Below are 288358 nucleotides of genomic sequence, written 5' to 3' on the forward strand. Positions count from 1 at the left end.
GATGCAGAATACTGACCGATGAGTGTCCTGTGCACAGTCCTCAAATATCAAGACAAAAATCATATATTCTTAAGATAGAAAATTGCTAACTAGTAAAAGTACAGATTGACCTTCACAAGGAATATGCAACTATAATCTAGTGTGGAAGTGCATACGTGCATGTGTGTGTGTGTTAAAATCTAAAAATACACATACCAGTGCTCTAAAAATTAACTTCATGAGACTTAATTTTCCTCTTTGTAACTTTGTTATTTATTAATTGATAGTGGTGATATTTTAACCCAAAATATTTAATTTTGTTTTGCTTCGATACTTGATCTTAGCCAGAAATCTAGAAACAATCTTCTTGTTTTTTAAAATAAAGGGTTATTTTAAGTCTTGAGTACCATTTTAAGCTTTTTGGGTCCTATGTGACATGGAAAATCAAGTGTGTGGCAGCCTTGAGACTTACTACAGACTGTGTGTACATGCTGTTCTGGCAATGGCAGAGAGAGAGAGGGAGAGGGAGAGAGAGAGAGAGAGAGAGAGAGAGAGAGAGAGAGAGAGAGAGAGAGAGAGGGAGGGAGGGAGGGAGGGAGGGAGGGAGGGAGGGAGGGAGGGAGGGAGGGAGGGAGAGAGAGAGAGAGAGAGAGAGAGAGAGAGAGAGAGAGAGAGAGAGAGAGAGAGAGAGATCAACCCAGACAACCCCCAAATAATAGAAAACGTCACAGAAATGGCTGTTTGGCCACTCTCTCCAGACAAACTCTCCTTTGGGAGGAACAAAGGCAAGTGACCTTGCCCCACCCTTATCCAACTACCCCAGCCCCAACCAACAGGAAATTACTAGAAAGAGCAAAGCTGTAAGTCAGCAGGGGCACTTGAGCCAGAGCTGCCAGATGCTCTCCCAGCAGCGAACCCTGCAGGCCTCTGAGAGCAGTGAGGGTAGGCGAAGTAGCATCAGAGACTGGCTAATACCAGCTCCAACCAGATGGGCCAAGGCGGTGGGGCTGCTGTCCAGGCTCGGTTTTCATCTTTTCCACCCGGCTTACAGAAGCAATCAAGTTGTGTTCTGTGCTCTCTTCAAGTTCCCCTCAAAAACATGTTCCACCATGAAACTCATTCCTCTCAAATACGATAGTTTTCCACTATGCTCTTTTTCTTTCTCCAGAGACATTCTTTGAATCTGCGCTGCCTAGTGCGAGGCAACTTTTTCCGGGCCGGAGATAAAGTTGAACTCCATTTCCCAGAATCCCTTGTTTTAGCTGCAGGAGCGACAAAAGCAGCCTGTAGAGAAGAGCAAGCTGAAAGAGAGACGCCACAAATCATTGGCTTTAAAGTGCTTTGGCTCTCAGGCTTCCCAGCATTACCCAGCATGGTGCCGCAGATGCTGGGGTAATGGCCTGTGTTTGTTCCATAACTGCTTAAAAAAAAAAGAAAGAAAGAAAGAAAAAAATAAGACATTTTCTGCTCCAGTCATTGTAGCGATTGTATAATTTCCAATTCTCTCTACTACTAACTATGCACAGAACCTAGACTTTTTTTCCTACTTAAAACTGTCATCTTCTACAAGGGTATTCCATCCTGTTCAAAATATTTTGTTTTTGCTTTTGATTTTTATAAGAATTAACTATTCACAATAATTGTAAAATATTGGATACTCTTCAGGAACAGAGGAAGAGATGGGAAATCAGAGATGTGTTTACTAACAAAAAAAATACATACACAACCAGTACTTATACATACATGCGCATATGCTGTGTATAAATTAAAATTTGCATTTTAGAATCTTGGTGATATCCTATGACATCAACAGTAGTAGCTATGATTTATTATTATTATTTATTTGAGATCCACAACATAAGCATAGTGAAATGATTATTAGTCTACCAAATCAATATATTAGATCACAATGTATTGCTTAGCTTTATTCTTAGTGAAAAGGGTACCTAGAATCTACCTTGCACCTTGCCGTATGGGATACAATCTGTTAACTCTGGAGTCTTCCTAACCACAACTCAGTTCTCTTTCCATTACATCTCCCCATCCCCAACTCATGTCAGCCTCCATAACCACTGTCCTAACTCTGCTGCTGTGTCTTCGACGTTTTTGTCATTTAACATATAACTGAGACCATGAATTATTTTGTTTTCTGTGTCTGGCCAATTTCATTTCTTAATGTCCTTCTCATTCATCCAAGTGTTCCCAAAAGGTGGAATCTTCTAAGTTTTCCATTGAATCATTCATTTAGCAAAAAGCAAATGAAGACTTACGGATCACTTGCTACAGGACCATGCGTTCGACAAGAAATGATCTTTGCTCCTAAGCAATTCATTAGGAAAGTGTCGGAGGAAACTGCCTTTATTTTATTACATTATAAGACACAACAAACAACTTTATCATACACACTTGTGAAGAGACAATAGTTAGCCTTACGCTCTACAGAACAACAACAAAGGAAGAAGCTTCAGCACGTCCATTTCACAGATAATAAAATAATGCTTTCGGAAGATTCATAACTGGCTCAGTGTTGACTGACTAGTAAGTGACAATGTAAAGATGTCACCCCAGCCTGTCAAAGCCAGAGATAATAGTGCGTGAGAACACAGCACAAGGAACAACTTTTAAAGCAGTTGTTATGCAGTGTGCAGTGTGTGCTGATTAATTGTTAAGTGGGAAATAAAGGCATTCCAAGGAGGGACTGAGGTCTTACTCTAGACTTGAATAGTCTGCTATCCTTAAGAATGTAGGGGTTAAAGGTAGAGAAATCAAGAGAGACAAAACATTACTAAGAGTGAGCATACACATGGAAGCTGGTGACGAAGAGGAGGGTTCAAAGGAAGTAAAAATACTTGCTAAATTTAGACTAAGTTCCTTAAATATCAAAAAGCCAAAAACAACATGCTTTCTACGCAGCTTGAATTTAATTAATATTTTATGAGCAGGAAGAATTTTGATATATACATGTAGTGCTATTTAACTCCAAAGGGAAATACCACCATCTGACAGTTTGCTTTCCTTTATGAACTGTTGTTAGGAAGTATCCTGGCTGGACTTGGGCAATATGACCAAGCTAGAGTTATCTTTGAAGAGGAAACTCAACTGAGAAAATACTTCTATCAGATTGCCTAAAGGTGAGTCTGTTGGGTATTTTCTTTTTCTTTTTTTCCTACTGTAATAGGATATTTTAACTGATTTCCACAGTCTGAACATGAGATGTCTTTCCATTTTCTGGTGTTTTTCTCAATTGCTTTTCTTCAGAGATTTGAGGTTTACGCTGTAGAAGTCTTTCACTTCCTTGGTTAAAATTACTCCTGGTTATGGTATAAACTGAATTGTATCCATAGTCTCTTTGTCATTGTGTCTGTATAGAAAGGCTACTGGTTTTTGAAGACAGATTTCTCATGCTACAACTTTGCAGAACTTATTATTTCTAGAAGTTTGCTAGTGGGCTGTTCTAATCTCTTATGTGTGATAGCATGTTCTTTGCAAATGGGGACATTTTGACTTAGTTTTTTCTATTTGTATAAATTTATTTCCTTTTTTGCCTTATTGTTCAACCTAATGCTTCTAGTACTATATTGAAAAGTACTGGGAATAATGGACAGTCCTATCTTGGTCCTGATTTTAATGGGATTACTTCAAGCTTTTCAGACTTAGGATAATATTGGTTGTGGGTTTGCCATATATAACCCTTAGTACATTGGGCATGTTTCCTCGAGTCCTACTCTCATTGAACTTTGTTAAAGACTTTTTCTTCATCTATGAGAAGATTGTGATTTTTTTTATCTTAAAGACTATACTATATATATGATTTATTATATTTATTGAGTTATATATGTTGATTTCTGAGACAAAAATTAAAGCCAACTTTATCATGATGAGCACCTTGATATATATTTGTACTCTGTTTTTGAGTATTTTACTGAAGATTCTTGCATCTATGTTTATCAGTCTACAATTTTGTTTATTTCTTGTGTCTTGACCTAGTTAAGATTTAGAGTAATACTGTCTTGACAGGACAAATTTGGGAGTCACCCTTCTATTTCTAGGGGTTGTTTGCTTTATTTATTTGTATGTTTTATTCAGAGTTTAAGAACGATTTGTTACGATGCTCTTTCATAAATTTTCTGTATCTCATGGACAGTTTGATCTAAGTCTCTATTCCAGAAATGCAAGCATAGTCTTGCACATCTTAACTGCAGAGTCATATTTAGAGAAGCTCACGGTTGGTTTTGTCACTGTTAGACATTATTAAGTGTACTCACACAAATACAGGTGCCACAGCCTACCACACACCCAAACTCTCTGGTATTTTATTCATAAATCCCAGAATAAACTAATCCTGCTTAGGACCATAGTGAGAAAAACCCAAGATTAAATCAAGCACAAGAGGAAATAATAGAGTAAAAAAATAACGGATGAGATTGCATAAATCTGCACACTGTTTACAATAAATAGTTTAATATATAGGTAGAAGAACACCCCTTATTTACTGAATATGACTTAACTATAACAGTGTGAATAGCAAGCCCCATAACATGGTTGTGATGATTGGTCTTAATTATCAACTGGATGGGATTTAGATTACATAGGAGACTTCTCTATAGCAGTGTCTGGGAGGGCATTTCTAGAGGTGATTAACTGAGTGAAGAGGACCAGATTTCAAGGTAGAGGACCCTTCTTATAGGTGCCAAACTATAAAGAAGCCCAAGGAAAATGGAGTGTGTACCTGTCTACCTTTGCTTCTTCCTGCTGACAATACCAACACCAGCCTTTTCCACTTTAGGCTGTCAGCACCAGGTGGGAACCACTGAGGCCTTCAAGCGCTAAGTACTTACAGGATTCTCCAGCATGAAGAGCATGTTGGCTGACACAGCCCCTATTATATAAATCAGTATAATAGCTTCTGTCCTATGATATATTATAGTGCATTCCATTGCTACTATTTCTCTAGGGAATCCTCACAAATGAGATAGTCATCTGTTATCAGGCAAGACCTATTCTCTTTTTACTGCCAATTATATATAACATTTTCTGGCCCTATAGAGGCTACCCAGGAGGCAGAAAGCTCCCAGCTCAGTTACAATCTTATTTCTCTATGTCTTGTAAGCAAAACGTGTGGTGTCTTTGGCGATAGGTCATACAATCAAGTTGTGGAGTAAAACTAAAAGGAATATTAATAATTTGCATTATTTGGGGGGTTTGGGGCCTCCCTGATCAATAAGGAATATTCCACACATGGCACTGGGATGTTCATTTAAATTCCATGCTTCTGGGATGAGCATCATCTACCTATGAAAGGCATGCCCATTCAAACTCTCATTTATTTTTATATTATGTCTCTAATAAGCGTATAAGCTAATAGGTTTCCAAAGAGCTTTTTTGTACATCCTCAGTTTGGGAAACCCCTCTTTTTCAATAGTCTCCAAAGCCCGGCTGTCTTAGCTCTTTCCACCCCTTACTGTTATCCTGTATACTTTCAAGATGAAACTTGTGCTAAGCTTTCACCAGAGAAGCTTCCTATTGCAAAGGAAGAGAGATAGCACAGAAGCCAATAGCAGCTCAATGTGCCAAATAGTGGAGTGCTTGGCCATTAATGGTCCATCTATATCATCCGCCGGAAGGCTCAGGAAACACTGAGAACAGGGAAACACAAAGAATGTAAGAGTCAAAAAATGGTGAGATGTGCAGGAAAAAAAAGACATCTCTGGACATGATGATATAGCCAATGAACTCATGAACTATTCCCATTCCCTTAAGCCTTATTGTTCCCCCCTTGCCCTTTAATAGCTCCTTTCTATCGTTCTGGACTGATCCCCACTCAAAAGTTAAGCAGTTCTGGGTGGGAGCTATCTTATACTTCTAGTCTAATCTAGGTAATTACTAGAGAAGGAAACAAAAGCAGAAGAGGCCATGGATAAGTACTGTTTACTGGCTTGTTCTCCATGGTTTGCTCAGCCTACTTTTCATACAACCCAGGACCATCAGCCAAGGCATGCTACAACACACAGTGAGCTGGACCCTTTCACATCAATCATAAATCAGTCTGATGGAAGCAATTTCCCAAGTACCTTCTCCCCATCAACAGAGCTCCATGCATGGTCCCATTTTGCCTATACGAAAAGATGCTCTAACACAGAACCTGGCTTATATCCTTCTAATGGGTCATTCACCTGTGTGATGGTAGGGTACCTCTTGTGGTGGATATTCTCTGCAGACATTAACATGAGACAGAATTGGATGTATAGCATACTCCTTATCCAGGATCTCACATCTATTAGTTATGGTTTGAGTATGGTTTAATATGTGCCACAAAGGTTCATGTGTTGAAATTTAATATCTATTAGGAGGTTTTAGAACCTTTTAAGAGGGGAGGCCCCTTGGAGCATTATTAGATCACTCAGTCAGATGCACTCAGAGGAATTAGGATCACTGTTCCGAGGCCCCTGAGCTCCCTCCAGGTTGACTTGTGATAAGAATAACTTCTGAGAGTCCTCTGGCTCCCCACTTTGCCAATTGATCTTCCCCGCCATGTATATACATCCTTCCCTCCATTCACCACCCAAAGCCAAACCGAGGTCAATTGCATGCCCTTGAATCTCCACAAGTGTTAGTGAGTAAACCTCTTTTCATTGTAAAATTATCCCAACTCAGCCATTTCATAATAGTAACAAATCAGATAAGTAATACTAAGATAGGGATGTTACATGGCCACCATTTCTTTTTCTTTTTCTTTTATTTTTTCTCTCACACCAAAACATATGCTCGAACGAAACATGTGCTCTTTAATCTTAGTTTTGCTGATTGTCGGTTCCATGGGAACACAAGGCTAAGCTAAGAGAGCTGTTCTGGTGTAACAGAGCCTGTGATGTGAAGGTCTATGCTGCATAGTCATAGAACTTTCTTTCCAATGATACATTACTGCTATGCTCCAATCACCCATCAGCTTGGTGGCAATGCAGTTCAGGAGCAGAAGTCACAGTGACTAACAGAGGTTCTAATGTCTATGGCTAGACATTTTTCTCCACCAAAGTCTAGTTGCATGCCAGGCCCTACTTTTCAAAGCATTTAGAGAAAGCAAACGCAGGGGGTTGGAAATTTCCATTAAACTGATGCTACCAAGACTGATGACAGAGAAAAGTCCAGACTACACTGTGCTCAATGAGCCCTTCAGTTTGCTGTATCCTTCCTTCAGGATCTGTCTCCACATTCAGAAGAGGGCAGAAAGCCTCTCGTTCATATCAAACAATCGACCAGACCACAGCGGTCAGGGTCAGGAAAACCATAGAGGAAGGCACTAGTCCCCAGTTCACCATTTCTGCGTATTTCACGGAATTGAAATGGTTACAACTGTCCAGATGCTGCAGTCTATTGGGAACACTAAATTGGAAAACACAAAATTGATTTAATTACCTTGAGGTGATTAAAGTTGGAAGAAATGAGTTCCTGATGAACCCAGCACCTTTTATGAGATGTAAACTCCAAACTCAATGTACTGAACTCTCTCTCTCTCTCTCTCTCTCTCTCTCTCTCTCTCTCTCTCTCTCTCTCTCTGTGTGTGTGTGTGTGTGTGTGTGTGTGTGTGTGTGTGTGTGTGTGTGTAGCCAGGTTATAAATCTAATCGACTTTCTGAGTCTTAGTGAATTGTAGACAGGTTTCTTATTCATTCCACAGCCACACATTCCCCAGTTCTGCCTCACTAGCTCAGAAACTTTTCACCTGGGTGCACACATAATAACCAAACTCTAAAGATGAGCTCTCAGAGACGGAAATTCTTACGGTGTCTCTAATGCATACGTAAGATTGATGGGGTCAATTGTAGAGGAGCTGCCTCTAATGACTCGAAGTCTCCCATCTGTGACACAGCCCAATGCCTTGGAGACCTGAGCAGAGAGTGTCAGCAGGATGAGACAGCCTCCTTATCAATATTGACAGAAGAGAAAGCTAATGGAGTGAAGGAGCGGAGTGGGCGGCAGGGAGGGCCATAAAGCACTGAGGTTGAGATTAACAATGGAAGATAAAATTACCATTTTAAATTAGATATTCAGGGATCAAGTGACTTGTAAAAATTTAACTGGTTCAAATCTATAAACATTAAGTAATCAAATAAATCCTACATTCCCTGAAGGGAGTGTTAGGTTAGTTAGCAAACGAAAGTGTTCTTGGCTGACCAGACAGGCCAGTGTCCCTCCCAGTGTGTGTGGTGGGGGTGACTCATCATTGTCTTATAAAAGCTGGGAGGCTCCAGTCCTCATTCTTTGCTTTGCTAATGCGCCGCTGTTTCTTCCCAGGATGCGAACTTGGGATAGAGCCCAGCAAAATCCAACTGGGATGAAATGATAATAGAGAGTGAATGACCATAGAGATGTGTTTATGTTTCTAATTAAATTGTAAAATCTCTTCTGGAGCAACCTTCCCGCACCAGTCGAACAGAAGATCAGGAAGGACTCAGCATCAGAATCAAAACAACTCTGCATTGGCCACCTACGTTCATCCTCTAAGGTAGAAAATCCAATGTGCTAAAGAATCAGAACTTATTTCTCCCTTTTTTAAATTAATAAGCTGAAAGAATGGTTGGAGTGGGGGCACATGTTGGGAGGATGAAGTTGGACGACGGCTGCAGATGTGCAGCCAGCCTGGGCTACAAAGTCCACATCAACTAGTGTTGCACGGTGAGACCGTGGGAAAAGAGCAAATCTCTAAGCTGACAGGAAATGCAGCCTTGAGTTTTCTGTATTTTTCCCCCCTTTTAAGCTGGACCACAATAAAGCTGTTAGAAACTTTCCTATGGCGGGCTCTCTGTGGGAACTTTCCAGGGAAGCAGCTTAAATAGACTGGAGAAGGTCAAGATTTTGGCAGACTGCCTTGACAGGGAGGAGTCTAGGCTTGGCAGGCACAGGGACAGGGCCTCCAAAGATGGAGGCCGGAGACCAGGATTTGAGATTTACAAAAGCTACATTCCCTGTTTAATCCCACCTAAGGAAACACTCCTGCTAATTGTTCAGATTCTTCAAAATGGAGTACCTGGGATAATGGTTATCTAGAAGAAGTGCTTATTGTTGGGGTGGGTGAGTGGGAGTTTCTGGGAGGTCTTGGGGGGAACAATGACTGTGTGAATCTGTTTTCCGGTCTGTCATTCTCAGTACCAATTGCTCTAATGATAGATGGAATAAATACACAGATATCAAATGGGAGACGATAACTCAATAGGAATTCCAGGCATGTAGCAAGCCATCATCACGCTTGCGGAGGAGGAAGACACTTTTTGGCGTCCTCTGAGATTTACTAATGTTTAAACTCGCTATTAAGCATCATGATCAGAATGTTTCCTATTCATCACAATTAAGCTGGTCTGCAAATGTGCGTTTTTACGACAGCTAGAAGTATGCTAATGTTTGCCTTAATAAACCACAAACTACTGTATTTTCAAAGCTTCTGCTTTTAAATCACCTGACGCAGCGATTGATTATACCTCATTCATAAGAAAGTAATCATCGCCAGGTGGTGGTGGTGCATGCCCTTAATCCTAGCACTCGGGAAGCAGAGGCAGGAAGATCACTGTGAGTTCGAGGCCAGCCTAGTCTACAAGAGCTAGTTCGAGGACAGGCTCCAAAACTACAGAGAAACCCTGTCTCTAAAAACCAAAAAAAGAAAGAAAGGAAGGAAGGAAGGAAGGAAGGAAGGAAGGAAGGATGGAAGGAAGGAAGGAAGAAAGAAAGAAATCATCAAATGCTTCCTCACATTATGTCTTGGTAAAGTGTAAACTTTCCTCTTGGCCCAAGGTCACCAAAAGGTAAACAATCCTGTGGAGAACATCACACCAGAGATGAATCTTTCTATGGGCTGAAAGGAATTATTTCTGGTTTTCTGTCTTAGCTTAGTCAAGCACAACACTGAAAAAGAACAATGAGCACCAGTAAGAGGTGTGGGGTGGGTCACAGGCTTAGCTCTGCCTCAGTCAGTTGGCCTGGCCTCATCAATATTTATTAAACTGTCTCTGACTCTTAAATTATTTGTACTGATGTGTTTCACAAAAACCTCCTTGGGAGGATAAATCAGAAGGGCACAATAACTGCGGTAAAGGAGAGAATTCCACCTCGGCGCTGTCTGGGAGAACGTCCACATCCTCAAATCTAATCGTCACTATGTGAACTCGGACTTTGCCTCGGTCACATTTGCACTTCAGACCAACAGAATATAAGGTTAGCTATATGCTGGCTATGTCCATACCTAAGGGGATCCCTGAAGATTGTAATATGTTCCAGAAATTTCTACTAGGAGAGAGAGAAAGACATAGAAAAGGAGAAAAAGGTTTAGAATATCCCATAGTCGCTGCATTCAGGTGCACCTATATTGGATACTTTGAATCTTTTAAGAAGACTATCAAGTTGGCAGTCAGTCTGTATTTTGTCTGAAAGTGACTGAAGAAAGACCAGGTTTCCCAAGTCACATGGGTATTAGTAATATACAACTCTTCATCTCCTTAGAGTAAACATCCATTCTCTACTGACTCTTGGCCAGGGGCCTCTAGTAAGGAGGCCATTTGTTTGTTACTGGCAGCTCAGCCATGAAATAACCACACAAAACTATATTATTTAAATCACTGCTTGGCCAATTACTTGCTAGCTAGATCTTACATCTAGAATTAACCCATCTCCATTATTTTATATTTTACCACAAGGCTTGTGGCCTACCAGCAAGGTTTCAGCATGTCTGTCTCTAGTAGCGGTTGCAAAGCTTCTCCCTGACTCCTCCTTCTTTCTCCCAGCATTCAGTTTAGTTTTCCCCACCTACTTCTATTCCCTGTGCAGGCCCAAGACTGTTTTTTTTTGTTTTTTTTTTTTTGGTTTTGTTTTGTTTTTATTAACCAATGGTTTCACAGCATACAGAGGGGAATCCCACATCAGCCACGCTTAGGTCCTTGAAAGTGGTCCTTTAACATGAGGTCATGAAAGCAAAGAAGACAATGTAGATCTGACAAGTAAAACAGAAACTCTGCCTATTCAACTTATGCAGGAATGACATACCAAGATCTTGGTCATATTCCCTACACATCATGATCATGTTGGCTTTTTGTCTAGAGGTTTGGCGATAGTTCAGCTTGCACAAATTGATAAATACAATATATCATATAAATATGTGCTAGAGTTCAAACTCTAGTCCTCTCCAAAGTCAAGAAGCATTCTTAACTACTCAGCCATCTATTTCTAGCACAATGAAAACTCTTTCAATTGACAAATGCTTTTAGAAAAATGGCATGATACAAAATTAACATACAAATATCAGCAGCCTTTCTATAAACCAATGACAAACATACGGAGAAATAAATAACAGAAATAATCCTACTCACAATGGTCTCAAAATGTACCCTGGCATTCAAGTAAGGCAGTGAAAAGACCTATACAATGAAAACTGTTAAATTGAAGAAACAAATCAAGGCAGACGTTAGAAGATGAAAAGACCTTCCATGCTCATGGATTTGAAGAATTACTGTAGTGAAAATATAATTGTATTGAAAGCAATTAATAGATTCATTGCAATCTCATTCAAAGTCTCCATGCCATTCTTCACTGAAACTGGAAAACAACCTTAAGATTCATATGGAAGAACAAAACAACCTGAATAGCCAAAGAAATCCTGAGCAAAAGGAACAATCTTGAGGGCACTAATATACCTGATCTCAAATTATACCTGATCTCCAAAGCCATAGTAATAAAACCAGAATGGTAATGGCATAAAAGTGAACAATGGGGTATATATACTGGAGAAAATGGCAGTTTCAACAAATGGTGTTAGAACAGCTTAATGTCTCTGTATAGAATAATTGATCTAGATTCAGATCTCATTATGCACAAAAATCAAATCCAAATGAATGAAAGGTTTGGACATAAGATTTGAAACAGTGAAACTGATATTAAATGAGAGAGCAAGCTGCAAGATACTTGTATTGGTATGGACTTTCTCAACAGGATTCAGATTGCTCAGGAAATGAGGCTGCCAACTGACCAATAGGAACTGACAAAATTAAAAATCTTCCATACAGCAGAGGAAATGGCAACTAAGTAAACAGATAGGCCTGCAAAATGGAAGAAAATCTTTGCTAGACAGATATCTAACAGAGGGCTAATATATTGGCTATACAAAATCCCCAAAACACTAAATATCAAGAAATCAAATGCCTCAGTCAAAAAATGGTCTATGGACCCTCGATCCATTTGGAGTTCAGTTGTGTGCAGGATGAGATATGATAATTATCGCATATTTTTCATTTACATGTGGCTACCCAGTTTGCCCAGCACTATTTGTTTGAGTTGTTGTCTTTTTTTTTTACAATGTACATTGTTGATTTCTTTATCAAATTCAGATGGCTATAGAAGTGAAGGCTTATAGATGGGTCCTCAATTTCATTTGGTTGATCAATGTGTCTGTTTTTATGACAGTACCAGGCTATTTTTATTAATATACTCCCTCAGTATCATTTGAAATCTGGAATGGTAATATCTTCAGCACTATATGCATATTATAAAAATATAATAACGTTTCATTAATACTGCTTTTTTCTTGCTATCTTTGGTCTTTTGTGCTTCCAATAAAATTTAAGATTTTTTTTTTTACTTCCATGAAGAATTGCACTTGACTGGGATTTTTTTTTGCCATGATTACATTGAATCTGTAGATAGCTTTTGGTAGGATGGTCATTCCACAATATTAATCATGCCAAATTATGAGCATGGTAGGTCTTTCTGTCTTCTGGTATCTTCTTCAATTTCTTTCTTCCACATCTTAAGATATATATTTTTTACTATAAAACTCTTTTCCTTGCTTGATTAGAGTTATTGAAAGGTTTTTTTGTTTGTTTGTTTTTGTTTTCATTTTTGAGGTAACTTTGAATGGTATTAATTTTTTGATATCCTTCTCAGTGTGTTTGTTATTTGTATACAGGAGCAGTGCTTGTTTTTATGTGTCAGTTTCATATCCTGGTTCTTTATGAGTGTGGCAGCCATAAAGAAAAAAGACATTTGTCCCATTTATAGGAAAATTTATTAGTTGGAAAACATTGTATAAATTATATAAGCATGAAAATGTCAAAACTAAGCATGATACTTGTAAAATTAGGCAATGACTTTGTGGCAAGGACTCCATAGTTCAGTCAACAGCGAGAATTCACAAATAGGATTACAACAAACTGGAAAGTTTCTGTAAAGAAGACAACACAAGAAAAAGACAATCACCAAAATAAGAGAAAATCTTTGCTATCTATTCACTGATATGCTTATATCATGAATTTATAAAGTATTTGAAAATTAAACATCAAAGGAACAAATAAACCAATGAGCTAACCAGTTTTTCAAAGAGTGGAAACTGTCAATAATACACGACAAAGACATTCATCCTCTTCAGCCATCAAAGAAAAGCAAACTAAAATTGCATTGAAAATGAGTCTTACCCAATGGCTCTCACCAGAAAAGCAAACACAGCAATGCAGGTGAAGAAAGAACAGAGTGAAAGGGACCCATGTTCATGGTTGCTGGGAATGTGCATTAGGCTGGCCAATTTGGAAATTGGTAAGGGGATTAATTACTCAAGGTGCAAATATGAGACTCACTTTCTGCTCCAAATATCACTAAATGCCTTTCCAAAATACTATTGAACACAACATGACAGCTACACATGTGACTCTCTGAGATTACAACATCCCAAAACCCATGTAAATCTGAGTCACACCAAATCCCACAATGAAGAGAGGGGTTAGCAAACCCCTGCCTCAGACATGGAGCAAATGGTGATTATTAGCTGCTGGGAAGAGGAAAGACATTTTTCTATAAGAGTGTCACCCCTGGTAAGTTGACCAAATTTCAATGGAAGACCATACATCCAAGAATATGTGAGTAGCACAAACTGGTCTTGATTTTTTTTTTCACAAAGTCGAGTGGGTAGGGAAAGTGGGGGTGGATCTCAGAAGAGTTGGTAGAGGGAGTGAATTTGATTCAAACTCAAAGCTAAAGGAGTCGAAAAACAACTGAAAATTAAAAGTAGAAGCACCACCCAATTCTTCTGCGAGTAGCCCACCTTCTTGTCTGGTGGCAAAATTGATTTTTTTTCTTCCAATAAAATTTCATTTCTACTACCCTGAGAGAGGGAGCAAATAATGACGACAATGAAAAAGGGAGTGGGATAGAAAGGGGAGAGAGAAAGAGAAAGAGAAAATACTACCATACTTCTGGACATAAACATGAGGAAATACAAGTTGTCATGCTTTCAAGACATGTACATGCCTATTGTTATGGCACTGTTTCCACGCATAAACATGTGTCTATATATACATGTACATATGCATGTACATATGTAACAGAATATGATTCAACCATGAAGAATACAACTGTCCCATTTGTGGGAAGAATGAATTGACTGGAAATCATTAAGTGAAATAAACCAAATTCCAAAAGGTAAATGGTACATCCTCTCTCATTAACTCTTAAAAAAGAAAGAAAAAAAAGGAAGAAAGAAAGAAAGAAAGAAAGAAAGATAAAGAAAATAAAGAAGGGCCATAAGAAAAGAGGAAGAAGGTCTGGATAGTGAGGAGAAAAAGGAAAAGAAGAATGAATTTAATAAAAAATATGTGCACACATGAACATGTTACAATGAAATACATTATTTTGTATGATTAATTTATGCTCATAATATGTTTTAAATCTCAAACTAGAATCAAAATCTTTCTAAAGCTAAGAAATATATTAAAATGACTACTCCAGAATGTGCTTAATCTTATGATACTTGAACAGTTTATCTCCGAACAATGGAAACTAGAACGTATGCTCTTGATCCATCTTCAGCATTTGTGAAGAGAGCAGTAAGTGTTGCAGACATTACGATGAAGCAAGCCAGCTTCTTAGCAATGGCACTGACCCTGCTTTGTGCTGGGTAATGTCACACAGAGGGAGGCTACTCTACTTCCCATGTGGTGTTAAACAGGTTTTCTGATCTACCCACTGCCATCGGGCAATTCCCAAGTTGCTACAAACTCCCAAAATGAGTAACTGACAATCTCTTTTGGGGATTCCCAGTTGTTAAGCATTGAAATGATACAACACTTTGCAATCTTTAGATAAGAAACACAATCATTTCCATTTGGCACACCGTGTGTTCCTTTACATTTTCAAAATTCTCAAAAATGCGTACCAAAAAAGATTAATGAATTTATTAAGACCACTTGAAACAACATAAAAATCAATTGGGCTTGTTATACACAATTAGTAGTTGAAGTTAGACTAAAAATTCTCTTCAAGCAGGGCGGTGGTGGTTCACACCTTTAATTCCAGCATTTGGGAGGCAGAGGTAGGTGGATCTCTGTGAGTTCGAGACCAGCCTGGTCTACAAGAGCTAGTTCCAGGACAGACTTCAAAGCTACAGAGAAACCTGTCTTTAAAAAAAAATTCCTAAATAAAACAAAATTGTAAAATCACTACTAATTTATTGATCTAATTAAGATGTGGGAGTATTACATGTAGAGTATTACTGAGTTCTCAAGAAGAATATTGCTAATACATATTAAATATCTAAACATGGTGAGAGATGTACCGGGCTCAATATTTATAATGGAGGAAGTCACTCATTCCCATTAGAGAAGATGTTTTATCTAGTAAGAAATAGTAAAGCTCTCACTATATACGACTATCAGAAAAATAGACAGGAAAGATGAAGAGAAATGAGAGGAGAGGGAGGGAAGAATGGAAGGAAAGAAGGAAGGAAGGAACAAAGGGAAGAGAGGAGAGAGGGAGGAAGGAAGAGAGATTTTATTTATATACTAAGGCACAAGAAACTTTCTTCAACTTTGCTCATGAAACAGGTGAATTGCTAAATATTGGCCTACAATTGGCATGAAACAAACCCTGTTCTCAGCAATTTCAGATGCAACTAACGGCACTTATAACAGGTAATTGGAAAGTGTAGCTTTGTGCATGATTGAATTCCATCTGTGTCTTTCAGTGTTTGCTTTCCCAATCAAAACTGACAGTAATGTTTCCTTCATTGGGTTAGTTGAGGCTTTTCCTAAATCTGAGCAGACAGGCTCTTCTCACCCTCTGCTCCAGCTTGGAACCATGAACTACAGCTGACTTACCACCAGGATCCAACAAATCAACTCTTCCTGCTTTTTTGAACCTACAGTTCTTTTTTTGCTCCCCAAACCTTTAAAGATGAACATCATTGCAAAAATCAAACATTGTTGTCTTGGTCACAATTTTTGGCTGCCAAGGTCCTCTGACAAAAAGTAAAATGAACTCAGTATGTGGTTGTCACAAATCAGAAACAATATTCTGCAGAATGAGGCACTTTGAGAAGCTATGCCAATACAACAAAGCTACAACTCATATGTGCACAAGTCAAACTTACATATAAAAGATATGCATTTCACATAAACAAAATGTCTATGATCAAGAACCCACATGCCATCTTTGAGATTCTCTTTCTCTGAAGACAGGTTCATGTCAGCTGTGGCATTTCCTGCCAAGGGACAGAGCACATCTACGGTGGGTCTGACCATATATAAATATCAATTTTCCTTCTTGCATATTCTCCACAGGTGCTGCTGAGGTAATTATTTGAACCATTCAGCATGGAAAAGCAAAGAGAAATGATACAATTTTAATTAGATCCACAGATCTGCTAAAAGTTGGAGAATGATCAAGAATTCTGTCTTCCCTTTCTCTTCGTTGAGACCTCCTTTGACCTGTTCAAGGAAACAAACAAAGAACAAGCTCCATTTGTTTAATTTTAGAACTAAGTATTGGAGCCATTATGAAATTATAAATCAAGGGAGGAGTGATGAACAATTCCAGGGTTGGAGGCAGCGGCTAGAGAAGAATCTGATGACGTAAGTGTCTGTGACATAAGCTTCTAACCTCCGTGGCCTCATCAAGTCTGCTAGCAAAGACCAGCAAGTGGAACCAAACAAACCACCAACCAGAGCAGTCACAGTCAGTCACAAAGTACCTAATTTCATTATGTAGGCATTGAACACCAGTGTCTCTGGTGAGCTGCTAATGAAATCCTCTTCTCTTAGTGTCTAATCAAAATTCACAGCCAGAAGCCGCATGGAACGTGTATCCTCCTGAAAGTATTAATTATTCTCGTATTAAAACTGTCTCAACAGTGGGCCTCAAACAGACAAATTCCTTGTGGCCAGAAATGCTTCAAGCATCATGTTACCCTTTGATGTTTGAACATTTCAAATTAGGTCAGAGGTGGGCGCAAACAGCCAATCTGTCTCCCAGCAGGGCCCAATGAGAGATATGAATATCAGAGGAGAAGAAAAGATGAATTTATTTTTGTATTTCAAATTTTGGGGAAGAGTGCCCTTAAATTTCAAAAGTCATGAAGGCAGGAACTAATGTTTTGCTTGTTTGTTTTTGTTTTTTTAAGAATGATAGCTTTGACTCCACTCTATTAACAATAAATAGACTGGCATAGCGTATTGCTGTAGAATTTGCCTGGGAGAATTTTGAATTTGTTAATACGTAAAGAACTTTGTGCACACTCGTCCTTTGTAATATTCTCTTTAAGGAATGAGAAGCTGCTGCTGAGGCCTTAAACATGAAGCATCACAGGCCAGCACCATGAAGAAGACAACAGCTCAGCATGGTTAGTACATTCAGAGAGATCTGGGCAAGATCCCTGTGGAGAAATCTGAATATTTACATACTAGATGGCCTGTTTCTTTCCCTGCTTCCAAATGGCAACTGTACACACTCTTTGGCTGTACTTTTGTGAGCAGCTGTCTTGGGCAATTTAAGGTGGGAATCAGCCATAATAACTCAGAGCCCTGGCTGACAGAAGATCAATTTGTTATTAGTAATGCTAGCAATGCTACTAACTGTGATCCATAAGTTCTTTATATTAATGTGGTTATTAAACACTTCACAAAACAGTCCTCATGTGGTGAATAAAAGAATGATTGCATCTATTTTACACAAGGAGAACCTTGATCTGTAAAAACACTTTAACTCAACCTGGGTCACACAATTAGTTAATGGGAGAACAGATTCAGTACCCCATAACCCGATGAGCTCAGAGTTCACTCAACCCCTAACTCCTTGGCAAAGAATTAGCACTAACAGTGAACCGGTCGTGTACTGAGCATGACTATTCCAATGCTGTAAGTCATTGCATCCTTACAATGCCGTGCAATCAATACTGAGAAAAGAATGGGAGTCCTGTCAGCTGTCATGTGGCAGAAGTCACCCAGCATTCTCGTGGTGAAACTGAGATTGTATTTACTGGCTCTTGAGTCCACATTTTTCTGGCTCCGCATACTACTGACAAGGTGCTCAGGACTTTCTCCTGAAACTGCCTTCAGCTCGCTGATAGGTCAAAGTGTAGTGCCTCGCTCTGAAGAATGAGTTACATGGAGCCTACAGCTTCAGTTTTGGGAAGAGGTCCTCAGCTTGAAACCAGAAATGAAAGTCCTGAATTCTAACCAGTGGAATTAGTGACTGTTTGTTTTAATTAGTTTAATTTCATTTATTTATTTTAACTGGTTTAAACTTTAATTAGTTTGGTTGTTGCTTATCTTCGGGACTTGATTTCAAAACAAACTGCAGGGGCAGGGGTAATATTAGATAACTAATAAGGTCCTAGCAGTGAAATTTCCCTTTATCTCTGTCCCTCTCCTAAAGATACTGTGGAGACTGACCTTTAGTCTAATCTGGCATTTTATTTTTCTATCTGCAGCCAAGATATCATTTCTTAATTTTATTTACAGATTCTCATTACTCTTATGTTTTGGGTTAGTCTGATTATGTATTTCTGAACAGATAAAACTTTAATTGTAGTATAAAAGTCCTGAGTGCAAAACATACATCCACTTTCTCGCGAATTTGGTTTACAGTGTGTATTTAGCTACTTTCTGGTAGAGAACACTGACCCAAGCAGACTTATCGAGGAAAATCTTCATTTAACGTTCACTTCTGTAATGGCTATGCTTGGTTGTCATCTTGACTACATCTGGAATTAACTAAAAGGCAAGTGACGGGGCACACCTGTGAGGGATTTCTTCATTACGGCATTAGAAGTGGAAAGACCCACTTCTAACCTGGACCTTTGAGTTGGGAAGATCCACCTTTAATCTGGGCCCCACCTTCCGCTGGCAGCCTCAGGAAGAAGGACGCTTGCTCTCTCTGTGCCCGCTTGTTTTCACAGTCGCTAACAGCTTCATTCCTTCACTGACATTTGAGCCAACTTTGGGGGGATTCTAGTGTATAGTGAAAGCCAACCGAGACATCCAGCCTCATAGACTAGATAGCTATTACATTCTTGGATATCTACTGTTGGTCTTGCGAGACCAAAGCCTGTAAGCCATTCTAACGAATGCTCATATGTGTGTGTGTGTGTGTGTGTGTGTGTGTGTGTGTGTGTGTGTGTGTTCCACTAGAGAACCCTGGCTAATACAACTCCCAGTACAAAGTCTACCAGTGAGGGAAGTCAAGGCAGGAAATCATATAGGAAATGGGAGGCAGGAACTGCAATTTGTTGTTTTTTTACTGCTTTGCCTTTTTGGGGAGCCCACCACTCAGCTCCCAAATAAATCACACAGAGGCTTATTCTTTCTTATGAATGTCTGAATTTAGCTTGGCTTATTTCTAGGCAGCTGTTCTTAAATTATTCCATCTACCTTTTGTCTGTGGCATCTTATCTTTATCCTATATACCTTCCTTTACTTCTTACTCCATTGCTTGCTCTGTAGCTGAATGGCTGGCCTCTGGAGTCCTCCTCCTTCTCTCACTCTTAGATATCTCTCTCTCTCTCTCTCTCTCTCTCTCTCTCTCTCTCTCTCTGTCTCTGTCTCTCTCTGTCTCTCTCTCTCTCTCTCTCTCTCTCTCTCTCTCTCTCTCTCTCTCTCTCTCTCTCTCTCTCTCCCTCTTCCTATTTAATCTCTCTGCCTGCCAACCCTGCCTATCCTTTTTCCTGCCTTGCTATTGGCTATTGCGTTCTTCATTAGACCATCAGGTGTTTTAGACAGGCAAAGTAATACAGCTTCACAGAGTTAAGCAAATGCAACAGGAAAGAATACAACACATCTTTGCATCATTAAACTAATATTCCAGAGCATAAACAGCAAAGGTAGCAAATCTTAAATTAATATTCCACAACAAGAAACTGAACCAGAGGCTGTAAAGGAATGGTGCTTCCTGGTTTGTTATCCATGACTCATTCAACTTGCATCCACCCCCTCCCCCTTCAGGGGAAGCTTTCTGTTTGTTTGTTTATTTATTTATTATTTTAATTTCATTTTATATTCCAACCACAGTTCTTCCCCCTTTCTCCTGCCCTCCCCAATCTCCCCAGCCTACCCTCCCCCATCTACTCCTCATCTTGGTTTCTTATGCAACCCAGGACCACATGTCCGGGGTTGGTATTGCCCACAGTGGGTAGGGCCATTCCCTATCAGTCAATAATCAAGAAAATGTCCTCCACAGACTTGCCTTCAGGCCAATCTAATGAAGGCAATTCTTCAAATGCAGGTCCCTCTTCCCAGTTGACTCTGACTTCTGTTTGGTTGACCAAGTCTCACAGTATATTTGTAGTAAAGCAGTCAGCAAATGCCATATAAGCCTTGGGGGGAATCGTCAAGAAGCACTGTTAACAAACCATTCTCCAATGTGTGTTTATAAAGACAACTAAGAATGTAAGGCATGTCTTCACTGGTAGATCATGTTGTCTTCTAGAAGCTAATTCTTACCAAGAGACTCAAGATATTCAAAGTGAGTACAAAAGATTTTATTGTTACTTTTCTTAGTGAAGATAGAGGAATGGTTCCAAGGAAGTGAGGGTGGGAACATGTTTGAGACAGTGACCATGTTCCCCACTGACAGTTAAGTTTCAAAGAAACTTGTATGTATTGTTTTGTTTATTAGTTTTTGAAATACAATCTCATTAGATAGCACATTATTTATTTAGAACTTGCTACATAGACCAGATAGGTCTTAAAGATCCTTCTGCCCCTGTAGCTTGAGTACTATAGGACTACTGGTGTGTGCCATCACCACAGATTAAGTGCTGTCATATTTATAAAGAGGTATACAAAAGTCATGTATGCTGATCAACTCCTTAAAAACATGCCTCTATTCTAAAATTATTTCAATAGTGCCATGAGCATTTGGGTTGTCTACAGAATACTCAACAGCCTATTTTGTTTAATGTTAAGCTTCCCCTGGCTATGACCATGCGATGCACCTCGGTCTTTCATTGTCTACAGAATACCTGATGGTCTATTTTGTCTTATGTGGAGCTTCCTGTCACTAACTAGTGATCACGCGATATGTCAACTATTGGCTCTCCCCTATGGTGTACCTTTGAAATTAGCATGATTCTTTTACAGACAAATTGGACTTAGGATTTTTAAGTTTGCCAATTTTGCCTATAATTGAATCACTTAAATAATTCCCATTTACTGTTAGTGCTGACATTGATTTTTGTCTGCATTTCACTTCTTGTTCTCCATATGCTTAATGTGTTTGTTTTCTCACAGAGGATAACTAGTCAACTTGTATTTGCTTATGGTAGAAATCTCTTCTATTCCCAAAGACAGAAAGTCCCTGCTCTCCTCTCCCAAAGGTGGTAGGACCCGTGTTAGAAACAAACTGAGACCTGATCAATGCGCCCTGGAAAATGCCAGTGGGAAGACAAATCTCACACAAGCAACTGAGCAGAGATGGTTCATGATCACAGGAATGCTGCTTAGAACAGAGCGACTCCCACCGCCACCTCTGCCACACACAGACAAGGGACACAAAAACCTTGTCACTGCTGTGTCCTGTTCTCCTTCCTGAAGAAACAAAATGGGCTTACTAGACCCCAAATATGAGCCAGTTTTCTTTTTTTAATATGGTGAAACTACTTTGCAAAAACTTCCAACAAGGAGACCATTCATCAGATCTTTGCCTCCAGAGTGCCCACCAGCTTCTATTAGAATTAAAAACTCGGGCTGGAGAGATGATGGTTCCGCATTTAAGAGCACTGGCCACTCTTCCAAAGGACCTGGGTTCAATTCCCAGCATCCATATGACAGCTCACAACAGTCTACAGTTCCAAGATCTGAGACTGTCACACAAACCTACATACGGGCAAAACACCAATGTATATAAAATGAAAATAAATAAATAAAAAGAATTAAAAACTGACTATTGCTCAGTGAACATTTGAGGAGGTACTATTATAAACAATCCTGGTTGCCACTAACTAGACTTTCTGCTTCCATTCTTCAAAGCTTCTGACTTGGGAATGACCATCTGCTGGAACAAATTGGCAACTCCTTGGGAAACAACTTTAAAGCAATTGCTGTTTTATGTCATTCTTGGAACCACAGTCTCTTCCTTGGGTGAAATCTTATAGGCACGGCACCTCTCGAAGGGACACTGGCTCTTTTGTGGAAGGAAAAAAGCAGTGACTTGCCTGATTTAAATTGCCCAGAAAAGTGTCTATTACCAAGAGGTGAGGCAGCCACTTAATAGTTTGAGAGCTCAAGAGCAACAGGCGGGCAATCAAATTTTATATTCTCCACCAGGTGGAAAATCGCCTCTTATTTGAAATTTTGACTTTTTTTTTAATGATTTCCTAAAGGAGAATTTGCCCCGATAGGCCTGGGCTGAGCTCATTTATACAGTTACACTGTGCTTTTCTGATCCCACTGTGAATACATTTGAGCGGCATTTTATGGCCTGGATTTTATGTTTGTCTGGCTCCGGCATGGTGGTGAGGCCACACGCCATTTGCTGGATCTTAATTAGAAATACACATGATCCTGAGCAGAGCCCCGTGATTGATGGGGAAAGAAGATGGGATTTTAGTTCCAGTTTTGACTATTGGCTCGCTCTCTCTCTCTCTCTCTCTCTCTCTCTCTCTCTCTCTCTCTCTCTCTCTCTCTCTCTCTCTCTCTGTGTGTGTGTGTGTGTGTGTGTGTGTGTGTGTGTGTGTCTGTCTGTCTGTCTGTCTGTCTGTCTGTCTGTCTGGGTGTATGTACCTATATGTGTCTGTCGCTCTATTTCTGTATATGTCTCTCTGTGTGTATCTATGAGTCTCTCTCTCTCTCTCCCTCCTTCCCCCCAACCCCCGTGTGTGTGTGTGTGTGTGTGTGTGTGCGCGCGCGCGCGCACGTTAAGGGAAAATAATAAACCATAATGAATCAGTTAAAAAGTTTGGAGATTTGGGGCTGGAGAGATGGCTCAGTGGTTAAGAGCATTGCCTGTTCTTCCAAAGGTCCTGAGTTCAATTCCCGGCAACCATATGGTGGCTCACAACCATCTGTAAAGAGTTCTGGTGTCATCTTCTGGCCTTCAGGCATGCACACAGACAGAATATTGTATACATAATTAATAAATAAACATTTAATAAAAAAAAGTTTGGAGATTTGATATTGGAACTGGTGCTAATACTAAATAGTGACATGACCTTGGCAAGCACTAAATAAGAGCTTTAAATATTTATCTTCTCTTTCAGCCAGAAGATTGTGTCTATTTTATAGTAGCCAAATCAATCATAGAAGAGTAATTTCACCCCTGATTATTTTGGTTGCTGCTGAAACAGATTATCTAATTCTGACTTAGCAGAGTGATTGCAGTCATGTCCTGGCCCTGAATTAGAGAGTCTTGGATTCTGAACGAAGTCCCCAGCAAGTACACACCATTTTGCCAAAGCCCTAAGACTCAAGTTTCACTCGTGGCTTTAAAGGACTCTACCGTGAACTTGAACTCATCAACATTTGGGTTTTCTGCAGCTAACATAACATGACAGGTTTTTAAATTTATTTTTATTAAATTTTTTATTTTATATATTACACTGTATTTACATCAGTCACCCTCCACTTCCCCCTTCTGTCCTTTCACCCATATCCCACACATTCTCTCTCAATTTTGTGTCCTCTTTTCTTTAGTTATTGTTACTACACACGCATACACACTGAATCACACAGTGGTGCATACTGCTAAATCCATTTACTGTTGCTGTGTATTTAGGACTAACACTTGGTGTTGGATAATCGTTTAGAGGGCACAACTCCTGGGGAAGACTAATTCCTCCTCTCAGCAGTTGTTAACTGCCTATAACTCTCTCTGCAACTAGGCGTGAGACCCTAGTAGTAGTACATTCTCCTCTAAGATCTCTGGTTGAGTAAATTTACCATACCAGGCATGAATTCTCTCCTCTTGAAGAGGCCTTAAATCCAGTAGGTGGCTGTTGGTTACTTCCCAGGAGAAGTGCCTCTATTGCACCTTTAGCATATCTTGCCATGCTGGTCATTGTAGGAATTTATAGGACTTTTGTCCCTTGGCTATTTGCATACTACCTCCTGGAACTATGAAAATCAGTCCTTGAAGCTTTTAGTCGGATCCATTTTAATTCATCTATTGCCTATGTCCAAAGTTCATGGTATCTTCAGCAGCAGGCATTTGATTTCAAATTCTAATGTGCCAGTTTGAATGTGAGTGAATGTTAGGACAATTTTCTATACAGTTACAATTCACGTAAGATGTTAGTCACAGTAAACAACCTCTGTAAATAGGAAGTAAGAACAAGGACTTCGTGTTCACCTTAAGGAAAACACAAATAATTTGGACAAATCAGACATGGTTTTAAGATGATTTTCTAAAGCAAAGATGTCTATCTCATCTTACAAAGATGTTCAACCTCCTCCAGTCCTCTTTCTGTTGGCAGCAGTTCACGGCTCTGAAGCCACTGTCCCAAAGCCAATGGAAGAGAGATTTAGCATTTCAACTCTTTGTTTTCTCAATCTATAGGACACTTCTGGGTAGAGGATGTAGTATCTCTCCTTTATGAATGTCTGTGAGAATTCGACCCTGATGAAAACCACTTCTTGTACAAGGCCTTTCTATGGCTGCTATGTCCAGGTGACAGATGTCTTCCACAGTGTGCAATAGAGTAAAAACTTATTCCATGTAATTAAAGAGAAGAATATATGCAGAGGAAAGGTAGATGTTTGAGCACCATAGGGCACCTCTGCAGATTAGTAAAGCACTAGGCAACTTTAAAACACAATCTGATATAAGAAAATCAATGGGCAGCTTCTACTAAGAATTTTAGTGAGCAACAAAAGAAAGTTTGTTAGGGTGAACAAGAAAGCAAGGGCAGTATCACCATTCTTTGATGGAGCCTGGAGATTCTGCCACTTTGTTCCTTCTCAATCCAGGTTGAATATTATATTTTCCAACTTAACATCATGATGTATTCTACCAAAATCAATTCTAAGCATATCTACTGCCATTTCTTCAATTTGGGGAAAATAAAAAATTGAAGAGAAGATGCTGTACCTCAGAACACCTCAAAGAAGGAATGCTCTAGATAAACATGGTGGCACATGCCTGCAATATTAGTGTTTAGGAAGCAAGACCACCTTACGCTGCATATTCACAGGAACAACATAACACAAGGAAGCAATTCCTTATTGTTTATACTCACTTTCTACCTGAAACATTTGCCATATTGCTGAGCTGATCTCAACAGCTAGTAGAATCCTTAATGGCATCTAAAACCACCATAAAAATATTCTTAGTAGACTCATAAAGAGTGATAAGAACCCTGAAGCTGAACAGTAGTACACTAATTCAATAAAAGCTTCCATCTTGTAGCATTTCTGTGCCACGTGCAGTCTTACTTGTCTTAACAAGGTTATATTTCTTCCTCTGTTTCTTTGGCTATAGGTCTCCAAATTAAATGTAATTACTTAATAGGAATCCATCACAAAACTAAGACAGCTATGACCACAGTTAGTTCTTAAAATAATTCTTGATCTTTTATTTTTTTATGAGAACAATGTTTAGTCAAGACTGAAGAATATTTTTAAGAGGTTATAAATCAGATTAAGTGTCTGCTTTCAGGTCTCAGGATCTGGGAATGCTGCCAGATTGCAATCTCGGAGATTGAGTCACTTTACATTAGGAGAGCTTGTTCCAGTGATACTCAGATGACTCATGGCTTCTAATCCTCTTAAAAACAGCCACAAGTCCTGCAATGTTAATCACATTATGAGACTGAGTTTAGGGACAATGGAGATGGTTCGAAATTATGCACCCGAGACTCCTGTCTGTAGAATAGAGCAAAGTGCAAGTTTGTTCCCATAAAGTACCTATCTTATCCTCAGAGCACAGGGTTACTGTGTCTCTCTCCTGTCCCATATATATTCTTAATGAATGAAATGCAAACTAATACTATCAGAACAGTTAGAATATGTATAATTTGTCCTTGTCTGACCCGGGCTGCAGAAGGATCAACGGTGCTGACCTACGGTGGTATATTGGTGGTAGATTTCATCCGGGAAGAGCATGTCAGAAGAAGCAGCAGTCTCCCCTAAGCATGAGTGATAGACCCAGTGGGCATCTTGCTCCAGACAACATTTGTTTGATAGATGTTGCTAAGGTTTAGCAAACAGACTTCACTAACATTAATCAAGGGCAGTCTGATTTGTGCATTCTTCAAGGAATAGAACAAAGGAGATTTGGTTAGGCAGTTTCATCCACAAAAAAGAATTTCTTCCATCTCCTATTTTATAAATCTTCTTTGGTGGACTAGATGTCTTTGCTGAAACAAGAGAATCATGCTGTTCTTAGATTCGAGTTTCTGCCTTTCTGTTGTTTTAGGCACAGGGTCTCACTCAGCATCCTTGACGTGTCGATCACTATGTAGACCAGGTTGGCCTGTAGTTCATACAGATCTCCCTACTTCTAGCCTCTGCAGTGTTAGAATTAATTGCACAATCTACCTCACTAGGCCTGATTTGTTATTTTATAGACTTTGGGCTTTATTTGATGAAGCATGTTTGGGGCATACGTGACTTTGAGAAAATTTTAGCTATGCTACACCTACAGAGGATATAAAAAATTTATAAGAGCAACCCTATCAACCACGCCAAGTTCATGGAGCAAATACAAACCTACCTTCACATATTTTCAGTCTTCTCAGGCCAAAGACAACTTTGTCATAGATTTCAAAGAGTCTAGGATTCACCACGCTGGTAGCTATGAGAAAAAAATATCCAAGGAACTGAGGATAAAGAGGGTTTTCAAGAAAGAATGATTTTTTTTTTTTAAGGACAGGGAATGCAACTGGAGAAGGGTTATCTGTGTTACTTTCATTGATTAATAAAAAAACTGCCTTGGCCCTTTAATAGGACAGAAAATTAGGTAGGCAGAATAGACAGAACAAAATTGTGGGAGAAAGAAAGCAGAGTCAGGCAGACGCCTCAGTCAGTCGGCCATAGCTCTCCTCTCCGAGATGGACGCAGGTTAAGAATCTTCCTGGTAAGACACCACCTCGTGGTGCTACACAGATTACTAAATATGGGTTAAAGCAAGATGTAAGAGTTAGCCAATAAGAGGCTAGAGCTAATGGGCCAAGCAGTGTTTAAAAGAATACAGTTTCCATGTAATTATTCTGGGGGCTAAACTAGCCATGCGGGAGCCGGGGGGAACACAGCCCACCATTCCTTCAACATGCAACTATGCTGGAATAGAGAAATCCTGCATTTGAGACAGAGAGATGAGAAAAGTAAATAGAATTAGTGGAGGAGCAGAAGCAGTTGGGGTAGAGAAAATGCTGTCTGTGGATAGGGAACAACCTCTAAGCAGGCTGATGCAGACTTTCTCAGCCATTTGAGAAAACTATGACCGCTTCATTTCAACCCAGTTCAACTACAGAAACATTCAGCCACAGAGGGAAGGTGAAAGTGTTCCTTAATTGCCATGTCTTACATTCCTGAAACCTCTCAGAGGTCAGCATTAGACAATGAGTAAGACCTAAATTTCTGTTTCTGGTACCCTGCAACATTCAACTCCAGGCACTTGGTTTGTATCATGAAGTAGTATCTGCAAAAGCAAATGGTGCATCTACATAGGTATAAATGCAAATGGATATGTTTCTTCCTTTTACTCCCTATATGTAGACGATTAGGTATGTGGTACATGGGCCCCTACCATTCTCTTACCCAATGCCCTGCAAAAGGGATGCTTGGCCATTTCCTATATTATAATTTCTTTCAATTTGCATATTTATATTTGCTGCTTACCTATTTGCAAAACTTTTGGTAATAATTTAAAATGAGAGCATGTTCATTTAAATATAATATTATCAAAACTGAGTTATTAGAAATTACACATGCAGTTTGTCATCAAAACTACCTATTATGAAATAATAGTTTAAAAGAAAAATTAGAAGAAAATAACTTATCAATTTTGCTGCATATTTTTGGTTAACCTGAACCCAAACAGAAGCAACCACGTACATGTTTGCTTTAAAAGAAAGTGGGAAGCACACTCATTTTTCAAAGAAAAACCAAATTTGAAAGAGCCTCTCATAAGGAAGTGAGCAGCAATATGCTCAGGGTAAATGTGAGAGTAAATGAGATTGGCTTTTAATTTTTGGTGTACACGAACAATGGTGTTTGGAATAGATTAAATACAAGCTATGCAAACAATTGTGTTAACTAATAGGTTACTTTCTCAGACTATAATCTGCATTAGGGAAAGCTGGATGTTTGCTCTTTCTCACGAAATAAGTGATTTTCTATATCTAGGATGAATATATAGGGCAGGTTACCACTGCTTCCCACTGCTCCTTGTTGGACACAATGAGATAAGGAAGCAGTTTATGGCAGGAATAGAAGGTAGGTCCCCATCTTCAAAGCCAAATTATGCCAGTCTTTCCTTGACATAAAGGACATTGGGTCCCAGATGTCATTGAATGCTCTTAGATGCACTCAGAAAAGACACACTGGGCCAGAAACTGCATCGTGGTCTGGAATTCTGGAAATGTCCCCGACTGACTGATCTGTCTCTGACACAAGGTATGATTCCTGCTCTTTTTAATTTGCCCAAACCTTTTGGTCTGGGTCCCAGAACAGAATATTTTGTGATAAATTGACCTTCATTAAACTAATGTATAGACCGAGCTAAGCTTAAAAAGCATTCATTGCCAGCAAATCCATTTAGATATTTAAAAATACCAGCTAAACATGGCAGGTCTGGCATACTTATCTGCAGTCATCGAGTTTTCTCAAAGTTTCTTCAAGTCAGAATCAGTTGGAATAGTTTCTACAATAAAACAAAATTATAGAAGAAGACGGAGGCATCATCATCCTGCCCATTTGCTGATGAACATGATCTCCTCCTTTGAAGTCTTGGACTCATCACAGATCTCCCAAATCAATTCTTATATAAATTTCTTGACAGAGTACCCCATCCTCTCTAAGCCTTACCATTCTGCATGTGCTGGAATTGTTGTCTGAAATGCTTCCTTTTAATCCATCTCATTTTTGTGGTTAACAGATATGTGTATTCAAATGTGATCAAAATAGAACATTTCAATGCTAGATATGGTGCTGTCATTGTCCATATACGTCAAAACAAAACCTGATGAGATGACAGATCCTCTTGTTAAAGAGCTTTGCTTCAGTGGTTTGGAACTCAAACAATTTAGCCACACTGGCCATAAGCCCTAAATGATGTAAGAGCGTCATTTGAAACAATACATACACGTTGTTTTGGACAGTTTTATGTCAATTTGACATAAGCTAGAATCATTTAGAAGAAAGGCCTTAGAAAAGTCTGCAATATATTTCCTTAATTAGTGATTGATGTGGGAGGACTCAGCCCATTGTAGGTGTTGCTACCCCTGGTTTGGTGTTCCTAGGTGGTGTAAGTAGTCAGTTTGAGCAAGTCATGGTTGAACATGCCAGGAAGAAGCACTCCACAAAGAACTAAAATTTTCTGAAGATCTTTTGCTAATTCTTGAATCATCCTACAAAGGTCATTTATCCAGCATTTTCTTAAGATGATCAATTATATTAACGTAATGAAAGATGATGAGCCAGTCAACAGTACCACCTATCAGTTGGTGATTTATGAGGCTTGGTAATGCTTTATTCTCTCCTGGACTTCTGGGCTTGGAGCCAGTTCAAAGATATAGATAAGAGTTAGCATTGCTATTGATGAAACCAAGAGCAGTAGACATGGCTTAGCTGTGTGGTTGCAGTAGGTTAAATTAAGCATATTTCCTCAACATAGAGTCAGGGTTAGAAGTCAGAGGAACAGTCCTTTCAAGCAGACTGGGGAGAGAAGGGAGGGAGGGAGAGAGGAGAGAAAAAAGGGTGGGAGAAGGTAATCCTTTATTCTAAACTCACCACATAGCAGAGCCTTCCTCATTCCACAGCCAAGGAAGACCAGTAGACAGTGTGCACACAATAGATGTCAATTCTCACCCTTGTGGTCCAAAAGATCCCAGCTGTAGCTCAGTTGGTGAGTACTGACTACAATTTCTGTTAAACTTCCCTAATGCAAATGTTATTCATTGCTATTCTTTAAAAAAGAGAACTACGAGCTTGCCCAGGTAGCATAACCAGACTTCAAACTCACACCTCTATCAAAGGGCAGAGTTCTGTTTAAATCTATACACCATCTTCTTGTATTTTAGCAAGAGAGAATAAAACCATTCCCTCAGTCTAGATAGGTTTACTTGAGATTTTAGGAGGATAAAATGTTTGCCTGTTGTTTTGACTTCCTGTTAGTTGAATATCACACTTGAATTGAGACATAATTGACTTTCTATCTAGAACACAAAAAGCAGGTTATCGGCAGGGGTGTTCATGGTGCACATAGTGCTTTTATACACACCTGGCAGGTCTAGTCATTAATAGGAAACAGAAAGCATCTAAAATTAGATCACTACACTCATTCAGAACCAATGGAATCGAACACCTATTTCTCCTCTGCTGCATTCTATTCAAGCGATTCACTTTATATAGAATGCCCCAGGACCCGGCATTACATCTTATCTATCCCTCTTAATGATAAATCACAAATGACATTGACTCATATAATCAATAGGAAGCCAGATTTCAAGGTCTCCGTGAATCTGGGATGACCTATGTCATTGAACAAGAGGCCCCAGAAGCACAGTATCCAATGAAGGGTCTTGGATGCAGCATGGATTAGTATCTCAGGGGTCATGTTGTAGAGACTCTTAAGAGAAATAAATTGCCTTTCCCAGAATCATCCATTTTGTTCTGAGGAAATAATCCAAGGCAGATAAATAAATAAATAAAAGAAAGGAAGAAATAATTTGTTTAATGCAAAATAAATACTTCCTCTGTCCTAACTGAGCCAACCTTGAATTCGTGCCAAAATAGCTATTAGTGGTGACTGAAAGTGTGAGACAAAGAAGAAACTCCCCCAGAAACAAAGCAGTTCCTTTCTCCTCTGACCTCGTCCCTGCCAATGAGAGGTTAGCACAGCCCAGTCAGGCATGGAACAAAGACCCAGGACAGAGACAACTCCAGAAGATCTCTTCTGAGTAGCTCATCAACTGTGTACGGTCTGTAAGAGCTAAGTAGAGGAAATTGCTTTATTTTTACTTGTCTTTTTATTTCAAGTTGCATTACCTAAATCTAAGGCAAAGCCAGTTCGAACTCATTTTGTAGACCAGTCTGGCCTCAAACACACTGAGATCTACCTGTCTCTACCTCCCAAGTGCTGGGATTAAAGGTGTGTGACATCACTGCCAAGCCAAGATGATGTTTTGCATCAGTGTAAAGTTTTGGCATCCTTAACAAAAATTAAATGGCTGTAGTTGTGTGCACCTATGCCTTAATCCTTGATTCTATTCAATTCATGTATTCGTCTGTTTTTGTGCAAGTACCAAGCTTTTTTTTTAAATTACTATAACTCTTTAGTAAAACACTGGCTAATAGACTTATTGTTTTTATTTCCCTGGTTTTGCCCAGAATTCATGTTACTGATCTGACTTTTCATGACTTTCCTCATGTCATAATTACAACTCTTTATACATGTCTAGGTTTTGCTGATATAGTACATGTGAATAATGCACATTAATGATTTCTTATCTTATCGGAGGAGGCTTGTTTTTCAGATTATGCTAGGTATTATCCATTGATAAAGTTTGAGCATGCTTTACCTCAAATGTTTCAATACATAAACCCTTTATAAACACTGACCATTACCAATCCTTTGACTTTGGAGCACCATTAATCTTTTTTACATTTATTTATCTATTTTTTATGTATTTAGTAGTGTGTGTGTGTCTGTCTGTCTGTGTTTGTGTGTGTGTGTGTGTGTGTGTGTGTATGTGTGTGTGTGTATTGAAATGTGCTTGTGCCACAGTACATGAGGAGGTCAGAGGTCAAATTGTAGTAATTCATTTTCTTCTTCTATTATGTGGGTTACGGTGGTCCCATCTTCTATTCCTGCTTGACATACTGCTCTGACTTCCTTCAGTCATAAACTATGATGTGCAAGTATGGGCCAAATAATGTCTTCCCCCTTGAAGCTGCCTTCAACAAATGGTGCTGGAAAAGTGGAATAACCCAATATTGAAGAGTAAAAGTAGATCCCTATCTCTAACTCTACACAAAAAGCCAATTCCAAAGGGATTAAAAACCTTCCTCCTCATAAAACTGGAGACTCTGAAACTGATAGAGGAAAAGGTATAGGATGCTCTATAGGACAAGGCATAGGGAAGGAGGATGAGAAAGGGAATATGAGAGGAGTTATAATCACAGTACATTGTACTCATGGAGTAAATTGTCAAAAATATTTAAGTCTATTATAGTGACATGCATGTTATAAAAGAGAGACAGAGACAGAGACAGAGAGACAGACAGAGAGATGGTAGATAATGTTTGGAGTTCGTCAAAACTTTTAATGTTACAAAGGCTCTGGCTATAGAAAAATTTCCAATTAATAAAGGCCAACAGGCTGTAACTCAATGCAATTCTTTACTTCAGAGGGATCCTGTGCAGAAGGGGGAATTATAAAAGGTATCATATTGTGAATAAATTGACAAACTGAGACAGAGGTGTTAGTTCTGATACAGACATCAATGTAAACTTCTCTGATACTGATAACTTCACTGTTCTTAAACGAGGTGTCATTTAGGTAATATACTTTGAAACACTTACTCAGAGTAAGGCCATAGGTATGAAAATTGTCTTATGTGCTTCAGGATTAAATTTTCTAGGATTTTCCTAATTAGCACTTCTAAATTATTTGTGATTTTCTGACCTCAGGTCTTTCAACTGTTATAACCACAGTAATCATAACTAAAATACTAGAATGCATTACTTTGACAGCATACAAATTAAACTTGCTGTAATACAATTATAATATTACAACTTTGATACTATAATGTATATTAAAATTTAATCTATACTTACATATGCATGCATTAGACAAATTATAAGAAAATCACATTTTTAGAAGACTTGAGTATTCAAGAACAATCATTACTGGGGAAGACCATCCTTTTATTCTGAAGTATAAATCATTCATCCTAATCATATTACACAATTCATTCTTCAGGTTTCACTATGACATCAATATGCCTTCCAAATAACATGAAGACACTTTCATGGGTGGAACAGCAACTTTCCTTTGTGTGGTAGTTGAGATAAATGTAAAAACTTGGGACAAAACATAATGTGGCATCATCAATCTCTGTGGTTTCAGTTCCCTGCTATATGTTGTTTTCTCAGAGCATCCCAGTTTGTAGAATTTCCTCAGTGGGGTAAAAAAACCACACTACACAACTCAAATTCTTTAGATCTGTTCACTACATCTGAAAAATTCTCTAATTCTAGCATTCTTTGCCTCTATATATAACAAAAGAAGGCTTCATACTTCTTTTACTTTTCAAGGCTTATTTTAACATTTTCCATTTATCGCTAGAAATCATGTTTCAAAATAAGACAATATTCTTAAGATGATTTGATAAGCTATATATAGTTGATGATTTGTTTTCATTTCTTCAACCTATGACCTAAACTTTTTAGATAAACAGTCCTGTGCTCATGTGCTCAAAAGCAAAGTTGCATCTTCAAATCATTTCCAAATATCAAGCTCTAATCTAATTGGCTTTCCCTACTGTCAACTGTGCCCAGATCTTAAGACATAAACCCCAAGAATGCTATGTTCATTTTATGTTGCTCCAAAATTAGTTGAGGTAAATTTATCCTCTTTAAACAACTCTGGAGACACAAGATCTAATATTTTTTACTGCTGAAAAAAGTAGGCTGTGGTATTATGCTTGATAGGTTATTTTCCAGAACTCTTGCATTTCGTAGACAAAGAACTTCATTTTCAGTTCAGAAAAGGATGTTGGAGAATATGGAGCAAAGCTCAAAATAAGAAAAATCCTTTGACTTTTTCAAGATACACTGCTTTCAAGTAGCAGAGATTTTTTTTCACATCAACGGACAGCTAGTTCCTTTAGGTATGTATTTACTTTGTTACTGAGGACAAAAACATCCAATACCGTTCTATGTGATACAGATTAGATAAGGATTTATTATCCTTGACAGTAGAGCCATCGACTGAGCTTAGATGGGGAAGACTTGTCAGTTATATTCTAAAGTACATCAGATCCCAGAATCCTGGCATTACTCATACGCCACAAATGAATGTCTGGCATTTTCTTGGTAAGAACCTCAATTCTTCTCATTCTATAAAGTTTTAAATTTAAAGCAGAGAAGCAAATTCTTAAATCCCATCAGAGCACTGGGATTTGAAGAACATATAGGAATGCTTGCTCTCCCTCTCTCTCTTTGCTTCCCAGTTGCTCGAAAAACAAAAACAAAAACAAAACAAAACAAAACAAAAAAAAAGATCCCAGATGCCAAACAAGATTATCAGCTGTCATCATCAAAAGAGAAAGAAAAATTTTCCATGATTAAAATACATTTAAGGACTATATGATAACAATTCTACTGAAGGTACTAGAAGGAATGCTTGTTCTGAAGAGAAGGTCCAACACACCCAAGAGATCACAAAGAAGACATAAACAGTTCCAAGCAGTTGATCAAAAGTGACACAAGACGGCAACACCACAGCAAAATAATGTTGTAGTATGTAACCGTGGTGGCAAATTTTGGTTGTCTTGACTACGTCTGAAATCAACTAAAATTACAACATCTGGGCACATATGTGACGGCATTTTCTTAACTGGATATTTGAATTTGGAGATACTTACCCGAAATCTGAATGATCTGAGGTGGAAAGATCCACCTAAATTTTGGTCACACTTTCTGATGGCAGCCCACAAAAAGGAATGTGGCATAAGGAATCTTTCCCTTTTTGCCTGTTTGACCCTCCTCTTGGTGGTGAGTTCATCTATCCCGATACTAGAACCTACCTCTTGAGGATTCAAATATAGACAGAAGACTGGAAGCACACTAGGACTCCAGTGTGAGACTGTGATCGCTGAAACACGATGAGATGTCATGTTTTTTCTCATCTGTGGATGTGGGCTCTGAATCTTTGTATATGTATACTTTATGTAGAATGTCATAGAGGTTAAGAAACTAGAATAGGCCAAGGAAGCAGGTGAGGCAGGTTTGCAAAGGAGATGGGATAGAAAGCAGTGATATAAAGGACTGAACTTGAAAAATGGAAAAGGAAGAATTATATGGGGTGGGAGTTTGGGGAGGACGGTCAGATGAGGGCATATGAGAAGAGATAAATAACACTAAAGTTCTTTAAAAAATCATATGGAAACCTATTACTAAGAAATGTCCTAAAATATACACACATATAAAAAGAGTTCAAATTGAGTTAACATGTAACATGGCAGCAATGCCCCTCCTAGCATTTATTTGTCATATTCTAGCAAATAAAAATTCCTTTACCAAAAAAATGTGTTCTTTTATTAGTCGCTTGTTAGTAGGTTCCCATATACCCCAAAACATTAGAGGCTATTGTCATTGCTCTAAGGCACCCTGTGAAACTTGATGTAAGATCCTATCACAGAAGATTTAGTGTTGTTGGGTTACAAGAACTTAGATTACTGCATAATTATGTTATATAACATGAGGAAATCTGCCTGGCATTAATGTGGAAGCTTTATTTCTACTGACTAGCTTTCATATTGTAGGAATGTGCTCTGTACGCTACCAGAGGAGAAAAGTAATCACCTGTGAAGGCTGTTCATGGTTGTCAACCTCAGTATGTCTGGAACTAACAAGAAACACAAGCTTCTGGGCATGCAGTGAGGGATTTTTCTTGATCAGATCATTTGTGGTTAGAAGACTCACCCTAAATCTGGGCTACACTTTCTTGTTGACAGCATATACAAAAGACAAGGAAGAAAGAAGCTCTTGTTCTTTGTCTGCTTGTCCTTGCTGTTACTTGTAAGTCTATTCCCTCACTGGTATTAGAGCCTGCTTCTTTGGGATTTCAGCATATATTGAAGACCAGCTGAGACATCCAGCCTTACTACTGGATTCTTGGACTTTCTGTCAAAATACAGCAATTGTTGGGATATTTAGATCACAGACTGTAGGTTATTTTAATAACTCCCACTTTTATGTATAATTTTTCAAGCTATCAGTTTTATTTCCCTAGGGAATCCTGATTAATACATCATTAATTGTTATCCAGTTACAAACCCTATGAGTTATACCAATGACTGACTGGACACAGTATGCCTACGGGTGCAGTAGCTGTATGAATGCTATAGGAGTAACTATGCATTATATGATTGTATTTAACACCTGACCCTTGAAATGGATCCCATACCTGGTACCATTATTGGGACAAAGAACCTGGGGCTAGATATGTCCCTAGTCCCTGCTACTATTTTTCTACTAAATGAACATCATACTAAAATGACTCCTAATGACATGGCTGTGCATGTACATTAGTGCAACTATAATGTACCTTCATTCGAGAAGCTTCTTGACTTCTTCCATAGGTTTCAATTAACACAGAGACACACAAGTCTTCAGTTCACAGAAAATAAGAGATTATGGAACAGTCAGCCTTAACTGTGACATCTTTATCACATTCCTCTTCCCAAGGCACAGGGAACATTGTGGAAGAGTGGGGAGAAATGTAAGAGCCAGAGGTGGTGAAGGACTACAAGGAAAGAGTGCTGTCCATGCAGCAGGGCAAATGTACATACAAACTCACAGCAGTTGTAACAGCATCCACAAGACCTGCAAAACCTCAGTCCAAATAAAATCCCAGCACAGAGTGGGGCAGGTGGGCATGAAGTCTCATCCCTTAGCTGAGAAGCTGTAGTCAATTGATAGCTTCTGGAAAATAGTCACTTTTATTTAAAAGTGTGCCTGCTAGGCCAACCACATTACAAGGTGAACTCCATATCCAAGAGTATTTGGGCAACAAAAATTGGATTTGATAGAACTTCCTAAAAGATGATAAATTCATGCTGGAGACAGCATGCACTCCAGACACAGGACCCAGAGGACCTGAGCTGGATCTGACCTGATAGTCTTCTCCATAAGGAATAACTTTTATGGTACCAGAGGGTCCATGCAAGTTCTCAAAGGAGGAAAGCAATATATAGTTACCAATGAACCACAATAAGGACAAAGACAGCACAATAAACCTAAGATTGTAAAGATAGCACACATACTTTGGCAATAACCAACTGCTTAATAGTTCTCTAATGGGACTTAAGGCCAGGTTAACAAGAGGGAAATTATACTTTTTACTAAGAACCTAGCCAATTACTTAGGGCTAATGAAGTCGTGGATGTTGAAGGAGAACCTATAACCACCACTTAACTAAAAATGAAATAATCCCTAATTATGTTCTACATATTTGTCTTTATATCCACAGTTAAACATTAGTCCTACTCCTCTCCAAGGAAACTTTTCTTTGCAACAGATAAAGATCATCCAAGAAAACCAAAGCTGATTGATCAAAATACAATGTGTAGCCCAGTTCCAAATGATAAACCTGCACCCCAACTCCTGCACCTAAGATTCAGGGATCACTGTTGAAGAGGGAGGGGCAAAGATTGTAAGAGCCAAAGGAGCAGGAAGTTTGCTATGAAACCATGTCTCCTAGTAATGTCAAATAAGGTATATTCAAAAAGTCTCATCAATGTGGCTGCCTAAACATGACCTGAATAAAGAAGACAGCAATAGACACAATACCAATGGAGTAAGGAAAACTCATAACACCTCAACCCTAGACAAAGAACTACAGGCAACTAGGGAATGCTGATAGAGGGAGAAATTATCTTTCCCAGGGAAGAATACATCAATTGGTTACACAGCAATTACAGCTAGTATGAACAACATTACACAGGCTGAACAGGTAGTGAGTACATATTTAGGTTATATATATATATGTATATATATATATATCTCACAACTATTAAACAAAAGAGGTCATGAGTGGGGATGAGAGCAAGAGGAAACAAAGGAAAGGGGAAACTATTTTATATATACTTTTAAGTACATATAAAAAGTATGCACAATATTAAAAAGGATACAAATTTGGGTAAGTGTGGATGTGGGGCAAATCTGAGTGTTGTTGGGATGTAGCAAGTATGATCAGTATACACTGCAGGATATTCTCAAAGGACCGGTAAAAACGTGCTTTTTCAAAGGCACTTACGGCACAAGCTTAGCTCTCTCACAGTGGAATGTTACTGTAAGCACAATGGCTCTAAAGTGCACTAACAGAACTCATGAATCTCTCAATTATTTTCACACCTACAAACAGGCCTTATGATCAGATGTTATCGAGAAGAAAAGAATGACTGGCAACTCCGGGGTCTCTGTAAATTCAATGTAGAAAGCTTTAATAATTTAAACTCTTATAGACAGACTGAGCTAAGTCAACCCTTCCCCAAATTAAACAAAAACATTCGCCCACACTCTACTAAAGTGAGTCCAGTTTCTCCCCATCATCTCTCTGGCTGGGAGAAATGTACAGACAGCTTTGGTCACCTCCTGAAGTGCAGTTATCTTAATCAGGTGTCATATGGATTACAGGAGAAGTTTGTTCATCACTGCACAGTAAACAAGAGTCACCTGAGCACGAGTCCCTTTCGTAGGTCCCTTTAAATATCTTTACTGTAAAAAAGAGCACCTTTACCTAACTAAACCTGATAGATGAAACAACCTGTACAGCGTCTCTACCTTGACACTTGCATACTGAGTATCTATGTTGATTGATAGTCAATACATATACAGTTCAGACAAACCAGGACGCTGTGTTTTTCCAAAACAAACTTCTAAAAATGCTTAGACTTCCTTTCCTTATACCAGCACTGAGTGGAAAAATATTCAAAGTAGATGGATAATTTGTAACTACAAACTCTAAATAATTAATCTCTGTTATGGGCTAAAATAAAATGTGAAATCAGAATGAGAGCACACAGTGAAGTCAGATTTTCAGAAAATATTGCAAAATTAAGGAAAAAGAAATAGAGTATCAATAATTCAACACTCTTGTAAATTAAGTGTACAACCTCTGTCAGTCAAAAAAAATTGTGGCTGGTTTTTGGCTCCAAGGGTTTTAGGAAAGTGATTTAATTTTTTGATGGAACAGGGCAAGAGGAAAATGTCTATCTTAATCTGTTTTACTGTACCCAGGATATAAAGGGAAAATGGGGAAATGGCGAATTTAAGATACATGGAGAAAGTCACTTTTACTCTACAGAGAGCATTAACTTTGTCAAAAGTCAAGACAGCATTATAAAGGTATTAGAAAATTCTAGCTCTCTAACAGAAACAGAATTATCATCAACAATACAATTGTTTTGAGAGTTTTATAGATGTAAAAGCTACATATGTGATAGAATGCATTCTGCTTATCTACATACATGATAGACTATGTGATATAGGTCTACATGAAGGATAGGAGATGTGGTATTCTGCTTACATGATAGAATATATGTTTTTCATCTACATGTGATATATATATATATATACGTATATATATGGTAGAATATGTGCTCTTGATTTACATGTGTGCTAGAATGTGTGGTGTTAGTCTACTTACATGATAGAATAGAATATGCGGTATTGTTCTACATGTGTGAATGCATGATAGAATATCTGGTAGCGATCTACATATGTGATAGAACATGTAGTGTTGATCTACATATATGGCAGAACATGTGATATTTATCTTTCTGAGCCTGGAATAACTTCACTTTGTATATCTTTCCAGGTCCATCTATTTTCCTGCAGCTCATTGTTTCATTCTTCTTGTTGACTAAATAAAATCCCATTGTTTACATTTTCTGTATCTGCTCATCAGTTAATTAACATGTAGACTGATTCCATTTCCCTGACACTTTGACTGGAACAGCAGTAACCATGGATGCGCAAGTATCTCTGTTAAAGGTATAAAGCCCTGTGAGTGCATATGCTGGGGTTCTGTGTCTGGGTCATAAAGAACTGCTACTTGAGAAATTTCTACAATGCAGATAAGAGAGAAGGGAATACTAAGCCTTAATGCAACGGTGACATCACTCCCTCTGAGGCCCAAGGAAGCCTACTGTAGCAGGGCGGGAAAGAATGTAAGAACCAGAGTGAAATGCGTCTTCCAGGCATGCCATGACGATTGCACTTCTTAACCTGCGTCTGTCTCGGAGAGGAGAGGCATGGCGACTGCCTGAGGCATCCGCCTGACTTTGCTTTCTTTCTCCCACAATTCTGTTCTGTCTACTCCACCTACCTATGTTCTGACATATCAGGCCAAGCAGTTTTCTTTATTAATTAACCAATGAAACAACAGATATACAGATGATCCTCCTCCATCAGAAAATAGGGAGAGGAGATGAAAGGAAGAGATCGAACAACCAAAGGAGAAAGGAGAGATAAGATGAGGGAGGGAGGGAGAGAGAGAGAGAGAGAGAGAGAGAGAGAGAGAGAGAGAGAGAACTGTTATCTTGAAGCCACTCCTTTTTAAAACTCAAGGCCACTCTTGTCATAAAAGACCTTAAGCTTGGGCATAAAATCTAGGAAAAGCTTGTGATGTGCTCAGATGCATTTCCTTTTTTGAACCTTAAGTCATTTTTCCTAGAAGGAGTGAGCAATATTGCATGCAGCAAAGGGTTTCATTTGGGAGTTTTTGCTTTTTTGTTTTATCTTATCCTTGTTTTCTTCTGTACAGAATATTTTCTAATTACTCTAATATTGCCAAACCTAAGGCTCTTCTGGATACAGGGTTCGGCATTGATTTTAAAGCCACATCTCCAAGGCAACCTTTAGATGCTTAAAGAAAATAGTTTCAGGAAAGAAAAATTAATAACAGATCCCTACATCATTTTTTCCTGACAAGAAGACACAAAGATTCTATAGCTATTGAAAATGAGAACTTGCCAGAATAACACCAACTTGGTGAATAGCACTGTCAACACTGAACAGAACACACTCAAATCCTACTTGTCTAGACATATCTCAAGTTTTTCAAAGTTCACTTAAAACTAGAATCTTCCCCAAGTGTAACCACTTCATTGTAAAAGGCACATTTTTACCCTGGTTATAGCCAGTGACAGCCCCAAGCCAGGTTCAGACCTAGAAACTGAGTTTTGACGTAGGTTAATAGATGGCCTTTTGTCTCTTTGCCTTAGAGGTTGTGACCAATTTTAAAATGGATGAAGTAAAACAGAACCAGCCCGCCTGCTCAGTGAAGCAGAGACAGGACCAGGGAGCAAGCATCTGTCAAAAAAGAAGATGTTCTCTCCAGAATAATCTGTCAAGTTTTCAAATCTTCTGACACTTTCCATGGTCAGTGCATACAAGATTGTCAGTGATGGATGGAGACAACCCTGAGTAAATTCCATCTTGCCTGGTATGTACCTCTTTAAAGAGGAATGACCCATGTGATTCTTTCAAATTAGTATTGGTAATTTATAGCTAAGACATGAATATTCTAACTGTTGAAATTTCTTATAAAATTAAGAAGTTTCATATAGCACATCTTGCAGTTATCTTAAAATAGAGAACTGATTAGTAAATAGATTATAACTAATTAAAACAATGAAAGCTTTAAAATTTTTAATATTTCTTTGAGAATTCGAAGTTCACCTTGATAGTATCCAATTCCTCCCTTAACTTCTCCCAGATTCTTTCCTTCCCCATTCCTACCGACCCAACTTTGTATTGTAAAGCCCACCACGAACAATTTGTGCTGTCCATCTATTCTTGAATATGTGACTTTTGGAATCTTCATCAGTCTATGGGGACCACTCCTTAAAGAGAGATGATGTTCCCTTTCTCGGTGGCTATCAATTACCTATAGCTGCTCAGCACTAAGAGTGGCACACCATGCCCTCCTCCCCTCCCCATACAGGATTTTGTCTGGCTTGAGTTTGTGCTGGTCTTGTGCATGAAGTCACAGCTGATGTGTTCATATATATAACTTCTCTATTGTGTCTAGAACTGTTTCCTTGTAATCACCCACCACCTTTGACTCTTACAATTTTTCTGTAAACTCGTCCACAATGATTCCCTTGGGAAGAGAGAGCATGGTAAAGATATCCTATTTAGAGCTAAGAATTTCATGGTCTCTTATTCTCTGAACCTTGACAATGTATAGGTATCTGTGTTAATTAAAACATACTAAAAATGGGGGGAGCTTTTTGATAATTGTTTGAGAAATACATTGATATATGGACATAATAATAGATTATAGGAGATGTTTTAATACTTAATTTAGCAAATAATAGTAGCTCCTCCTGACCTCTTTGTATCTCAGGGTCTTAGGTTTATTTTAAATCAACTTCATCTTGGCATAACTAATAACTCCTCTGAGAAGAGAAGAACTTGGTAATTTATATCAGGTGCGTGTATTCTTAAGCATATTATATATGTGTGATGTATTATTAATATGCATTATATATTAATATTTTGTGAATGAGTTATTTTTATTATTTTTATTGAGTTATAAATTCTTAATAACATAAGAAAATTGTAAAAAATACTTTTAAAGAGGATACTGTATATCTAGGAAGATATATGTAGAGACAGATTTGTATATACTGTTGCAACACTTGGAGTTCATTGCCCATAGCTAGCACTGTTTCTACCAGATTGCATACTTCATTATTTGAAGCCCAGAATCAATGATGGCCTGAAAGTAGTGAGATAAGATGAAAACTTTCCTGAAATGTTATAATAATATCTATGGGCATACAATGTTAATAATACATAACAATATAATGAATATAATTACATAATATTATAAAAGAAGCTGGAGGCTCAAACAGATCACAATGCAGAAACAGACCTCTCATGGACAAACACCTTGCTGCTCCCACTTCCCCATGACAAACCAAAAAATATTTTAATGAGTGTCTCAGAATCCCTAACGAAGGATGCCCTATCCCTTCGCTTTCATTGGTAATGTTGATGTCCCCTCCAATGATATTGTCAGTGAGAAAAATAATAAATGAAGGTGAGACTCCCAGTTGAGCAACTTAACTATTAGAGGAAAGTTAATCTCAAAAACCAAGACACACAACAGAGACTCAAGAACTTTCAGAGTATGCTGACACTTAGAAGCTGGGTTTCCTAGTGGTTTGCTAGAAATAAAACCAAGTGTCCAAGTAAAATATTATTTGACTAGTATAATCTAGAAGCAACTTCCTGATTAAAAACTCAAATAAAGCTTACCTGCAACTCCTTTCTGAACATAGAGACATTATTTATCTGACCCAGCCTGGTCATTAAATTATACAAGTAATTGGAAATGCCAAGTAAATTAGTTACCTTGGTGTCAGAAAAAAGAAAGCTAAAAACTCATAAAAAAATCAGAAGCTTGATTTGTGGGTGAGGTTTCTTGTAATATATATAAAAGTTATTATCTCATTGGATCTGGAAGTACAGATTGCACTATCTACTAAAGTGAAGGGGAGAGCTCCACTCATCACTGGCCTCCAAAAGTGGAAACATTTTCTATTCAAACACACTCTGTAGGACTACATGAAAACAATGCAAAGATAAAATAGAAGGCAAACAGTCTTAATACAGAAACAAGTGTGTGCTACACACAGAATGCCAGGATGGCGATAGCAAGCAGTGAGGAACACTTAAGACAGAGGGATTGGTCATTCAGACTGCAGGCCTCTATGCCACCACAGTCACGAGTTTGAAATTGAAGATATTAAACCTGGAAGCAGGAGTGATAGGTCAGTGATGTGATTTAATACATATTTGTTAATAATAGATCTGGACACAAGAAAGGATTAAAGGAGAAGACTGGAAAGATTGCAGGCACTTTTTAACAGAAGAAAAAGAAGGATATACTGTAGAGTTAATGTCTTATTTCTGATTATTGCTTCTGTCAGCTAAAGTCTCAAGTCTACTGCTCAGTGCAGGGACTGTCCCCAGTGGTGGGCATCACCAGTATTTCTGATCATAACAACCTTAATGGAACGGTGTCTTGGCTGAATTAACCAAATTGCCATTAACTTTATCACAAAACACAGAGATTTGTAGTTAATACCCAGTTAGGAGAAATTGAGTTCTTCCTTATTTTTAACATGTGCTTGTGCAAAACAAACAAGCAAACAGTACCAAGGTAGGTCTTTTGTAGGATATTTTTCAAGTTTTGAGTCTAATTTTTGAGTGTGAGTTTAGACAAAGGTAGTTAGTAGACCTGGCACATTCCCTGAATCAATATTTGCCAATTGGAACAAGAATATGACAGACCTTCCAACATATGCTCATGAGTCAGTGCCAGGGCTGGAATTAATGTTGAGTAATTTACTGCTTGCAGTTAGCACACAAAGGCTTAGTATAATAGCCGATGCACTTTTCCCTAAAAATAAATAAAAACGGAAATTCCAATGCATTCTTCCTCTATTCCAATGCATCATCTCACATGCTCTGGAATTTACATGTCTCGTGTACATTGCATGAAGACTTCAAGCAAGGGAACAGTCTATGGTGAAGGGGACTACACCTTTGGAAAACATGAGCAGAAGTGAAATCATGCTCAACTTCCTGGGAAAGCAGCAGCCCTGGGGAACGAAGAAACAGGTAAAGAAATGTCGTCCACCAGTTATCCTCAGTTTTCTGCAGTTTGTTCTGTACCTCAAAATAAAAAAAGAACCCCTATTTCTCTTCTATTTCTTACATGTGGAAGCACAAATACAGTCTATTTAATATTCATCAAGATGCTCAGTTAGTAATCCTCCAGGAGTCTGAGGGGTTCTGAGGAGCAGAGGTTTTCTTTCTTATAGTCGTTCAGTTCATAGAAAATGTGTGCACAAATGTTCTCCTGTTTGAGTTTTCTATTGTCAGATATGGCAGCATTGACTGACCCACACTTTGAGGCAATCAGGTCCTAGACACAGCACAGCCTCTGTTTATTAAGTGATAAGGCAGCAAATCATGAGTTCCTTTCACTAGAGACTCTGCCTGTTACGTTCATCTCATTTCTGCAGCTTAGAAATTGAATCTCGAAGGTTCAGTGAACAACCCCAAGTCTTTACGCTATTACATATATCACATTCATGAATGTCTACTTTTTCGAATGCTAACTCTTCTTATATATTACTTTGAAAAGTCAGTATTTAGTGTAGCTGTTGGAAACTAACATAAGCATAAAGACTAATTTGTTAACCAATGTGCATCCCACAGAAATGAAGAGCAATAATTTTTATCAAAACTGAGTCTCTCGTTTTCTTGATCCCATCCATACACTATAGAATAACTCTACTAGAATCAGAACCTTTGTGTTTATTATTTCTTAGGTTCTCAGTATTCAACCAAGCTCTTCCCTCACTAGACCAGAAGCATGAACATGACACATACGTAGATTCAGTAATTGCCTGAAATGATGATGTTGACAATGGATATTGTATATCAAAGCAAGAATGATATCTATTGTGTGTGAAGAGGCCAAAATGAAGAAAATGTCTCAGATAAACAATGACCCATATCATGACCCTTTTTAATATAAAGATACCAGTGAAGTCTGAAATAACAGCTCACACTGCCAAGACACTTGTGTAAGCCTAGCCACAGTCATAGTCTTAACCTAAGACGATAATTAGAGTCATTTGCTCTTTCTTTTTTTTTTTTTTTTTTTTTTTTTTTTTTTTTTTTTGGTTTTTCGAGACAGGGTTTAGCCGTTAAAGGCTAGGCTCACAACCAAAAATATAAGAGTCATTTGCTCTTTTTCAAACATACTAAGTTTGCCTTAAACTTTCCCCCAAACATCTCAACTGGTTTTTGTTGTCATTGTTGTTGTTGTGAGATTGTGAAAGTCTACTTTATAAAGTGCTAGCTTAAAATACTCCTAAACCAAATTATCAGTTGTAGAAAGTATAAAAATGAGAAGAAACATCTACCTGGAAAGAGGCATGAAAAACATTATTGAAAAAAACGTGTCAGTTATGTACAACATGATTTAGGAATCCCAGAGACTGGTGACTCTACCATAAAACACCTCTGCACTTTTACGTTTCTTAGTTTTCATTCCGATATATATGTTTGTAGAAAAAGAAGAAAGTAGTTGGAACAAACAGAAACCATTTCTCATGCACACAGAACTTCTGCCTTCTCTAGTGAATTATGTTGACATGCTTGGAAGAGCGAAGAGCCCATTCATGCATCCAACAAATAATACTGAAACCTAGGGTGTACTTGCATCTTGGAAATAAATCACAAAAGACAGTGGCTTTCTTTGTGGAGCCTAAAGACAACAATAAAAGAAAGAGATAGTTGCTATCTTAGTAGAAAAGTATATGTGTATGCATTTTGGATACTACCAAAATATCCCCATGTTTCTCTTCCTTCTAGGTATTCTTTTATGTTCATATTTTTATTATTTCTGTTTTTATTAATTTTCAAGATAGCATTATAAAGTAATGGGCTTCATTATGGCAGCAAATGCATTTTAATTTTCGGTTTTTGAGAATTTAATACATGAGTACTGCCCATCATTTTCACATTCACTTTCTCATGTCCAGTTCCTCATTTCCCCTCTCTCTCCCAAATTTATGACCTATTACTATTGCTACACATACACAGGCACACACACATACACACACACACACTACAAATTTATTGTTGTTCATATATACATGTGTTTAGGGCTGGGGCTCGAATATCTATCAGAAAGTTTATGTCTGGAGAAAACTGACTACTCATCTTTCCATAGCCCACAGTGCTTCATGTAGAGGTCAGACTTTGTAAAATTCCCCGCACCAATGTTGGCTTGGTAACTGATATCATTATTACGCAGATCTTTTTAAGGAAGTCATAATGCTGAGATTTTCATAGGTATAGTTTCCATAGCATTTGTAGAAGACCCTCTCTAGAAACAGCCATCCTTGTCCTTTGACCCTTAAAAATCTTTCCACCGTGTCTTCTGTGATTTTCCTTGAGTTTTCTGTATAGAGGTTTCATTTTAGAAATATCAGTTGAGGTTAGGAACTTCATATTCACTTATTATCTGCATTTTGATCAGTTGCAGACTCCCTGAAGTAGTCTCTACTATGGCAAATAGAAGCTTCTTTGCCGAGAAGTATGAACTCCATTTATCTGTGGGTATCATACAAATAATCACAAAATTGTTAGAAATAATACTGGTTTAGGAAAATAGCAGTGGCACATTCTCTTCTAGGGCCATGATCTTAACATTGGGTAACTGGCTAGGTTTCCAGTCCCAGGCAAGCATAGCCTCCTGCTGAGTAGGTCTTAAGTCCAGCCAGAGAACTGATGGCTACCCTCTCGATAAAACTGCCACCAATGCACCATGAAACATATCTGGGTCATTATGTGGTTCATAGGATTTAAAGATGGGTAGGCTATGACTGTTTTCCTTCCTTGACAGCTTACCTACCTTCTTCTAAACCTCTGACATGTACTTTTCAGGTAGGAAGCAACCAGGTAAGATTTACCCACATTCTGTGTCCAAAATATGTGATTGTTTTCATCAATGAAATCTTACCTTCGTGTTTTTGGAAGCAACTAAAGGCAATGGCAATAGTCTATAATGTTTTGGAAGTTTCAAACTACCCTGACCCCAAACTCAAAAGATTTCCCATGTGTAGAAATGGGGTTGTTGTTGGACAGTCTATGCCTCTTGCGGGGAAGAGTTGAAGTTTGTGTTAGGTAGACAGATGACAGACAGATTGGTAGACAAATGGAATCTGTAGTTTTATACTAAAATGTGTTTTCAAAAGAGGATCGGACAAAAGGGTGAAATGGGAAAGAAGAATTTAAAAATCTCCTGGATGTTTCAAACAATCATGCCAGGACAAGGGTCCAGCACTGCATGATGTAAAGTAAAAGAGGAAAGCCCGAGGCTGAGAGATAATATGAAATCCAGGCAGACTCAAAACACAAAAGGAATGAATAGAGGTCAGAACCAAACCTAAGGCAGCTAATACATTACTACATAGATGTAAGGACTGGGAATAGAGGAGCTAGCCCAAAGTGGTTCTAGACTGAGACTTGTCACTGCTGAAGGAGTGATTCTGTTTGTCCTCTGCTCTGAGATCCTAACCTAATCCTTCCATATAGCCACTGCCACATGTGCAACAAAATGAGCTTTAGCACATAAGACGCAGCAGCCCATGGACATTATTTTCAGGCTTAGGTTAGACAACAGAAAACATCTTCAGAAGAACATTTTAACTCCCCACAAATCACATATGAAGCAAGCAACAGAACAAGATCAGGTTCTTTTGCTTCTAAGCCTATGGCCCTCGGCCATGATGGGAGTTTATTCTTTAGACCCCCATGCCTATACAAGTGCTAGAGAAACTGTTCACATTCTTTAATAACTTAATATTAAAATAATTTTAATTTCTGTTATAAAAATGAAATAGAACACTTAAATTTAAAGGGCTAAGCGATGTACTAGAAATCTATCCTATTATTCGTGGAATTTCTCCCTCTAGTGGCTGTTAAGGCTTCAAGCAGCACTGGCCTCAAAATTTGTTTTTTGTTTTAGAAGATGATTAGAAAGATAGATAGAAAGGTAAATAGACAGACAGACAGGTGGATAAGTAGGTAGGTTGATAAATACAGACAGATAAATAGGCATAAATATATAAGTACAGTCTATCCAGTCCATTTGTGTATTATGTGTATATAATTTTAGCACTCAACAGTTGGCATTCCATAACCAATTTGAGGTTCCTCCTTGGGGAAGAGTAGTTCTTCCTCTCTCAGGAGTCCTTAGTTACCTATAGTTCTTTGTTTAAGGATCAGACCTTGTGAGGTTTTCTCCCTTCCAAGTTAGCATGATATTTGTTGTTGCCATTGTTTAGGTCCTATTTATGAAGCCACATTTTGAGGAATCATTGCTGTAGCCTCCCTGTCATTAATAGTAGGCACAATCCTTCATTAGAGTTTTATGGGCTTTTGCCTCTTACAAGATGTCTTGCTCCTCTCCCACAGTGTTTCCTGACCCTTATTTGGGGGGTTTATCTTTAGTTGTGTCAATTAGGGTGTGATACCCCACAATCAGTTGCTCTCAGCCTTTGAGCAGTCGTGGTTTTCTGTGGTGACTTGCTGGTGAAGAGCAGCTTCTTTGCTGTGGTGTGACAACTACTGACGTGCAGGCTTAAGAATTAGTATTTAGAATTCGTGTAGTAATTGAAAGTACAGTGTTGTCATTTGCACTTTCTCCTCAGTCTCTTGTCCTTTTTTTTCACCTGCACCAACACTTCCCAACTCCTTCCACCGAGTCATGATCAAACGTGTGTGTCTTTAGGGTTTTTCTTTGTAACCTATTGAGTTTAACCATGCGCTCTTGCTTGGGCATGGGTGTGAATCTATCCAATGGGGTAACTCACTAGCGGCTATACCAATGAAGATAATGACTTCCACTCATCCAGCAGCCCCGAACTGTTGTTGTTCACATCACTGGGTGGGGAAAAAGACTGTGATCCCCTCTACCATACATAATGGAATATGGGCCAAATATTTAAAGGTCATATGCAAGGGAACATAGTTGTTATGAATTCATGAGTGCTTTGGCCATGTCATACCTATGAGACAATGTTCCATGACTACTTTGTAATCCTCAGTACAGTAACAATAAGATACGTAAAGTCATTTATCTTAATTAGGGTCATGACTGTTATGATAACACACAGTGGCCAAAATCAACTTCTGGAAGAAAAGGTTCATTTCATCTTAGAGCTTGTAGTCTATCATCCAGAGAAATCAGAGTAGGAACTTCGGACAGGAATATACAGGCAGGAGCTATTGAAGAAGCCTTGGGGAGGGTGGTTTATAGGCTTGTTTGTCATGAATTGTTCAGTTTTTAAAATTAATTAGTTAATTTTTAATATGACCTTTTCTTATTTTACCTAGCTATCCCTGGTTCAACTCTCTCCCCTCTCCTGCCCCATCCTTACACCCACTGCCCCCATCTACTCCTCAGAAAGGGTAAGGCTTCCCAAGGGGACTCAATCAAGTCTGACCCATCTCTTTAAGGCAGGGTCAAAGCCCTCCCCTCTATAGCTAGGCTGAGCAATGTATCCCTCCAAAAAGCGTGTGCTCCAAGATGCCAGCTGAAGCACTAAGGATAAATCCTTGGTCCCACTGCCAGTGGCTGCATGGACTCCCAAGCCTCACAACTCTCCCCTACATTCAGTGGGCCTAGTTTGGTCCTATGCCGGTTCCCCTGCTATCAGTCCGGAGTCAGTGAACTCTCACTAGCTCAGGTCAGCTGTTTCTGTGGGTATCATCATCATGGTCTTGACCCCTTTGCTCATATTATTGCCCCTCCCTCTCTTGGACTGGTCTCTGGAAGTTCAGCCTAGTATTTTGCTGTCACTTTCTGTATTTGCTTCTGTCAGTTGCTGGATGAAGGTTCTATGAAGACAATTAAGGTAGTCATCAATCTGATTACAGGGCAAAGCCAGTTTAGGCGTCCTCTCCACTGTTGTTCAGAGTTTTGGCTCTGGTCATCCTTGTGTGTAGTTGAAAGCTAATTTTTTTTCCTGGTTGCCCAGACTCCTGATAAAACTACAAAGAAACTGTATTAATTAAATCGCTACTTGGCCCACTAGCTCTAGCTCCTTCTTAGCTAGCTCCTACCCATTTCTATTAATCTGTGTCTTGCCATGTGGCTGTGATTTACTGGCAAGTTTCTGGCTAGTTTGTTCCCAGTGGCGGCTACACAATGTCTCCTGACTCTGCCTGTTCTCTCCCAGCATTCGGCTTAGTTTCCCTGCCTATGGCTACTCTATTCTATCACAGGCTAAGGCAGATTATTTATTCATTAACTAATAAAAGCAACACATAGACAGAAGGACCTCCAGCACCACTTGTGGATTCTGGGTATTTTCCATAGTGGCATATTTCTTTCTAGCCCTTCATTGGTTCCCTCAGTCAAATATCTCTTTCCTTTCTCTCCCACTTTGTCCTTTCCCCCTTGATCTTCTGAGAAAATTGGTAAGGGGAAGGGAAGATGGATGGGAGGGGGGAAGAAGGGGAGACAAGAGGAGAACATGAAGAAATGGGATGCTCAGTTTCTTTTAGACACCTCAGGACCACCTATGCAGGGAAAGCACCATCCACAGTGGCCCAGACCTTCCTGCATCAACAGTCAATCAAGAAGATAATTCACAGGTTTTCCTATAGGTCAATCCTATGGATATATGCAACAATTCCAAATTGCCGGATATTTCCCACCGTTGCAATAATGACACAATCTTTAAGGTGTAACCAACTGCTTTCTGATTAGGATTGAGTCCTACTTCGCTGCAGGGAATTAATGCTTGGTACTGTTAGTTTGGACAAAGGTCCGTGTCAGGGGACACCATAGATCCAAAATATAAATTATTTTTTTTTACTTCTTTAAATAATCATGTTATCAAACTGCCTTATAAAGACTTGCATTTATACTCAGTGGCCAGTGTTGTTCTCGGACTTGGTTAGAGGAGCTTTTATCCAGTATACATCAGACAGTGAAGAGGTTTATAACTGACTGAAATGTAGCAAACAAGAGACTGTGAGTGCTCAGTCCTACCTGAGACATCTTTATCACCCCACCCCTTACCTTCACTCCACCAAGGGTCAGAGGAAGTTTCTGGAGAGAAGGCAACAGAGTGTAAGAGCCAGAGGGTGTACAGAGCACTGTGAAACACCCTCTTCTAGATATGATATGGCTGTTGTACTTCCAAACATTCTTCATCCACAGCTGGGGTGATTTGTATGAGACCTGCATGATGCAAAGTCGGTCGAAGTCCCAACATAGATGAGGAAGGAACTCAAGATACACCATCACGAAATGAAGAGTTATTGGCAGTGAATAGTTGATGAGGAAGGGAAAATCATCCTTTTCTTGGAGTGGGCACCTGGTATGTTTGCATTCCCCAGGGTAGGACCCCCACATCCATGGACATTATAAAAAGGACTTAATCATTTTCTTAAGAAGAGACATGCAGTTGGGAGGTAGACATGTTGGAGAGAATTCAGGAGTAGTTGGAGAGGGAAAACAAAAAATGGATTCAGCCATATTTCATTGTGTATATGTTTGAAATTCTCAAATAATAAAAAAGAAAAAAATCCAAAGAAATGAAGAAATGTTGATTTGAGAATTTTTAAAGTTTATTTTACTCCATGATTTTAATGTTTTATTTTAGTTTATAATAAAATAAATATTCACACCCTATAAGTAAATTCTAATGTTGTTGCTCATTTGCTTATATAAAAACCAACTGCTAAAGTCTTATTGCATTCTATCTAAGTCAGGAACAAGCATAACCTGAAGGTAGTTTCTTAACTTCAAATCTAAACTCCTGGGGAAGAACTCCCGACTCTGGCTCAGTTTCTGAGAATACTCATGGAAAAGGTCCTGCTTTAAAATCAGCCATGTCCTTCAGAAAAATGTGAGAATCATAGACATTTCCTAGAGCATGAAATAGAACAGCAGGCATCAAGGTTGTCTATCCACATGGAGAAAACAGAGTTGAAGTTGATTTCCTTATTTTTGACTGAAGTGAGTATTTTAAGCATCGGCAATATAGTTTAAGCTCACTATAGTAAGCTTTCCCAAGTCTATGACAAATGTCAGAAATAGGATCTGTGGTCAGGATCCTGCAATGAAAGTGAGATAAAAAGTTGAGAGATAACTCAATAGTACCTTTAAAAGGCCAGTGGTGTCCAGACAAAGATACAGTCCAAGCCTAGGAGGTTGGGCAGGTCTGGAGCTTGTTAAGGGGCATGTAAAAAACAAAAAACAAAAAAAAAAGTCCCAAAGCATTCTGGGAAAGAGTGGTGCCACTGTAGCTGTTGAAGGCCGGTGGAAGGAAATTAACTACAGCTGACACCTGCCACACGGGAGCCTAAAAACCACTATAAAACAGACTGGCTTTAAGCCGGGCGGTGGTGGCGCACGCCTTTAATCCCAGCACTCGGGAGGCAGAGGCAGGCGGATCTCTGTGAGTTTGAGACCAGCCTGGTCTACAAGAGCTAGTTCCAGGACAGGCTCCAAAGCTACAGAGAAACCCTGTCTCGAAAAACAAAACAAAACAAAAAACAAAAAAAAAAAAAACAGACTGGCTTTATTTCTAGTGGAAGACAGATCTTTTGAACATGTTGCGCGTGTCTGAAAATAAAAAACAGAAAGGTAAGGTCTCCCTCTAGTGTCCAAACTGTTACTTTACAGTTATCATAGAATCTCAGTCTTTCACATAGGCCTAATGCCACTCAACACTGCATATGCCACCACCAAAAAAAAAGCATAGCATGAAGTTTCTTGTTTTAAAAGATTTATTTATTATAGTCTATATGTGAATTTTGCCTGTATGTATATATGTATATCAGCCTATACATGCCCTGGTTCCCATAGAAGTCAGAAGAGGGCATCCGATCCAACGAAAGGAGTTAAAGGCTGTTGAGCACCAACAACCATGTGGTTACTGGGAAACAAACCCAGGTCCCCTGCAAAAGCAACACATTTTCTTAACTACCCAGTCATCTCTCCAAAGCCCATTTTGGATTTCAAAAATAAAATATGCAAAAGAAAGAAATAAAAATGAAAACAACAAACTGATTACAGATATGCAAATTCCAGTGCTGAAGCCAAACCAACATTAAAACCATGACATGTTGTCTCCTTCACAAATTGTTAATCCCGTAATCAGGGCACATCATGTAAGGGGTGGAGAGATGGCTCCGCAGTTAAGAGCACGTGTTGCTCTCCCAGACAACCAAGATTCAGTACTTAGCACCCACATGGTTTGTCAGAACTATTTTTACTCTGGTTTAAGAGGATCTGGGCCCTCTTCTGATCTCTGCAGGAAACTAAACACACTCATCCACACAAAATAAAATAAATCTTAAATGAATTTTGAACAACCTTTAACAAAATCCAGAGAAGGTATTTAAAAGAGTGATTGCTAGTGTGTTCAAACAACTCAAAGGAGAAATGAATATGCTTCAAGAGGACAAAGAAGGCAAGAGAAGAATGAAATAAGGAAGTAGATTCAGGATAAGAGAATTGAGCTAGAATTGCTAAGGGAAACCAAAACTAAAATAAATAGTCAGAAGAAAATTGTAAAGCCAAATATAAACCAGTGGAAAACCTAACAGAATGGTTCGTGTAAATATAAACTAATGGAAAACCTAACAGAATGGTTCGTGTAAATATAAACTAATGGAAAACCTAACAGAATGGTTCGTGTAAATGCAGAGACTCAGGACTAAGTGACAGGGTAGATGAACTGGATCACTCTGAGCAGATCAGTGCTGCATTTGAAAGGAACTATGAACAGAATGAGCAAGAGCTGTTAGACACCACAAGAAGACCAAAACTTTGCATCAGACACATAGAAGAAACAGAAGAAAACCATAAGTGAAGAACAAAAACATTTACAATAAAATCATAAAAGAAAAATGTCCCATTCTAGAGAAAGAGATGCCATCAGCTATAAAATGCATATAACACCATATAGACAGGAATAGAAAGAAGCCCATTATTATCATTATTTTTGTTATTACTATTATTATAGACAAAACGTTAAAAACTCAGGGAGAGGGATATTAAAGGCTACAAAGAAGAAAGGTAAAGTCACTTATAAAGATAGGCTCATTAGAATAACAGTTGGTAATTCATGAGAGAATATTTTGCAATTTCTTTTTTTATATTATTATTATTACAAATTTTCACCTCCTCACCTCCTCCCATTTCCCTCCCCCTCCACTCATTTCCCCTCCCCCTCCCTCTTCAGTCCAAAGAGCAGTCAGGTTCCCTGTCCAAGGTACTCCCCTACATCCAGGTCTAGGAAGGTGAAGATCCAAACAGACTAGGTTCCCACAAATCCAAGGAAGTGAAAGATCTATTTGACCATAGCAGCATTATTTGTAACAGCCAGAATCTGGAAACAACCTAGATGCCCCTCAAAGGAAAAATGGATAAAGAATGTGTGGCACATCTACACATTAGAGTACTACTCAGCAGTAAAAAACAATAACATCTTGAATTTTGCAAGCAAATGGATGGAAGTAGAAAACACTATCTTGAGTGAGATAACCCAGACCCAAAAAGATGAATATGGTATGTACTCACTCATTAGTGGATTCTAGCCATAAGCAAAGAACATTGAGCCTATAGTTTGTGATTCTAGAGAAGGTAAGTGATAAGGTGAACCCAAAGAAAAATATATAGAGATCCTCCTGGAAATTGGAAGCAGACAAGATTGCCAGGCAAAAGTTGGGAGCATGGGAGTGGGGGTAGGGTGGGGAGAAGGGGAGAAGGGGAGAGAGAAGGAAGAAGGGGAGGGTTGGGGATGCAGTGAGCTAACATAATGATGGGCCTAATAAGATATGCCCACTGGTACAACAGTGGCAAGAAAGCAATGTGAATCATTAGCTGCTTTCTGAGTGAATCCATGCCCACTCCATGAGACAGAACATTTAGAGAGGGAGTTGGGCACAAACAGACTGGATTCAGTGAGTCTAACAAAAAGAAGAAAACTTGCAGTAGGTAGGGGTGAGATTTGAGAATGGGCGTGGAAGGATTAGGAGGATTTAAACAGATCTTATGAGAATGTCAAAAATGTGTTAAAAACCTTTAAAAACACATATTTTAAACTGCACCGAATAATTGTATTTTAGAACTATTTAATGGTGTGGGAGAATTGTCTGTAACCTATCAATCATGTTTTAAATAAAACGCTGATTGGCCAGGCAGAAAGCATAGACAGGAAAACCAGACAGAAAGTAGAAATGATGTAATGAGAACAGGAGAATTCTGGGAAGGAGGAAGTTGATTCCTCCCATTCCTGCCTAGACCACCGAAGCATCAGGATGTGATCTGCAACCACTGAAAATGTTACTGAGCCACATGGCTAACTTAGCTCAGAAAAATGGGTTAATCAAGATGTGAGAGTTAGCCAGTTAGAGGCTAGAGCTAATGGGCCAATCAGCTTTATAATTTATAGAGATCTCTGTGTTATTTCTTTGGGGCTTGCCGGCTGTGGGGTACCGGGTGGGACAGAAATCCAAACAAGCAGGCCTGCACCCCCTTACAATTTAATATATAAATCATTTTGTCATACATAAAATAAAGCATTGTCTTAAACAAAAATAAAATAAGTTGTAAGCACAGAGTTTTGATGTAGAGTAACAAAAACTTCTGGATGACAGAGCTATGATAAATACATAACATTGTGATCATGCCTGATGTCTTAATTGTACTCTTAAAATGGTCAAAAGGACAAATGTTAGCTATGGATGTTTTGCTACATGTGAAAAATGAGCACTCCCGTGGCTGTTGTACCACTACAGCAGACATCACAGAAGCAAAGCTCTTGGCTTTGCTCAGGATGTTTAGCTTCCATAGCTGATCTCCACTGTTGACAATTGCCTCAGGTGCACCTTCGGGGCCACTCATAGATCATCATTGTCAGCCGCTGAGGTGTAAGTACACAGTAAACCCTAGCTTTGCCCATCTCAGCCTCCAGATTAGTGGCACCTCCTATTTCTTTGGAGTTTCTCTCCAACCTGCCAAATGCTTGAAGCTCCGAAATTTGTTATATTTAATGATTCTTCCTGTTTAAAGGTTCCTGATCAAAATATCACAATTTCCCACCCCTAATTTTGTATGAGCATTTCAAATACTTTTATTATTCTACTTTGCTGTCAATTTTTAACATCAGTTTGACCATGTTTTCTAATAATAGGTGAAATTGAAATTTAAAATGAACATATTTCCATATTTTCTTTCCAAAATTGTTCTCCCTGTATATTGATTGTATATCATAATAACACTGTCATTGCCACATATGTCCACCCCATAATACTTTACCCTCAATTTATTTTGTTCCCCTAGACAGGGTCATTTCTACTTCCTTGTAATATAGTTTGAATGATCTCATGTATCTACATTACATCCAAGAACTAGAAATTACAGAAAACATGCAACATTTGTCTTAATTAATTTAATAAGATTGCATCCCTGTGCTGGCTCATTTTATGTCCAGGTTTATTTATTTATGTCCCACCACTAAAATCAGATAAGAGTATTCACATATGCACACATAGGTCTGTGACTGTCAGCTCAAAGGTGGGGGCGGGGTGGGGGCTGGTACACATCCAGTGACATCCTTAATGGAGAAAGTTAGTTAAGACAGGAAATGAATCATCAGGAAATTCTAGATGGGAATGTTAGTGTGCTACGCTATGTTTTTAGGTGGTAAAATAAAGAACTGAAAGGTTTATTATCAGTAAAATTATGAATAGGGCATGGATTGCTTTTAAGTCAGTGCACCACTTTTTTTCTCCCAGCATTCAGAGAGGATACCCGGTGATATCCAGGCAACCTACATAAACAGTCAGGGGGACGCTAATGACTCCTGATCTGATTAGCCCATTCACCAGATGCTGCAATTTCTATTGGCCTAGGCTGGAGTTTACACTTATTGTTCTTAGCAGCAGAAACAAAGAGGAGATCCAGGCCTCTAAATCATCGGTTCTGGGATATGCTGTTATCAACTGTTCCGATCACAGGCATTGTGGGTCTGTGGCTGGGTAGCAGTTAATTGTCTCTTCTGCTGTCCTTGAGAGTAAAACACAAGCAGGAAATTTCCTGAGCTAAAATCATCAGTAAACTGAGGTAAAGGTGAGTGTAAGAAGTTAGGAATCTTTTAAGCGAGGTAAAGCCAATGCATGTTTATTCTTCTATATATCTGAGCAGCTGTATATCAGCAGGTCTGGGCAAGTAGTAATTCTGTGTTCTTGGATATCTGTGAATATCTTAAATGGGACTCTCTAGGCAGAGGCTGCTAGTTTGTTTCCTGGTCACCCAGACCCGAAATAACCACCCAGAAACTATATTAATTGCAATACTGTTTGGTCAATAGCTTAAGCATATTTGTAGCTAGCTTAAATTAACCCATATCTATTATTTTGTATTTTACCACAAGGTTCGTGGTTTACTGGTAAGGTTCTCTGTCATTTGTCTCTTTTGATGGCTACCTAGTTTCTTCATGACTCCATCTACTTTCTCCTCTATCTCTGCTTGGAAGGCCAAAGCAGCATTACTCATTAACCAATGGTTCACTGCATACAGAGGGGAATTCCACATAACCTCACATATTCTGTCTAAATAGAAAAGAATGTTTTAACTTTTACAGAGCTAAATTACATACAACTAAACAGTTATCAGGCAAGGATTATAGCTACAATATTTATATCTATTTTATCTTTTATTATAACTAAAGAAGGCTATAATTATAACTATCTAATCTTCAACCCCATCAAAGACTCCAGAAGGATTATTACCTAAGTAAACAGGAAGTGCATTGTAAGCAACTTCCAAATTTCTAGAATTAAAAGAGGCATCTTGCTGCCGGGACACTCACCCAAAGTTCTTTTGTAACATTGGAGCGTTCATCTTCAGCCTACAGGCCCATAGTATCTGGCAGACATTTCCTTGAAGCAGGAAATTTCAAAGACACTTCTGTCTCTATCGGCAGTTTGTCAGTCACCTTTTTCTGTGTCCGGCAGAATGTCTGGCAGACTCTTTCATGAAGCAGGGACTCTGAAGGACTGCAACAGTCATTTTTCTGCAGGTGCTCCATGACCAGTTTATACAGCATACCATCAAGCAGTTCAGGCTAGAGCAGTTTCTTGCCCAAATGGCTAACAAACTCCATAAAGAGCCTCTTTGTTGCCCATCATCCTCTTGATGTAAATTGGTGCTGCCAGGAGCAAGTGTATCTCATTGTCAAGAAAAAGTCCTAAGTTCTTAAACATTTTTTAAATGCCATATTCTGTTAGTCTTTCAAAGATGTGAAGAATAACTATCCATTTGAAATATATCTCTGTGCATCTGGAAAACCTAACTACCATGACCACAAGCTTGACTATTTTAGATAACTATCTATTTACCTGTATTTCTTAATTATAGATTACATTTTTAAATGGGATGCACAAACACAATACCTTAACCAAGAGCAGAAATAAACATATAACAAAATTGACCGTAAATTTGTATCAATAAAGCAAGATCCTTACCAATGCAAAGTATTTATCTTTATAGCATGTTTCCCTTTAAATGTAAACAAACATTTATAAAAAATATTTGGTAATTAGATTTTTTTATATCATAACTTTAAGAAAATAGTTTGATAACAGAGCCAAAAATCAGTCACTTTTATAAACAATACAGTCTTACAGAATAATAATAAACAGCTAACAGGATTAATACCAATGAAAATCAAAAGTTAACTAAAAAATTAATACAATTGACAAGGATAAAATTAATTCGACAGGGAAAATTCAATCCATGTCAAAGGGTGCTAAAAATTATCTGAAAAAATCATACTGTTAAATTTAACAATCAATAAATATCTTTTAACAATTTGTGATATATTAGCAGATAGAGTATCTCTCCAGGAAGGCAATCTGCATGTCATCCAAATATTATTCAAGGATGAGATGTTATTCTTAGTGGATAAATTTCATACCTTGGAATCATGTGTACAGAATGAGGACCAGAGGTTATGTGAGTCAGAGAGATGGACTAAAATTGTACATAGGTCAAGAGATTCAGGGTTTACAAAAGGCTCCAGGATATGTTTGTTCTTTTTTCACAGGAAGGAAATAAAGCTGGATGAGATGACTGCATCTACAGCAGAGGAGACCAGCCACTGATGACTCAGCACGAGAAGCAGAAAGATCTTCCTGCACCGGTGATCCTGACTTCCTCATACCACCACGCTGCAGGCTGAGGAAAGCGGTACTGGAATGAATGTTCCATTCTGACAACAATTTGCTGCAGTCTGACAAGGGAAAGAAGATCCTGGTGATGACTGCTGATTTCCAGCCCCTTGCTGGACTTGCTATGCAGATTTCCAGACCTACCTAGTGAGTCCTGTTTACCCTAGAGCCCGACCAGAAATGAAGACCGAACCAATGACTGTTTTACTCTTTATGACACAGAACTCATTTTGCCAATATGATATTCAATCTGCTGTTGAAATATTGGAACTGAGACCTCAAGCTTTTCCTCAGGGGGAAAAGGACTCATTACAAGGCATGACGGAAGCCTCTTTCCAAGTATGAGGAAGGTGGCCTAAAGGTTTTTTGCGGCTTCTCAGAGACTGGGACAATTACTTAAAAGCAGCAGTGCTGTTGAACTCTCACCTATCAGAGAAACCTTTTCTTGTCATTGGATTGGAATGGATTTAAGGGAATTGTGATGTGACAAATTGTGAGTTTATTGCTAATTTCCACTCTAGAATTATGGTATTGACCAGTTAATGTTTGTCACCGCTTTAGTTCATGGTAAGATGTTAAGAAGAGTTTGACATTTCCTGTGAGTTCTTGGATTTGACATATTTGATAAGAAATTTAGATTTTTATAAGTTAACAATTATTAAGAAACACTCTAGATTATTTCTGGTCTGGGCACCTGGGAACAAACGAACAGCCTCTGCTTATAAGATGCGTTCGCCTGGACCCTAAAAATGGACCAAATGCATGCTGATAAAGATAATTGCAGGAAGGCAGATCTCTGATTTACCTAGGAGAGAGGAACAAAGGCCTGGCAATGGGAAACTGTTTTTATACATAGCTAAAATTTCTGAACTGTAGGAATTACTTTCCAAATATGTAACAGAAGGGGAGTCAGATACAATAAAAAATATACAGCAAAATTAGCTACTTTATTCACAAAGCAATAACACCAAAAGCCTTGATTTTTGGTTTAACCTTTACCAAAGTCCTTGATTCTGTTAAGTCACTCATGAAAAGATGGCTGAGTAATGACTGTATAATGTTGTGACTTGTAGCAGCACAGTAGGACCTGACCCTTAGCTTAATAGGTGATAATATTTTTTTAAGAGACAGGGTTTCTCTGTAATCTTAGAGCTTGTCATGGACTTAGCTCTTGTAGATAAGGCTGTCCTTGTCTTCAAGGAAATAGAAACAGTCATCAAAAGCCTCCCAACAAAAACATGTCCAATGCCAGATGGTTGCAGTGCAGAATTCTACCAGAACCTCAAAGAAGAGCTAATACTTATAATACTTATACTTCTCAAAGTGTTCCACATAATAGAAACAGAATTAACACTGCTAAACTCTTTCTATGAGCCTACAGTTACCCTGATACTGAAACCACACAAAGACTCATTCAAGATAGAGAATTATAGTTCAAAGTCACTCATGAGTAAAGATTCAAAAAATACTCAGTAAAATGCTAGCAAACTGAATCCAAGATCACATCAAAAAATTATCCACCATGATCAATTCGGCTTCGTTCCAAAGATGCAGGGATGAATCAACATATAAAAATCTATTAATGTAATCGACTATAGAAATAAACTGTAAAAAGGCCATATAATCATCTCATTAGATACTGAAAAAACATTCAACAAATTCTAAAACCACTTCATGATAAAGGTCTTGGAGAGATCAGGGATACATACCTAAACATAATAAAAGCAATATACAGCAAATTGAGAGCCAACATCAAATTAAATGGAGAGAAATTAAGTGATCCAACTAAAATCAGGAAAAAGACATGGCTGTCCACTCTCTCTTTATCTATTCAACATAGTTCTTGAAGGTCTATAACAATAAGACAACAAGAGATTAATTGGATTCAAATTGTATAGGAAGAAATGAAACTTTCACTATTTGTAGATGATATGATACTACACATAAGTGACCCCCCAAAACTCTACCAGAGAACTCATACAGCTGATAAATAACCTTCACTAATGTGTCAGGCTACATGCTTACCTCAAAAGAATCAGTAGCCCTCCTATATACAAATGATAAAAAAAATCAGAGAAACATCAGCCTTCACAATAGCCATGAATAACATAAAATATCTTGGGGTAACATTAACAAAAGAAATGAAATACCTGTTTGATAAGAACCTGATGCCTTTGAAGAAAGAAATTGAAAAAGATACCAGAAAATGGAAGATCTCCCACGGATAGGTAGTATCAACATTGTAAAAGTGGCAATCCTACCAAAGGCAATCTATAGATTCAGTAAAATCCCCATCAAAATCCCAACACAATCTTCACAGATTTGAAAGAGCAACAAAAAATAGGATAGGCAAAACAATCCTGCACAATAAAGGAACTTCTGGAGGCATCACCATCCCTGACATCAAGCTATATTACAGAGCTAAGGTAATGAAACAACTTTGTATTGGCATTAAGTCAGACAGGCTGACCAATGGAATGAAATCAAAGACCTGGATATTAATTCATACTCCTATGACCACCCGACTTTTGACAATGAAGCCAAAATTATACACTGAAAAAAAAGAAAGAGCACATCTTGAACAAATAGTGGTGGTATAACTGAATATCAACATGTAGAAGAACGCAGATAGATCCATACCTATCCCCATGCACAAAACTCAAGTCCAGATGGATTAACGACCTCAGTATAAATCTGACCACACTGAACCTGATAGAAAAGAACACCGGAGGTAGCCTTCAATGCTTGGGCACAGGAGACCACTTCCTAAATATAACACAAGTAGTACAGACACTGAGAGCAACAATAAATAAATGGGACCTCCTGAAATTGAGAAGCTTCTGTAAAGCAAAGGGCCCTGTCGATAAGACAAAAGGACAGCCTACTGAATGGGAAACGATCTTCACCAACCCCACATCTAACAGGGGACTGATCTCCCAACTATATAAAGAACTCAAGAAATTCTAAATAATCCAATTAAAAATGGGGGTGCAGATATAAACAGAAAATTCTCAACAGAAGAATCTCAAGTAGTCAAAAGACACTTAAGGAAATGTTCAACATCCTTAACCTTTAGGTCAACTCTAATCAAAATGACCCTGAAATACTGTCTTACATCAGTCAGAATGGCTAAGATCATAACACCAATAATATCTTATGCTGGAGAGGATATGGAGTAAGGGGAACATTCCTACACTGCTGGTGGGAATGCAAACTAGTACAGCCACTCTGGAAATCAGTATGTTAACTTCTCAGAAAATTGGGAATCAACCTATTTCAGGACCCAGCAATACCACAATTAGGCATATACCCAAAGGATGCCCAATCATACTACAAGGACATTTGTTCAACTGTGTTCATAGCAGCATTACTTGTAACAACCAGAACCTAGAAACAACCTAGATGCCCCTCAAACTAAGAATGGATAAAGAAAATGTTGTACATTTACATATTGGTATACTACTCAGCAGAAAAAAAAAATGACATCTTGAAATTTGCATGCAAATGAATGGAACTAGAAACAACCATCCTGAAAGAGGTAACCCAGGCCAAGAAAGATGAATATGGTATGTACTCACTCATAAGTGGATATTAGCTTTAAAGTAAAGGACAAAGCACATATTATCCATGTCCATAAAGTAGCAAAGTAACAAGATGAACCATAAAAAACATATATAGATCCCTCTGGAAAGTGGAACTAGACAAGATTGCCTGACAAACTTAAGAGTATGAGGATGGAGGAGAAGAAAGGGCAGAAGGGGGAGAATAGGGGACAGGAGGAGGGGGCCGAAAAGATTGAGGGAGTGGGAAGGTTGAGATAGAGGAAGGACAGAGATGAGAGCAAGGATAGGATGGAGATATTTTTATTGAGGTAGCCATTATGAGTCTAGTAAGAAATCCGACACTAGAGAAATTGCCAGGAATCCACAAGGATGACCCCAGCTAAGACCCTAAGCAACAGACGAGAGGTACCCAAACTGGTCTTGCTCTGTAGTCAGATTGATGAATATCTTACACGTCATGATAGAACCTTCATCAAGCAACTGAGAGAAACAGAGGCAGAGACCCACAGTGGATCACTGGGCTGAGCTACCAATATCCAGATGAAGATCGGAAGGAGTGAGAATATGAGCAAATCAGTAAAGACCATGATGGGTAAACCCACTGAAACAGTTTACCTGAGCTAATGGGAGTTAATAAACTCTAGCCAGACAGGGAATGAAGCAGCAAAGGACCAAACTACAACCCTCTGAATGTGGATGATAGTTGTATGACTATGGGGCCACTGGAAGTAGCACCAAGATTTATCCTTACTTCTTGTACTGATTTTTCGAGAACCCCTTTTCTTTGGATGGATACCTTTCTTAGCCTAGATATAGTAGGGAGGGCCTTGAACCTTCCTCAAAATAATGTACCTACCTTACCCTCTCTGATGAGTGGATGGTGGGTGTTGTGTGGAGGGGGGGGAGATAGAATGGGAGAATGGGAGTAAGTAGGAACTGGAATTGGTTTCTAAAAGGAAAAAAGATAGTTTGTTTTACAAAGTAAAAGATGTCTGAATTAGAGAAGTGTTTCAGCAGTTAAGAGTGTATACTGCTCTTGCAAAGGACCCAAGTTAACTTTCAGAGCCCATAGAAGACATCTTCCAAATGTCTCTTTTTCTACCTAGGAGCTACTGTCACCTCTGTCCTCCAAGGACACATGAACTCCTATGCACAAAAACTACACACAGAGACATATTTACACACACTCAAATAATAAAAATTAAGCATTAGTAAAAAGAGTTAAAGATGCACCACTTCAAATCAAGTTGCCGTACTAAGAAAGGATAAAGAAAAAAAGAGGAATCTTACAGAAAGTAGGGCAGATGTGTTACATAGAAGTGTCTTCAGTTCAGGGTGCACGTACATGACGAGATATTAATACAGTGATTATTTTGAGCTGAAGGCATCTGGGAAGCAATAAGTACAACAAGAAAGAGTCTGAATTCCCTCATTGATAGGTAGACTCTTTCAAAGGAAATCAAAACATCAACTAGAAAATATTCAACTCATTCCTGATACAAAAGAGAAAACTAGACCAACTTTTTCATGACTACTGTATCTCCAATCTGTTCCTCTAAGGAACATTCATTTCTTCAGGATAAATGTATTCCCTACTAAGTGAAAACATGCCTGCATCTGTCATCCTCTCCCTTGCTGAGATAAGACATAAGGTCTGAAGATTGTCTGGGCATGATATCACCCCAAATACGATACACTGTCATTTGAGAAAATAATAGCTAGCTAGAAGACCATATGCTTTTTTTTTTTTTTGGTTTTTCGAGACAGGGTTTCTCTGTGGCTTTGGAGCCTGTCCTGGAACTGGCTCTTGTAGACCAGGCTGGTCTTGAACTCACAGAGATCCGCCTGCCTCTGCCTCCCGAGTGCTGGGATTAAAGGTGTGCACCACCACCGCCCGGTGACCACATGCTCTTTAATCCTACATTCCCCAAAGCAGACCATAAATTCCGATGACATTCCACAATGTAGGGACAGTGATGTCCCTCCAGAGACACCCTTCTATGAATAGGGAAAATGCTGTCTGTACCTCTGAAGAGCCATGTAGAGAATGTATTGAGCACACAGTCTTGCTAAGTCACCCCCAGTTTATTGTTCATGGGCATTTTCACTACCGACCTATGTATCACACACTTAATATAACCATACGAAAGTTTCCTCGAGTCTCCTTTTCTGGAAGCATGGCTGTCATTTACAGTATTCATTAAATACTTGTGTTCCGCATGTTACTCTCTTGTTAATCCTTCTTCATGGATGCTTCCGTCATAATCAATGCAATAGGTGATAAAGGGTCATACTTTCTCTTACTCAGAGTTCTTAGATTCCACCAGATTCTTGCTCTGTGTATGTGTGTGCCATGTGTGCTGTGTGTGTGTGTGTGTTTAGAAAAAAATATTTTGATAACCAGACACAATTAAATAAACTTTTGCTTGACATACATTTCAACCTGTCCTCAAAATCCTTGATATCTGAACTTGGCAATCTTAATAGAATATATGGTCGTTAAATCTCACCCTCTATGTACCTAAAACAACTTACTTATGACTTCATACTTTCCAAAAACTTTCCAGTCTTTTTATTTCTAGAGCCATCCAGTCATTATCATCTTAATATAAGTAAGTCCTTCGTTACTAAAGACATTTCCATATGCTCTTATGTGCACTGCTTTCTTTTTCTCATCCCTCCTCCATGGTGGAACATCAACAGCCAGCAAACCTGCTGGTGGTTTTCCTTTGTAAGCAGGCACAGGTGACCATAGGAGGGTGCCACTTCTTTGTCTTATGATAGTGTTGAGCAACAACAACGAAATAAAAGAAAGCTAAATAGAAACTGTATGTAAGATAATACAATAAATGAGTATTTCCTAGGTACAATGCGTTAAACTAAACCCTAGCAAAAACACAAGGCAGTATTCATATAATACATAGCACTGCTACTATAACTATGCTTTTGGATTTTAGTGGCTGTAGGCAGGCAATATAAAGAAACAGCAAATACATCATCAAATTCATGAGTACAGAATCCAGTACAACAAATCTCAGTAATCCCTTTTAAAACTATGATGCCCCAGCTTACTATAGAAAGGTCTTTACACAGAGTATCTCTCTAAGCTCCCCTTTGATAAGCATCTCATTTGCTCTTTTTACCATGGGAATGTGACCAGTAGTAATATACACAAAAGGTAAATAAACATTTTACACCCTAGCATCCTCATCTCAATCAGGACTTCTTCGCATACTACTTACCTTCAGGTTCTTTTAGAGGCTGTCCTCCCTTAGCTGAATTCTACCTTGTGTAACTTAATATCTTCTAAACATTGGGAAATCCTTTATATCATCAATTCTTCTCTTCTAGATCACAGTATAACAGTGCAGTTCTACCCAGAATGTAAGATGCCATATACAGCCTCTTCAAATAATCTCCAAAAGAATCTTACACCTAAATCTCAAAATTTCCAGATAATGCTTGAGATCTAGGTCTCTCCAAATTTGGCAGCCTGCCGTCTCTACCTTAGAGGCGTTTTTCCAAGGTCCTGAAGTATAAAGAAAGAGTATCATTCTGTGAAATCAGGAATATGCTTCGAAAAGCTGCTAATGGTCTGGGGCCTGGGCCTTCGTGAAGAGGTTGCTTCAGGTCCTGAGAGCCCAACTCTTTCATGACAAGAGGCAGAGATTATCAGCCCCAATGCCACTGCAAACATTTTAAATTATATTCTTGAGTTACGCTGTTTGTTTTGTGCAACATTGTCTGATTAGCCTCCTTCTGATTTTGCATATTTAGTTTTAATACAGAGCCCGTTGCTTTACATTAACAAGAGACTTGCCGTAGAATTTGGCACAAATTCCCAGCAAATCTGGGATAGGTCTGAGCTTAGAAGCGAAGCTAGGGGCCAAGAACCATTGTGTTGTAACCATTCAGCTCACCATGTCCTGTCACTCAGGCACCACTTAGCCAATCAGAGCCACCAGCGAATGCGCTTGTCAGATGGGCGGGTTCTTCCCGTTTCCTGGCTAGTGTGCACTCCTGAGGAAGTCTCAAGTTACGCCAGTTTGCTGCGTCTTGGGTTCCAGGTGTGGGGAGCACGATTGAGCTGTGCAGCTGGACCTTGGTGAACTATGAGCGTCTGTCATCAAACAAGGAAGTTTGGCACGCCATGGTGAGTGAGGGACCGCTGTCCCCAAACTCTGCGGAGTAGCCATCTGATCCACGGAAGCCTTTCCTTCGCTTGTCTGGGTGGGAGCTAGTGGGCAGACGCTGAATTTGGCGTGTTCGTTGCATTGCTGCGGTTGTTCGCCCGTGATCGTTATCGTTCCCTGGGCCGGGGCAGCCGTTTCCGAATAATTTAACTCCGCAGGCTGCATTGTGAAAAGACTGGGGAGTGTACTTGTATTTAGAAATGCCCCTCCTGTTGACTTGACTGTGAAACTTTGCTGTCTGTAGTACTTGTGTTGTCAGTATGGGAAGGCACGATTGACAAACTCGGAGAACCCTAGTCTCCGTAGTGTCTTCCAAGAAGATCTAAACTTGTAAAATTTAGCATTTAGGTTTAGGATCCATCTGGGCTAATTGTGTGGAACTTTTAAATGAAACGTCCTATGTAGAGTAGCGTTCCCCTGCTAAACTGATGTAGAAGGAGGAGAATTGGTGGTAATAGTATTGATGGTGTAAGCATTTACGAAATCTTAGAGAGACCTGAAGTCACATAAAGTAGAATTTAGCGAAAAAAACTGCCTTGCAAATACCCCCCCCCCCAAATAAGTAGTTTGCTAACCACGCCTGTTAGAGGTTAGTAAGATAAAATGTAAATGTTTGTTAACCAGCATTAATCAGCCATTAGCTACATTCTCAGGAAAAAAAAAAAAAGATTAAACATTGATTTACTATGGGCCAAAAGTCCCCCTCACTTACTTCAAAGAACAGGCCTCTAACATGCTGCTTAAGGGGACATTAAAGGGTCACAACCAACATTAAGTCCTGTTGTGACATAAAACATATTAATTCTTAAACAGCTGCCTTTTAACCCATTTTGAAAAGCAGTCTTCAATTTTGAGACAAAGTCTTCAATGTTGAATGAGACTGATTTGAACCCTGTCTATAGTCCCAGGGGGCATTGCCCTTGCTAGGCCTCTGACTAAGCACCCTAAGGCTTTGGATTACACCTTTACAGAGTCCTAAAGTTACCAGTTGGAATCACAGAGTGGACTGTCAATTGGAGGAAGAGGAAAAGGATTTGCATGTGGAGCATGGCTCTCTTCAGACTAGAAGAGGAGGAACGGTGTCCTGTGTGTACTGCAGGGGGAAACAGACTAGGCAGCAGATATAGATCACAGACTAATGTTTAAGGCAGTGAGCTCAGAGCTCTGCGTCATAAAGAAGGATGTGAAGGGGCACAGTGAGTGACTCTGTGTATTTCCCAGCATGTATTAATTCTTTCCACGTGAATAAAGATAAACGTAATTGATGAGAATAGAATTTAGGGAGGGTAGATTTAACCAATAAATATTTAATTTTCAAATAGTGAACTCTCCCATGCAGATGTGTGCAGTCCTGGTTGACACAGTAAGGTCGCCTGAGAGGTTGGAGATGCAGGCCATTGGCTGTCACTCTTTGTCAGCTTAAAGAACTCAGAAGCTAATGCTTTACATGAGACAAAGTCATATAGTCTCTTATGGATGACATTCTCTCTACAGTGAAAGTGTCCACTCTTTTTCAAAGTCATTCTAGCTGAGTGTTCTTCCAGTTATGTTTATCTCTTTAACAAGTCAATTATTGATACCGCTTTTTAAATTTCATTTTTAAATGCATTACTGCTCAAAGCTCTGTTGTTTCTGTTTTCCAAGCATTTTCTAGTCATTAAGAATTTCATTTTATTTTTTTTCTTAATTGCTATTTATGTATGTATTTATATATTTATATCATTTTAGAATAGGGGTTCTAACTCTATGGGTCATGACCCTTCATGATCAAAACCCTGTATCAGGGGTCGCCTAAGTCCATCAGAAAACACAGATGTTTATTATACAGTGCATAATGGTAGCAAAATTGCAGTTATGAAGTAGCAATGGAGATAAAGGGGGAGGACACCACTACAGTGGCAACTGTATAAAATGGGTCACAGCATCAGGACAGTTGGAAAACACTGGACTAAATCAACATCCCCTATAGCTGAATCTTGCCTCCCTGTATGAAACTGAACATTGCTGTGAACACCTGTTCCTGACTTTGCAGCCCAGTGCTGGCAAGACAGCTCTCTTCTCCACCCAGGCTGGTTTCATTTCCAGGATTTCCTTACTTTATTTATTTCTTCTATTTCCATTTTCAGGTCTTGAAAAGATTTATTTTCTGCAACTATTGTTTTTTTTTTCTCCTTATTTTGGGCATTGATTTGTTTCCTACAATTTTCTTCTGTTTCCCCGAATTTATTTGAGGGACTTATTAATTTTCCTTTTAAGAGCCTTTGCCATCTTTATATAGTTTAATGTCTTTTTGTCATAGTTCAGCCCTGTTGGAATATTAGGAGCAGACAAGATAGGATACCTGAGCTTTGTTGTGACATACGTCCCTGGCTGTTGTGGATTATGTTCCTATGTCTAGGAATCTGGGTTTGGAGGAAATAAGTCTAGGTGCTGATTTCTGGGAAAGTCTTGGTTGGATGGGAGTTTTTTTTTTTTCCTAACTTTCTGTTTGCTCCCTGGGATTTCAGAGCATGCAGTAGGTGAGTAGTGCCTTTATTACTGACCTTGGCTGGTGTGTTCAGAGGAGAATCCTTGCTGGTGTTGGAAGCTAGAGGAAGGGGAAGTCAGTGGGAGATTATCATAGGTATTTATTGGAGGCCTGGAGAAAGGGTAAGGGTAATGGGAAGCTGTCTCTTGTGTTCTAGTCCAATGTTATGGGCAACTGTGAAAATTGGATCTAGGGTAACAGATAATATGGAAGATATGCAAATAGCTTACCTGGTCATCTGGCAGATGTGGCGAGTATTTGAGCTGGAGGGTGTCCGAGTCAGTTGTAGTGGGGACACGGAAGAAAGACAAGAAGGGATGGGTCAGTGTCGCTGTGCTATGGAATCCACAGAGGCATGGACAAGAGAGAGGAATTTATAGCTGGTGATCTTTTGCAGCCCCAGGCGCAACCCTGGGTATTGGGTCTTAGGTAACTGATAGTGGGGAAGGAAGGTCTGCAGGCAGCCTACTTGGTCACATACCAAAAATCTTAATACTGATACATCAAGTTCCCAGGCAGCATTTACTTACTTCTTTCTTTATTTAGGTTTTTGTTAATCTGTGAAATACTTTTAGTTTATTGGATAAAACGTACTATGTGGGCTGGGCATGTCATTTAGCAAGTGTTCTTCTTGGGGTTGACCTGAATATAGAAACCAGCACCCAAGTCTAAGGCTTATAACTACCTGTTACTCCATATGTAGGAAATCTGAAACAATCTTATCTGGTGTGTCACTTGTACACACACATGGAAAACAAGTTGCTTTGGTTGTATAATACAAACCATGCAATGTCTATTTAAATATCTGTTATCCTGGATTTGTTTTGATTTGGTCTTCATTGCTTCACATCCAATCATCAATTACAGGAAGCAAAATAGTTTCTAAGTGATCCCAACAGACATCCTTTTCTTTAGCATAAGGGAATGAGATTCTTTTAGTAGTCAGAAACATTTTTCTACAATGGAGAAACGCCTGAAGGCATCTAGAAAAATCTGTTCAGTTTTGGTGGAACAGCCCTTCTTGCTCAAGCCATTTTGTCTCATGGGAGAAGGAGGGAACTGCAGGGCCCATGGTGACTTCTTTTGACTTTTACTTTGTTAGAATCTTGTAGTTCTTGGTTAACAGCCCATGAAAAATTTGTAGATCTCCCTTCATGTGTCCTTTTTATCATTGGTGTCATCTATATTGTGTGATTTTATTAGGTATAGTCTAATTATATTGTTGTTTATCTGGAAAATGAGGGAACTTCGCATATTTTTGTATTCTATCCATTTTCTTCATCCCAACCTTCTCAAAAGTTCTTCAATTGTACTGTTTCTCGCCTGGACTCATTCCCAGAGGCTCAGCGAGTTACTCAGGTAGAAGCCCTTTTCACACTACACAAATGTCCAGTAAACTACCTTCCTCTCATGCACTTTCATGGTGCCACCTATTTGGAGACCAACTCCTGATTTCTCACTGGTTTGATTACCAGTAATGACTGTTTAATGTTTGCTCAATGACGAAACCCTGACCACCTGTTTCATCCAAATGGTCCTGCACAGTGTAGTGTGGAGCTGTGGGCCACGTTCTCACCACCCTGCTCCCGGCCTCCTGTCCAGCTTATGCCCCAGCTTTACACCTGAAATAACAACACACAAACTATATTCATTTAAACACTGCCTGGCCCATTAGTTTCAGCTTCTTACTCACATCTTGACTAACCCATATCGAATAATCTGTGTAACACCACAAAGTGGTGTCTTACCGGGAAAGATTCAGCATGTCTGACCTGGTGGCTGGCTTCATGGCGACTCTTAGAGAGGAGAGGTGGGGCAATTTATTAACTTCCCTTCCTAGCATTCTGTTCTGTCTACTCCGCCCACCTAAGGGCTGGCCAATCAAATGGGCCAGGCAGTTTCTTTATTAACCAATGAAATCAACTCAAACAGAAGACCCTCCCACATCAGCACAGCCTGAGCCATCTTTATTTATACAGTTTTAATAGGTTGCATAAACAGATTTACAATGAAATTTGTTCTTCAAGTTTCAAATAATGGTTACCATAATTTCCCTCTTGTTCTCTTATCTTATTCTCCTTCCAGCCCCAACTTTCCCACTGGTAACCATTACCTACTTAAATACTTTTACTATCAAAAGCATAAATAGTATAGCAAAGAACACAAGAAGTTTTCTAAATAGTCACAATTACAGGTAGAGCAGTGTGCCAAGTTGGCAGCATTTCTGGTTAAAGCATCGTGAAAAGTGAAAGAGAATTTTGTGTCTAGTGGTTAATGTTTACATCTAGTGAAATCTAAGTTCTCACAAAAACTCACAGTTGAAGCTGAATCCATTCATTCTACGTTCTGTGCTATTCTGTCTCCTATGGGGAATATCCCAGGTTATTCCATCATCCTGTAAGGAACATAACTAAAAAGCTTATTCTTCATAGTTGGCATTGCTTATCCCTTGTTCTCTTGTCTCCTGCCTCTCAGCTTCCTTTAGTATTGGCACAGCTGTTAGAAATGATGGTGCTGTGGCTTTCTATGAGTCTGCTTCTTTCCCAATTCCTAGACTGTTCCCATTAACTTCTGATAACATCTACTTATTAGCTTTTCTCCAAGACAGTTGTGCTTAAAATCAGTCTCTCCAAAACAGTTATTCAGATTTGTGATGTCATGAATTACTGTGACACTTTTCAGGTCACAAATGCAATGGAAAGATGATATCCTATTCTTGAGACTCCTTAATTTATGATCACACTTGAAATATCAAAGGCTTTAGGAGCTAATTCAGGATCACTGTATTTTGTTAACAACATCCTCTCGGGCTCATGCAAAAGAGAACCACCAGAGGAAAGCTTTCCCTATGTAAAAGCCATTTCATCCATAACTCTAAGAAAATAAAACTTTGGGCAGTCAAAAATAATTTTTATAAGAGAAACAAGAACAGGCAGCACATAAGTTCCTGGGGTCATGCCCAGAATTATGCAGCAAACTATCCATCAGCTTTGCCAAAAGTTGGTTAAATTCTCCTTGGCTTTGCCACAAAGAGAATTTGTTACTGGTAGAACCTGTTCCTTGAGAGGTGGTTGCACCTAGGTTCCTGGGGTCATGCCTAGAGTAATGCAGGGAACTATCCATAGGCTTTGCCAAAATGGGTCCAGTTCTCCAGTGTTAAAGACCAGCTTCTATACAAATATCACTTATCAGGGTAGGGACATGGGAATTTGAAAGTTCGGTAAAAAGGACAAAGAGTAAAAACAGTAAAACAGAAAACATAGAGTAGTACCAGGAGGGCATTCCAATGAAAATTGAAATCACCTGCTTTTAATTTCCATTTGCTTAAAATACCCCAGGCCCCAGAAAGGAAAAGTAAGATAAAAAACTACATTAACAAGATACAAGGAAATGAACAGACCAGTTGAGGGTTGCAGGCTACCTTCTTAGTTAAACATTCTGTCTAATAACAAGACAAATAGCTCTCACACCCTAGACCAAAACATTCCTTAGGAAAACCATTCCTCCCCTGGGTGGAATTCATATCTCTCACCTGGAGTAGGAACTTAGTTGGATCCTTAGAACAGATATATTTCTCTATTCCTGAAATACAAGTTCTGAATATTAGCCACACCTGTTGCAAATCAGCTTGAGAGAGAGCAGAACTCTCTGATCTTAATCGATGTGAAACCTTCCTTTGAGGTAGAAACAGACAATAACCTTGAAGGACTAAAATTAAGTACCAACTCTCTGACCTTTGGGGGTGGAATGGCCATAACTTGGAGCAAGTTGAAACTCTCTGACCTTCAGGAAAGGTGGACATAGGCTCAGATTTTTGGACATCTGTACTTCAGAACCTAGCCACAAAGAGAATTTGTTCGTGCTGTTCTCAGGCCTTGTCACCTGAAGAAGTCACATGGCTCCTGGCATCGCAGCAAGAAATTGAGTAAGGCAGTATTTAAGAATAATGGGATGTTGTCTTAGATGGCAGACAGAATCTTCTGGGTGGTATTACTGATAACTCATTGAGGTTATATGACTGATTGTTGGCAATGAAAACTAGTGTGCAGAAAGTCATGAAAAGTCTGTTTTGTAGAGAAAGTCAGCACTTGGTAGTTTCAGAAGTCAGTTGTATGTTGAAACAGAGGTAGGAAATTTCAACATGTTTAGCACCATTGAAGAAACGGCCCTTGCTCAGCACTGGATGCCTAGAAGGACTCCATCCAACTCAGCCTTCAGTCTATGTTAGGGATAGACAAAGAGATTCCTATTTCAAGTAAACAACTTCATACTTCAACTCTTTGCACTCTGGTCCAGGCATGGCAGGGTCTGTTACAACAAAGACCCAAAATTTGGATAAATTACTGAAGTTGAATTGGTTCTGTACACAAAAAAAATTACAAAATTTAAGGTCATGGATTCTTAGTTTGTGATTTTACTGCGGTACAATTACAGGTATCTGTGTTTGCCAAAAATACATATTTAGACCTTGTCTCTCCTGAAAAAAATCAATCTACAATATAAAAAGATAGATATACCTGCCTCTGCCTTCTAAGTGTTGGGATTAAAGGCATGAATCAATACACCCCGCATGTCTATTATTTTTTGTTGTTAGTAATAGGTCATATAATTTCTCTGATGTTTACTGAATACTGCATTTCTCTTTCAAGACATATCTCATTGAAACATTGCAAAAATGGCAGAGGTTTCCTTCTGTAGTGATGTGATGCTGACATTATAAGGTCCCTGTCATGAAATAAGTGGGAGAAGCACCAGAAATAGATGACTAATCTGTCAACTAAGTATACATTTACAATATTGTTGTTATCACACCTTTTGTTTCCACATGTATGGGATATTTCAGAATGCAGTGACCTATGATGATGTGCATGTGAACTTCACTCAGGAAGAGTGGGCTTTGCTGCACCCTTTCCAGAAGACTCTCTACGAAGATGTGATGCTGGAGACCTTCAGGAACCTCACTGCTATTGGTAAGGTGTGAAATTGACATCACATTTTTAAAATCAGGGAACAAGTTTTTTTCTTTTTTTATTGAGAGTTTTCTATAATTTAAATTGAGAAAGAGGAAGAGTTTGGTGAATAAATCATGCATGGTGCTAAGGTTCATTGAAGATATTAACTTAAATTTTTCAAAATTCCCAATAACATATCACACATTTTCTGGTATTATATTTTAGGCTACACTTGGGAAGATTGTGATATTGAAGAACATTCTCAAAGTTCTAGAAGACACGGCAGGTAATCTACATATGCATGCTGATATAAATGTGCCTCTGAGGAAAGCTTAGTGTGTTCTGGATTTTTAAAAGGAAAACAAAATTGTAAATAAGCACAGCTTAAAGTGTATTGATGATTATTAAATTCTCTAAAAGACAAATACCTCCATGTTAGGTAGGAAAGTTACGTTTGCAAGGAAATAAGAAAGAAGAGAAGGAAATTATGCCTCAACAGATATCACCATTTGAATCGCAGCCGAGTGAGAGCTGTGCTGTAGAACTGCCAATCTGTGTAGTTTCATAGCACTCATAATACAATAGGTGTGCACTTTGAACAGGTGACAAGTATGTGTCCAAAACCTTCTACTAAGCAAATAGTCCACAGGAAAGCTAATGTGACTTATATACTGGTGATGAATATACTGAGTTTATTGAGATGGACAGATAGAGGCAAGGGACAATTTTTGTGGAAAAACCATAATCCTTATAGCACATGTCTATGTGGATCAAATTCAAACTATCAAAATGCAATGTGGAGATCATTTATTTGTTATTCTTCCTTTACTGTCACTCTGGATAGAAACCATATGAACATAGGGATATGGAAAGAAGTAACAGTATCTCTCTCTGAGCAATTAGAAGATATGCAATAGTCTCTATTTAGACTAGACTTATTAAGATTCAACTTTACAAGTAATTGATTTTCCAGCTTCATTGGGAATACATCAACAAACTAACACTGCAGTAAAGCCTCGTGAGTACTAGGGATTTGTAAACACATCTATTTGTCATGATTCACTTTGCAAATGTAGTATGACTCACACTCTTGGACAGTTTATGAATATTTATTTAATGCTCTGAGTTTTTCCAGTTCTTTTCACATATGTGAAAAATCTCATATAGAAAAAATGAGGCTATAAATATGAACCATGCAATGAAAGCTCTTACCAGGAAGGACATCTTCAAAGATGAATATCAGCCTTCAGTGAAGGGGCAAATATGAGTTTAAATGAAGTAATAAAAGCTTTAGGTCCAGTTCCTCTTTAAAATTAGACCAAGGCTAGCAAACATCCTTTTGAGTGAGGTAGCCCAGATACAGAAAGACAATATCACATGTACTCACTTATACATGGTTTTTAAACATAAAGCAAGGAAAACCAGCCCACAAATCGCAATCCCAGAGAACTTAGACAACAATGAGGACCCTAAGAGAGACATACATAGATAATCTACATGGGAAGTAGAAAAAGACAAGATCTCCTGAGTGAATTTGGTGCATTGGGATCTTGGAAGAGGATTGAAGGGGAAGGGAAAGGCAAGGAGGTGAGCAAAGAAAAATGTAGAGCTCAATAAAAATCAATAAAAAAGGAAACAAATTAGACCAGGGCTCATAGGCAACTACATGGTGGTGGCTCCTAACCATTGGTAATGACATCTGCTGCCCTCTTCTGACATGGAGGTGTACAGGCAGGAGGATCATTATATACATACATATATACATACATATATAGATAGATAGATAGATAATATGTAAAATTAATTTATACAGATATTAAGAGTTATCAGTGTAATGAATGTGGTAGAGCTTTTACATGTGCCAAGTAACCTTCTGAATATAGTTAATGTGTTAAATCCTTTACATATTACAGTCATTTTGAAAAGCATGAGAGAATTCATTTTGAAGAGAAGACCTATGAAGATATTCAACATGATAAAGCCATTGCATGTCACAGTCAACTACGAATTCATAAAAGAGCACATTCTAGACAAAAACCCTATGAATGCAATCAGTGTGGTAAAGCTTTTACACGTCCCAGTCATCTTCAGAAGCATAAAAGAACACATACTGGAGAGAAACCTTACAAGTGTAATCAGTGTGATAAAGCTTATGGATGTTATAGCACCCTTCAGGTGCATAAAAGAACGCATACTGGAGAGAAACCCTACAAGTGTGATCAGTGTGCTAAAGCCTTTACATATCACAGTCATCTTCACAGGCATAAAAGAACACACACTGGAGAGAAACCCTATGAATGCAATCAGTGTGGTAAAGCCTTTACATCTTGCAGTTATCTTCAAAAACATAAAAGTATACATACTGGTGAGAAACCCTATGAATGTAATCAGTGTCATAAAACCTTTTCACAACACAATTACCTTCAGAAGCATAATAGAACACACACTGGAGCAAAACCCTATGAATGTAATCAGTGTCATAAAGCCTTTGCACAGCACAGTTATCTTAAAATACATAAAAGAATACATACTGGAGAGAAATCCTATGAATGTAATCAGTGTCGTAAAGCCTTTACACATTTGAGTAGTCTTCGCAGGCATAAAAGAATACATACTAAGGAGAAACTCTGTGATTGTAAATCAGTATTTTAAAGCCTTTTAACATCAGAATCTTCTCCAAATATATATATATATGTTTAAATATATAATATATATATATTAAAGAGAAATATTATCAGTGTACTCATTGTGATAAAACCTTTACATGTCATAGTAGTCTTCTAAGGCATAAAAGAACACATACTGGAGAGAAACCCTATGAATCTGTTCAGTGTGGTAAAGTCTTTTCACAAAGCAGTCATCCTAAAGGCATAAAAGAACACATACTGGAGAGAAATCTGCACAGTGTAATAAGTGTGTTAAAACCTTTGCAAGTCACAGTAATCTTTCGTCTTATATAAGAAAACATTGGAGATAAAAGTTATAAATTTAATCAGTGTTGTAATGTCTTTGCACATCACAGTAATCTTCAAAAAAAAGAACACATACTGGAAAGCAAACATGAATGTGACCAATGTGGTAAAGCCTTTGCATGTATCAGAAGTCTTCAAATTCATGAGAAAATATGCTGCAAAGAAACCCTATAAGTATAGTTAGTGTGGTTATTTATTTTTATTTCATGGTAGTTTTTCTACAAGAATAAGCTTTTAGTTCACAATCTGTTAAAGCTTTTTCATATTACAGTACGCTTTGAGGACGTGCAAAACCAATACTTAAGGGAGTCTAACTATAAAGGATTTGGCAAGATCTTCTGCCAACGTACATTATTTTTATTAATATTTTTCTGAGATAGGTTTTCTCTGTAGCTTTGGGGCCTATCCTGGAACTAGCTCTTGTAGACTAGGTTGGCCCTGAACTCACAGAGATTTGCCTTCCTCTGCTTCCCAAGTGCTGGGATTAAAGTTATGTGCCACCACTAACCGGATGGCAGCATAATTATTAAGGTACACGGGAGAGAAAAAAAAAAAACATCTGACAGTATCAACAGTCTGTCCAAGCATTGTAGTGTCCTTTATTTTGTTTGTACTGCAAACTCATATAAAGGAAAGCCTTACAAGTTTAAATAATGATGTAACTACTATAGATTTCACAGTACACTTCAGTTACATTAGATAACTAATCCAGCTGGAAACTTGGATGGATGTATATTTGTGCCTTTTCTTTTGTTGTGATATAACATGTTTTAATGATATTCATGTTAAATTACTGAATAATAGAGAATATAAGAAACAGTAAATACCTCATGTGCATATTCAAAGCATGATTTTCTTTTATCTGGTTGACATATAATAAAGTAGGATAATCAGCTCAACTCTATATTTCATAACATAGCTTGATTGCTATGGATATTTATATATTATTTAGTGTTTCATTTTCTTCATCATGTCCTGATTACTTATCCATTTGTCTCTTTATCTTGAAGTACTGCCTTCTAATCAGGTTATCCATGGATGCCAGATAATTTAACAGCAATGAGATTTATATTAAAAAATTCTTTTTTGTGTGTCTGTAATGGGATTCTGGGATTGTAGGACATGGCAGATATGTGGAGACTAGAAGACAACTTTGTGGGATCTTCTTTTGGGCATCTTCATATGGCGATCATGATCAGGTTCCAGTCTTGCACACCACAGACATTTCGCACTGAGCCATTTCACTAATCCCCAAAGAAGATAAGTTGACTATTACATCTTCTTTTTAAGTTGTTAATATATTGTTGTTTAAGAATGGAGGAAAAGAGGATAATTTGAATAATAATTCCTGTTATGATTATACTGACCTTCCCTGTCAGTACCCTGTCCCTTTAAGAGACAAGTTCTGTCCACTACCAGTCTCTCTCCCCATTGAGGCAAGCTCCCATTGGCTACCTTTCCCTCTCTCTTCCTGCATTTCTTCTGAAGAGGAAACTCTTGGCATCCCCCCCCCTTCTCTACTCTCTCCTTTCTGTCTGTCTGTATCTATTTCTCTCCAGTCCTCCCTCATAACCTTCCAATAGCATCTTCCTAAATAAAACTTCATACTCCCCAAACACTCTGCATGACATATTGTGTTTTTTGCCCATGGTCCCTCACCCTCAGTGATACCTGCCAAGGTCCCTTAAGGCATAAATCTTTCAAATCTTATTTGCAAATGAAAATGGTATACTATTGCGTTTTTTATTTTGATTGTGTTAATTTATTCTAAGGACTGGATGTTTGTTTATAAAACTTTTGCAGAACAAAAGTGAATGCCAGAGAATTGTCTGAGCAAAATTCAGTTGCTGCTAAGCCTGGTGACCTGAGTTCTATCTCTGGGAGATCCATATGTCTCTGGTAATTTTTCTCTTATTTCTGCACTTGGTCTGTGGCATATGCACAATCACACATCAAAACATAAATAAATAATCTTGAAATCCAAATAAGCACCATTAGGTCATGGGTAACCAAACAACTCTTGTGGTTTCATCTCTAGAACTCACGTGGAGGAAGTAGATAATAGAAACCTCTAATTTCTCATCATTACCACCAAATCACAAAGGAACAGATGTATGCACTCCAAACATAGTTCAAACATTTTAATGGATGAGATTAACAAAGCAAGTAGTGCAGTTATTGAAAATATATGTAATGAGTTGCAAATTCAAATTGTTATTATATCATTTTGAAAATTACCATTAATCAAAACATTGATTGTTGATTTTTACATATTATTTTACCACATATTCTCTGACTTATAGATAGAGCAATAAAAAGACAGCTGGGTCTTGTGCATGCCTGTGATCCCAGGACATGGTAGACAGTGGGAGGACGAGCTCCCTGAATTTGAGACCAACTTTGTCCACATAGTGAGTTCCAGATTAGCCATGGCTAGGTAGTGATGTCCTGTCTCAAAAAGTTTCTGAAAAGAAAAATCATATCTCAACTTATGGAACATTATCTACTATAATCTTACTAGACTCTGACTTGTCTCAACAAGAACATTTGTTATCTTTACTCACTTAAGAGAACTGTGTTAACAATGACAATAAGAGGCCATGTGAAGAGCCCATTCACAGAGGGGGGGAAAAGCCATTGAATGCTGTATGTGGAGTCCATTTGTTTGTTTGCCGACCACATAGACTCCTGAAATGATCTCACAGAAATCTGTATTAATTGCAATACTGTTGGGCCAATAGCTTAAGTGTATTATTGACTAACTCTTATATCCTAAACTAACCCATCACCATTAATCTGTGCATCACCACGAGGTCATGGCATATTGGCAAAGTTTTGGCAAGCTACAGCGCAGACAACTGTCCCCAGAGGCTACATGGCTTCTCCCTGACTCCACCTTCTTTCTCCCAGCATTCAGTTTAGTTTTCCTGTATAGTTTTATTTTGCTAAGCTACTGGCTGAAACAGATTTATTCCTTAACCAATAAAAGCAATACATAGACAGAAGGACTTCCCAGAAACCTCTTTGGGTCCAGATATAAGTCTAGGACCTCCAAGGGAGTAGGCCTGAGACTGGACCTTTGTGGGTCTGGTCACACCCAAGTCTTGGGACTGCAACAGAATAGACTAGAGCCAGGGACCTTTGCAGGTCCAAGCCTGAGCCAGGGAACTCTGCAGAAGTGGACACAGACTAGGGATATTTACAGAAACAGAATTGATCCAGCAACCTAGGCCAGAGCAGTCCTGAAACAGTGAACTCTACAGGAGCAGGTACAAGGGAGCAACTGCTGAAGAAATAGGCCAGAACCAGAGACTTCTAAGAGTCCAGGCATGAGTCTGGAACCTCTGAGTTAGTAGGCATGAGCCAGGACCTCTGCTGGTCCAGGTATGAGTCTGGAAACTCTGAGAGAGTAGGCAGCAACCGGAGACCTCTGCAGATTTGGAGCACAAATCCGGAATGCCAAGGGAGAAGACTGGAGCCAGGACCTCTACTAGAGGAGGCCAAAGGCAGCAACCTCAGCAGAAAATACCCCAAGCAAGCAAACTCTTTGGGAGCAGGCCTGAATGACCCCCTGGTATTGCTGAGCAAACAATGGGAGTGCCAAGTGACCTCCAGGAACATGGAGTGACCAAATGGTAACTGGAACTGTGGTCCTACTGTACCACGAGGAGCAGACATCTGAGCCTTGGACCTACTGGCAGCTGGAAAATTGATCACAGCACCAACTACACCAATCAAAGGAAAAGATGGGTAGACAAGGTAAGAGCATATGCAACACCACAAAGAACAACACAACACCATTAAAAACTAGTGACCATATAACAGCAAGACTTGAACAGCTCAATATAGATGAAGCAGAAGAAAATGACATAAAAAATAACTTTAGGAGAATGTTTGAGGCTCTTAAGGAGGAAATGGAAAATTCCCTCAAAAAAAAAATGGAGAAGACAAAAAAAATTGAAAGACATCAACAAATCCCTTAAAGAAAACCAAGAAAGAGCAATAAACCATATGAAAGAAACTATTTGTCAGCTGGAGGTTCCAACAGGGGAGGCTGACTGAGAAGCAAAGGACAATGGCGCTGGGCTCTGATTGTTCTTCATGGACGGGCTCTGTGGGAGCCTTCTCAGCTTGGTCGATCACCTTCCTGGACCTGGGGGGAGTTGGGAGGACCTTGGTCTTAGCATAGAGTGGGGAACCCTGATGGCTCCTTGGCCTTGAGAGGGAGGGAGGGGAGGTATGGGTGGAGGGGAGGGGAGGGAAGGGGGAGAAGGAGGGGAGGGAAGGGGGAGGAGGAGGGGAGGGAAGGGTGAGGAGGAGGGAAGGGAGGGGGGGAGGAGGAGGGAAGGAGATGGAAATTTTTAAATATAAAAAAAATAAACCACGAGGGAAAAAGAAAAAAGAAACTATTTGTGACTTGAAAACTGAAATAGAGACAATAAAGAAAACATAAGCCAAAGGAATTATAGAAACAAAATCATGAGAAAGCAATCAGGAATCACAAATACAAGCATAAACAAGCAGAGTACAAGAGAGAAGACAGAAACTCAAGCACTGAAGATACAATAGAGGAAATAGACTCATCAGTCAAAGTAAACATTTACACAAAATATCCTGGAAATATAGGACACCATGAAAAGACTAAATGTAAGAATAATAGGTATAGTAGAAGTTAAAACAAAAGCACAAAAATATATTTAAAAAACTCAAGAAAATTTTCCCAACCTATAAAAAGATATGCCAATGAAAATACAAATAGCTTACAGAACACCAAATAGACTGGATCAAAAAAAAATTCCCCTCGCCACATAAATATCAAAACACTAAACATACAAAGTAAATAATATTAAGAGCTGCAAAGAAAACAGGATAAGTAACATATAAAGACAGACCCATCAGAATTATACCTGACTTCTCAATGGAAACAATGAAAACCAGAAGGTCCTGGTCAAGCAGTATGTAGACATTAAAAGAACATGGATGCCAGCTCAGACTACTATTCCCAGCAATGCTTTCAATCACCATAGATGGACAAAACAAGAAATTCCACGACAGAACCAGATTTAACCAATACCTAACCACAAACCCAGTCCTACATAAGATACTAGAAGGAAAACTCAAACCCAAGAAAGTTGGCTATATCAACAAAAACACTGATAATTGACAGCAAATCCCAAAGTAGGTGAAAACACACAAAATAACATAACCAACAACAAAAACTAAATTAACAGGAGATAACAATCACTGGTTTTTAATATCCCTTAATATAAATGGACTCAACACACCTATAAAAAGACACAGGCTAACAGATTTGATAGGAAAACAGAATCCATTCTTCTGCATACAAGAAACAAACTTCAACATCAAAGACATTTATGGTCTCAGTAAAGGTTTGGGAAAAATTTTCCAATTAAATGGACATACAAAACAAGCTGGTGGAGCCATCCTAATGTCTAACAAAACAGACTTCAAATTAAAATCAAACAAAAGAGACAGAGAAGGACATTTCATATCATCACAGGAAAAAACCATCAAGAAGAAATCTCAAACTGAACATCTATGTCCCAAATACAAGGATTCCCTCATATGTGCAAGAAACACTTCTAATGCTAAACCACACATTAGTAGTGGGAGACTTCAACACTCAACTCTTGCCATGGGACACGTATGTCAGACAAAAAAATTAACAGAGAAATAAGGTAACTAACAAATGTTATGACTCAAATGGATTTAAGTCATAAAATCTGAAGAACATTCCATCCAAACATAAAATAGTATACTTTCTTCTCAACGCCTCAGGGAACCTTCTCAAAAATTGACCACATACAAGGTAATAAATAATACCTCAACAGATATTAAAAAAATGGGAAAACCCTATGTATCTTATCGGATCATTATGGCTTAACATTAGAATGCAACAACAACACTAATTCTAAACGGCCCACAAACACATGGAAATTAAACAATGCTCACCTGAAGCATCAATGGGCCAAGGAAGAAATAAAGAGAAAAATTAAAGATGTCCTAAAATTTAATAGAAATGACCACATAACATATCCAAATTTAGGTGACACAATGAAAGCAGTATTAAGAGGAAAGTTAATAGCACTAAATGTTTACATAAAGATGCTGGGAAAATTGCACACTAGTGAATTAACAGAACATTTGAAAACTTTAGAACAAAAGCTAACTCGACCAGGAGAACTAGACAGCAGGAAATAATTGAGAACTGAAATCAATAAAATAGAAACAAAACAATATAAAGAATCAATGAGACAAAGAGTTGGCTCATCGAGAAAAATCAACAAAATAGACAGACCTTTATTCAAACTAACCAAAAGGTGGAGAGAGAATTTCCAAATTAACAAAACCAGAAATGAATGAGGGGCATAACAACAGATTTGGAAGAAATCCAGAGTATCATGAGGTCATATTTTGAAATTTTGTACCCCACAAAATTAGAAAATTTAGAGGAAATGGACAACTTTCTGGATAAATATCACTTACCAAACTTAAAACAAGACCAGATAAACAAATTAAATAGAACATAAATGCTAAAGGAATAGAAACGTTCATCAAAAATCTCCCAACCAAAAAAAGCCCAGGATCATATGGTTTCAGCTCAGAATTCTACAAGATTTTCAAAGAGGAACTAATACCAATACTCTTCAAATTGTTTCATAGAATAGAAACAGAAGGAACGTTGCCAAACTCTTTTTATGCAGTACAATTACCCTAATGCCCAAGCCACATAAAGACATTACTAGTAAGAAAATTACAGCCCAATCTTACTCATTAATATTGATGCAAAAAATACTCAATAAAATACTGGCAAATTGAATCCAAGTACACAGCAGAAACACTGTCCAACATGATTAAGTCGGCTTCATCCCAGAGATGCAGAGATGGTTCAACATACAAAAATCAGTCAACATAATCCACCATATAAATAAATGGAAAAATAAAAAAACTCATGATCATCTCATTAGATGCTGTGAAAAGTTTCTACGAAATACAGCATCCCTTCATGATAAAGATCTTGAAGAGAGCAGGGATACAAGGAATATATCTAAACATAATAAAGGCAATATACTGCAAGCCAACAGCTAACATCAAACTAATGGAGAGAAGCTCACAGCAATCCCACTGAAATCAGGAAGAATACAAGGTTGTCTATTCTTTCCATATCTATTCAATATAGTTCTTGAGGTTCCAGCTAGAGCAATAAGACAACAAAAGGAGATCAATGGAATACAAATAGGAAAAGAAGAAGTCAAACTCTCATTATTTGATGATAATATGATAGTTTATATGAGCGACCCTAAAAATTCTACCATGGAACTTCTACAACTCATAAATACCTTCAGTAATGAAGCAGGATACAAAATTAACTCAAAAATAACAGTAACCCTTCTTTACACAAATGATAAGTTGGCTGAGAAAAAATCAGAGAAACATCACCCTTTATATAGTCACAAATAGCACAAAATCTCTCAGAGGAATTCTAAGCAAACAAGTGAATGACCAGTATGACAAGAAATTTAAGTCTATGAAGAAAGAAATTGAAGAAGACAGCGGAAAGTATAAAGATCTCCCATGCTCTTGGGTAGGTAAAATTAACATAGTATAAATGGCAATCTTACCAAAAGCAATCAATAGATTCAATGCAATCCTCATCAAAATCTCATCTAAATTCTCCACAGAATTGAAAGAATGCTACTCAACTTTGTATGGAAAAGCAAAAAGCCAAGAATAGCCAAAACAATCCTGTACAATAAAGGAACTTTCTGAGGCATCACAATCCCTGACTCAAAACTCTACAACAGTACTGAAAACCACCTGATATTGGCATAAAAACAAATGGGAGGACCAATGGAACTGAATCAAAGACACAGATATTAATCCATATACCTAAGAACACCTGGTTTTCGATAAAGAAGCAAAAAATATATAATGGAAAAAGGAAAGCATATTTAACAAATGGTGCTGGCATTTCTGGATAATCAACATGTAGAAGAATGATAATATATCCATATTTATCTCCATGCACAAAACGCAAGTCCAAATGGATCAAATATCTAAACAAAAAGCCAGCCACACTGAACCTCATAGAAAAGTAAGTGGGAAGTATTCTTTAGTGCATTGACACAGAAGACCACTTCCTAAATATAACCCCACTAGCACAGACACCAAGAAAAGCAATTGATAAATGGGACCTCCTGAACCTGAAATGCTTTTGTAAAGCAAAGGACACAGTCAACAAGACAAAGCAGCGACCTACAGAATGGGAAAGATCTTCACTAACCCCACATCAGACAGAAGACTTATCTCCACACTATACAAATAAATCAATAAATTGGTCATCATAAGAACTAACAATTTAATAAAATATGGAGTACAGAGATAAAGAACTCTCAACAGATGAATCTAAAATGGCTGAAAGGCAAATACTCAATATGTTTAACCATCATAGAAATGCAAATCAAAACAACTCTGAGATTCCATGTTATACCTGTAAGATTGGCCAAGATCAAAAACACTAATAACAACTTATTACTTAATAACAACAGCTAGAGAGGATGTAGAGTAAAGGGTACACTCCTGCATTGCTGATGGGAATGCAAGCTGGTATAGCCCATTTGGGTATCATTATGGCCATTTCTCAGAAAACAACCTTCCTTAATACCCAGCAATTCCACTTTTGGGTATATACCCAGAGGATTCTCAGTCATACTGCAAGGACATATGCTCAGCTATTTTCATAGCAGCATTGTTTGTCATAGCCAGAACCTGGAAACAACCTGAATTCCCCTTGACCACAGTATGAATAGGGAAAATGGGGGACATTAACACAATGGAGTACTACACAGTGGAAAGAAATGACATCTTGAAATTTGCTGGCAAATGGATAGATCTAGTAAACATCATATTGAGTGAGGTAACTCAGACCCAGCAAGACAAATATCATATCTACTCATTCAAGTGGTTTTTAGATATAAAACAAAAAATACCAGCCTATAAATCACAATCCCAGAGAACCAAGACAACAATGAGAACTATAAAAGAGACATACATGGATCTAATCTATATGGGAAGTAGATAAAGATAAGATCTTCTCAATAAATTGGGAGAATGAAGACCATGGGAGAGGATTGAAGGGAAGCAGAAAAGAAGGGAGGAGAGCAAAGAAAATATATAACTCAATAAAAAAGAAATACATAAGAAAAGAATCTCTCCAAACTTAATTCTGACACAATCAATTCTGGAACTTAATGAAATCCTGGAAATAAAAGTATTTGCTTATATCTTTTTTTAGAAAAAAATAAAAACAGATGAATGGGTAAAAATATACAATAAAATATAGTTATTTTTAAAAATACTACTCTAGATTAATGATTATGGAAAAACTTGATAAGCTGGAAATTTATATTTCCTCAGAATCTGAAGTCCATCTGTCACAATTTACCCCTTTTGTTTCTTCTTAGATGCTGTACTTTTCACAAACTTTGGCATTGGGTAGGAGATTCACCTTACAAAGTTTCAAACTTCTTTGTTTTTTTTTCTCATTTTTTTATTAAAGATTTCCATCTCCTCCTCTCCTCCTCCCCCTTCCCTCCCCTCCCTTCCATCCATACCCCCACTCCCTCCCTCTCCAGGCCAAAGAGCCATCAGGGTTCCCTTCACTATGTTAAGTCCAAAGTCCTCCCAACTCCCCCTAAGTCCAGGAAGGTGAGCAACCAAACTGACAAGGCTCACAGTGAGCCCGTCCATGCTGTAGGGTTCATGTTCATTGCCATTGTTCTTGGTTTCTCAGTCCTCCTCCACCGTCAGCCACATTCAGAGAGTCCAGTTTGGTCGCCTGTTCCATCAGTCCCATTCCAACTGGACTTGGTGGTCTCCCGTTAGTTCTGTCCCACCATCTCAATGGGTGAACGCACCCCTCATGGTCCTGACTTCCTTGCTCATGATCTCCCTCCTTTTGCTCCTCATCAGGACCTTGGGAGCTCAGTCCGGTGCCCCAATGTGGGGCTCTGTCATTTTCTCCATCCAACGCCAGGTAAAGGTTCTCACTCAGGATGGTGTTTTCTATTTCCATCCATTTGCATGCAAAATTCAAGATGTCATTGTTTTTTACCACCAAGTAGTACTCTAATATGTATATATTCCACACTTTCTTCATCCATTCTTCCACTGAAGAGCATCTAGGTTGTTTCCAGGTTCTGGCTATTACAAATAATGCTGCTATAAACATAGTTGAACAAATGCTTTTGTAATATGATTGGGGATCTCTTGGGTAAATTCCCAAGAGTGGGATTGCTGGGTCCTGGGGTAGTTTGATCCCGAATTTCCTGAGAAACTGCCACACTGCTTTCCAAAGTGGTTGCACAAGTTTGCATTCCCACCAGCAATGGATGAGTGTACCCCTTACTCCACATCCTCTCCAGCAAAGGCTATCATTGGTGTTTTTGATTTTAGCCAATCTGACAGGTGTAAGATGGTATCTCAACGTTGTTTTGATTTGCATTTCTCTGATTGCTAACGAGGTTGAGCATGTCCTTAAGTGTCTTTTGGCCATTTGAACTTCTTCTGTTGAGAATTCTCTGTTCAGTTCAGTGCCCCATTTTTTAATTGGGTTAATTAGCATTTTAAAGTCTAGTCTCTTGATTTCCTTATATATTTTAGAGATCAGACTTGGTCTTTTGTGGGGTTGGTGAAGATCTTTTCCCAGTCAGTAGGCTGCCTTTTTGTCTTAGTGACAGTGTCCTTTGCTTTACAGAAGCTGCTCAGCTTCAGGAGGTCCCATTTATTCAATGTTGCCCTTAATGTCTGTGCTGCTGGGGCTATACGTAGGAAGCCGTCTCCTGTGCCCAAATGTTGTACTTTCCACTTTCTCCTCTAACAGGTTCAGTGTGTTCAGATTGATATTGAGGTCTTTAATCCATTTGGACTTGAGTTTTGTGCATGGTGATAGATATGGATCTACTTTCATTCTTCTACACGTTGACATCCAGTTATGCCAGCACCATTTGTTGAAGATGCTTTCTTTCTTCCATTGTGTACTTTTAGCTCCTTTATTGAAAATCAGGTGTTCATAGGTTTGTGGGTTAAGATCCGGGTCTTCTATTCGATTCCATTGGTCGACTTCTCTGTTTTAATTAAATTTAAACTTCTTTGTTTAAAATACATTGTTCAGAAGTCGTATTTGCTGTACTGATTTTTTTTGACAGTCGAAGCAACCATGAGCTGTTGGCTTTATTCATTAGAGAATTTTAAACATGTCAAGAAATAGAATAATGTCCCTGCTGCTAGATCATTTTCAACATTGAAGATTACAACATCTTTGGGACACATGAGTGGGCAAACTTCTTGTGAAAACAGTTTATTGAGGAGCATTTTACTACGGTGGCACCGAATCTAGCTTACACAGTTTCACAGGAGGAAGATGATTTTTAAACAAGTTTGCCTTTTCCTTCTTAAAGAGAATGCCATTAATAAGAGACTGTATGACTTTTTTCCATGTAAAATATTAGCAGCAGAGTCCAAGTCACACACAGATTGACTTCTGACTTCCCAAGCACTGATCCATAAATCTGGCACTGGGAATAACCTCTCTATCTGATTGATTTATTCTCTGGAGACCTTGATTGACTATTGAGGCCTGAGTGACAAGAATTGTTCCCTTGTGAATAGGGTGAGCTAAAATTACACAGACAATGGCCTAAACCAATCACAGTTTCCCTTGGTTCCATGAGCATCACTCAATAGTGAATTGACCATGTTCATCTTGAAAGTCTTTAAACCCTAAAATATCTCCCTGTATTTTCTAGGTACCATGACTACATTTCTATGCCACCATATTTGGCTTAGGTGGATTCATTTAATGAATCATTAGAATGACAGGGTGAGCTGTTACACTTACCAATATTAAAAAATGATGCTGGGTTTCAACTCTTTCAGGGGGCATGGGCCACTTTTTGGCCCCTGGCTGCTTAGCCCTGAATTAGTCACACAGAAACTGTATTATTTAAATCACTGCTTGTCCCATTAACTCTAGCTTCTGATTGGCTAACTCTTACATCTTAATTTAACCCATCTCCATTAATCTGTGCATCACCGCGAGGTCATGGCCTACCAGCAAAGTTTCAGCACATCTGTCTCCAGAGGCAGCTCCATTGCTTCTCTCTGACTCCAACTTTCTTTCTCCCAGCATTCAGTTTAGTTTTTCCCACCTAGCTCTGTTCCCCTATAACTCTGCTATAGGCCCAAAGCAGTCCCTTTATTAACCAATGATATTCATAGCATACAGAGAGGAATCCCACATCACCTCTCCTTTTCTGTTTAAATAAAAAGGAAGGTTTTTAATTTAACATAGTAAAATTACATGCAACAAAACAGGTATCAAGCAAGAATTATAGTTACAATATTTATATCTACTTTATCTTTTACCATAACTATTGAAACTATAATTATAATGATCTATCTATTCTTCAACTCCATCAAAGACTCCAGAAGGAAATAAATACCTACGTAAACAAGAAGTACATTGTAAGCAACTTCCAACACTCTAAAAATGACAGAGACATTTCACTGCCTGGACAGTCACCCAAAGTTCTTCTGAACCATTGGGGAATCCATTTTAAGCCTACTGGTTTATAGTATCTGTGTCCTGCAGAAGGTCTAGCTGACTCTTTCATGGGGCAGGAACCCCCAAAGGATCATCAGTCAGTTCTCTGCAGGTCCTGCATGTCTAGTTGAACAAGCAGTCCAAGAGAAGTTTCTTGCCCAAACTGCTAACCAAAACCATGAGGAGCCTCTTTAATGCCCATCTTCCTGTTGAAGTAGATTGGTGCTGCCAGAAGCAGATGTGTCTCATTGTCATGATAAGTTCTAATTATTAAAATATTTTAAATGCCATATTCTGTAGTCTTTGAAAGATTTGAAGAATGTCTATCTAATTGAAATACATATCTGTCCATCTAGAAAATCTAACATGACTACAAGCTTGACTATTATGCATGACTATTAACCTATATTTCTTTGTTATTTTTATTGAGCTCTACATTTTTCTCTGCTCTCCTTTCTGTCCCTTCCCTTCCCAAGAAGACACTCTCCCAAGGTTTCCATGCACCAAACTTACTCAGATGATCTTGTCTTTTTTTACTTCTTTATAGATTAAATCTATGTATGTCTCTCTTACGGTCCTCATTGTTGTCTAGGTTCTCTGGGATTGTGATTTGTGGACTGGTTTTCTTTGCTTTATGTTTAAAAACCATGTATGGGTGAGTTCATGTGAAAATTGTCTTTTTGGGTCTGTAACCTATATTTCTTAATTATACATTACATTTTTAAATGAGCTAGACAAACATAATACCTTAGTCAGGAGCAGAAATGTATATACCCAGTATAACAAAATTAACCTTAAATTTGTATCAATAAACCAAGATCCATAATACCAACGCAAATCTCTAGAGCATATAACCCTTTAAATGTAAACAAATATTTATAGACAATATTTGGTAATACAGGTTTAGTTCTGTCAGAACTTCTTCTTGCTTTTTATTGAGCAAGGTAATTTTTTGAGTGGTGTTCAAGGCAACCTTTCAGGAGTTCTTGGTCCATCAAACCACATTAGTCTGGGAGGATTCCACAGGTACTAATCCTCTGTGGAAACAAGAAGGACCTCTTTTCCAAATCAAAGCAACATATCCTTAAGCACAATTTCTAAAGTCAAGATACCTTTATAATATACATGCTGGTTTAGCTTAGAATCCCAGATAATGAAATATCTCTCTGTACTTAGCTCCTTCACAGTTAAAAAATTCAAAGAAAACAGAATAATATACATAATCCAGACACTCTGTGTATTCTCCATCTTTACGTAGCTTTTTGTTTTATATCTGTTACATTGTATGTTTGTACACACCTTGCAGGTCCAGTCAGTAACAGGAAACAAAAACATCTAAAATCAGATCACTACACTCATTCAGAGCCAATAGAATAAAACACGTATTCCTCCTCTGCTGGATAAATTACACCAAGAGAAAAGTATGACCTCTGTGTTAAGCTTTTTAGATAAATACATATTTCAGAAAATATAAGCTAGGAAAAACAATTATGGAAACTCTATAGCAGCATGCTTCATCCCCAAGGGCAAACATATTCCCAAAACTTATAGATGTACCTGAAATAAAAATCTTTTAGCTCACAGGTATAAAATTATATAATTAGGTATTACAATATGAGTATTTTATTGATGACATTTTCCTGGATTTGGGGATATTTGTATAATCATGATCATTTATCTTAGGATTAGGATTCAAGACTAAATATAAAATTTATGTTCTACATGCTTAGCTTCTTGATAGCTGTAACAATCTTTTAAAATTTGTTAAGAATATACAAGTTATCAAAAAGATTTTGTTGGATCTCATATTTTCAGACTGTATAATTATTTGTATCATAAATTTCTGCAATCACTATTCAAAATTAAAATATATAGTTCTATAATAAGATAATGGTTCCTAAAAGTAAATGGTTAATTTATCCTTATCAACTATGGTGATATCCTTGGCCACAGGGACCAGTACTGAGACATCTCTTCTAAATCAGTTCTTTTCTTCTTCCACAGGAAATCTCTTAAAAATGACTTAGTCTTTCTAAAAACCATGTTCGACTTCTGTTGAAGGGTTCAAGAAACTTGTAAAGCTGCTAATATATCAAACATTTCTTAAAACACCATCCCTCAAGAACTGAATAAAGGATGTGTCAATAACTCAAAGCAATTCCACTAAAATCAGGAATAAGACAAGGTTGACCACACTCTCTATATTTCTTCAGCATAGTTCTTGAAGTTTTAGCAATAGCAATAAGGCAACAAAAGGAGATCAAGGGGATTCAAATTGGAAAGGAAGAAGTCAAACTTTCTTTATTTGCAAATGATATGATAGTGTACGTAAGTTCTCTACCAGAAAACTCCTACAGCTGATAAATACCTTCAGTGATGTGGCAGGATACAAAATCAACTCAAAAAAATTAATAGCCCTCCTATATACAAATGATAAAAAAGCTGAGAAGGAAATCAGAGAAACACCTTTCACAATGGCCACAAATAACAAATATCTTGGGGCAACACTAACCAAGAAAGTGAAAGACCAATTGGACAAGAACTTTAAGTCTTTGAAGAAAGACATTGAAGAAGATACCAGAAAATGGAAAGATCTCCCATGCTCTTGGATAAGAAGGATCAACATAGTAAAAATGCCAGTCCTACCAAAAGCAATCTAGAGATTCAATGCAATCCCCATCAAAATCCCAACACAATTCTTCACATACCTTGAAAGAACAATATTCAACTTCATATGGAAAAACAAACAACAACAAAAAAAACAGGATAGCCAAAACAATCCTATACAATAAAGGAACTTCTGGAGGCATCACCATCAAGCTCTATTATAGAGCTACAGTAATGAAAATAGCTTGGTATTAGCATAAAAACAGAGAGGTTGAGCCATGGAATCGAATTGAAGACTTGGATATTAACCCACACACCTATGAACACCTAATTTTTCTCAAAGAATATAAAATTTTGAAAAAATAAATCATCTTCAACAAAATGGTGTAGGCATAACTGGATATCAACCTGTAGAAGAATGAAAATTGATCCATACTATCACCGTGCACAAAGCTCAAGTCCAAATGGATTAAAGACCTGAATATAAATCTGACCACACTAAAATTTACACAAGTGAAAATGGGAAGTAGTCTCTAATGCAAGGGCACAGGGGATCACTTCCTAAATATAATGCCAATAGCACAGACTCTAAGAGCAACAATAAATAAATGGAACATTCTGAAACTGAGAAGCATCTGTATATCAAAGAACACAGTGCAGCCTACTGAATGAGAAAAGATATTCACCAACCCCACATCAGACAAATGGCTGATATCCAAAATATATAAAGAAATCAAGAAATTAGACATTAATATTCTAAATAACCCAGTTAAAAAATGGGATAATGAACTAAACAGAGAATTCTCAACAGAAGAATTTCAAGTGTCAAAAGATATTTAAGGAAAAGTTCAGCTTCCTTAGCTATCACGGAAATGTAAATCTGAACAACTCTAAGATACCATCTTAATCCTGTCAGAATGGCTAAGATCAAAAACACTAATGATAGCTTATGCTGGATAGGATGTGGTGTAAGGGGAACACTCATCCATTGCTGGTGGGAATGCAAACTTGTACAACCACTTTGGAAATTAGTATGGCAGTTTCTCAGAAAACTGGGAATCAACCTACCTCAGGATCCAGCAATACTCTTGGTAATATGCCCAAAAGATGATCAATCATACTATACCCTTGCCAAATAACAGTGAATCTGAAAAAGACAAACAGCATGTCAGAACTGTCCCTCAGAGACAACAAGGTGGGTACAATTTACGTGTTGGGTCTACACCTCCAGAAGAACTTTACTTGTGGATTATGAACAGTCCACATTTGGGGATTGCATTCCCCTGGGCAATTCTGAAAAGATCTGCAGTCAGGATCCTGAAGTGAAAGTGAGATAAAAAGTTGAGAGATAACTCAATAGCACCTTTAAAAGGCCAGTGGTGTCCAGACAAAGATACAGGAGGTTGGGCAGGTCTGGCACTTGTAAGGGGGATGTAAAAAAAAAGTCCTAAACAAGTCTGGGAAAGAGTGGTGCTACTTAGCTGTTGAAGGCTGGTGGAAGGAAATTAACTAATTAATTAACTAATTAAACACCAACCACATGTGAGCCTAAAAACCACTATAAAACAGGCTGGCTTTATCTCTAGTGGAAGACATATCTTTTCTTTTGAACACACCTGAAAATAAAAAACAGGAAGATAAGGTCTCCCTCTAGTATCCAAACTGTTACTTTGCAGTTATAAAGAATCTCAGTCTTTCACATAGGCCTAATGCCACTCAACACTGCAATGCCACCACCGAAAGAAAAGGGGAGCATAAGGTTTGTTTTTTTAAAGGCTTACTTGTTATAATTTATATGTGGATTTGGCCTGTATGTACACATGTATGTATATACATATATACATGCTGTGGTGCCCATGGAAGTCAGAAGAGGGCCCCTGATCCTCTGAAATCAGAGTTAAAAGTAGTTGGGCACCAACCACCATGTGGGTACTGGAAAACAGACCCAGGTCCCCTGCAAAAGCAAAAAATCTTCTTAACTACTGAATCATCTCTTCAAAGCCCATTTTGAATTTCAAAAATAAAACATGCAAAAGAGAGAAATAAAAATGAAAACAACAAACTAATTACAGATATGTAAATTCCAGTGCTGAAGCCAAACCAACATTAAAACTCTGACATCTTGTCTCCTTCACAAATTGTTAATCCCATAATCAGGGTACATCATGTAGGGGGTAGAGAGATGGCTCCGTAGTTAAGTGCACATGTTGCTCTCCCAGACAACCAAGATTCAGTATTCAGTACCCACATGGTTTGTCAGAACTATTTTTGTCTGGATTTTGAGGATGTTGGCCCTCTTCTGACATCTGCAGGAAACTAAACATACTTTTACACACAAAAAATCTTAAATTTTAAAGAACCTGCAAGAAATTCCATTGAAGATATTCAAAAGAATGATTGCTAGTATGTTCAAATGACTCAAAAACAAAATGAATATGCTTCAAGGGGACAAAAAGGCAAGGAGAGAATGATATAAGTAAGTAAATTCAAGATAAGAGAGTTGAGTTAGAATTTCTAAGGAAAACCCAAACTGAAATTCAATAAAAATGACTACATAACATACCTAAATTTATGGGACACAATGAAAGCAGTGTTAAGAGAAAAGTTCATAGCACCAAATACCAACATAAAAAAAAATTCACAGGAGTGGGACTGAACCAACTGCCTAGAACAGAGTGATCCTGTGGAAATAAGTTCTATGGCAGCAGAAGGCAGGAGTCAATCCAGACCCAGGAGCCAAATGAGTCCCGGGACACTGGTGGACAAAGATTGAGCCAGCAACACTGGAACAGGTACAGGGTAGTAACTGCTGAGTGAGTGAGCCAGAGTCAGAGACTGCAGAAGGCCCAGATGTGAATCTGGGACCTTTAAGGGAGTAGACCTAAACCAGGACTCCTGTGGGTCTGGTCATGAGTGTAGGACCTCCATTAACTAGGCCTGACCTCTGCCAGTCTTGGCATGAATCTGGGACCTCTGAGGAATAAGGCAGAAACCAGAGATATCTGCAGGGCCAGGTGTGAATCTGGAACCTCAGAGGGAGTAGGCCTGAACCAGGACCTCTGTGGGTCCAGATGTTGGTCTAGGATATCAAAGGGAATAGGCAGGAACCTGGAACCTCTGCAGATCCAAGCCTGAGCCAGGCCCTCTGTAGCTCTAGGTGCACCTGAGCCTGGGAACTCTAAGGCAGTAGAACATAGCCATAAAGCTTTGCAGGACCAACTCCAAGCCAGAACCTTCTGCAGGAGGGGATCCAGACCAGGATTTATAGAAACAGGTCAAATCCAGTAGCCTAGGCCAAAATAGGCCTGCGACAGCAAACTCCAAGAGAGCAAAGCAAAGCACAGGAGTGCTGAGCTATCTCCAAGAACACAGAGTAACCAATGGGGTAACTAGAACTGTAGCACTGACTGTATGAGGAACAACCATCTGAGCTTTGGATTCACTGGCACCTAGAAGATTATTCAACAGAATCTCAGACAGCCCCAACCACACCTATTAGAGGAAAAGATGAGTAAAAAAGGTAAGATCACACGCTACACCACAAAGAGCAACATAACACCAGTAAAACCTAAAGACCCTACAACAGCAAGACCTAAACAACCAAATATATATGAAGCAGAAAAAAATGACCTAAAAAATAACTTTAAGAGAATGTTTGAAACTCTTAAAGAGGAAATGAAAAATTCCCTCAAAGAAATGGAGGAAAAGACAAACAAAAATATTAGAAGACATCAGCAAATTCCTTAAAGAAAACCAAGAAAAAGAAATCAAACAAATGAAAGAAACTATTCTAGACTTGAAATCTGAAATAGAGCCAATAAAGAAAACACAAGCCAAGGGAATCATAGAAACAGAAACCTTGAGGAAACAATCAGGAACCACAACCACAAGCATGAACAGCAGAATACAAGAGATGGAATTGAGAATCTCAAGTGCTGAAGATACACTAGAAGAAATAGACTCATCAGTTAAAGAAAACATTAAATCTAACAAAAGCTTAACCCAAAATATCCAGGAAATATGGGACACGATGAAAAGGCCAAATCTAAGAATAATAGGTATAGAACTTCAACTCAAAAGCATAGAAAATATATTTAACAAAATCATAGAAGAAAACTTTCCCAACCTAAAGAAAGATATGCCTATGAAGATACAAGAAGCTTGCAGAACACCAAATAGACTAGAACAAAAAAGTCCTCTTGCCACATAATAATCAAAACACTAAACATACAGAGTAAAGAAAGAATATTGAGTGAGCAAGGGGTGGAGCCCGAAAGTGAGCAGGATGGCGGCTCTGGACAGTGACAGCGAGGAGGACCTGGTCAGCTACGGGACAGGCCTGGAGCCTCTGGAGGAAGATGAAAGACAAAAGAAACCCATTCCTCTTCAGGACAAGACTGTCAGGGATGAGAAAGGAAAGTATAAATGCTTTCAAGGCTCCTTTAGTAGCGGTTTCTCTGCAGGATGCTTCAAAAGAAGGATGGACACCTTCCACCTTCAAGTCTTCAAGGCAGAACAGGGCAGACAGATCTGTTCTTGGACCTGAAGATTTGATGGATGAAGAAGATCTTAGTGAATCCGGGATAGCACCTAAAGCAATCGTTACCACAGATGTTTTTGCTTCCAAAACCAAAGACAGAATACGGGAGAGAGCCAGGCAACTGGCAGCCGTTGCAACCCCTATTCCTGGAGCCATGCTGCTCAGTGATCTCATCACGCCGACAAAACTGTTGACTTTGAACTACTAGGAAAAATGGGTTGGAAGGAAAGACAAGGAGTTGGCCCTCGGGTGAAGAGAAAGCCACACCGACAGAAACCGGACCCTGGTGTTAAGATCTGTTTAAGATCTACGGCTGTTAAGACCAAGGTCCTCCCAACTCAGGGAACCCTGATGGCTCCTTGGCCTGGAGAGGGAGGGAGGGGAGGTACGGGTGGAGGGGAGGGAAGGGAAGGGGGAGGAGGAGGGGAGGGAAGGGGGAGGAGGAGGGGAGGGAAGGGGAAGGAGGAGGGGAGGGAAGGGGGGGAGGAGGGGAGGAGATGGAAATTTTTAAATATAAAAAAATAAACCATGAAAAAAAATTGGAAAAAAAAAAGATCTGTGGCTGTGTGCTGCCACCTGGAGGCTCTGAAGGGTCTGAAGACTAAGATGACGACTACCTGCCCGACAATGTGACTTTTGCTCCTAAAGTCGTCATGCCTGTGGATTTTACACCTAAAGATACACAGGCTGGCCTACAAGGGCCTGGACCCCCGCCAAGCACTGTTCAGAAGGCCAGGAGAACATCTGAATCTTTTTGGTGGAGCATCTGAGGGAACCAGCCATCTTCTTGAAGATGTTGCACTGAGTAAAGAAAATCAGGAATTTTGGTGCAGGTGCCTTGGAAGAGGAAGATGATGACACAGACACCACAGAAACACCATCCAAGTATGATGATACTATGTTGAAGGATGAGGAGCCTGGAGATGGCCTCTATGGGTGGACAGCTCCGAAAAACTACAAAAATCAGAAAGAACCAGAGAGAGATCTTCAATATGTTGGCAAAATTTTGGAAGGATTTTCCTTGGCTTCTAAACCTCTATCTTCAAAGAAAATTTATCCACCCTCTTAGCTGCTCAGAGACTATCGACTGGTGCATTACTTCAGGCCCCAGGTCGCTGCAACGACTGAGAACACTCACTTACTTCAAGTGTTATCAGAGTCATCTGGGAAAGCAGGACAAGACACGGGGACGCACAGTAGGCATCAACTCAATGCCAAGTCGGGGGAGTTGCTAGGAGAGATGCCTGTTCAAGGGTCAGCTACTTCAGTGTTGGAGTTTCTGTTCCAAAAAGTCAAAGAAAGAATTAAAGAAATGAAGCAGGCAACTGACCTGAAGGCAGCTGAAGCCAAGGCCCGGGAGTCTGGCCCAGAGCCCTTCAATCAGCAGAGCGCAGGCCTCCACACTAGACCTCGCAGCCAGCCCATGGCATCTGGTCCTGGGCAGTCGGACAGCCACCGCAAGAGCCAGCAACTTCAAGACTTTTGCCAGAAAAGCAGAGGCGATATGAAGAGTTCTTAGTACACATGAAGAAAGGTCAGAAAGATGCTCTGGAATGATGTCTGGATCTCAGCATGACGGAGTGGGAGCGAAGCCAACAGTGAGAGGAGATTGCTCGGGCAGTCCAGCTCTCCGTGTCCTCCCACTCCACGCTATCCTCCAGGTTTACTCATGCCAAGGAGGAAGACGACTCTGATCAGTTCCTCGAGACCAAAAGAATGACGTCAGTGACAAGCTGTGAAGATGAAGATGTTTGGGAAGCTCACCCAAGACACTTTTGAGTGGCACCCCGACAAGTAAGAGGTTTAATGTCCCAGACCTTTATCCAGGCTCAACACTAGTTGGCCCACCCAGAGTGAAGCGGGACAAATACTCAGTCTTCAATTTCCTGACGCTCCCAGAGCCAAACCCTCTGCCCACAGCCCTGACACCCAGTGAAAAAGCCCCACAGCAGCAATGGGGTCCTGACAAATCCAGGAAGCCATCACGATGGCACACATCCAAACAGAAGAATGTATTTATATCTAAATTCCTGCTGTAAAATAAGTTTTTAAATCTTGACATTTCACAGGCTGCCCTGAAAGGTTGCAGAAAATGATTACTTTTTAGTCCCTGTTATGAGTCGAGAAGACCAAACAGTTTAATTAAAGTTGCTTTTTTTTAAAAAAAAAAAAAAAAAAAAAGAAAAGAAAAAGAAAGAAAGAAAGAAAGAAAAGAATATTAGACACTTCAAAGGAGTGTCTTTTCCTCTTTGAGATTCAGAACAAACTAATCAATAATGACCTATTACCGATGTGCCTCCAGCTGGATTGCTGTTCACTCCAGATGTAATCTAGTAGGCAACCAAAAGTAACCATCGCAATGGCAGAATTCCTTCTGTGGTATTGACTTTGAGAGTGAGGAGCCTGGCCTTCATAATTTGCGGTCTCTGCTTTCTGATTTCATTTGAAGATGTTAGTGGTTCAGCTCCCAACTCAAACCTTTAGAAAACTACAATGTCTCACACAACATGTTCTTTTGCCCAGTGAGGTTTACAATAAAATTGGTCATTTGATTTTATCTTTTCTTTAATTTTTTCTCCCATTTCTTTTTTGGCTCTTTGGCTTCTCAGATTTCTTTTCTTTTGGCTTTTGAAAGAGAGTTTTGTTTGTGTGTGTGTGTAACAGCTGTGGTTGATCTGGAACTCAATTTGTAAACCACGATAGCCTTGAACTCACAGTCAGATTTGGATCTGGATGAAACTGCATGAAGAAAGCTGGGATTAAAGATGGGAGTCAATACTCTCTGATATTTTTTTACCTTTTTATGTACGATAAAGTCCAGATCATCACTGGGGCTCATCTCAGATAACCCGCTGTGGCCCACAGAAAGTGTGATTCTATTGTTGACAGGGCTTTGGTGTGGTTTGAGAGCTGGGTGATTTGAGAGTTGGTTGGTTGAGAGTTGGGTGGTTTGAGTGTTGGGTGGTAGAGATTTGGGTGTTTAACCAACATGAAGCCCCGGGTGTGTGGGAAAAACGGCCCCCTTGTTGGAACCGCCAGACAGAAGGATATTGAGCCCAATAAACATTTCCAACACAATCACAGAATGAAATGGTTTCCTTTATTAGAGGTTCCATGGTCATCATGTCTCTTTAGAGCAGCAGAAACCATAAATAATATGGAAGTTGGTACCAGAAACTGGAGTTTTGCTGTGATAGGTCAGACCATGTTGCTGCTTAAAGGAAAATTAATTTTGGGACTGATGATTAGAAAAGAGGCTCAAAGCTTTAATTGAGCTTAGTAAGCCATACCAGTAGGAGCCGAAAGACAGCGGTGCCGAGTATGATTTGAACTGTGTGTGACTGCATCAAGAGGTTTCAGAAGAGAAGAATAGAGATATGTGGCCTGGAGACAATTTTTGTGGTGTTTTCACAGAGAATGTGACTGGTTTTCCCTTGTGTGAAGTCCTCCTGAGGCTATAGTGAGAAGATTTGGATTGCTCCTTTTGGCAGAGGAAATCTCAGAACAACCCGTTATGGACTCCACCATGCAGTTATTAGTAGTAACTCTACTCAGTATTAGTAATGCAAAGCAACACACTGGACAATGCAAGATTCCAGACCATTTGAGTAGAAAGGAGCAGCAGTTGGTGTGATGGAATAAATCCTGTGTTGAAGGAGAAAAAGAGGGTAAGCCATGGAATAAAGGCAGCAGTCAAATCAGGGTGAGATAAAGCTAGTTAAGTATCCAACTAGTGGCAAGGAATTGAAAAAATGGTTAGAGTCAAACGTCATGGTGTATGCCTTTAATCCCACCAGGTTTAGACAAGTCTTGCACATGCAGCAAATTCCAGAACAGCAAATCACATCAGTGAAAGAAACTGAGAGAAACAGGAAACGTGTAAAGATGTCCTTAAACCAGAGGCTGTGTTCAGTTCCAGAAAGTAGCAGAACTTTTCAGGCTCAGCTACATGGTTCTGGCTTTAAGGTCAAAGACAGAAGGAAGGCATTATGGCATCTCCCTTTGCAACTAAAACAGCAGCCGAGGACAGGTGTGTGTCAAGGGTGTTGGTGAAAGCAGTCCTAAAGCAGGGGCTGTTACATTTTCAGGAGGGCAGGGAATACCTTTGAAGACATGAAACATAAACACATATGTATAGGAGTGTGTTTGAATACACGCAATATGGTAGGAAATGAGTCATGAACAATAGCTATACGGAGGCTTGGATGTTATGTTTGTAAACCTAGCAGGCCCTGACACCAGGTTCTATGTGTTCTTGTATTTATGTGTGTGTTTGTGTGTGGTTTTGACTGCAGGAAATAGATGCGTAGCAGGTGCATTCTGAGAGTGTACTTTTGTCATTTAGAAAAAGATATTTATTAATACAACACAGTTAAAATACAATGGAAGGGAACTTTGGTGGCCAGAGCAATTGGGCCCTTATCGATTACACAATCATGGCTTTTCTTTGTTCCTTACACAAGGATTCAGAGTTCACTCTGGAATGGGCATGACAAAGATCAACGGTGCACCAAGAACATGGGAAATTCACTCCTCATCCGTTTCCAGCCCTTGAATGGCCTGGATGTAGAGGTTGTGAATCCAATCTGAGTCTGGTCATGGGACATATTGGGTTCCATGGATGGTTCCTCTGTCGAGAAGTGCATGTTCTGAAACCATGTGGGTCTTCCATCCAAGGGTGATTCACAGAAAGAGAGATCACCAGGCAAGCTGTCCACAGAATTCATGTTGTCTCCAATGTCCCCAGTAGCACACTTGATAACATTAGCTATCAGGGCACCTCCTTTTGGGTCTGTGTCTTCTGAACAGGGCTTCAGCTCCAAGCAGGAACATTTTCTGAGCTTGATAAGACTTTGGCATGTCTTGCGTCTTCCTTCTACACACTCTTCATTAGATTGTCTCGTCCCAGCTTCTCTAATCATTGGAAGGGCTGGTTCGCTGGCTCTTCTCTTCAAAGAGAAGAGAGGGTGTTGTGCACCTACATGGCTACTCTTTAAACAGGGATGCTCAGTTTGCTGGAAACTGTCCTCACAGCTCAATTTGTGTTTGAGAATATTAAAAGTTGCTGTTACTTTATTTGGTTGCCTGTATCTTAGAGATGAAAAAATCTCTTCCAAGTTATAACCCATGGTGCACATAGCCTCCACCAGCCTTGGAAGGGTTTCTTTAGTCGTAGGTGCTGCCAGTTTTTTAATGGGGCCCAGCCATGATCTTTTCAGAAGTTGACATATTGTTAGTCTCCTGTTGGTGGAGACCGTGAGTAATTGGGCAATGATGATGGAACAGGGTTTAGACAATTCGAAGGAGATGGGATAATTTGTGTTAGTGATAAGCCTGTGCATACCATCTACTGTCTTTTCTGTGTATGGAAATTCTTCTGTGACCAGAACATATAGGAGGACTCCCAAGCTCCACATGTCAACAGCCAGCCCATCATAAGGTTTCCTTGCCAACATCTCTGGAGCCATATAGAGCAAAGAACCACAGAGTTTTTTCAGCCTCTGCCCCTCTGCAACCTGAATTGCCATACCAAAATCACAAAGCTTGACGTTGCCATCTCCATCAATAAGGATATTCTCCAATTTAATATCACGATGAGCAATGCGTCTTTGGTGGAGAAAGTGCACCGCTGATACGACCTGTTGGAAGATGGGTCTAGCCTCCTGTTCCTTTAAACGTCCAACCTCACTGAGGAACATCTGAAGATCCTTTCCAGCCACATACTCCGTGATTATATAAGTCCTTGACTGTGTGTCAATGACGTGAAAAAAATGAATGATGTTACTGTGTTCCAAAGACTGAAGGATCGTTACTTCAGACTTCATCTCACACAGAGCATTGCATTTTTTCCTAAGGATCTTAATTGCAACTTGTGTTTTTGTGGGAATGTGGCAGGCAAGTTTCACCTCCCCAAAAGAACCTACAGCTAGAGGTCTTAAGATCCTGAAGTCTTTGTCAAGGATGTCCCTGTCCCAGGGGCTGGCCATGATGTGTTGTCTCAATCCACCTCCTTTTCTTGTTGGCAGGAAAAGCTAGAAACAGAAATTTAATCAACATTAGGACGCAGGTCTGGCACCTTGAATCCATGGTCACCAAATGTTAGATTCGCCAAACAAAACTAATGATGCACTTCAAGGAGATAGAAATACTAGAAGAACCCAACCTCAAAGCAGTAGACAGTGATCACAGTAAAGATCAAACAGGGAATCGCTGATCTGTCCATGTAAATACAAATACTTACCTCAGAGAAATAATGATTTGATTATTTTCAGCAATGAACCAAAATGAAAATCTTTGGCCAAACTTATCAAGTGATAAGAGATACAAATTAAATTACGGGTAAAAAGGGATAATGTTCTAGCCAAATTACAATCCAGAGAATATCAAATGGATACTTCAAATACTAAAACCTGAAAGGAATTCCTAGACTTGTGTGAACATTGAAATATGATAAAAGAAAAACCCTTAAACACATGAGACAAATGTAGCAAGTGTGGCTATTGAGAAAAATGACTCCAGCACAGGCAGATTCCAGGCATCTTGGATTCCCCAAATCTCTCAAAATTAAAAATAAACAATTGACATTAGCTAGAGTCAGAAAGGAAGGGAACTCAATTGAGGAAATAAATCCTCTATGATGTACAGCATTTAGCCATTTTCTCAACTAGTGATTAATGTGGGAGGGTCAAGTCTATTTAAATGGTACTATCCTTAGACGGGTTGTTTTGGGTTCTATTCTGAAGCAGACTGAGCAAGCTAGGAAGAGCACCCTTCTATGGTATCTGCATAATCTCCTGCCTCAAAGATCCTGTTCTGTTGAGTGCCTGCCCTAAGATATGTCAGAGATGTACAGCAGTCTGGGAAGGCTAATATGAATCACCACTTTCTTCCCCATCATTTATGTTGGTGATGGTGTTGTGCTAAAGCAATAGAAACCCTAACTATGACAAACACCATACTGAGAGAAAATACTTTAGGCGAGAGGACGCAAAGGAATGCATCTACACTGATACCTGTGGGAGGATTACCCTGAGCCCACAATCAAATAAGCCCAGTAAATAAAATATGAACTCCTTTACCTCATTTACTTATTGAGAAAATTTTAATGAGAGTCCCTAGAATGTCACATCCATCTCAGCATCGTGCTAAAGACCTATTCATTCACAATCAACATGGCCTCACTGTGGAACCGGAGGAGAATTCAAATTAAACAAATCAAACCTTAGCATAGCGTAAGGAGACTGGGGGGACGGTACCACACTAAGCACAGTGACTAGTGAACCATTGTGTTATAATGAATGGAGGTACAATGAGATATGATTTGCAAGAAAGAAAGGAGGTCCACATACAGAAATTAGACATAGTGTATGTCGTTTGTGTTATGAGGAAGGAGGGGGCTGAGGTTTTGTAAAAGTCATAGGATCAGTCACAAAGACAAACAGGAGGAAGTTGAATAGTTCATGAAATATGGTCAAAGTACAGTACAGGTGTGCATGGAAAGTTATAATCAAGTTTGTTATGTTTGGTATATCAATTAACATAGTTTAATATAGGACAATATAATCATAAGGGAAATACAGAATTTTATTTTCAAAACAGAAATTTAGATAATAATTAGTTAAGAAAGGTACAACAGATTCATAAATTAACCATAGAAAGAAACCAAAAATTATCAATATAAATAAGAAACACCAAATAAAATCCCAGAAAACTAAACCAACCATGTGGGAATGAACATATATACGTTGAGGTCCCCTAGAATAGAGAACTCAAAATCTATCAGGATCACTGTTACATTCCAATTGCTGTGTAAGGATCTAACGGTGATGCCAATGTCCAAGGAACAGGCACAGCAGCAGGCCGTGACCCTTATGGACTAGTATCTGCTATTATTTATAATGTTTCTTTGTAATCTTACCTCAAGAAACCAATCAATCTTGTCTTCTAAAATCCGGCAAAGTTTTCCTTTGTTTTGTTGCTTTTTTTTCTTTTTCTATTTTTTTCCCTCAGCTTCTATACCATAACAGTGTCCTGGTTATTTTAGCGTGACTGAGATCAAGTCCCAGTTAAGAATCAATTCTAGCCAGGTGGTGGTGGCACACGCCTTTAATCCCAGCACTTAGGTGGCAGAGGCAGGAGGAACTTTGTGTGTCCAGGCAACTCTAGTCTACAAGAACTAATTTCTGGACAGGCTCCAAAGCTACGGAGAAATCCTGTCTCAAAACACAAACAATCAAGAGTCAGTTCAAGAAAGAAGGATTTTTCAACACTCAGAAATTCAACGACATAGAAAGCCATGGTGCTGGAAGTGTCTTGTTATTATAGAGCTGGGTTGTTATGTGGCTGGTGACATTGCATTAGAAATTCTCTAGCCACCAGTGACTTACTTCCTATAAAGTTTCTCCTCTATGACTTCCAAAGCTTTCCAATCAGCCAGCCCTACGTAATTGTCACTTAGCGCACAAAAACCTGAGATAGTGCTAAAAAAAATGACGGTGGTTGTTTTAATGAGACATGTCCCTACAATATTGGGCATTTGAACACAAGTTTTGGGCCCATTTGGTTAATTTCATGTGGTAGAGTCTTGGTGACTTTCTAGTCAGAGTTCTCTAAACAACAGAGCACCTTATACAACAGTACAATCAGCCACTCTCCCCCTTAGAATTTATGAGAATCACTTACAGGCTGCTGTCCAGGTATCCGACAATGGCTGCCTATGGACTGAAACTTCAAAATTTCAGGAGTTGCTCAGTCCAGTTGCTTTCTCCCTTGGCTGGGCTTCAGGATCTGCTGGAATCCCAAAGAAGTTGGCTCTTCTTCCCAGGAAAGAATAGAGATGCTAACAAGCTGAGGGCCAGCGAGAAATGAGCAGAAGCCTCGTCTTAGGTGTTTATGTAGTCTTCCAGAACAAGGCGTGGCCCTAATTAAGGTGTGTCTTCTGGCAACATGAAGTGGATTTAAAGGACTATCTTCCCACCAAATCAACTCTTCAAAGGAGTGTCTGCCTCCATGAGATTCAGAACGAACCAATCAAAACTGATCTATTACAGGTGTGCCGTCCTATCTGGATTGCTGTTCACTCCAAATGTAGTCAAGTTGGCAACCAAAAGTAACCATCTCAATGGCAGAATTCCTTCTGTGGCATTGACCTTGAGAGTGAGGAGCCTAAACTTCATCATTTGCTATCTCTTCTCTCTGATATTATCTGAAGATTTTAATGGTTCAGCTCCCAACTCAAGCATTTAGAAAACTATAATGTCTCACACAACGTGTTCTTTTTTTGCCAGTCCGTTTGACAATACAATTAGTCATTTGATTTTATCTTTACTTTCCTTTCTTTCTTCTATTTCTTTTTTGGGTCTTTGGCTTTTGGGGTTCTCAGATTATTTTTTCCTTTTTGGCTTTTGAAAGTGAGTTTTGTCTGTGTGTGTGTGTGTGTGTGTGTGTGTGTGTGTGTGTGTGTTTAACAGCTGTGGTTGTCATGGAACTCAATTTGTAAACCACGATAGCCTTGAACTCACAGTCAGATCTGGATAACACTGCCTGAAGAATGCTGGGATAAAGATGGGAGTCACTACACTCTGATATTTTTTTTTTTTTTTTTGCTTTCTTATGGACGATAAAGACCAGATCATCACTGGGAAACATCTCAGATAACCCGCTGTGGCCTACAGAAAGTGTGATTCTATTGTTGACAGGGCTTTGGTGTGGTTTGAGAGCTGGGTGATTTGAGAGTTGGTTGGTTGAGAGTTGGGTGGTTTGAGTGTTGGGTGTTAGAGAGTTGGGTGTTTTACCAACATGAATCCCTGGGTGAGTGGGTAAAACGGCCCCCTTGTTGGAACCGCCAGACAGAAGGATATTGAGCCCAATAAACATTTCCAACACAATCACAGAATGAAATGGTTTCTTTTATTAGAGGTTCCATGGTCGTGATGTCTCTTTAGAGCAGCAGAAACCATAAATAATATGGAAGTTGGTACCAGAAACTGGAGTTTTGCTGTGATAGGCCAGACCATGTTGCTGCTTAAAGGAAAATTAATTTTGGGACTGATGATTAGAAAAGAGGCTCAAAGCTTTAATTGAGCTTAGTAAGCCATACCAGTAGGAGCCGAAAGACAGCGGTGCCGAGTATGATTTGAACTGTGTGTGACTGCATCAAGAGGTTTCAGAAGAGAAGAATAGAGATATGTGGCCTGGAGACAATTTTTGTGGTGTTTTCATGGAGAATGTTTCCCTTGTGTGAAGTCCTCCTGAGGCTATAGTGAGAAGATTTGGATTGCTCCTTTTGGCAGAGGAAATCTCAGAAGAACCCGGTATGGACTCCACCATGCAGTTATTAGTAGTAACTCTAATCAGTATTAGTAATGCAAAGCAACACACTGGGCAATGCAAGATTCCAGACCATTTGAGTAGAAAGGAGCAGCAGTTGGTGTGATAGAATAAATCCTGTGTTGAAGGAGAAAACCAGGGCAAGCCATGGAATAAAGGCAGCAGTCAAATCAGGGTGAGATAAAGCTAGTTAAGTATCCAACTGGTGGCAAGGAATTGAAGAAAAGGTTAGAGTCTAATGTCTTGGTGTATGCCTTTAATCCCACCAGGTTTAGACAAGTCTTGCACACGCAGCAAATTCCAGAACAGAAAATCACATCAGTGAAAGAAACTGAGAGAAACAGGAAATGTATAAAGATGTCCTTAAACCAGAGGCCGTGTTCCAGCACCAGAAAGTAGCAGAACTTTTCAGGTTGAGCTACATGGTTCTGGCTTTAAGGTCAAAGATAGAGGAAAGGCATTATGGCATCTCCCTTTGCAACTAAAAACAGCAGGCTAGGCCAGGTATGTGTCAAGGGTGTTGCTGAATGCAGTCCTAAAGCAGGGGCTGTTGCTTTTTCAGGAGGGCAGGGAATACTTAGGAAGACATGAGACATGGACATATATGTATAGGTGTGTCTTTGAATACACACAATATGCTACAAAATGACTCATGAACAATACCTCTAGTGAAGGTAGCGGCGGGCTGCATTCCTGCCCGGCTCCCACCCACCTGGCTAGTTTATGCCCCGAAATAACAACACACAAACTGTATTCATTTAAACACTGCCAGGCCCATTACTTTTAGCCTCTTATTAGCTAATTCTCATATTTTGCTTTAACCCATATTTAGTAATGTGTGTAGCACCACGAGGTGGCGTCATACAGGGAAAGATTCATCATGTCTGAACTGGCGGCTGGCTCCATTGCATCTGACTCAGAGAGGACAGGCATGGTGATTTACTGACTTCCCTTCCCAGCATTCTGTTCTGTCTACTCCAGCTATCTAGATTTTGCCCTATCAAAACGTCAAGGCAATTTCTTTATTAACCAATGAAAGTCCTCCATTTTTTCCCCTTTTTCTGTTTAAGCAAAAAAGAAAGGCTTTAACTTCAACATAGTAAAATTACATATAACAAAACAGTTATCCAGCAATAATTATAGTTACAATATTTATATCTACTTTATTTTTTATCATTACCAACCAAAATTATAGCTATCTATTTATTCTTCAACTCCATCAAAGACTCCAGAAGGATATAGTATTACCTAAGTAAACAAGAAACGAGCAACTTCCAAACTCTAGAAATGACAGAGACATCTCGCTGCCTGGCAGTCACCCAAAGTTCCTCTGTACCATTGGGGCATCCATCTTTGGCCTACAGGCCCATAGTGTCAAGCAGACATTTCCATGAAGCAGGAAATTTCAAAGACAGTTCTGTCAGTATCGGCTGTGTCCTACAGAATGTCTCACAGACTCTTTCACGAATCAGGAACCCCGAAAGATCATCTCACCTTTAGGCAAGTTCAACAGTCTTCTTTCTGCGGGTATTTGTGTCCAGTTTATGCCAGGCAAGAGCAGTTTCTCACCCAAGTGGCTATCAAACTCCATAAGGAATCTCTTCGATGCCCTGTTTCCTCTTGAAGTCGCTGGTGCCACCAGGAGCAGACAGGTTTCATTGTCATGAGAAACCCTAAGTTATTACAACATTTAAAATGCCATAGTCTTTAGTCTTTGAAAGATATGAAGAATGCCTATCTGAAACATATTTATGCACATCTAGAAAGTCTAACTAACATGACTACAAACTTGACTGTTATAGAAGATTATCTATTAACAACCTATATTTCCTAATTATATATTATAATTTTAAAATGAAGTACACAATCAGAAGACCTTAATCAAGATCAGAAATACATATACATATAACAAAATTGACCTTAAATTTAAATCACTAAAGAAAATCCATATCAATGCAAATTATTCATATCTATATCATATCCCCCTTTAAATGTAAAAGATCACTTATAAACAATATTTGGCAATATGGGCGCAGATATTTCTTTCCAAACTGCTTCATGCTGATGGGGCTGCTGTTATTCAGGTCTTTCATGGTATAACCTGTGTGCTAGATTCATCTCAGTCGGCAGTTGAAGCAAAGTAATTTTTTGAGGGTGTTCACAGCAACCTTTCAGGAGGGCATGGTCTATCATACCATATTGGGATAGAAGCAAACCACAGAGTTTCATCCTCTGTGAAAACAAAAGAACTATTCCAAATTATCATAACCTTACATCCAAATTTTGAAGTCAAGGTATTTTCAAAATATTTATCTTGGATTAGTTCAGCAGCATTTATAAACAAACATCTTTTAGCAGCTGTTGCTCCTTCCTCAGCATTCACAAAATTCAAAGAGAGTATAATAGCATAAAGTATCAAGATTCTCTGTGTATTTTCCATCTTTGTGCAGCTTTATTTTAACTTCTATTTCATTTATTTTTACTTTTATTTTTTGAGACAGGTTCCCTGTATATCTTTGTCCTGGAATAACTCTGTAGACCAGGCTGTCCTTGAACTCAGAGATCCTCCTGTCTCTGCCTCCCACGTATTGGGATTAAAGGTGTGTGCTACCACACCTTAAAGGCACAGAGGTCTGTCTGCCTCTGCCTCCCAGGCATTGGGATTAAAGGTGTGTGCTACATGCCCTGGAACTCACAGAGATCTTTCTGCCTCCCAGGCGTGAGGATTAAAGGTGTGTGATACCACACCTTAAAGTCATAGAGGTTGTCTGCCTCTGCCTCCCAGGCGTGGGGATTAAAGGTGTGTGTCCATCACCTTGAACTCACAGAGATCTGTTGGCCTCTGCTTCCCAGGCATGGGGATTAAAGGTGTGGTCCACCACACCCAACTACTTTCTATTTTTCTTTTTTACTTTTAAGAACTTTAACCTTTAGCCTGCATATATTTTTAACACACTGTAAACCATTTAGAGATTTTTTTAATCTTTGAATCTCTCTTTACTGTATATCTCTCTTTTTCTGACCACATGAGTCTTTATGTTACTGAGCAATATGGGGAGGATTAAAGCCGTGGCTTTGCAGGCTGGATCCAGCCCATTCTATAGCTTTCTAGACTCATGGTGGAGGTACCTACCAGCTGTAGCCATTTTTATTGCCACAACTCTATGGTGTTTCAAGGTCCCTGCCAGCAAGCAAGCTGCAGCATTCTGCTCACAGACCACACTCATTCAGACTGCCTGCCTGAAAGAGTCAGAGTTTGCCCTGGCAGGATGGAACAGAACGCCAGCATTTTAAAACACCGCAACTTTTTTCCTGCTATGGCTGAAAACAAACAAGCATGCAGTCAGCTTTTATCAACTGCATTTAAGTGTTTCGTGGCAGGACCTCTTAAGAGAGCTGCAGGGTTTTGCAGCTAAGGCTGAGTCAGGAAGTTTCTCTTAGATGAGAGCGCTTGCTTGCCTCTAGCAAGCAGAGACAGACCTGAGAAATTGATGACACCAAGAAAACATGTTTTATTCTATTCTTTACCAAGCGTTCTTAGGCTTTCTGTGGATTCAGTTTTCCACATCTCGGCACCATTCTGCAGTGAAGGGAGCGGCGGGCTGCATTCCCACCTGCCTAGATTACGCCCTGAAATAACAACACATAAACTGTATTCATTTAAACACAGCCTAGCCCATTAGTTTCAGGCTCTTATTAGCTTATTCTCACATTTTGCTTTAACCCGTATTTAGCAGTGTGTGTAGCACCACGAGCTGGTGTCTTATAGGTAAGATTCTGCATGTCTGACATGGCTCCATCGCGTCTGACTCAGAGAGGAGAGGCATGGCGATTTACTAACTTCCCTTCCCAGCATTCTGTTCTGTATACTCCACCTATCTAAATCCTGCCCTATCAAAAAATCAAGGCAGTTTCTTTATTAACCAATGAGAGACCTCCATCAAATAGCTATACGGAGGCTTGGATGTTATGTTTGTAAACCTAGCGGGCATGACACCAAGTTCTATGTATTCTTGTACTTATGCGTGTGTTTGTGTGTGGTTTTGACTGCAGGAAGGAGATGCATAGCAGGTGCATTCTGAGAATATACTTTTGTCATTTAGAAAAAGATATTTATTAATACAACACAGTTAAAATACAATGGAAGGGAATATTTGTGGCCAGAGCAATTAGGCCCTTATCAGTAACAAAATCATAACTTTTCTTGGTTCCTTACACAAGGATTGAGAGTTGCCTCTGGAATGGGCATGACACAGATCAACAGTGCACCGAGAACATGGGAAATTTACTCCACATCCGATACCACCACTTGAATGGCCTGGATGTAGAGGTTGTGGATCCAATATGAGGCCGGTCATTGGACACATTGGATTCCATGGATGGGTCCTCTGTGGAGAAGGCCATGTTCAGAAACCACGTGGGTCTTCCATCCAAGAGTGATTCAAATAAAGAAAGATCACCAGGCAAGCTGTCCACAGAATTCATGTTGTCTCCAATGTCCCCAGTAGCACACTTGATAACATTAGCCCTCAGGACACCCCCTTCTGAGTCTGTGTCTTCTGAACAGGGCGTCAGCTCCCAGCAGGAGTATTGGTTGAGCTTGAGAAGACTTTGGCATCTCTTGCATCTTCGTTCTATGCCCTCTTCTTTTGATTGTCTCTTCCAAGCTTCTCTAATTGTTGGAAGGGCTGGTTCACTGGCTCTTCTCTTTTAAGAGAATAGAGGGTGTTCACCACCTACGTGGCTGCTCTTTAAACAGGGATGCTCAGTTTGCTGGAAACTGTCCTCACAGCTCAGTTTGTGTTTTAGAATATTAAGAGTTGCTGTTACTTTATTAGGTTGCCTGTATCTTAGGGATGAGAAAATCTCTTCCAAGTTATATATCCCAGCTTTGTCTATTACAGGCTCTTAAGGGAAAAAAAAAACCATAGAATCAGGGAGGGGTAGTACCGAATCAAAAGGGAGAGTCCAGAAAACTATTATGACTAGTTCATTTAATGGTCAGCTAACTCTTAATTGGTCAATGCGAGGGCAGGTGCTGGGTGAGTTAAACAAGCACGTTATCTGCAGGTCATCTCACCCCAGTTCCAGAGTCTAGGTCTCTCTCTCTCTCTCTCTCTCTCTCTCTCTCTCTCTCTCCCTCCCTCCCTCCCTCCCTCTCCCTTCCTCCCTCCCTCTCTCTCTCTCTCTCTCTCTCTCTTTCTCTCTCTCTCTCTCTCTCTCTCTCTCTCTCTCCTTTATGGCTATATGCCTCTTTGGTTTATGACTTTTTGACTTTTGAAAGAGGGTTTATGTGTATAGCAGCTCTTGTTGTCCTAGAACTCGAATATTAAACCACGTTAGCCTTGAACTAACAGTTCGTTCTGAATGACTCTGTCTGAAGAGTGTTGAGATTAAACGTGTGAATCACAGGGATCATCTCAGATAACCCGCTGTTTCCCAGAGAAAGGGTGATCCTATTGTTGGCAGGGCTTTGGGTCAGCGTCATGAAACTTTCTCAGTGAATTCTAGGATGTCTTCCTCTCTAAGATTTACCAGGCTCCACCTTTATGCTTCTTCTGCAGACAGCACCACTGTCCTACCCCCCAACCCAACCCAAACCCTGTGAGTCTCCCAGGAGAGCAAGGAGTGCTGACCTCAACCACAGCAGCTCCAAGTTAGAAGCTTCCTGGTGGTCAAAGTCCCTTATTTATGGATGACAACTGCTTCTACAGGACCAGCTCCTCCATGTGCTCCAGCAACTTATACATGGAGTAGTTATTGGAGTGTGTGGACTGAAAAACCAGATCTACGCCCTGATGGCATCAGAGTAGGTCAGCCTGCTTGGGGCTTCACCAGTCATGAGGGCTTCAGAAAATTTCTTTGTTTCACATTCATTTCAGGTTCCTCTTGAAATATTCTCTGTTTAGGTTTTGCCCCATTTTCTCGTGGCTTACTGGTTTTTTTTATATTCAGTTATCAGTTTTGATATATTGTGAATATTATCCCTCTATTGGATATGTAGTGATTGAAAGTCTTATCTGACCTGTAGGCTGCCGCTTTCTCTGAATGGTGGTGTCTGTTTATGTGCAGATACTTTTCAATGTCACACGTTCCAATTTATTAACTGTTGATCTTAGTATGTGTGCTAATAGTGTTCTGTTCAGTAAGTTCTCATGTGCCAACAAGCTAAAGGCTATTCTTTATGTTGTCTTCTATCAGGTTCTGTGTATCTGTTTTTGATGATGAGATCCTTGATCTATTTGAGTTGAGGTTTTATACAGGTTAATCAATATGGATCGATTTGGATTTTTCTACATGCAGCCTTCCAGTTTGACTAGCACCATTTGTTGATGTTTCTGTCTACTCTCCAGTATGAAGTTCTGGTTTCTTTCACAACAACAACAAAAAAAAAACAGGTTTCCAAAAGGATCTAACAGTGGCTCAAATGTACAAAGAAAAGGCTCAGCTGCAGGCTGTGCCCCTTATGGACTAGTATCTGACATTATTTAAAATAACTCTTTGTATTTTCCCCACAAGAAACCAATCACTCTTCTCTTCTCACTACCATCAGTGGTTTTATTGGTGTTTTTCTCACCTTCTACACCACAAAGGAGCCCTGGTTATTTTTACCATGACTGTGCTCAACTCTCAGTTAAAAATCAATTCTAGTCAGGTGATGGTGGCACATGCCTTTAATCCCAGCACTCAGGAGGCAGTGGCAGGAGGAACTTTGTGAGTGCCAGGCAACTCTATCCCCAAGAACTTATTCCTAGACAGGCTTCAAAGCTTTGGAGAAATCCTGTCTCAAAACACAGACAAGCAAGCAAAGAAACAATCAAAAGAATCAGTTCTAGAAAGGAAGGAATTTTCAGCACTCAGATTTTCAATGACATAGAAAGCCACAGGGTCAAAGCATCTTGTTATTACAGAGCTGGGTTGCTTTGTGGCTGATGACATTGCTTGCATGTTCATGGATATTTATACCTAGCATTCCAGAGAACTGGAAATGTATCCGCATGTGTGTGTGTGTGTGTGTGTGTGTGTGTGTGTGTGTGTGTGTGTGTGTGTGGTGTCTATGCAGTTCTCTTCCTTCCAAGTCTAATCTGTTTGTCAGGTCATCATTTGTGGTATTTTGAAGCATTTGCTTCCAATACTCTAATAGGAAAGGCATTTGCAGATGTGGCTTTGGTAGAGTAGGTATGGCCTTGTTGGATGTAGTGTGCCACTGTGGAAGCAGGCCTTGACCTCTCATATATGCAAAAACCATGGTTAGTGTTTCAGTTCACTTTCTGTTATGAAAAATTAACATGCATGTAGAATGTCTGTCTACACAATACACTGTTGTGAAATCATGACAAAGGACTAAGCATCTGAGAGTGTAACCACCGAATCAGATGATTTCCCTTATTACAATTGCAATCATCATGATGTTTCTTCACAGCAACAGAACCCTAACTAATATGAAAGTTGAGGCCAAGAACTGGAGTCTTGCTCTGATAGGTGAGATCATGTTTCTGATGAAGGAATATGGACTTTGGTACTGTGGATTAGAAAAGCAGTTTGAAGAAGTGCTCCTAGGTAGGGCACACAATTAGGAGAAGACAGTGGTGCTGAGTGGGATTCGAACTCTGTGTGACTGCACTGAGGTTTCAGAGGAGCATAACAGTAGTATATGCCCTAGAGATTGTTGTGATCATTTCATGAAGAAGTATCTGGGTTTTGCCCATTTCTGAAGAGTCTGCCTAAGTCTAAATTGTGGAGTTTGGAATTCATCCTTATGGCAGAGGAAGTATAAAAAAAAAAAAAAAAAAAAAGAGAAACACTAGTATAGTCAAGCTGTTGTTAGTATTGACTTTAAGTAATATCTATAATGAAAAGAGACCAACTGAGTATTTAAAAAATGAAAGATGTAGAAGTTTCAATTCGAAACGGAGCACCAGAAAGTGGAATGGAATTAAATCCTGTGTGTAAGGAGAAAAACACATTAGGAAATGAAATAAAGGGAGTGGTGACCTCAGGGCAAGATCAAGCTACTTGTGTTAACAACTAGTGAAGAAGAATTAAAGAGAAGCTTAGAGCCAGGTGTGGTGCAGGCCTTGAATCCCAACTCTAGTAAGGTATAGGCTGCTGCATCTCTGAGATTTAGGCAAGCACAGCATGCACAGCAAATTCCGGAGGAGTCAAGCAAAGTTAGTGTAGAAGACAAAGAGACACCGAAAATTGGTGATGGTGTAATTAATCCAGGGACCATGATCCAGCTAGTAACAGAATTTATCAGCCTTAGCTACAAGGTTCTGGCTTTAGAGTCAAAAGTAGAAGAACGGCATTTAAGTATCTCTCCTTCCACCTAAGGAAAGCAGTTGAGGCCAGACATTTGTCAAGACTGACCTTCAATGGAAGCCTAGAGTGAAATTGTGTGAAGGTCTGAACTTGAAGCCTGTATTGCCTAGAATACCAAGATTTTGTGGATGCCTGAACCATCGGTTATCTGCTGAGGGTAGGTGCTTCTCTGGTGTAGCCCCGGCCTAAGTGAAAACAGTATGTTACCAGTTGAAGCACTAGGGATAAATTCTGGTTCCACAGGCAGTGGCCCAACTCTCACAACTCTGCATCACATTCACGGTTCTAATTTGGATTTTTGCAGGTTCCATTTTATCAGTCCAGAGTCAGTGAGCTCACACTATCTCAGATCAGCTATTCCGGGGTATCACTTTCATGGTTTTGATCCCTATTCTCATTCTTCTCTATCTCTTTTTCCATTCCTAAATTGTGGTAAATTTTTTATGGCTTTATAAATAATACCATTCAGAATGTCCACTTCCTCCTCTCCGACCATTTTACTCACGCTCCCCCAATCGCGCTACCCCTCTCACCCTCCGGACCTAAGAGAGGGCAGCATACCACCCTGCCCTGTGGGAAGTTCAAGGCCCATCCCCCTACATCCAGTCTTTGGAAGGTATGCATCCAAATGGACTATGATCCCTAAAAGCCAGTACATGAAGTGGAGACCAACCCCAGTGCCATCATCACTGGCTTCTCAGTCTGCTCCTATTGTCAGCCACATTCACAGGGTCCAGTTTGAGCCCATGCTCGTTCAGTCCCAGTCCAGCTGGTTTGGGTGAGCTCCCATTAGATCAGGCACACTGTCCCAGTGGGTGGACCAACCCCTCGCGGTCCTGACTTCCTTGCTCATATTCTCCCTCTTTCTGCTCTTCAACTGGAACTTGGAAGCTCAGTCCAGTGCTCTGATTTGGGTCTCTGTCTCCATCTCCACCTGAGCCAGACGAACGTTCTGTGGGGAACGTTCTGTTCAATATAGTCATCAGTCTGACTATAGGACAAGGCCACTTCAGGTACCCTCTCCTCCACTGCCCAGGGTCCTAGCTGCGGACATCCCCTTGGACAGCTGGGAACCCCTTTAAAGCCAAGCCTCTTGCCAACCCCCAATTGGCTCCCTTAATTAAGATATCTTCTTTCCTGCTCCCATATCTGTCATTCCTCCATCTCAACCATCCCACTCCCCCAAGCTCTCCCCATCCCTCCTTTTCTCCCTACTCTCTATTTCTCTCCTCTTCCCCGACAGCACCCCCATGCCCATGCTCCCAACTTTTGCCTGGCAATCTTGTCTGCTTTTAATTTCCAGGAGAATCTTTATATCTTTTTCCTTGGGTGCACATTATTACCTGAATGGGGAGAGGGTAAAGAGTGGTTGGGGCAGAAAATTGGAAGGGAATAGGAACTGGGATAGCTATGTGACATGAAAAAGATCATATTATAAAAATCATTTAAAATGAAAAAAAGGAGGTATGTTGCCAGCAATGAAGCTGAAAGGAGTTGGATATCAGAAGAGCATTTTGGCATCAGACTTAAAGATGCAGTTTGGAGTAAGCACTAATGTTTTTGGTCTAGCATTGCTTTGGTCTAGTATCTCCTAACTGTGTTCTCTGCCCTACTTTTTGAACAGTAGTGCATATCTTTTACCGTTTTAAGTTGAAAGTGTTTAAAATGGCTTTTGTTTTTTAATTTTCCAGCAAATTATAATTAAGAGATTGTATGAACCTCCTCAGAGGAGACTTTCAACTTTGAGTTCAAAACATTTTTGAGATTGTAGTAGACCATAGGTGAATGTGAAGTGGCATAAGAAGATATTTGTATTATGATATTGCAACAAATTTATAGGATACAGTGACAGAAGGTAGCAGTTTGAATGTAAAAAGCCTCGATAGAAATCCAGGGTGTGGCCTTACTAGGAAATGTGGCTTTGTTGGAGATTGTGCCCCTGTTTTAGGACGTGTGTCATTATGGAGGTGAGCTTTGAGGTGGCATAGGGAATCAATCCATTTACAGTGTACTACACCACTTCCCATTATCTGTAGGATGAAAATGTAAATCCTCATTAACTCTCAGCTCCTTCACCAGTACCATGTCTTCTTGCATGCCACCATGGCTTGGCAGGATGATCTTAGATTAAACGTCTGAAGCTTTACTTAGCAATCTAGCTAAATATTTTCCTTTGTAAGAGGTCAATGTGTACTCCACAGCAATAGAAATTCTAACAGCATGCTGTGTGCTAATGAACACCAGTTTCTGTGTGTTTTGTAATAGGAAAGTTTGTACCTAGCAGGAGCTAAAACCATTCTGTATGAGAGGACCATAGCTGGTTTGGAGGGAAAGCACAGGAGGAATTGACACCTATCCTGTCATGTGCTGGTAGGTATTTGAATGTAGTGTAGGGACTTCTGTGTAGTGTGTGATATTATCCATCCCTGTGTATGGGTGGGATGAAAAGAAGAGAAATATAAAAGAGAGAGACACTTGCCTTTTGTGAATATCGTGACCATGATAATCAGACAAGGGGTTTATATAGTAAAGATTAATAATGAATCGGGTCTTTAAAAGTGGGTCTTAAGTTGATACAGATGAGTTATATATTAGATGCGGATGTGTAGATATGAGAAAAGGGCTGTTGCTTTGTCGGGAGGGCAGAGAATAGGATAAAAGACCTGAAACATAGATATATATGTATATGTGAGACACTGTCTATACACAATATGATACTAAATAAGTCATGAACCAACGCTATGTGGAGGGCTTGGAGTTTATGTTTGTTTACCTTTCAGGCCCTGAAATCCAGTTGTATGTGTTCATGCATTTCTCTGTGTATTTGTGTGTGGTTTTGACTTCAGTGGGGAGATGCATAACTATTTTGGGCATTTCGAAAAATATATTTATTAAAATAACAGAGTTAAAATACAATGGAAGGGAACATCTTGGTGGCCAGAGCAATTGGGCCCCTTACAGATTACACTATCAACTCTTTTTTGTAGCTTACACAAGAATTCAGAGTTCACTCTGGAATGGGCATGACAAAGATCAACAGTGCACTGAGTAAATGAGAAAGTAGCTTCCTCATCCGATTCCAGTCTGTATGCAGAGGTTGTGGATCCAAGCTGAGGCTGGTCATGGGACACATTAAGTTCCATGGATGGTTCCTCTGTCGAGAAGTCCATGTTCTGAAACCATGTGGGTCTTTCATCCAAGGGTGATTCACATAGAGATTGGAACGTGAGCTGTCCACAGAATTCATGTTGTCTCCAATGTCCCCAGTAGCACACTTGATAACATTAGCCATCAGGACACCTCCTTCTGGGACTGTGTCTTCTGAACAGGGCTTCAGCTCTCAGCAGGAGTATTGGTTGAGCTTGATAAGACTTTGGCATCTCTTGCGTCTTCCTTCTACACCCTCTTCTTTAGATTGTCTCTTCCCAGCTTCTCTAATTGTTGGAGGGGCTGGTTCGCTGGCTCTCCTCTTCAATGTGAAAAGAGGGTGATGAGCATCTATGTGTCTGCTCAATAAACAGGGATGCTCAGTTTGCTGGAAACTGTCCTCACAGCTCAATTTGTGTTTGAGAATATTCAAAGTTGCTGTTACTTCATTTGGTTGCCTGTATCTTAGGGATGAAAAAATCTCTTCCAAGTTATAACCCATGGTGCACATAGTCTCCACCAACCTTGGAAGGATTTCTTTAGTTGTAGGTGCTGTCAGTTTTTTAATGGGGCCCAGCCAGGGTGTTTTCAGAAGCTGACATGTTGTTATTCTCCTGTTGGTGGAGACTGTGAGTAATTGGGCAATGACGATGAAACAGGGTCCGGACAAGTCAAAGGGGATGGGATACATTGTGTTAGAGATGAGCATGTGCATACCATGCAATGTGTTTTCTGTGTATGGGAATTGTCCTGTGACCAGTACATATAGGAGGACGCCCAAGCTCCACATGTCAACAGCCAGCCCATCATAAGCTTTCCTTGCCAACATCTCTGGAGCCATATAGAGCAAAGAACCACAGACTTTCTTCAACATCTGCCCCTCTGCAAGCTGAATTGCCAAACCAAAATCACAAAGCTTGACGTTGCCATCTCCGTCAATAAGGATATTCTCCAATTTAATATCACGATGTGCAATGCGTCTTTGGTGGAGATAGTGCACTGCTGATACGACCTGTTGGAAGATGGGTCTAGCCTCCTGTTCCTTTAAACGTCCAACCTCACTGAGGAACATCTCTAGATCCTTTCCAGCCACATACTCCATGATTATATATGTCCTTGAGTGTGTGTCAATGACGTGAAAAAAATGAATGATGTTACTGTGTTCCAAAGACTGAAGGATCGTTACTTCAGACTTCATCTCACACAGAGCACTGCTTTTTTTCCTAAGGATCTTAACAGCAACTTGTGTTTTTGTGGGAATGTGGCAGGCAAGCTTCACCTCCCCAAAAGAACCTACAGCTAGTTGTCTTAAGGTCCTGAAGTCTTTGTCTAGGATGTCTCTGTCCCAGGGGCTGGCCATGATGTGTTGTCTCAATCCACCTCCTTTCCTTGTTGGCAGGAAATGCTAGAAACAGAAATTTAATCAACGTTAGGATGCAGGTCTGGCACTATGTATCCATTGTCACCAAATGATAGTTTCGCCAAAAAAACTAATGATGCACATCAAGGAGATAGAAATACTAGAAGAACCCAACCTCAAAGCAGTAGACAGTGAATCACAGTAAAGATCAAAGAGGGAATCGCTGATCTGTCCATGTAAATACAAATACTTACCTCAGAGAAATAATGATTTGATTATTTTCAGCAATGAACCAAAATGAAAATCTTTGGCCAAACTTATCAAGTGATAAGAGATACAAATTAAATTACAGATAAAAAGGGATAATGTTCTAGCCAAATTACAATCCAGAGAATATCAACTGGATACTTCAAATACTAAAACCTGAAAGGAATTCCTAGACTTGTGTGAACATTGAAATATGATAAAAGAAAAACCCTTAAACACATGAGACATATGTAGCAAGTGTGGCTATTGAGAAAAATGACTCCAGCACAGGCAGATTCCAGGCATCTTGGATTCCCCAAATCTCTCAAAATTAAAAATAAACAATTAACATGAGTTAGAGTCAGAAAGGAAGGGAAATCAATTGAGGAAATAAATCCTCTATGATTAACAGCAGTTAGGCATTTTCTCAATTAGTGATTAATGTGGGAGGGTCGAGTATATTTAAATGGTACTATCCTTAGATGGGTTGTTTTGGGTTCTATCCTGATGCAGACTGAGCAAGCTAGGAAGAGCACCCTTCTATGGCATCTGCATAATCTCCTGCCTCATAGATCTTGTTCTGTTGAGTACCTGCCCTAAGATATGTCAGAGATGTACAGCAGTCTGGGAAGGCTAATATGAATCACCACTTTCTTCCCCATCATTTATGTTGGTGATGGTGTTGTGCTAAAGCAAGAGAAACCCTAACTATGACAAACACCATACTGAGAGAAAATACTTTAGGAGACAGGACGCAAAGGAATGCATCTACAATGATACCTGTGGGAGGATTACCCTGAGCCCACAATCAAATAAGCCCAGTAAATAAAATATGAACTCCTTTACCTCATTAACTTATTGAGAAAATTAATAACGAGAGTCCCTAGTATGTCACATCCATCTCAGCATCCCACTAAAGGCCTATTCATTCACAATCAACATGGCCTCACTGTGGAACCAGAGGAGAATTCAAATTAAACAAATCAAACCTTAGCATAGCATAAGGAGACTGTGGGGACGGTACCACACTAAGCACAGTCACTAGTGAACCATTGTGTTATAATGAATGGAGGTACAATGAGATATGATTTGCAAGAAAGAAAGGAGGTCCACATACAGAAATTAGACATAGTGTATGTCGTTTGTGTTATGAGGAAGGAGGGGGCTGAGGTTTTGTAAAAGTCATAGGATCAGTCACAAAGACAAACAGGAGGAAGTTAAATAGTTCATGAAATATGGTCAAAGTACAGTACAGGTGTGCATGGAAAGTTATAATCAAGTTTGTTATGTGTGGTATATCCATTAACATAGTTTAATATAGGACAATATAATCATAAGGGAAATACAGAATTTAATTTTCAAAACAGAAATTTAGATAATAATTAATTAAGAAAGGGACAACAGATTCATAAATTAACCATAGAAAGAAACCAAAAATTATCAATATAAATAAGAAACACCAAATAAAATCCCAGAAAACTAAACCAACCATGTGGGAATGAACATATATACGTTGAGGTCCCCTAGAATAGAGAACTCAAAATCTATCAGGATCACTGTTACATTCCAATTGCTGTGTAAGGATCTAACGGTGATGCCAATGTCCAAGGAACAGGCACAGCAGCAGGCCGTGACCCTTATGGACTAGTATCTGATATTATTTATAATGTTTCTTTGTAATCTTACCTAAAGAAACCAATCAATCTTATCTTCTAAAATGCGGCAAAGTTTTCTTTTGTTTTGTTGCTTTTTTTTCTTTTTCTATTTTTATTCCTCAGCTTCTATACCATAACAGTGTCCTGGTTATTTTAGCGTGACTGAGATCAAGTCCCAGTTAAGAATCAATTCTAGCCAGGTGGTGGTGGCACACGCCTTTAATCCCAGCACTTAGGTGGCAGAGGCAGGAGGAACTTTGTGTGTCCAGGCAACTCTAGTCTACAAGAACTAATTTCTGGACATGCTCCAAAGCTACGGAGAAATCCTGTCTCAAAACACAAACAAGCAAACACACAATCAAAACAGTCAGTTCTAGAAAGGAAGGGATTTTCAGCACTCAGAAATTCAACAACATAGAAAGCCATGGTGCTGGAAATGTCTTGTTATTATAGAGCTGGGTTGTTATGTGGCTGGTGACATTGCATTAGAAATTCTCTAGCCACCAGTGACTTACTTCCTATAAAGTTTCTCCTCTATGACTTTCAAAGCTTTCCAATCAGCCAGCACTAGGTAATTGTCACTTAGCACTCAAAAACCTGAGAGAGTGCTAAAAAAAAACCACGGTGGTCGTTTTAATGAGACATGTCCCTACAATATTGGGCATTTGAACACGAGTTTTGGGCCCATTTCGTTAATTTCATGTGGTAGAGCCTTGGTGACTTTCTAGTCAGAGTTCTCTAAACAACAGAGCACCTTATACAACAGTACAATCAACCTCTCTCCCCCTTAGAATTCATGGGAATCACTTACAGGCTGCTGTCCAGGTATCCGACAATGGCTGCCTATGGACTGAAACTTCAAATTTTCAGGAGTTGCTCAGTCCAGACAGCTTTCTCCCTTGGCTGGTCTTCAGGATCTGCTGGAATCCCAAAGAAGTTGGCTCTTCTTCCCAGGAAGGAATAGAGATGCTAACAAGCTGAGGGCCAGCTAGAAATGAGCAGAAGCCTCCTCCTAGGTGTTTATATAGTCTTCCAGAACAAGGCGTGGCCCTAATTAAGGTGTGTCTTCTGGCGCCATGAAGAGGATTTAAAGGATTATCTTCCCACCAAATCCACTCTTCAAAGGAGTGTCTGCCTCCTTGAGATTCAGAACGAACCAATCAAAACTGATCTATTACAGGTGTGCCCTCCTATCTGGATTGCTGTTCACTCCAAATGGAGTCAAGTTGGCAACCAAAAGTAACCATCTCAATGGCAGAATTCCTTCTGTGGCATTGACCTTGAGAGTGAGGAGCCTAGCCTTCATCATTTGCTGTCTCTTCTCTCTGATTTCATCTGAAGATTTTAATGGTTCAGCTCCCAACTCAAGCCTTTAGAAAACTATAATGTCTCACACAATATGTTCTTTTTCCCAGTCAGTTTTACAACACAATTAGTCATTTGATTTTATCTTTACTTTGCTTTCTTTCTTCTATTTCTTTTTTGGGTCTTTGGCTTTTGGGGTTCTAAGATATTTTTTCCTTTTTGGCTTTTGAAAGTGAGTTTTGTCTGTGTGTGTCTGTGTGTGTGTGTGTGTGTGTGTGTGTGTGTGTGTGTGTGTGTTTAACAGCTGTGGTTGTCATGGAACTCAATTTGTAAACCACGATAGCCTTGAACTCACAGTCAGATCTGGATAACACTGCTGAAGAATGCTGGGATAAAGATGGGAGTCACTACATTCTGATATTTTTTTTGCTTTCTTATGGACGATAAAGTCCAGATCATCACTGGGGCTCATCTCAGATAACCCGCTGTGGCCCACAGAAAGTGTGATTCTATAATTGACATGGCTTTGGTGTGGTTTGAGAGCTGGGTGATTTGAGAGTTGGATGGTTGAGAGTTGGGTGGTTTGAGAGTTGGGTGGTAGACACTTGGGTGTTTAACCAACATGAATCCCTGGGTGAGTGGGTAAAACGGCCCCCTTGTTGGAACCGCCAGACAGAAGGATATTGAGCCCAAAAAACATTTCCAACACAATCACAGAATGAAATGGTTTCCTTATTAGAGGTTCCATGGTCGTGATGTCTCTTTAGAGCAGAAGAAACCATAAATAATATGGAAGTTGGCACCAGAAACTGGAGTTTTGCTGTGATAGGGCAGACCATGTTGCTGCTTAAAGGAAAATTAATTTTGGGACTGATGATTAGAAAAGAAGCTCAAAGCTTTAATTGCTGCTTAGTAAGCCATACCAGTAGGAGCCGAAAGACAGCGGTGCCGAGTATGATTTGAACTGTGTGTGACTGCATCAAGAGGTTTCAGAGGAGAAGAATGGAGATATGTGGTCTGAAGACAATTTTTGTGGTGTTTTCATGGAGAACGTGATTGGTTTTCCCTTGTGTGAAGTCCTCCTGAGGCTATAGTGAGAAGATTTGGATTGCTCCTTTTGGCAGAGGAAATCTCAGAAGAACCCGATATGGACTCCACCATGCAGTTATTAGTGGTAACTCTAATCAGTATTAGTAATGCAAAGCAACACACTGGACAATGCAAGATTCCAGACCATTTGAGTACAAAAGTGCAGCAGTTGGTGTGATGGAATACATCCTGTGTTGAAGGAGAAAAACAGGGCAAGCCATGGAATAAAGGCAGCAGTCAAATCAGGGTGAGATAAAGCTGGTTAAGTATCCAACTGGTGGCAAGGAATTGAAGAAAAGGTTAGAGTCAAATGTCATGGTGTATGCCTTTAATCCCACCAGGGTTAGACAAGTCTTCCACACGCAGCAAATTTCAGAACAGCAAATCACATCAGTGAAAGAAACTGAGAGAAACAGGAAATGTATAAAGATGTCCTTAAACCAGAGGCCGTGTTCCAGCTCCAGAAAGTAGCAGAACTTTTCAGGCTCAGCTACATGGTTCTGGCTTTAAGGTCAAAGACAGAGGAAGGAAGGCATTATGGCATCTCCCTTGCAACTAAAACCGCAGGCTAGGCCAGGTATGTGTCAAGGGTGTTGCTGAAAGCAGTCCTAAAGCAGGGGCTGTTACATTTTCAGGAGGGCAGAGAATACTTAGGAAGACAGGAGACATGAACATATATGTATAGGTGTGTCTTTGAATACACACAATATGGTAGGAAATGAGTCATGAACAATACCTCTAGTGAAGGTATCGGCGGGCTGCATTCCTGCCCGGCTCCCACCCACCTGGCTAGTTTATGCCCCGAAATAACAACACACAAACTGTATTCATTTAAACACTGCCAGGCCCATTACTTTTAGCCTCTTATTAGCTAATTCTCATATTTTGCTTTAACCCATATTTAGTAATGTGTGTAGCACCACGAGGTGGCGTCATACAGAGAAAGATTCATCATGTCTGAACTGGAGGCTGGCTCCATCGCGTCTGACTCAGAGAGGACAGGCATGGTGATTTACTAACTTCCCTTCCCAGCATTCTGTTCTGTCTACTCCAGCTATCTAGATTTTGCCCTATCAAAACGTCAAGGCAATTTCTTTATTAAACAATGAAAGTCCTCCATTTATTCCCCTTTTCTTGTTTATGCAAAAAAGAAAGGCTTTAACTTCAACATAGTAAAATTACATATAAGAAAACAGTTATTAAGCAAGAATTATAGTTACAATATTTATATCTCCTTTATTTTTTATCATTACCAACCAAAATTATAGCTATCTATTTATTCTTCAACTCCATCAAGGCCGGGCGGTGGTGGCACACGCCTTTAATCCCAGCACTCGGGAGGCAGAGGCAGGCGGATCTCTGAGTTCGAGGCCAGCCTGGTCTACAAGAGCTAGCTCCAGGACAGGCTCTAGAAACTACAGGGAAACCCTGTCTCGAAAAACCAAAAAAAAAAAAAAACTCCATCAAAGACTCCAGAAGGATATAATATTACCTAAGTAAACAAGAAACGAGCAACTTCCAAACTCTAGAAATGACAGAGACATCTCGCTGCCTGGCAGTCACCCAAAGTTCCTCTGTACCATTGGGGCATCCATCTTTGGCCTACAGGCCCATAGTGTCAAGCAGACATTTCCATGAAGCAGGAAATTTCAAAGACAGTTCTGTCATTATCGGCTGTTTCCTACAGAATGTCTCACAGACTCTTTCACGAATCAGGAACCCCGAAAGATCATCTCACCTTTAGGCAAGTTCAGCAGTCTTCTTTCTGCGGGTCTTTGTGTCCAGTTTATGCCAACAGTTCAGGCAAGAGCAGTTTCTCACCCAAATGGCTATCAAACTCCATAAGGAATCTCTTCGATGCCCTGTTTCCTCTTGAAGTCGCTGGTGCCACCAGGAGCAGACAGGTTTTATTGTCATGAGAAACCTTAAGTTATTAAAACATTTAAAATGCCATATTCTTTAGTCTTTGAAAGATATGAAGAATGCCTATCTGAAACATATCTATGCACATCTAGAAAGTCTAACTAACATGACTACAAACTTGACTACTATAGATGATTATTTATTAACAACCTATATTTCCTAATTATATATTACCATTTTAATATGAAGTACACAATCACAAGACCTTAATCAAGATCAGAAATACATATACATATAACAAAATTGACCTTAAATTTAAATCACTAAAGAAAATCCATATGAATGCAAATTATTCATATCTATATCATATCCCCCTTTAAATGTAAAAGATCACTTATAAACAATATTTTGGAATACGGGCGCAGATATTTCTTTCCAAACTGCTTCATGCTGAATGGGGCCGCTGTTATTCAGGTCTTTCATGGTATAACCTGTGTGCTAGATTCATCTCAGTCGGCAGTTGAAGCAAAGTAATTTTTTGAGGGTGTTCACAGCAACCTTTCAGGAGGGCATGGTCTATCATACCATATTGGGATAGAAGCAAACCACAGAGTTTCATCCTCTGTGAAAACAAAAGAAAAACTATTCCAAGGTATCATAAGCTTACATCCAAATTTTGAAGTCAAGGTATTTTCAAAATATTTATCTTGGATTAGTTCAGCAGCATTTATAAGCAAACATCTTTTAGCAGCTGTTGCTCCTTCCTCAGCATTCACACAATTCAAAGAGAGTATAATAGCATAAAGTATCAAGATTCTCTGTGTATTTTCCATCTTTGTGTAGCTTTATTTTAACTTCTATTTCATTTATTTTTACTTTTATTTTTTGAGACAGGTTCCCTGTATATCTTTGTCCAGGAATAACTCTGTAGACCAGGCTGTCCTTGAACTCAGAGATCCTCCTGTCTCTGCCTCCCAGGCATTGGAATTAAAGGTGTGTGCTACCACACCTTAAACGCACAGAGGTCTGTCTGCCTCTGCCTCCCAGGCATTGGGATTAAAGGTGTGTGCTACACGCCCTGGAACTCACAGAGATCTTTCTGCCTCTGACTCCCAGGCATTAAAGGTGTGGTCCACCACACCCAACTACTTTCTATTTTTCTTTTTTACTTTTAAGAACTTTAACCTTTAGCCTGCATATATTTTTAACACACTGTAAACCATTTAGAGATTTTTTTATCATTGAATCTCTCTTTACTGTATATCTTTATTTTTCTGACCACATGAGTCTTTATGTTACTGAGCAATATGGGGAGGATTAAAGCCATGGCTTTGCAGGCCGGATCCAGCCCATTCTTTAGCTTTCTAGACTCATGGTGGAGGTACCTACCGGCTGTAGCAATTTTTATTGCCACAACTCTATGGTGTTTCAAGGTCCCTGCCAGCAAGCAAGCTGCAGCATTCTGCTCACAGACCAAACTCATTCAGACTGCCTGCCTGAAAGAGTCAGAGTTTGCCCTGGCAGGATGGAACAGAACGCCAGCATTTTAAAACACCGCAACTTTTTTCCTGCTATGGCTGAAAACAAACAAGCATGCAGTCAGCTTTTATCAACAGCATTTAAGTGTTTCGTGGCAGGACCTCTTAAGAGAGCTGCAGGGTTTTGCAGCTAAGGCTGATTCAGGAAGTTTCTCTTAGATGAGAGCGCTTGCTTGCCTCTAGCAAGCAGAGACAGACCTGAGAAATTGATGACACCAAGAAAATATGTTTTATTCTATTCTTTACCAAGCGTTCTTAGGCTTTCTGTGGATTCAGTTTTCCATGTCTGGGCACCATTCTGTAGTGAAGGGAGCAGCGGGCTGCATTCCCACCTGTCTAGCTTATGCCCCGAATTAACAACACACAAACTGTACTCATTTAAACACAGCCTAGACCATTAGTTTCAGGCTCTTATTAGCTTATTCTCACATTTTGCTTTAACCCGTATTTAGCAATGTGTGTAGCACCACGAGCTGGTGTCTTATAGGAAAGATTCCGCATGTCTGACATGGCTCCATCGCGTCTGACTCAGAGAGGAGAGGCATGGCGATTTACTAACTTCCCTTCCCAGCACTCTGTTCTGTATACTCCACCTATCTAAATCCTGCCCTATCAAAAAAAATCAAGGCAGTTTCTTTATTAACCAATGAGAGACCTCCATCAAATAGCTATACGGAGGCTTGGATGTTATGTTTGTAAACATAGCGGGCATGACACCAAGTTCTATGTATTCTTGTATTTATGTGTGTGTTTGTGTGTGGTTTTGACTGCAGGAAGGAGATGCATAGCAGGTGCATTCTGAGAGTATACTTTTGTCATTTAGAAAAAGATATTTATTAATACAACACAGTTAAAATACAATGGAAGGGAACATTGGTGGCCAGAGCAATTGGGCCCTTATCAGTAACAAATTCATAACCCTTCTTGGTTCCTTACACAAGGATTGAGAGTTGCCTCTGGAATGGACATGACACAGATCAACAGTGCACCGAGAACATGGGAAATTTACTCCACAACCGATTCCAGCACTTGAATGGCGTGGATGTAGAGGTTGTGGATTTAATATGAGGCCGGTCATTGGACACATTGGATTCCATGAATGGTTCCTCTGTGGAGAAGGCCATGTTCAGAAACCACGTGGGTCTTCCATCCAAGAGTGATTCAAATAAAGAAAGATCACCAGGCAAGCTGTCCACAGAATTCATGTTGTCTCCAATGTCCCCAGTAGCACACGTGATAACATTAGCCATCAGGGCACATCCTTCTGGGACTGTGTCTTCTGAACAGGGCGTCAGCTCCCAGCAGGAGTATTGGTTGAGCTTGAGAAGACTTTGGCATCTTGCATCTTTGTTCTATGCCCACTTCTTTTGATTGTCTCTTCCAAGCTTCTCTAATTGTTGGAAGGGCTGGTTCACTGGCTCTTCTCTTTTAAGAGAATAGAGGGTGTTCACCACCTACGTGGCTGCTCTTTAAACAGGGATGCTCAGTTTGCTGGAAACTGTCCTCACAACTCAGTTTGTGTTTTAGAATATTAAGAGTTGCTGTTACTTTATTTGGTTGCCTGTATCTTAGGGATGAAAAAATCTCTTCCAAGTTATAACCCATGGTGCACATAGTCTCTACAAGCCTTGGAAGGATTTCTTTAGTTGTAGGTGCTGTATGATTTTTAATGGGGCCCAGCCATTGTCTTTGCAGAAGTTGACATATTGTTATCCTCTCTTGGGTGGGGACCATGAGTAATTGTGCAATGATGATTAAACAGGGTTTTGACAAGTGGTATGGGACGGGATACTTTGTGTTGGTGATGAGCCTGTACATACCATCTACTGTGTTTTCTGTGTATGGAAATTGTCCTGTGACCAGTACATATAGGAGGACTCCCAAGCTCCACATGTCAACAGCCAGCCCATCATAAGGTTTCCCTGCCAACATCTCTGGAGCCATATAGAGCAAAGAACCACAGAATTTTTTCAACATCTGTCCCTCTGCAAGCTGAACTGCCATACCAAAATCACAAAGCTTGACTTTGCCATATCTGTCAATAAGGATATTCTCCAATTTAATATCGCGATGTGCAATGCGTCTTTGGTGTAGAAATTCTGCCGCTGATACGACCTGTTGGAAGATGGGTCTAGCCTCCTGTTCCATTAAATATCCAACCTCACTGAGGAACATCTCTAGATCCTTTCCAGCCACATACTCCGTGATTATATAAGTCCTTGACTGTGTGTCAATGACGTGAAAAAAATGAATGATGTTACTGTGTTCCAAAATCTGAAGGATCTTTACTTCAGAGTTGATCTCTTCCAGAGCATTGCTGTTTTTCCTAAGAATCTTAACGGCAACCTCTGTTTTTGTGGGAATGTGGCAGGCAAGTTTCACCTCCCCAAAAGAACCTACAGCTAGAGGTCTTAAGATCCTGAAATCGTTGTCAATGATGTCTTCGTCCGAGGAGCTGGCCATGATGTGTTGTCTCAATCCACCTCCTTTTCTTGTTGGCAAGAAATGCTAGAAACTGAAATTTAATCAACGTTAAGATGCAGGTCTAGAACTATGAATCCATGGTCATCAAATCTTAGGTTTCCCAAACAAAACTAATGATGCACTTCAAGGAGATAGAAATACTAGAAGAACGCAATCTCAAAGCAGTAGACAATGAATCACAGTAAAGATCAAAGAGGGAATCGCTGATCTGTCCATGTAAATACAAATACTTACCTCAGAGAAATAATGATTTGATTATTTTCAACAATGAACCAAAATGAAATTCTTTGGCAAAACTTATTAAGTGATAAGAGATATAAATTAAATTACAGGTAAAAAGGGATAATGTTCTAGCCATTACAATCCAGAGAATATCCTCTGGATACTTCACATACTAAAACCTAGGAAATTTGAAAGAATGAAAGGAATTCCTAGACTTGTGTGAACATTGAAATATGATCAAAGAAAAACCCTTAAACACATGAGACATACGCAGCAAGTGTGGCTATTGAGAAAAATGACTCCAGCACAGGCAGATTCCAGGCATCTTGGATTCCCCAAATCTCTCAAAATTAAAAATAAACAATTGACATGAGCTAGAGTCAGAAAGGAAGGGAACTCAATTGAGGAAATAAATCCTCTATGATGTACAGCATTTAGGCATTTTCTCACTTAGTGATTAATGTGGGAGGGTCGAGTATATTTAAATGGTACTATCCTTAGATGGGTTGTCTTGGGTTCTATCCTGATGCAGACTGAGCAAGCTAGGAAGAGCACCCTTCTATGGCATCTGCATAATCTCCTGCCTCAAAGATCCTGTTCTGTTGAGTGCCTGCCCTAAGATATGTCAGAGATGTACAGCAGTCTGGGAAGGCTTATATGAATCACCACTTTCTTCCCCATCATTTATGTTGGTGATGGTGTTGTGCTAAAGCAAGAGAAACCCTAACTATGACAAACACCATACTGAGAGAAAATACTTTAGGAGACAGGACGCAAAGGAATGCATCTAAACAGATACATGCGGCAGGATTACCTTGAACTCACAATCAAATGAGCACAGTAAATAAAGTATGAACTCCTTTACCTCATTAACTTATTGAGAAAATTAATAATGAGAGTCCCTAGTATGTCACATCCATCTCAGCATCCCACTAAAGGCCTATTCATTCACAATCAACATGGCCTCACTGTGGAACCAGAGGAAAATTTAAATTAAAAAATCAAACCTTAGCATAGCATATAAGGAGACTGTGGGGACAGTATCAGACTAAGCACAGTGACTAGTGAACCATGTTGTTATAATGAATGGAGGTACAATGAGATATGATTTGCAAGAAAGAAAGGAGGTCCACATACAGAAATTACACATATTTTGTGTTGTTTGTGTCATGAACAAAGAGGGGACTGAGGTTTTGTAAAAGTCATAGGATCAGTCACAAAGTCTAACAAGAGGAAGTTAAAAAGTTGAGGTAATATGGCCAAAGTACATGCAAAGGAATGCATGGAAAGTTGTAATCAAGTTTGTTATGTGTGGTATATCCATTAATATAGTTTACTATAGGACAATATAATCAAAAGAGAAATACAGGACTAAATTTTTAAAACAGAAATTTATGTAATAATTAGTTAAGATAGGTACAATAGATTCACAAATTAATTCCTAAAAGAAACCACAAATTGTAAATATAAATATGAAAAGCCAAACAAAAATACCCAAAAAGTAAACCCAACACCTGGGAATGAACATCTATATGTTGAGGTCCCATAGAATAGAGAACTCCAAATCTATCAGGATCACTGTTACATTCCAATTGCTGTGTAAGCATCTAACGGTGATTCCAATGTCCACGGAAAAGGCACAGCTGCAGGCTGTGTCCCTTCTGGACTACTATCTGCTATTATTTATAATGCTTCTTTGTAATTTCACCACAAGAAACCAATAAAACTTGTCTAATCAAATTCAGCAATTTTTTTTCCTCACCTTTTATAAAATAACAATGTTCTGGTGATTTTTAGCAAAACTATAATGAAGTCCCAGTTAAGAATCAATTCTAGCCAGGTGGTGGTGGCACACACCTTTAATCCCAGCACTTAGGTGGCAGAGGCAGGAGGAACTTTGTGTGTCCAGGCAACTCTAGTCTCCAAGGACTAATTCCTGGACTGGCTCCAAAGCTACGGAGAAATCCTGTCTCAAAACACAAACAAGCAAGCACACAATCAAAAGAATCAGTTCTAGAGAAGAAGGGTATTTCAGCACTCAGAAATTCAACGACATAGAAAGCCATGGTGCTGGAAATGTCTTGTCACTATAGAGCTGGGTTGTTATGAGGCTGATGGCATTGCATTAGAAATTCTCTAGCCACCAGTGACTTACTTCCTATAAAGTTTCTCCTCTATGACTTCCAAAGCTTTCCAATCAGCATAAGCTAATTGTCACTTAGTGCTAAAAAACTTGAGATAAGCCGGGCGGTGGTGGCACACGCCTTTTATCCCAGCACTCGGAAGCCAGAGGCAGGCGGATCTCTGTGAGTTTGAGGCCAGCCTGGTCTACAAGAGCTAGTTCCAGGACAGGCTCTAAAAAAGCTGCAGAGAAACCCTGTCTCGAAAAACCAAAAAAAAAAAAAAAAAAAAAGACAAAAAACCTGAGATAGTGTTAATGAAACCATGCTGGTAGTTTTATTGAGACATGTCCCTACAATATTGGGCATTTGAGCACCTTATAAAATGGTACAATCAACCTCTCTCCCCCTTAGAATTCATAGGAATCACTTACAGGCTGCTGTCCAAGTATCCGACAATGGCTGCCTATGAACTGAAACTTCAAATTTTCAGGAGTTGCTCAGTTCAGACTGCTTTCTCCCTTGACTGGGCTTCAGGATCTGCTGGAGTCCCAAAGAAGTTGGCTTTTATTCCCAGGAAGGAATGGAGATGCTAACAAGCTGAGGGCCAGGGAGAAATGAGCAGAAGCCTCCTCGTAGGTGTTTATATACTCTTCCAGAACTAGGCATGGACCTAATTAAAGGTGTGTCTTATGACGCCATAAACTGGATTAAAAGATTATCTTCCCACCAAATCCACTCTGCAAAGGAGTGTCCTTGAGATTCAGAACGAACCAATCAAAACTGATCTATCACAGGTGTGCCCTCCTTTTCAGGCTTGCTGTTCACTCCAGATGTAGTCAAGTGGCAACCAAAAGGAACCATCTCAATGGCAGAATTCCTTCTGTGGCATTGACCTTGAGAGTGAGGAGCCTAAACTTCATCATTTGCTGTCTCTTCTCTCTGATTTCATCTGAAGATTTTAATGGTTCAGCTCCCAACTCAAGCCTTTAGAAAACTATAATGTCTCACACAACATGTTCTTTTTTTGCCAGTCCGTTTGACAATGAAATTAGTCATTTGATTTTATCTTTACTTTCCTTTCTTTCTTCTATTTCTTTTTTGGGTCTTTGGCTTTAGGGGTTCTCAGATGTTTTCTCCTTTTTGGCTTTTGAAAAAGTGAGTTTTCTCTGTGTGTGTCTGTGTGTGTGTGTCTGTGTGTGTGTGTGTGTGTGTGTGTTTGTGTGTGTGTGTGTGTGTGTGTGTGTGTGTGTGTGTGTGTGTGTAACAGCTGTGGTTGTCATGGAACTCAATTTGTAAAATAGGTTAGCCTTGAACTCACAGTCAGATCTGGATGATACTGTCTGAAGAATGCTGGGATTAAAGGTGTGAGTCATCTGACAGTTTTTGCTTTCTTATAGACGGTAAGTACCAGATCATCACTGGGGATCATCTCAGATTATCCACTGTTGCTAACAGTAAATATGATTCTATAATTGACAGGGCTTTCGGGTGGTTTGAGAGCTGGGTGGTTTGAGAGTTGGGTGGTTGAGGGTTTTATGGTTTGAGAGTTGGTTGGTAGAGAGTTGAGTATTTTACCAACATGAAGCCCCGGGTCAGTAGGGAAAACGGACCCCTTGGTGGAACCGCCAGATAGAAGGTTTTGGAGCCCAATAAACCTCTCCAACACATCATCTCAATCAGACCAAATGAAAGCAAAATGAAAAAAAAAAAAAAGCCTACGTTCATGAATGCCAGAATTCATGGGTGGGGCCCCAGGCTCTTAGAGAGTACTTGGGGAACTAAGCCATTCAAACCTCTTGTATTGTTGGGCCCTATAATGCCACCAAGGAGGAGTTTGCCCCAAGAGACACTCTCAGCGCAGTTAATGGAATAGCAAAGGGAATTTTTATTCTGCTGCTGTGGCAGAGATCCCTCAGCCTCGCAAGAAGTACCCCAGCTTTGTCTATTACAGGCTCTTCAAGGGAAAACAACCACAAAATCAGGGAGGGATAGTAGAGAATCAAAAGGGAGAGTCCAGAAATCATCTGCCAACTATTATGACTAGTTCATTTAATGGTCAGCTAACTCTTAATTGGTCAATGCGAGGGCAGGTGCTGGGTGAGTTAAAGAAGGAGGAACACTTGCAGGTTATCTGCAGGTCATCTCACCCCAGTTCCAGACTCTAGGTCTCTGTCTCTGTCTCTGTCTCTCTCTCTGTGTCCCTCTCTCTCTCCATTTCTTTAATTGTGGCAAGTTTATTATTGCTTTATAAATAATACCATTCAGAATGTCCACTTCCTCCTCTCCGACCATTTTACTCACGCTCCCCCAATGGTGCTACCCCTCTCACCCTCTGGACCTAAGAAAGGGCAGGGTAACACCCTGCCCTGTGGGAAGTTCAAGGCCCTTCCCCCTCCATCCAGTCTTTGGAAGGTATGCATCCAAATAGACTAGGATCCCTAAAAGCCAGTACAAGAAGTAGAGACCAACCCCAGTGCCATCGTCATTGGCTTCTCAGTCTGCTCCTATTGTCAGCCACATTCACAGGGTCCAGTTTGATCCCATGCTCATTCAGTCCCAGTCCAGCTGGCTTTGGTGAGCTCCCATTAGATCAGGCACACTGTCCCAGTGGGTGGACCAACCCCTCGCGGTCCTGACTTCCTTGCTCATATTCTCCCTCTTTCTGCTCTTCAACTGGAACTTGGAAGCTCAGTCCAGTGCTCCGATTTGGGTCTCTGTCTCTATCTCCATCCGTCCCCAGACAAAGGTTCTGTGGTGATATTCAAGATAGTCATCAGTCTGACTACGGGACTAGGCCAGTTCAGGCACCCTCTCCTCCACTGCCCAAGGTCCTAGCTGCGGACATCCCCTTGGACAGCTGGGAACCCCTTTAAAGCCAAGCCTCTTGCCAACCCCCAATTGGCTCCCTTAATTAAGATATCTTCTTTCCTGCTCCCATATCTGTCATTCCTCCATCTCAACCATCCCACTCCCCCAAGCTCTCCCCATCCCTCCTTTTCTCCCTACTCTCTATTTCTCTCCTCTTCCCCGACAACACCCCCATGCCCATGCTCCCAACTTTTGCCTGGCATTCTTGTCTGCTTTTAATTTCCAGGAGAATCCATATCTCTCTTTCCTTGGGTGCACATTATTACCTGAATGGGGAGAGGGTAAAGAATGGGTTGGGCAGAAAATTGGAAGGGAATGGGAACTGGGATAGCTATGTGACATGAAAAAGATCATATTATAAAAATCATTTAAAATGAAAAAAAGGAGGTATGTTGCCAGCAATGAAGCTGAAAGGAGTTGGATATCAGAAGAGCATTTTGGCATCAGACTTAAAGATGCAGAGTTTGGAGTAAGCACTGATGTTTTTGATCTAGCATTGCTTTGGTCTAGTATCTCCTAACTGTGTTCTCGGCACTACTTTTTGAACAGTAGTGCATATCTTCTGCCATTATAAGTTGAAAGTGTTGAAAATGGCTTTTGATTTTTAATTTTATAGCAGGTTATAATTAAGAGACTGTATAAACCTCCTCAGAGGAGACGTTCAACTTTGAGTTCAAAACATTGTGGTATACAATGGTGGAATTTGAAGCTCCACAGAAAGAAATTTGCATTATGAAATTGCTACAAATTTATAGGGTACAGGGATGAAAGGTGGTACTTTGAATGTAATTAGCCTTGATAAAATCCCATAAGTGTAGCTTTGTTAGAGAATTGTGCTCTTGATTTGGGACGTGTGTCACTATGGAGGTGAGCTATGAGGTGGCATATGGACTTAAGCCATGTGCAGTGTACCACACCAATTCGCATTATCTGTAGGATGAAAATGTACATCCGCATCCACTCTCAGCTCCTTCATCAGCACCATGTCTTCTTGCATACCACCATGGCTTTGCAGGATGATCCTAGATTAAACCTCTGAAGCTTTACTTAGCGATCTAACTTAATATTTTCCTTTGTAAGTGGTCAGTGTGTACTCCACAGCAATAGAAATTCTAACAGCATGCTGTGTGCTAATGAACACCAGTTTCTGTGTGTTTTGTAATAGGAAAGTTTGTACCTAGCAGGAGCTAAAACCATTCTGTATGAGAGGACCATAGCTGGTTTGGAGGGAAAGCACAGGAGGAATTGACACCTATCCTGTCATGTGCTGGTAGTTATTTGAATGTAGTGTAGGGACTTCTGTGTAGTATGTGATATTATCCATCCCCGTGTATGGGTGGGATTAAAAGAAGAGAAATATAAAAGAGAGAGACACTTGCCTTTTGTGAATATCGTGACCATGATAATCAGACAAGGGCTTATATAGTAAAGATTAATACTGACTTGGGTTTATAAAAGTGGGCTTTAAGTTGATAGAGATGAGTTATATAGTAGACGCTGATGTGTAGATATGAGAAAAGGTCTTTTGCTTTGTTGGGAGGGCAGGGAATAGGAAAGAAGACCTGAAATATAGACATATATGTATATGTGACACACTGTCTATGCACAATCTGATACTAAATAAGTCATGAACCAACGCTATATGGAGGGCTTGGAGTTTATGTTTGTTTACCTTGCAGGCCCTGACACCCAGTTGTATGTGTTCATGGATTTTTCTGTGTGTTTCTGTGTGGTTTTGACATCAGGGGGGAGATGCATAACAGGTGCCATATGAGACTCTACTTTGGTCATTTGGAAAAATATATTTATTAAAATGACAGAGTTAAAATACAATGGAAGGGAACATCTTGGTAGCAGGAGCAATTGGGCCCCTTACAGATTACACTATCATCTCTTTCTTTGTAGCTTACACAAGAATTCAGAGTTCACTCTGGAATGGCCCTGCCACAGATAAACAGTGCACCGAGTACATGGGAAAATCGCTTCCTCATCTGTTTCCAGCCCTTGAATGGCCTGGATGCAGAGGTTGTGGATCCAATCTGAGGCTGGTAGTGAGGCATATTGGGTTGCATGGATGCTACCACTGTCGAGAAGTCCATGTTCTGAAACCATGTGGGTCCTCCATCCAAGGGTGATTCAAATAAAGAGAGATCAGAACGTGAGCTGTCCACAGAATTCATGTTGGCTCCAATGGCCCCGGTAGCACACTTGATAACATTAGCCATCAGGACACCTCCTTCTGGGACTGTATCTTCTGAACAGGGCTTCAGCTCCCAGCAGGAGTATTGGTTGAGCTTGATAAGACTTTGGCATCTCTTGCGTCTTCCTTCTACACCCTCTTCTTTAGATTGTCTCTTCCCAGCTTCTCTAATTGTTGGAGGGGCTGGTTCGCTGGCTCTCCTCTTCAATGTGAAAAGAGGGTGATGAGCATCTATGTGTCTGCTCAATAAACAGGGATGCTCAGTTTGCTGGAAACTGTCCTCACAGCTCAATTTGTGTTTGAGAATATTCAAAGTTGCTGTTACTTCATTTGGTTGCCTGTATCTTAGGGATGAAAAAATCTCTTCCAAGTTATAACCCATGGTGCACATAGTCTCCACCAGCCTTGGAAGGATTTCTTTAGTTGTAGGTGCTGTCAGGTTTTTAATGGGGCCCAGCCAGGGTGTTTTCAGAAGCTGACATGTTGTTATTCTCCTGTTGGTGGAGACTGTGAGTAATTGGGCAATGACGATGAAACAGGGTTCGGACAAGTCGAAGGGGATGGGATACATTGTGTTAGAGATGAGCCTGTGCATACCATGCAATGTGTTTTCTGTGTATGGAAATAGTCCTGTGACCAGTACATATAGGAGGACTCCCAAGCTCCACATGTCAACAGCCAGCCCATCATAAGCTTTCCTTGCCAACATCTCTGGAGCCATATAGAGCAAAGAACCACAGACTTTCTTCAACATCTGCCCCTCTGCAAGCTGAATTGCCAAACCAAAGTCACAAAGCTTGACGTTGCCATCTCCGTCAATAAGGATATTCTCCAATTTAATATCACGATGCGCAATGCGTCTTTCGTGGAGATAGTGCACTGCTGATACGACCTGTTGGAAGATGGGTCTAGTCTCCTGTTCCTTTAAACGTCCAACCTCAATGAGGAACATCCGTAGATCCTTTCCAGCCACATACTCCGTGATTATATAAGTCCTTGAGTGTGTGTCAATGACGTGAAAGAAATGAATGATGTTACTGTGTTCCAAAGACTGAAGGATCTTTACTTCAGACTTGATCTCACACAGAGCACTGCTTTTTTTCCTAAGGATCTTAACAGCAACTTGTGTTTTTGTGGGAATGTGGCAGGCAAGCTTCACCTCCCCAAAAGAACCTAAGCCTAGAGGTGCTGAGATCCTGAAATCTTTTTGAAGGATGTTTGGATCCCAGGAGCTTTCCATGATGGGTTGACTCAATTTCACCAGCTCTCCTTGTTGGCCTGTAATGCTGAAAGCAGAAATTGCATCAATCTTAGGATGAAGGTCTTACAATATGAATTCATGGCCCTCAAATCTTAGATTTCCCAAACAAACCTATTGATGCACTTCAAGGACATAGAAATACTAGAAGAGCCCAACAGCAGACAATGAATCACAGTAGAGATCAAAGAGGCAATCTCTGATAAGTCCATGGAAATACACATACTTAGATCACAGAAATAAAGATTTGGTTATTTTCAAAAATGAATCAAAATGAAGATCCTTGGCCAACCTTATCAAGTAATAAAAGATACATATTGCATTATAGTAAAAAGAGGTAATGTCCTACCCAAACTACAATCCAGTGGATCTTGCCTGGATCTTTCAAATATTAAAACAAAGGTTTTAATTTGAAAGATTGAAAGGAATTCCTAGACTTGTTTGAACATTGAAATAAGGTCAAAGGAAAACACTTAAATACATGAGACATACATAGCAAGTGGGGTTATTCACAAAAATGGCTCCGGGACAGGCCAATTCCAGGCATCTGGGATTCTCCATTTCTCCCAAAACTTTCTCTCTCTCTTTTTTTTTTTTTTTTTTGGTTTTTCGAGACAGGGTTTCTCTGCAACTTTAGAGCCTGTCCTGGAGCAAGCTCTTGTATACCAGGCTGGTCTCGAACTCACAGAGATCTGCCTGCCTCTGCCTCCTGAGTGCTGGGATTAAAGGTGTGTGACACCACCGCCCGGCTCTCACAAAACTTAAGAATAAACAATTGACCTAAGATAGAGCCATCAGAGAAGAAGGGAACTCAGTTGAGGAAATGCCTCTATAGGTACAGCTGGTAGACATTTTCTCTATTAGTGATTAGTGTGGGAGGGTCCAGTCCCTTTAAACAGAACCCAGGACAACCAGTCCAAGGACACGACCGTTTGTTCTAGTTTCTATACTAAAGCAGACTGAGCAAGCTAGTAAGCAGCAGCCTTCTATGGCCTCTACATCAACTCCTGCCTCAAGGATCCTGTTCTCTTTGAGTTTCTGTCCTAAGTTTCATCAGAGTTGAACAGCAGTAATGGAAGTGTAAGATGAAAAAACGCTTTCCTCCCCATCATTCTGGTTGTTCGTGGTGTTTTGAGAAAGCATTAGAAACCCTAACTATGACAAACACCTCAGTGAGAGAAAATGCTTTAGAAAGAGGATGCAAAGGAAGGTATCTACACTGATGCATATGGCAGGATTACCCTGATCCCGCAACCAAATGAGCACAGTAAATAAAGTATAAACACCTTTACCTCATTCCCATAATGAGAAAATTATTAATGAGAGTCCTTAGTATGTCACATGCATCTCAGCATCCCACTAAAGACCTTTTCATTTACAATGAAATTACCTCACTCTGGACCCAGGAGAAAATTCAAATTAAACAAAACAAAATTTAACATAGCATGTAAGGAGACTCTGGGGGCCATGTAGGTCCCATAGAATAGAGAACTCCAAATCTATCCAGGACCACTGTTATATTCCAATTGCTGTGTAAGCATCAAGCCGTGACTCCAATGTACAAGGAAAAGGCACAGCAGCAGGCTGTGTCCCTTATGGACTACAATCTGCTCTTATTTATAATTTCTCTTGGAATTTCACCAAAAGATACCAATCAATCTTGCCTTCTCAAATCCGGCAATGTTTTTTTTTTCCTCAGCTACTATACCGTAACAGTTCCATGGTTATTTGTAGCATGACTGTGATCAAGTCCCAGCTAAGAATCAATTCTAGCCAGGTTATAGTAGACCACGCCTTTAATCCCAGCAGTGAGGAGGCAGAGAGAGGAGGAACTATGTTAGTGCCAGGCAACTCTAGTCTCCAAGGACTAATTCCTGGACAGGCTCCAAAGCTACAGAGAAACAAACAAGCAAGCACACAAACAATCAAAAGAGTCAGTTCTAGAAAGGAAGGGATTTTCAGCACTCAGAAATTCAACGACATAGAAAGCCATGGTGCTGGAAGTGTCTTGTTATTATAGAGCTGGGTTGTTATGTGGCTGGTGACATTGCATTAGAAATTCTCTAGCCACCAGTGACTTACTTCCTATAAAGTTTCTCCTCTATGACTTCCAAAGATTTCCAATCAGCCAGCACTAGGTAATTGTCACTTAGCACTCAAAAACCTGAGATAGTGCTAAAAAAAACCACGGTGGGCGTTTTAATGAGACATGTCCCTACAATATTGGGCATTTGAACACGAGTTTTGGGCCCATTTCGTTAATTTCATGTGGTAGAGCCTTGGTGACTTTCTAGTCAGAGTTCTCTAAACAACAGAGCACCTTATACAACAGTACAATCAACCTCTCTCCCCCTTAGAATTTATGGGAATCACTTACAGGCTGCTGTCCAGACAATGGCTGCCTATGGACTGAAACTTCAAATTTTCAGGAGTTGCTCCGTCCAGACTGCTTTCTCCCTTGACTGGGCTTCAGGATCTGCTCGAGTCCCAAAGAAGTTGGCTCTTCTTCCCAGGAAGGAATAGAGATGCTAACAAGCTGAGGGCCAGCGAGAAATGAGCAGAAGCCTCGTCTTAGGTGTTTATATAGTCTTCCAGAACAAGGCGTGGCCCTAATTAAGGTGTGTCTTCCAGCACCACGAAGTGGATTTAAAGGATTATCTTCCCACCAAATACACTCTGCAAAGGAGTGTCTGCCTCCTTGAGATTCAGAACGAACCAATCAAAACTGATCTATTACAGGTGTGCCCTTCTATCTGGATTGCTGTTCACTCCAAATGGAGTCAAGTTGGCAACCAAAAGTAACCATCTCAATGGCAGAATTCCTTCTGTGGCATTGACTTTCAGAGTGAGGAACCTAAATTCATCATTTGCTGTCTCTTCTCTCTGATTTTATCTGAAGATTTTAATGGTTCAGCTCCCAACTCAAGCCTTTAGAAAACTATAATGTCTCACACAACATGTTCTTTTTTTGCCAGTCCGTTTGACAATGCAATTAGTCATTTGATTTTATCTTTCCTTTCCTTTCTTTCTTCTGTTTATTTTTTGGGTCTTTGGCTTTTGGGGTTCTCAGATTTTTTTTTCCTTTTTGGCTTTTGAAAGTGAGTTTTGTCTCTGTCTGTGGTTGTGTGTGTGTGTGTGTGTGTGTGTGTGTGTGTGTGTGTGTGTGTGTGTGTAACAGCTGTGGTTGTCATGGAACTCAATTTGTAAACCACGATAGCCTTGAACTCACAGTCAGATCTGGATAACACTGCTGAAGAATGCTGGGATAAAGATGGGAGTCACTACACTCTGATATTTTTTTTTTTTGCTTTCTTATGGACGATAAAGTCCAGATCATCACTGGGGCTCATCTCAGATAACCCGCTGTGGCCCACAGAAAGTGTGATTCTATTGTTGACAGGGCTTTGGTGTGGTTTGAGAGCTGGGTGATTTGAGAGTTGGGTGATTTGAGATTTGGGTGGTTGAGTGTTGGGTGGTTTGAGATTTGGGTGGTAGAGACTTGAGTGTTTTACCAACATTAATCCCTGGGTGAGTGGGTAAAACGGCCCCCTTGGTGGAACCGCCAATAAACATTTTTGATGTTGAGCCCAATAAACATTTCCAACACAATCACAGAATGAAATGGTTTCCTTTATTAGAGGTTCCATGGTCATCATGTCTATTTAGAGCAGCAGAAACCATAAATAATATGGAAGTTGGTACCAGAAACTGGAGTTTTGCTGTGATAGGCCAGACCATGTTGCTGCTTAAAGGAAAATTAATTCTGGGACTGATGATTAGAAAAGAGGCTCAAAGCTTTAATTGCTGCTTAGTAAGCCATACCAGTAGGAGCCGAAAGACAGCAGTGCCGAGTATGATTTGAACTGTGTGTGACTGCATCAAGAGGTTTCAGAAGAGAAGAATAGAGATATGTGGCCTGGGGAAAATTTTTGTGGTATTTTCATGGAGAATGTGACTGGTTTTCCCTGTGTGAAGTCCTCCTGAGGCTTTAGTGAGAAGATTTGGATTGCTCCTTTTGGCAGAGGAAATCTCAGAAGATCCCAGTATGGACTCCTCCATGCAGTTATTAGTGGTAACTCTAATCAGTATTAGTAATGCAAAGCAACACACTGGACAATGCAAGATTCCAGACCATTTGAGTAGAAAAGAGCAGCAGTTGGTGTCATGGATAAATTTTGTGTTGAAGGAGAAAACCAGGGCAACCCATGGAATAAAGGCAGCAGTCAAATCAGGGTGAGATAAAGCTAGTTAAGTATCCAACTGGTGGCAAGGAATTGAAGAAAAGGTTAGAGTCTAATGTCTTGGTGTATGCCTTTAATCCCACCAGGGTTAGACAAGTCTTCCACACGCAGCAAATTCCAGAACAGCAAATCACATCAGTGAAAGAAACTGAGAGAAACAGGAAATGTATAAAGATGTCCTTAAATCAGAGGCTGTGTTCAGCTCCAGAAAGTAGCAGAACTTTTCAGGCTCAGCTACATGGTTCTGGCTTTAAGGTCAAAGACAGAGGAAGGAAGGCATTATGGCATCTCCCTTTGCAACTAAAACAGCAGCCGAGGACAGGTGTGTGTCAAGGGTGTTGGTGAATGCAGTCCTAAAGCAGGGGCTGTTGCTTTTTCAGGAGGGCAGGGAATACTTAGGAAGACATGAGACATGGACATATATGTATAGGTGTGTCTTTGAATACACACAATATGGTACGAAATGAGTCATGAACAATACCTCTAGTGAAGGTAGCGGCGGGTTGCATTCCTGCCCGGTTCCCACCCACCTGGCTAGTTTATGCCCCGAAATAACAACACACAAACTGTATTCATTTAAACATTGCCAGGCCCATTTTTTTAGCCTCTTATTAGCTAATTCTCATATTTTGCTTTAACCCATATTTAGTAATGTGTGTAGCACCACGAGGTGGCATCATACAGGGAAAGATTCATCATGTCTGAACTGGCGGCTGGCTCCATTGCATCTGACTCAGAGAGGACAGGCATGGTGATTTACTAACTTCCCTTCCCAGCATTCTGTTCTGTCTACTCCAGCTATCTAGATTTTGCCCTATCAAAACGTCAAGGCAATTTCTTTATTAACCAATGAAAGGCCTCCATTTTTTCCCTTTTCTTGTTTATGCAAAAAAGAAAGGCATTAACTACAGCATAGTAAAATTACATATAACAACACAGTTATTAAGCAAGAATTATAGTTACAATATTTATATCTCCTTTATTTTTTATCATTACCAACCAAAATTATAGCTATCTATTTATTCTTCAACTCCATCAAAGACTCCAGAAGGATATAATATTACCTAAGTAAACAAGAAACGAGCAACTTCCAAACTCTAGAAATGACAGAGACATCTCGCTGCCTGGCAGTCACCCAAAGTTCCTCTGTACCATTGGGGCATCCATCTTTGGCCTACAGGCCCATAGTTTCAAGCAGACATTTCCATGAAGCAGGAAATTTCAAAGACAGTTCTGTCAGTATCGGCTGTGTCCTACAGAATGTCTCACAGACTCTTTCACGAATCAGGAACCCGAAAGATCTTCTCACCTTTAGGCAAGTTCAGCAGTCTTCTTTCTGCGGGTTTTTGTGTCCAGTTTATGCCAACAGTTCAGGCAAGAGCAGTTTCTCACCCAAATGGCTATCAAACTCCATAAAGAACCTCTTCGATGCCCTGTTTCCTCTTGAAGTCGCTGGTGCCACCAGGAGCAGACAGGTTTCATTGTCATGAGAAACATTAAGTTATTGAAACATTTAAAATGTCATATTCTTTAGTCTTTGAAAGATATGCAGAATGCCTATCTGAAACATATATATGCACATCTAGAAAGTCTAACTAACATGACTACAAACTTGACTACTATAGATGATTATTTATTAACAACCTATATTTCCTAATTATATATTACCATTTTAATATGAAGTACACAATCACAAGACCTTAATCAAAATCAGAAATATATATACATATAACAAATTGACCTTAAATTTAAATCACTAAAGAAAATCCATATCAATGCAAATTATTCATATCTATATCATATCCCCCTTTAAATGTAAAAGATCACTTATAAACAATATTTTGGAATACGGGCGCAGATATTTCTTTCCAAACTGCTTCATGCTGAATGGGGCCACTGTTATTCAGGTCTTTCATGGTATAACCTGTGTGCTAGATTCATCTCAGTCGGCAGTTGAAGCAAAGTAATTTTTTGAGGGTGTTCACAGCAACCTTTCAGGAGGGCATGGTCTATCATACCATATTGGGATAGAAGCAAACCACAGAGTTTCATCCTCTGTGAAAACAAAAGAAGAACTATTCCAAATTATCATAACCTTACATCCAAATTTTGAAGTCAAGGTATTTTCAAAATATCTATCTTGGATTAGTTCAGCAGCATTTATAAACAAACATCTTTTAGCAGCTGTTGCTCCTTCCTCAGCATTCACACAATACAAAGAGAGTATAATAGCATAAAGTATCAAGATTCTCTGTGTATTTTCCATCTTTGTGCAGCTTTATTTTAACTTCTATTTCATTTATTTTTACTTTTATTTTTTGAGACAGGTTCACTGTACATCTTTGTCCTGGAATAACTCTGTAGACCAGGCTGTCCTTAAACTCAGAGATCCTCCTGTCTCTGCCTCCCAGGTATTGGGATTAAAGGTGTGTGCTACCACACCTTAAAGTCACAGAGGTCTCTCTGCCTCTGCCTCCCAGGCATTGGGATTAAAGGTGTGTGCTACCACACCTTAAAGTCACAGAGGTCTCTCTGCCTCTGCCTCCCAGGCATTGGGATTAAAGGTGTGTGCTACGTGCCCTGGAACTCACAGAGATCTTTCTGCCTCTGCCTCCCAGGCATTTGGATTAAAGGTGTGTGCTACACGCCCTGGAACTCACAGAGATCTTTCTGCCTCTGCCTCCCTGGCATGGGGATTAAAGGTGTGTGCTACCACACCTTAAACGCACAGAGGTCTGTCTGCCTCTGCCTCCCAGGCATTGGGATTAAAGGTGTGTGCTACACGCCCTGGAACTCACAGAGATCTTTCAGCCTCTGACTCCCAGGCATAGGGATTAAAGGTGTGGTCCACCACACCCAACTACTTTCTATTTTTCTTTTTTACTTTTAAGAACTTTAACCTTTAGCCTGCATATATTTTAACACACTGTAAACCATTTAGAGATTTTTTTATCTTTGAATCTCTCTTTACTGTATATCTTTCTTTTTCTGACCACATGAGTCTTTATGTTACTGAGCAATATGGGGAGGATTAAAGCCGTGGCTTTGCAGGCTGGATCCAGCCCATTCTTTAGCTTTCTAGCCTCATGGTGGAGGTACCTACCGGCTGTAGCCATTTTTACTGCTACAACTCTATGGTGTTTCAAGGTCCCTGCCAGCAAGCAAGCTGCAGCATTCTGCTCACAGACCACACTCATTCAGACTGCCTGCCTGAAAGAGTCAGAGTTTGCCCTGGCAGGATGGAACAGAACGCCAGCATTTTAAAACACCGCAACTTTTTTCCTGCTATGGCTGAAAACAAACAAGCATGCAGTCAGCTTTTATCAACAGCATTTAAGTGTTTCGTGGCAGGACCTCTTAAGAGAGCTGCAGGGTTTTGCAGCTAAGGCTGAGTCAGGAAGTTTCTCTTAGATGAGAGCGCTTGCTTGCCTCTAGCAAGCAGAGACAGACCTGAGAAATTGCTGACACCAAGAAAACATGCTTTATTCTATTCTTTACCAAGCGTTCTTAGGCTTTCTGTGGATTCAGTTTTCCATGTCTGGGCACCATTCTGTAGTGAAGGGAGCAGCGGGCTGCATTCCCACCTGGCTAGCTTATGCCCCAAAATAACAACACACAAACTGTATTCATTTAAACACAGCCTAGACCATTAGTTTCAGGCTCTTATTAGCTTATTCTCACATTTTGCTTTAACCCGTATTTAGCAATGTGTGTAGCACCACGAGCTGGTGTCTTATAGGAAAGATTCCGCATGTCTGACATGGCTCCATCGCATCTGACTCAGAGAGGACAGGCATGGCGATTTACTAACTTCCCTTCCCAGCATTCTGTTCTGTATACTCCACCTATCTAAATCCTGCCCTATCAAAAAATCAAGGCAGTTTCTTTATTAACCAATGAGAGACCTCCATCAAATAGCTATACGGAGGCTTGGATGTTATGTTTGTAAACCTAGCAGGCCCTGATACCAGGTTCTATGTGTTCTTGTATTTATGTGTGAGTTTCTGTGTGGTTTTTACTGCAGGAAAGAGATGCGTAGAGGTGCATTCTGAGGGTGTACTTTTGTCATTTAGAAAAAGATATTTATTAATATAACACAGTTAAAATACAATGGAAGGGAACATTGGTGGCCAGAGCAATTAGGCCCTTATCAGTAACAAAATCATAACCCTTCTTGGTTCCTTACACAAGGATAGAGAGTTCCCTCTGGAATGGGCATGACAAAGATCAACGGTGCACCGAGAACATGGGAAATTCATTCCTCATCCGTTTCCAGCCCTTGAACGGCCTGGATGCAGAGGTTGTGGATCCAATCTGAGTCTGGTCATGGGACATATTGGGTTCCATGGATGGTTCCTCTGTCGAGAAGTCCATGTTCTGAAACCATGTGGGTCTTCCATCCAAGGGTGATTCACATAAAGAGAGATCAGCAGGCAAGCTGTCCACAGAATTCATGTTGTCTCCAATGTCCCCAGTAGCACACTTGGTAACATTAGCCATCAGGGCACCTCCTTCTAGGTCTGTGTCTTCTAAACAGGGCTTCAGCTCCAAGCAGGAGTATTTGCTGAGCTTGATAAGACTTTGGCATCTCTTGCGTTTTCCTTCTACACACTCTTCCTTAGATTGTCTCTTCCCAGCTTCTCTAATCGTTGGAAGGGCTGGTTCACTGGCTCTTCTCTTCAAAGAGAAGAGAGGGTGTTGACCTCCTACATGGCGACTCTTTAAACAGGGATGCTCAGTTTGCTGGAAACTGTCCTCACAGCTCAGTTTGTGTTTTAGAATATTAAAAGTTGTTGTTACTTTATTTGGTTGCCTGTATCTTAGGGATGAAAAAATCTCTTCCAAGTTATAACCCATGGTGCACATAGCTTCCACCAGCCTTGGAAGGATTTCTTTAGTCGTAGGTGGTGTCAGTTTTTTAATGGGGCCCAGCCATGGTCTTTTCAGAAGTTGACATATTGTTAGTCTCCTGTTGGTGGAGACCGTGAGTAATTGGGCAATGATGATGGAACAGGGCTTAGACAATTCGAAGGGGATGGGATAATTTGTGTTGGTGATGAGCCTGTGCATACCATCTACTGTCTTTTCTGTGTATGGAAATTCTTCTGTGACCAGTACATATAGGAGGACTCCCAAGCTCCACATGTCAACAGCCAGCCCATCATAAGGTTTCCTTGCCAACATCTCTGGAGCCATATAGAGCAAGGAACCACAGAGTTTTTTCAACCTCTGCCCCTCTGCAAGCTGAACTGCCATACCAAAATCACAAAGCTTGACGTTTCCATCTCCGTCAATAAGGATATTCTCCAATTTAATATCACGATGCGCAATGCGTCTTTGGTGGAGAAAGTGCACCGCTGATACGACCTGTTGGAAGATGGGTCTAGCCTCCTGTTCCTTTAAACGTCCAACCTCACTGAGGAACATCTCTAGATCCTTTCCAGCCACATACTCCGTGATTAAATAAGTCCTTGACTGTGTGTCAATGACGTGAAAAAAATGAATGATGTTACTGTGTTCCAAAGACTGAAGGATCTTTACTTCAGAGTTGATCTCACACAGAGCATTGCTTTTTTTCCTAAGGATCTTAATTGCAACTTGTGTTTTTGTGGGAATGTGGCAGGCAAGTTTCACCTCCCCAAAAGAACCTACAGCTAGTTGCCTTAAGATCCTGAAGTCTTTGTCAAGGATGTCTCTGTCCCAGGGGCTGGCCATGATGTGTTGTCTCAATCCACCTCCTTTTCTTGTTGGCAGGAAATGCTAGAAACAGAAATTTAATCAACGTTAGGACGCAGGTCTGGCACTATGAATCCATGGTCACCAAATGCTAGATTCGCCAAACAAAACTAATGATGCACTTCAAGGAGATAGAAATACTAGAAGAACCCAACTTCAAAGCAGTAGACAGTGATCACAGTAAAGATCAAACAGGGAATCGCTGATCTGTCCATGTAAATACAAATACTTACCTCAGAGAAATAATGATTTGATTATTTTCAGCAATGAACCAAAATGAAATTCTTTGGCCAAACTTATTAAGTGATAAGAGATACAAATTAAATTACGGGTAAAAAGGGATAATGTTCTAGCCAAATTACAATCCAGAGAATATCAACTGGATACTTCAAATACTAAAACCTGAAAGGAATTCCTAGACTTGTGTGAACATTGAAATATGATAAAAGAAAAACCCTTAAACACATGAGACATATGTAGCAAGTGTGGCTATTGAGAAAAATGACTACAGCACAGGCAGATTCCAGGCATCTTGGATTCCCCAAATCTCTCAAAATTAAAAATAAACAATTGACATGAGCTAGAGTCAGAAAGGAAGGGAACTCAACTGAGAAAATAAATCCTCTCTGATGTACAGCATTTAGCCATTTTCTCAATTAGTGATTAATGTGGGAGGGTCGAGTCTATTTACATGGTACTTTCCTTAGACGGGTTGTCTTGGGTTCTATCCTGAAGCAGACTGAGCAAGCTAGGAAGAGCACCCTTCTATGGCATCTGCATAATCTCCTGCCTCAAAGATCCTGTTCTGTTGAGTGCCTGCCCTAAGATATGTCAGAGATGTACAGCAGTCTGGGAAGGCTAATATGAATCACCACTTTCTTCCCCATCATTTATGTTGGTGATGGTGTTGTGCTAAAGCAAGAGAAACCCTAACTATGACAAACACCATACTGAGAGAAAATACTTTAGGAGACAGGACGCAAAGGAATGCATCTACACTGATACTTGTGGGAGGATTACCCTGAGCCCACAATCAAATAAGCCCAGTAAATAAAATATGAACTCCTTTACGTCATTTACTTATTGAGAAAATTAATAATGAGAGTCCCTAGAATGTCACATCCATCTCAGCATCCCGCTAAAGACCTATTCATTCACAATCAACATGGCCTCACTGTGGAACCGGAGGAGAATTCAAATTAAACAAATCAAACCTTAGCATAGCAAAAGGAGACTCTGGGGACGGTACCACACTAAGCACAGTGACTAGTGAACCATTGTGTTATGATTAATGGAGGTACAATGAGATATGATTTGCAAGAAAGAAAGGAGGTCCACATACAGAAATTAGACATAGTGTGTGTCGTTTGTGTTATGAGGAAGGAGGGGGCTGAGGTTTTGTAAAAGTCATAGGATCAGTCACAAAGACAAACAGGAGGAAGTTAAATAGTTCATGAAATATGGTCAAAGTACAGTTCAGGTGTGCATGGAAAGTTATAATCAAGTTTGTTATGTGTGGTATATCCATTAACATAGTTTAATATAGGACAATATAATCATAAGGGAAATACAGGATTTAATTTTCAAAACAGAAATTTAGATGATAATTAGTTAAGAAAGGGACAACAGATTCATAAATTAACCATAGAAAGAAACCAAAAGCCAGGCGGTGGTGGCGCACGCCTTTAATCCCAGCACTCAGGAGGCAGAGGCAGGCGGATCTGTGTGAGTTCGAGACCAGCCTGGTCTACAAGAGCTAGCTCCAGGACAGGCTCTAAAGCTGCAGAGAAACCCTGTCTCGAAAAAACCAAAAAAAAAAAAAAAAAAAAAAGAAACCAAAAATTATCAATATAACTATGAAACACCAAAGAAAATCCCAGAAAACTAAACCAACCATGTGGGAATTAACATATATACGATGAGGTCCCCTAGAATAGAGAACTCAAAATCAATAAGGATCACTGTTACATTCCAATTGCTGTGTAAGGATCTAACAGTGATGCCAATGTCCAAGGAACAGGCACAGCAGCAGGCCGTGACCCTTATGGACTAGTATCTGATACTATTTATAATGTTTCTTTGTAATCTTACCTCAAGAAACCAATCAATCTTGTCTTCTAAAATCCGGCAAAGTTTTCTTTTGTTTTGTTGCTCTTTTTTCTTTTTCTATTTTTTTCCCTCAGCTTCTATACCATAACAGTGTCCTGGTTATTTTAGCATGACTGAGATCAAGTCCCAGTTAAGAATCAATTCTAGCCAGGTGGTGGTGGCACACGCCTTTAATCCCAGCACTTAGGTGGCAGAGGCAGGAGGAACTTTGTGTGTCCAGGCAACTCTAGTCTACAAGAACTAATTTCTGGACATGCTCCAAAGCTACGGAGAAATCCTGTCTCAAAACACAAACAAGCAAGCACACAATCAAAACAGTCAGTTCTAGAAAGGAAGGGTTTTTCAGCACTCAGAAATTCAACAACATAGAAAGCCATGGTGCTGGAAATGTCTTGTTATTATAGAGCTGGGTTGTTATGTGGCTGGTGACATTGCATTAGAAATTCTCTAGCCACCAGTGTCTTACTTCCTATAAAGTTTCTCCTCTATGACTTTCAAAGCTTTCCAATCAGCCAGCACTAGGTAATTGTCACTTAGCACTCAAAAACCTGAGAGAGTGCTAAAAAAAAAACCACGGTGGTCGTTTTAATGAGACATGTCCCTACAATATTGGGCATTTGAACACGAGTTTTGGGCCCATTTCGTTAATTTCATGTGGTAGAGCCTTGGTGACTTTCTAGTCAGAGTTCTCTAAACAACAGAGCACCTGATGCAACAGTACAATCAACCTCTCTCCCCCTTAGAATTTATGGGAATCACTTACAGGCTGCTGTCCAGGTATCTGACAATGGCTGCCTATGGACTGAAACTTCAAATTTTCAGGAGTTGCTCAGTCCAGACTGCTTTCTCCCTTGGCTGGTCTTCAGGATCTGCTGGAATCCCAAAGAAGTTGGCTCTTCTTCCCAGGAAGGAATAGAGATGCTAACAAGCTGAGGGCCAGCGAGAAATGAGCAGAAGCCTCGTCTTAGGTGTTTATATAGTCTTCCAGAACAAGGCGTGGCCCTAATTAAGGTGTGTCTTCTGGCACCACGAAGTGGATTTAAAGGATTATCTTCCCACCAAATCCACTCTTCAAAGGAGTGTCTGCCTCCTTGAGATTCAGAACGAACCAATCAAAACTGATCTATTACAGGTGTGCCCTCTTATCTGGATTGCTGTTCACTCAAAATGGAGTCAAGTTGGCAACCAAAAGTAACCATCTCAATGGCAGAATTCCTTCTGTGGCATTGACCTTGAGAGTGAGGAGCCTAAACATCATTTGCTGTCTCTTCTCTCTGATTTTATCTGAAGATTTTAATGGTTCAGCTCCCAACTCAAGCATTTAGAAAACTATAATGTCTCACACAACGTGTTCTTTTTTTGCCAGTCCGTTTGACAATACAATTAGTCATTTGATTTTATCTTTACTTTCCTTTCTTTCTTCTATTTCTTTTTTGGGTTTTGGCTTTTGGGGTTCTCAGATTTTTTTTCCTTTTTGGCTTTTGAAAGTGAGTTTTGTCTGTGTGTGTGTGTCTGTGTGTGTGTGTGTGTGTGTGTGTGTGTGTGTTTGTTTAACAGCTGTGGTTGTCATGGAACTCAATTTGTAAACCATGATAGCCTTGAACTCACAGTCAGATCTGGATAACACTGCTGAAGAATGCTGGGATAAAGATGGGAGTCACTACACTCTGATATTTTTTTTTTTTTTGCTTTCTTATGGACGATAAAGACCAGATCATCACTGGGGCTCATCTCAGATAACCCGCTGTGGCCCACAGAAAGTGTGACTCTATTGTTGACATGGCTTTGGTGTGGTTTGAGAGCTGGGTGACTTGAGAGTTGGGTGGTTGAGAGTTGGGTGGTTTGAGAGTTGGGTGGTAGAGAGTTGGGTGTTTTACCAACATGAATCCCTGGGTGAGTGGGTAAAACGGCCCCCTTGGTGGAACCGCCAGACAGAAGGATATTGAGCCCAATAAACATTTCCAACACAATCACAGAATGAAATGGTTTCCTTTATTAGAGGTTCCATGGTCGTGATGTCTCTTTAGAGCAGCAGAAACCATAAATAATTTGGAAGTTGGTACCAGAAACTGGAGTTTTGCGGTGATAGGCCAGACCATGTTGCTGCTTAAAGGAAAATTAATTCTGGGACTGATGATTAGAAAAGAGGCTCAAAGTTTTAATTGCTGCTTAGTAAGCCATACCAGTAGGAGCCGAAAGACAGCAGTGCCGAGTATGATTTGAACTGTGTGTGACTGCATCAAGAGGTTTCAGAAGAGAAGAATAGAGATATGTGGCCTGGAGACAATTTTTGTGGTGTTTTCATGGAGAACGTGACTGGTTTTCCCTTGTGTGAAGTCCTCCTGAGGCTATAGTGAGAAGATTTGGATTGCTCCTTTTGGCAGAGGAAATCTCAGAAGAAGCTGGTATGGACTCCACCATGCAGTTATTAGTGGTAACTCTAATCAGTATTAGTAATGCAAAGCAACACACTGGACAATGCAAGATTCCAGACCATTTGAGTAGAAAGGAGCAGCAGTTGGTGTGATGGAATAAATCCTGTGTTGAAGGAGAAAAAGAGGGTAAGCCATGGAATAAAGGCAGCAGTCAAATCAGGGTAAGATAAAGCTAGTTAAGTATCCAACTAGTGGCAAGGAATTGAAAAAATGGTTAGAGTCAAATGTCATGGTGTATGCCTTTAATCCCACCAGGGTTAGACAAGTCTTCCACACGCAGCAAATTCCAGAACAGCAAATCACATCAGTGAAAGAAACTGAGAGAAACAGGAAATGTATAAAGATGTCCTTAAACCAGAGGCCGTGTTCCAGCTCCAGAAAGTAGCAGAACTTTTCAGGCTCAGCTACATGGTTCTGGCTTTAAGGTCAAAGACAGAGGAAGGAAGGCATTATGGCATCTCCCTTTGCAACTGAAACAGCAGGCTAGGACAGGTATGTGTCAAGGGTGTTGCTGAAAGCAGTCCTAAAGCAGGGGCTGTTGCTTTTTCAGGAGGGCAGGGAATACCTAGGAAGACATGAAACATTGACATATATGTATAGGTGTGTCATTGAATACATGCAATATGGTAGGAAATGAGTCATGAACAATACCTCTAGTGAAGGGAGCGGCAGGCTGCATTCCTGCCTGGCTCCTAGGCACCTGGCTAGCATATGCCTCGAAATAACCACACACAAACTGTATTCATTTAAACACTGCCTGGCTCATTAGTTTCAGCCTCTTATTAACTAATTCTCACATTTTGCTTTAACCCATATTTAGTAATGTGTGTAGCACCATGAGGTGGTGTCTTACCGGGAAAGATTCAGCATGTCTGACCTGGCAGTTGGCTCCATTGCATCTGACTCAGAGAGGAGAGGCATGGCAATTTACTAACTTCCCTTCCCAGCATTCTGTTCTGTCTACTCCACCTATCTAAATCCTGCCCTCTCAAAAAGACAATGCAGTTTTTTTATTAGCAATGAGAGTCCTCCATTATTTCCACTTTTTCTGTTTAAAAAAAAAGAAAGGCTTTAACTTCAACATAGTAAAATTACATATAACAAAATAGTTATCAAGCAAGAATTATACTTACTATATATATCTACTTTATCTTTTATCATAACTAAGGAAAATTATAACTATTTATTCTTCAACTCCATCAAAGACTCCAGAAGGATATAATATTACCTAAGTAAACAAGAAACGAGCAACAATAAGGCTGTTTGGTTTTTTGACTTTTTGACTTTTGAGAGAGGGTTTATGTGTATAGCAGCTCTGGTTGTCCTGGACTCGAATATTAAACCACATTAACCTTGAACTAACAGTTCGTTCTGAATGACTCTGTCTGAAGAATGTTGAGATTAAACGTATGAATCACCACCATCTGGCAGCATCTGCTTTCATATGGACAATAAATATGACATCATCACAGGGATCATCTCAGATAACCCGCTGTTTCCCAGAGAAAGGGTGATCCTATTGCTGACAGGGCTTTGGGTCCGGGCTATGAAACTTTCTTAGTGAATTCCAGGATGCCAGCTACCACTCTTCCCTTGATGTCTTCCTCTCTAACATTTACCAGGCTCAACCTTTATGCTTGTTCTACAGACAACACCACTGTCCTACCCCCCAACCCAAACCTACTACGTGAGTCTTTCAGGAGAGCAAGCAGTGCTGACTGCAACCACAGCACCTCCTAAAAAAATATCAGTTTTACACCATCTTGGTACCAGTAACTACTGTTTAATATTTCAAAAGTCAGATGTAACTCCATAAATTTTCATTTCGCACGTAATACAGTCTGTCCTCGAAATACTTAATATATGGATTTGTGAATCTTTTTTTTTGGGGGGGGGGGGGTTCCGAGACAGGGTTCTCTGTAGCTTTTGAGCCTGTCCTGGAACTAGCTCTTGTAGACCAGGCTGGTCTCGAACTCACAGAGGTCCGCCTGCCTCTGCCTCCCGAGTGCTGGGATTAAAGGCGTGCGCCACCGCCACCCGACTGGATTTGTGAATCTTAATAGAATATATTGTCTCTAAATATAATTCTTTGTGTACCTTAAATCACTTACTTACACATTCATAACTGTCCAGACATAGGAACGTACCACTTATTGGTTTTACGATAATTCTGAGCAACAGTTAAGTACAAGAAAGCTAAATAGAAACTGTCAATGACATAATGCAATAAATTAATATTTCCTAGGCGCAATGTGATCACCTAAACCTTAGAGCAAACGTATACAATACACAGCAGTGCTGCTCTAACTATCCTTTTGGATTTCTATGGGAGTATGTAGGCATACTAAGACCCAGCAAATGTTTAACAAAACATCATTAAATTGATGTGTACAGCATCCAGTATAAGACATCTATGAAATCCATTTAAAAACTTTGATGTATCAGCTTTCTATAAAAAAAAAAAAAACTTTACACAGAGGATCTCTCTATCCTCTCCATCAATATGCATTCTGTTTGCTGTTTTTACTGCAGAAAAGTGACCATTAGCACTATACACAAAATGTGAATAACATTTACACCCAAGCATTCTAATCTTATTCAGGCCTGCTTGTCATACTACTAGCCTTTGGGATGTTTTAGAGGCAGCCCCCCTCAGGTAATTCCTATGTTGATTCATTTAATATCTTCAAAGGGTTAGTAAATCCTTTATATCAGCAGTTCTGCTCTTATACATTAGAGATTAGCATGGGAATTCTACCCAGTTCGGGAGTAGCCATACACAGCCTTCACAAATATCTCCAAATGGCTTTTACACCTAACTGTCAAATGAAAATTGGATTATTTCTAGATGATAATTGAGCACCTAGGCCTCTGTTAATACAGCAACCTGCCTGGGCCTCTTGGTGTTTCTCTGGGGCCCTGCTGTATAGAGGGAAAAAAAGATCTCCTTTTAAACCAGGAATAAGCTTGGAAGAGCTAGTAATGTCTTGCAATCATGGCCTTTGTAATATGTTTGCTTCAGGTTCTGAAAACCCAACTCTTCACAGAGAATGCCACTGTAGCCCTTGTTTTAGTTTTTGTTTGTTTTGTTTTGTTGTTTCGTTTTTTTTTTTTTTTTGAGACAGGGTTTCTCTGTAACTAGCCTTGGAGCCTTTCCTGGATCTAGTGCTTGTAGACCAGGCTGGCCTCGAACTCACAGAGTTGCACCTGTCTCAGCCTCCCGAGTGCTGGCATTAAAGGCCTGTACCATTGCCCTTTTTTTTACAATCTCTAGTTACCATGTGTTTGTTTTGTGCAGCATTGCTTGAATTTCTATACTTCAGGTTAAAACAAAAACCACTCGTTTACACTAACAAGAGACTTGGGGAATTTGGCACAAGTCTCTAGAAACTCTGGGATAGGGTTGTGCTTAGAAAGGAAGCTCCGCCTGAGAACCATTGTGCTCCTTTCCTTGTGCTCAATATGTTTATCACTCATGCAACAATAGCCAATCAGAGCCTTGGGCCGACCTGCCACTCATATGGGAGGGTTCTTCCGGTTTCCAGGCTAGTGTGCTCTCTTGTGGAAGTCAGAAGTTGGTCCATGTTTTGTTGCACCGTGGGCTCCATGTGCAGAGAGCATGGCTGAGTTCTGCAGCCAGGCCATGGTGAGATATGGGCAGCTGTCCTTGGAGAAGGGAAAGTGGCAGGCTGTGGTGAGTGAGGCACCACTGTACCCAGACTGGGTGCAGCAGCTGGCTGAAATACTGGAACCCATGTGCTGGGTCCTCCCTTGTTTGGGTGGGAGCTAGTGGGCACTTGCTGAGTTTGGCATGTTTCTGCTTGATTCTCCATGGTTTCTGTGTGATCCTTGTAAATCCCTAGGCTAGGACTGCAGGCTCCGGAATAATTTAACTCTGCTGTCTGCATCCGCGGAGAGCATTGGGAGTGGAATCGTGTTTAGAAAAGCCCTTCTTGTTGACTTTACTGTGAAATGTTGGTGCCTGTAGTGCTTGTATTGTACTATGGAACGAAGATTAGCCAAAGTAAGAGAAGCCTGTTCTCTCTAGTATCTTCCAGAAGTTCTGCACTTGTAAAATTGAACATTTTGGTTCATGATGCATCTGGATTTGATTGTGTGGAGCTTGTAAATGTTATCTCCTGTGAAGAGCAGCATTGCACTGCTAAACTGATAGAGAAGATTAGAATTGTGGGTAATAGAATTGGTCATGTATACGGATCTAGCAAATCTTAAAAAGACACTAAGTCACCAGGTGGTGTTGGGGCATGCCTTTAATACCGGCACTCTGGAGGCAGAGGCAAGGTGATTTTTGTGAGTTCAAGGCCAGCCTGGTTTACAAGAGCTAGTTCCAAGACAGGCTCCAAAGCTACAAAGAAACCCAGTGTTGAAAAACCACACACAAAAAAATGAAATACAGTAGTTGGGCTTTGGTGTAGAACGCCTTTAATCTCAGCACTGGTGAAGCAGAGGCAAGCAGATCTCTGTGCATTTGAGGCCAGCCTAATCTACAAGAACTAGTTTCAGGACAGGCTCCAAAGCTACAGAGAAACCTGTCTCACAAAATCAGAGAGAGAGAGAAGGAGAGAGGAGGAGAAGGGGAGAGAGGGGGAGAGAGATTAAGTCACCTGAAATACAATTTATCTAAGGGATTACTGCCTCCCAAATATCCCAAAGTAGTATGAAAACCATGCTTGTTAGAGATTTTTAAGATAAAATGTAAAGATCACCGTAGAGCTTTCTTCCAGCAACTGATGGAGGCAGAGGCAGAGACCCACATCGGAGCACTCGACTGAACTCCCTAAATCCAGTTGAAGAGTGAAAGGAATGAGAATATGAGCAAGAGGTCAAGACCATGATGGGTTCACCCACTAAAAAATTAGCTTGCCTGAGCTTATGGGAGCTCACCAACTCCAGTTGGACTGGGAAGGATCAAACATGGGGCCAAACTAGTCCCTTTGAATGTGATTGACAGTTGCATGGCTAGGACAGACTGAGGGGCCACTGCCTCAGTCTTATCCATACTTCAGGCACTGGATTTTGGGGATCCTAGTCTCTTGGGATGTATACCTTGCTCAGCCTATATTCAGTAGGGAGGGCCTTGGACCTTACAAAAGACAACATGTTGTACCACCTCTGAGTAATAGATAGTGGTAGGCTGGGAGGGTGTATGGAGGGATGGGAGGAGTGAAGGGAGTAGGAACTTGGATTCTTTTTTTTTAATCTAATAAATTTAAAAAGAGATAAAATATAAATGGTTGTTCACCTGCATTAATTAGCCATTAATCCACATTCACATAAAAAGGAAAAGAATCTGATTTACTGGGCCAAAACCATCCCTTACCTATACCAAATATCAGACATCCTGTACACTGCTCAAGGGGCCATCATATGGTCACAACTAGAATTAAGTTCCAATTTGCCGTAAAATATATTAATTTTTGGACCACTTTATGTTAAATTTGTTTGAAAAGCAGTTGTTTGTCAAGGTCTTCGGTGTTCATTAAAATTTGAACCCTGTCTGTAGACCCACAGGGCATTGTCCTTGCTATCCCCCTGACAAAAAATCCTAAATTTTTGGATTACACCATTGCAGCACCACAGAGTTCTAAAATTACCAGTCAGAGTCACATCGTGGACTGTCTATTACAAGGAAAAAAAAAGGATTTGCATGTGGAGTGTGACTCTCCCTTCAGACCAGAAGAGGAAGGGCAGTGTCCTGTGTACGTAGCATTGAAACAGACTAAGAACACCTAGATCACAGAGCTCTACATCATACAGAAGGACCTAATGGGGCATGGCAAGTGACTGTGTGTAATTTCCCAGCATGTATTAATTCGTTCCATGTGAATAAGGACATATTATGTGTGGGCTTACAATTTTGGGATAGCAGCTTTAACCACTGAGTATTCAGTTCCAAGTAGCTGACTCTCCCATGCAAATATGTGCAATCCTGGGTGACACAGTTAAGTCTCCTGAGAGGATTGAGACACAGGCCATTGGCTGTCACTCTCTGTCAGATTACAGGAACTCAGCAGCTAAAATTTTACATGGGACAAATTCATATAATTATACAGACAAAGTCATTGCCTTTTCTCAACAAAGAAAGTTCCTACTCTTTTTCAAGTTGGGAGGGGGTTGCAAGGAAGGACAGAGGCAGGGAAGTGAGCAGAAAAAACTGTAGAGTTCTGTAGTAAGGGGCAGCAGGCTGTGTTCCTGCCGCCCGGCTTTCAGCCGCCTGGCTAGTTTATGCCCCGAAATAATATACACAAACTGTATTCATTTAAACACTGCCTGGCCCATTAGTTTCAGCCTCTTACTCACATCTTGACTAACCCATATCTAATTATCTGTATAACACCATGAGTGGTGTCTTACCAGGAAAGATTCAGCATGTCTGACCTGGTGGCTGGCTTCATGGCGACTGTCCCAGAGAGGAAAGGTGGGGCAATTGTCTGAGCCATCTACCTCACTTCCTTCTTCCTGTTCTGTCTACTCCACCCACCTAAGGGCTGGCCTATTAAATGGGCCACGGCAGTTTCTTTATTAACGAATGAAATCAACACAAACATAAGACTCTCCCACATCAGTAGAGCTCAATAAAAATCAATTAAAAAAACAAACTACAATCCCAGGAAACCTACACAACAACAAGAAGCCTAAGAGAGACATATATGGATCTTAACTACATACATGACAATTAGAAAAGAAAAGATCTCCTGCAAAATTCGGTATCTTGGGGAACATGGGAGTTTGAGAAGGGGAGAGCAGAGAAAAATATATAGCTTAATAAAAAAATAAAACGCTCAGGCACCAAAGATTTTCATATTATATTTATTAAGAACAAATTTATGTGTTTATACATTTTTATCATTTTAGAGTAGTGGTTCTTACCATATAGGTCATAAACCTAGAGGCTCAAAAATCCTATACAAGGCTTCTCCTATGCCCATCAGAAAACACATATTTATTATACATCTTGTAACTATAGTAGACTTACACTTTCATTTTGTAGAGAAAATCAGCACTTGGTTGTTACAGAGGCAGTTGTATGATGAAACAGAGAAGGGACATTTCAAGGTGTTTAGCACCATTGAAGAGAAGGCTCATCCTCAGAATAGGATGCCTAGGAAGTAACCCATCCTCAATGCCTTTGGTGTATTGTAGGAAAACAGAAGGAGATTCCTTGTCAAAGGAAACAACTTCATTCTGAATCTGCAGCAACTCTGTTCCAATCATGGCGCGGGCCATTACAATGTGGACTCAAAATTTGGGTGAATTTTTGAGGTTCTATTGGTCCAGTATCCAAAAAAAAAAATGCAACATTATAGGTCATGGATTCTTAGTCTGTGATTTCCCTTCAGTTCTGTTACAGGCACCTGTGTTTGACAAAAATACATACTTAGACCTTGTCTGCCTTCAAAATATCAATCTAACACATAGAAAGAAAGACAGACCTGCTTCTGTCTTCTAAGTGCTGGTATTAAAGGCATGAGTCCATACCTATTGTAGCCTATTATATTTTGTATTTAGAAATAGGTCAAACAATTTCTCTGATGTTTACTGAGGACTGCATTTCTTTTGCAAGATGAATCCCATTTAAAGGTTGAAGACATGACAGAGGTGAACTTCCTATTCAGTTTCATTCTGTAGTGATGTGGTGATGGCATAATAAAGTCCCTGTCTTGAAATAAATGCAAGAAGCACCAGAATTAGAAGATAATACTGTATGCACTTACAATGTTGTTGGTATCACCCCTTTTGTTTTCACATGTATGGTATATATTAGAATGCAGTGACCTATGATGATGTGCATGTGAACTTCAGCCCGGAAGAGTGGGCTTTGCTGGACCCTTCCCAGAAGACACTCTACAATGATGTGATGCTGGAGACCTTCAGGAACCTCACTGCTATTGGTAAGATGGTGAAATTTCCTCACGTTTTAACATAAGGGGACAAGTGTTTCCTGGTTTTTGAGAGTCTTCTGTAATGTGAGTTGAGGAAGAGAAAGAGTATGGTGAATAAATCATTTATGGTGCTAAGGTTCACTGAAGATAATAACTTAAATTTTGCACAATTTCCAATCACATATCACATATTTTCTGGTATTATTTTTAGGTTACACTTGGGAAGGTCAAAATATTGAAGAGCATTCTCAAAGTTCTAGAGGACATGGAAGGTAACTTGAGTAAGCAAGATTATTTAACTGTGTCTGAGAAAAGCTAAATGTGCCCTGGATTTTTAAAAGAAATGCAGCGATGTGAATAAGCACAGCTTAAAGTGTATTGATGGTTATTAAATTCTCAAAAAGCCATACACCTCAATGTCAGCTAGGAAAGTAGTGTTTGCTAGGTGAGGACTAGGTGTTGTAGACACCTCTGTGTGTCAGGAGTCACTTTCTCAATGTAGTATGACTCACACTCTTGTATATAAGTTTGTTTATTCTCTGAGTTTTTCCAGTTCTCTTTACATTTGTGAAAAATCTCATACAGAAATAAGATGTTCCAAAAGTGAACCATGTAATAAAAGCTCTTACCATGAAAGGCATCTTCAAAGATACACAGCAACCTTTAATAAAGGGAAAACATGAGATTACATGACATGATAAAACTTTAAGTTCTGATTTCTCTTCAAAATTAGACCATGTATTAGAAGCTAAGAGCACTGATGTCCTGAGTCCAGCTCACAGCAAACACATGGTGGCCCACAACCATTGCTATTGAGATCTGATGCCCTCAAATGGCATGGGGGTGTACAGGCCAGAGGAACATTCTATACATAATAAAATAGACTAAATGGTAAAATTAGTTCTTACAGATATAAGGATTTAAAGTGTAATGAACGTTTTAATGCTCTTACATGTGTCAAGTCATTTCTGAATATAGTTACTGTGTTAAACCCTTTCCATAACAGTCATTTTGAAAGATATGAAAGAAGTTTCATAGAAGAGAAAGCGTGTGAATGTAGTCAACCTGATGAAGCCATTGCATGTGAGACTCAACTACAAATACATAAAAGAACACATACTAGAGAGAAACCCTATGAATATAATCAATGTGGTAAAGCTTTTACATGCAAGAGTCATCTTCAAGTTCATAACAGAACACATACTGGAGAGAAACACTATGAATGTAATCAATGTGGTAAAGCTTTTACATGCAAGAGTCATCTTCAAGTTCATAACAGAACACATACTGGAGAGAAACACTATGAATGTAATCAATGTGGTAAAGGTTTTACACAATACAGTAGTCTTCAAGAACATAAAAGAATACATACTGGAGAGAAACCCTATGAATGTTATCTGTGTGATAAAGCTTTTACATGTAAGAGTAATCTTCAAAGTCATAACCGAACGCATACTGGAGAGAAACCCTATGGATGTAATCAGTGTGGTAAAGCTTTTACACATCCCAGTCTTCTTCAAGTACATAACAGAATGCATACTGCAGAGAAACCCTATGAATGTAATCAGTGTGATAAAGCTTTTACATTTAAGAGTCATCTTCAAAGACATAACCGAACGCATACTGGAGAGAAACCCTTTGAATGTAATCAGTGTGGTAAAGCTTTTTCATGGCACAGTAATCTTCAAGTTCATAAAAGAATACATACTGGAGAGAAACCCTATGAATGTAATCAGTGTGGTAAAGCTTTTTCATTTAAGAGTCATCTTCAAAGACATAACCGAACGCATACTGGAGAGAAACCTTATGAATGTAATCAATGTGGTAAAGCTTTTACATGCAAGAGTCATCTTCAAGAGCATAACAGAACACATACTGGAGAGAAACACTATGAATGTAATCAGTGTGGTAAAGCTTTTACACAATACAGTAGTCTTCAACAACATAAAAGAATACATACTGGAGAGAAACCCTATGAATGTAATCAATGTGGTAAAGCTTTTACATGTAACAGTCATCTTCGAAGACATAACAGAACACATACTGGAGAGAAACGCTATGAATGTAATCAATGTGGTAAGGCTTTTACACGTCACAGTCATCTTCAAGAGCATAACAGAACACATACTGGAGAGAAACGCTATGAATGTAGTCAGTGTGGTAAAGCCTTTTCATATCACTATAGTCTTCAAGAGCATAAAAGAACACATACTGGAGAGAAACCCTACTGATGTAATCAGTGTGATAAAGCTTTTACATGTCACAGGAATCTTCAAAGTCATAACAGAACACATACTAGAGAGAAACTCTGTGAATGCAGTCACTGTGGTGAAGCCTTTTTAAGTTGCAATAATCTTCAAAATCATAAAAGAATACATACCTGAGGAAAACGTTTGAATATGATCAATGTGGTTAAACATTTGTATGTATCAGACGTTTTTAAAGTCATGACAAAATACACTGTAGAACCTCGATAATTCTTGTCAGTGTAGTAATTTTGTCTGTTTCATGGTAATTTTTCTATAAGAATAAACTTTTAATGTACAACCAATCAGTTAAGACCTGTTCTTCTTACAGTACTATTTGAGGATGTGCAAAACCAATATCAAAGGGAATCTAACTATAAAAGATTTGGCAACATCGTTGGCTCACATTCATTATTAAGTTACACATTTCTGTTGTATCTGTAAAAAATATTCTATCAAAATCAGCAATCTTTCTAAGATTTTTATGTTCTTTATTTTATTTGTACCTGCAAGCTCATATGAAGGAAAGCCATAGGAATTTTTTTTTAAAAAATGATGTAACACTTTTAGATATCCAAATGCCCTTCAGTTATATTAATTATCTAATCCAGCTGTAAGTATTTATGGATGTGTATTTTTGCCTTTTCTGTACATGTGATATAACATGCTTTGATGTAATTAATGTTAAAATACTTAATATTAGAGAATCTAGTAACTAAATACTATAAGTAAATAAATAAGTTAATAAAGAAACAGTAAATATATCATGTGCATATTCAAATACAGATATTCTTTGGTTGATAAATAATGAAGTAAGATACTCAGCAATCAACTCTATATCTCATAACATAGCTTGATGTGCTATAAATTTGCCCACCCTATGTAGTGTTTCATCTTCAGATTCATATCCCCATGACTTTTCCATTTGTCATTTCATGTTTTTAAGTATTTTCATTGATCTATATATTTTTCTCTACTCTCCTTCCTCCCTTTCTCTCCCCTCATTTTCTACCCTCTCCCATAATTGGCATGTTCACAATTTACTCGGGAGATCTTGATCTTTTTTTAATGTTTCCTTTATTATTTATTATGTGTACAGTGTACACCTGCAGGCCAGAAGAGGGCATCAGATCTCATAAGAGGGCATCAGATCTCATTACAGATGGTGGTGAGCCACCATGTTGTTGCTGGGAATTGAACTCAGGACCTTTGGAAGAGCAGTCAGTGCTCTTAACCTCTGAGCCATCTCTCCAGCCTGAGATCTTGATATTCTCTACTTTCCAAGTATATTAGATCCATCTATGTCTCTCTTAGGGCCCTCTTTGTTGTCTATGTTGTCTTGCATTGTAAATTGCGGCTGGTTTAACTTTGCTCTATATGTAAAAGACACTTATGAGTGAGTACATATTATATTTTTCTGGGCCTGGGTTCCTCACTCAACATGATATTTTATAGAACCATCCATTTACCCACAAATTTCAAGATATCATTGTTTTTTACGCTGAATAATACTCAACTGTGTAAATGGACCTCATTTTATTTCTCCGTTCTTTAGCTGACAGGCATTTAGTTTTTCTCTAGGTTCTGGCTATGAAAAATAATGCTGCTATAAACATAGTTAAACACACATCCTTGTAGTATAATTAAGCATCCCTTGGGTATATACCCAAAAATGGTATTGCTAGGTCTTGAAGTAGGTTGTTTTCAAATTTTTTGAGAAATCAACATTCCTTGTCAGTACCCTGTCCCTTTTTTTGTTTTGGGGGGTTTTTTTCTTTTGTTTTTTTTCTTTTTTAATTAAAAATTTCCACCTTCTCTCCTACTCACATTTCCCTCCGCCTCCCCCCACTTCCCCTTTCCCTCTTTCTCCAGTCCAAAGTGCAGTCAGGGTTCACTGTCCTGTGGGAAATCCAATGCCCTCCCCCTTCCACCCAGGACCAGGAAGGTGAGCCTCCAAACAGACTAGGCTCCTAAAAAGCCAGTACATGCAGTACAATCAAAACCTAGTGCCATTGTCCTTGGCTTCTCAGTCAGCCCTCATTGTCAGCTAAGTTCAGAGAGTCCAGTTTGATCACATACTCCATCAGTCGCAGTAAAGCTGGCCTTGGTGAGCTCCCTTTAGAACAGCCCTGCTGTCTCAGTGGGTGGGCGCACCCCTCACTGTCCTGACTTCCTTGCTCATGTTCTCTCTCCTTCTGCTCCTCATTTGGACCTTGCAAGCTCAGTCCCAAAAAAAAAAAAAAAAAAAAAAAATCCCATCACCATATAATAATCAAAACACAAAACATACAGAATGAAGAAAGAGTATTAAGAGCTGCAAAGGAAAAAGTACCCTGTCCCTTTAATAGACAAGCTCAACCCATATACAGTCTCTTTCTTCTCACTGGGGCAAGCTTACCTTGGACACCTTTCTCTCTGCCTGCATTTCTTCTGAAAGGCAAATCTGGGCCTCTCTCCTTTCTTTTCTTTCTCTTCTCTCCTAACTCTCTGTCACCCTGTCTCCTCTCTGTCTCTCATACTGTCTATGTTTCTCTGCCTTCCTCTGTCCTACCCTCCCAATTTTTTTCTAAATAACACTTTATACTCCCAAACTCTCTCTGCATGGCATATTCTGGATTTTTCCATTGTCCGTCATCCTCAGTGGTACCTGCCAAGTTCCCTCATACAATAAATCTTTGAATTTCCATTAGTAAATGAAGTGATATATTGTTACCTTTTTGTTTTGTTTGTGTTTATTCTACAGATTGAATACTTGTTCATAACACTTTCTCTTGGCATACTACTAACCTTTGGGATGTTTTAGAAGCAGCCCTCTCAGGTTAATCCTATCTTGTGTCATTTAATATTTTCTAAGGGCTATTAAATCCTTTATATCAGCAGTTCTGCTCTTATACATTACAGATTAGCACGGGAGTTCTGTCCATTTTGAGAGACACCATACACAGCCTCCACAAATATCTCCAAATGGATTTTACAGCTAAATGTCAAATGAAAATGAATTATTTCTAGATGATAATTGAGCACCTAGGCCTCTCAAAATATAGCCACCTACCTAGGCCATGTGGTGTTTCTCTGAGACCCTGATATACAGAGAGAGAAATAGATTTCCTTTGAAACCAGGAATATGCTTGGAAGAGCTTGTAATGTCTTGCAACCATGGCCTTTGTGATGAGTTTGCTTCAGGTCCTGAAAACCCAACTTTTACAGAGAATGCCACTGTGGACTTGTTTTTATTATAATCACGAGTTATGATGTGTTTGTTAAGTGCAGCATTGCTTGATTAGCTACCTTCTGAATTTTTATAATTCTTTTTAAAACAGAAACCACTGGTTTGCATTAATAAGAGACTTGTGGAGAATTTGGCACAAATCTCCAGCAATTCTGGGATTAGGTTGTGTTTTCAAAGGAAGTTCCACCTGACAACCATTGTGCAGTGTTCCTACTGCTCACTATATTTGTCACTCAGGCAACCATAGCCAATCAGAGCTTTCGCCCGACCTGCCACTCAGATGGGAGGGTTCTTCCGTTTTCCAGGCTCGTGTGCCCTGTTGTGCAATTCAGAAGTTGGGCCATATTCTGCTACACCGTGGGCTCCATGTGCAGAGAGCATGGCTGAGCTCTGCAGCCAGGCCATGGTGAGATATGGGGAGCTGTCCTCGGAGAAGTAAAAGTGGCAGGCCATGGTGAATGATGCATCACTGTCCCCAGACTGGGTGGAGCAGCTGGCTGAAATACTGGAACCCATGTGCTGGGTCCTCCCTTGTTTGGGTGGGAGCTAGTGGGCATTTGCTGAGTTTGGCATGTTTCTGCTTGATTCTCCATGGTTTCTGTGTGGTCCTTGTGATTCCCTGCCCCAAAACAGCATTCTCTGAATAATTTAACTCTGCTCTCTGCTTCTGCGAAGAGCATTGGGAGTGGAATCGTGTTTAGAAAAGCCCTTCTTGTTGACTTTACTGTGAAATGTTGGTGCCTGTAGTGCTTGTATTATACTGTGGAACGAAGATTTGCCAAAGTAAGAGAAGCCTGGTCTCTCTAGTATCTTCCAGAATTTCTGCACTAGTAAAATTGAATATTTAGGTTTATGCTCCATCTCTATTTTATTTGGTGGAGCTTTTAAATGATACCTCCTGTGTCGAGTAGCTTTCCACTGCTAAACTGATAAAGAAGATTAGAAATGTTGGTAATAGAATTGATTATATATAAGGCTTTACCAAACATTAAAAAGACATTAGGTCACATAAAGTAAAATTTAGCTAAAGGATTACAGCCTCTAATACCAGAAAGATAAGTAGTATGAAAACCATGCCTGATAGAGATTATTAAGGCAAAATGTAAAGATCACCATTGAGCTCTCATCCAGCAACTGATGGAGGTAGAGTCAGAGACCCACATCAGAGCACTGGACTGAGCCCCCAGTGTCCAGATGAAGAGTGGAAGGATTGAGAATATGAGCAAAGAGGTCAAGACCATGATGGTTTACCCTCTAAAACACCTTACCTGAGCTAATGGGAGCTCACTAATTCCAGCTGAAATGGGATAGAACAAACAGAAGACCAAACTATTCTCCTTGAGTGTTGTTGACAGATGCATGGCTAGGGCACACTGAGGGCCCACTGGCAGTGGCACCAGGACTTATCCCTACTTCATGTATTGGATTTTGGGGATCCTATTGTCTTGGGATGTATACCTTGCACAGCCAATATTCATTAGGAAAGCTCTTGGAACTTTCCACTAGCAGTATGCCTTACCCTCTCTGAGGAGTGGAATGGGGTGGGGTGGGAATGTTTATGGAGGGAATGGGAGAAGGGGAGGGAGTAGAAACTTGGATTGGTATTTTTTTAAAAAAAAATCTAATAAATTTTTAAAAAGATAATATGTAAATAATTGTTCAATAGCATCAATCAGCCATTAATCCACATTTGCATAAAAAAGGAAAAAATCCGATTAAGTGGGCCAAAACCATCCCGTCTTCATACCAAAGATCAGGCTTCCAGTACACTGCTCAAGGGGCTCTTATATGGTGACAATCAGCATTAAGTTCCAGTGTGCCATAAAAAATGTTAATTTTTGAACCACTTCATGTTAAACCTGTTTGAAAAGGAGTTTTGTGTCAAGGTCTTCAGTGTTCATTAAGATGGATTTGAACCCTGTTGTAGAGCCACAGGGCATTGTCCTTGCTATCTCCCTGACTAACCATCCTAAATTTTGGGATTACACCATTGCAGCACCAAGGAGTTTGAAAATTACCAGTTGAAGTCACATAGTGGACTGTCTATTGCAGGAATAACAATAACATCAAAAACAAAAAGAATTTGCATGTGGAGCATGACTCTCCCTTCAGACCAGAAGAGGAAGGGCAGTGTCCTGTGTACATAGCACTGACAAACAGACTAGGAACACCTAGATCACAGAGCTCGAGATCATAAAGAGGGCATGATGGGGCATGGCAAGTGACTGTGTGTAATTTCCCAGCATGTATTAATTCCTTCCATGTGAATAATGACAGATATTATTGGTGGGCGTACAATAATGGGATAGTACATTTAACCAGTGAGTATTAGATTCCAAGTAGCACACTCTCCCATGCAGATGTGTGCAAACCTGGGTGACACAGTTAAGTCTGCTGAGAGGTTTGAGACACAAGCCATTGGCTGTCATTCTTTGTCAGCTTATAGGAACTCAGCAGCTAAAATTTTACATGGGACAAAGTCATACAGTCATACAGACAAGTCATGGTCATCTCTCAACAAGGAAATTTCCTACTCTTTTTCAAATTGAGTTTAGCTATGTGCTCTTACAATTATTTTTATCTTTTTAACTAGCCAACTCTAGGCAGAATTATTTAAATTTCATTTTTACTTTATTATTGCTCTAAACTCTATTGTTTCTATTTTCAGCCTTTCCCATTCACTAAGAATTTTATTATAAAATATTATATGTACTCACTCATATTTGGCTTTTAGATACAAAGAAAAAAACATTTTTTCATATATACCCCAAAGTGGTATTACTTATCAATCATGCCACAAGGATATGTGGTCAACCATGTTCATAGCAGCATTGTTTGTCATAGCCAGATCTTGGAAACAATGACCCTCAACTTAAGAATAGATAAGGAAAATGTGGTACATTTACACAGCAGAAAAAAATAACATCATCTTCAATTTTGTAGGCAAATTGATGGAGCTAGAAAACATCAATTTGATTGAAGTACCCCAGACCCAGAAAGACAATTATTACATGTACTTACTCATAAGTGGGTTCTACACATAAAACAAAGAAAACCAGCCAACAAATCACAACCTCAGAGAACCTAGACAACAATGAGGACCCTAACAGACACATAGATAGATGCCTCTGCTACTGTCATCAGATGCCAGCATGCCCCAGGAAGTTTTCTCTTAAAGGAGCTGTGCCATTTCTTGTACACAACAAACAGAACATATCTGAAAAAAAAATGTGGCTACCAAGAATCTGTGCTTGGTATCCATTTTTGTGGATCTTTTTTTTCCCTTAAGCTTTTATAGGTCTTTTGTGGATTCATGTCTCAGAAAGTATCTGATAATTTGTTGATATACAAAGGAGTCCCACAATCGCCCAGAATGGAATATAGCAAAGGTTTATTTACCTGGGTATAAACTCACAGAAATAGCAGTGATCCACACTTCTCTGAAGCACTGGGAACTGGACACAGATCCTGCAGCCAAGAGACACATGCATGCTTCTTGTCTGAATTTATAGTACATGAGTCCATGCCAAAAATGTGTCAGTATCATAAGGATATTGGTTGAAGGAGTTCCCACAGCAATTTGGGTGCTGTGTTGTGAGTACCCAGAAGTCCAATGAACAAAGACCAAAAGAGTAAAAAGGGTAAAAAACAAAACAAAACAAAAATCAGCCAAGTACACTCTACTTAGGAAGTACCTAAATTTTTTCAAAATCAATATAGATTAAGCATTTTAACCTAAAATTATTTTTTACCATTTTAAATACTAAATTTTGGTTTTTAATTTTCACAATTCATTTTTATTAAGTGCATTATTTCTCTAATCTCTATTTCTGTTTTCTCATGTTTCTCGATCAGTAAGAATTTTATTCTTTTTTTGTCAAGTGCTATTGATTTATTCATTTCCGTTTAATACATTACCTCCTCCACTCAAGACTTGCCATACACAATACAACAGAGAGATGTTTTAAACACTTAATCCTGCCTCTGTGGTCCATTGCTGTTAGGAAACTTCGTCCTGTAGCTCCTTCCAGCACTGGCCTTGCCTGATCAGTAATAAGGATAAATAGCCAGAAAATGAATTCCTCACATCTCTCTAATATTTAATGGAAACTTACAAATGAAGAGTGTCTTGTACAAGAACTGATTTCATTGACCAACGTTGAAGCTGGTGAAATCGCAGTACAATAGGGGATGAGCAGGAAGGAGGGAGAGAAATTTTATGCTTTAACATTGTCTCCCAAGGAGAAGCAAATCTGCAGAGCTCTGGGACTGGGGTGGACTCTGAGCCAGTCTGTGGTTCTGGCACTTCATGGGGTGAACCACTGGCAGTGGTTCTTCACTTCGAAGTCATCCTGAATGTGGATTCCCTTGCGGGGGTCATAGGCTCTGCACTCCTGGCTATGGGAGGCTGTATTGATTTTAATGTGACTGCACTGTGCACACACAGACAGGTCAACAATCTGGATAGAGTGTGGACTGGAATGGCAAAGCCCTTCCAGTAGCTTCTAGGATGTTTTTGCAGGGACTACTTGTTTGTTAATCCAAGTGAAGTCTGTCCTACTACAAACAGAAAAGGAAGGATAACAGCATTTTTAAACAAACTAAAACGACCCGATGATCACTTACAATGCCTAATCCTTGATGTATGTAATGGACATGCTTAGGATAATCAGGGGATTGTGACAAGAGAGACTTTAAGTAATTATCAATATCCCCACTGCACTGTTAGGTCTGCACTCAGAACAGAGATTCTATACTCTTGACTAAGGGACTTTTTCTCTTCACAGATCTTTAAATTTCCTAAGGCCCCTATAATTGCTTAGCTTCAAAGATCAGAGCTCCCAAAACATTTTTGGCATCTTTGGCGTCTGGCAAGGATAAAACAGCTAAGAATCCCAGTGACATGCCTGACTTTTAGCTAAGAAAACCTCTAGTTAACTTTTCTTTGGGGTCTTTTCACACTAAACTGCCTAGTCGATTTCTACCTCCAATTGTTATCCCACTTCCCTCTGAAGAGATAAACCTAACTGCTATTGTGTGATTGGTCTATATTGTTTATTACAATATACACCAGAATATGTGTAATCTGGTGGCAGTGTTGGGAAACCGTTCCAGAGGGCCACTCACAAAGTTCAAATTCTCAGATATTGACAAGAAAGGAATTGATTTATTGGTGTCTCAAAAGGTCTACAATGTCCAAAGTCCATAAGATATTCCCAAAGGGCTCACAGTAGCCCACATCTATTAGATATTTCGTCATGACATCAATGGTCGTATCCAGAGTGAGGTACCCACAATCAACTTTAATGCCTTTTCATAACTGTTTCATCAGTCAAATGTCACTATGATGCTCATCCCACATGGCTTCTCTCAGGACCAATTGAGCAACTAGTCCTAGGGTACACTGAGTATGAGGAAAAAGTCAGACTCTTATACCCTTTCTTTAGCAGTTATCCATCAATGTGAGGATAAGGCAAAGGCTTTCTTAATGCACAGTGGCTTCCTCTGAAGCCTAGAGGAAATATGTTTCAAAATGACCCTTCTTTTTTAGACTGGACAATGTTTCAAATACATTGAGTGGGTCTCTATGGCCTCCTTGAACAAGACAATGAGTGACCATTGGCCCCAACATCTTAGAACTCATTGAAACTTTTCTGGAAGGGGACAAATATAATGAGACACAGATGATCCGTTTTTACCAGTTTAGTTCTTTTAATTACTATATAATATTTTGATAGACATAAATAAAGTTTTGTTTGACATACATTTCAAAGTATTTTATATCTGAACTTGCCAAAGTTAATAGAATAATTTATGTCTAAATGTCATCTTTTATTTACCAAAAACAACTGACTTAGATCTTCATAACTTGCAAATGCTTTCCAGTCTTTTGGTTTCTAGAAGCAGTCATTATCATCTTAATATATGTAAGTCTTTCTTTACTAAAAATATTTCCATGCATATGTTCTTCCAAATTTCCTTTTGTGCACTGCTTTCTTTTTATAATACCTCCTTTATTATCGACTATCAACAGACAGCAAATGTGGTGTTTATTTTCCTTTGTAAGCAGGCACAGCTGATTATAGGATGATACCACCTTATTGCCTTAAGATAGTGCTGAACAGCCGGGCGGTGGTGGCGCACGCCTTTAATCCCAGCACTCAGGAGGCAGAGGCAGGCGGATCTGTGTGAGTTCGAGACCAGCCTGGTCTACAAGAGCTAGTTACAGGACAGGCTCCAAAGTTACAGAGAGACCCTGTCTCGAAAAGAAAAAAAAAAAAAAGATAGTGCTGAACAGCAGCAATTAAATAATAAGAAAGCTAACTGGAAACTGTATATTAGACAATGCAATAAATTACTATTTCCTAGGTACAAATTGTAAAACTAAACCTTAGCAAAAACACGAGGCATTCTTTATTTAGTATCTAGTATCACTACTATAACTATGTTTTTGGCTTTTATTGGGCGTATATAGGCAATAAAGAAACAGCAAATACATTTTAAAAACATCATCCAGGCCAGGCGGTGGTGGCGCACACCTTTAATCCCAGCACTCGGGAGGCAGAGGCAGGCGGATCTCTGAGTTCGAGGCCAGCCTGGTCTACAAGAGCTAGTTCCAGGACAGGCTCTAGAAACTACAGGGAAACCAAAAAAAAAAAAAAAAAAAACTATCATCCAGTATAAGAAATCTCAGAAATTCCTTTCAAAACTATGGTGCTCCAGCTTATTATAGAAAGAGCTTTATACAGAGTGTTTCTCTTACATCTCCACCATAAACACTCAGTTTGTTGTCTTTAACACAGAAATGTGACCAATAACAACATACACAAAAGGTGAATAAACATTTACACCCTAGCATCCTAATCTCAACCAGGACTTCTTGGCATACTACTTACTTTCTGGGTCTTTTAGAGACAGTCCTCCCTTAGCTAAATTCTACCTTGTGTCTCTTCCTATCTTCTAACCATTGGTAAATCTTTTATGTCATCAATTCTGCTCTTCGAAATTACCGTTTCGCAGAGCAGTGCTACCAAGTATGTGAGATGCCATAAAATCTCTACAAATAATCTCAAAATGTATTTTACAGGTAAATTCTAATGAAAAGTGCAGAATTTCCAGACATTCTTGAGAAACGAGATCTCTCCAAATTTGTCAGCCTGTCTATGACTTGGAAGCATTTCTCTTAGGCCCTAATGTATAAAGAAAGAAACAGTATCATTCTCTGAAATCAGGAATATGCTTGGGTCAGCTGGTAATGGTATGAATCCATAACCTTTATACAGGATTTGCATCAGATCCCAAGAACCCAAATTTTTCCTGACGAGAGGCTAAGATTATCAGCCCAATGCCTTTGAAACGTTTTTTAGTGATATTATTGAGTTAACCTCTGTTTGTTTTGTGTAAAATTGTCTGATTAGCCTCAATCTGAATATTAAAAAACAGAACCCATTGGTTCACATTAACAAGAGACTTGCTGTTGAATTTGGCAAAAATTTCCAGCATATAAGGGATATTTCTGTGCTTAGAAGGGAAGCTATAGTTGACAATCATTGTGTTGTATCCGCCCTGCTCACTATGTCCTGTCACTCAGACATCACTAGCCAATCGGAGGCTTCAGATGACCCGCCAGTCAGATGGGAGTGTTCTTCCGGTTTCCGGACTGGTTTGTTCTGAGGAAATTGGAAGTTGCCTTGTTCACTTCATCTTGGGCTCCTTTTGGGTAGAGCGTGGTTGAGCTGTGCAGCCAGGCCATGGTGATCATGGCATCTGTCATCAAACAAGGAATCCTGGCAGGCCATGGTAAGCAAGGGACCATGATCGCCAAACTGTGTGCAGCCGGCTGAGTCATTAGAGCCCATGTGATGGGTCCGCCCTTGTCTGGGTGGGAGGTAGTGGGCAGTTGCTTAGTTTGGCATGTTTCTGCTGTTCCTGCATGATTCGCCCATGATCCTTATCATTCCGTGGGCTGAGGCAGCATCCTCCGATAAATGTAACTCTTCAGGCTGCATCTGTGAAGAGAATTTGGAAGGGGATCATATTTGGAATTGACCTTCTTGCTGATGTTTCTGGAAAATGCTGGTGCCTATAAGTGCTTGTATTGTCACTATGGAAGGTAGATTTGCCAAACTCTGAGAACTGTGGTCTCTGTAGTATCTTCCAGAAGTTCTGCGCTTGTAAATTGTAACATTTAGGTTTAGGATCCAACTGGAATTTATTTTGAATTTGGAGATCAGTCTTTTGTCTCATGTGGGGTTGGTGAACATCGTTTCCCATTCAGTTGGCTGCCTTTTTGTCTTATTGACTGTTTCCTTTGCATTACAGAAGCTTCTCAGTTTCAGGAGGTCCCATTTATTTATTATTGCTCTCAGAGTCTGTGCTACTGGTGTTATATTTAGGAAGTGGTTTCCTGTGCCCATGCATTGAAGGCTTCTTCCCACTCTCTTCTATCGGGTTCAGTGTTGTTGGATTTCTATTGTCTTTAATCCATTTGGATTTGAGTTTTGTGCATGGGATATGTATGGTTTTATTTGCATTCTTCTATGTGTTGACATCCAGTAATGCCAACATCATTTGTTGAGATGCTTTCTTTTTTCCATTGTACATTTTTTGGCATCTTTGTCAAAATTCAAGTGTTCATATGTGTGTGGACTAATATCCAGGTCTTAAATTTGATTCCATTGGTCAGCCTGTATGTTTTTATGCAAAAACCATGTTGTTCTCTATTCTGTAGCTCTATAATATTGCTTGATGTTAGGGACAGTGGTGACTCTGAAAGTTGCTTTAATGTACAGCATTGTTTTGGCTATGCTGGGTTTGTTGTTGTTGTTGTTATTGTTTTTCCATATGAAGGTGATTATTGGTCTTTCAAGGTCTGTGAAGAACTGTATCTGTAATGACCCCGTTCTTATTTCCGATTTTTAATATGGATGTTCTCTCCCTGCCTTTTGATCAGTTTGGATAAGAGTTTGTCTATCTTGTTGAATTTCTCAAAGAACAAGCTCTTTGTTTCATTGATTCTTTTTATTGTTATCTTTGTTTTTATTTTATTGCTTTCAGTGATCAATTTGATTGTTTTCTGTTTTCTACTCCTCCTGAGTGAGTCTGTTTTATTTTGTTCTAGAGCATTCAGGTGTGCTGTTACATCACTAGTGTGAGATTTCTCCACTTTCTTTATGTAGGCCTTACTGCTATGAACTTTCCTCTTAACACTGCTTTCATAGTGCTCCACAGGTTTGGGTACTTTATGTTTTCATTTTCTTTGAATTCTAGGAAGTCTTTAATTTCTTTCTTGATTTTTCCATGGGTTTGCAGGCTTTCTGCAATAAGTATTTTTTTTTTTTTTTTTGGTTTTTTGAGACAGGGTTTCTCTGTAGCTTTGGAGCCTGTCCTGGAACTAGCTCTTGTAGACCAGGCTGGTCTCGAACTCACAGAGATCCGCCTGCCTCTGCCTCCCGAGTGCTGGGATTAAAGGCATGCGCTACCACGCCCAGCTTCCAATAAGTATTATTGTTAAATTTTAACTTTAAATCATGATAATCCGATAAAAATACAGGGGGTTTTCCCTATTTTTTTGTATCTGTTGCGGTTTGCTTTGTTACCGAGCGTGTGGTCAGTTTTAGAGAAGTTTCCATGAGGTGCTGAGAAGAAGGTATATTCTTTTGTGCTTGGGTGGAATGTTCTGTAGAAGTCTGCTAAGTCACCATTTGAGTCATGACATGCTAGTTCTCTTATTTCTCTGTTAAGTTTCTTTCTGGTTGACCTAATCACTGTGGAGAATGGGGTATTGAAATCTACTATTAGCACGTGGGGTTTGATATGCCGTTTACGTTATAGTAATGTTTCTTTTACGTATGTGGTTGCTCTTAAATTTGGTGCATAGATGTTTAAGATTGAGACTTCATCTTGATGGCTTGTTCCTGTTATGAGTATGAAGTGTCCTTCATCTTATCTGATTAATACTAGGTTGAAGTCTATTTTGTTACATATTAGGGCAGTTACGCCTACTTGTTTCTTAGGTTCATTTGATTTAAAAATCTTTTCCCAGCTCTTTACTCTGAGGTAGTGTTTATCTTGAGGTTGCGGTGTGTTTCTTGTTTACAGCAGAAACATGCATCCTGTTTTGTTTTGTTTTTTTGTTTTTCTACATTCATCTTTTTATTCCACCAATTGTTGGAAGGCACAGAATCACTCTTATATAAATGAAAATTCTTCATTTTTCCATCACTGTGTAGTACTCAGTAATGTTGCCATAGGTGATTTTACTCCAAATGCTACATCTAGCAAGGTTGTGAGAAATATTTGATATTCCATGAATAAGGAGGATTTAAACAGTACGGTGAGACATGATCACGGACCTACCCCAGCTCCCTGTTGCTGGGGTACAGTAACCAGCTTTGATCCTCAAGGAGCTTTGCTTGGGGAGAGTGGATATGCATCCTGTTTTGTAGACATTTTCATAGTCTGTGCCTTTTTATAGGTGAATTGAGTCCATTGATATTAAGAGATATTAATGACCAGTGATGGCTAATTTCTGTTATTTTTCAGTGGTAGTGTTGGTGTGTTTTTCTACTTTGAGGTTTGCTGGTGTGAAGTTGTCTGTTGCCTGTATTTTTGATGGTGCAGTTAGCTTCCTTTGCTTGGAGTTTTCCTTGTGGTACTTTCTGCAGGGCTGGATTTGTGGATACATATTGTGTAAATCTGGTTTTGTCATAGAATATCTTGTTTTCTCCATCGATGGTAATTGAAAGCTTTGCTGGGTATAATATTCTGGGCTTGTTTCCAGGATCTCTTAGTGTCTGCAGCACATCTTTCCAGGCGGTTCTGGCTTTCATGTTTTCCATTGAGAAATTGGTTGTAATTCTGATAGCTTTGTTGCTTGACTTTTCCTTTCCATGTCTTAATATTCTTTTTTATTCTGTATGTTTTGGGGTTTTATTATTATGCTGCAAGGGGACTTTTTTGGTCCAGTCTATTTGTTATTCTGTGAGCTTCTTTTACCTTCATAGAAATATCCTTCTTTAGATTAGGGAACTTTTCTCTATGATTTTGTTGAATATATTTTCTGTGCCTTTGAGCTGGAGTTCTTCTCCTTCTATCCCTATTATTCTTAGGTTTGGTCTTTTCATGGTGTCCCAGATTTCTGGAATGTTTTGTGTTAAGAATTTTTTGGATATAATGTTTCCTTTGACCGATGAATCTATTTCCTCCACAGTATCTTCAACACCTGAAATTCTCACATCCATCTCTTGAATTCTCTTGGTTATGCTTTTTTCTGTATTTCCTATTCATTTATCCAGATTATTCGTATTCAAAAATTCCCTTGGTTTGTGTTTTCATTATTGCTTCTATTTAAGCCCTCAAGTCTTGAACTGTTTGATCTGTTTGCTTCACCTGTTTGATTTTTTTTCTTGGTTTTCTTCGACAGATTTATTGATTTCTTCCAATTTTTGTTTGTATTTTCCTCCATTTCCTTAAGGGAATTTTTCACTTCCTCTTTAAATGTCTCAATTATCCTCATTTCTCTTCCTTCTGGTTTAGGATGACCAGGTCTTCCCATTATATGACCACTGGACCACTGGGTTCTGGTGTTACCATATGGCATTTTAGGTTGTTGGATGAATTCTTGCATTGGCTCCTACACATCTGTTCCTCCAGTTGTTGCCAGCAGGTTTTTTTTTTTTTTTTTTTTTTTGCCTCTTGGTTCAACCCTTGCAGTGTCTTTGGGAACTGTTCTTGGTCTGCTCTGTACTGTCGCTGTCTGTCTCAGGGAGCCACCGAGGTCTCTCTTGGTCTTCGCTTTCTTGGTTCACTCTCTGCAGTCACAGCCTGTGCTTCAGGGCTCCTCTCTTGGTCCTCACTTAGTCCTCTCTGTGAATTTGCAGCCTGTGTCTCAGAGTTCCTTTGAGATTGTTAGCTATCAAAATATTATACGGTACTTAAAAGTACTGAACTGGTGAAAACAGGTCTTCTGGGTGTTTCATAGTCATTCTTGGAGGCTATTCTAATGTGCTTAGAGGGACTAAAACAGAGACTATTTCTCCCCTCCCCTAAAAGATCAATAAGGTCTAAGTCCCTGGGGCAATTGATCACTTGCTGTCTTGTCAAGGAGGCCATAAAGACCCTCTTCATGAATTTGCAACATTGTGTAGTCAACAAATATGAGAGGTAATGTGGAAAAAAAGTTTCTTCAAGGCTTTGAAGGGACCCACTGTGCATAAAGCAAAGCCTTTGGCTTATCCTCAACATTGATAGACAACTGCTTAAAGAAAGACTAGAAGAGTCTGACATTCACCTCATACCCAGTGTCCCCTGAAGACTAGTTGCTCAATTGACCTTGAGAGACACCATGCGTGAAGGGCACCATGCTGACATCTGACTTATGAAACAGCCATGGAAGTGTACGAAAGCTGATCGTGGGTTCCTCCCTCTGGACCCAAACCATAGATATCATAGAAAAGTATCTAACAGAAGGAGGCTACTGTGAATCCATAAGGGAAATCTTATGGACTTTGGACATTGCAGATCTTTTGAGACACCAGTAAGGAATTCTTTTCCTGTCAATATCTGAGAATTTCCACTCTATGAGAGGCCCTCTAGAATGGTATCCCAGTACTGCCACCAGATTCATCAAATTCAGCTGTCTGTAAGCCATATAGAGCATCAACCCAATACCACAATAGCAGTTAGGGATACCTCTTCAGAGGGAGGTAGGATAGGAACTGGAGGTAGAAATCGATGAGGCAGTTTAGGGTACAAAGACCAAAAAGAATAAAACTTGTTGCTTTCTTGTCTAAAATCAAGATATGCCTCCTTGATGGGAAGAGCTTGGGGGAATAGGATGGTTGGGATATAGGAAGGGTGGATATGGGAACAAGGAATTATATATCTTAATTAAGGGAGCCATTCTAGGGTTGGCAGAGACTTGACTCTAGAGGGGTTCCCAGGTGTCCAGGAAGATGCCCCCAGCTAGTTCCTTGGGCAGCTGAGGAGAGGGTGCCAGAAATGTCCAGATCCTATTGTCATACTCATGAATATCTTGCATATCACCATAGAACCTTCACCTGGCGTTGGATGGAGAAAATGACAGAGCCCCACATAGGAGCACCGGACTGAGCTCCCAAGGTCCTGATGAGGAGCAAAAGGAGGGAGATCATGAGCAAGGAAGTCAGGACCGTGAGGGGTGCGTTCACCCATTGAGATGGTGGGACAGATCTAACGGGAGACCACCAAGTCCAGTTGGAATGGGACTGATGGAACAGGCGACCAAACCGGACTCTCTGAATGTGGCTGACGGTGGAGGAGGACTGAGAAACCAAGGACAACGGCGATGAGCTTGATCTCTACAGCATGGACGGGCTCACTGTGAGCCTTGTCAGTTTGGTTGCTCACCTTCCTGGACTTAGGGGGAGCTGGGAGGACCTTGGACTTAACATAGTGAAGGGAACCCTGATGGCTCTTTGGCTTGGAGAGGGAGGGAGTGGGGGTATGGGTGGAAGGGAGGGGAGGGAAGGGGGAGGAGATGGAAATTTTTAATAAAAAAATGAGAAAAAAAAAGATATGCCTCCTTGGTAGAGGCCAAAGATGACATAACTGTTTGGGAGCTCTGATCTTTGAAGTTAAGTGTTTATAAGGGCCTTAGGAAGCAGAAAATTTAAAGATCTGCTAGAGAAAAAGTCCCTTTGTCAAGAGAATAGAATCTCTGTCCTGGATGCAGACCTAATATTTCAATGAGGAAACGTTAGTCTCCTGCCAACAAACTTGACTTTGGACCCCCAAAAAGGGCCACCTGGAGCATTTTGCATCACATATAATTGATTAACTGATTGAACGTTGGCGATCCCAAATGCATAAAATACTGATAAATCTTCACGCTTCTAACTGCCCTCCCCTTTCTGTGCTGTGCTCATAACACTCGTGTGGACAGTGCATTTCCTTCCTTACAGAAGTGTCTCTGCGTTGTCACTTCCCAGTAAAAGCGATTGGGACACTCAGTCTCCTGTCTCATTTTCCCTGTCACTGACCGGCCAAGGCTCAGCCTGTAAGGACTGACCTTCTTGTGCTTGGAGGTAGGAAAGTGATGGTGGGAATGATGCAGATGTAATTCCAAAAATCCCAGGAAAAAAAAATTGTAACAGGCTCCATGGCCATGTGGTGCACAGACTGAGGATTTGAGTTAGAGCACACGAGCACACCACAGAGCACACACACCTTTTCTCTCCAACTGTGTTTCTTCAGCCAGGAAAACCACAGCCCTGGTAGACAGGGCCACACGATTTTACCCAGATCTTCTATTTTGGGTGAACTAATGTTTCTACTGTAACTTAGTTTTACAATAAGTTCTGTTCTTTATCTAGATTCTTGATTGCCTGGTCTGTGGCGAGTCAGGACATTTATGGCTCATCTGAGATTGATGATCTCATCGCTCATAGCTGAAATCAACTACTGACAAAACACGAAGCTTTTACCCTCTTTCTTACTCCTCTGCTTCTGCACGGTTACCACACCTCCTTTAAAGTGGACAGTGAACTCAATCAAAGTTCCCAGTGAAAAACAGAGAAACTGGAGGACACTCCTCCCCCTGTAACTTCTTCCTTCTCTGTGTCCAATCAAGACCCACTCTTGGAATGACTGACACACGTGTCTTCATTGCACTTTGAAGCAGAGACAAGATTGGTGCTGAAAGCAATTCTCAGCTGCACAGTTTGAGGCAAGCATAGGTTACATGTGACATTGGCATTGCTCCAAATAGAAATAAATAACAACCACTGGAGAAAAGTGGACTCAAGTTCTTAATGACGGCAAACCATTGGGGAACAGAAACAAAGAGTGATTTGAGCAGAGTTTCTTGTGTTGAATAATAGATTTAAAAGTAACATCAATTTTTAACTTTTTAAAATGATAAAAGAAAATGGGAAAACTCAACAACACTGACTTTGAAAAAATAGGAAGCCATGCAAATTTCAAGATGTCATTGTTTTATTTACCACTGAGTAGTACTCCATTGTACAAATATGCCACATTGTCTTTCAATAATCATCATGAGTAAGGTAACCCAGATCCAGATAGACACTGTATATACTCACTCATAAGTGGGTATTAGACATAAACCAATGGAAAGCCATCCTACAGTCCCAGAAAAGTCAGATAACAAGAAGAACCCAGAAAGAAATATACATGGTTCCTTCTGGGAAGGAGACACACACAAGATCCCCTAGAAAATTGGGAGTTGGGGGGCTGGGGGGGGGAATTAGGTAGAGGAAGTGCAAGGGAAGGTGAGAAGAAGAAGGAGATCATGAGGGAACGGGATGCTCAAAAGAGGGGAAGAACAGGGAGGGAGAGAAAGGAAAGTGGTATCTAGACTGAGGGAGTTGTTGAAAGGCCTGTGAGAAACATGGCTCTTGGGAAACTCCTGGAAATCCAAAAGCATAACCCCATCGAAATCCCTAAGCAACAGTGGAGGAGATGCCTAAATTGGCTTTTCCCTGTAATCAAACTGATGACTTCCTTGTCATCATAGAATGTTTATCCAGCAACTCATAGAAGCAGATAGAGATCTATAGCAAAGTGCTGGGCCAAACTACTGGAGACCAGCCCAAGGGAAGGAGGAGTGATGAGCAAAGTGGTCAAGATCACATTAGTAATATCCACAGAAACAGTTGAGCAGAGCTAGTGAGAGCTTACTGCCTCTGGACTGATAGTTGGGGAATCTACATAGGACCAAACTAGGCCCACTGAAAGTGGGGGACAATTATGAAGCTTGGACTTTCTCTGGGACTAGTGTCAGTGTGACAAAGACTTGTCCCTAATGCTTGATCTGGCCTCTGGGAGCACATTCTCTTTGAAGGGATACATTGCTCAGCCTAGATAGAGGACAGAGTCCTTTGGTCTTGGCTTGAAGTGTCAGATTTTGTAGACTCCCCATGGGGAAGCCGAACCAGTTCTGGGAAGTGGATGAGGGTGAGGTGGGTGGAAGTGTAGAATGGCAGGAGGGGAGGGAGGGAGATTGGGGGTGCTATGGAAAGTGAGAAAAGATTTTACTTAAAATATCATAATAAAAGACAAACCTTTATCCAACCTAACCAAAGGGCAGAGAGAGAATATCCAAATTAACAAAATCAGAAGTAGTTAGAATCTTTTCAGTATTCCTCTAAGAATAATATGAAAAGATTTTAACCAATTTTTCACTAAAACCTTATTCTTATAGAAAAAGTACCATAAAATAAAAAAATCACACTGACTATATTTATAAGGTGTCTGTACAGTATATTTTCTCATGAATTTGAAGACTTCTGATACATACATAGGTTTTTCAACATTAGTCACATTCATGGGGTTTCTTTCCGGTATGTGTTCCTTTATATTTGGAGATTAATATGAATTGCAAATGTATTACTTCACTGATTTCATTCATAGGGTTTCTTTCTGTTATGTCTTTTATGCCTTAGAGGACTACTGTGATATATAAAGGCTTTATCGCATTGATTACAGTGATAATTTTTCTCTCCCCCATATGGATACTTTTATGTATTTGGAGAAGATTCTGATGTGAAAAGGCTTTACCACACTGATTACCTTCATAAGGGTTTCTCTCCAGTATGTGTTCTTTCACGAATTAGAACACTATAATATGCCAAAGCTTCACCACACTGGTTGCATTTGTAAGGTTTCTCTCCAGTGTGTGTTCTTTCATGAGTTAGAACATTATGAGAATATGCAAAAGCTCTATCACAATAATTACATTTATAAGGTTTCTCCCCTGTATGTGTTCTTGAATGCCTATGAAGATGACCGGAATGTATAAAAGCTTTACCACACTGATTACACTCAGGGTTTCTCTCCAGTATGTGTTCTTTCATGAATTAGAACATAACTATGATATGCAAAAGTTTTATCGCACTGCTTACATTTGTATGGTTTCTCTCCTGTATGCTTTTTTTTATGCCTTTGAAGACCACTAGAATATGTAAATGCTTTACCACACTGATGACATCTGTAGGGTTTCTCTCCAGTATGTGTTCTTTTATGCTTTTGAAGATCACTGGAAGTTATAAAAGCTTTAGCACACTGATTACATTTGTATGGTTTCTCTCCTGTATGCTTTTTTTTATGCTTTTGAAGACCACTAGAATATGTAAATGCTTTACCACACTGATGACATCTGTAGGGTTTCTCTCCAGTATGTGTTCTTTTATGCTTTTGAAGATCACTGGAAGTTATAAAAGCTTTAGCACACTGATTACATTTGTAGGGTTTCTCTCCTGTATGTATTCTTTCATGAATTATAACATAACTAAGATATGCAAAAGCTTTATCACAGTGCTTACATTTGTAAGGTTTCTCTCCTGTATGTATTCTTTCATGAATTATAACATAACTAAGATATGCAAAAGCTTTATCACAGTGCTTACATTTGTAAGGTTTCTCTCCTGTATGTGTTCTTTTATGCACTTGAAGACCAATGGGAGATGTAAAAGCTTTTCTACACTGATGGCATTTGTAGGGCTTCTCTCCGGTATGTGCTCTTTTATATAGTCGCAGTCGACTATGACATGCAGTGGATTCATCATCTTGAAGAGCTTCACAGGGCTTCTCTTCCATGTGAATCCTCTCATGCCATTCAAGAGGACTGTAATGATTAAAGGAATGAACACATTAACTACATTCAGAAGGTTACTTGGCACAAGTAAAAGTTTTACCACATTCATTACACTGGTAAATCTTTACGTCGGTATAAATTAATTTTACAGTTTGGTCTAATTTCATTATGTGTACAATGTTCCTCCTGCCTGTTCACTTCAGTACAGAGGACACCAGATCTCCTTACAATTGGTTGTGAGCCACCATGTGGTGGCTGGGGATGGAATGCAGGACCTCAGGAAGAACAACCAGTGCTCTTAGCCTCTGAGCCTTAACATTTTAAAGAGAATTCAGAAGTTAAGGTTTGTGAGCCACCATGTGGTTGCCAGGAATTGAACTCAGGACCTTTGGAAGAGCAGGCAATGCTCTTAACCACTGAGCCATGTCTCCAGCCCCCTAGAAGTTAAGGTTTTATCACTTTGTTTAAACTCATGGTTTATATTTTATTAAGAGTTGTTTTGCATCTTTGAAGATGCCTTTCATGGTAAGCTTTTATTACATGGTTAGTATTCAGAGCTTCTTTTTTTTCTATATGAGATTTTTCACATATGTGAAGAGCACTGGAAAAACTCAGAGCATTAACACACTTATTATATTCATATATTCTCCAAGAATGTGAGTCTCAAACTACATTTGCAAAGTGACTCATGACAAACAGAAGTGTTTACAAATACCTAGTACTTGTAAGCTTTTCTGAATTGTCAGTTTGTTAATGTATTCTCAGTGAAGCTGGAAAATCAATTACTTATAACTTTGAACCACAATCATCAAGTCCAGTATAAATAGAGACTACTACATCTCTTCAGATTGTTCTGAGAGAGATAGTGTAACTTCTTTCTGTATACCTATGCTCATATGCTTTCTATCTAGGGTGGGAAATGATGTCCCTGTTAAAGGAAGAATAACAAATAAAAGGTTTCCACATTGCGTTTACACAGTGTGACTCTCTGTTCCCCATAGACACGTGGTATAGGGATTACAGTTTCTCTGTAAAAACTGTCCCTTGACTCTATCTCCCTAACTCAATATACTTAGCAAACTCATCACCAGTATCTAAAACACTAGCTTCCCTATGGACTGCTTGCTTAGTAGCAGGTTTTGGACACCTACTTATCACCTGTTAAAGTGCAGACCTATGGCAATTAGAGTGGTACCAAACTAAACAGACTCTCAGTTCTACAGCACAGCTCTCAGCTGCGACTCAAATGGTGACATCTGTTGAGGCACTCTTTCCTTGTCTTCTTACTCAATGCCTTTCAAACACAAATTTCCTACCTGACAATAGGTTATATAGCTTTTGGAGAATTTAATAATCATCAATACAGTTTAAAGTTGTGGGTTTTTATATTGTTACTTTCATTTAAAACATCCAGGAAACAATATTTTTTTCAAATGCATAGTTATATAATCTTGCATATGTAAATTACCTTCCACATCTTCTAGAACTTTGAGAATACTCTTCGATATCATGACCTTCCCAATTGCAGCCTAAAAATAATACCAGAAAGTATATATTATTGGAAATTGAGAAAAATTAAGGTATTAGTGAACCTTAGCACCATAAATGATTAATTCACCACACTCTTCGTATTTATCAATCCAAATTATAGAAGACCATCAATAACCAGGAAACACTAGTCCCTTCATTTTTAAACATGAAGTAAATTTCACCATCTTACCAATAGCAGCGAGGTTCCTGAAGGTCTCCAGCATCACATCCTTGTAAAGATTCTTCTGGGAAGGGTGCAGCAAAGCCCACTCTTCCGGGGTGAATTTCACATGCACATCATCATAGGTCACTGCATTCTGATATATCCCATACATGTGAAACCAAAAGGGGTGATACCAACAACATTATAAATGTATATGTCTTTGGAAGTATAGTCATATAATTCTGGTGCTTTTCACATTTATTTTATGACAGGGACATTGAATGCCATCACCACAACACTACAGAAGGAAGCTGTATAGGAGCTTCACTCCTGTTATTTCTGCGACCTTTGAATGAGATAATGCCTTGCAAGAGAAATGCAGTACTCAGTAAATGTCAGAGAATCTGTATGTCCTGTTACTAACAAAAACAAGTGACAAAAAAAAATAATACGCACGCTGGGTGCATTGACTCATGCATTTAATTCCAAAACGTAGAAGGCAGAAGCTGATGTACCCTATCTTTTTATCTGTTAGAATGATTTGTCTCAGGGGAGACAAGGTCTAAATGTGTATTTTTGGCAAACACAGATGCCTGTAACAGTACTGAAAGGCAATCACAGACCAAGAATCCATGATTTCAAATTCTGCATCTTTTTTTGTATATAAAAACGATAAAACCCACAGAGATTCACCCTAATTTGGGGTCTGTGTTGTAATCTACCCTGCCACGCTTGGAACCGAGTTACAGCAAATTCAGTATGAAGTTGGTTACATGAGCTCGGAATCTCTTTGTCTCTTCCTGGCACAGAGTGAAGGCTTAGCTGGATGGAGTCCTTCCTAGGCATCCAGTGTTGAGCAAGGGCCTTCTTCACTTCGATGGTGCTGAACACCTGGCCATTCACAGCCTCCCTCTCACCGTGCAACGGCCCTCGGACACAATTTAGTGCTAATTTTCTCTGCAAAACGGACTTTTCATACCTTCTACCACACAAGTTTCATTTTCACCAAACACCTGCATGAGTCTTCAGTCATACCATCCAATAGACTCAATAATCCATCCAAGAGAGCAGCCCCTTATTTTTAAATCCTTCTTTATTTGCTTTCTTGGTGTCATCTCAGGAACCATGTGACCTCTTTCGGGGGACAAGGCCTGAGAATACCATGAGCAGATTCTACCTGTTGCAAGGCCCTTTAGTATGAAGGTCCAAAACTGTGAGCCTATTTCCCACCTTGCCTGAAGGTCAGAGATTTTCAGGTCAGAGTGTTGAGACGTCTTTCCATTCCTTCAAGGTTATTGTCTGTTTCTACCTCAAACAAAGGTCCCACGTAGATTTAGATCTGAGAGATCTGCTCTTTCGAGGTTATTGTCAACAGGAGTGGCTAATATCCAGACTTTGTATTTCAGATATAGAGAAAAAGATCTGTTTCTGCCTCAAAAAACAAAAACAAAAACAAAAACAAAACAAACAAACAAAAAAAAAACCCTAAGGATCCAACTTAGTTCCTAGTCATTTCGGGAGATAACCATGGATTCCATTTTGGTCTAGGGTGTGAGCACTGCCTGTCTTGTTATTAGACAGAATGTTTAACTAAGAATGTAGCCTGCTGGCCGGCGGTGGTGGCGCACGCCTTTAATCCCAGCACTTGGGAGGCAGAGGCAGGCAGATCTTTGAGTTCCAGGCCAGCCTGGTCTACAAGAGATAGTTCCAGGACAGGCTCTAGAAACTACAAGAAAACCCTGTCTCGAAAAAAAAAAAAAAGAATGTAGCCTGCAACTTTCAACTGGTCTGTTCATTTCCTAGTATTATGTTAATGCAGTTTTTTATCTTACTCCTGCCTTCTCTGGTCTGGAGTATTTTAAGCAAATGGAAATTAAGTACGAGCAATTTCAGTAATCCCTACTCGTTCCCGGTAACCCTACCCTGGTAAACGGTAACAAAATGGTAATTTGTTGAAACTGGTCTCTATCCCTGGAGAACTGGGCCCATTTTGGTAAAGTCTATGGATAGTTCCCTGCATAACTCTGGCCATGACCCCAGGAGCATAGGTGCTACCTGCTCTCCTTGCTTTCATGACACAACCCATATTGCTGGCTGCCTCTGGTTTCACCTTCTCAGAGCTCCAGATGAAATCGCTGTTTGAAAAAGAAAACTTCCTCCTGATGACTCTCCTCTGCGTGAGCCAGAGGGGATGTTTTGAAACATATACAGTGGTCCATTTTCAGTCTGTAAAGGCTTTGGTACTTCTTCCAAGTGTGACCATGAATTGAGACTTCTGAAGAAGAGAAAGGTGCTTTCCAAGACACCTTAAGAAAAGCCTGAAAGAGTCACAGTATTTCCTGACATTACAAATTCACCTAAATGTTCTGGAGAGAATGATTTTAACCACAAGAGTCTAGGAGAAACTCGAGTGTTTAATGACATCAGGAGTTAATGGGAACAGTCTATGAACAGGGAATTTAGTAGATCTCCCAAGTCCAATACGCCCTCATTTCTAATAGCTGTGCCAATACTGTAGGAAGTTAAGAGCACAAGGGTCTAAACAGTACCAACTATGGAGAGTGAGCTTTAAAGTTATGTTACTTACAGGATGATTGAAAGAAAACTGATATATCCAGTCAGAGATAGTTCAGAATATAGAATGAATCAATCCAGCTTTGACTGGTGCATTGATGATGAGAACTCAGACCCATATATATACACATATACATACAGAGAGAGAGAGAGAGAACTAAATCACTCTGCATGACAGTGTAAAAACAAATACAGCCTGTAATCACAAATGCTGGTGGCCACACCGTTCTACTAATTAGAAAACTTCCTTTGTCACTTGCAACACTGCTTATGCTTCTCACGTTGGAGCTATAAATCAACTAGGTAATGGTTACTTGTGGGAAAGCTGGAGACGGAAGGGCAAACAGGTAAAGGAACAAACTGGTAATAATAGTAACTAACCATTATTAGAAACATGAGGGAACAAATTTGATTGTAAAACTGTTTATGAAATCCAGTGAGACTGTACAAAAAGGGGGGGCGGCAGGCTATGCAGGGCCACTTGTTTAAAACAGGTCATAATTTCTTTGCTGACCAATTCATTACACCTGTCTGGAAGGATACTTCCAGTGAGGCCAAAATACCACACAAATGACCTCTGATGTAATGTATCATGGATTCTAGTTCTCACAGATACCCTGTATCCTCTCCCTCCCCTATCTGCCATTACTCTCAATACTCCCATCTTTATGTCCTACATAAACAGCGGATTGAGCTCTGTGTTTTCTTCCTGAGGCTTTTACCATCTAAAATCCTGATATCTCCATGTTCCTCCAAAAGATAACATTCCCAGGATCTGCTCAGCAACAAAATCCCTTTCTGCTTACCCTTTTTACTCTTCTACCTTGCTTCTCTGCTGCTGTTATTAAACTGTCTAACAGAAAGCATCTCAGGTAAGGAATGGGTTGATTTGGCTGATTCTGTTAAATCACAATCCATGACTCTGGGAGATTAGCATGAGAATGTAAAAACCACAGGGAAACTTTGTATACAGTTTTTTTGGGGGGTTTTGTTGTGTTTTGTTTTGTTTTGTTTTTGCTATTCCTGGCTTACTGTCTCTGGTTCGGCTAGCTCTCTTGTTCAGTATAGGCCCACCTTACTAGGGATATTGCCACCTGCAGTGGACGGGCTTTCACACATCTGTGGTCAATCAACAGTCACTCACAGAGATAGAAACTAGCCACTGTGATGGTGGTACAGCCTCAGTTGATGTTTCCTCAGATCTGTAATGATGTTTTTGTTTGTAACAAATAAAACTTTCCTGGTGTTCAGAGTGCAGAGCTAAGAAACCTGTGGTCAGTCACTGGCGGCAGATACTTTAATCTCAGGATTGCAGAGGAGAGATGGAGCTCTGTTAGTTCAAATCCACCCTGGCTACACAAAATTGATCCTGCCTTAAAGAAAAAGAAAACTCACAAAAGGGAGATTCTAGTCCCTGGGATCACATGCCTTTAATCCCAGTACTAGGGAACTGAAGACAGAAGTGTTATGGCTTCATATTCAGAGGAATGTAGGGAGGGAGGGGACAAGAGATAGATGCATTCTGAGGCAGTAAGTCTGTGGATGCGGTCTGAGGACAGGATCGCCTTTCCCGTCTGAGCATTGGTAGAGGTAAAAATCTCTCTAGTGGCTGGCTCTTCTGCTTCTCTGATCCTTCAGTTTCGACCCCTGATAGCTGTCTCTGAATTTTTATTATTAAGATCAATTAGAATTCATGTTACAATGATGACTGTAGGTCCTGGCATGTTGACAACTCAGGCTAACAAGGACACAGAGACAATAACATAAGAGAAGATTTTGAAAACCAAAATCAATGTGCTCACCACATTAATAACTTAAATAGCAAAACCACAAACATTGATGATAGTAACCAACTGGCAAACATAGAGGTGAAAAGAACTGAAGACAGGCAAGCCTTTTCTCAAGAAACAGAATATTGGCTAGGCCGTGGAGACATTGTGTCTTTTAATCCCAGGACATGGAAGGTAGAGGCAGGATGGTCTTTGTGAGCTCAAGTCTGGTTTGGCCTAAAAGAGCTAGTTTCAGGACAGTCTGCAAAGCAAACAAGAGAAAACCTGTCCCCCTCCCAAAAAAAAAAAACCAAAAAAAAAAAAAAAACTACACACAGAAAACTAATATTCTTTCCCACTGAATGTTTCTGAAAGAACAAGAACTCAAGGATCTCAGCAAATGGTCATGTGACTCCTTTGGCGGACAGAGTCTGGGAATAACCTGAACAAGTTCAACTTGTGACAAGCCATGGAGAATTTAACCCTTTTTTTTTCTTGGCAAGGATGATGGATAGTTTACTGCATCATTCTGGGCATGATCCCAGGATACCTATGTGATTCGTGCTCTTCTTGCTTCCCTTATACAAATTATTGTTGGCCGCCTAAAGTTTTATTTTCTTAGATTATGAATGAAATGGCTTTTCCATAGAGAAAGCTTTCCTCTGGTGACTCCTCTGCGTGAGCTTGATTGGATTTTGTTAAAAATATACAGTGATCCTGATTCGGCTCCTAAAGCCTTTGATGTTTCAAGTGTGATCATGAATTTGGGATTCTTGAGAATAGGATGGCATTTTGTGACTAGCTTGAAAAGTGTCACACTAGTTCGTGATATTACCAATCCAGATAACTGCTTTGCAGAGAATGATTTTAGTCACAAAAGTGGGAAAAAAAATGCTAAAAATCATGATATCGGGAGTTAACGGAAAGACTATAGGAGTTAGGAAAGAAGCAGAACCATAGAAAGCCGTGGCATCCTCATTTCAAATAGCTGTGCCAACAATGTAGGAAGCTGAGAGGAAGGGGACATGAGAGCAAGGGATAAGTAATGCCAACTGTGAAGAATAAGCGTTGAAGTTATGCTGCTCACAGGATGATGGAATAACCTGGTATATTCTCCATAGGAGACAGAATAACAAAGAATGTAGAATGAACTGATTCAGCTTCTGCTCTGAGTTATTGTGAAAACTTCGATTTCACTAGAGGTGAACATTAGCCACTACATGCAAAATTCTCTTTCACTTTGCTTGATGCTAGAACCAAAAATGCTGCCAACTGGGCACACTGCTCTAACTGAAGGTGAGCCTAGTTAGAAAACTCTGTGGTTGTTTGCTAGACTCTTAATGATTTAATAGTAAAACTATGAATCAAGTAGGTAATGGTTACCAGTGGGAATGTTGGCAGACAGAAGGAGAATAGGTTAAGGGAACTAGCTGGAAACTGTAGTAACCATTACCAGAAATTTGAGGAAACAAACTTTATTGTTGAACTCTTTAGGTAACATGTTGAAATTGTATAAATTGGTTCAGGCTATCTGGGGCCACTTGTTTGAAACAGGTGTCAGAGTTTCATCATGGCGGAAACTTCACACACTCATCCCAGGTCATCAGACCTGTGAGGAATTAGGAGTTGGTTTCCAAATAGGTGGTGCACCAACATGCCTGATAGGAAGGTAATTTACCGGACATTCTCATTGTATAAAAACTGCTTCCACCTGAGTAACCTGCGGATCCTCTGGGAATGAGTCCAGGTGAGGAAGGATAGATAATTCAAGAACATTTGAGGAGGTTGTGAGGAAAAAAATGGAAATAAAAAAGTAAGTGAAGGCCTTTCATTTTACAGAGAAACAAAATATAATGAGACTCTAATAAAATCACAGAATCTAAATAACATCAGTTGTAAAAGAAGACAGAAAGAGAGACCTGCAAATTTTCCATGGTCCCTTAAACAAGAAACACAAGATTCTAACAAGATAAAAATCAAAGAAATCACCCTGGGCCCTGCATTTCTCTTCTTTTCCCATAATAAAAAATGGGTTGAGCAAGGAGGGCTGTTCCACCAAAACTGAATCAATTTGCTGGATTCATTCAGGCGTTTCTCCATTGCAGAAAATATTTCTCACTGCTAAAAGTATCTCCTTCCCTTATGATAAGGAAAAGGATACCTGTTAGGATCACCTAGAAACTATTTTACTTCCTATAATTGATTACTGGGTGTTTACATCAGAGTGCAAAAAGAAAAACTAATTCAAAACAAAGGCAAGATAACAGAACTTTAAATAGACATTATATAGCTTGTATTATACAACCCAAACAACTTGTTCTCCATAGTAGACACACCAGAAAAGCTGGTGTCAGATCTCCCAGATCTGGAAAAACAGGAAGATATAAGCCTCCAGACTTGGGGGCTGGTTTCCGTATTCAGGTCAACCCCAAGATAAGTTGCTAAGTGGCATGTGAAGCCTACATAGTACTTTTTATCCAATAAACTAAAAGTCTTTTACTGATTTACAAAAACAGAAACCTAAATAAAGAAAAAAGTAAGTAAATGCTGCCAGGGAACCTGGTGCATCAGTATTAAGAGTTTGGGTATGTGATCAGGTAGGCTGCCTGCAGACCTTCCTCATTATCTGTAACCCAAGACCCCGAACTCAGGGTTGCCCTAGGGCTGCAACAGATCACCAGCTACAACTTCCTCTTCCCTGTCTGTCTCCAGGGACTCCACAGCACCTCCCTACCTGCCCTTCCCTTCTGGCCTCATTTCTGTGTCCCCACCACAACTGATTCAGACACCCCCAGTCTCAACTACTTGCCACATCTGCTAGAAAACCAGGCAGACTATCTGCAGATGGACCACATTATCTGTTAGCTCAGAACCAGTTTTCACAGTTGCTCCTAACACTGGTCTAGAACACCAGAGACAGCTTCCCCTCCCCCTCCCCACGCCTCCTGTAAATACCTAGGATAATCTCCTGCTGGCTTCCGCTTCCTCTAGCTTCCAACACCAGCTAGGATTCTCCTTTGAACACAACAGCCGAGGCCAGAAAAAAAGGACACTACTCACCTACAACACACCCTGAAATTCCTGAGAACAAACAGAAAAAAAAAAAAAAAAACCAACAACAACTCCTATCCAACCAGGACTAACCTAGAAATCAGCAAGCACCTAGACTTAATCATCTCAAACCCACATTCCTAGACACCAGCATAGGAACATAATCCATAACAGCAAGGGAAGGATATCACCTGCAGAGCCCAGCTGTCCTATCTTGCCTGCTCCTTATATCCCGACAGGGCTGAAGTATAAGAAAAAGGCACTAAAACCAACTATATCAAGATGACAAGAGTTCTTTAAAAGGAAATAAACAAATCCCTCAAATTCAGAAAAACAGAATTGCAGGAAATCAATACGTCATTCAAAGAAATCAGGAAAACAAGAAAAAATGAGAAAACTAATAAACCACCAAAATAAAGTCAAGAAAAAATATAAAGACAATGACTCTTTTAAGATTTCATAAGTGCTTATACTATCATTAATATTACTATCAGTTCTAGTCTTCTACATGGGCTTAGCAGTGGAGCGCTACTCTACACTGAAACTATCATTTCAAAGCTCCACAAAATAAATTCCAGTTGGGTCCTAAACTAAATGTTACAGTTTACAAGCACAGAACATCTGGAAGATACTAGAGACACCACACTTCTCAGAGTTTGGCAAATCTACCCTCCATAGTGACAATGCAAGCACTTAACAGGCACAAAGATTTTCCAGAAACATCAGCAAGGAGGGCATTTCCAAATATGACCCCCCCTCACCTCCAAATTCTCTTCACAGATGCAGCCTGAAGAGTTACATTTTTCGGAGGATGCTGCCTCAGCCCACGGAATGATAAAGATCATGAGGGAATCATGCAGGAACAGCAGAAACACGCCAAACTCAGCAACTGCCCACTACCTCCCACCCAGACAAGGGCGGACCCATCACATGGGCTCTAATGACTCAGCCGGCTGCACACAGTTTGGCGATAGTGTCCCCTTGCTTACCATGGCCTGCCAGGATTCCTTGTTTGATGACAGATGCGCATAGCTCACCATGGCCTGGCTGCACAGCTCAACCACGCTCTACCCAAAGGGAGCCCACGATGCAGCAAACAGCAGCAACTTCCAACTTCCTCAGGAAAGCAAACAGTCCCATCTGATTGGCGGGTCATCCAAAGCCTCCGATTGGCTAGTGATGTCTGAGTGACAGACAGGACATAGTGACCTGAATGGAAACAACAGAAAGATAGTCAACTATAGCTTCTCTTCTAAGCACAGAAATATCCCTTATATGCTGGAAATTTTTGCCAAATTCAACGGCAATTCTCTTGTTTTTTTTTGTTTTTTTTTAAAAAAGTAAACAAATTCAGAAGGAGGCTACTCAGACATTCTTGCCCAAAGGAAACACAGGGTAACTGAAGAATAAAATAAATGATGGAAGTGGCATCAGGGCTTCGACTCTCAGCATCTTGTCAGGACAAATTTGGGTTCTCAGGACCTGAAGCTGCCCCTTCACGAAGGCACTGGATTCACACCATTACCAGCTGACCCAGGCATATTCCTGATTTCAGAGAATGATATGTTTCTTTTGCTATACATCGGGGCCAAGGAGAAATGCCACTAAGACATAGGCAGGCTGCCAAACACGAAGAGATCAAATTTCTCAAGAATTATCTGGAAATTCTGCACTTTTCATTTGAACTTTACCTGTGAAATACATTTCAAGATTATTTGTAGATGGTGTTTATTCAGTCTCACATCCTTGGTAGCACTGCACTGTGAAAATGTAATTTAGAAGACAGAGTTGAAGATATAAAGGATTTACCAATGGTTAGAAGATAGGAAGAGACACAGGCAGAATTTATCTGGGGGAGGACTGTCTCTAAAAGACCCCGACGGTAAGTAGTATGCCAAGAAGTCCTGGTTGAGAGTAGGGGCCTAGGATGTAAATGTTTATTCACCATTTGTGTATATTGTTATCGCTCACCTTTCTGTGTCAAAAACAACAAACAGGATGCCTATCGGTGGAGACGTTAGAGAAACACTGTGTGGAAAGATCTTTCTGTAGTAAGCTGGAGCATCATGGTTTTAAAAGGAATTTCTGGGCTGGAGAAATGGCTCAGCGGTTAAGAGCACTGCCTGCTCTTCCAAAGGTCCTGAGTTCAATTCCCGGCAACCACATGGTGGCTCACAACCATCTGGTGCTCTCTTCTGGCCTGAGGCACACACACTGACAGAATATTGTATACATAATAAATAAATATTTAAAAAAAAAATAAAAAAAAATAAAAATAAAAAAAATAAAAGGAATTTCTGAGATATGTTTTATTGGATGTTGTACACATTAATTTGATCATGTGTGATTTCCCAGCATGTATTAGTTGTTTTCACGTGAAAAAAGTCAGACATAATTGCTGGGTTTAGAAGTTTGGGAGGAGAGCTTTAACCACTCAGCAAACACAGATGCTTATTATGCAGTTCATAACATTACCAAAATTACAGTTATGAAGTAGCAATGGAGATAATGGGGCGCTCACCACAACAATAGGAACTGTTTTAAAGGGTCTCGGCATTAGGAAGATTGAAAAATATTGGACTAAATCAATGTCCCCTATAGCTGAAACTTGCCTCCCAGTATGAAATTGAGCATTGCTTTGAATACCTGATCCTGACATTGCAGCCCAGTAGGAAGAATACAGTTCGACTTCTCCATCCAGGCTGGATTCATTTCCAGGATTTCCTCAGTGCATATTTTTTATTTCTTCTATTTCCTTTTTTAGGTCTTGAACAATTTTACTTATTTCCTTCAAATACTGGTGTGTTTGTTTTTTTCTTCTCTGTATTTTGGGAGTTTACTTGTTTCTTCCAATTGCCTGTGGTTTTGGGCTTTCTTTGAGTGATTTATGGATTTCCTACAATTATTAATGTTTTCCTGAATTTTTTGTGGGATTCATTGATTTTCCTTTTAAGGGCCTCTGTCATCTTGATAGAGTTGGTTTTAAAGTCTTTTAGTTTTATGCTTCAGTCTTGTTGCAGTGTTAGGAGCTGCTGAGATAGGATAGCTGGGTTCTGGCCATGACATACTTCCTTCGCTGTTACTGTTACTTTCCTATACTGGTGTCGAGGAATCTGGGTCTGGTGTCATTAAGTCTAGGTGCTGATATCTATGTTAGTCTTGGTTGAATGGGAGATATTTTCCTGGCTTTCTATTTGCATCTGGAATTTCAGAGTATGCCCTAGTTGAGTAGGGCCTATTTTCTGGTCTTGGCTGTTGTGTTCAAAGGAGAATCCTTGCTCATCTTGGAAGCTAAAGGAAGGGGAAGCCAGTGGGAGATTATCCTAGGTATTTTCTGGAGGAATGCAGAGTAGGTAGGGGTGGGGAAGCTGCCTCTGGTGTCCTAGTCCAGTGTAAGCGGCAACTGTGAAAATTGGGTCTAGGGTAACATAATCTGCAGAGAGCCTACCTGGTCTTCTGGCAGATGTGGCAATTGGGGGGGGGGGATGTGTCTGAATTGGTTGTGACAAACTAGTTCAAACCGGTCGAGACTGGTTCTGACTGGTTCAGACTGGTAGAGACTGGTTCAGACCGCTTCAAACAGGTTCCAACCGGTTCAGACTGGTTTGAACCAGTTTGACACAACTAATTCAGATCCCCCCCCACCCCACTCAACTACTTGTCAACAACTTTGAGCAAACTGAAATTCTCTGACCTTCAGACCCACATTTTTGCTCCTTCACAGAAGGCATCCTGGACCAGAGAGTAGAAGAGAAAGGGAGTACTTCCATTTTTAAAAACCAATACATAACCTTGTACCCACAGAGAAGTACAGCAACGGGCCCTCAGCAAAGCAGCTTCCTTTTGAATATGAGACTTAACCTGTCAGAATGCAGAGAAGTGACTATGCCCTTCTGAATCTACACGGACAGATCTGCAGTTGTGTCTTTGATGGGACATGTAAACCCTGCCTCTCAATAATGTGGTTACATATACAAGAGACACCTTACAAGCTCAGTTCACATGCAAATGTGGACAGGGCACTCCCACATGGAACACCACTAGAAGAAGAACTACAGGCTGTCATTACCTATGAGAGGGGGAATGCTTCTCCTACAGGGACAAGATCCCACATAGGTTGTTCAGTCCCCATTGGTCCAATCTGGACACAGGGACAAATGATCAAAGCTGATTGGACTCAGTAGGTTAGAAACACAAGTGTGTAAGTATGTGCACAAACCACACATACATGCTTGTTGCTCAGTAGAGAGATCATAATTTGAGGATAGGTACATCAGGTAAACTAAGGCACAAAGGGGAATGGGCTTGATGGAAAAGATATTTAGATTCAGTCTTCATATGCAAAGTTCTCAATAGACCTTAAAAGAACTAGTTCCTGGTTGGGCAGCAATACCGAGGAAATGTGAAAACTGCATCTGGGAATTTGAGGACTAGTTCACCAAGTAATTGAAAATGTTTTCCCACGGTAAAGGAAAACACACAAATGGAATAATTTTGGAATGATTTTTGCTCCAACTGAGAAATACAAATTAATGGATTAAAATGACCTATCACAATGTAGTACAAGGAATAGTAAAAATCGGTGAAGAAAATAATGGTTTTGGTCATGTTTTGTATTGTTTTAATTTTAGTCTACTGAGGCAGAAACAGGAATGATAAGCCATGAGGAGTTAATGATGTAACTTTTGAGTTTACAAAGTAAAGGATTTAACACAGCCCTCAGCACTGGTGTTGAACAAGAGAGAGGCCTCTTAGGTCAACACTTGCTCAATATGTGGATTTTGGATTATTATTATTATTATTATTATTATTATTATTATTATTATTTGGTTTTTCAAGGCAGGGTTTCTCTATGTCTATGGAGCCTGTCCTGGCGCTGGCTCTCTAGACCAGGCAACTTTCTCTGCCTGCTGAGAGCTGGGATTCAAGGTCTGTGTCATCACCGCCCAGCATGGATGTGGGATTCTTAAGAGAGCCTGCCTTTTTGTTTCAGAGTATTCGCTCTTTGAAGACAGGAGTTCCCCAAAACTCGTTGATGCTGCATTTAGGTGTGATCACAAGTCAACCGTGTACAGATATCGACCGATGACCCTTTAGCTCAGGATAAACTAGAAACAGAGACTGAACCCCAATCCGACCTTCAGAAACCGAGTCTGTTCTCATACTGAAAGGAGACCCTGGAATAGAAGTGAGGGGAGGTACAGCCAGGCTGGGATGTCTCTGCACAAAAGGCAGAGCACAAGCAAAACTTCTACTCTAACCCTGCTCTCACAGGACCCCAGCTGCAGTCCAGGTCAGCCTGAAACCACTAGAGAGCCGACACGAATCACATGACTGCAACCTGACCAATGAGGAAGTTGTGATTAGGTACCCAATCTGATTGGCTCATTTCTGTAAGTATCACCAATCAGGTCGCAGATCAGAACCCACAGCACGAGGGATGTGGCTAAGAGTCAGTTGGTGACAGTTATGTGCTGTTGAAGGCGGGGCTGTCACTTGGAAGACACCAGAGGCAGAGGCAGTGGGCACAGACAATGCAATGTGGCACGGATTTGGAAGAAAAGTTTCTGATTTACTCAAGCAACACTAGGTACGTCCTGATTGACTGCTGTCTACCAAGACTGTTTTGCTTTCATGAGACTCACACTGTTCTTGTTCTCTTCTTTCTTTCTTTCTTTCTTTCTTTCGTTCTTTCTTTCTTTCTTTCTTTCTTTTCTTTCTTTCCTTCCTTCCTTCCTTCCTTCCCTTCCCTTCCTCTTCCTCTTCCCTCCTCCTCCTCCTCCTCCTTCTGCTCCTCCTCCTCCTCCTCCTCCTCCTCCTTCTTTTTTTTTTTTTTTTTTTTTTTTTTTGTCAAAACCACTTTGGAGTTTGGATTAGCCCAACAGCTCTTCTTCCTAATTGTGGTTTGTCAGGAGCCCAGGCCAGGACTCTGAACCACCTAGGACTCTGAGCATCCTTGTTTTGTCTAAAGAGTCTGTGGTGCCTGAGACACCCAGGCTCCTTCCCAGAACACTGTGAACAGTCCCAGGGATACCACTGTCCTATTCTATGTCCTCGCTGGCCTGTTTTATGTTCCCTCAAAATTGCCTTGGAGACTAACAAGTCACACATAACAAAATCATCTTCATTTTGTTTTCTAGAAAAAGACTAAATTTCATTCCTGGAATTATGGACTTTTTCTCTTATATTTTCTTCATTGTTTCATTTGTCAAAATTTATATTAGAATTATCCTTCCTTTGTTAAGTAGAGCATGAACTTGGCCATGTTTTTGTGTTGTTGGACTTGCTAGGTTTCAATTTCTTTCATTAAGGATTGTCGCATCTAGATAAATGAACTCTTTTTTTTTTTTTTTTTTTTTTTGGTTTTTCGAGACAGGGTTTCTCTGTAGCTTTTGGAGCCTGTCCTGGAACTAGCTCTACTAGACCAGGCTGGTCTCGAACTCACAGAGATCCTCCTGCCTCTGCCTCCCAAGTGCTGGGATTAAAGGCGTGCGCCACCGCCGCCCGGCCTAGATACATGAACTCTTCACTTACACCTCCTGTATATTTTACACTTAGGGTTATTTTGTATTATTTATTTTGCTGTGTGTGTTTATCAGTTTGTGTCACAACCCAGACACATGGAGTTTAGAGGGAAACTTGTGGCTCTAGGTGCTGTTTTTCCAACTAGGGGATAAGGGAGGAAGCTAAAGTCAGGAGGTCTGGCAGTGGCTCCTGCAGACTGTATAGAACATGTTGTAAAGTGTCTTCTTCACCCTTACTGTATACTTGGAGGAATATTAAGTGTTATTTTTTTCAAAAGTTGGGTAGAATTTATATATGAATACATTCATATCAGTCTTTCATTTTATTGATATTTCATCACTGGAAATCTTTTATACAATGTATTTTGATTATTTCCTCTGCCCCCCTGCTCTATTACTCCCAGACTCTCCTCAGCTCCCCACCCTTACAGAAATATGGTTTATATATTTTTTCTGTTAAAAAAATAAATAAAACAGAGACCAAAAAACAGAATAAGCATTCAAGACCTATAAGAAAGGACAATGAGCCCAATTGTGTACCAATGTTTATTGTTCCATTTTGAATTTGGTATTAATTTAGGGCGTGTTAAGATACCCAGTGAAAAACCATTGGAGAAAACTAATTCTTCCTTTACCATCAGGAAACAATTGCATATGTCTTCTTGGTTAGGTTTGGAACTATGCCTCCACTTCCACTTTTCAGTGCTAGAACCTCCATCTGTTTGAACCTATGTATACTTTTGTGTATTTCTACAATCTCTGAATTCATGTGTTCCTCAGTCCTGTTATATGTGGAATACAGTGTTTCTTTGTTTCCTTGGAAACAAAGTCTCTTTCTATTTCCTCTTCTGTATAGCTCTCTCAACCTTGAGGGAAGGTTTTCATGAATCCATCCCATTTAGGACTGCGTATCCCAAAGTCTCACACATTCTCTACATTGTTGTGAGTCTAAATGTTAGTTCCATCACCTTCAAGAATGGGCTACAGTGGCACGTGCTGTTTCACACACACACACACACACACACACACACACACACACACACACATCTAGATATAGACATTTATCATCAAGAGACATTATATCACTGTGTCCTTTAGCAGAATAATAGCATCTGGTTTTCCCCTAGGCCCCTAAATGACCTACTCAGTTTCTTGGTCCCTTTAGCAGTGTCAGGTATGGCTTCCATCTCCTGGAGTGGCCTTCAATCCAATCAAAATTGGTTGCCTGCTGCAATAGTATTTGTGCTAGTATTTTATGAGTCCACTTTGCAGATGGGTCACTGTCGTCCTAGGGTTTGTAGCTGGATGATATTGATGATTATCTTTCTCCTCCAGTTGCTTGCAGAATACATTCCTATATCATGAACATCAGTCTGTGGTGAAGCTTCTAGTTATGCCCCTCTCAACTTCTCCATGTTGGCTGACATACATGAGAGTGGTCTTCATCAATAGGGCATAGCAGTAAGGTTGCAGAATGAGCTACTTGGTTTTCATAGGGTCCTTTTCCAGCTATTCAGAAAGATAGAATCCAATCATGTCAATGGACCAAAGCCTTTTTCTTGAGATTTTTTTCAATGAATACTGAACTATGTTTCTCACTATTGACCTGCTTAGGTTTTTATTTGCCCTCTTTTCAGTTTTGGGAGGTTACACATGTAGACATTTGCCCTTTGCTCCAGTTTTATAACGCATATGATTTTAGGATTTAAAATACTTCCAGATAAAGGAACATTGGAACAAGAGTGGTCAGGGACACCACAGGAACACAGCCCAAAGAATCAATTGACCAGGAATGTGGGGGCTCACAGAGATCAGGCAGCCTTTGTGGAATGGGGTCTTAACTAGGTCCTCTGTGTATATGTTATGGCTGAGTAGCTTGATGTTATTGTGCGATTCCTAACAGTGGGAGTGGGGGACATTGGGACACTGGCTTCATGACATCATGTTATCAAGAAACATCATGCCTGTTACATCTGCCCTGAGGAGAAACATTGTCAGATTTTAAAAAAGAGCAGTAGAAGAAAAGAATGTAAATTGAATAATCATGTATGAAATTGTCACAAATATTAAAAGATTAAAGTAAAAAATTTTGAAAATTCAAAATAAATTATAAATGTACTTATGACTTATAATATATGATTAATATGGATTTCTGAGAAATGTTTCATGAATTGAGTTAGCATGAAAGCAAATGACTACTAACTATTGAAGCATGGTGTTCTACATTATTTAAAAATGATTTTCACTATGGTGTTAACAAGTGAGATATCATCATATTCACCAAATTATCTCTAGTAAAATATACAGTTTGGGAACAGGAAAAGTAGGTATTCTGATAGCATAAGCTTTGTGACGATTCCTTTAGAATCTTGGAATGGAAAGGATTTCTTGGCATGTAACAAATATATTAATAATTTGCATTCCTTTCCCTCAGCATAGACAGCATCTGCTAAACTGTGCATCGTGATCTTTCTGGTCGCTCTGATTTAGTTATCTCTTCAGGCTTGTTGATTCTGTTACTATTTGTAATCTATAATTTCATTAAGAAAGTATCCCAAGTGTTCATGGTTATATGATTTCTATTGTTCCAGTTATTGAGAACTATAATAGTGAATAAGGTTGCAAAATCTATTCCCAAGACTGCTAATGAAATGGTTTTATATATATTTACTAACAAATTTTATCTTCAAAATTATTTCAGAATAGATATGCTATCTCCATGTCATAATAAAACAACTTGTTCTGTGCCAAAAATACTTCTACATGATTCCAGTGAGTCTAGCTATGTTTTTCTGTAACAGCACCATTGTCTGGCTGTAGACTTCCACTGTGTCTTCTTCTTGATCACTTTGGGCTCTGCTTTTCCTTTTCAGTAATCTATTTTTACGTCTGTGTGTGTTATTTGTTGTCCATTTCCTTACATTCTGTTCTCATCTTCAGAATGTTTCCCAGGTACTTTTTTGGACTTTAGTTTATTCTTATTTTTCTGTGACCCAGAAGATTTTTGTTGCTTCACAAATCTTTTCTTTTTCCACTTAGAAATTGAAAGTCATACACGTTTCCCTTGACCCAATTCTCATTATTCTCATCTGGTTTTGTCCAGTTGGTGTGGAAATTATGAAGAAACTTCTGAGCAAGAGAAGAGAGGACATGACAATGCAGATGGACCCCAAAAGCAGTGCCTCTGAAGAGGAGATTCTCACAGACCCTTCATGACCCTGTGTGCAATGCTGTTCTCATGACTGTAGTGAACTGTGCACACCATCTGAGTGAAGTTTGCTGGGCCTGCTCCTCCTGCAGACAGCCCACTTTCTCAGTGTGGCTCACCAGATCGCCATGAACAGCATGCTCCATCACCATATAGGTGTGCTCTTTGGTACTGATGATGTGGAACAGCTAGATGATGTTTGCCTGGTCCAGCTCTTTGAAGATGTGGATTTCTGTTATGTCACTATAATCATTCTTTCTACTGTTTCCGAGGATAACAGCGACTTGCACCTTTGTGTGGAAGTGACAAGCCAGCTTTACCTCAGCAAAGGTCTCTTTTCCAGGAGTCCTGAGTATGATTTAGGGATCCTATTTAAGTGATAAGCCTCTCTGATTCTCTATGACCCTATGTATAATGCTGTTCTCATGACTGTAGTGAACTGCACACACCATCTGAGTGAAGATGTGCTGGGGTGTTCTTCCTGCAGACAGCCCACTTTCTCAATGTGGCCTGCCAGATCTCCCTTTGGTGCGTACTCCATTATGTATTAATGGTCTCTAGTATTGATGATGTGGCACAGCTAGATGATGTTTGACTGGTCCAGCACTTTGATGATGTTGATTTCTTTTAATTTGCTGTAGTCATGTGTCCTGCCATTTACCAGGATCTTCACAGCAACTCGCACCTCTGTGTGGAGGTGGCAGGCCAGCTGTACCTCAGCAGAGGTCTCTTGTCCAAGGGTCCTGAGTATGTCGTAAGGATCTTTGTAAGGGATAAGCCTCTCTGCAGGTTGAGACCCGAGGTGGGTATTTTTGTGGTGTGACTGAGAAGGCAGATCTAGAGCCCTGCAGGGAGTCCAGATGGCAGTGTGCTTTACTACAGAGAAGTCCAGCACAAAAAGAGACAAAACCTCTACCGCAGGCTTCTCCAGAGGAACACATAGTAAACATGATATATGTCCCACTTATGGCCTTTCCTAGCATCGTTCTAAGAGTGGAGCCTTGTGCAAAACCCCACAAAAGCTGCCTGGGAATTAGAAGAACCTATGGACCAGTCTTCATGGACCCAGAAGAGCAAAGCTCATTCATCTGTCTTTGATATCAAGGTCAGGTCCAAAGGAAAGTTTTGACACTTTGGGAGAGAGGTGAATCCCCTCCACCGTCTTCCTCCCAGGCCTGCTGTTGTGTTTGCATCCTGCCTATATCCCTTTGTCGCTCTCAACACAGGAGACACCGTCCCGCTGCATGCTGGTTCAGTCTAGATGCTGGAAAAAGGACCAGTTACTCTGTGATGTTTACCAGAACCGTATTTGTGTCTTGACAGGACAGTGACTGCAAGGTAAACAGAAATGGGTGGGAGTGTGGGTGGGATGCTGGGAGGTTGCCTCACTTTGGAAGGTGGGTGATGCCTGCCTGTCCTGGACACAGTGCATACACGAGTCAGTCAGCATCTGGGAACTACATGTTATTCATACCCCACTTCAATGGTCAGGCTTAGAGAAAGCCTTGACCATAGAGCTGGGGTTCCAGCCCGGTTGTCTGGTTGGGAGGTCTCCTGTCAAAGTTGGCTATGGGTTGTCATGGAAACTCTCCAAGCAGGACTGTATGTGAGGACTCCAGTGTGGGTCTCAAATGCTGAAGGTATCACTGAAACTACTGAATTTAATACTGTTGTATGAGATGGGTTTATGTTCTCTGTTTACCCTTGACACTGATCTATAGACAAATAAGCATATGCTGCCAAAGCCGCCCTTTCCAATTCCAGGAAGGTGGTTATTGGGCTCATGATGCAGAGGGGTAAAGGCATAGTGAGAGACAACAGACGAATGGATTCGGAGGGATTTTTGGGATAAGTTATGACAAGCAATGCATCTCTGCCCTCTTGCGCTCTCTCCCCAAACTACTATGAAGGAAATGTTTGAGGAGAAGAGGGTGAATATTTTCTTACGTCTGTATGGGAGGACAGTCACTCTGCCACAGGCCAGCTACTTCGTCTGTAATTGGCTGAAGATGATTGAGCACGAGGATGCAGACAGCCTTGCAAGGAAAAGCAGTCGTGAGACACTGAGGCTCTTACTTATGTGGTCATAATCGTTACACATCAGTGGGATGTTTCAGTCCTAATGCACTTTACTGAAGTTAAGGCCTAGGAAGGGAGACTTAGGTGCTATGTCCAGGTCAGTGATTCCCAGGAGAGACAGCCCAAGAGAATCACTGGCTCCAGACCCAGGAGATGGTCTCAGTATAAAGAGATGTGAGGTATATTTCTGTTTATACTGAAAAATTTCTTGGGTCTGTTGGGGACTTTGTGTGTCCCTTCTACTCAGGGAGCCATGTTGCCTCCTACCTGGGAGAATAGAAGTCAGCTAAAAACTAGGACTCCACACCCAACTCTTCCATCCGTCACTGCTGGTCTGCTGGATGGAGCAGGGACAGGTGCACTCAGTACCAGCTATTTGTAGCAGGAACTGAACACACATCATCCCCAAAGCTGTCCTCAAGTATCCATCGTGCAGAGGACAAAGCTGATACTTTGAGATGTTCTTTTGGACAAAGTATATTTGATTTGGAAACTGATTAATGTTCATCCAGTGACCTATTGACTGAGCTATGATGACCATATTGGTAATGTTGGATTCCTTGTGGTCTCATAGGTCACCTCCAGATCTCTAGTTCCCGTCCTTTCTCTCCTAATATCTTCAGGCTCTTTAGGACTTGTTCTATTGTGGATGCTCATTTTCACCAAGGATGTGTCCTGTCTGATGTAGGCAAGTGTAAGTGAGATGGGGTACAGCAAGCAAAATGCCTGTGTTTAGGCATGTTGTATGGAAGCTGCAATTAATTCTTTGTTCTCAAACCCTCCTTCCTGCAAAGTAGCAGTGTAGCCAGAGGACATCACTCCCTGCAGGCAGATGTCCATGAAGAGACCATAATGATGTTGGCCAAGGAAGGGCACATTGGAAGGCAATGGGTATTATTGTACACATCTCTTTAGTCCCTGAACTGCATTAAAAGTAAACCTGCCATTATCTCCTAGGGCAGAATTCTTGAGCTTTGGGTATGTGGAATCTTAGCCACTTCTTACATTGGTCTCTAATATTCCTTCTCTTGTAGGTGCCTGGTCACATCCTGAAACACACACCCGGGGAATTCTGACCTAAGGACGTGCACACTCAGCACTAGAGCTAGTGATGGAGGAGAGCTCTCTCTTTTCACTGGAAAACTAGCAGGCCCTTTCCTGAGCTCTCAGTTCAGAAGCTCCCCACAGGTTCAGGAGGACATCCTGGGTAGGGCAATGAAATGAATTCTGTTGCAGTATCCAATCACAGACACACACCCCCCCCCAATTATCAGCAAATTCTGGTGGTGACAGGAGGATCAAATTGTGGAAGCCTCCCAGGGGACGTTTTACTGTGGAATCCTTGTTCCACTTCGATGCTGTCCATATTTTGACAGTGCAGAAAGGTGACCTATGCCTCTCTATTCTGACAGATGCCCCGGGAAACCTGCTTGAGCAGATCGAGAAAGTGCCCCAGTAGAGCAGGTGGGAACTAATGAGCCTCTTTGCAAAGAATCGGGACAACATTGCCTGTGAAGGGCACTGTCCAGGGACCCCTTTTCCAGGCCATCAATCACATGTGTACTTTAGGTCTTCCACTTGTAGAACAAGTCATTTGTCTTGGAGAAACAATGAACAAATACTGAAATACTGATGTAGAATTCCAAGAGAATTTATTCTAATTGACATTCAGAAGAGTTTAGGATGTCTGAGAAGATAAAGGAATATCATTTCTTAGACACCCCTGTTTCTCAGCGTCTGTCACTGTTGTTAAAGTGACAGACCTACCCACATTATGTCAGCTAATTTTCTCAGTGGCATCCAGGGAAAGCAAGGCAGTGAAAATGGACTGCCCTCCAAGGACTGCAGGATAACTATGCAAAAGCAATCAATAGAAAACCCGTTAGAAAACTCAACTCAATCTCAAATGTTACACCTGCCCCAGATCCAAACCCTACGATGCTCCTGTAACAGTTACAGAAGAGGCCTACACAAGTTTCTGCTCATAAGCAGGAAGATCGGAAACACCCACAGAAGATGAACTGATCTCATGTGAGCTCTGCAGCCACCGCCCAAGAAATAGACTGGAGAACGGCTTGAGGAGACAACTCCTCAGGACATCTAGAGAGAGCCTGGTCTCTGACGCACCCCAGGAGAGGACAAATTCCTGTTCTAAGCCAAGATGGTGGTTACTGCTTAGCAGTGTCAGTGGTGTCCAGGCAGACAGGCAGATGTGCTCTGTGCACCGCTCCTTTACACCCATGCAACCCCCAAGATTACTGCATAAGGATGTGGGGCGGAAGCAGAGTGATAACTTTCCAAAGCTGGGGTCACATACATCTCTGACTGTCAGCTTTTCTCTAAGCCCAGGAGGAGGAGGAGGTTGAAGAAAGGAATTATATAGGACTTTCAGGAGCTGGTGAGTCTCCATGTTGCTGCTTCTGGAGCCCGGAAATCCTAGGGCTGCACACTCCCCAGCCCTGCTCCACAGCCATTGCTGGATGCAACCCATGCAGAACCAACACCTTCCTCCTTCCCCACATTGATTGCAAGGTACCAGGCTGTGCTGTGCTAGATCTGCCACATAACCCCAAACTACTACGTGTCAAGTCCTGATGGACACCTACAGCCCACAATCCACATATACGTTTAGGTTAGGACTTACCTGACATGCACGCCCCTTCCAAATACAATCCTCTAGGTATCAGGGCCTTATTGCAATTTCTATGCAAATGCAGGCATGCATACAATGCTAAGCATCAATCTTTACCTAGCCTCTCACTGTTTTATTGCCTGCATACTCTACTAGTCAGGTACAGGGGATTTAGCATGGCTGAAAATTAGCAGTGTATTGGGGCAGTTAACAGAGGTGTAGTAAGAGACACTGAGCCTTGCCTGATGTTAGACACAATCTGAGGCTCAGGATTGTAGAGTGCAGATGTATATGATACACAGTATTGCATAAGGGCTCAGGTAGGTGGTAAGCAAGCCCTGAAATCAAAGAGTGTGTTTCAGGCTGCCATGGTGATGGAAGGAGTGTCCAGGCAGCCTGATAACAAATAGAGCACTCATGAATTTGACAACGGGATTAGGGGGTGTCATAATAAGTCCTAAAGAGTGCACAGCCCCTGATACTGAGATGACTCTGTGGGAGCTTCAGGGAGGTCCTCTACAGTGTCTTATGAATACAGCATTGTATGTTGTGTGGCAGCATTTGCAAAGTGTGTACTATAATAGGGTCTGACACATGGCGATCAATGTAGAATACCAGGGTTGTCTCCAGCAGTGCCTGAGCAATAGTAGTACATGTGGAGCAGAGGTGATGGTGCTGATGCTTTAAGGAACAGTGTGTGTGTGTGTGTGTGTGTGTGTGTGTGTGTGTGTGTGTGTGTGTGTGATGTTATGGTTGGTGATGGTGAAGAAAGGATACTCATGGCTGTCACCTAAAGTGTATATAAAGCTGTGTACTCTTGCATTTTTCATTGTACTGTGTGTTTCATGACAACAGTTAAAGAAAGGTTCACTAACTCTCTCCTTCAATGGGAGAGAGAGAATAAGAGGATGTGAATGCATCATATTTAACCAGCATGTGTTATCAGGTCAATGACTGTTTCCCATGCTCAATTGTATTTCAAAATATTGATTTCTGCTGTCAGTTTATTATTTGGTGCCTGGTAATGAACAGGGAAATTTCTCCACACTGGAGCATCTCTGGAGCACATTGTAGCTTCTGCATCCCTTGGCTCGCTCTTCTGTACCCTCTCCCCAGCTTCTGTACTGATTGGAAAAGCTGGTTCCTTGCTCTCCCACTAAGGTAGAGAGAGGCCCAGAGAACCTTCAGGGATTACGTTTAACCAGGGTGTCTCATCTTGTTTATGACTTTCCCTGCAGCTCAATCAGTATTTCAAAATATTGATTGTGACTATTAGTTTACTATTTGGTTGTCTGTGAGTTAGAAATGACACAGTGTCTTCACATTTCTAGCCCATGGAGGACATAGGCTGTATGACTCTGGGAATGATTTCCTTAGTGGCACGTGGTGTACGTTATTGAATATGGCACAGCCAGTGTCATTCCATGTGCAACCATAATGTGATAGGCTTTTGACAAATGGTAGGGAATGGGACACTCTGTGGTGGTGATGATCTTGTGCACACCATCAAGGGTGTTTTCTACAAATGTGAAGTGGCCAAGTTCCACGATATATAGGATGATGTTCAAGCTCCACTTATCTCCTGCCAATCTATCATCGTTTCCTTGCTACGATTTGTGAGGCCCAATAGAGTAAGGAGAGCCACAGACCTCCTCCAACATCTGCACCTCTGCAATTGAGTTGCCTTTCCGAATTCACAAAGCCTGGCCTTACCCACTCCATCAAGAAGGATATTTTCTATTTTAATATCACGGTGTGCAATGCATCCTTGTTGGAGAAAATGCACCGATGAGAAGAGCTGATTATTGTTCTTTTACCTTCTTATGATAGCGTCTCTCGCTGAAGTACATCTCTTCTTCATAGGGAGAGGGTGACGAGGAGGGCTTCATGGATCCTATTTAAGCTGGCTGCCTCTTGTAATGACGGCTGTCCATATTGTTCAGTTGGTATTTCAGAATATTGATTGTTGTTTATAGTTTGGTCACCTAGATACGGAACAGGGCATCAGCTGTTCAGGGGGGGGGGGAACAATCTGTAGAGCATGGTGTAGCTTCTGCATCTCTTACCTCTTTCTTCCACACCCTTTTCCTGAAAGTGATCTATTCTATTGGATAGCTGATTTACTAGATCTCTTCTTCAAGGGGAGTTGGATGCTAAGTGGATGCATACACGTCCTATTTAACCAGGGGGGTCTCATTGAGCAGATGGCTGTTCTTAAAGCTCAGTTGTTATCAATCAGGGTATTTTCTGTTGCTAGTTTGGTGCCTGGGTGCCGATCAGGGCATCAACTCCAGGACAGACTCCATGTGGAGCATGGGCTAGCTTCTGCGTCCCTTGCCTCTTTCCTCCACACCCTCTTCCTGAAAGTGAGCTTCCCAACCTCTAGACTGAGTGAAAACCTGGTTCACTAGCTCTCTTCAAGGTAAGAGGTATCCTAAGAGGACCTTTAGGGATCATATTTAATCAGGCGATATCTTGCTTATGGCTGGCCTAATAGCTCAACTGGTAGTTGAGAATATTATTGTTTATTATTTAGTCATGTGGGTGCTGAACAAGGCATACCTCCAGGCTGGAGTGTCTGTGGAACATGGTGTGGCTTCTGCAACCCTTGCCTCTTTCTTCACAATCTTCCTGCAAGTGACGCTTCTCAGCTTCCATGCTGATTAAAAAGCTGGTTCATTTGCTCTCCTGTTCAAGAGGAGAGGGATGATAAAGGGACCTGTGTGGACCATATTTAACCAGAGTGTCTAATCTTGCTGATGACTGTTCCCAGTGTTCAACTTGTATTTCAGAATATTGATTGTTGCAGTTAGTTTATTATTTGGTCACCTGAGTTGTGGACAGGGTGTCTCCTCCAGGGAGAAGTATATTTGGAGCTTGGTGTAGCTTCTGCATCCCTTGTCTGTTTCTGAAAGTGAATCTTCCCAGCATCTGCACTGATGAAATGCTGGCTCACTAGCTCTTTTCTTCACAGGTAGAGGAAGGCTAAGAGGACATTTAGGAATCCTATTTAACCAGGACTTGTCATGCTGATGGCTGTCCTCATAGCTCAGTTGGTATTTGAGTATATTGATGTTGATGTTGGTTTATTATTTGGCCTCTGCCTGTGTGTTAGAAATGACATAATCTTTTCACAGGTATAGCCAATGTTGTACATATGCTGTATGACTCTGGGAATGATTTCCTTATTGTCACGTGGTACACGTTGTTGAACGTGGCCCAGCCAATGTTCTTGCACACGTTGACTTATTATTAGCATTTACCAGGTGTGGACCATGAGTAATCATGCAATGATAGTGTGACAGGGTTTTGACAAATGGTAATGAATGGGACACATGGTAGTGGTGATGATCCTGTGCATGCCATCAAGGGTGGTTTCTACACATTAATGTGGCCAGTGACCATGCCATGTAGGATAATGCCCAAGTTCGACTTATCACCTGGCAAACCATCGTAGGGTTTTGTTGCCAATTTCTCTGGGACCATATAGAGTAAGGACTACAAACCTCCTCCAACATCTTTCCCTGTTCAAGCCGAGTGGCCATAACAAAATCACTGAGCTTGACCTTACCAGTTCCATGCTGGATGATATCCTCTAATATCATGATGTGCAATGTGTCTTTTTGAGAAAGTTCACCACCGACATAACCTGATGAATGGTTAGTCTATCCTCCTCCTTCTTTAGATTGCCTATCTTCCTAAGGAACATCTCTAGATCTTTTCCTGGAACATACTCCATGACCACATAAGTCATTGTGTATCAATGATTTGAAAAAAAAAATGTTCTATGTAACTTAAATGTGTTCCATAGATTGATGGATGTTTACTTCAAATATATTGTGAGTCAGAGCACTGTGTTGTTCCTGAAGGATCTTGGCAGCCAATGTGTATTTTTGGGAAGGTCACACACATGTATTGTGTCTGTGTGTCAATGACTTGAAAAAATTGGACTATGTTGCTATCCACATAAATCAGTGTATGGTGATGACGAGACAAAAATGTGCTATGGAACTGTGTTCCATAGATCGAAGGATGTTTTCTTCAGAGATAATGTGAGTCAGAGCACTGTGTTGTTTCTGAAGGCCTTGACAGCCATCTGTCATGTCTGGGTAGGTCACAGACATGCATCATGTCTGTATGTCAATGACGTGAAAAAAACTGAACTATGTTGCTATGTTTCAAGGAATGCAGGATGTGTGCTTCAGAAGTGCTATGAGACAGAAGACTGTGTTGTTTCTGAAGGACCCACCTGTGCATATGTGGGTGGTTGCAGGCAAGCATCAATTCCCACAGGAACCAGAATGCAGAGATGTTAAGATTGTGACATTCTTTCCAAGCATGTCCTCTTCCATTGGCTGCTCATGATGTTGAGCTCAACTTAAGCCACTGTATTTTGTGGGAAATGGTAGGACACGCAATGCTAGAAAAAAATTCGTGTAGCTTCAGAATGGCAGATTATATCTATGAATTTTCTGTCTTGAAATCTGAGATATTCCAAATAACACAATGACGCCTTTTCAGGCCCTTAGACACAGGAAAAATCCGGGAGATAATTTACATGAAGAAACTGACAAGAGAGTAGCAGCACATGTTCAGATTCTGGGGTGGAGTCCATACTCAGACACAGGGATCCCTGAACTCTTCTGCTATACACAGTGTAGCTACAGCTAGAGATATTATCACAGACAAGGAGTCTATTCCACAAACAAAAATATGAGGTTTTGACTGTGGATATTAGCAAGAAGAGGGTGAGCATTTATAAATGAACCAATATTAGTCACAGGGATGGAGTGGAGGAAGTGAAATAGAGCAGAAGGGTATGACCACAATGCTGTACCGGCATTCACGGGAATGTTTTGATGAACTTGCTCTGGGTAGGGTAGAGTCAAAGATACAGCCAAAGAAGCCCTCTCTTAGCAGAGCCAAAGAAACCCCATTGTCTCTGAAATCACAGCCAAAGAACAGAGCCAGACCTAAGATGAGAGCCACTTCAGTGATCCTGATATTAGAGTCAAAATGTTAAAAAGGGTCAGTGAATGAAATACGCTTTAGACCAGAAACCAGACCTAGAGAATGCATTCTTATTCTGACAAACTCAGCACAGAAACTAACCAGTCTCTGTGCAGGAAATCCATCCAGTACCTGAGCACAAAACCAATTCCTTAGCATGAAATCCAGCCATTCTCTGAGCTGTCAACAGATCAGACTTTGAATTTTGACCAATTTCTACCCTGAAAATCTTAACCCAGTAAGCACTGGGTTGAGCTCTCAGAGTCAGCTTAAGAGAGGGAAGAGGGATTGTATGAGTAAAGGGGTGAGGTTTATGATGGAGAAACCCACAGAGACAGTTCACCCAAGCTAGTGGGAACTCACTGACTCTGGACTGATATCTATAGAACCTGCATGGGTCCAAACTAGGTCCTCTGATGGTGGGGGACAGTGGTGTGCCTTGGACTCTTTGTGGGGCCATTGGGTGTAGGACTAGACTTTATCCCTAGTGCATGGACTTATTTTTGGATCCTTTTGCTATGGCGGATGCTTTGCTCAACCCTGAATCAGGGGAGGGTCTTGATTCTGCCTTAACTTGGTATGCCAGACTCCCCATGGGAGGCCTTTCTGAGGAGTGAATTGGGGTGAGGTTTGTGGAAATTGGCAGGAAGTAAAAGAAGGGGAATGGGGAACTGTGTTCAGTATGTAAAATGGAAAAAATACCTGAATAAATTGGGAGCATGAGGACCATGGGAGAGGGTTGTAGGGAAGGGAATAGGCAGGGAGGGGAGCAGAGAAAAATGTAGAGCTCAATAAAAATCAATAAAAAATGAAAAAATATGTGATATGACTGGTCATTTGAACGTATGGATCCTCAAGTACAGTTGATGGTGCAGTTTGGAGAACTTTATATTGTAGAGCCTTAGTGTCAGAAGGCTGTCCCTGAGTGTGTCTTGAGATGAGCAAGCTATTCTCTGTTCTCCCTACTTCCTGCTTGAGGTTGGGATGTGACACTCAAGTCTACCATTTTTGCCTTCAATCTTCCAGCTTCTTTCTTGCCAGTGTCCCACCTCCATGGGCTTTTATCACGCCATAAATGAGCCAGATATGTTCTTTCTTATGACCCCATGGTTATGAAATTTTACCATAACAGAAATGTATCCAATGAGCATGGGTTTAGAAAAGGTTCCTATCTATCCCTCCCGCACCCGAGTTGTCCCGAAGTCAAGGCAGATTCTTTGCTGTCACACAGCCATACACTGAATGTGTCTCTTCTACTTATCCCCACCAGAAATTCAGTGACCCTGCAAGTAGCCTCAATTCCAGATCCCTTCTTCTGTCATTGTAGCACAGGGCTGATATTAATGAAGCCTGCTTTCTGGTGGGGCTGGACCTCCTGATTCCAGAGAATCTTTGAAGTTCGTAGAGACAAGCTTTGTCTGATGGGAATGAAACTGCTTCAGACTCCCACTGGTGTTTCTCATTACTAGAGTCCTCGGGCCTGGATGGAGGATCTCTCCTCGCGTCACAGACCATCTGTAACCTCCCATCTTTCCTTGCATCCCCCTAAAGAAACAAGCTCATATATAACAAGGAGAGATACAAGAATCAATGGAAACTTAAAAATCTAAATAAGACTAGGTAACACAATCTCAAAGAAGCAATGGGTTAGCATTGTCTTGTATTATCACAAAAATTCACTGATAAATTCAGAAATATAAAAAATAACTAATAATCCACAAATATACAAGTAGTTCATAAAACTGAGGGAAAATGTAGGCAGAGGCTGCTCGTTCATTTCTAGCCACTCTGACCCAAAATAATCACACAGAAACTATATTAATTACAACACCACTAGGCCAATAGTTTAGGCATATTCCTGACTAACTCATGTCTTAACACATACCTATTAATCTGTGTATCAACACATTGTTGTGGCCTATGGGCATGGTTCCTTCCAGCTTCTGTCTCTTGCAGTGGATACATAACACCTTTTTGACTATGCCTCTTTCTCCTAGCTTCAAGTTATTTTCCCAGCTGTCTCTATTCTTCCCTGCTACAGGACCAGAGCAGCTTTATTCAATAGCAAAACACATTGACAGCATACAGAGGGGAATCCCACATCACCTCTGCTTTTCTAAGTAAAAAGGAAGGCTTTAACTTTAACATGGTAAATCTACAGATAGTAAAACAGGTATCAAAAAGAATTACAGTTACAATACTTATAATTACATTTTTTAATCATAACCATAACTATAACGATAGCCTATAACCTAGTCTGTGGGGTACAGAGAAGAAGACATCTGGGACTTGCTGTCCATTGGTTATCACCATGATCAATGAACCCTGTCTCAAGGGAATAGACTGGAAAGTGCTGACACAGAGTACAAGCAGTGTCCACCTCTGGATTCTATAAAAGTACACATGGATACATACACACATGTACGCGCATGCGCACACACACACGCACACTTAGGGGTGTTATAAAATACCTGATATTTGAAACAGTCTGAATTCCGTGATGGATGTGGAAATAATGGACCCTGACACATCAACAGAGGGATGGTGGATGAGAACCCCAAACTGCAAACAACACAAATGCCTGTCAACTTGTAAATAAAGACAAGTCTTCCTCAGCCATAAAGTAGAAGATGTGACAGGTGCCATAGGATGAAAAATTATTAAAAAGTTGTTCTTGCTGAAGAAATGTGGAACATTTACTAAGTATCCCATGGGTGACTTCATATCAAATGTTCAGGAAATAGACACGTTAAAAAAGACATGAAGGAGACTTGTTACTGTGTGGGGAAAAGCTTCTCTAATTGTGTCGTTCATGGATGAATGTGGGGTGTCACCAGGAATCTGTTTCCTTTAGGTCTCCAAATGAAAACCGTTCCCTGGTAACATTGCTGTCTAAGATATACCCAGCACTGACCCAGTGATGAGCACCGTGGTGATTTGGTGAGCACCTGGGTAGGGAGAGAAAGGTGGATGAGCAGCCGAGGATTGATGGAGGAAGAGGAAGGGAAAGGAAGGAAAGGAGGAAGAAGGAGGAGGGGAGATGGACATAGACTTGAGGGGGTGGAGGAGGAGCAGTGAAGCCATCTGGAGTGTGGCTCCAGGTGTGTTTAAATTGCTGATCTGATCACTTTGGTGAGTGGTACCTAGCCAGAAAATGATCTGTTTCTTTTTGACATGGAACGTAGCAGGAGATAGAGATAAGCTTGCTGGCCAACAAATACAGACAGATTCAGTCAAAATAGGCAAATATAGAAGCTAGATGAAAGACACACTTGGTTTGGTTAGTTTGCTCCTCCGATGGCATGACTGTAGACCCAGTTGGCTCCAAGCTGAGCACCAAGGCTTCATTCTACTTTCATCAAAATATAATTTTCTTTCTGTTTTCTTTAATGGCACAGATTCAGGATTCCCTTGATTAAGGTTGGGATTTCTGGCATCTCCCTGGAGTCTTTCCCTCATTTTCCTCGCACCAGGTTGAATGTGTGGCCAAGGCCTGCTTTCAGCACATCGTCCACAGTGATTCTTTCCATTTCAGCCAGTCAAAACCCTGACTGAGCAGGAACGACTTTAGGAATTTCATGTACATTCATATAAATGAAATCTATTATTCATTTGCTAGTACTTAAGGTAGCATGTTTTAGAGTCAGGCTATACTTTCTAGTACCTTCCTAATGCTTTGATATAGTTCCTTGTGTTTTAGTAGCCACCAAACACAAAATTATTTTGTTGCCACATCATAAATGCAATTTTGCTACTGTTATAAATTTTAATACAAACATCTCACGTGCAAGATATCTGAACTATAACTCCAATGGGGTCATGACCTGCAAGTTGAGAGTCACTGTTTCTAAAAGAATGGAAACTTGAATTTTGTAGCATTCAAGTATTATTTATATTTTCCTTATATTATTAAGCTGACTTACTGATTCATAGTGAATAGTGGAAAGAATACACATTAGCCATGATCCACGTTTACAAATCATAATGTGGTGTTAAAATTCATAGAGATTGAGCCACAGTCTTGAGTATTTCACAGTGTGCTTCCAGAACTTCTTCTGCCTGAGCAGTGGCCTCCATGTTCTTGCCATCTCTCTCCATCTTGATCAGAGTTCCATGCAGAAGTTTATAGACGTTCCCTTCATCTTCTGTCTGTAGATTTCATCAAACTTCTCATTCTGGGCCACAGTGAAGTGGTTCTTCCAATCCCCCACAGTTCCTAAAAGATGAAGCCCAGACAGGAACATCAGCCTCTGATGGACAGACTCCATGCCCCTGAGTAGAGTGTGGAGTACCCACTTTGGAGCTGGATGGCGGCCACTCAGTTCCTCGTTTTCTTAGCTCTCTTGTCTGAGAGGCAGCCCTAGTGGTCCCCGTGCAGGGCACCAGCTTCTAACTCAGTGGACAAATAATTCAAGGGAGCTTGGTGACCTGGGCTCCTGGCTCTCTGTGGTATACATATGTACATAATCACAGTTACAAAACGAATGAATGGCAGACATATAACCATACCCGGGGGTCCTCAGCTGTTACTATGCTGTCAAAAGATCCTAGACATAAGAAAATATATACGGTGATATCTCGTGTGTATATTTTCCTTGTTTCAACTAACAAGCAAAATCAACCAAGAGTGAGAGATGAGGACATTGTTCTCTATAGGAGATTGACTCGAAACGACGAGAAAATGTCCCAAGGTAATGGAATTCTTCGCTGCCTTGATTCAGATGTTGGTTGCTTAGTTGTTTACTTTTTTAAAAATAAAAATGGTTGAACTGTACAGTTAAGTTCTGTGAGTCATTTTTATGTAGACTATATCTCAATGAAAAAGAATTTGGTGATAATTACAATGAGATACTATTTTTCAGCAGGCATTGATTGAAATGATTTTAGATAGGAAAAAACTCTTTGTAACACCTGTGATTCTTGTGGGAAATTATTCAGTTTGATGAACAAAAGTGTTTATTGTAGCATTAACTGTAAAAATTGAAACACAGTATTGTTTCTATAATTAGAGAAATAATTGGGTGAATAACAGCATGTCCCACGAGACCTCTACAAACAGCGATTGCTGAGATCTGTGTTCTTTGACCTGCAGAGATGCTCCATATTCCCATAAGCAAAAATAAATAGCGTAGCTACATTTTGTTGTTTGAGTGAACAATTTTCTATTAAGCCATCTATATTTGTGTCTATGGGCCAAGGCAAGCGAGGAAAGAAGCAAACACAGTGTGCAGAAATGGTGGGTGTGGTGGGGGGGGCTTGAAGAAAGGCTACTCCTCAAATTCTCACCATTATTAAGGGAGAAAGGAGGCAGAGCTGCTTTATGTCAGGGGCCTGGGAGACTTCGTAGACTGGAGGGGCCATGAAATAAATGAACTCAAGCACAGAAAGAAAAAGGAAAGATGTTCTAGAGCAACACGTGAACCCCAGGTCCTGGCTGTGCTGTGGTGGAAGGAAATGTGCGGGCTATGAGAAGGAGGGAGGGGCTTGTGTTGTTTCTAGGTTCTTGTGAACTGGATTTTAGTGAGGATCTGTGTGAAATGGTCAAATCAGTACTGTTTTCTAAAGTTATTTAATGCACTAATTTTTAAGAAAACTAACACTTTTCTCTTAAAACTGGATCATCTGGGCCCAGCAGAATTCCTCTCTCAGGAAGAAGGAGGCAGTAAGAGATGATTCACAGCAGTTCATGTTGAAAGTCATGAGCCTGAACAGCTTGGGGTTGTGGTCCAATGAAGTCAAGCACAGAAGTCGAAGCAGTGGCTATGGAGTAGGAGAAAGACACAGGGGTGGAACACAGGACACATGCATGTGGACAGTCGCTCTCCTTACAAGCAGAGCCTTAAAGCAGAGTACTGACTCCCGGTTTCCAGACCCCAGGTCTGATGAGTCTACCCTCAGACGTGGCTCCCAGAGAGCTGTGCACCAGAGTAGTGCTGGCCTTAGTTCTCTGTAAGACTTAGTGTGTAGAATCTCTGTATAACAGAAGCAGGTCTCTAGCCTCCTTAGGAACATAATACGTGTATTTGGGGTGCACCGTCTCAGAACTAGAAAGGAAGAATTCCCCACAAACCTTTTCTCATGAAAGGGGAAATGGACTGGTCCAGGAGAGATTTGGGAACCGTTGAACGATTTGTCATAGGGTTCTCTTTCATTCTCTCAAATGATGTCTCCTGGACGATTCTATCCAGCACAGCTTCATCCAAGTTCTTTCCCATGAACTGCATGACTTTCTGGATTTCACGCTTTGGGTCCTGTCGGGGGAGGGTAGCATTGAGTTGGACTGGAATAGAGTTTAACATGATCCCATTTCCTCAGACATCCCTGTGAGAAACATCCCTCAAGCAGCTCCCCAGCCCCTGATCCTGAAGCCATAATTTACTTACCCTCTTCATATCTTCATAGAAGAGGAAGAGAATCTGGTATCTATCTCGAATTTCCCACCATCCTCTTACATGGTCAAACCAGGATCCCCAATAAACTGAAACAAACAAGAACGGCTCTCATGAACACGAACCTTCTGAGAGCAGGATTTTTTTTTCTCTTCTACTTAAAGGGCATCAGATGCTAGAAGCATGATGAAAAATCTTGTGTCTGATATAATCTCAGGACACTGAGCTGCTTTAATCCGATGTCACGTGCCTTGGGTCAGTCTTAGGGCTTTTGCCTTAAAGGGCAAATTAAAGTCCTCCGTGTTACTTATGCACAATTACCTGCACCTTATATGATTTCAGGGACACCCAGGAGGAGGGTAACTCTACAGGCCAGGAACCTGGAATAAAGGCTTTTGAAGTAGAACGGGGCTGCTTGCTGAGGGATGGGGTTCTTCAATGTGAAAGAAACCAGCCCCCTCTACGTGGTCCCTGTCAGTGGTGGCACTTGTCTAAGGAGGTGCATGACATCCTGGGGACTCAACTGTCATGAGTGTCTCTCGCCACTCAGCTCTACTGGATGAAGAATAAAGGAGCGTTTCTATTTACCTTTCCCACTGATGAAGGTTTCAAAATACTCGTCCCAGGTGCCTGGATCTGGGAGCACCTGGTTCATCCTGTAGAAGTGGTAGTAGGAAACCATGCAGTCTTTGGCGTTCCGAGCCACATAAAGGAACTTAGGAGAGGAAGAGAGGAGGTTAGAGCGGCATAAATATGTGACGCTTTGAGTTCTCGCTCTAGCCAAGTCCTCTTGAGGACCGTGCAGCTCTTCTGCGCTGGCTGCACAACCTGGAGGGGCGTCCTTGCCGTTTATGCCGCAATAATTTGAAGATTATCTATCTATTCATCTATGCATCTGTCTGCCTGCCTATCTATCTATCTATCTATCTATCTATCCTCTCTCTCTCTTTCTCTCCTCTCTGCATGGTGCTTACTGTTTATTCTTATTTATTTTTTCTTTGGTTTGTTGTATATTTAATGAACGCACTCATTCAGAACTGAAGACATAGCTATTGCAGGTCCTTCTCCGGATCACAGAGCACAGTTCCTCCTGCTCACCTTTGCTACCCCTGCTTTCTCTGCTCCTTCTTCTCTCCCTGTGCTTAGGCTCTGTGCCAGTCCCCATGAAAATACTGAAGTCCATGTTGCTGAATCACCCAGGGCATCAAATACCCTGGCACAGCTCCATACTCAGGCTGCTTTCCTCAGTATTCTCCAAGGCCCCTTATACAGGGGTAGACTGGTTCACTAACGCTGTGACAGGAGGAAAGGGTGCAGCAAAATTGCCTGAGTAAAATCCTTGTGTTCTTGAGAACATCTAGAAGGGGAATTATTTCCTAAGATGTCACCTTCTCTAGCCCATTGTGGAAGAGAAGCTTTTTATAAAATAAAATAATTTTATTTACTATCTATTTTTCTGTAACTCGGAGACTTCTTTTTTTCTTGTTTGATTTCAGTTGGACAGCTTAAAGGGGCATTCTTCAGTATTTTCATGATATCCAGTTTTAGTAATGCCAGAAATAGAATTTGCACCCCTCCTTCAATCTTTACTGTCATGAGACAAGACCTTTGTTCATGGAAATCCCAACTTACTTCTGTCATCTAGAAGTTTGTTAGTCCTTAGTAAATAACACTTAATTTTCAGTTAGTTTTTATGTATGGGTGTTTTACCTACACGCATGCAAGTGCACAATGTGCATGCAGTACCCACAGAAACCAGAAGAGGGTGTGGAATCCCGGAGAACCAAAGGTTCATAATGTGAGCTGTCATATGGGTCTAGGAAGTGGAACTGGCTCCTCTACAAGAAGAGCCAGTGCTCTTGACCACTGAGCCATCTCTCTAGACCCTTTTTGTTCTTCTTTTCTTTATCCCAATCTATGAAAATTGTATTCTTCTCAGCAAATGTTACCTTATTGTGAGACCTCAACTCTACTCACTATAGGATTACTCTATCCTTGTTCATGCCCAGCCTGGTCCAGCATCCTCTATGTGGCAGGAACACACTAGACTAGACACTAGGGTACACGACACAGCCCTGGAAAAAGCAAAATAGGCATGGAGGCTTCTGAGGCTGCAGACAAGCATTCGCTCTGCGCTCTACTTTGATTTACCGTTCTGAACAATCCTTTCATTTTCTCTGTTCTGTCTTGTCTCTGCCCCATTCGACGACACCTCCTCCAGGCTGTGGGTCATGTTCCCCACCCCACCCCAGCCTGCTTCCCTGAAGAACAGAATATCTCTAGCAACTCAGTCTGGCCTCTGTCTTCACCGTGTTTGAAACCATCCAGGGAAACACTCTGCTGGATCTATCTTCGTGTTTGACTTTCCCGCTGTGTGTTAGCACTCAGAGGTAGTGCAAAGATAGTGCAAAGAAAGGTATTCTCACCCAGCTTCTGGAAGCATAGTTCTCTGGGCTTCCTGCCGCAGTACCCCAGGCAATTGATGCTGTCTTACCTTACAGTTACTTGTCCAGAAAGACGGTGGCAGCAGCTGAGTGGAAAGATGGGTCTTTAGTATCCTTGGGGATGGCATCTCATTGGCTTTATCCACACCTTTAACAGATTTCAGGAGATGACTGGACAGGTCGGTCGGCACATGGGAACTTCCCCTCCAGGTGATGCTCACCTTACGCATCATCCACACATGAATCGTCTTACTTTTTGTTTTGGGGGGACCCTTAGAGGTATTGCTGGTATGTTTTTTGTATTGGTAGACTTACATAACTTGAGAGCTGGATATGAGGTTTGAATGAATTTACTTTGTCAGTTTATAGAATATAAGATGGAGTCTTAGATAAGCATGTCCTACTAAGAAAATCCAAACCAGACTGGTCCTCAGGCCATTTCCACCTGAATCTGGCTTTCTCTCAAATGAAGGTCACTATGAGCCCCCAGCAGGAACTTACATGTGGATCTCTAAGCCACAGAATAACAGATTCCCTGGGTGCCCAAATTCCAGGAGAACGGCCAACCACAGGATATCAGAGAGCCCCTCCCAGTGTGGACCACTCATCTGTGCATTGTGCACAGCCTCAAGCACATGTACCCACACACATGATGAGAGCTGCACATTCCTACCCTGGAGTCCTGCTCCCCTGCTATCTAAGGACCTGAGACAGCCTGACTACGGGAAACCTTCCACGTCCCCCATGCAGTATAAGAAGGGACCCCTCCCCTCATTCTGTCACATTACCTAGATTCTTATCAGAGTCCTTCCATGCTGCTGTCTGCCCTTATGCCCATGGCATTAAAATTCTTTTGACAAGCCTTTCATCTCAAATGAAACTCTTCTTCATGTTCTCTTAAGCCCCAAACCTGAGAACATTTTATGGGAATCTCAAGGAGTTTGGTCTGTCACTTTGAGGGCAATGAGCCTGAAGCTGAGACCAGACAAGTTTGTCCTACTGAGACAGAGCCAGTCAGGACCAGAGAGCAGGTCCTTCTCATTCTCCTCCCAGCCAGAGTCAAACTGTGCTGTGACCTTTCATCTGTGAGACAAAAACATGCTTGCTGACACATGATTTATGATTTTTGCACTTCTATACACAACCCTTGTAATGACTGACTCTGTGAAACCCTTGAGTTAAACTGAGGTGAGGGAAAATAAAATGCAGACTCTCTAATGGGGTTTCCTTTCATGGTGGAGTCGGGTGTTTGTAGACTCTCCCTAACGGGGTTTCCTTCCATAGAGAAGTTGGGTGTCTGCACCTTCCTGTTGTCTCCAGTTGCACATGATCAGAGCAAGAGTGTGATCAGAAATAAGGCAGAACTTCACCTTTACATACGTCCTCTCTTCCTTGCTGATTCACACTGGTGGGAATAAAGACAAGAAAAGAGATGGATCTGGGCACGAGGACGCGTGCCTTTAACTCTGCACTCAGGCGAAAGATGCAAACAGACCTCTGTGAGTTCGAGGCCAGCCTGGTCTACATAGTGAGTTCCAGGATAGTCAGGACTATGTTTAGAGATCCTCTCTCAAAAAAGGGGAGGGGGGATAGATGAGGAAGAGGAGGAGGAAGAAGATGAAGAGGAGCATTGAAAGACAAGGCAAGGAAAGTGACAGAATGGGGAAGGAACACACAGGGAGTCAGGGGCTCTTACCTAATGGCTGGGGTGGCCGTGCCCACTCAATAAAAGGGTGCCGATGTTCAATGACGTCTCGCTGACACTTCTCTACATCCCCGTTCTGCTCAATCATGTCCACGATCTCTTGAATCCATGTTGTCCCTGAGGAGACAGGGATGTCTCCTAAACATCCTAAACCCATCATTCTTTCTCCAAGCATCCTGAAGAAGCGGTGTGGAGCCAGGTGGATCCTGTTAGCTCTGACAGGAAGACTTTGGGTCTCCACAGAGAGTAGAACAGCAGAGACAACGCTCACCTCTTCCCAGAACAGTGAATGGCAGAGGAGAGTGAGCTTCAGAAAACCCAGGGCTACAGGCATCTGAGATGGACTTTACCATGGGACAAAGGGGACAGGTTTGCCATTGCAGGGAGTTCTAACTAGGTGAGGCGTTCGGATGGCTCAGAGACTGAGACTGAAGCTGTCACCCCGAGTTACCTGATTTAGGATAAGTACAAATGAGGAGGTCATCTGGCTTGGCCCTGAAGGCCTGAATCTGGTTCCAGTTGTCCACAGTCGCAGCTCCCAGGGGGATCCCTGCTATCTCTTTCCATTTTGCTTGTGTCCTCAATTCTGGGGTCAAGGCCATCGTGGCAGGTCCAGGGCCTGTGAGAAAAGAGAATGGAATTTTTAAAATGCTGTGAGAAGCATACACAACACGAAGAGCACTCTTAGCTCTAAGTGCACGGCTCTGTGGCGTTAGTGATTTTCCCACCATTGCACGTCCATCATCACCCTCCATCTCCAGACAACTTTTCCCTTCCTAGATGGAAACTAGGGGCGCCTTAGTGCTAAATCCCCGGTCCCTGGCAACCAGCATTTCCCTTTCTGTCTCCTCGAACTCTAGATGCTTTAGATAAGCAAATCAGATAGATAGGCGTTGTAATGATCTTACTGAGTGTGTCTTATCCTGCAGATATCAAAGAGAGCTGGTCTGCACTGCACTTAGTGATGTTTGGAGCATTGCCTTGCAATTGGAGGTAAGGCCTTGCAACCCTTCAGGCAGCAGAGACCACCAGCGCTGCAGCAGCTTTGTGGACTGGACAGGTAGAGCTGAGGGGCCGGGTGAGGCTCTGAAACTGTGGGAACAGCCAGGTGAGGCCTGAGGTATAGTTCAGTAATAGAGGTTTGCCCAGTGTGCACCATTCCCAGTGTGGAAAATTTGGAGCAGGGGAGGGATTCCTGAATGTTGATTTTAGAATGATATAAAGCCACAGGCACTCAGCAGACATCAGATTCTCAGATTTGGATCTGTTTCCAGACTTGAGGTTAGTGTGTAATCCAAACTTCTCTCCTGCTGCTGGGCAGGAACAGTGATTACAGGGGAACAACTGAGTCTCTCCTGGGCCTGGGTCTGGCAGCTTAGGTATATCGAATGCTGGAATTTTCTACTGAGAACCTCATGGGATGGCGAGAGGCACACAGCTGGTCTGATGGCCACAGCATGCAGGGCTGTGGGAGAAAGACAGCCATCAGCAGCTGAGACTGCTGCCAAGACCGGGGGAGGATTAAAAGTACTGATGCCTTAGGGCATTGTGTCCCCTCCTGCTGTGCTGGACCCACGGAGTAGAGCCTGGTGGAAGCTGGGAAGAAGGAGGTGCAGAGGGGTGGGGAGAGAGGGTGGTGCTGGGGAAGACACAATGCCGTTAGTCCCCATAGACATTTCGAGACCTTGTCAGCCTCCCTTTGGGCTCTTCTGCTAGTTTGCATGAGCTATGGCCTCTGATACTGTTAGAATTGGGCAGACAGACAAACGTTCCCAGGCAGCCACTGTTCCATCCTGCCAGGCTGGGTCAGTGTGGCGTCCTTTGTGAGACAATCTCCGCGAACAGGAATCACTGCTCCGCTCCACTCAGCCTTTTCTGCTTCGTTTTCTAAGACAGGGGCTCACGCTGTCCTCCACACAGGCCTCAGACTCCCACAAGTCCTCCACCTTGCCCTCAGCGGACCTTCCACTGCTTGTAAACTTTACAGGCCCGTGGCCACGGTCCTATGGCTGCTCGTTTATGTAAGTAACCAGCTTGAGATGGGGATCTGGCTGGTCAAGTCCCTTTTATAGACCCAGCTTGAGTGGTGCCCAAAGGCTGTGACAAAAGGAGGGCCCTGTGGGGAGAAGAGACAGAAATAGCCAGAAAAGTCCAGTTGACTGGCAAGGGGAGAGGCTGTCAGGAATGGGGTGAGGGGTGAGGGCTGGGAAGATCAACGTACATAAGGGAGATGGTATCATGGGAAGGAGAGTGCATGAATTTCTTTTTGTTCTTTTTTTCTTTTTTATTATTAAAATTTTTCCGCTTCCTTTCCACCTCCCATTTCCCTCTCCCTCCCCCTAGCCACCTCTGCTTCCCTCTCCAGTCCAAAGAGCAGTCAGGGTTCCCTGCCCTGCAGGAAGTCCAAGGTCCTTCCCCCTCCATCCAGGTCCAGAAAGGTGCACATCTAAACAGACTAAGCTCCCCCAAAGCCAGTACAAGCAGTAGGATCAAAACCCATTGCCATTGTCCTTCGTTCTCAGCAGCCCTCATTGTCCGCCACGTTCAGAGAGTCCAGTTTGATCCCATGCTTTTTCAGTCCCAGTCCAGCTGGCCTTGGTGAGCTCCCATTAGATCAGCCCCACCGTCTCAGTGGGTGGGCACACTCCTCGCGGTCCTGACTTCCTTACTCATGTTCTCTCTCCTTCAGCTCCTCATTTGGGCCTTGGGAGCTCAGTCCCACGCTCCACTGTGGGTCTCTGTCTCTATCTCCATCCATCGCCAGATGAAGCTTCTAGGGTGATATGCAAGCTATTCATCAGTATGGCTATAGGAAAGGGCCATTTCATGCTCCCTCTCCTCAGCTGCCCAAGGAACTAGCTGGTGACATCTCCATGAATACCTGGGAACCCCTCTAGAGTGAAGTCTCTTGCTAACCCTAAAATGGCTCCCTTAATTAAGATATCTTCTTCCCTGCTCCCCTCCACCCTTCCTCCATCCCAAACATCCCATTCCCCCAGGGTCTCCCCATCCTCCCCTCCTCACTTTTATCTCCCCAACTCCCCATCTCCCCTTACCCCCACCCCACCCCCACCTCCAAGATCCCAATTTTTGCCTGGCAATCTGGTCTACTTCCAATATCCAGGAGGATAACTATATGTTTTTCTTTGTGTTCACCTTCTTATTTAGCTTCTCTAGGATCACGAATTATAGGCTCACTGACCTTTATTTATGTCTAGAATCCACTTATGAGTGAGTACATACCAAATTCATCTTTTGGGGTCTGGGTTACCTTACTCAGGATAGTGTTTTCTATTTCCATCCATTTGCATGCAAAGTTCAAGATGTCATTGTTTTTTACCGCTGAGTACTACTCTAATGCATATATATTCCACACTTTCTTTATCCATTCTTCCATTGAAGGGCATCTAGGTTGTTTCCAGGTTCTGGCTATTACAAATAATGCTGCTATGAACATAGTTGAACAAATGCTTATTCAAGCACAGCTGGTGTTGGTTTCTTATGCCTTTTATTATTTTTCTCAGGTTTCTTAGGACTTAGGATCTTTCTGGCTTGGGCTAACCTACTTCTACATCAGCATGCACGCCTGAAAACTGAGAACATGCACCAATAACTTAGGTCAGACATTTAAGGTAAACTGTGTTCTTACCTTCAAGCTCGAGCTGTCAGTGATCCCAAGGCTGGACTGCCCTGGAGTTCAGTGAGTACAAAAGTACATTGAGAGGAAGCAGGAAAGCAATTCTAGAGTACGGCAAGCGTAGAGGCTCAAATTCTACTGTGTCAAAAGTACCTGATCTTCAGCAGTAAGCAATCCAGAAAGCTCTGCTGTCATTGTGGTTAGCTAAAGCCTTAACTAGAAGAGTCAAGACTGCAAGAAACAAACCTTGGCATCTGCCCAAAAAGAAAGTAACTCTTATTGTATAGTGACTGCTCAAGTACAAATCTCCACTACCTTGCTTACCAGCAGACTCTGGGCTATTTAGATAAATGCTTGGAGCAACTACCCTGCTCTTCCCTCTCTCTTATGACCTAGTGCCCCACTATGAGCAGGCTCCTAGCTTTGTAGCAGAGCCCCATGATTTGTAGCAGAGACACGGATTCATAATAAATGACTCTCACAACCTTTCTGCCCCCTCTTCCACAATGAACACTGAGTCTTAGGTGCTGGAGTTGTGTCGTAAATATATCAGCTGGGACTGGGGCTCCAATACTCTGAATATTTATCATTGTTGATTTCTCTGATGTTCTCTGTTTTAAAGAGAAGTTTCTTTGATGAGAGACAAACTTACACTTATCCAACTAGACCCTAGAAAAGGTCTTATTTCTCTTAACACTTCCTAGCTCTACTTCCAAAATTCAAGGACCAATATAGGCAAAAGATGGAGAAACAAAATGAAAGGATATGTGCAGACGTGCATGGCAGGTTTTAGACAGGCTCCTCAGATGGCATGGACTAATTTTCCAGAATCAGGATTTGGATGTTGACCTAAGGGACAGAATTTGTAACTTCTGAAGAAAGATTTTCAGCAGGAACAAAGGGAGTTGGTGCATCTCTACAGGGACGGTGTAACTTGTAACCAGCTCCTTGTCTTGCTGAATTTGAAGGCTTTGATTGGGGAGATGGTGGGCTCTGGATGGCTGTTGCTGCTTCTGCCTTTGATATTTCAAGACTTCTTAAGATGATGGGTCTTGAGAAACTGTTGCAGTTCCTGTCTATCCAAGAGCACAGAGGGGTCCTTTGGTCTGCCATCTGTCTACAGGCGCGGATCCTCCAAGTGACTGCTAACTGCTGTGAATGTTATTCTTCACAGTGTCTAGGTTCCAGGACACAACCTGCTTGCCAGTATTGTTGACGTCTTTGCTCTTTTAAAACTAAAACTTTTCTTTTTCAATATTAATGATAAGACAGTGCCTTATTGTATGTCTGGCATATTCTAGGAATCAGATTTTACAGTTACATTTCAATTTCTAGAAGCCATGAGAAGTGGCTATTATTGCTGGCCCCACTCCTTGCAACAAGAGTACTGGGGTATTGGCCCTGGTCACAGTGCAAAGCTCAGATTTGAACCATCACAGGCTGCTTCCCTAATGTACATTTTAGCCCATTTTCTAAGTCTGCTTACTGCAGAATGTAGAATAGTGCTGCTCCATGAGAGTGCTCATGCTGCGTGCTGTGCTTTGACTAGTATTCTCTACAGGCCGTGTGCCAAAGGGCTATTTTCAAGTCTATGGTCCTGTTGGAGGTGGTTAAGCCTATAGAAGTTGAGGCCTGGGGAATGAAATTATGTTATTAAGTCTCCGTTTCTCAGTTTTGGGTTATATTGCTTTGATGAAACACCACGAGCAAAAACAACTCAGAGAGGAAAGAATTTCTATGGCTCATAAATTCAGAATCAGAGTCCATTCAGGGAAGCCAAGGCAGGAACTCAAACCAGGCAAGAACCTGGAGGAAGGAGCTGATGTAGAGGCCATGGTGCCGTGCACCCTGCCCCCGTGTCTGCACTCTGTGCGCTGGCACCCAGTTAGCGAGCTTCGGGCAAGAGGCTGGAGGTTAAAATACACAGACACAGACAGACAGAGAAACAGCTACACGGGTCATCCTTGAATTCCCCAAGAATGCCCCCTTTATTGTGTTCAGGGGCAGATTATATAGAGATAGCCACGCCCCAGCCAAACCCACCAGAAACCACTCTCCTGCCATCAGGAACTCCTGAAGGTCTCGTGCTCAGAGCAGCTGTAGGCACTCAGATCAGGGGATTACAAGAAATTCAGGATCTGGGGTCTCACTGCTCCCAACACCATGGAGAACTGCTGTTTACTGAGTTGCTTCCCATGGATTGCTCAGACCTGCTTGCTTGCTTGCTTGCTTCTTTCCTTCCTTCCTTCCTTCCTTCCTTCCTTCCTTCCTTCCTTCCTCTCCTCTCCCCTCCCCTCCCCTCCCCTCCCCTCCCCTCCCCCCCCCCCCCTCCCCTCTCTCTCTCTCTCTCTCTCTCTCTCTCTCTCTCTCTCTCTCTCTCTCTCTTTCTTTCTTTCTTTATTTGTCCTTTTGATTTTTCAAGACAGCATTTCTCTGTGTAGCTTTGGAGTCTGTCCTGGAACTCACCCTACAGAAAAGGCTAGGCTAAAACTCAGAGAGATCCACCTGCTTCTACCTTCCGAGTACTGGGGTTAAAGGCATGTGCTACCACCACCTGGCCTGCTTTCTTAAAGAACACAGGACTACCAGCCCAGAGGTGACAGTACCCCAAATGGGCTGGGCCATCCCACAACAATGGCTAGTTCAGAGAATGCCCCGTAGCCTTGCCTGTCTAAAGCCCAGTCTTATGGAGGCATTTTCTCCATGGACGTTTCCTCTACCCAGATGCTTCTAGCTTGTGTCAAGTTGACATAAAACTAGCCAGCACACAGTGACTCAAAGGGGATATTGGAACCTCATGCCCTTCTCTATCTTTTACTTCCTAGTGGTCATAAGCAAGCAGCCTTCTTACCAAATGTCCCTACCCTGGTGCACTGGGCCTCCACGCCCCAAAGCCCTGAGTAAACTTATTATAGACTGAAAGCTCTGAAATTCCGAGTTTGAACAAATCATTTCTCTTCCAGAGTTTATCTCAAGGATATTGTTATGGTAACAAAAAGATAAATACCAGGTCCCTTTCCTTGAAAGCAAACACCCAGGATGTATTTTTGGAGACAAGAGGAATCTTCCACTTTCTTATGGATCAACCCAACACTAATACTCTTTGATTGAGTGAGATTCTTGCTACATACTATAACTTTTTCCTCTATGGGGATCAATTTTTATCACTGGAAATCTCATGCTGATTGTTAAAGGTTATCTAATGTTTCAGAGTATGAAAGGCTGTGTGTGTGGGGGGGGGGTGTGTATTGGTGTCTGTGGTATAATTGTGTGTGTGTGTGTGTGTGTGTGTGTGTGTGGTGCTTGGAATGGAATCAGGACCTCATGCATGCTACTCAAGAAGTCTATCACTTACTCATGTTCCAGACTAGTATCACTTGTAAAAACCTTTTTCTTTGGGGCTAGAGAGATGGCTTGGTGGTTAAGAGAACTGGCAGCTCTTATAGAGGGTTTGGGCTAAATTCCCAGCACATACACAGTGACTTAAAACCATCTGTAAGAAAAGTTTCAGGGCTGTTTCCATTTCTTCAGCAGTTATAGGTCTGTTTAATTTGCTTATCTGGTCTTGATTCAATTTTGGTGAGTGATATTTATCCAGAAAGTTGTCCATTTCCTTTAAGTTTTCCAATTTTGTTGAATACAGGTTTTTGAAATATGACCTAATGATTCTCTGTATTTCTTCCCTATCTGTTATCATGTCCCCCTTTTCATTTCTGATTTTGTTAATTTGGATATTCTCTCTCTGCCTTTTGGTTAGTTTGGATAAAAGTTTGTCTATTTTGTTGATTTTCTCAAAGAACAAACTCTCTCATTGGTTCCTTGTATTGTTTTCTTTGTTTCTATTTTTGTTGATTTCAGCTCTCAAGATGTCTAATCTCCAAAATATAGAAAGAACTCAAGAAATTGGTCACTAAAAGAACACATAATCCAATAAAAAAAAATGGAGTACAGACCTGAAGAGAAAACTCTCAACAGAGGAATCTAAAATGGCTGAAAGACACTTAAGGGAATGTTCAACATCATTAGTCATCAGAGAAATGCAAATCAAAACAACTCTGGGATTCCAAATTACACCTGACTTCTCAATGGAAACCATGAAAGCCAGAAGATCTTGGATAAATGTACTGCAGAAACTAAGAGACCAGCAAAGCTTTCTTTCACCATCAATGGAGAAAACAAGATATTCCATGACAAAAACAGTTTTAAACAATACATATCCACAAACCCAGCCTTACAGAAAGTACTAGAAGAAAAGCCTCAACCCAAGGAAGCCAACAACACCCAAAATAGCACAGACATCTGATAACCCTCCACCAACACAACTCAAAGAAGGGAAACACACAAATACTACCACCAGAAAAAATAACCAGAATTAACAACCACTGGTCATTAATATCGCTTAATATCAATGGACTTAATTCGCCTATAAAAAGGAACAGGTTAAGAGAATGGATACAAAAACAGGATTCAGCATTCTGCTGTTTACAAGAAACACTCCTCAACCTCAAAGACAGATACTACCTCAGAGTAAAGAGTTTAAAAAAGGTTTTCCAATCAAAGGGACCTAAGAAACAAGTGGGTGTGGCTATCCTACTAACAAAATTGATTTCAAACTAAAATCAATCAGAAGAGATGGAGAAGGATACTTTATACCCATAACAGGAACAATTCATCAAGATGAAGTCTCAGTCCTGAATATCTATGCCCCTAATATAAAAGCACCCACATATGTAAAAGAAACATTACTAGAACTCAATTCACATATCAAATCCTACACAGTAATAGTAGGAGATTTCAACACTCCTCTCTCACCAATGGACAGGTCAACCAGACAGAATCTTAACAGAGAAATAAGAGAACTAACAGATGTAATGAATCAAATGGACCTAAGAGACATCTATAGGATGTTTCATTCAAACAGGAAAGAATATACCTTTTTCTTAGCACCTCATGGAACCTTCTCAAAAACTGATAACATACTCGATAACAAAGCAAACATCCACAGATACAAAAAGAATTGGAATAACCACCTTTCCTCTACTTTGTAAGGAAAATTTATATTCTGTGTTGTTGTATGTTAGAATGATATAATTAGTTTGTTCATTTTGTAACACACCACAGCCAAGAGAGTGCCATACTATATTAACTAATGATAGTATTCCTATTAACCTAACTAAGTGTCTTTTCAAAGAAAAGGGTATAACAGTTCACATTTAACCTCTGAGCCTTCTGGATTCCAAAGGGACATGTCTGATGTTGCACAGGCTCACCTTACAAGGGAGTTGGGTTAACACTGACCAGACCACCATGTGGTTTTCTGCCATCTTTTGATTTGTGACCACATCATGAAGGAGCAACCATGTGACTTGACTATTGTCTTTGGTAATAGCTTCATTAAAAAGCCAATTCAAAATGAATTCTTGGTTATTATAACCACTTGACATAATCCAAAATGATGATACTCATAAACTTCTTCATACAAGTGAACATTCAGAATATTACCCAGTTTATAGATTTAGGAAGTGACTCAAGTCTTCCATGAAGTGTGTTTACATTATGTGATTTTTGACATGTGGCTCTACATGCTGTATATGCAGGCATATATCTACACTGAGTGAAGAATTTTCTTAGCCATGAACCACAAGCACTAGCTAACTATCAAAGGAAGCTGACACTTTAAAGTGGTTAGACATGGAAGGCTCATGTGAATTTGCATCAGCCGGTCTTCAGAAAGCACACATCCCAGTGAAACAAAAGGAATAGATTGCTGGGTATCAGACAAGCAGCTGCCACTGACAAATCTGACACCTGGAGGCTAAATATACAGGCTATGTTGAGTGTCAAGATGCTCTCCCAGCCCCACCTTCCACATGGAATCTCCAAGCCTCCTTTTCTAAGATACTTGGGAATCTATTTGTCCAGTTTTGTGGTTGGCTTTTGTGTCTATCCCAGCATGCCCCCAAACTCATGTTTTTGTTTTCCCTTTCAAGACATTGTGACATAATCATGCTATGGAAATAGAAAATCCAAATATTATTTCTTTCTTCATTATTTTATATGTTCTGAGTTTTCTCTTTTCTATGTCCTATATCCTCTGGCCTATGGGTATTTAAGCTAAAATTACATATGGTTTTTATACTATCCCTTTTGTAACCCAGGCAGCCTGAATTATAGAAATCCATCTCTAAAAGGGGGATTTATCCTGAATGTGATCATGTTTGACTCCTATCTGGAGTGAGAAATGAAATAGAGAACCAACAGATTATAATTTTAGGGAACATGGTTAAGGGAATGTCTGTAGGGAACACTGCAACTTTCTCCCACAAGAGAGACAAATTCTCCCTAACCAATAATCATAAAAAGTTTGCTGATGTCTTTGACCCACATAGCAGGCTGGAGGTCTACATGATATCCTTGAACAGCAGCAGCAGCAACAACAACAACAACAACAAATAGATGCCAAGGGCCAGCCACCCGGCAAATCATTGTGGCGAATTCTCAAAAGGCAGCTAAATATAAATCCGCATATGTCCAGCTATGCCACTCCCTGACATATGCTCAGCCATATTCATTGCCCCCCTCTACACAATAGGAACAAAACATAAAAACAGTCAAAATGGCCTTCAGCTGATGAACTGATAATGAAGATGTGGTAAATATACTCAATTGGATTCTACTCTTCTATAAGGAAAAATGAGATCAAGAAATATGCTGGTAAATGGATGGAACTAGCATGTACGATACGGAATGAGCTGTTAAAAGCTAGAGAGTCAACTGCTATATGCTCTCTTATGGATTCTGGCTCCAAATCTTTAAATATGAGAACACTACACGAACTTACCACAAAAACCAAAAATATAAAGGTGTCTGGAGGTATGACTGGCAGCTAAGAGGGGATAATAGGACACAAGTGTTAGGAAAAGGAAAATTGGAAAGACAGGTGGGCAGCTGGGATCCAGGAGGTGTTAATTCAGACTATGAACTGTGAAGAGATGAGAGGGAAAACCCAGTTCAGATTGACTTCTTCAGTCTGGATCCCACCTTTAGGAGGCTAATGCCAGGCAGTTCATTGTCAGCATATTTAAAACACTGTACAATTTGGTAAAAGTATTTCCAGGTTACAATCACTCCAACTCCGGGTGCACAATGAAGCTTAAGGTGTTGCTATGTAGAAACTCCGTTACAAAGCACACGTGACTGTGAGGCTGAGGGCTATACCTAAAACCTGGAATTTACTGTGCTCTCTGACTGAGAGAGCATAGAGGTCCGCGGGCTATAAAGTACTTGTGACATCTTCTCTAAGGGAGGGTAATGGCCTAGGGAGGGAAGAGTCAGGAATAGTCATTGTGGGGAATTTGGGAGAGGGCTTCCTCTATAGCAAAAGGCAAGTGAGGTCTGCCTTCACAGACAGAAGAGTGGTCTCCAGGTCCTTAACAAAATCAACTCTCAGCCTCTGGGTGGGAAAAGAGTGATTTTTATCTCCTCCATTGAGAAGAGTCCCCTGTGTGGTTAGACTTCTGGTTTTCCTAGTGGTCTATGGGTGCAAGGACCTTTGGGCACACAAAAGGCAGCTATGTCCTCAGGGCAAGGGGGAGGAAGTGAACCACTGGGCAATAGCACCACCAAGGAATATTGAAAATGCCATAGGGAAACATCATACTATGTTTACTTAAAAACACATACATAGCATTGAGGAAGGTCTGACAGCCCTACCTGATTCTCTGCGGAACTATATTGTATCCAGAAATCTGCAGAGTCTTCCTGGCCCTCATCACTGCTCTCAAAAGGACTCAGGTCCACATGCTCTCCACACTACCCCACTTTGTCTTTATCCAAAACAGAAGTCCTAATTTTCTCCAGTTTCCTGCAGGTGAGGTTCCAGCATTTCAGGGTGAACATAGGGTATATGTGTTGGAGTGTGACTTCATCCCCCGATAAGTAAGGAAATGGAACTTCAGGAAGAGGCAGCATTCCTGCGTGTGCACTGGGTGAACTTGGCAGATAGTGACAATGGGAGCAGGCACTGTCTGCTGAGCTGAAGGCCAAGGACCCCTGTCTCACCTGTCCAAGAGCACCTTAGTGTTGGATGAGTTTAGACATAAGTACTCCCATGAGCACCCTCTCTGTGACATTGCCATATTTTTGGTAAGGATGGTTTGCCCTGTGGTATCATTTTGCTAAAGATTTCCCAGACCTTCAGGAGATGCAACCACATCACTGGAATGTTACAGAAATGGACAAACTTGGGAAGAATGTCTTGCCGTGTTCTCCTTGCTGCATCCAACAAGAGCAGCTTCATGTATGTGGTGTGGCTTCCATAGGCAGAGCCTTCCTTCATGTGGAATTCAAATTGTCTCATGGACTAGACATTGTACACATGGCAAAAACTGGATGCTGGCAGCGTGAAGCCTCAGACTCTAGTTTGAGAGTCTCCTTCCTAGGAACGGAATGTTCTAGCATTGGAATCTCTTCAATCAAGGAAAGATTTCAATTAAACATTTCTTATAGTGGCATGGCTGCCTACATTCTTTCAGAGATAAATTTTCCTCATTAAAGCTAAATGTACATTGATAAAATACATGTGTGTGCAGTTGTGTATGATATATAAATGAAGTTTTACCATTTGAGGTGATGATGCTACCAGCAAGAGTCAAAACCTAACAAAAATGATGAGGCCATATATAAAAACTTTCCTGTTGAGTTAATGCACAGGGGAGTCTAAGAGACTCTCAGACCAACATAGGCTATTGCTGTTGTCATTGGTTGCCAGCCAGGTCTTCAAGTTCAGATCCTATTGCTGAAGACACCACACACTTCCAACACACGAACTGGAGGAGTTCCAGTCTAGTTGACCTGAAAGCCTCCGTGAGAACTGGCCTTCACAGCCTCAGAAGGCACTGGGTAAACTGACAAGGAGAGGAGGAATGTGTTGGCTCACCGAGCTGCAGTTCTATGATCTGCAGAAATGAACGGGCCGGCGAGATAGCTGCAATGGTGCAATCGTGGTGCTTTTATCTCGGGGAAACAAACACCTGGCTAAGGCATTTATGTCTGGTACTGCAAACCTAGACCGATAACCTTGGCTGAAGGCTGTTGGAGGCCAGCTTCGACAGTATGCCACTTACCAGGGTAGGGGAATGAGGACGAGAAAAATAAGTAAAGAGAATGAAGACGTGGGTGAAAATAAAACAGAGACAGAAACAGGATAGCACTGGGAGGAAGTTCCAGTGAATATGAAATAGCCCACGTTTCATTTTCATTTGCTTAAAATACCCAGGCCACAAGAGGCAGTAGTAAGATAAAAAAAATTCATTAACATGATACAAAAAAATTAACAAAGCAATTGAAGGATTGTGGTCTAAATTCTGTTGCCAGAACAAGACAAGTAAAGCTCACACCCTAGACCAAAACATTCTGTAGGCAAACCACTCCCTGGATGGAAGCCATTGTTATCTCCATAATGAAGTTGGATCTTAGTTGGATCCTTAGACATTTGTTATAGGTAGAAAGAGATCTACTTCCCTATACCTGAAACACAAGAGCTGAATATTAGCCACACCGGTTGACAATAACCTTGAGAGCACAAAACTCTCTGGTCTAAATCAAGGTGGGAACTTTGTTTGAGGTAGAAACAGACAATAATCTTGAAGGAACAGAAGTTCCAACTCTCTGACCATTGGTCAGGGTGAAAAGGATCTACTTCTGTGGGCCATCTTAGTGTCTGAAACACCAAGTAACCACACCCTAGGCTAGGGTGTGCAACCATAGTTATTGTCAACAACTTTGAGCAAACTGAAATTCTCTGACCTTCAGACCCACATTTTTGCTCCTCCACAGAAGACGTCATGGACCAGAGAGGAGAAGAGAACTACGACTTCATTTTTAAAAACCAATGTGATGTCTAACCGTGTTCCAAATGCATAACCTTGTACCCACAGAGAAGTATAGCAACAGGCCCTCAGCAAAGCAGCTTCCTTTTGAATATGAGACTTAACCTGTCAAAATGCAGAGAAGTGACTATGCCCTTCCGAATCTACACGGACAGATCTGCAGTTGTGTCTTTGATGGGACATGTAAACCCTGCCTCTCAATAATGTGGTTACATATACAAAAGACACCTTACAACAGCAGTTCACGTGCAAATGTGGACAGGGCACTCCCACATGGAACACCACTAGAAGAAGAACTACAGGTGTCATTACCTATGAGAGGGGGAATGTTTCTCCTACAGGGACAAGATCCCACATAGGCTGTTCAGTCCCCATTGGTCCAATCTGGACACAGGGACAAATGATCAAAGCTGATTGGACTCAGGAGGTGAGAAACACAAGTGTGTAAGTATGTGCACAAACCACACATACACATGCTTATTGCTCAGTAGAGAGATCATAATTTGGGGAGAGATAATTTATAATTCCATGAGGTAAACTGAGGCACAAATGAGAATGGGCTTGGTGGAGGATATTTAGATGCAGTTTTCATATGTGAAGTTCTCAATAGACCTTAAAAGAACTAGTTCCTGGTTGGGCAGCAATACCGAGGAAATGTGAAAACTGCATCTGGGAATTTGAGGACTAGTTCACCAAGTATTTGAAAATGTTCTCCCAAAGTAAAGGAAAAAACACAAATGGAATAATTTTTGGAGGTTGCTCCAACTGAGAAATACAAATTAATGGGTTAAAATGACCTATCACAATGTAGTACAAGGAATAGTAAAAACTGGTGAAGAAAACAATGGTTTTGGTCATGTTTTGTGTTGTTTTAATTTTAGGCTATTGAGGCAGAAACAGGAATGATAAGCCATGAGGAGTTAATGATGTAACTTTTGAGTTTACAAAGTAAAGGATTTAACACAGCCCTCAGCACTGGCGTTAAAGAAGAGAGAGGCCTCTTAGGGAAAGGTCAACACTTGCTCAATATGCATATTTTGGATTATCATTATCATCATCATCATCATCATCATTATTATTATTTGGTTTTTTGAGGCAGGGTTTCTCTGTGTCTATGGAGCCTGTCCTGACACTGGCTCTCTAGACCAGGCAACTTTCTCTGCCTGCTGAGAACTGGGATTCAAGGTTTGTGTCATCACCGCCCAGCATGGATGTGGGATTCTTAAGAGAGCCTGCCTTTTTGTTTCAGAGTATTCGCTCTTTGAAGACAGGAGTTCCCCACAACTCGTTAATGCTGCATTTAGGTATGATCACAAGTCAACAGTGTACAGATATCGACCGATGACCCTTTAACTCAGGATAAACTAGAAACAGAGACTGAACCCCAATCCGACCTTCAGAAACCGAGTCTGTTCTCATACTGAAAGGAGACCCTGGAATAGAAGTGAGGGAAGATGCAGCCCGGCTGGGATGTCTCTGCACAAAAGGCAGAGCACAAGCAAAACTTCTACTCTAACCCTGCTCTCACAAGATCCCAGCTGCAGTCCAGGTCAGCCTGAAACCACTAGAGAGCAGACACGAGTCACATGACTTCAACCTGACCAATGAGGAAGTTCTGACTGGTTACCCAATCTGATAGGCTCAGTTCTGTATGTATCACCAATCAGGTCACAGATCAGAACCCACAGCACGAGGGATGTGGCTAAGAGTCAGTTGGTGACAGTTATGTGCTGTTGAAGGCAGGGCTTTCACTTGGAAGACATCAGAGGCAGAGGCAGGGCGCACAGACAATGCAATGTGGCACGGATTTGGAAGAAAAGTTTCTGATTTACTCAAGCAACACCAGGTACGTCCTGATTGACTGCTGTCTACCAAGACTGTTTTGCTTTCATGGGACCCACAATATTCTTCTTCTTCTTCCTCCTCCTCCTCCTCTTCCTCCTCCTCCTCCTCCTCCTCGTCGTCCTCTTCCTCCTCCTCCTCCTCCTCCTCCTCCTCCTCCTTCTTCTTCTTCCTCCTCCTCCTTCTGCTTCTTCTTCTCCTTCTCCTCCTCCTCCTCCTCCTCCTCCTTCTTCTTCCTCCTCCTCCTGCTTCTTCTCCTCCTCGTCCTCCTTCTGCTCCTTCTCCTCCTTCTCCTCCTTCTGTTCCTTCTCCTCCTCCTCCTTCTGCTCCTCCTCCTTCTGCTCCTCCTCCTCCTCCTTCTGCTCCTCCTCCTCGTCGTCCTCTTCCTCCTCCTCCTCCTTCTTTTTTTGTCAAAACCACTTTGGAGTGTGGATTAGGCCAGCAGCCCTTGTTCCTAATTGTGGTTAGTCAGAAGCCCAGGCCAGGATCCTAAACCACCTAGGACTCTGAGCATCACTGTTTTGTCTGTGGTGGCTGAGACACCCAGGCTCCTTCCCAGAACTCTGTGAACAGTCCCAGGGATACCACTGTCCTATTCTATGTCCTCCCTGGCCTGTTTTATGTTCCCTCAAAATTGTCCTTCTGTTGTTAAGTGATGAACTCATTTTGAGCATAAACTTGGCCATGTTTTTGTGTTGTTGGACTTGCTAGGTTTCAATTTCTTTCATTAAGGAGTGTCGCATCTAGATACATGAACTCTTCACTTACACCTCCTGTATATTTTACACTTAGGGTTATTTTGTATTATTTATTTTGCTGTGTGTGTTTATCAGTTTGTGTCAAAACCCAGACACATGGAGTTTAGAGGGAAACTTGTGGCTCTAGGTGCTATTTTTCCACCTGCGGGATCAAGGGAAGAAGCTGAAGTCAGCAGGTCTGGCAGTGGCTCCTGCAGACTGTGTAGAACATGTTGTAAAGTGTCTCCTTCCCCCTTATTGAATACTTAAGGAATATTAGTGTTATTTTTTTCAAAAGCTGGGTAGAATTTATATAGGAATACATTCATATCAGTCTTTCATTTTATTGATATTTCATCACTGGAAATCTTTTATACAATGTACTTTAATTATTTCCCCTCCCTGCTCTATTCCTCCCAGACCCTTGTCAGCTCCCCATACTTACAGACATATGGTTTATATATTTTTTCTGTTAAAAATAAATAAAACAGAGACCAAAAAAAACAGAATAAGCATTCAAGACCGATAAGATGCCCAAAGAAAAGAAAATAAGCCCAATTGTGTACCAAAGTTTCTTTTTCCGTTTTGAGTTTGGCATTAATTTAGGGCGTGTTAAGATACCCAGTGAAAAACCATTGGAGAAAACTAATTCTTCCTTTACCATCAGGAAACAGTTGCATATGTCTTCTTGGTTAAGTTTGGAACCCTGCCTCCACTTCCACATTTCAGTGCTAGAACCTCCATCTGTTTGAACCTTTGTACTTTTGTGTATTGCTACAGTCTCTGAATTCATGTGTTTCTCAGTCCTGTTATATGTGGAATACAGTGTTTCTTTGTTTCCTTGGAAACAAAGTCTCTTTCTATTTCTTCTTCTGTATAGCTCCCTCAAACTTGAGGGAAGGTTTTCATGAATCCATCCCATTTAGGACTGCGTATCTCAAAATCTCACACACTCTCTACATTGTTGTGAGTCTCCATGTTAGTCCCATCACCTTCAAGAATGGGCTACACTGGCACGGGCTGTTTGACACACACACACACACACACACACACACATCTAGATATAGACATATATCATCAAGAGACATTATATCACTGTGTCCTTTAGCAGAATAATAGCATCTGGTTTTCCCGTAGGCCCCTAAATGACCTACTCAGTTTTTTGGCCGATTTAGCAGTGTCAGGTATGGCTTCCATCTCCTGGAGTGGCCTTCAATCCAATCAAAAAGTGGTTGCTTGCTACCATTAGTATTTGTGCCTCTATCAGTCCACTTTGCAGATGGCTCACTGTTGTCCTATGGTTTGTAGCTAGATCATATTGATGATTATCTTTCTCCTCCAGTAACCTGCAGATTCCTGTATCATGAATGTCAGTCAGTGGTGAAGCTTCTAGTTATGCCCCTCTCAACTTCTCCATGTTGGCTGACATACATGAGAGTGGTCTTCATCAATAGGGCATAGCAGTAAGGTTGCAGAATGAGCTACTTGGTTTTCATAGGGTCCTTTTCCAGCTATTCAGAAAGATAGAATCCAATCATGTCAATGGACCAAAGCCTTTTTCTTGAGATTTTTTTCAATGAATACTGAACTATGTTTCTCACTATTGACCTGCTTAGGTTTTTATTTGCCCTCTTTTCAGTTTTGGGAGGTTACACATGTAGACATTTGCCCTTTGCTCCAGTTTTATAACGCATATGATTTTAGGATTTAAAATACTTCCAGATAAAGGAACATTGGAACAAGAGTGGTCAGGGACACCACAGGAACACAGCCCAAAGAATCAATTGACCAGGAATGTGGGGGCTCACAGAGATCAGGCAGCCTTTGTGGAATGGGGTCTTAACTAGGTCCTCTGTGTATATGTTATGGCTGAGTAGCTTGATGTTATTGTGCGATTCCTAACAGTGGGAGTGGGGGACATTGGGACACTGGCTTCATGACATCATGTTATCAAGAAACATCATGCCTGTTACATCTGCCCTGAGGAGAAACATTGTCAGATTTTAAAAAAGAGCAGTAGAAGAAAAGAATGTAAATTGAATAATCATGTATGAAATTGTCACAAATATTAAAAGATTAAAGTAAAAAATTTTGAAAATTCAAAATAAATTATAAATGTACTTATGACTTATAATATATGATTAATATGGATTTCTGAGAAATGTTTCATGAATTGAGTTAGCATGAAAGCAAATGACTACTAACTATTGAAGCATGGTGTTCTACATTATTTAAAAATGATTTTCACTATGGTGTTAACAAGTGAGATATCATCATATTCACCAAATTATCTCTAGTAAAATATACAGTTTGGGAACAGGAAAAGTAGGTATTCTGATAGCATAAGCTTTGTGACGATTCCTTTAGAATCTTGGAATGGAAAGGATTTCTTGGCATGTAACAAATATATTAATAATTTGCATTCCTTTCCCTCAGCATAGACAGCATCTGCTAAACTGTGCATCGTGATCTTTCTGGTCGCTCTGATTTAGTTATCTCTTCAGGCTTGTTGATTCTGTTACTATTTGTAATCTATAATTTCATTAAGAAAGTATCCCAAGTGTTCATGGTTATATGATTTCTATTGTTCCAGTTATTGAGAACTATAATAGTGAATAAGGTTGCAAAATCTATTCCCAAGACTGCTAATGAAATGGTTTTATATATATTTACTAACAAATTTTATCTTCAAAATTATTTCAGAATAGATATGCTATCTCCATGTCATAATAAAACAACTTGTTCTGTGCCAAAAATACTTCTACATGATTCCAGTGAGTCTAGCCATTTTTTTCTGTAACAGCACCATTGTCTGGCTGTAGACTTCCACTGTGTCTTCTTCTTGATCACTTTGGGCTCTGCTTTTCCTTTTCAGTAATCTATTTTTACGTCTGTGTGTGTTATTTGTTGTCCATTTCCTTACATTCTGTTCTCATCTTCAGAATGTTTCCCAGGTACTTTTTTGGACTTTAGTTTATTCTTATTTTTCTGTGACCCAGAAGATTTTTGTTGCTTCACAAATCTTTTCTTTTTCCACTTAGAAATTGAAAGTCATACACGTTTCCCTTGACCCAATTCTCATTATTCTCATCTGGTTTTGTCCAGTTGGTGTGGAAATTATGAAGAAACTTCTGAGCAAGAGAAGAGAGGACATGACAATGCAGATGGACCCCAAAAGCAGTGCCTCTGAAGAGGAGATTCTCACAGACCCTTCATGACCCTGTGTGCAATGCTGTTCTCATGACTGTAGTGAACTGTGCACACCATCTGAGTGAAGTTTGCTGGGCCTGCTCCTCCTGCAGACAGCCCACTTTCTCAGTGTGGCTCACCAGATCGCCATGAACAGCATGCTCCATCACCATATAGGTGTGCTCTTTGGTACTGATGATGTGGAACAGCTAGATGATGTTTGCCTGGTCCAGCTCTTTGAAGATGTGGATTTCTGTTATGTCACTATAATCATTCTTTCTACTGTTTCCGAGGATAACAGCGACTTGCACCTTTGTGTGGAAGTGACAAGCCAGCTTTACCTCAGCAAAGGTCTCTTTTCCAGGAGTCCTGAGTATGATTTAGGGATCCTATTTAAGTGATAAGCCTCTCTGATTCTCTATGACCCTATGTATAATGCTGTTCTCATGACTGTAGTGAACTGCACACACCATCTGAGTGAAGATGTGCTGGGGTGTTCTTCCTGCAGACAGCCCACTTTCTCAATGTGGCCTGCCAGATCTCCCTTTGGTGCGTACTCCATTATGTATTAATGGTCTCTAGTATTGATGATGTGGCACAGCTAGATGATGTTTGACTGGTCCAGCACTTTGATGATGTTGATTTCTTTTAATTTGCTGTAGTCATGTGTCCTGCCATTTACCAGGATCTTCACAGCAACTCGCACCTCTGTGTGGAGGTGGCAGGCCAGCTGTACCTCAGCAGAGGTCTCTTGTCCAAGGGTCCTGAGTATGTCGTAAGGATCTTTGTAAGGGATAAGCCTCTCTGCAGGTTGAGACCCGAGGTGGGTATTTTTGTGGTGTGACTGAGAAGGCAGATCTAGAGCCCTGCAGGGAGTCCAGATGGCAGTGTGCTTTACTACAGAGAAGTCCAGCACAAAAAGAGACAAAACCTCTACCGCAGGCTTCTCCAGAGGAACACATAGTAAACATGATATATGTCCCACTTATGGCCTTTCCTAGCATCGTTCTAAGAGTGGAGCCTTGTGCAAAACCCCACAAAAGCTGCCTGGGAATTAGAAGAACCTATGGACCAGTCTTCATGGACCCAGAAGAGCAAAGCTCATTCATCTGTCTTTGATATCAAGGTCAGGTCCAAAGGAAAGTTTTGACACTTTGGGAGAGAGGTGAATCCCCTCCACCGTCTTCCTCCCAGGCCTGCTGTTGTGTTTGCATCCTGCCTATATCCCTTTGTCGCTCTCAACACAGGAGACACCGTCCCGCTGCATGCTGGTTCAGTCTAGATGCTGGAAAAAGGACCAGTTACTCTGTGATGTTTACCAGAACCGTATTTGTGTCTTGACAGGACAGTGACTGCAAGGTAAACAGAAATGGGTGGGAGTGTGGGTGGGATGCTGGGAGGTTGCCTCACTTTGGAAGGTGGGTGATGCCTGCCTGTCCTGGACACAGTGCATACACGAGTCAGTCAGCATCTGGGAACTACATGTTATTCATACCCCACTTCAATGGTCAGGCTTAGAGAAAGCCTTGACCATAGAGCTGGGGTTCCAGCCCGGTTGTCTGGTTGGGAGGTCTCCTGTCAAAGTTGGCTATGGGTTGTCATGGAAACTCTCCAAGCAGGACTGTATGTGAGGACTCCAGTGTGGGTCTCAAATGCTGAAGGTATCACTGAAACTACTGAATTTAATACTGTTGTATGAGATGGGTTTATGTTCTCTGTTTACCCTTGACACTGATCTATAGACAAATAAGCATATGCTGCCAAAGCCACCCTTTCCAATTCCAGGAAGGTGGTTATTGGGCTCATGATGCAGAGGGGTAAAGGCATAGTGAGAGACAACAGACGAATGGATTCGGAGGGATTTTTGGGATAAGTTATGACAAGCAATGCATCTCTGCCCTCTTGCGCTCTCTCCCCAAACTACTATGAAGGAAATGTTTGAGGAGAAGAGGGTGAATATTTTCTTACGTCTGTATGGGAGGACAGTCACTCTGCCACAGGCCAGCTACTTCGTCTGTAATTGGCTGAAGATGATTGAGCACGAGGATGCAGACAGCCTTGCAAGGAAAAGCAGTCGTGAGACACTGAGGCTCTTACTTATGTGGTCATAATCGTTACACATCAGTGGGATGTTTCAGTCCTAATGCACTTTACTGAAGTTAAGGCCTAGGAAGGGAGACTTAGGTGCTATGTCCAGGTCAGTGATTCCCAGGAGAGACAGCCCAAGAGAATCACTGGCTCCAGACCCAGGAGATGGTCTCAGTATAAAGAGATGTGAGGTATATTTCTGTTTATACTGAAAAATTTCTTGGGTCTGTTGGGGACTTTGTGTGTCCCTTCTACTCAGGGAGCCATGTTGCCTCCTACCTGGGAGAATAGAAGTCAGCTAAAAACTAGGACTCCACACCCAACTCTTCCATCTGTCACTGCTGGTCTGCTGGATGGAGCAGGGACAGGTGCACTCAGTACCAGCTATTTGTATCAGGAACTGAACACACATCATCCCCAAAGCTGTCCTCAAGTATCCATCGTGCAGAGGACAAAGCTGATACTTTGAGATGTTCTTTTGGACAAAGTATATTTGATTTGGAAACTGATTAATGTTCATCCAGTGACCTATTGACTGAGCTATGATGACCATATTGGTAATGTTGGATTCCTTGTGGTCTCATAGGTCACCTCCAGATCTCTAGTTCCCGTCCTTTCTCTCCTAATATCTTCAGGCTCTTTAGGACTTGTTCTATTGTGGATGCTCATTTTCACCAAGGATGTGTCCTGTCTGATGTAGGCAAGTGTAAGTGAGATGGGGTACAGCAAGCAAAATGCCTGTGTTTAGGCATGTTGTATGGAAGCTGCAATTAATTCTTTGTTCTCAAACCCTCCTTCCTGCAAAGTAGCAGTGTAGCCAGAGGACATCACTCCCTGCAGGCAGATGTCCATGAAGAGACCATAATGATGTTGGCCAAGGAAGGGCACATTGGAAGGCAATGGGTATTATTGTACACATCTCTTTAGTCCCTGAACTGCATTAAAAGTAAACCTGCCATTATCTCCTAGGGCAGAATTCTTGAGCTTTGGGTATGTGGAATCTTAGCCACTTCTTACATTGGTCTCTAATATTCCTTCTCTTGTAGGTGCCTGGTCACATCCTGAAACACACACCCGGGGAATTCTGACCTAAGGACGTGCACACTCAGCACTAGAGCTAGTGATGGAGGAGAGCTCTCTCTTTTCACTGGAAAACTAGCAGGGCCCTTTCCTGAGCTCTCAGTTCAGAAGCTCCCCACAGGTTCAGGAGGACATCCTGGGTAGGGCAATGAAATGAATTCTGTTGCAGTATCCAATCACAGACACACACCCCCCCCCAATTATCAGCAAATTCTGGTGGTGACAGGAGGATCAAATTGTGGAAGCCTCCCAGGGGACGTTTTACTGTGGAATCCTTGTTCCACTTCGATGCTGTCCATATTTTGACAGTGCAGAAAGGTGACCTATGCCTCTCTATTCTGACAGATGCCCCGGGAAACCTGCTTGAGCAGATCGAGAAAGTGCCCCAGTAGAGCAGGTGGGAACTAATGAGCCTCTTTGCAAAGAATCGGGACAACATTGCCTGTGAAGGGCACTGTCCAGGGACCCCTTTTCCAGGCCATCAATCACATGTGTACTTTAGGTCTTCCACTTGTAGAACAAGTCATTTGTCTTGGAGAAACAATGAACAAATACTGAAATACTGATGTAGAATTCCAAGAGAATTTATTCTAATTGACATTCAGAAGAGTTTAGGATGTCTGAGAAGATAAAGGAATATCATTTCTTAGACACCCCTGTTTCTCAGCGTCTGTCACTGTTGTTAAAGTGACAGACCTACCCACATTATGTCAGCTAATTTTCTCAGTGGCATCCAGGGAAAGCAAGGCAGTGAAAATGGACTGCCCTCCAAGGACTGCAGGATAACTATGCAAAAGCAATCAATAGAAAACCCGTTAGAAAACTCAACTCAATCTCAAATGTTACACCTGCCCCAGATCCAAACCCTACGATGCTCCTGTAACAGTTACAGAAGAGGCCTACACAAGTTTCTGCTCATAAGCAGGAAGATCGGAAACACCCACAGAAGATGAACTGATCTCATGTGAGCTCTGCAGCCACCGCCCAAGAAATAGACTGGAGAACGGCTTGAGGAGACAACTCCTCAGGACATCTAGAGAGAGCCTGGTCTCTGACGCACCCCAGGAGAGGACAAATTCCTGTTCTAAGCCAAGATGGTGGTTACTGCTTAGCAGTGTCAGTGGTGTCCAGGCAGACAGGCAGATGTGCTCTGTGCACCGCTCCTTTACACCCATGCAACCCCCAAGATTACTGCATAAGGATGTGGGGCGGAAGCAGAGTGATAACTTTCCAAAGCTGGGGTCACATACATCTCTGACTGTCAGCTTTTCTCTAAGCCCAGGAGGAGGAGGAGGTTGAAGAAAGGAATTATATAGGACTTTCAGGAGCTGGTGAGTCTCCATGTTGCTGCTTCTGGAGCCCGGAAATCCTAGGGCTGCACACTCCCCAGCCCTGCTCCACAGCCATTGCTGGATGCAACCCATGCAGAACCAACACCTTCCTCCTTCCCCACATTGATTGCAAGGTACCAGGCTGTGCTGTGCTAGATCTGCCACATAACCCCAAACTACTACGTGTCAAGTCCTGATGGACACCTACAGCCCACAATCCACATATACGTTTAGGTTAGGACTTACCTGACATGCACGCCCCTTCCAAATACAATCCTCTAGGTATCAGGGCCTTATTGCAATTTCTATGCAAATGCAGGCATGCATACAATGCTAAGCATCAATCTTTACCTAGCCTCTCACTGTTTTATTGCCTGCATACTCTACTAGTCAGGTACAGGGGATTTAGCATGGCTGAAAATTAGCAGTGTATTGGGGCAGTTAACAGAGGTGTAGTAAGAGACACTGAGCCTTGCCTGATGTTAGACACAATCTGAGGCTCAGGATTGTAGAGTGCAGATGTATATGATACACAGTATTGCATAAGGGCTCAGGTAGGTGGTAAGCAAGCCCTGAAATCAAAGAGTGTGTTTCAGGCTGCCATGGTGATGGAAGGAGTGTCCAGGCAGCCTGATAACAAATAGAGCACTCATGAATTTGACAACGGGATTAGGGGGTGTCATAATAAGTCCTAAAGAGTGCACAGCCCCTGATACTGAGATGACTCTGTGGGAGCTTCAGGGAGGTCCTCTACAGTGTCTTATGAATACAGCATTGTATGTTGTGTGGCAGCATTTGCAAAGTGTGTACTATAATAGGGTCTGACACATGGCGATCAATGTAGAATACCAGGGTTGTCTCCAGCAGTGCCTGAGCAATAGTAGTACATGTGGAGCAGAGGTGATGGTGCTGATGCTTTAAGGAACAGTGTGTGTGTGTGTGTGTGTGTGTGTGTGTGTGTGTGTGTGTGTGTGTGTGTGATGTTATGGTTGGTGATGGTGAAGAAAGGATACTCATGGCTGTCACCTAAAGTGTATATAAAGCTGTGTACTCTTGCATTTTTCATTGTACTGTGTGTTTCATGACAACAGTTAAAGAAAGGTTCACTAACTCTCTCCTTCAATGGGAGAGAGAGAATAAGAGGATGTGAATGCATCATATTTAACCAGCATGTCTTATCAGGTCAATGACTGTTTCCCATGCTCAATTGTATTTCAAAATATTGATTTCTGCTGTCAGTTTATTATTTGGTGCCTGGTAATGAACAGGGAAATTTCTCCACACTGGAGCATCTCTGGAGCACATTGTAGCTTCTGCATCCCTTGGCTCGCTCTTCTGTACCCTCTCCCCAGCTTCTGTACTGATTGGAAAAGCTGGTTCCTTGCTCTCCCACTAAGGTAGAGAGAGGCCCAGAGAACCTTCAGGGATTACGTTTAACCAGGGTGTCTCATCTTGTTTATGACTTTCCCTGCAGCTCAATCAGTATTTCAAAATATTGATTGTGACTATTAGTTTACTATTTGGTTGTCTGTGAGTTAGAAATGACACAGTGTCTTCACATTTCTAGCCCATGGAGGACATAGGCTGTATGACTCTGGGAATGATTTCCTTAGTGGCACGTGGTGTACGTTATTGAATATGGCACAGCCAGTGTCATTCCATGTGCAACCATAATGTGATAGGCTTTTGACAAATGGTAGGGAATGGGACACTCTGTGGTGGTGATGATCTTGTGCACACCATCAAGGGTGTTTTCTACAAATGTGAAGTGGCCAAGTTCCACGATATATAGGATGATGTTCAAGCTCCACTTATCTCCTGCCAATCTATCATCGTTTCCTTGCTACGATTTGTGAGGCCCAATAGAGTAAGGAGAGCCACAGACCTCCTCCAACATCTGCACCTCTGCAATTGAGTTGCCTTTCCGAATTCACAAAGCCTGGCCTTACCCACTCCATCAAGAAGGATATTTTCTATTTTAATATCACGGTGTGCAATGCATCCTTGTTGGAGAAAATGCACCGATGAGAAGAGCTGATTATTGTTCTTTTACCTTCTTATGATAGCGTCTCTCGCTGAAGTACATCTCTTCTTCATAGGGAGAGGGTGACGAGGAGGGCTTCATGGATCCTATTTAAGCTGGCTGCCTCTTGTAATGACGGCTGTCCATATTGTTCAGTTGGTATTTCAGAATATTGATTGTTGTTTATAGTTTGGTCACCTAGATACGGAACAGGGCATCAGCTGTTCAGGGGGGGGGGGGGGAACAATCTGTAGAGCATGGTGTAGCTTCTGCATCTCTTACCTCTTTCTTCCACACCCTTTTCCTGAAAGTGATCTATTCTATTGGATAGCTGATTTACTAGATCTCTTCTTCAAGGGGAGTTGGATGCTAAGTGGATGCATACACGTCCTATTTAACCAGGGGGGTCTCATTGAGCAGATGGCTGTTCTTAAAGCTCAGTTGTTATCAATCAGGGTATTTTCTGTTGCTAGTTTGGTGCCTGGGTGCCGATCAGGGCATCAACTCCAGGACAGACTCCATGTGGAGCATGGGCTAGCTTCTGCGTCCCTTGCCTCTTTCCTCCACACCCTCTTCCTGAAAGTGAGCTTCCCAACCTCTAGACTGAGTGAAAACCTGGTTCACTAGCTCTCTTCAAGGTAAGAGGTATCCTAAGAGGACCTTTAGGGATCATATTTAATCAGGCGATATCTTGCTTATGGCTGGCCTAATAGCTCAACTGGTAGTTGAGAATATTATTGTTTATTATTTAGTCATGTGGGTGCTGAACAAGGCATACCTCCAGGCTGGAGTGTCTGTGGAACATGGTGTGGCTTCTGCAACCCTTGCCTCTTTCTTCACAATCTTCCTGCAAGTGACGCTTCTCAGCTTCCATGCTGATTAAAAAGCTGGTTCATTTGCTCTCCTGTTCAAGAGGAGAGGGATGATAAAGGGACCTGTGTGGACCATATTTAACCAGAGTGTCTAATCTTGCTGATGACTGTTCCCAGTGTTCAACTTGTATTTCAGAATATTGATTGTTGCAGTTAGTTTATTATTTGGTCACCTGAGTTGTGGACAGGGTGTCTCCTCCAGGGAGAAGTATATTTGGAGCTTGGTGTAGCTTCTGCATCCCTTGTCTGTTTCTGAAAGTGAATCTTCCCAGCATCTGCACTGATGAAATGCTGGCTCACTAGCTCTTTTCTTCACAGGTAGAGGAAGGCTAAGAGGACATTTAGGAATCCTATTTAACCAGGACTTGTCATGCTGATGGCTGTCCTCATAGCTCAGTTGGTATTTGAGTATATTGATGTTGATGTTGGTTTATTATTTGGCCTCTGCCTGTGTGTTAGAAATGACATAATCTTTTCACAGGTATAGCCAATGTTGTACATATGCTGTATGACTCTGGGAATGATTTCCTTATTGTCACGTGGTACACGTTGTTGAACGTGGCCCAGCCAATGTTCTTGCACACGTTGACTTATTATTAGCATTTACCAGGTGTGGACCATGAGTAATCATGCAATGATAGTGTGACAGGGTTTTGACAAATGGTAATGAATGGGACACATGGTAGTGGTGATGATCCTGTGCATGCCATCAAGGGTGGTTTCTACACATTAATGTGGCCAGTGACCATGCCATGTAGGATAATGCCCAAGTTCGACTTATCACCTGGCAAACCATCGTAGGGTTTTGTTGCCAATTTCTCTGGGACCATATAGAGTAAGGACTACAAACCTCCTCCAACATCTTTCCCTGTTCAAGCCGAGTGGCCATAACAAAATCACTGAGCTTGACCTTACCAGTTCCATGCTGGATGATATCCTCTAATATCATGATGTGCAATGTGTCTTTTTGAGAAAGTTCACCACCGACATAACCTGATGAATGGTTAGTCTATCCTCCTCCTTCTTTAGATTGCCTATCTTCCTAAGGAACATCTCTAGATCTTTTCCTGGAACATACTCCATGACCACATAAGTCATTGTGTATCAATGATTTGAAAAAAAAAAATGTTCTATGTAACTTAAATGTGTTCCATAGATTGATGGATGTTTACTTCAAATATATTGTGAGTCAGAGCACTGTGTTGTTCCTGAAGGATCTTGGCAGCCAATGTGTATTTTTGGGAAGGTCACACACATGTATTGTGTCTGTGTGTCAATGACTTGAAAAAATTGGACTATGTTGCTATCCACATAAATCAGTGTATGGTGATGACGAGACAAAAATGTGCTATGGAACTGTGTTCCATAGATCGAAGGATGTTTTCTTCAGAGATAATGTGAGTCAGAGCACTGTGTTGTTTCTGAAGGCCTTGACAGCCATCTGTCATGTCTGGGTAGGTCACAGACATGCATCATGTCTGTATGTCAATGACGTGAAAAAAACTGAACTATGTTGCTATGTTTCAAGGAATGCAGGATGTGTGCTTCAGAAGTGCTATGAGACAGAAGACTGTGTTGTTTCTGAAGGACCCACCTGTGCATATGTGGGTGGTTGCAGGCAAGCATCAATTCCCACAGGAACCAGAACGCAGAGATGTTAAGATTGTGACATTCTTTCCAAGCATGTCCTCTTCCATTGGCTGCTCATGATGTTGAGCTCAACTTAAGCCACTGTATTTTGTGGGAAATGGTAGGACACGCAATGCTAGAAAAAAATTCGTGTAGCTTCAGAATGGCAGATTATATCTATGAATTTTCTGTCTTGAAATCTGAGATATTCCAAATAACACAATGACGCCTTTTCAGGCCCTTAGACACAGGAAAAATCCGGGAGATAATTTACATGAAGAAACTGACAAGAGAGTAGCAGCACATGTTCAGATTCTGGGGTGGAGTCCATACTCAGACACAGGGATCCCTGAACTCTTCTGCTATACACAGTGTAGCTACAGCTAGAGATATTATCACAGACAAGGAGTCTATTCCACAAACAAAAATATGAGGTTTTGACTGTGGATATTAGCAAGAAGAGGGTGAGCATTTATAAATGAACCAATATTACCCACAGGGATGGAGTGGAGGAAGTGAAATAGAGCAGAAGGGTATGACCACAATGCTGTACCGGCATTCACGGGAATGTTTTGATGAACTTGCTCTGGGTAGGGTAGAGTCAAAGATACAGCCAAAGAAGCCCTCTCTTAGCAGAGCCAAAGAAACCCCATTGTCTCTGAAATCACAGCCAAAGAACAGAGCCAGACCTAAGATGAGAGCCACTTCAGTGATCCTGATATTAGAGTCAAAATGTTAAAAAGGGTCAGTGAATGAAATACACTTTAGACCAGAAACCAGACCTAGAGAATGCATTCTTATTCTGACAAACTCAGCACAGAAACTAACCAGTCTCTGTGCAGGAAATCCATCCAGTACCTGAGCACAAAACCAATTCCTTAGCATGAAATCCAGCCATTCTCTGAGCTGTCAACAGATCAGACTTTGAATTTTGACCAATTTCTACCCTGAAAATCTTAACCCAGTAAGCACTGGGTTGAGCTCTCAGAGTCAGCTTAAGAGAGGGAAGAGGGATTGTATGAGTAAAGGGGTGAGGTTTATGATGGAGAAACCCACAGAGACAGTTCACCCAAGCTAGTGGGAACTCACTGACTCTGGACTGATATCTATAGAACCTGCATGGGTCCAAACTAGGTCCTCTGATGGTGGGGGACAGTGGTGTGCCTTGGACTCTTTGTGGGGCCATTGGGTGTAGGACTAGACTTTATCCCTAGTGCATGGACTTATTTTTGGATCCTTTTGCTATGGCGGATGCTTTGCTCAACCCTGAATCAGGGGAGGGTCTTGATTCTGCCTTAACTTGGTATGCCAGACTCCCCATGGGAGGCCTTTCTGAGGAGTGAATTGGGGTGAGGTTTGTGGAAATTGGCAGGAAGTAAAAGAAGGGGAATGGGGAACTGTGTTCAGTATGTAAAATGGAAAAAATACCTGAATAAATTGGGAGCATGAGGACCATGGGAGAGGGTTGTAGGGAAGGGAATAGGCAGGGAGGGGAGCAGAGAAAAATGTAGAGCTCAATAAAAATCAATAAAAAATGAAAAAATATGTGATATGACTGGTCATTTGAACGTATGGATCCTCAAGTACAGTTGATGGTGCAGTTTGGAGAACTTTATATTGTAGAGCCTTAGTGTCAGAAGGCTGTCCCTGAGTGTGTCTTGAGATGAGCAAGCTATTCTCTGTTCTCCCTACTTCCTGCTTGAGGTTGGGATGTGACACTCAAGTCTACCATTTTTGCCTTCAATCTTCCAGCTTCTTTCTTGCCAGTGTCCCACCTCCATGGGCTTTTATCACGCCATAAATGAGCCAGATATGTTCTTTCTTATGACCCCATGGTTATGAAATTTTACCATAACAGAAATGTATCCAATGAGCATGGGTTTAGAAAAGGTTCCTATCTATCCCTCCCGCACCCGAGTTGTCCCGAAGTCAAGGCAGATTCTTTGCTGTCACACAGCCATACACTGAATGTGTCTCTTCTACTTATCCCCACCAGAAATTCAGTGACCCTGCAAGTAGCCTCAATTCCAGATCCCTTCTTCTGTCATTGTAGCACAGGGCTGATATTAATGAAGCCTGCTTTCTGGTGGGGCTGGACCTCCTGATTCCAGAGAATCTTTGAAGTTCGTAGAGACAAGCTTTGTCTGATGGGAATGAAACTGCTTCAGACTCCCACTGGTGTTTCTCATTACTAGAGTCCTCGGGCCTGGATGGAGGATCTCTCCTCGCGTCACAGACCATCTGTAACCTCCCATCTTTCCTTGCATCCCCCTAAAGAAACAAGCTCATATATAACAAGGAGAGATACAAGAATCAATGGAAACTTAAAAATCTAAATAAGACTAGGTAACACAATCTCAAAGAAGCAATGGGTTAGCATTGTCTTGTATTATCACAAAAATTCACTGATAAATTCAGAAATATAAAAAATAACTAATAATCCACAAATATACAAGTAGTTCATAAAACTGAGGGAAAATGTAGGCAGAGGCTGCTCGTTCATTTCTAGCCACTCTGACCCAAAATAATCACACAGAAACTATATTAATTACAACACCACTAGGCCAATAGTTTAGGCATATTCCTGACTAACTCATGTCTTAACACATACCTATTAATCTGTGTATCAACACATTGTTGTGGCCTATGGGCATGGTTCCTTCCAGCTTCTGTCTCTTGCAGTGGATACATAACACCTTTTTGACTATGCCTCTTTCTCCTAGCTTCAAGTTATTTTCCCAGCTGTCTCTATTCTTCCCTGCTACAGGACCAGAGCAGCTTTATTCAATAGCAAAACACATTGACAGCATACAGAGGGGAATCCCACATCACCTCTGCTTTTCTAAGTAAAAAGGAAGGCTTTAACTTTAACATGGTAAATCTACAGATAGTAAAACAGGTATCAAAAAGAATTACAGTTACAATACTTATAATTACATTTTTTAATCATAACCATAACTATAACGATAGCCTATAACCTAGTCTGTGGGGTACAGAGAAGAAGACATCTGGGACTTGCTGTCCATTGGTTATCACCATGATCAATGAACCCTGTCTCAAGGGAATAGACTGGAAAGTGCTGACACAGAGTACAAGCAGTGTCCACCTCTGGATTCTATAAAAGTACACATGGATACATACACACATGTACGCGCATGCGCACACACACACGCACACTTAGGGGTGTTATAAAATACCTGATATTTGAAACAGTCTGAATTCCGTGATGGATGTGGAAATAATGGACCCTGACACATCAACAGAGGGATGGTGGATGAGAACCCCAAACTGCAAACAACACAAATGCCTGTCAACTTGTAAATAAAGACAAAGTCTTCCTCAGCCATAAAGTAGAAGATGTGACAGGTGCCATAGGATGAAAAATTATTAAAAAGTTGTTCTTGCTGAAGAAATGTGGAACATTTACTAAGTATCCCATGGGTGACTTCATATCAAATGTTCAGGAAATAGACACGTTAAAAAAGACATGAAGGAGACTTGTTACTGTGTGGGGAAAAGCTTCTCTAATTGTGTCGTTCATGGATGAATGTGGGGTGTCACCAGGAATCTGTTTCCTTTAGGTCTCCAAATGAAAACCGTTCCCTGGTAACATTGCTGTCTAAGATATACCCAGCACTGACCCAGTGATGAGCACCGTGGTGATTTGGTGAGCACCTGGGTAGGGAGAGAAAGGTGGATGAGCAGCCGAGGATTGATGGAGGAAGAGGAAGGGAAAGGAAGGAAAGGAGGAAGAAGGAGGAGGGGAGATGGACATAGACTTGAGGGGGTGGAGGAGGAGCAGTGAAGCCATCTGGAGTGTGGCTCCAGGTGTGTTTAAATTGCTGATCTGATCACTTTGGTGAGTGGTACCTAGCCAGAAAATGATCTGTTTCTTTTTGACATGGAACGTAGCAGGAGATAGAGATAAGCTTGCTGGCCAACAAATACAGACAGATTCAGTCAAAATAGGCAAATATAGAAGCTAGATGAAAGACACACTTGGTTTGGTTAGTTTGCTCCTCCGATGGCATGACTGTAGACCCAGTTGGCTCCAAGCTGAGCACCAAGGCTTCATTCTACTTTCATCAAAATATAATTTTCTTTCTGTTTTCTTTAATGGCACAGATTCAGGATTCCCTTGATTAAGGTTGGGATTTCTGGCATCTCCCTGGAGTCTTTCCCTCATTTTCCTCGCACCAGGTTGAATGTGTGGCCAAGGCCTGCTTTCAGCACATCGTCCACAGTGATTCTTTCCATTTCAGCCAGTCAAAACCCTGACTGAGCAGGAACGACTTTAGGAATTTCATGTACATTCATATAAATGAAATCTATTATTCATTTGCTAGTACTTAAGGTAGCATGTTTTAGAGTCAGGCTATACTTTCTAGTACCTTCCTAATGCTTTGATATAGTTCCTTGTGTTTTAGTAGCCACCAAACACAAAATTATTTTGTTGCCACATCATAAATGCAATTTTGCTACTGTTATAAATTTTAATACAAACATCTCACGTGCAAGATATCTGAACTATAACTCCAATGGGGTCATGACCTGCAAGTTGAGAGTCACTGTTTCTAAAAGAATGGAAACTTGAATTTTGTAGCATTCAAGTATTATTTATATTTTCCTTATATTATTAAGCTGACTTACTGATTCATAGTGAATAGTGGAAAGAATACACATTAGCCATGATCCACGTTTACAAATCATAATGTGGTGTTAAAATTCATAGAGATTGAGCCACAGTCTTGAGTATTTCACAGTGTGCTTCCAGAACTTCTTCTGCCTGAGCAGTGGCCTCCATGTTCTTGCCATCTCTCTCCATCTTGATCAGAGTTCCATGCAGAAGTTTATAGACGTTCCCTTCATCTTCTGTCTGTAGATTTCATCAAACTTCTCATTCTGGGCCACAGTGAAGTGGTTCTTCCAATCCCCCACAGTTCCTAAAAGATGAAGCCCAGACAGGAACATCAGCCTCTGATGGACAGACTCCATGCCCCTGAGTAGAGTGTGGAGTACCCACTTTGGAGCTGGATGGCGGCCACTCAGTTCCTCGTTTTCTTAGCTCTCTTGTCTGAGAGGCAGCCCTAGTGGTCCCCGTGCAGGGCACCAGCTTCTAACTCAGTGGACAAATAATTCAAGGGAGCTTGGTGACCTGGGCTCCTGGCTCTCTGTGGTATACATATGTACATAATCACAGTTACAAAACGAATGAATGGCAGACATATAACCATACCCGGGGTCCTCAGCTGTTACTATGCTGTCAAAAGATCCTAGACATAAGAAAATATATACGGTGATATCTCGTGTGTATATTTTCCTTGTTTCAACTAACAAGCAAAATCAACCAAGAGTGAGAGATGAGGACATTGTTCTCTATAGGAGATTGACTCGAAACGACGAGAAAATGTCCCAAGGTAATGGAATTCTTCGCTGCCTTGATTCAGATGTTGGTTGCTTAGTTGTTTACTTTTTTAAAAATAAAAATGGTTGAACTGTACAGTTAAGTTCTGTGAGTCATTTTTATGTAGACTATATCTCAATGAAAAAGAATTTGGTGATAATTACAATGAGATACTATTTTTCAGCAGGCATTGATTGAAATGATTTTAGATAGGAAAAAACTCTTTGTAACACCTGTGATTCTTGTGGGAAATTATTCAGTTTGATGAACAAAAGTGTTTATTGTAGCATTAACTGTAAAAATTGAAACACAGTATTGTTTCTATAATTAGAGAAATAATTGGGTGAATAACAGCATGTCCCACGAGACCTCTACAAACAGCGATTGCTGAGATCTGTGTTCTTTGACCTGCAGAGATGCTCCATATTCCCATAAGCAAAAATAAATAGCGTAGCTACATTTTGTTGTTTGAGTGAACAATTTTCTATTAAGCCATCTATATTTGTGTCTATGGGCCAAGGCAAGCGAGGAAAGAAGCAAACACAGTGTGCAGAAATGGTGGGTGTGGTGGGGGGGGCTTGAAGAAAGGCTACTCCTCAAATTCTCACCATTATTAAGGGAGAAAGGAGGCAGAGCTGCTTTATGTCAGGGGCCTGGGAGACTTCGTAGACTGGAGGGGCCATGAAATAAATGAACTCAAGCACAGAAAGAAAAAGGAAAGATGTTCTAGAGCAACACGTGAACCCCAGGTCCTGGCTGTGCTGTGGTGGAAGGAAATGTGCGGGCTATGAGAAGGAGGGAGGGGCTTGTGTTGTTTCTAGGTTCTTGTGAACTGGATTTTAGTGAGGATCTGTGTGAAATGGTCAAATCAGTACTGTTTTCTAAAGTTATTTAATGCACTAATTTTTAAGAAAACTAACACTTTTCTCTTAAAACTGGATCATCTGGGCCCAGCAGAATTCCTCTCTCAGGAAGAAGGAGGCAGTAAGAGATGATTCACAGCAGTTCATGTTGAAAGTCATGAGCCTGAACAGCTTGGGGTTGTGGTCCAATGAAGTCAAGCACAGAAGTCGAAGCAGTGGCTATGGAGTAGGAGAAAGACACAGGGGTGGAACACAGGACACATGCATGTGGACAGTCGCTCTCCTTACAAGCAGAGCCTTAAAGCAGAGTACTGACTCCCGGTTTCCAGACCCCAGGTCTGATGAGTCTACCCTCAGACGTGGCTCCCAGAGAGCTGTGCACCAGAGTAGTGCTGGCCTTAGTTCTCTGTAAGACTTAGTGTGTAGAATCTCTGTATAACAGAAGCAGGTCTCTAGCCTCCTTAGGAACATAATACGTGTATTTGGGGTGCACCGTCTCAGAACTAGAAAGGAAGAATTCCCCACAAACCTTTTCTCATGAAAGGGGAAATGGACTGGTCCAGGAGAGATTTGGGAACCGTTGAACGATTTGTCATAGGGTTCTCTTTCATTCTCTCAAATGATGTCTCCTGGACGATTCTATCCAGCACAGCTTCATCCAAGTTCTTTCCCATGAACTGCATGACTTTCTGGATTTCACGCTTTGGGTCCTGTCGGGGGAGGGTAGCATTGAGTTGGACTGGAATAGAGTTTAACATGATCCCATTTCCTCAGACATCCCTGTGAGAAACATCCCTCAAGCAGCTCCCCAGCCCCTGATCCTGAAGCCATAATTTACTTACCCTCTTCATATCTTCATAGAAGAGGAAGAGAATCTGGTATCTATCTCGAATTTCCCACCATCCTCTTACATGGTCAAACCAGGATCCCCAATAAACTGAAACAAACAAGAACGGCTCTCATGAACACGAACCTTCTGAGAGCAGGATTTTTTTTCTCTTCTACTTAAAGGGCATCAGATGCTAGAAGCATGATGAAAAATCTTGTGTCTGATATAATCTCAGGACACTGAGCTGCTTTAATCCGATGTCACGTGCCTTGGGTCAGTCTTAGGGCTTTTGCCTTAAAGGGCAAATTAAAGTCCTCCGTGTTACTTATGCACAATTACCTGCACCTTATATGATTTCAGGGACACCCAGGAGGAGGGTAACTCTACAGGCCAGGAACCTGGAATAAAGGCTTTTGAAGTAGAACGGGGCTGCTTGCTGAGGGATGGGGTTCTTCAATGTGAAAGAAACCAGCCCCCTCTACGTGGTCCCTGTCAGTGGTGGCACTTGTCTAAGGAGGTGCATGACATCCTGGGGACTCAACTGTCATGAGTGTCTCTCGCCACTCAGCTCTACTGGATGAAGAATAAAGGAGCGTTTCTATTTACCTTTCCCACTGATGAAGGTTTCAAAATACTCGTCCCAGGTGCCTGGATCTGGGAGCACCTGGTTCATCCTGTAGAAGTGGTAGTAGGAAACCATGCAGTCTTTGGCGTTCCGAGCCACATAAAGGAACTTAGGAGAGGAAGAGAGGAGGTTAGAGCGGCATAAATATGTGACGCTTTGAGTTCTCGCTCTAGCCAAGTCCTCTTGAGGACCGTGCAGCTCTTCTGCGCTGGCTGCACAACCTGGAGGGGCGTCCTTGCCGTTTATGCCGCAATAATTTGAAGATTATCTATCTATTCATCTATGCATCTGTCTGCCTGCCTATCTATCTATCTATCTATCTATCTATCCTCTCTCTCTCTTTCTCTCCTCTCTGCATGGTGCTTACTGTTTATTCTTATTTATTTTTTCTTTGGTTTGTTGTATATTTAATGAACGCACTCATTCAGAACTGAAGACATAGCTATTGCAGGTCCTTCTCCGGATCACAGAGCACAGTTCCTCCTGCTCACCTTTGCTACCCCTGCTTTCTCTGCTCCTTCTTCTCTCCCTGTGCTTAGGCTCTGTGCCAGTCCCCATGAAAATACTGAAGTCCATGTTGCTGAATCACCCAGGGCATCAAATACCCTGGCACAGCTCCATACTCAGGCTGCTTTCCTCAGTATTCTCCAAGGCCCCTTATACAGGGGTAGACTGGTTCACTAACGCTGTGACAGGAGGAAAGGGTGCAGCAAAATTGCCTGAGTAAAATCCTTGTGTTCTTGAGAACATCTAGAAGGGGAATTATTTCCTAAGATGTCACCTTCTCTAGCCCATTGTGGAAGAGAAGCTTTTATAAAATAAAATAATTTTATTTACTATCTATTTTTCTGTAACTCGGAGACTTCTTTTTTTCTTGTTTGATTTCAGTTGGACAGCTTAAAGGGGCATTCTTCAGTATTTTCATGATATCCAGTTTTAGTAATGCCAGAAATAGAATTTGCACCCCTCCTTCATCTTTACTGTCATGAGACAAGACCTTTGTTCATGGAAATCCCAACTTACTTCTGTCATCTAGAAGTTTGTTAGTCCTTAGTAAATAACACTTAATTTTCAGTTAGTTTTTATGTATGGGTGTTTTACCTACACGCATGCAAGTGCACAATGTGCATGCAGTACCCACAGAAACCAGAAGAGGGTGTGGAATCCCGGAGAACCAAAGGTTCATAATGTGAGCTGTCATATGGGTCTAGGAAGTGGAACTGGCTCCTCTACAAGAAGAGCCAGTGCTCTTGACCACTGAGCCATCTCTCTAGACCCTTTTTGTTCTTCTTTTCTTTATCCCAATCTATGAAAATTGTATTCTTCTCAGCAAATGTTACCTTATTGTGAGACCTCAACTCTACTCACTATAGGATTACTCTATCCTTGTTCATGCCCAGCCTGGTCCAGCATCCTCTATGTGGCAGGAACACACTAGACTAGACACTAGGGTACACGACACAGCCCTGGAAAAAGCAAAATAGGCATGGAGGCTTCTGAGGCTGCAGACAAGCATTCGCTCTGCGGCTCTACTTTGATTTACCGTTCTGAACAATCCTTTCATTTTCTCTGTTCTGTCTTGTCTCTGCCCCATTCGACGACACCTCCTCCAGGCTGTGGGTCATGTTCCCCACCCCACCCCAGCCTGCTTCCCTGAAGAACAGAATATCTCTAGCAACTCAGTCTGGCCTCTGTCTTCACCGTGTTTGAAACCATCCAGGGAAACACTCTGCTGGATCTATCTTCGTGTTTGACTTTCCCGCTGTGTGTTAGCACTCAGAGGTAGTGCAAAGATAGTGCAAAGAAAGGTATTCTCACCCAGCTTCTGGAAGCATAGTTCTCTGGGCTTCCTGCCGCAGTACCCCAGGCAATTGATGCTGTCTTACCTTACAGTTACTTGTCCAGAAAGACGGTGGCAGCAGCTGAGTGGAAAGATGGGTCTTTAGTATCCTTGGGGATGGCATCTCATTGGCTTTATCCACACCTTTAACAGATTTCAGGAGATGACTGGACAGGTCGGTCGGCACATGGGAACTTCCCCTCCAGGTGATGCTCACCTTACGCATCATCCACACATGAATCGTCTTACTTTTTGTTTTGGGGGGACCCTTAGAGGTATTGCTGGTATGTTTTTTGTATTGGTAGACTTACATAACTTGAGAGCTGGATATGAGGTTTGAATGAATTTACTTTGTCAGTTTATAGAATATAAGATGGAGTCTTAGATAAGCATGTCCTACTAAGAAAATCCAAACCAGACTGGTCCTCAGGCCATTTCCACCTGAATCTGGCTTTCTCTCAAATGAAGGTCACTATGAGCCCCCAGCAGGAACTTACATGTGGATCTCTAAGCCACAGAATAACAGATTCCCTGGGTGCCCAAATTCCAGGAGAACGGCCAACCACAGGATATCAGAGAGCCCCTCCCAGTGTGGACCACTCATCTGTGCATTGTGCACAGCCTCAAGCACATGTACCCACACACATGATGAGAGCTGCACATTCCTACCCTGGAGTCCTGCTCCCCTGCTATCTAAGGACCTGAGACAGCCTGACTACGGGAAACCTTCCACGTCCCCCATGCAGTATAAGAAGGGACCCCTCCCCTCATTCTGTCACATTACCTAGATTCTTATCAGAGTCCTTCCATGCTGCTGTCTGCCCTTATGCCCATGGCATTAAAAATTCTTTTGACAAGCCTTTCATCTCAAATGAAACTCTTCTTCATGTTCTCTTAAGCCCCAAACCTGAGAACATTTTATGGGAATCTCAAGGAGTTTGGTCTGTCACTTTGAGGGCAATGAGCCTGAAGCTGAGACCAGACAAGTTTGTCCTACTGAGACAGAGCCAGTCAGGACCAGAGAGCAGGTCCTTCTCATTCTCCTCCCAGCCAGAGTCAAACTGTGCTGTGACCTTTCATCTGTGAGACAAAAACATGCTTGCTGACACATGATTTATGATTTTTGCACTTCTATACACAACCCTTGTAATGACTGACTCTGTGAAACCCTTGAGTTAAACTGAGGTGAGGGAAAATAAAATGCAGACTCTCTAATGGGGTTTCCTTTCATGGTGGAGTCGGGTGTTTGTAGACTCTCCCTAACGGGGTTTCCTTCCATAGAGAAGTTGGGTGTCTGCACCTTCCTGTTGTCTCCAGTTGCACATGATCAGAGCAAGAGTGTGATCAGAAATAAGGCAGAACTTCACCTTTACATACGTCTCTCTTCCTTGCTGATTCACACTGGTGGGAATAAAGACAAGAAAAGAGATGGATCTGGGCACGAGGACGCGTGCCTTTAACTCTGCACTCAGGCGAAAGATGCAAACAGACCTCTGTGAGTTCGAGGCCAGCCTGGTCTACATAGTGAGTTCCAGGATAGTCAGGACTATGTTTAGAGATCCTCTCTCAAAAAAGGGGAGGGGGGAGATGAGGAAGAGGAGGAGGAAGAAGATGAAGAGGAGCATTGAAAGACAAGGCAAGGAAAGTGACAGAATGGGGAAGGAACACACAGGGAGTCAGGGGCTCTTACCTAATGGCTGGGGTGGCCGTGCCCACTCAATAAAAGGGTGCCGATGTTCAATGACGTCTCGCTGACACTTCTCTACATCCCCGTTCTGCTCAATCATGTCCACGATCTCTTGAATCCATGTTGTCCCTGAGGAGACAGGGATGTCTCCTAAACATCCTAAACCCATCATTCTTTCTCCAAGCATCCTGAAGAAGCGGTGTGGAGCCAGGTGGATCCTGTTAGCTCTGACAGGAAGACTTTGGGTCTCCACAGAGAGTAGAACAGCAGAGACAACGCTCACCTCTTCCCAGAACAGTGAATGGCAGAGGAGAGTGAGCTTCAGAAAACCCAGGGCTACAGGCATCTGAGATGGACTTTACCATGGGACAAAGGGGACAGGTTTGCCATTGCAGGGAGTTCTAACTAGGTGAGGCGTTCGGATGGCTCAGAGACTGAGACTGAAGCTGTCACCCCGAGTTACCTGATTTAGGATAAGTACAAATGAGGAGGTCATCTGGCTTGGCCCTGAAGGCCTGAATCTGGTTCCAGTTGTCCACAGTCGCAGCTCCCAGGGGGATCCCTGCTATCTCTTTCCATTTTGCTTGTGTCCTCAATTCTGGGGTCAAGGCCATCGTGGCAGGTCCAGGGCCTGTGAGAAAAGAGAATGGAATTTTTAAAATGCTGTGAGAAGCATACACAACACGAAGAGCACTCTTAGCTCTAAGTGCACGGCTCTGTGGCGTTAGTGATTTTCCCACCATTGCACGTCCATCATCACCCTCCATCTCCAGACAACTTTTCCCTTCCTAGATGGAAACTAGGGGCGCCTTAGTGCTAAATCCCCGGTCCCTGGCAACCAGCATTTCCCTTTCTGTCTCCTCGAACTCTAGATGCTTTAGATAAGCAAATCAGATAGATAGGCGTTGTAATGATCTTACTGAGTGTGTCTTATCCTGCAGATATCAAAGAGAGCTGGTCTGCACTGCACTTAGTGATGTTTGGAGCATTGCCTTGCAATTGGAGGTAAGGCCTTGCAACCCTTCAGGCAGCAGAGACCACCAGCGCTGCAGCAGCTTTGTGGACTGGACAGGTAGAGCTGAGGGGCCGGGTGAGGCTCTGAAACTGTGGGAACAGCCAGGTGAGGCCTGAGGTATAGTTCAGTAATAGAGGTTTGCCCAGTGTGCACCATTCCCAGTGTGGAAAATTTGGAGCAGGGGAGGGATTCCTGAATGTTGATTTTAGAATGATATAAAAGCCACAGGCACTCAGCAGACATCAGATTCTCAGATTTGGATCTGTTTCCAGACTTGAGGTTAGTGTGTAATCCAAACTTCTCTCCTGCTGCTGGGCAGGAACAGTGATTACAGGGGAACAACTGAGTCTCTCCTGGGCCTGGGTCTGGCAGCTTAGGTATATCGAATGCTGGAATTTTCTACTGAGAACCTCATGGGATGGCGAGAGGCACACAGCTGGTCTGATGGCCACAGCATGCAGGGCTGTGGGAGAAAGACAGCCATCAGCAGCTGAGACTGCTGCCAAGACCGGGGGAGGATTAAAAGTACTGATGCCTTAGGGCATTGTGTCCCCTCCTGCTGTGCTGGACCCACGGAGTAGAGCCTGGTGGAAGCTGGGAAGAAGGAGGTGCAGAGGGGTGGGGAGAGAGGGTGGTGCTGGGGAAGACACAATGCCGTTAGTCCCCATAGACATTTCGAGACCTTGTCAGCCTCCCTTTGGGCTCTTCTGCTAGTTTGCATGAGCTATGGCCTCTGATACTGTTAGAATTGGGCAGACAGACAAACGTTCCCAGGCAGCCACTGTTCCATCCTGCCAGGCTGGGTCAGTGTGGCGTCCTTTGTGAGACAATCTCCGCGAACAGGAATCACTGCTCCGCTCCACTCAGCCTTTTCTGCTTCGTTTTCTAAGACAGGGGCTCACGCTGTCCTCCACACAGGCCTCAGACTCCCACAAGTCCTCCACCTTGCCCTCAGCGGACCTTCCACTGCTTGTAAACTTTACAGGCCCGTGGCCACGGTCCTATGGCTGCTCGTTTATGTAAGTAACCAGCTTGAGATGGGGATCTGGCTGGTCAAGTCCCTTTTATAGACCCAGCTTGAGTGGTGCCCAAAGGCTGTGACAAAAGGAGGGCCCTGTGGGGAGAAGAGACAGAAATAGCCAGAAAAGTCCAGTTGACTGGCAAGGGGAGAGGCTGTCAGGAATGGGGTGAGGGGTGAGGGCTGGGAAGATCAACGTACATAAGGGAGATGGTATCATGGGAAGGAGAGTGCATGAATTTCTTTTTGTTCTTTTTTTCTTTTTTATTATTAAAATTTTTCCGCTTCCTTTCCACCTCCCATTTCCCTCTCCCTCCCCCTAGCCACCTCTGCTTCCCTCTCCAGTCCAAAGAGCAGTCAGGGTTCCCTGCCCTGCAGGAAGTCCAAGGTCCTTCCCCCTCCATCCAGGTCCAGAAAGGTGCACATCTAAACAGACTAAGCTCCCCCAAAGCCAGTACAAGCAGTAGGATCAAAACCCATTGCCATTGTCCTTCGTTCTCAGCAGCCCTCATTGTCCGCCACGTTCAGAGAGTCCAGTTTGATCCCATGCTTTTTCAGTCCCAGTCCAGCTGGCCTTGGTGAGCTCCCATTAGATCAGCCCCACCGTCTCAGTGGGTGGGCACACTCCTCGCGGTCCTGACTTCCTTACTCATGTTCTCTCTCCTTCAGCTCCTCATTTGGGCCTTGGGAGCTCAGTCCCACGCTCCACTGTGGGTCTCTGTCTCTATCTCCATCCATCGCCAGATGAAGCTTCTAGGGTGATATGCAAGCTATTCATCAGTATGGCTATAGGAAAGGGCCATTTCATGCTCCCTCTCCTCAGCTGCCCAAGGAACTAGCTGGTGACATCTCCATGAATACCTGGGAACCCCTCTAGAGTGAAGTCTCTTGCTAACCCTAAAATGGCTCCCTTAATTAAGATATCTTCTTCCCTGCTCCCCTCCACCCTTCCTCCATCCCAAACATCCCATTCCCCCAGGGTCTCCCCATCCTCCCCTCCTCACTTTTATCTCCCCAACTCCCCATCTCCCCTTACCCCCACCCCACCCCCACCTCCAAGATCCCAATTTTTGCCTGGCAATCTGGTCTACTTCCAATATCCAGGAGGATAACTATATGTTTTTCTTTGTGTTCACCTTCTTATTTAGCTTCTCTAGGATCACGAATTATAGGCTCACTGACCTTTATTTATGTCTAGAATCCACTTATGAGTGAGTACATACCAAATTCATCTTTTGGGGTCTGGGTTACCTTACTCAGGATAGTGTTTTCTATTTCCATCCATTTGCATGCAAAGTTCAAGATGTCATTGTTTTTTACCGCTGAGTACTACTCTAATGCATATATATTCCACACTTTCTTTATCCATTCTTCCATTGAAGGGCATCTAGGTTGTTTCCAGGTTCTGGCTATTACAAATAATGCTGCTATGAACATAGTTGAACAAATGCTTATTCAAGCACAGCTGGTGTTGGTTTCTTATGCCTTTTATTATTTTTCTCAGGTTTCTTAGGACTTAGGATCTTTCTGGCTTGGGCTAACCTACTTCTACATCAGCATGCACGCCTGAAAACTGAGAACATGCACCAATAACTTAGGTCAGACATTTAAGGTAAACTGTGTTCTTACCTTCAAGCTCGAGCTGTCAGTGATCCCAAGGCTGGACTGCCCTGGAGTTCAGTGAGTACAAAAGTACATTGAGAGGAAGCAGGAAAGCAATTCTAGAGTACGGCAAGCGTAGAGGCTCAAATTCTACTGTGTCAAAAGTACCTGATCTTCAGCAGTAAGCAATCCAGAAAGCTCTGCTGTCATTGTGGTTAGCTAAAGCCTTAACTAGAAGAGTCAAGACTGCAAGAAACAAACCTTGGCATCTGCCCAAAAAGAAAGTAACTCTTATTGTATAGTGACTGCTCAAGTACAAATCTCCACTACCTTGCTTACCAGCAGACTCTGGGCTATTTAGATAAATGCTTGGAGCAACTACCCTGCTCTTCCCTCTCTCTTATGACCTAGTGCCCCACTATGAGCAGGCTCCTAGCTTTGTAGCAGAGCCCCATGATTTGTAGCAGAGACACGGATTCATAATAAATGACTCTCACAACCTTTCTGCCCCCTCTTCCACAATGAACACTGAGTCTTAGGTGCTGGAGTTGTGTCGTAAATATATCAGCTGGGACTGGGGCTCCAATACTCTGAATATTTATCATTGTTGATTTCTCTGATGTTCTCTGTTTTAAAGAGAAGTTTCTTTGATGAGAGACAAACTTACACTTATCCAACTAGACCCTAGAAAAGGTCTTATTTCTCTTAACACTTCCTAGCTCTACTTCCAAAATTCAAGGACCAATATAGGCAAAAGATGGAGAAACAAAATGAAAGGATATGTGCAGACGTGCATGGCAGGTTTTAGACAGGCTCCTCAGATGGCATGGACTAATTTTCCAGAATCAGGATTTGGATGTTGACCTAAGGGACAGAATTTGTAACTTCTGAAGAAAGATTTTCAGCAGGAACAAAGGGAGTTGGTGCATCTCTACAGGGACGGTGTAACTTGTAACCAGCTCCTTGTCTTGCTGAATTTGAAGGCTTTGATTGGGGAGATGGTGGGCTCTGGATGGCTGTTGCTGCTTCTGCCTTTGATATTTCAAGACTTCTTAAGATGATGGGTCTTGAGAAACTGTTGCAGTTCCTGTCTATCCAAGAGCACAGAGGGGTCCTTTGGTCTGCCATCTGTCTACAGGCGCGGATCCTCCAAGTGACTGCTAACTGCTGTGAATGTTATTCTTCACAGTGTCTAGGTTCCAGGACACAACCTGCTTGCCAGTATTGTTGACGTCTTTGCTCTTTTAAAACTAAAACTTTTCTTTTTCAATATTAATGATAAGACAGTGCCTTATTGTATGTCTGGCATATTCTAGGAATCAGATTTTACAGTTACATTTCAATTTCTAGAAGCCATGAGAAGTGGCTATTATTGCTGGCCCCACTCCTTGCAACAAGAGTACTGGGGTATTGGCCCTGGTCACAGTGCAAAGCTCAGATTTGAACCATCACAGGCTGCTTCCCTAATGTACATTTTAGCCCATTTTCTAAGTCTGCTTACTGCAGAATGTAGAATAGTGCTGCTCCATGAGAGTGCTCATGCTGCGTGCTGTGCTTTGACTAGTATTCTCTACAGGCCGTGTGCCAAAGGGCTATTTTCAAGTCTATGGTCCTGTTGGAGGTGGTTAAGCCTATAGAAGTTGAGGCCTGGGGAATGAAATTATGTTATTAAGTCTCCGTTTCTCAGTTTTGGGTTATATTGCTTTGATGAAACACCACGAGCAAAAACAACTCAGAGAGGAAAGAATTTCTATGGCTCATAAATTCAGAATCAGAGTCCATTCAGGGAAGCCAAGGCAGGAACTCAAACCAGGCAAGAACCTGGAGGAAGGAGCTGATGTAGAGGCCATGGTGCCGTGCACCCTGCCCCCGTGTCTGCACTCTGTGCGCTGGCACCCAGTTAGCGAGCTTCGGGCAAGAGGCTGGAGGTTAAAATACACAGACACAGACAGACAGAGAAACAGCTACACGGGTCATCCTTGAATTCCCCAAGAATGCCCCCTTTATTGTGTTCAGGGGCAGATTATATAGAGATAGCCACGCCCCAGCCAAACCCACCAGAAACCACTCTCCTGCCATCAGGAACTCCTGAAGGTCTCGTGCTCAGAGCAGCTGTAGGCACTCAGATCAGGGGATTACAAGAAATTCAGGATCTGGGGTCTCACTGCTCCCAACACCATGGAGAACTGCTGTTTACTGAGTTGCTTCCCATGGATTGCTCAGACCTGCTTGCTTGCTTGCTTGCTTCTTTCCTTCCTTCCTTCCTTCCTTCCTTCCTTCCTTCCTTCCTTCCTTCCTCTCCTCTCCCCTCCCCTCCCCTCCCCTCCCCTCCCCTCCCCTCCCCTCCCCTCCCCTCTCTCTCTCTCTCTCTCTCTCTCTCTCTCTCTCTCTCTTTCTTTCTTTCTTTATTTGTCCTTTTGATTTTTCAAGACAGCATTTCTCTGTGTAGCTTTGGAGTCTGTCCTGGAACTCACCCTACAGAAAAGGCTAGGCTAAAACTCAGAGAGATCCACCTGCTTCTACCTTCCGAGTACTGGGGTTAAAGGCATGTGCTACCACCACCTGGCCTGCTTTCTTAAAGAACACAGGACTACCAGCCCAGAGGTGACAGTACCCCAAATGGGCTGGGCCATCCCACAACAATGGCTAGTTCAGAGAATGCCCCGTAGCCTTGCCTGTCTAAAGCCCAGTCTTATGGAGGCATTTTCTCCATGGACGTTTCCTCTACCCAGATGCTTCTAGCTTGTGTCAAGTTGACATAAAACTAGCCAGCACACAGTGACTCAAAGGGGATATTGGAACCTCATGCCCTTCTCTATCTTTTACTTCCTAGTGGTCATAAGCAAGCAGCCTTCTTACCAAATGTCCCTACCCTGGTGCACTGGGCCTCCACGCCCCAAAGCCCTGAGTAAACTTATTATAGACTGAAAGCTCTGAAATTCCGAGTTTGAACAAATCATTTCTCTTCCAGAGTTTATCTCAAGGATATTGTTATGGTAACAAAAAGATAAATACCAGGTCCCTTTCCTTGAAAGCAAACACCCAGGATGTATTTTTGGAGACAAGAGGAATCTTCCACTTTCTTATGGATCAACCCAACACTAATACTCTTTGATTGAGTGAGATTCTTGCTACATACTATAACTTTTTCCTCTATGGGGATCAATTTTTATCACTGGAAATCTCATGCTGATTGTTAAAGGTTATCTAATGTTTCAGAGTATGAAAGGCTGTGTGTGTGGGGGGGGGTGTGTATTGGTGTCTGTGGTATAATTGTGTGTGTGTGTGTGTGTGTGTGTGTGTGTGGTGCTTGGAATGGAATCAGGACCTCATGCATGCTACTCAAGAAGTCTATCACTTACTCATGTTCCAGACTAGTATCACTTGTAAAAACCTTTTTCTTTGGGGCTAGAGAGATGGCTTGGTGGTTAAGAGAACTGGCAGCTCTTATAGAGGGTTTGGGCTAAATTCCCAGCACATACACAGTGACTTAAAACCATCTGTAAGAAAAGTTTCAGGGCTGTTTCCATTTCTTCAGCAGTTATAGGTCTGTTTAATTTGCTTATCTGGTCTTGATTCAATTTTGGTGAGTGATATTTATCCAGAAAGTTGTCCATTTCCTTTAAGTTTTCCAATTTTGTTGAATACAGGTTTTTGAAATATGACCTAATGATTCTCTGTATTTCTTCCCTATCTGTTATCATGTCCCCCTTTTCATTTCTGATTTTGTTAATTTGGATATTCTCTCTCTGCCTTTTGGTTAGTTTGGATAAAAGTTTGTCTATTTTGTTGATTTTCTCAAAGAACAAACTCTCTCATTGGTTCCTTGTATTGTTTTCTTTGTTTCTATTTTTGTTGATTTCAGCTCTCAAGATGTCTAATCTCCAAAATATAGAAAGAACTCAAGAAATTGGTCACTAAAAGAACACATAATCCAATAAAAAAAAATGGAGTACAGACCTGAAGAGAAAACTCTCAACAGAGGAATCTAAAATGGCTGAAAGACACTTAAGGGAATGTTCAACATCATTAGTCATCAGAGAAATGCAAATCAAAACAACTCTGGGATTCCAAATTACACCTGACTTCTCAATGGAAACCATGAAAGCCAGAAGATCTTGGATAAATGTACTGCAGAAACTAAGAGACCAGCAAAGCTTTCTTTCACCATCAATGGAGAAAACAAGATATTCCATGACAAAAACAGTTTTAAACAATACATATCCACAAACCCAGCCTTACAGAAAGTACTAGAAGAAAAGCCTCAACCCAAGGAAGCCAACAACACCCAAAATAGCACAGACATCTGATAACCCTCCACCAACACAACTCAAAGAAGGGAAACACACAAATACTACCACCAGAAAAAATAACCAGAATTAACAACCACTGGTCATTAATATCGCTTAATATCAATGGACTTAATTCGCCTATAAAAAGGAACAGGTTAAGAGAATGGATACAAAAACAGGATTCAGCATTCTGCTGTTTACAAGAAACACTCCTCAACCTCAAAGACAGATACTACCTCAGAGTAAAGAGTTTAAAAAAGGTTTTCCAATCAAAGGGACCTAAGAAACAAGTGGGTGTGGCTATCCTACTAACAAAATTGATTTCAAACTAAAATCAATCAGAAGAGATGGAGAAGGATACTTTATACCCATAACAGGAACAATTCATCAAGATGAAGTCTCAGTCCTGAATATCTATGCCCCTAATATAAAAGCACCCACATATGTAAAAGAAACATTACTAGAACTCAATTCACATATCAAATCCTACACAGTAATAGTAGGAGATTTCAACACTCCTCTCTCACCAATGGACAGGTCAACCAGACAGAATCTTAACAGAGAAATAAGAGAACTAACAGATGTAATGAATCAAATGGACCTAAGAGACATCTATAGGATGTTTCATTCAAACAGGAAAGAATATACCTTTTTCTTAGCACCTCATGGAACCTTCTCAAAAACTGATAACATACTCGATAACAAAGCAAACATCCACAGATACAAAAAGAATTGGAATAACCACCTTTCCTCTACTTTGTAAGGAAAATTTATATTCTGTGTTGTTGTATGTTAGAATGATATAATTAGTTTGTTCATTTTGTAACACACCACAGCCAAGAGAGTGCCATACTATATTAACTAATGATAGTATTCCTATTAACCTAACTAAGTGTCTTTTCAAAGAAAAGGGTATAACAGTTCACATTTAACCTCTGAGCCTTCTGGATTCCAAAGGGACATGTCTGATGTTGCACAGGCTCACCTTACAAGGGAGTTGGGTTAACACTGACCAGACCACCATGTGGTTTTCTGCCATCTTTTGATTTGTGACCACATCATGAAGGAGCAACCATGTGACTTGACTATTGTCTTTGGTAATAGCTTCATTAAAAAGCCAATTCAAAATGAATTCTTGGTTATTATAACCACTTGACATAATCCAAAATGATGATACTCATAAACTTCTTCATACAAGTGAACATTCAGAATATTACCCAGTTTATAGATTTAGGAAGTGACTCAAGTCTTCCATGAAGTGTGTTTACATTATGTGATTTTTGACATGTGGCTCTACATGCTGTATATGCAGGCATATATCTACACTGAGTGAAGAATTTTCTTAGCCATGAACCACAAGCACTAGCTAACTATCAAAGGAAGCTGACACTTTAAAGTGGTTAGACATGGAAGGCTCATGTGAATTTGCATCAGCCGGTCTTCAGAAAGCACACATCCCAGTGAAACAAAAGGTATAGATTGCTGGGTATCAGACAAGCAGCTGCCACTGACAAATCTGACACCTGGAGGCTAAATATACAGGCTATGTTGAGTGTCAAGATGCTCTCCCAGCCCCACCTTCCACATGGAATCTCCAAGCCTCCTTTTCTAAGATACTTGGGAATCTATTTGTCCAGTTTTGTGGTTGGCTTTTGTGTCTATCCCAGCATGCCCCCAAACTCATGTTTTTGTTTTCCCTTTCAAGACATTGTGACATAATCATGCTATGGAAATAGAAAATCCAAATATTATTTCTTTCTTCATTATTTTATATGTTCTGAGTTTTCTCTTTTCTATGTCCTATATCCTCTGGCCTATGGGTATTTAAGCTAAAATTACATATGGTTTTTATACTATCCCTTTTGTAACCCAGGCAGCCTGAATTATAGAAATCCATCTCTAAAAGGGGGATTTATCCTGAATGTGATCATGTTTGACTCCTATCTGGAGTGAGAAATGAAATAGAGAACCAACAGATTATAATTTTAGGGAACATGGTTAAGGGAATGTCTGTAGGGAACACTGCAACTTTCTCCCACAAGAGAGACAAATTCTCCCTAACCAATAATCATAAAAAGTTTGCTGATGTCTTTGACCCACATAGCAGGCTGGAGGTCTACATGATATCCTTGAACAGCAGCAGCAGCAACAACAACAACAACAACAAATAGATGCCAAGGGCCAGCCACCCGGCAAATCATTGTGGCGAATTCTCAAAAGGCAGCTAAATATAAATCCGCATATGTCCAGCTATGCCACTCCCTGACATATGCTCAGCCATATTCATTGCCCCCCTCTACACAATAGGAACAAAACATAAAAACAGTCAAAATGGCCTTCAGCTGATGAACTGATAATGAAGATGTGGTAAATATACTCAATTGGATTCTACTCTTCTATAAGGAAAAATGAGATCAAGAAATATGCTGGTAAATGGATGGAACTAGCATGTACGATACGGAATGAGCTGTTAAAAGCTAGAGAGTCAACTGCTATATGCTCTCTTATGGATTCTGGCTCCAAATCTTTAAATATGAGAACACTACACGAACTTACCACAAAAACCAAAAATATAAAGGTGTCTGGAGGTATGACTGGCAGCTAAGAGGGGGATAATAGGACACAAGTGTTAGGAAAAGGAAAATTGGAAAGACAGGTGGGCAGCTGGGATCCAGGAGGTGTTAATTCAGACTATGAACTGTGAAGAGATGAGAGGGAAAACCCAGTTCAGATTGACTTCTTCAGTCTGGATCCCACCTTTAGGAGGCTAATGCCAGGCAGTTCATTGTCAGCATATTTAAAACACTGTACAATTTGGTAAAAGTATTTCCAGGTTACAATCACTCCAACTCCGGGTGCACAATGAAGCTTAAGGTGTTGCTATGTAGAAACTCCGTTACAAAGCACACGTGACTGTGAGGCTGAGGGCTATACCTAAAACCTGGAATTTACTGTGCTCTCTGACTGAGAGAGCATAGAGGTCCGCGGGCTATAAAGTACTTGTGACATCTTCTCTAAGGGAGGGTAATGGCCTAGGGAGGGAAGAGTCAGGAATAGTCATTGTGGGGAATTTGGGAGAGGGCTTCCTCTATAGCAAAAGGCAAGTGAGGTCTGCCTTCACAGACAGAAGAGTGGTCTCCAGGTCCTTAACAAAATCAACTCTCAGCCTCTGGGTGGGAAAAGAGTGATTTTTATCTCCTCCATTGAGAAGAGTCCCCTGTGTGGTTAGACTTCTGGTTTTCCTAGTGGTCTATGGGTGCAAGGACCTTTGGGCACACAAAAGGCAGCTATGTCCTCAGGGCAAGGGGGAGGAAGTGAACCACTGGGCAATAGCACCACCAAGGAATATTGAAAATGCCATAGGGAAACATCATACTATGTTTACTTAAAAACACATACATAGCATTGAGGAAGGTCTGACAGCCCTACCTGATTCTCTGCGGAACTATATTGTATCCAGAAATCTGCAGAGTCTTCCTGGCCCTCATCACTGCTCTCAAAAGGACTCAGGTCCACATGCTCTCCACACTACCCCACTTTGTCTTTATCCAAAACAGAAGTCCTAATTTTCTCCAGTTTCCTGCAGGTGAGGTTCCAGCATTTCAGGGTGAACATAGGGTATATGTGTTGGAGTGTGACTTCATCCCCCGATAAGTAAGGAAATGGAACTTCAGGAAGAGGCAGCATTCCTGCGTGTGCACTGGGTGAACTTGGCAGATAGTGACAATGGGAGCAGGCACTGTCTGCTGAGCTGAAGGCCAAGGACCCCTGTCTCACCTGTCCAAGAGCACCTTAGTGTTGGATGAGTTTAGACATAAGTACTCCCATGAGCACCCTCTCTGTGACATTGCCATATTTTTGGTAAGGATGGTTTGCCCTGTGGTATCATTTTGCTAAAGATTTCCCAGACCTTCAGGAGATGCAACCACATCACTGGAATGTTACAGAAATGGACAAACTTGGGAAGAATGTCTTGCCGTGTTCTCCTTGCTGCATCCAACAAGAGCAGCTTCATGTATGTGGTGTGGCTTCCATAGGCAGAGCCTTCCTTCATGTGGAATTCAAATTGTCTCATGGACTAGACATTGTACACATGGCAAAAACTGGATGCTGGCAGCGTGAAGCCTCAGACTCTAGTTTGAGAGTCTCCTTCCTAGGAACGGAATGTTCTAGCATTGGAATCTCTTCAATCAAGGAAAGATTTCAATTAAACATTTCTTATAGTGGCATGGCTGCCTACATTCTTTCAGAGATAAATTTTCCTCATTAAAGCTAAATGTACATTTTTTTCTGTAACAGCACCATTGTCTGGCTGTAGACTTCCACTGTGTCTTCTTCTTGATCACTTTGGGCTCTGCTCTTCCTTTTCAGTAATCTAGTTTTTACGTCTGTGTGTGTTATTTGTTGTCCATTTCCTTACATTCTGTCCTCATCTTCAGAATGTTTCCCAGGTACTTTTTTGGACTTTAGTTTATTCTTATTTTTCTGTGACCCAGAAGATTTTTGTTGCTTCACAAATCTTTTCTTTTTCCACTTAGAAATTGAAAGTCATACACGTTTCCCTTGACCCAATTCTCATTATTCTCATCTGGTTTTGTCCAGTTGGTGTGGAAATTATGAAGAAACTTCTGAGCAAGAGAAGAGAGGACATGACAATGCAGATGGACCCCAAAAGCAGTGCCTCTGAAGAGGATTCTCACAGACCCTTCATGACCCTGTGTGCAATGCTGTTCTCATGACTGTAGTGAACTGTACACACCATCTGAGTGAAGTTTGCTGGGCCTGCTCCTCCTGCAGACAGCCCACTTTCTCAGTGTGGCTCACCAGATCGCCATGAACAGCATGCTCCATCACCATATAGGTGTGCTCTTTGGTACTGATGATGTGGAACAGCTAGATGATGTTTGCCTGGTCCAGCTCTTTGAAGATGTGGATTTCTGTTATGTCACTATAATCATTCTTTCTACTGTTTCCGAGGATAACAGCGACTTGCACCTTTGTGTGGAAGTGACAAGCCAGCTTTATTTCAGCAAAGGTCTCTTTTCCAGGTGTCCTGAGTATGATTTAGGGATCCTATTTAAGTGATAAGCCTCTCTGATTCTCTATGACCCTATGTATAATGCTGTTCTCATGACAGTAGTGAACTGCACACACCATCTGAGTGAAGATGTGCTGGGGTGTTCTTCCTGCAGACAGCCCACTTTCTCAGTGTGGCCTGCCAGATCCCCTTTGGTGCGTACTCCATTATGTATTAATGGTCTCTAGTATTGATGATGTGGCACAGCTAGATGATGTTTGACTGGTCTAGCACTTTGATGATGTTGATTTCTGTTATTTTGCTGTAGTCATGTGTCCTGCCATTTACCAGGATCTTCACAGCAACTCACACCTCTGTGTGGAGGCGGCAGGCCAGCTGTACCTCAGCAGAGGTCTCTTGTCCAAGGGTCCTGAGTATGACATAAGGATCTTTGTAAAGGATAAGCCTCTCTGCAGGTTGAGACCCGAGGTGGGTATTTTTGTGGTGTGACTGAGAAGGCGGATCTGGAGCCCTGCAGGGAGTCCAGATGGCAGTGTGCTTCACTACAGAGAAGTCTAGCACAAAAAGAGACAAAACCTCTACCGCAGGCTTCTCCAGAGGAACACATAGTAAACATGATATATGTCCCACTTATGGCCTTTCCTAGCATCGTTCTAAGAGTGGAGCCTTGTGCAAAACCCCACAAAAGCTTCCAGGGAATTAGAAGAACCTATGAACCAGTCTTCATGGACCCAGAAGAGCAAAGCTCATTCATCTGTCTTTGATGTCAAGGTCAGGTCCAAAGGAAAGTTTTGTCACTTTGGGGAGAGGTGAATCCCCTCCACCGTCTTCCTCCCAGGCCTGCTGTTGTGTTTGCATCCTGCCTATATCCCTTTGTCGCTCTCAACACAGGAGACACCGTCCCGCTGCATGCTGGTTCAGTCTAGATGCTGGAAAAGGACCAGTCACACTGTGATGTTTACCAGAACCGTATTTGTGTCTTGACAGGACAGTGACTGCAAGGTAAACAGAAATGGGTGGGAGTGTGGGTGGGATGGTGGGAGGTTGCCTCTCTTTGGAAGGTGGGTAATGCCTGCCTGTCCTGGACACAGTGCATATACGAGTCAGTCAGCATCTGGGAACTACATGTTATTCATACCCCACTTCAATGGTCAGGCTTAGAGAAAGCCTTGACCATAGAGCTGGGGTTCCAGCCCGGTTGTCTGGTTGGGAGGTCTCCTGTCAAAGTTGGCTATGGGTTGTCATGGAAACTCTCCAAGCAGGACTGTATGTGAGGACTCCAGTGTGGGTCTCAAATGCTGAAGGTATCACTGAAACTACTGAATTTAATCCTGTTGTGTGAGATGGGTTTATGTTCTCTGTTTACCCTTGACACTGATCTATAGACAAATAAGCATATGCTGCCAAAGCCGCCCTTTCCAGTTCCAGGAAGGTGGTTATTGGGCTCATGATGCAGAGGAGCAAAGGCGTAGTGAGAGACAACAGATGAATGGATTCGGAGGGATTTTTGGGATAAGTTATGACAAGCAATGCATCTCTGCCCTCTGGCCCTCTCGCCCCAAACTACTATGGAGGAAATGTTTGAGAAGAGGGTGAATATCTTTTTACATCTGTATGGGAGGACAGTCACTCTGCCACAGGCCAGCTACTTCGTCTGTAATTGGCTGAAGATGATTGAGCACGAGGATGCAGACAGCCTTGCAAGGAAAAGCAGTCATGAGACACTGAGGCTCTTACTTAGGTGGTCATAATCGTTACACATCAGTGGGATGTTTCAGTCCTAATGCACTTTACTGAAGCTAAGGCCTGGGAAGGGAGACTTGGGTGCTATGTCCAGGTCAGTGATTCCCAGGAGAGACAGCCCAAGAAAATCACTGGCTCCAGATCCAGGAGATGGTCTCAGTATAAAGAGATGTGAGGTATATTTCTGTTTATACTGAAAATTGCCTTGGATCTGATGGTGACTTTGTGTGTCCCTTCTACTCAGGGAGCCATGTTGCCTCCTACCTGGGAGAATAGAAGTCAGCTAAAAACTAGGACTCCACACCCAACTCTTCCATCCGTCACTGCTGGTCTGCTGGATGGAGCAGGGACAGGTGCACTCAGTACCAGCTATTTGTATCAGGAACTGAACACACATCATCCCCAAAGCTGTCCTCAAGTATCCATCGTGCAGAGGACAAAGCTGATACTTTGAGATGTTCTTTTGGACAAAGTATATTTGATTTGGAAACTGCTTAATGTTCATCCAGTGACCTATTGACTGAGCTATGATGACCATATTGGTAATGTTGGATTCCTTGTGGTCTCATAGGTCACCTCCAGATCTCTAGTTCCCGTCCTTTCTCTCCTAATATCTTCAGGCTCTTTAGGACTTGTTCTATTGTGGATGCTCATTTTCACCAAGGATGTGTCCTGTCTGATGTAGGCAAGTGTAAGTGAGATGGGGTGCAGCAAGCAAAATGCCTGTGTTTAGGCATGTTGTATGGAAGCTGCAATTAATTCTTTGTTCTCAAACCCTCCTTCCTGCAAAGTAACAGTGTAGCCAAGAGATATCACTCCCTGCAGACAGAGGTCCCTAAAGAGATCATAATGATGTTTGCCTAGGGAACGGCACATTGGAAGACAATGGGCATTATTATATGTGTCTCATTAGTCCCTGAACTGCATTAAATAAACCTCCATTATCCTCCTAGGGCATATTTCTTGAGCTTCGAGTATGTGGAATCTTAGCCATTTCTTACATTGGTCTCTAATATTCCTTCTCTTGTAGGTGCCTGGTCACATCCTGAAACACACACCCGGGGAATTCCTGACTGAGGACGTGCACACTCAGCACTAGAGCCAGTGATGGAGGAGAGTTCTCACTTTTCGCTGGAAAACTAGCAGGCCCTTTCCTGAGCTCTCAGTTCAGAAGCTCCCCACAGGTTCAGGAGGACATCCTGGGTAGGACAATGAAATGAATTTTGTTGCAGTATCCAATCACAGACCACCACCCCCAAATCTCAGCAAGTTCTGGAGATGGCAGGAGGGTCCCCTTGTGGAAGCTTCCCAGTGGATGTGTTACTGTGGAATCCCTGTCTCACTTCAATCCTGTGTATATTTTGACAGTACAGAAAGGTCATGTATGCTCTCTGTCCTCACAGATGACCCAGGAAACCTGCTTGAGCAGATCAAGAAAGTGCCTTAGCAGAGCTTTGAGAAGCAAATGTGCATTTCTGCTTAGTATCTAGACTGGATTGGCTGAAAAGGGCACTGCCCAGGGACCAATTTTCCCAGGCCATCAATAGCATGAAGATGGTGCACGTGAGGTCATCCACTTGAATGATATGTCATTTGTCTGGTAGAGACATTGAACAAATACTGAAATATTGATGTGGAATTCCAACACAATTTATTCTAACTGACATTCAGGAGAGTTTAGGGTGTCTGAGAGGAATACAAATGAATATAATCTCTCAGACCACCCCTGTTTGTCAGCAGTAGTCACAGTTGTTAAGATGACAGGACTTTTCTCGGATAAACTCAGGAAAATACCATCTGATGTCCAAACACCAAATGTAACAACCAACTGGGTCTATTCCTAGAGCAGGTGGCAGAGGGCAGAAGATAGTCCTCCGGACCCTGTACTTCTGATTCCACCTCTTCCCACAAAGCCTCAGACTGGACACATGGAATCTCCTGCTCCACCACAGACCTACTAACATCGTGTCAGCTAAGTTTCTCAGTGGCCCCCAGGGAAATTAAGGCAGTGGAATGACCTGCCCTCAGTGGGCTTCAGGATTACTATGCAAAAGCAACCGTAGGTGAACCCATTAGAAACCTGAATGCAATCACAAATGTTACACCTGCCCCAGATCCAAACTCTACAATGCTCCTGTAACAGTTACAGAAGAGGCCTACACAAGTTTCTGCTCATAAGCAGGAAGATCGGAAACACCCACAGAAGATGAACTGATCTCATGTGAGCTCTGCAGCCACTGCCCAAGAAATAGAGAGACTGGAGAACGGCTTAAGGAGACAACTCCTCAGGACATCTAGAGAGAGCCTGGCCTCTGATGCACCCCCAGGAGAGGACAAATTCCTGTTCTAAGCCAAGATGGTGGTTTACTGCTTAGCAGTGTCAGCGGTGTCCAGGCAGACAGGCAGATGTGCTCTGTGCACCGCTCCTTTACACCCATGCAATCCCCAAGATTACTGCATAAGGATGTGGGGCGGAAGCAGAGTGATAACTTTCCAAAGCTGGGGTCACATACATCTCTGACTGTCTGCTTTTCTCTAAGCCCAGGAGGAGGAGGAGGTTGAAGAAAGGAATTATATAGGACTTTCAGGAGCTGGTGAGTCTCCATGTTGCTACTTCTGGAGCCCGGAAATCCTAGGGCTGCACACTCCCCAGCCCTGCTCCACAGCCATTGCTGGATGCAACCCATGCAGAACCAGCACCTTCCTCCTTCCCCACAGTGACTGCAAGGCACCAGGCTGTGCTTTTCTAGATCTGCCACAAAACCCCAAACTACTACATGTCAAGTCCTGATGGACACCTACAGCCCACAATCCACATATATGTTTAGATTAGGACTTACCTGACATGCACGCCCCTTCCAAATACAGTCCTCTAGGTATCAGGACCTTATTGCAATTTCTGTGCAGATGCAGGCATGCATACAATGCTAAGTATCAGTCTTTACCTAGCCTCTCGCTGTTTTACTGCCTGCATACTCTACTAGTTGGTGGCAGGGGATTTAGCATGGCTGAAAATTAGCAGTTCCTTGAGGGCAGTAACAGAGGTATAGTAAGAGACACTGCGTATTGCCTGATGTTAGGCACAATCTGAGGCTCAGGATTGTAGAGTGCAGAGGTATATGATACACAGTATTGCATAAGGGCTCAGGTAGGTGGTAAGCAAGCCCTGAAATCAAAGAGTGTGTTTCAGGCTGCCATGGTGATGGAAGGAGTGTCCAGGCAGCCTGATAACAAGTAGAACACTCATGAATTTGACAACAGGATTAGGGGGTGTCTAATAAAGCCCAAAGAATGCACAGCCCTGATATTGAGATGACTCTGTGGGAGCTTCAGGGAGATGCTCTACAGTGTCTTATGAATACAGCATTGTATGTTGTGTGGCAGCATTTGTGAAGTGTCTACTATAATAGGGTCTGACACAGGGCGATCAATGTAGAATACCAGGGTTGTCTCCAGCAGTGCCTGAGCAATAGTAGTACATGTGGAGCAGAGGTGATGGTGCTGATGCTTTAAGGAACAGCGTGTGTGTGTGTGTGTGTGTGTGTGTGTGTGTGTGTGTGTGTTGTGTGGTGTTGTGGTGATGGTGGAGAAAGTGTATTCATGGCTGTCACCTAAAGTGTATATAAAGCTATGTACTGTTGCATTTTTCATTGTACTGTGTGTTTCATGACAACAGTGAATGCAAGGTTCTCTAACTCTCTCCTTTAAGGGGAGAAAGGGGATAAGAGGACCTGATTACATCATATTTAATCCGCATGTCTTATCAGGTTAATGACTGTTTCCAGTGCTCAATTTCTACTTTAAAATACTGATTTTTGGTTCTTGTTTATTATTTGGTGCCTGGTGATGAACAGGGCATTTCCCCCGACTGGAGCATCTGTGGAGCACAGTGTAGCTTCTGCATCCCTTGGCTCTTTCTTCTGTACCCTCTCCCCAGCTTCTACACTGATTGGAAAACCTCGTTCCTTGCCCTCCCTCTAAGGTAGAGAGAGGCCAAGAGAACCTTCAGGGATCATATTTAACCATGGTGTCTCATCTTGCTTGTGAATGTCTCCACAGCTCAATTGGTATTTAGGCATATTGGTTGTTTCTGTTTATTATTTGGTCGCCTGTGTCTTAGAAATGACACAGTGTCTTCACATTTATAGCCAATGCAATACATAGGCTGTCTGACTCTGGGAATGATTTCCTTAGTGGCATGTGATATAAGATGTTGAATGTGAACCAGTCTATATCTTTCCTCAAGCTGAGATACTAATAGCATCTACCAGTTGGGGTCTATGAGTAATCATGCAATCATAGTATGATAGGGATTTGACAAATGGTAGGGAATGGGACACTCTGTGGTGGTGATGATCTGGTGCATACCATCAAATGTGTTTTCTATGCATGTGTAGTGGTCAGGGACCATGATACATAGTATGATGCACAAGCTCCATTTATCTCCTTCCAATCCATCATATAGGCTCCTTGTTAAGATTTGTGAGGCCCAAAGGAGTAAGGCTCCACAGACCTCCTCCAAAATCTGCACCTCTGCAATTGAGTTGCCTTTCCAAATTCACAAAGCTTGACCTTAACCAATCCATTCAGAAGTATTTTCTATAATATCACGATGTGCAATGTGTCTTTGGTGGAGAAAGTACACCAATGGCATGGGCTCATTAATTATTGTTACCTTTTTTTTTTTTTTTTTTTTTTTTTTTTTTTTATTATTTTTTTTAAATTTTTTTCTCTTTTTTTTTTATATTCCCCTTTCTCCCCTCCTTCTCCCCCTTCCCTCCCCTCCCCTCCACCCATACCTCCCCTCCCTCCCTCTCAAGGCCAAGGAGCCATCAGGGTTCCCCACTCTATGCTAAGACCAAGGTCCTCCCAACTCCCCCCAGGTCCAGGAAGGTGATCGACCAAGCTGAGAAGGCTCCCACAGAGCCCGTCCATGAAGAAGAATCAGAGCCCAGAGCCATTGTCCTTTGCTTCTCAGTCAGCCCCCGCTGTTGGCCACACTCAGAGAGACGGGTTTGGTCGCATGATCCATCAGTCCCATTCCAACTGGAGTTGGTGATCTCCCATTAGTTCTGTCCCACCGTCTCCATGAGTGAACGCACCCCTCTCGTTCCTGACTTTCTCCCTCATGTTCTCGCTCCTTCTGCTCCTCATCGGGACCTTGGGAGCTCAGTCCAGTGCTCCTATGTGGGGCTCAGTCACCTTCCCCATCTGTCGCCAGCTGGAGGTTCCCTCACGGTCCTGACTTTCTTTCTCATGTTCTCTCTCCTTCTGCTCCTCATCAGGACCTTGGGAGCTCAGTCCGGTGCTCCAAGGTGGGGCTCTGTCATTTTCTTCATCTATCGTCAGGTGGAGGTTCTATGGTGATATGCAAGAAATTCATCAGTATGGCTATAGGAACTGGCCTTTTCAGGCTCCCTCTCCTCAGCTGCCCAAGGAACTAACTGGGGGCGTCTCCCTGGAAACCTGGGAACCCCTCTAGGGTCAAGTCTCTTGACAACCCTCAGGTAGCTCCTTAAATTCAGATATATGCTTCACTGCTCTCATATCCACCCTTCCTATATCCCAAGCACCCCATTCCTCCGAGCTCCCCCCGCTCTCCCCTTCACACTTTTCTCTCCCCATCTTCCCTTGGCCCAGTCTTGCCCAACCCTCAAGTTCCCAATTTTGCCTGGCGATCGTGTCTACTTCCAATATCAAGGAGGATTACTATATCTTTTTTGGGAGTTCACCTTCTTATTATCTTCTCAAGGATCCCAAACTTATAGGCTCGATGTCCTATAATCATGGCTAGAAACCGAATATGAGTGAGTACATCCCATGTTCATCTTTATGGGTCTGGGTTACCTCACTCAGAATAGTGTTTTCTATTTCCATCCATTTGCCTGCAAAATTCAAGATGTCATTGTTTTTTACCGCTGAGTAGTATTCTAGCATGTATATATTCCACAGTTTCTTCATCCATTCTTCCACTGAAGGGCATCTAGGCTGTCTCCAGGATCTGGCTATTACAAATAATGCTGCTATGAACATAGATGAGCATATGCTTTTGTTGTATGATTGGGCATCTCTTGGGTAGATTCCCAATAGTGGAATTGCTGGGTCCTGGGGTAGGTTGATCCCGAATTTCCTGAGAAACCGCCACACTGCTTTCCAAAGTGGTTGCACAAGTTTGCATTCCCACCAGCAATGGATGAGTGTGCCCCTTACCCCACAACCTCTCCAGCAAAGGTTATTATTGGTGTTTTGGATTTTAGCCAATCTGACAGGTGTGAGATGATATCTCAAAGTTGTTTTGATTTGCATTTCCCTGATAGCTAGGGAGGTTGAGCATGACCTTAAGTGTCTTTTGGCCATTCGAACTTCTTCTGTTGAGAATTCTCTGTTCAGTTCATCGCCCCATTTTTTAATTGGGTTAATTGGCATTTTACCGTCTAGTCTCTTGAGTTCCTTATATATTTTAGAGATCAGACCTTTGTCAGTTGCAGGGTTGGTGAAGATCTTTTCCCAGTCAGTAGGCTGCCTTTGTGTCTTAGTGACAATGTCCTTTGCTTTACAGAAGCTGCTCAACTTCAGGAGGTCCCATTTATTCAATGTTGCCCTTAAAGTCTGTGCAGCTGGGGTTATGCATAGGAAACGGTTCCCTGTGCCCATTTGTTGTAGAGTACTTCCCACTTTCTCCTCTATCAATCTCAATGTGTTCAAATTAATATTGAGGTCTTTAATCCATTTGGACTTGAGTTTTGTGCATGGTGATAGATATGGATCTACTTTCATTCTTCTACAGGTTGACATCCAGTTATGCCAGCACCATTTGTTGAAGATGCCCTCTTTTTTCCATTGTGTACTTTTGGCTCCTTTATCAAAATCAGGTGTTCATAGGTTTGTGGTTTAAGATCCGGGTCTTCTATACGATTCCATTGGTCAACTTCTCTGTTCTTATGCCAATACCAAGCCGTTTTCAATACTGTAGCTCTGTAATAGAGTTTGAAGTCAGGGATGGTAATGCCTCCAGAAGTACCTTTATTGTATAAGATTTTTTTGGCTATCCTGGGTTTCTTGTTTTTCCATATAAAGTTGATTATTGTCTTCTCAATCTCTGTGAAGAATTTTAATGGGACCTTGATTGGGATTGCATTGAATCTATAGATTGCTTTTGGTAGAATTGCCATTTTTACTATGTTGATCCTCCCAATCCACGAGCAGGGGAGATCCTTCCATTTTCTGGTATCCTCTTCAATTTCTTTCTTCAAAGACTTAAAGTTCTTGTCATATAAATCCTTCACTTCCTTGGTTAGCGATACTCCCAGATATCTTATGCTATTTGTGGCTATTGTGAAAGGTGATACTTCTCTGATTTCCCTCTCTGCTTCCTTATCCTTTGTGTATAGGAGGGCGACTGATTTTTTGGAGTTGATCTTGTATCCTGCCACGTTACTGAAGGAGTTTATCAGCTGTAGGAGTTCTTTGGTGGAGTTTTTGGGGTCGCTTATGTATACTATCATATCATCTGCAAATAATGAAAGTTTAACTTCTTCCTTTCCAAATTGGATCCCCTTGATTCCCTTATGTTGTCTTATTGCTATTGCTAGAACTTCAAGCACTATATTGAAGAGATAAGGAGAGAGTGGACAGCCTTGTCGTGTTCCTGAATTTAGTGGGATAGCCTTGAGTTTCTCTCCGTTTAATTTGATGTTAGCTGTCGGTTTGCTGTAAATAGCTTTTATTATATTTAGGAATGACCCTTGTATCCCTAATCTCTCCAAGACCTTTATCATAAAAGGGTGCTGAATTTTGTCAAATGCTTTTTCAGCATCTAATGAGATGACCATATGGTTTTTTTCCTTCAGTTTGTTTATATGATGGATTACATTAATAGATTTTCGTATGTTGAACCAGCCCTGCATCTCTGGGATGAAGCCTACTTGATCGTAATGGATAATTTTTCTAATGTGTTCTTGGATTCGGTTTGCCAGTATTTTATTGAGAATTTTTGCGTCCATGTTCATGAGTGAGATTGGCCTGTAATTCTCTTTCTTGGTTGAGTCTTTGTGTGGTTTAGGTATCAGGGTAACTGTAGCTTCATAGAAGGAATTTGGCAGTGACTCTTGTGTTTCTATATTATGAAATACCTTAAGGAGTATAGGTATTAGGTCTTCTTGGAAGTTCTGGTAGAATTCCGCATTGAAACCATCTGGTCCTGGGCTCTTTTTGGTAGGGAGGTTTCTGATAACAGTTTCTAATTCTTCGCGACTAACAGGACGAATTAGAGCATTTACCTGGTCCTGGTTTAACTTTGGTATATGGTATTTATCTAAAAAACTGTCCATTTCTTTTACATTTTCCAATTTTGTGGCATACAGGCTTTTGTAGTAAGATCTAATGATTTTCTGAATTTCCTCTGTGTCTGTGGTTATGTCCCCCTTTTCATTTCTGATCTTGTTAATTTGCGTGTTCTCCCTCTGCCGTTTGATTAGATTGGCTAAGGGTTTGTCAATCTTGTTGATTTTCTCCAAGAACCAGCTTCTTGTTTCATTGATTCTTTGGATTGTTTTCTGTGTTTCTATTTTGTTGATTTCTGCCCTCAGTTTGATTATTTCCAGTCTTCTACTTCTCCTAGGTGAGTCTGCTTCTTTTTTTTCCAGAGCTTTCAGGTGTGCTGTTAAGTCACCAATGAGTGCTTTCTCCGTTTTCTTTAAGTGGGCACTTAGTGCTATGAACTTTCCTCTTAGCACTGCTTTCATTGTGTCCCATAGGTTTGAGTATGTTGTGTCTTTGTTTTCATTAAATTCAAGAAAGACTTTAATTTCTTTCTTTATTTCTTCCTTGACCCAGGTGTGGGTCAGTAGTTGACTGTTCAGTTTCCATGAGTTTGTGGGCCTTCTGGGGGTAGCATTGTTGTTGAATTCTAATTTTAATCCATGGTGATCCGATAAGACACAGGTGGTTACTAATATTTTTTTGTAACTGTGGAAGTTTGCTTTGTTACCAAGTATATGGTCAATTTTCGAAAAGGTTCCATGAGCCGCAGAGAAGAAGGTATATTCTTTCCTATTTGGGTGGAATGTTCTATAGATGTCTGTTAAGTCCATTTGGTTCATTACCTCCATTAAGTCTTTCAATTCTCTGTTAGGTTTCTGTCTGATTGACCTGTCCATTGGTGAGAGAGGAGTGTTGAAGTCTCCAACTATTAGTGTGTGTGGTTTGATGGCTGCCTTGAGTTCTAGAAGTGTTTCTTTTACAAAAGTGGGAGCTTTTATATTAGGGGCATAGATATTCAGGATTGAGACTTCATTCTGAAGGATTTTTCCTGTTATGAGTATAAAGTGTCCCTTTCCATCTCTTCTGATTGATTTTAGTTTGAAGTCAACTTTGTTGGAAATTAGTATGGCCACACCCGCTTGTTTCTTAGGGCCATTTGCTTGATAAACCTTTTCCCAACCCTTTACTCTGAGTAGGTGCCTGTCTTTGTGGTTGAGGTGTGTTTCTTGTAAACAGCAAAATGTTGGATTCTGTTTTCGTATCCAGTCTCTTAGCCTGTGCCTTTTTATAGGTGAATTGAGTCC

At 41.0% G+C, this 288358-nt stretch overlaps 3 protein-coding genes and 3 pseudogenes across 5 annotated transcripts; 3 read left to right on the forward strand and 3 right to left on the reverse strand.

Annotated features, from left to right (window-relative positions):
- Positions 1-67555: 67555 nt before the first annotated feature.
- Positions 67556-164753, forward strand: LOC119823081 (annotated as a pseudogene).
- Positions 97681-99974, forward strand: LOC119822603 (annotated as a pseudogene).
- Positions 158085-163407, forward strand: LOC121677302 (zinc finger protein 431-like). Its single transcript, XM_042055657.1, has 5 exons — positions 158085-158228; positions 162252-162378; positions 162581-162641; positions 163145-163161; positions 163376-163407. The coding sequence occupies exons 1-5, from the start codon at positions 158085-158087 to the stop codon at positions 163405-163407; spliced, it is 381 nt and encodes a 126-aa protein (XP_041911591.1).
- Positions 164754-168194: 3441 nt separating the features above from the next.
- On the reverse strand, positions 168195-187305 carry LOC119823770 (annotated as a pseudogene).
- A 30778-nt stretch (positions 187306-218083) lies between these two features.
- On the reverse strand, positions 218084-225130 carry LOC119822417 (sulfotransferase 1C2-like). Of its 2 annotated transcripts, XM_038341696.1 has the most exons (8): positions 224970-225130; positions 224518-224635; positions 224305-224363; positions 222864-222949; positions 220958-221084; positions 220364-220458; positions 220051-220231; positions 218084-218196 (listed from the first exon to the last, which is right to left on the reverse strand). In XM_038341696.1, exons 1-8 carry the CDS (start codon positions 225118-225120, stop codon positions 218084-218086), a joined length of 930 nt encoding a protein of 309 aa, XP_038197624.1. In that variant the 5' UTR covers positions 225121-225130. The 2 variants fall into 2 exon arrangements, with proteins under 2 accessions (XP_038197624.1, XP_038197625.1); XM_038341697.1 differs by lacking the exon at positions 224305-224363 and having other exon boundaries at positions 222864-222961; positions 224510-224635.
- Positions 225131-257666: 32536 nt separating this feature from the next.
- Positions 257667-264708, reverse strand: LOC119822416 (sulfotransferase 1C2-like). 2 transcript variants are annotated; one of them, XM_038341693.1, is made up of 8 exons: positions 264548-264708; positions 264096-264213; positions 263885-263943; positions 262444-262529; positions 260539-260665; positions 259946-260040; positions 259633-259813; positions 257667-257779 (listed from the first exon to the last, which is right to left on the reverse strand). In XM_038341693.1, exons 1-8 carry the CDS (start codon positions 264696-264698, stop codon positions 257667-257669), a joined length of 930 nt encoding a protein of 309 aa, XP_038197621.1. In that variant the 5' UTR covers positions 264699-264708. The 2 variants fall into 2 exon arrangements, with proteins under 2 accessions (XP_038197621.1, XP_038197622.1); XM_038341694.1 differs by lacking the exon at positions 263885-263943 and having other exon boundaries at positions 262444-262541; positions 264088-264213.
- Positions 264709-288358: the final 23650 nt, after the last annotated feature.

This window comes from Arvicola amphibius, chromosome 9 (assembly GCF_903992535.2).
Source record: "Arvicola amphibius chromosome 9, mArvAmp1.2, whole genome shotgun sequence".
In the NCBI taxonomy this organism is placed as follows: Eukaryota; Metazoa; Chordata; class Mammalia; order Rodentia; family Cricetidae; genus Arvicola; species Arvicola amphibius.

Bases quoted from the DNA above. Each gene is read 5' to 3' on its own strand.
- LOC119822416 (XM_038341693.1), bottom strand. From the start codon at position 264,698: ATGGCCTTGACCCCAGAATTGAGGACACAAGCAAAATGGAAAGAGATA. The intron at 263,944-264,095 runs GCCATTAGGTAA...CTCTAAACATAG, and splicing joins GAGTGGGCACGGCCACCCCA to TCCTGACTATCCTGGAACTC. The intron at 257,780-259,632 runs GTTTGTGGGGAA...TTCATCTTTTAG, and splicing joins TTCCCCTTTCATGAGAAAAG to GAACTGTGGGGGATTGGAAG.
- LOC119822417 (XM_038341696.1), bottom strand. From the start codon at position 225,120: ATGGCCTTGACCCCAGAATTGAGGACACAAGCAAAATGGAAAGAGATA. The intron at 224,636-224,969 runs GTAACTCGGGGT...CTGTCTCCTCAG, and splicing joins TTGTACTTATCCTAAATCAG to GGACAACATGGATTCAAGAG. The intron at 222,950-224,304 runs GTTTGCATCTTT...GTGTGGATAAAG, and splicing joins CCTCGAACTCACAGAGGTCT to CCAATGAGATGCCATCCCCA.
- LOC121677302 (XM_042055657.1), top strand. From the start codon at position 158,085: ATGGCTGAGTTCTGCAGCCAGGCCATGGTGAGATATGGGCAGCTGTCC. The intron at 158,229-162,251 runs GTCCTCCCTTGT...GGTATATATTAG, and splicing joins TACTGGAACCCATGTGCTGG to AATGCAGTGACCTATGATGA. The intron at 162,379-162,580 runs GTAAGATGGTGA...TATTATTTTTAG, and splicing joins CAGGAACCTCACTGCTATTG to GTTACACTTGGGAAGGTCAA.